This window comes from Hyperolius riggenbachi, chromosome 2, assembly GCF_040937935.1.
Source record: "Hyperolius riggenbachi isolate aHypRig1 chromosome 2, aHypRig1.pri, whole genome shotgun sequence".
NCBI lineage: Eukaryota > Metazoa > Chordata > Amphibia > Anura > Hyperoliidae > Hyperolius > Hyperolius riggenbachi.
This window is the reverse complement of record NC_090647.1, coordinates 139088041-139310281: the sequence shown is the minus strand read 5'-3', so window position 1 is coordinate 139310281 and position 222241 is coordinate 139088041. Positions and strand designations below refer to the sequence as shown.

The following is a 222241-nucleotide window of genomic DNA, read 5'->3' as shown; positions in this document are numbered from 1 at the left end:
TAGATTAGATAGGTAGCTGCCCCCCCCCCCCCCAGTATAGGTTAGATAGGTAGCTGCCCCCCAGTATAGATTAGATAGGTAGCTGTCCCCCAGTATAGATTAGATAGGTAGCTGCCCCCCAGTATAGATAGGTAGCTGCCCCCCCAGTATAGGTTAGATAGGTAGCTGCCCCCAGTATAGATTAGATAGGTAGCTGCCCCCCCAGTATAGGTTAGATAGGTAGCTGCCCCCAGTATAGATTAGATAGGTAGCTGTCCCCCAGTATAGATTAGATAGGTAGCTGCCCCCCAGTATAGATTAGATAGGTAGCTGTCCCCCAGTATAGATTAGATAGGTAGCTGCCCCCCAGTATAGATAGGTAGCTTGCCCCCCAGTATTGGTTAGATAGGTAGGTGCCCCCAGTATAGATTAGATAGGTAGGTAGGTAGGTAGGTGCCCCCTCATACTGGAGGGGGAGCCGCGGGGAGGGCAGCCCGACCTCTCCCTCCCTTCCTCTCCGGGCACTCTCCCTGCTCCCCCCTCTGATGCATACTGCAGCAGAGCCAGAGAGAACAACTCACCTCCCTCGCTGGTTCCGATCGCCGGCGCCTCTCACTTCCTGCTGGTCGCCTCTTCTACATTAGTTACTGTTGCACACTAAACTTCCTGCTTAACAGGAAGTTTAGTGTGTATCAGTAACTAATGTAGAAGAGGCGACCAGCGGGAAGTGAGAGGCGCCGGCGATCGGAGCCAGGGAGGTGAGTTGTTCTCTCTGGCTCTGCTGCAGTGTGCATCGGAGGGGGGAGCAGGGAGAATGCCCGGAGAGGAAGGGAGGGAGAGGTCGGGCTGCCCTCCCCGCGGCTCCCCCTCCATCACGGTGGCTGCACGGGCATCAAGTTTGCCCCTTATCACGGCACCAGGGGGCGGAGCTTCCATGCGGCAGGAGTGCCCCCTGGAAGCCGGCGCCCTGAGCGATCGCACCGGTCGCTCAGGTCAAAGGCCGGCCCTTGCAACAAGTCACAGTCCTTCACCCTCTCATGTGATCAGGGCCGGCCTTTGACCTGAGCGACCGGTGCGATCGCTCAGGGCGCCGGCTTCCAGGGGGCGCTCCTGCTGCATGGAAGCTCCGCCCCCTGGTGCCGTGATAAGGGGCAAACTTGATGCCCGTGCAGCCACCGTGATGGAGGGGGAGCCGCGGGGAGGGCAGCCCGACCTCTCCCTCCCTTCCTCTCCGGGCACTCTCCCTGCTCCCCCCTCCGATGCACACTGCAGCAGAGCCAGAGAGAAAAACTCACCTCCCTGGCTCCGATCGCCGGCGCCTCTCACTTCCCGCTGGTCGCCTCTTCTACATTAGTTACTGATACACACTAAACTTCCTGTTAAGCAGGAAGTTTAGTGTGCAACAGTAACTAATGTAGAAGAGGCAACCAGCGGGAAGTGAGAGGCGCCGGCGATCGGAACCAGCGAGGGAGGTGAGTTGTTCTCTCTGGCTCTGCTGCAGTATGCATCGGAGGGGGGAGCAGGGAGAGTGCCCGGAGAGGAAGGGAGGGAGAGGTCGGGCTGCCCTCCCCGCGGCTCCCCCTCCAGTATGAGGGGGCACCTACCTACCTACCTACCTATCTAATCTATACTGGGGGCACCTACCTATCTAACCAATACTGGGGGGCAAGCTACCTATCTATACTGGGGGGCAGCTACCTATCTAATCTATACTGGGGGACAGCTACCTATCTAATCTATACTGGGGGGCAGCTACCTATCTAATCTATACTGGGGGACAGCTACCTATCTAATCTATACTGGGGGCAGCTACCTATCTAACCTATACTGGGGGGGGCAGCTACCTATCTAATCTATACTGGGGGCAGCTACCTATCTAACCTATACTGGGGGGGCAGCTACCTATCTATACTGGGGGGCAGCTACCTATCTAATCTATACTGGGGGACAGCTACCTATCTAATCTATACTGGGGGGCAGCTACCTATCTAATCTATACTGGGGGACAGCTACCTATCTAATCTATACTGGGGGGCAGCTACCTATCTAACCTATACTGGGGGGGGGGGGCAGCTACCTATCTAATCTATACTGGGGGCAGCTACCTATCTAACCTATACTGGGGGGGGCAGCTACCTATCTATACTGGGGGGCAGCTACCTATCTAATCTATACTGGGGGACAGCTACCTATCTAATCTATACTGGGGGGGCAGCTACCTATCTAATCTATACTGGGGGGGCAGCTACCTATCTAATCTATACTGGGGGACAGCTACCTATCTAATCTATACTGGGGGCAGCTACCTATCTAACCTATACTGGGGGGGCAGCTACCTATCTAATCTATACTGGGGGCAGCTACCTATCTAACCAATACTGGGGGGCAGCTACCTATCTATACTGGGGGGCAGCTACCTATCTAATCTATACTGGGGGACAGCTACCTATCTAATCCATACTGGGGGGCAGCTACCTATCTAACCTATACTGGGGGGGCAGCTACCTATCTAATCTATACTGGGGTCACCTACCTATCTAACCTATACTGGGGGGCAGCTACCTATCTAATCTATACTGGGGGGCAGCTACCTATCTAATCTATACTGGGGGCAGCTACCTATCTAATCTATACTGGGGGCAGCTACCTATCTAATCTATACTGGGGGCAGCTACCTATCTAATCTATACTGGGGGCAGCTACCTATCTAACCTATACTGGGGGCAGCTACCTATCTAACCTATACTGGGGGCAGCTACCTATCTAACCTATACTGGGGTAGCTACCTATCTAACCTATACTGGGGGCAGCTACCTATCTAACCTACACTGCGGGCCACCTACCTATCTAATCTATACTGCGGGCCACCTACCTATCTAATCTATACTGCGGGCCACCTACCTATCTAATCTATACTGGGGGCAGCAACCTATCTAATCTATACTGGGGGCAGCAACCTATCTAATCTATACTGGGGGCAGTTACCTATCTAATCTATACTGGTGGCAGCTACCTATCTAACCTATATTGCAGGTACCTACCTATCTAACCTATACACTGGGGAAAGTATACTGGATACCTATACTGGGGACACCTACCTGGCTAACCTATACTGGGAGGGATCTACAGCTGGCTACTTTTACTGGGTCACCTATGCCTAGCTACCTATACTGGGGGGGACTTATAGCTATATGTCAGGAATCAGGATGGACGGAGGCACGCCCCCCCCCCCATTAGTGTATGTGTGTGGTGCGCTGAAACACGAAGAGGATGAATTGGGGGGGGGGGGCACCAAAATCTGGTTACGCTCAGGGCGCTGTGAAACCTAAGGCCGGCCCTGCATGTGATTGGCAAGTTACAGACAGCATAACTGTTTATAAAGTAAATGACGGTAAGGACATCCGCTGTTTTGGCAAGTCCAGGTTTCCTCCACCTCACGCCAGTGGCCTCTCACCTTTTATTTTGCTGCCCAGATTATAAGACAGCATACTGCGCTCAGCAAATTCCTTGAATGCCCCTGATGGATAGGCAGACAGGCAGCTCTTGTGTGTATTCTTGCATCACTTGCCACACAGCTCCTAACTGGAGGGGCTCTTCATTGGGCAGCGTTCCCTAAGCATTACCACATTCAGTGATGCTGAAAACAGCTGATTGTACAAATCACTTTACCAAATTCCAATTCACTAAACCTGTTAGGGCCCGTTTCCACTATTGTGGTGCCGAATCGCCGGAAAATCAGCGCGGACGAAATCGCATGCGGGTGCAATTCCGCATGCCTTTTTTCCGCGATTCCGCATGCAATTCCGCATAGATTAGGGTATATGCGATTTTAACCATGTCACTGCCTGTGTAAATTAACATTGCTTCCTACGCGAAATCACATGCGTAATCGCGGGGAAAAACGCATGCAAAAAATGCGATTCGCATTGCGGTGTGCGGGGTGCGAATTCTGACGACTCAGCCGTGCACATTTATCTTGCACACAAAAACGCTCACCAATATGGACAAGTGGTAACAGGCCCATCCACTTGTATTGGCAATGCTAATCCGCATGCGGACAACGCATGTGGATTCACGATAGTGGAAACGGGCCCTTACCGCACATAAAATTAGAATAGCAGACTAGTGAGGTAAATTACCCACTTGTGAGGTAATTGCCTCAAGAAATGACCAGAATTTGCAATTCACAAAGGCTACAAAAGGGATGTCAGAGATTTACTGGACAGAAAACGCTGACTCATACACTCAGCTCTCTGCCTCACCGCTGACCTGCTCGACCGCTGGTAAGTGACACTTACGGAGCAGGGCTTAGTGAACTGAGGCATGTTTGTTCGGTAAAGTACCAAACTTCTTCCTCATGCGTAAAATTTTTTGTGAGTTTGGAAAAAAATGTAAAATACCAAATGCGGTATTTTACCAAACAAAATGATGGTACAGAACTAGTGAATGCTTCCCATTGTGTACAAAAATTGCCTGACTGCCTCTCCATCAAGGGGATTCAAGGAATTTGCTGAGCGCAGTATGCTGTCTTATAATCTGGACAGCAAAGTATAAGGTGAGTGACCACTGGTGTTGTGAGGTGAAGGAAACCTGGACTTGGTATAGCAGAGGTGCCCACACTTTTTCGGCCTATGAGCTACTTAAAAAAATTAGCAAGTCAAAATGATCTACCTCTGTACAATTTTAGGAGCACACTTGTACTGTATATACAGAATGGAAAATGCAGTGCAGTCGGGATCTACCATGAAGTCCTTCACGATCTACCAGTAGATCACGATCTACCTAATGGGCACCCCTGTGCTATAGCAACGGATGCCCTTACTGTAATGTATAAGCGCTAATGCTGTCTGTAACTTGGCAGTCATATAGTGGGTGAGGGACTGTGATACTCATATGCATGGTGATGGTGTCAAGTTTCAAGCTCCATTGGAGCGCAGCGTGACCAAGCGTCTAGCAAGACGCAAAACGACCGTCTCAAGCCCCAACTGGTGCCCGGCACCCCCACCTCCAACTCACCACCACCGCACTGATCATTAGATGTACGCACTTATGGCATGGAACCTGTTACGATGTGATGTAAGCACACTGCAATAAAACAAAGGACGGAAGGTGCCCGGTGTGTCCCTTTTTTCCTTCCTGGTTACAGCATCTACATTTCTTTCTTCCTAATACCCGATGTGCACACGTCCAAGCACTGTACCTGTAAACTGTACCTGTTTACGGTACGTGTGTGTCAGGTGCACATTTGTAATACCCATCACTGCATATACCTACCTGTTGTGTTCAGTGCTCCCACCTACCTACGTGAGTGCACGCAGTGTGAGATACCACTCTGTGCATACCTGTTAACTGCACCTGTGTGCCTGCACATTGTATTAGTCAAGTCAGTGCATACCTTTCACTTCATCCCTCCAATATGGACAAAACAAAAGGCAGCGGCAGGCCACCTGGCAGGTCTGTTCGAGGTCGCGCTGCCGTGATTTCGTGCAGCCCTTGACCAAAGTACAGTGTTCAGAAGAAGGCACATCCCATCTCCTCCCAATATTGTCAGGACGTAGTTGACTATTTAACACAGAGCACCTCATCTTTCTCAGCTTCCACACAGAAGCGTGACATATCTTCCTCCTCCTCCTGTGATTCTGGCTCCCCACTTAACACTCAGTCGGCTGCCACCACCAAAGTGCCATCACCCCAGGGCACAGTGGATTTTTTTTGTGTGTCTGCCTCAAATGAGAGCAATGCCTTCTGTACTCTCTGCCACCGAAAATTGAGCCGTGGAAAGACCAAGACCCGCGTAGGCACAACTACCTTACGAAGGCATATGATTACAAAGCACAAACTGCAATGGGATGACCGTTATACAAAACACACTCTCCGGCGCTGGAACGCTATCCTCAAATAAGCTGCGTGACACGTAGAGGGATCCCTTAGCCCCCAAATCTAGTGGTCTGTCTATTAATATATTACTGACACGCGCTCTAAGACTCTGTATTTTATTAATAACTGCAAAGAAATCTTCTTAGTATATTAAAACTCATAGGTTTCAGAATTAAATTCAGTTAACAGCCATACACATTCCTCATAAATACATACCCTAGAGAGGCCTCTCTACTCCCTAAAAAATAAATGGATCCACATAAAAATTGTATCTACTAAAAAACCCCTTGATAAAAATCAATTGTTAGACCTTCCATGTAAATCGTCAAGTCTTTTTTGGCAAGGGAGTGTAGCTTCTAACATATATCACAGTTATCACTTGTACTCCAATGGGATGACCACCTGAGGAAAATGCAGCACACAAAAGCAAAGCCACACACCGCAGTGGAAGATACTAGGCTGCAATTTTTTCTCAAAAAAGGCGATCCTCAAGGTTTGCTTTTTATTAAGAATGCGACCATCACCAGCTCTGTCTGGTCACCCGAGTGGAGTCGGGGTTATACATCTCCACCTGCTTCTAGTGGTCGGTTGCCCTTCTGCAACCCACCTTTGTGAGTATAATACATTCGCATATTTTACATGCTTCTGGTACTGTGACATACTGCACCATTTGGGCTCCTGTTGTCTCTGTGTTTTCTTCCTGCAGGGTGCAATTTTTTTTTATCCCTACTTTTTGTCCGATCCTCAAACTGTACCATGATGTTGAAAGGCAAGTGGTGACATCTCTGGCACACAGCGTTGGGTCAAGGGTCCATCTGACCACGGATGCCTGGTCTGCAAAGCACGCTCAGGCCTGCCTGAAGACTATGTCAGTCTCCACACACAGCATCTCTGCCTGCACGCCATGTGACTGCCTGCCCCAAGACTAAGTCGCTCCCCCCACAGCATCTCTGTCTGCAGGCCGGTTGACTGCCTTCTCCGCCACCACCAACAGGGTCCAGGACTCCAGGCGGATTCCTGAATTTTTAAGGCCGCTGCTAGCAGCGGCCGCTATAATAATTTTTCTGGTGCGTGTACATGCCTGCCTAATTTTTCTGGCTGCACTGCAGCTGCAAAAAAAACCCCCAAAAGGCATGTACATGTGCCAATTCCCCTTCGTGATCATTACCTTGCTGCGGTGAAGGGGCTTGCGTATCACAATGAAGCAATGACCGACGGCTATATGAGTGTCTCTGGGGGGGGGGCACCCACGATAATAAGGTCATTGCTTCCTTGTGGACAGACTACATTTGATCAGCTGGACAATCACTGTTCTGTCATTCAGCTACCTCAGCCCGGCGACCATTTGGGCTGAAAAGCTGCCTTCACCTGCACTTTTGTCATGGTGCGCACCAGTCCAGCTCACTGTGTAACGCACCGCAAACAGCTGTTTGTGTAGTGACAGCCGTGCTGGCTGTCACTACACAAACAGCTGTTTGCGGTGCGTTACACAGTGAGTTTGGTGCGTCAGTGTGAAGCAGTACTCTAATTACACTCCCTGATTGATGTATACACATGCAAGATGTTTTAAAGCACTTTAGGCTTGCAATTTAGCATTCATTGTGATTTCTGCCCTTAAAACGCTGCTTTGTGTCACATTTTGGCGTCTATCCTACTCATCCATGCAAAATTTAGATGTTAGGCCCCTTGAAACATCTTTTCCATCACTTTTGTGGCCAGCATAATTGTTTCTAGTTTTCAAAGTTCGCCACCCCATTGACGTCTATTGCGGTTCGCAAAAGTTCGCACGAAATAAACTTTTGCGGAAGTTCGCAAACCTAAAATCGGAGGTTCGGGCCATCTCCTGACCTGACAGCAAACCCTCTAACTCCCGGTGCCTGTATGCATAACTCCCAATACCAGGCATGAATTTATTCAATTACCTGGTAATGCACGTCTGGCTCTTGTCCTGGAAACATACCAGTAACCCTTGAAAGCCAACGATTGTCTTTCTAACTAGGCTTTCGTTGAATGGCATTTAATCCCTCTAACAATTTTGTTTTCTATGCATTTTAAAGTGGTCTGAAATTCAGCATAACTACTTTGCTCTAAAATATTCCTTACAGTTTTACAGCTACTATCTCAGAAACAAATTGTAGCAGAACATCACTGAAATGGTTAAGCACAGCACCTTTTCTTGCTATGCAAAGGCTATTCAGCTTCAAATCCACATCCAGACTGGAGAGAACAATCTTTGTTTGCATTCCAATGTTGTTACATTTGTGTGTAACAAGTAAAAAAACAGAAGCTGTCTCTGCTTCAGACACACAGTGGCGTAGCTAAGGAGCTGTGGGCCCCGATGCAAGTTTTACAATGGGGCCCCTAAGCACTCAATACATAACAATTGAGATGGCGCACCAAAACCTGCCAATGGCAACTGCAGTGTCAGAGGTACAAAAAGGGGATGGGGAACAGTTTGTTAATGATCACTACTATTCAAAGTATCTATAGAAGTGATTATTATGAGCACAGGACCAATAGAGAGCTAATGCTGCAGTTAAGGGAGGGCCCTTCGGGGCCCCTCTGGCCCAAGGGCCCTGATGCGGTCGCAACCTCTGCAACCCCTATTGCTACGCCCCTGCAGACACACACACAGTTCACAACAGCTCATTAGAAGATTTAAATATATAATAAAAGTAGTTGGAATAAAATGCAATGGCAGCTTTCAGGGCAAGATAAACTACACTTTGGAAACCTGTAATTTGAAGACAGACAATATTACTTATGCACAAAAGCAACGATAACTGTATGAGTAATAAAAAGTAGGAAGACACATTTTTATTGAATGTTATGTCAGAGTTGCAGACCACTTTAATAGGAAAAAGAGGAAAAAATAGAAAAAACACATTATTTCTCAGTTTTACCAATTCAAGTTTAAACATAAAAAGCGCTATTGTAGATAAAAAAACAAATTAAATTACATTCCTGTCACAATTTATGGTGAAGGTATTTTATTCTGAAATAATGCTACGGTGTGTATTTTTCACTATGAACTGAGAAAATAAAAGTATTTTTAATGGTAAAAATCAATCTTAGTGGCTCAGGGAACATATATTTGCTTTCACCAATTAGTGCTGCAGCAGATAGTGCCGGAGGTTTTGCACAGGAGCAAGCCCAACCATGCACAGCTGTGCTTCAGCTACTCGACTTATATCTACATCCTCGTGGCTTAGATGAAGTCACAGAGGACGTAGATATACTGTAGTGGTGGAAAAAGTGGTTAATAACTTTTTTACGCAATTTGGAAACAGTAATCTGGAAAGTCCTAGCCACAAAATAGAAAAAATTGACCACATATAACACAGTGTTTCTCCTACAATTTATAAAGTTAAAGAGTCATATATACATACACAGCCCTGATGTGATATACTTTATATCTGGACATCAGCAAAGAAAACAGAAGAGTGCACACCAGCATACTGCCTTGCCACTTTTTGAAGCGGCACAACATCCAGATTAGCATATATCCATGATACAATATCCACAGTAGAGAAAGGATTCCAGGAGCAACTCGCTATAGCATTAAAATTCCAAACTTGTAATTAAATTCCTCATAAAAATTGGCAGCCGGTAGTAAAAAACAGGTAATACTTAATTACTTATCAATTTCACCGGCGACAGAGCAGTATAAAGTGCAGAGCTGTACAAGAGGTGCGGAGGATAATGACCACATTATCCTCCGCAGCTCTTGTACAACTCTGCACTTTATGCTGCTCTGTGGATTGCAGTTTCTCCTGGAATCCTTCCTCTACTGTGGATACTGTGTATTTGGAGTCGGTCAGACTCCCAGCAACCTAACTTGCATATTTCCTCGATCACTCCCAACAATGCAGCTTCAGTATTCATTAAATAGTAATGAATCCCCGTTCTCCATTGGTCTGTTGATGGGGCCTTACCATATTTTGAAATGTCTGATGTCAATGTAAGCTGTGTTTGCGATCTTTTGGGATTATGTGTTGAAATCTAATTACTTCAGTACTTCAGGTTCCAAAATGATTTATATCTGCCGATCAGGGGCATTCCCATGGGGCACCCTATGCCCCTACCCTCGTAAACATTTCCATGACCAGTTTCAGATTTATTCTGAATGATGCAATATTTTAGGAATTCGGGAAAGGTTTTTGTCGTTGCATTGACAACCCATTTTTTGCTGGACAGGATATGAAGAAATGCGTAATGCGTTTTTTGCTGGGTTCAATCTTCGACATGAAACTCAAATTCACTTGAAAGTCTCACCCTTAGAAACTCAATTTCCTTGAGGTGAACATTACCTAAACTTAGATGTGATATGGATGTTTCCTTTTAAATGATACCAGTTGCCTGGCAGTCCTGCTGATCTCTTAGGCTGCAGAAGTGGCTGAATCAGACACCTGAAACAAGCATGCAGCTAATCTAGTCTGACTTCAGTCAGAGCACCTGATCTGCATGCTTGTTGAGGGGCTGTGGCTAAAAGTATTAGATACACAGGATCAGCAGGAGAGGCAGGCAACTGGTATTATTTTAAAAGGAAAAATCAATATTCTTCTCAGTTTAGGTTCCCTTTAATAAGGGTACACTGTACACTGACTTATTTCGGAACGGGGACAGATAGGAACAATGCCCTATTGGCAAGTAGCGTTACCCAAAACCTTTAAAACATGGGTTGCCCAAAAGCCAATTAATTTGAGCGAGTAGAATTACATCCACCGCCGAAGCATATTGAGGCCAAGTGGAAAGATTTAGTGGAGATTTTGAGGCAGGAGGCTACGATAGGGACAGTGTAACAGCGACTGTTGAATTAGTGGCCACCTAGGATAGAAGAGATCTGAGAGAGCGAAAAGTTGGAGGGGATCAAACGAAAGAAGTACAGATGATTTCAAACTTTGATAATCATGCTGCATTAGTTTAAAAAAAAAAGTATACTTGAACCATGAAAATTAATAGAAGAAGACACTTCACTGTTGAAAATGTTTACTTCTAGACCCTCGTTGTTTTACCGTGAAGGAAAAAATCTAAAAAAAAAACCATGCTGATGAGGGCAGATTTAAAGAACAGGCCAGTTCACACTAGGAGCTGTTCCGCCCATTTTGACAGAGCACCCCTAGGATGCGGTTAGAAAGGTAACATGAAAGCGTTCCAGAGCGTTACGTTGTAGTGCCGCTAATATGCATCAAATAGCAACTTCCTGACGTCATGCCGCGATTCATAACGCGTGCATGAAATCGGGTTCGTGCACGCGTTAGCTAGTGTGAAGAGCCCTTAGACCTATGCTTGCTCCCAAGAAAATGGTTACGTTTCCCTGCCTGAACTGTCAAAATTGCTCAAGCGTCCGGAGGGGCGACCATGGGCCTGATTCACAAAGCGGTGATAACTCAGTTATCACGCCTAAAAGACTTTAGGCGTGATAACCTTTGCACCAGCAAAGTTATCACCGCTTTGTGCTCTAACTCGCGCTAAGTTCCCGCGCGTACGCGCGCGCGCAAAGTCCCATAGGGCTTAATGGGCACTTCGCGCGAAGCACGGTACGCTGCGCGTGTAGCGCACCGCGCTACACGCGCAAAACTTTGCGCGCGGGAGTTCGCGCGAATTCCTTCAGATCACGCCTAAACTAAGTTTAGGCGTGATAAAGGGCTTTTCACAGGCGTGCAAAGTGTTTGCACCGCTTTGTGAATCAGGCCCCATGTGTTCCACTTAATGACGTGTAAAAGAATTATAATACGTGGGAATTTTTCATGTTTGACCACTAATGACCCTGTGGGATGGGCTATGTGAGTCAGAATTCAAGTGATGTTCGAGCAAGACTAAATGAACATAAGTGTGACATAAGGATCCATAAGAAAAATCCGCTCAATCTTAATACTGATTGTTGTAAAAAGAAATGTATTTCTCCCATAGGACAACATATTTTCAAATGCCAACATGTGGTCAATGATCTGAAATGGTGTGTCCTGGAGAAGGTAATAATGAAGGGAGGTGTTTTTGGTGAAACCACTCTTATTAGGAGAGAACACTGATGGATTGAAAAGTTGAATATCCATTCCTCACACCAGATGGTTTAAAATGAGGACTTGTTTGAGGACTAATCTGAGTTTTTTGTGATTTTAATTGCCAATCCTCCATTAAGACTGTGCCCCTCCCCCCACTACTTTCTGCTGTTGCATTATGGGAGTGGAGGGTGTGTTTTATGTTAATTATTTGTGATAAAATGTTGACACTTGTTGGGGAATCAGAACTTGACATTATACTGTGATACAATAAAGAATTGAGCTTTTATGTCCTTTAAATCCAGGTTGAGACCTGGTCATTTTTCACGTTGAGTACAGTTGTCTGCACTTTCTCTGGGCCCAGGTGCTGACTGGTCAACTCCCTGGTGTTTTAACCACTAAAAGCAGTTGAGCGATTGAACAACTGTGAGAAAACGCGGAAAAGCCGCCGCGTGTACTGACAGCAAGGCACCTACCTCCACGTCCAACTCGGCGGTCTGCACGCGGAAGCGTACATCTAGTGACATGGCAGAACGCGGAAAAGCTGCCGCATGTACTGACAGCAAGGCGGCTGGTTCCGCGTCCAGCGCGGCGGTTTGCACGCAGCAACGCGCAGCTGGTGTGGCTGAGCCTGTTAGTTCACACAGGTTTAGGAATACGCGCGCGTATTTTGATGGTCAAGGGGGGTTCAGCTGACCAGGCCAGTCAGCTGACCTCAGAGCTGGTAACCATTGGTTGATCACTTTAGGGGGGCGCCAGAGACCACTGCTCTATATATGGTTGCTGCTGGCCACTCTCAAATTGTCTGCCGTTGCGATCACTACGTGAAAGCACTCAGACCTTAGTTAGATCCAACAGTGTGTTTGAACCAGGAGGACCTGGGAATTCACACTGAGCCAGATTACTTGTGTTATTATTCTGTTATACTCCAGACTAGTTCCAGGGTGTAGAGACCACGGACCTCACACCCAAGACTAGGGAACTTGTGTTATTATTCTGTTATACTTCAGACTAGTTCCAGGGTGTAGAGACTACGGACTTCACACCCAAGACTAGGGAACTTGTGTTATCATTCTGTTGTACTTCAGACTAGTTCCAGGGTGTAGAGACCACGGACCTCACACCCAGGACTAGGGAACTTGTGTTATCACTCTGTTATACATCAGACTAGTTCCAGGGTGTAGAGACCACGGACCTCACACCCAAGACTAGGCATTGTTTGATATTTGTTATGACCTGTTGCTTTCCTGACTTTCCCTCTGCTTTCTGATTCGGTACCACGCATATCTGATATCACGTTGCCAAACCCTGCCTGTCTTGGATACTGAATCAGCCTTCTGTCTTTATACTTTATCTGTCTGTGTGTTGCCGACCTGGCTTGCCCGACCTCGAGAGCTATCTCTTTCCACTTAAGAGATAGTCTCCAAGATCAGTCAGTGACATCCACCTTCAGGTGTCACTCACTCTCTGGTCCTTCCTACCTTCAGCCTGACTCCACCCCTTGGAGAGTCTCAGGCTGCTGGAAGGTTTCTGTACTCTCCATAGCAGTGTCTTCTGTACTGCTTAGGGTCACCTGTTCACCAGGTGGGTTGCTCAAAGTCATACTGTTACACCAAACACTCACCATATATATCTAGAGGTGTCCAGAGGTTAGCACTATATCTGTATTATTGGTAATTCTGCAGATCATCCATAATCAGGTATAGATCTGTATTCTTGGTGATACTGCAGATCACCAATAATCAGATTCTCTCTGCGTGCTGACACCGATTGTTACAACAACCTATTTTGATTGATGTGGTCAAAATGCAAAACCCTGTAGGCTGTGGGCTCTCTCACCATCTACCCGGGCCGCTCCGTTCTTCCACAGTCAGCTCCGGTAGATGCGGACTACTGTGCATGCAGTTGATCAAATCTCAGCTGGCTGGTATTTAGATTTTGGCCCCAGAGGTTGGATCCAATCAGACTGAGGACTGAAGCAATACAATACAATACAATACAATAACATTTCTATAGCGCTTTTCTCCCATAGGACTCAAAGCGCTTAGGCTCTCTCAGATTCAGTAATTAGTAGGATGAAGTATTCACACAACAAAAGTTATATTTCTGCAAATGCCAAACTGAACAGGTGGGTTTTCAGTCTGGATTTAAACACGTCCAGGGATGGAGCTGTCCTGATCTGTTGAGGTAAGGAGTTCCAAAACGTAGGGGCAGCATGACAGAAGGCTCTGGGACCAAACGTTTCCAGGTGGACTCTGGGTATGACTAGATTATTAGAACCTGTTGATCTGAGAATGCGGGGATTGCTACGTAGCTGCAACATATCTTTCATGTATCCAGGGCCTAGATTATTCAGGGATTTAAATGTCAGTAGGCCGATCTTGAATAGGACCCTCCATTCTATAGGTAGCCAGTGAAGGGAGTGCAGGACTGGCGTTATGTGGCAGTGACGGGGTTGGTTGGTTAGCAGTCTGGCAGCAGTATTCTGTATCAGCTGTAGACGGTACAAGGCCTTTTTTGGAAGACCAGTGTAGAGAGCATTGCAGTAGTCCAGTCGGGATGTGATGAAGGCGTGGACTAAGGTTGGCAGATCTTCTGGGGGGATGAGGTGCTTGATTTTTGCAATGTTCTTCAGGTGAAAATAGGATGATTTCACCACAGCAGAGATTTGCGTTCTGAAGTTTAAATCCCAATCAATTAGAACTCCTAGGCTACGCACATGATCAGAGCTTCGTAGATCCGTGCCTCCTATTCCCAGTGGTGAAGACTGCAAGTTAAGTTGTTTTGTTATCATGCTCTGCCCTCCAATCAGAAGGACTTCAGTTTTGTCTGCATTTAGTTTCAGCCAGTTGTCATTCATCCATTTCTGTAGTTCACGTAAGCAGTCGTTTATAGTTAGAGTTGGGTCTGTCACACCAGGCTTGAAGGAAAGATATAGTTGGGTGTCGTCTGCATAGCAGTGGTATGTCAGGCCATGTTTTTGGATTAGTTTTCCCAGCGGTAACATGTAAATAGTGAAAAGCAGGGGAGAGAGGATTGAGCCCTGGGGCACCCCATACTTAAGTGATACAGGGGTGGACAGGAAGGGCCCCATAGACACTTTGTGGGTTCTGCCACTCAAGAAGGATTGGAACCACTGAAGAACTATGCCATCAATGCTGCAGTATTCCTGTAGCCTGTTGGGGGCGGTGTGACGCATTAATGGGCATTACAGCACTACGCGTAACATCGTAGTGTAAGCGCCTACATTACGGTATCCTTACGCGTAACTGCGTAAGTTTACGCGTAATTACAGTGATGTACCGTAGATTATTTTCTACGCCGTAACCGTAATTGCGTAATGCGTAATAGCGTAAAATTACGCGTAATGATCCGTAAGCGTAGATTTTTCCATTACGACCAGCACTGCCGTGGAGCCCACTAACTGACTGACTAATCCTGCGAATAAAACGGTTAAACACACGTTATTCTGTCTAGCCAACAACAAACAAACAGTAGCGTATCTTCAGAGACCCGGGATCAGTTCTGTGTGTGCTGATAAGCAGGGTAGCGGACAGTGAATGACTTGGAGAAAGTCGTTTATTCACGCAATATAAATAATTAATATATACAGACAATTATTAAAATCACAATTATTAAGACAGTAATAGCCAGTATAAAAATAAAAGAATGGAGAAAAATACTTAGTTCCTGGAAAGATGTCCTTTTTGTGGGAAAAACAGAGTCCTGGGTTTCAATCAGAGTTCAGAGTTCAGACCAGGTGGATGCCAGCATATCCTCAAGCTGGCACCTGATGAATTCAAGATGTTTTCAGGGTGGAGGACACTGAGTTTGGGTCCTCTGCCATTCTTATGCCCCTGCTTCAGTAGGAGGGAGTGAGGGCGGGGAGCCATACACCCCCTTAGAAGATGAGATGAGCCCTCCCCTTGTCCTGGGGGCTAGAAATCATATCTACCCATATATGGGCTCTATCTCACAGAACCGTACAGGTCAGGGCGGATTTATTAACATTTTCAGGTCTGTCTCGATTTACCCAGCGCCCTGATACCAGACATGAGGGGTGGGACCCCTGTGGTATCATCAGGGCATTTCCAAACTGCCTAACTGGCAGTCCTTACCTCAGAATGTTCTGAAACTTCCTCAGAACCAGCACCGGGGCTCATGCTACACTTCCCCCACGTTTGGCGAAGCTGCCATCTCAGGAACCCCAGAAATATGACAGATCTGGGAAGTTATGGATATGCTATGAGACTCAGGTTATTCCCAGGCAAAGGCTCTTTGAAGTTTGGAGCAGCCAGCGAGGTGTCGCCTCCCCTGCTGGGAATGAGCCAGTGGGTCTGGCTTTTAGCCCAACTAGATTGCTTCTGCCATGGTGCTTGTCACCTTATACCTGATGGATGGGCCATCAGCACAGCTTGAAGCCAGGGACTCTCCGGGGCAGATTAGGCTCAGGCTCATTAGCATATCAAAAGAGCCATCCAGCCTTTAGGACGGTGCTCTCTCTTTGCTAAGAAAAGGACTTCAGCTGCCCCTACACACTCAACCCAGATTGTACCGATTTGAAGCGCAATCGCTTTTTCTTCACGGGCGGTTCCAGGACGCGCCTGCGGCCCCGCAACCGTCCGTGACAGCCCTCCCTGGGGAGAAGGCAGATAGACATTCATCAGCAAGATGTGTGTCGTTGCCGCTAACCTGCGAGATCTGATCTAGTTCCCCGTTGGCGTTCTGGGGTCGGCTGCCCGCTGCGTGTCGGCCAACCTGGCTGACGGGTCTCGGGTTGCCAGTGCGGCGGGAAAACCTATTGGAGCCTGTGGCTCGGTTCCCCTGGACCGGGCGCGGTCTGATACCCTCAGGGTTGACCCGACATGGACCATTCTGGACAGGGCGTTTGCGCCACTGCAGTCGGACGTGGTGTCTGCCGGGACTGCTGACAACGGGCAGTGGGTTGGTTAGGTCAACAGCCAGCCCACGCGGGGTTCCCCTGCTAAGTGGCTGTGGACCTAAGGGAACCCCGCGGGGATCCCTGGACCTTCCCAGCTCCTGACAGACGGCACATGCTCTGCAGTAGTTTGCTACATCCCTGTTCATCCGGGGCCAATAAAACTGTTTCCGAATACCGGCAAGTGTCTTGCGGACCCCTGAGTGCCCTGTCAGAGGATTACCATGTGCGGATTTCAGCACATGTCCCCTGAACGCACTCGGGACCACAAGCCATTTGGTATTCGCGTGGGATCTACCTGTAGGGGGCTGTACAGACTCACTGTACAGTCTCCCACCTTCCCAGTACACCTTGAAAGCGGCCCCGTCTGCGAGGGGCTCAGCGGCTTGCTGCCTGAGCACCTTCAGGCTTGGGTCACTTTGTAGTGCGGCTGAGAATACGGCGCTGTCAGTTTCAGCCAACTGGCTCCTGTCACGCGAGGCCAGCGGCTGAAAGGTCTCATCCCTGCGGTCAGAGGAGGGGGAGGAGGCCGGAACCCCCTCCACCTGTTCTGAGCTCGGGTTCTGAGCAGTGCAGCTGCGCGGTACTGCTAGCACAGGTACACTGTCAGAATGGCACAGACGGACATTACTCAAGTTATCATTGCATGCCGTAATGACATTGACAGGTATAGACATTTTTTGATTACAGACAGGTTGTACAGTAAACTCAGGTACAGTTACAGCATCATCACAGCAGACAGTCTGTACATCAAACTCAGGTGCCTTTGAAGCAGGCACTATTGAACCTGGTACCCTTGAACTGGGCACATTCAACCCGCCTCCCCCTGGTGCTCCCCCAAGTGTATAAAGTACCTGGTGGTGGGTGGAGAGTCCGTCTCCTTCCGTGAGCGACAAGGCGGTCGTGGCAGGTTCATAGTAGGACACAAGCTTGCCCAAATCAGTCCCCAGCAACACAGGGACTGGGAGATCCTTCATAACCCCAACAACCCTTTCGTGGATCCCTAATCCCCAATCCAGCTTCACTGTCGCGTGGGCTATGTGAAAAAGGGTGCCCTCTACTCCAGTAAGGGCAAGGGATCGGCTGGAGCTGATGCTCTCCTTTGGCACAAGGTGTGAGTGAACTAACGTGATGTTAGCTCCGGTGTCTCGAAATCCGGTGACAACTTTGCCGTTCACTCTAACAAGTTGCTGCTGGTCGGTTCGGTCGCGGTTTTCCTTTCCGCGGGCAAACAGGACAAAATCTGATGATCCAGGCTGTGGTTCGCTGGCGGGTTGCCTCTGCTGTGGGTGAGGTGCAGGTGATGCAGATGATCCAGGTGCTGGTGGTGTCTGTCTCCGCTCCGGACAGTCGAATTTCATGTGTCCGGGCTGGCGGCAGTAGTGACAGGTGACCTCTCCAGGCGCTGCAGGCCTGGGTGCAGCAGCTGCGCTGGGTGGCCTCTGTGGCGGACGGCTCACAGGAGCAGGAGAGTCTCCCAGAGTATTGGGCTGGCCTCCTCTCCAGCTGGATGGGACAGTTCTGTGTGTATCAGACACCCGGGTAGTTGCAAAAGTCTCAGCAAGGTCTGCAGCGACAGTTGCTGAAGCCGGCCTGCGTTCTAGCACAAACTGGCGTACATCAGCAGGGCAAATGTTCAGAAATTGTTCCAGGACTATCAAGTCCTCCAGGACATCATAAGACCCTTTGGTGAGGCCTAGTGTCCACTGGCGGAGTGTGGGGAGCAAGCTGCTGGCCACATCTCGGTACGAATCAGAAGACTTTTTCTGCCAGGCCCTGAACTTTTTCCGATAGGCTTCTGGCGTCAGCTGGTACTTAGTAATGATAGCGTCTTTTATAGCAGCATAATCATTATCCTTCTCCGCAGGCAATTCTGCGAAGGCATCAAGCGCTTTGTAGCGCAGCAAAGGTGTCAGATGTCTGGCCCACTGGTCTTGGGACAGACGATACTGACGGCATGCTTTTTCAAAAGACCGCAAAAACAAGTCAATGTCTGTGTCTTTTTCAATATTAGCAAATTTAAATTTTGCACTTACGGGTGGTGCAGCTCCTTCAGCAGGGAGGCTGGGCGGTGAACTCCGGCTGGCCTGTTGAACCTTTGCCATGTCGAGCTCATGCTGTCGTCTCTCCCGTGCCTCTGCAGATTGGCGCTCCCGTTCCTCTCGTGCTTCCATGTACTGCATGTACTTTTCCAGGTCAGTGTCCATCAGCTTTTGTAATGCCTGCTGCATTAGCGGATCAGTACAAACGGACAGTCCAGTACTGGCCGGTTCCAGGCGAGTACTTTCAGAAACTCTGGGGTTGGGTTCCACACTGACATTCTCCTGCGTAACTGTTGATGCAGGGCCCTCAGGATGCACAACCTCTGTACGGTCAGGAGTCTCAGTCTCTGGTTCCCCTAGACTGTCAGATGGGCTGGTATCCACTTCAGCGGACACGCCCGGCTCCCGCAGTTGCTGGGCATCCCATCTGGACAAGTCTGCTATCAGGTCCCGTTTGTTCTTGCGGAGGATGCTAATGCCCCTCTCTTCGCAAAGATTTTCCAGGTCTGCTAGGCACATGTTCTGGTAGTTCCCGGACATTTCCATGCTAAATAAAATAAAACTTTTGGGGAGGGGTACTGGCTACACAGTCTCTCTGTATATATAAAAAATATATTGCCTTCCAGCTACACCAACGAATTAGTTCGTTTCTTGATAGCGCTAGCGCTATCTTAGATACTTTCAGCACAACACAGGTCCCAACCGCTGCCTAACACTGTCACAGGAGCCCTAGTGGCTGACCGCACTTAGCCTTCTAAACGGTGCCAGCGCACAGATCGTGCGAACTCTGGTCGCAGTCAATGCGCAGGAACCGTTAAGAATTAGCCGCAGACAACTCAGAAGGGAGCCTGTGAGACACGGGTGATTACAACTTCACCCACTGGTTCAGAGTAAACTGCCACCACCGCGGTTATCATGGGACCGTGGAGCCCACTAACTGACTGACTAATCCTGCGAATAAAACGGTTAAACACACGTTATTCTGTCTAGCCAACAACAAACAAACAGTAGCGTATCTTCAGAGACCCGGGATCAGTTCTGTGTGTGCTGATAAGCAGGGTAGCGGACAGTGAATGACTTGGAGAAAGTCGTTTTATTCACGCAATATAAATAATTAATATATACAGACAATTATTAAAATCACAATTATTAAGACAGTAATAGCCAGTATAAAAATAAAAGAATGGAGAAAAATACTTAGTTCCTGGAAAGATGTCCTTTTTGTGGGAAAAACAGAGTCCTGGGTTTCAATCAGAGTTCAGAGTTCAGACCACGTGGATGCCAGCATATCCTCAAGCTGGCACCTGATGAATTCAAGATGTTTTCAGGGTGGAGGACACTGAGTTTGGGTCCTCTGCCATTCTTATGCCCCTGCTTCAGTAGGAGGGAGTGAGGGCGGGGAGCCATACACCCCCTTAGAAGATGAGATGAGCCCTCCCCTTGTCCTGGGGGCTAGAAATCATATCTACCCATATATGGGCTCTATCTCACAGAACCGTACAGGTCAGGGCGGATTTATTAACATTTTCAGGTCTGTCTCGATTTACCCAGCGCCCTGATACCAGACATGAGGGGTGGGACCCCTGTGGTATCATCAGGGCATTTCCAAACTGCCTAACTGGCAGTCCTTACCTCAGAATGTTCTGAAACTTCCTCAGAACCAGCACCGGGGCTCATGCTACACTTCCCCCACGTTTGGCGAAGCTGCCATCTCAGGAACCCCAGAAATATGACAGATCTGGGAAGTTATGGATATGCTATGAGACTCAGGTTATTCCCAGGCAAAGGCTCTTTGAAGTTTGGAGCAGCCAGCGAGGTGTCGCCTCCCCTGCTGGGAATGAGCCAGTGGGTCTGGCTTTTAGCCCAACTAGATTGCTTCTGCCATGGTGCTTGTCACCTTATACCTGATGGATGGGCCATCAGCACAGCTTGAAGCCAGGGACTCTCCGGGGCAGATTAGGCTCAGGCTCATTAGCATATCAAAAGAGCCATCCAGCCTTTAGGACGGTGCTCTCTCTTTGCTAAGAAAAGGACTTCAGCTGCCCCTACACACTCAACCCAGATTGTACCGATTTGAAGCAAAATCGATGCAGGGAATCGAGTGCGATCGCTTTTTCTTCACGGGCGGTTCCAGGACGCGCCTGCGGCCCCGCAACCGTCCGTGACAGTGTTAATATAGACGATGGGCAAAGATGGTGAAAAATGTGTATAGTGATGAGTAGCTGAGAGCTAGTCAGAGGGAAAGAACTCAGGAAGTGGATGAAATAGCACAAAGAAAAGTAGAAAGGGTTGTAGTGCGAAGCTAGGAGCTTACCAAAGGGAAGAGGAGACTCAGGAAGAGTGTGGAGCGGCACCCCTATAACTGCTGGCCGTCGCGATTCGCCGCCTAAACCTAGCCGCTTCTTCCGGAGAAGAAATATATTTCCACATTATAGAGCAAACTATACTGTCTTGCTTTTTCTATTTGTCTGTCGGTGCTCAGTAACAAATGTATTTAAATAAAAACAGAAGGCTGTGCACTAGCCTCGGAAGAAGCAAGGATTACTTCTGCAAAATGTTCCTAATGCCGTGCACCACAGGCGCCCGCTGCCTCCCATCGAGTACAGCAAAGCACAGTCTCAATGAGTAGCCACAGAGATTACTCATTTGATTTACTGGACATTGCACTTTTTTAATGCCCCTGCACTTTATTGTATGCTGCAATTTTTTCTCTAAACTCCAAAATGCCAGATTTCTAGTTTTGGTTTGTGCTCATCAAAAACAGAAGGCTAGGCAGTAAATATCAGCTGCTTTGTTTTATTAGAAAACACCGTAGACATAAGATCATAGTTTGTGATATGTTTGCCACACTGGGATCTATTAATTGTAAATCAATCAGGGTGGCTAGTGCTGATCTAAGATGAAGCATTCCTCTGGACTCTTTTGGGGGCCATCCCACATAGCACATAGTCAGAGATCGGTGTAGGGGCATAGGACAGGGGAATGTAGAAGAGCTTGCAGTCCCAGCCAGGTGAGTATCTAGTCCAGGGGTGAACAGCCGTCAGAGCGTGCTCCATACAGTCTGGCACTTTAGTAATCTTTGGACTGGCTCCATCTGCTAAAACTTCCCGAGCTCTGATACCTATGAGGGTGACAGACACATTAAAGTATTAACTTTTAACATAAGCTTATACACTTCTTTACAATGTGATCATAAAAGAACAGAAACATGAAGCTGCAATTGACTACTTCAAGCATACTTACAGGACCACTATCACAAAAAAATTGAAATTGAAAAAAACATTAAAATAAAAAGTAAATTTTTCCCAGAGTAAAATATGTTATAAATTACTTTTCTACTATGTTGCTGTCACTTACAGTAAGTTGTACAGTAAGTTGTTGAAATCTGACAGAATTGACAGGTTTTGGACTGGCCCATCCCCCTGGCGGGATTCTCAGGGTATTCTTTATTTTCAAAAGCACTTAGTGAATGGCAGTTGCTGAGACCAACTGCCAGAATAATGTGCAAACAGGTAGGAAGGGGCGGCCTGCATCTTTGTATAGATCCTTTTATAGTGCTTTTATAAAGAATACATGAATACCTGAGAATCCCCAATGAGGAGATGGCCTAGTCACAAACCTGTCAGTTCCATCAGATTTCTACTAACTACAGTAAGTGACAACAACATAGGAATGCTGAAAGAAACATACTTATTTGTACGTCTTGACATTTTACAATGTTTCTCCATAGTGGTCTTTTAACGCTCATTTAAACCATATACTGGACAAGGCAAACTGTAGTAGCAGACAGGTGGATAAGTGACTGTAAACATTGTGGAGAATCAAGTAAGTGGAAAGAATGCTTGTTTAAAATAAACCTGTAGGGTAAAAAGTGCCCCTGGGGGCACTTAACTTGAGAGGGGGAGGCCTCTGGTTCCTAATGAGGCTTTCCTCGTCCTCCTCAGCCAGCACTGGCTCCCCCACCCCAGCGACTATGGCAATAATATTTACTTTTAGCGGTGCACGAAGGCGCACTACGGGCTTCTGCTCTACTCCTCTGCTCTGCTACTTGGGTCTGCTCTGCTACTTGGGTCTGCTCTACTGCGCAGCGTGAACCATCTGCATCTGCACAGTAGAGCGGACCCGATCAGGCTTGGCTATTTACGCTGGAGCCTATTGGAAAGCCGCTACTGGGACTGCTCAAACCGCTGACAAGTGGCGACGAGGGAATTTTCAGGAGAGCCAGCACTGGATCCCCTCTGGTGAGGAGGAAGGCAGTGGACTCTTTAATACCCAGAGGCTTCCCCCTCCCGAGGTAAGTACCCCCTGGGGAATTTTTTCCCCTTCAAATATATTTAAATGTGTTTAATGGGCCAAATGTAATTGGCAAACTGCACTCAGCAAATTTCCTGACGCAAGAGAAGTGCGCTCTTTGCATATCTCTCCAGCAGCCGCCAGAGAGATACGTAGAGGGCGCACTTCTCTTGCACAGACTGGCTGCGACTGGAGGATGTTGTGGGATCCAGTATTGGCGCAGGAGAAGCCTGAGGACAGCGGCGTGGGAGCAATCTGTGCGCATGGGGCTGGAGGAAGCCCCAGGTATGTATAACACTTTTATTTTTACTCATCTCTGGTTTCCTTTAATGAACTTGCTATAGCATTAATCATTCACTTCTGAACATGAATACGTGTGTTGTCTCAAGTCACATGATCAAATGTCCAGGCATGATTCAATCCTTATAGTAAATAAAAGATATGGTATACCACTACTTGTTTCAACGTACATTGCTTGTAAAAGTCTTCTCCATAGTCCTCTTTAATCTTTGCAGGTAATTTTTCCCACTGTTGTTTCAGTTTGTTTAAAAAAGGATCCTGATGACAAATCATTTGTGTTTGGAAAGCTCCTGGTTCTATGATGGAAACCTTTACACCAAATTCACGCATGTCCCTTCTGCAGAATAGCAACAAGATGAATTTTTAAATATTTATTATTAAGTATGACAACACTGAAAAATTAACTTTACTATACAGTATTTAACTTTAAAATTGCTTTTTATTTTTTTATTTTTACTATATTAATTTGTAAATGACTTTCAATGTTTTCCCATTACGAAAATAGAAAATACAGCGGATAACCCCATAATGAGCACAAGACTTAGGACCTGTACACATTGGCTGCAATGCGCTGAGTTTTTAAAATCGCGAGGTCTTTTGAAAAATAATGAAAATTGTGATGACTTGTACACAGCAATGACTGCTGCACTTTTTAAGTGCAACACCTATAAAACGCATGAAAAAACGCAATGCATGCAATGTTCATTGCGTTTTTAGGTAAACAATCTGCGTTTGCAATTGCGCTTGCGATTTTCAGTGTGTTCAGGCCCTAACTACACTTTAAGGCATTAATAGATAATGGCACCTGAATAAATGATAAACAAATCTTTTATTAGTCGTTGTGGCATTAAAAACAAATTAAACCAAAAAGGGTTGTGAGCAGCAAAAGAGGGCCAATAAAAAATTCACTTCATAGTCGATCTGTGCAAATAATGCAAATGCAATTGGAGATAGTTCTCTGATAACTGAAATGATACTGCACATACAAATCCTCCTGCACGGCACGCTGCACTTTGTATGAGATAATTTTGCATCTGGATTGCATCTACTAAATACAGCTGTATATCGGTATGGAGCCCTGCCATCCCAGTGATGTCACAGCCTAGGCTGTTGAGGTATGCAGAATTCTTTTCCTAGAGCATTCTGGAAGGCCAGGGTGTTGTTCCTATTGACTTCAGAACAAACAGTACACAAATATTACACAGTGATGCACCTGCAAGCAGTAAAGATGTTGCCACCTGTGTTAAAACTAAGAATGTAAATCCAGGGGAGTGGAAAGATTTTACAATGGGCAAACAATGACTAAATAATTTATAAAGTAATATTGTTAAAAATAAGCATTTTTTTTTCGCTAAGCCATATTGAGTAAACATCATCTTTATAGCACAACTATCAAAGTGAACTAAAATTCTAAATGCCACGTATATTTACAGTAATTACTAGAAAATAGCAATACAAAAGCATTTTTTTCATCTTTTCATGTTTTATATGAAGAACATGATATTTACAGAGAACAGTTCTCACCGTGGGCATTACTATGAAAGACTGTGCCCAGCACATCCAGCATATAAAAGCTATCTTCACTAGCTCTAATACTGTGACTGGAATCTGCTAAGAATGACAGAAAGCAGAAATATAGCTTCAAGTGTGAGTAAATAATCATGAGCTGAAGCTCTGTGTTACTGTCTGTGTGTGTCTCTGTGCCACGCAGTGTAAAGTGAACAGTATACAGCCAGGTTACAGTTCAGCTCTGACACCCCCCCCCCCCCCACCATGCCAACACAATTGTTACTAAACAGCTGGTAAACAAGGCTTTTTTCACACAGGCTGTGCTGAGAGGCCTCTGAAAAGCATTTTAGAGTTGCTAGCTAAAAGCTCTATAGATTGTGGGGTTTACAGAAAAACAGTTTATTTGGTAGTTGTTCTTTAATGTAAAAATGAGTATCCTAAATAATTAATTACGTTCTTCTATGTGTCATTAAACATTAAAGCTCCTCTTTAACCTTAAACTACATTTAGCATTCTTCATTTTGTCCATTTTTTTTAACATTAGGGACTATATTTACAACAGTATGGAATTTGTTACCCACCCAGCTCTCTCCCTCAGCAGTAACCTGCCTTGATCTGTGTCCATGTAACATGGAAAACTAGATGGGCGAGTCAGATGGGAAGTCCCATCCAGCTTGCCCAATCAGCTCTCCATGCTCTGGGGGCAGTGCAACTCCAAGAAGGTGAACACTGGTTCATGTACCCTTGACAGCTGCCAGTCTGAACACTGCCAAGTGCCAAGTCAGGTCCTGAGGTGTCATAACCATGGTTGAGAGAAGACCTGTGTGCTGTTCAAATATGTTTGTGTATGCAGGAGAACAGAGGCGCCAAAAGGATAAAAGGAAACTAAATGAGCTTAAAAACCAAATTCTTGGTAAATAGAGGAGGTAGTGGTGGACTTACCTCCTCCAATTAGACACACAACGACTGTAGTAAACACAGTCAATATATTTTATTTATGAACTCCAAATATGCAACGCGTTTCGCAGGTTTGATCCCGCTTCATCAGGCAATAACAACGAAGCAATAGCATATGTGGTCAGTAGAAGAGCCAGGCACCTCTGTGGAGGGTTCAACCCCCTTTTTCTCATCTACAGAGAGCGACTTCTTATTCCTGAGTGGGGTCAGAAAAATCTCCCCACCTGCCTTTACAGTGGTTGCCTAATGGTAACCCTGGTTTGTGAGTATTAATATTTACTCTATCTAGTAACCATTTACCAGTACATATTACACTATTGGGGCTCTTGGTGTTCCTTGTTTTTATGTTTGTGTATGCGATCATAATACAAAAGTGAGCATGTACAAAGCATGTTCAAAGTGTGGGTGGGGTGAGTCTCAAAGGGTCTTTAGAGAATGGATTCTTATTGGTCAGATCAGTAAACCAATTAGAAGCCCCAGTAGTAAATTCCAAGGGACTTAATGCCTGATGTTCTCTTTTCTGTACAATAATGAAAAATTAGATTACTCTTGCAAAAGCATCTTTGAATCTCCTGTGGGGATTTCATGTTAGTCCACTGGTCTGGCCAGTCAGAATTTTAAGATGCGTACACACACAGAGTTTGGGCTCGTTCCCACTGTTGCGACGCGATTTCGGCCGCATTCCGACGCTTGTAAAAACGCATGCGGATGCGTTTCCGCATGCGTTTTTACCCGCGATTTCGCATGCGATTTCGCATGGCAGGGTGCCATGCGAAATTAACCATGACACTGCCAGGGCAAAATAAAATTGAAAAAGGTGCGAAATCGCACGCGAAATCGCGGGTAAAAACGCATGTAACAAACGCATGCGTTTTTACTATTAAATACATTAGCGGCGATTCGCACGGATTCCCGACGCAGGCGAAATCGTTGGCTCTTTTGTGCGTTTTTTTACCGCTGAAAAAAACGCACCTCAACAACGCTACAGTGGAAACAGGCCCATCCACTTGCATTACATGTGCGGATCTGCATGCGTTGGACGCATGCAGATTCGCGATAGTTGGAACGAGCCCTTTCTGTTGCCTGCAGGGATCAGGACTCAATCCCTGCAATGTGTACAGTCAAAGTGTAGCACCCAAACACTGAGTCTCTCCACCATCAATATAGGATCAATATTATACTTGCAATAATAATCAGGTGTGCTCTAGCTATAAAAGATTTTCATTAGATTCAATGTTCTCATTTAATCTCATGCCTTATCTATTAAAAACATTGGATTTTTAAGGTTGACTTTAAATGCCAGCAAGTGATGACTAGTTTTAAGTATTCATTTTTTTGCATGGTTTGAAAAAAAATGTTTCATTTTTAAAGGAAACCTGAGATGGGCTAATTAAAAAATGTTATACTTTGCGGGGATTTCCTCCAGCCACATGAGCAACGATGCATCCCTCGCTGTCCTCCCGAGTGCTTCCGTTTGCCTGGTATCGGTTCTGGTAACTGGCTCATGCCACAAATGTGCAGAAGAGCCAACTGGTGAGACTAAGCCAGATTACCGAGACCGATATCAGGTGAACAGAGGCACTCGGAAGGACGGCTAGGAACACATCAGTGCTCATGGTGCTGGAGGAAGCCCCGGGTAAGTATAAAATCTTTTAGTGTACTCATCTCAAGTACACTTTATGTATTGAGCACAACATGTAAGAAAATTATATATTCAGCTAGATTTAAGAACATCTCATTGGAATTGATCAGTTACTAACACCATTTAGGTGAAAAAGGGTAGTATAAAATATGATGTGGAAATGACACATAATCAGGTTTGTGGCCAGCCAGATAAATCGTGTACTCATGTGTCATTTTAGATTCCTGCTTTATTCTTGTGAGAAAACGCGGAAAAGCCGCCGCGAGTACTCAAGGTAAGGCGGCTGATTCCGCGTTCAACATGGCAGTTTGCCCGCATGGGCCTGCATCCACTGGCCTGACGGAGCACGGAGAAACCGCCGCATGCCCAGTAAACAAGGCGGCGGATTCCGCGTCCGGCGCGGCGGTTTGTACGCATAGGCCTACATCTGTCCGCATGGCGGAACGCGGAGAAACTGCCGCATGCTGGGATAACGGTGCGGCTGGTTCCGCGTCCTGCACAGCGGATACTTTGCAAAACAGATCTGGTGTGGCTGGGCCTGATAGTCCACACAGGTTTAGAAGGACGCGCGCGCGCGTTGAGAGGCAGAGCTTTTATGACAGCCAGAAGGGTGTCAACTGACCAAGCCGGTCAGCTGACAATTTTCCCACTTCCCATTGGTCCAGCACTTAGGGGAGGCGCTGGAGAGCGCTAGGGTATATACACTGGATGCTGGTCATTTCTCTGGTGTCTGCCGTTGCGATCACTACGTGGTAGCACTCAGACCTTTTGCTAAAATCAGTGTTGTGATTTCTCTGTTATACTTCAGACTAGTTCCAGGGTGTTGATGATCAAGGAACTCACACCCAAGACTAGGGAACTGTATTACCATTCTGTTATACTTCAGACTAGTTCCAGGGTGTTGACGATCAAGGAACTCACACCCAAGACTAGGGAACTGTATTATCATTCTGTTATACTTCAGACTAGTTCCAGGGTGTTGATGATCAAGGAACTCACACTCAAGATTAGGGAACTGTATTACCACTCTGTTATATATCAGACTAGTTCCAGGGTGTTGACGATCACGGAGCTCACACCTAAAGAATAGGCATTGCTATTATCTGTTATGACTTTCTGCTTTCCTGACCACTCTCTTGATCTTTGAATTGGTACTTCGCTATATCTGATACTCTGTTGCTAAACTCTGCTTGTCCTTGGATTCCGATTCTGTCTCCTGTCTTTGTACCTGATCTGTCTGTCTATTGCCGACCTGGCCTGTCCGACCTCGAGAACTCTTTCCCCTGTTGGGAGATAGTTCACAGACCTGTCAGTGACACTTCACCCCTGGTGCCACTCACACTCTGGTCCTTCCCACTCTCAGCCTGGCTCCGCCCCTTGGGGAGCCTCAGGCCATTGGAAGGAATCCGTTCCTTAGGCAGTATCCCATACTGCCTTGTACTCTCTGTACGGGTGCTCTCCTCGAAGTATTACTGTTGCACCAAACACTCAGATATTACTTAGGTGTCCAGAGGTTAGAGATATATCTGATTATCGGTGATACTGCAGATCATCAATAATCAGGTATATATCTGTATTCTCGGTGATACTGCAGACCACCGGTAATCAGATCCTCTCTGTGTTAGACCGATCGTTACAATTCTATAAGATATTGCTTGTGGGTGAAATAATGGAAAAACTGATAATCTCTACTCCTTACATCAGATAAATGACAGAGCTCCATCCACACAAACATACCTCAAGCTGTCTGAGAAAGCTTCCACAGCAAACTTTGATGGAGCATATCCCCCGCCAAGCGATGCCAGTCTCCCTGCGCCGCTAGAGACAGTAACAATACGTCCCTGGGCTTTCCTGACCAGATACAGCAGCTGCACGGTAACATCCACCGTACCAAGAAAATTCACATTCATCATACTGAAAAAGTCTTCTCTTGTATGCCACTCATTAGGAGCAATGGTAGAACCAATGCCAGCATTATTCACCAATCCCCAAAGTCCTATAAAAACAGAGACAAGAAAACAAATACATTATACTTTGAGAGCTGCATATGTTGTTTATTAATTAGCAAGCTTATAAATCCAATATATTAAGAATATTCTAGAAACAAAAAAATTCTTTCAGTGAAAGACAGTTGAAAACATACTTTAAAGTAGTGTACACTTACTTTGGTAGGGGAAGCCTCTGGTACAGGGGATCAGGAACCTTTTTGGCTGAGAGAGCCATAAACGCCACATATTTTAAAATTTAATTCTGTGAGAGCCATACAATATGTTTCAAAATGGGATAGTGCGCATGCGCAGCAGAGGCCTCATGTCCCTATTGCCTTGGAGATGTGTACTGTATACAATTGATCCTCTGGGCAGCGGAAGGGACAGACACGTCTTCAGCTTCTCTTGGGTTTCAGCAACATCAGCAATTTCCCTGAGAGCCAGACAGGAGAAATACAGACTAACAGCTTGTACAATTAGCTAGCTGACTTGGGAGTTGATTCACTTTGTAGGATGAGATCCCCGCACTTTGGTCCAATAAGCTGCTTGTCAGGTGACAGACAGCCTATTGGGCCAATTAAAGTGTGGGGATCTCATCCTGCAAATTCACTGGACCTGACAGGGTCCTGGATGGGAAAACTGGAGTGGCTGTTAGTTTTGGGGGAGGGCGAGTAAGTTAGTAGTGCATATTACAGCAGTAGCGTGCCTACTTTGAAAATTTTACTTGTGCTGTCACACTAAGTTGCACTGCTTGAGCAGTGTAGCTTAGTGAATCAACCCCTAACTGTGAGCCAGATGTAGACATCAAAAGAGCCACATCTGACTCCCGAGTCATAGGTTCCCTACCCCTGCTCTGGATCCTAATTAGGCTTCTCCTGTCCTCTTCATCCCCAGGGATCCAGCGCTGGCAGCCCCCCAAAATCTTGTCGGTGGCACAGTGGGGGCACAGATTGTAAATAGAGTAAAACCTTGGTTATCCTTGTAATCCATGCTTGTAATTGGTCGATTTTCAAGATGCATAAATTTGCTTACAAAATTTGAATAATCCTGCATCAACTCAAAATTATTTGCATCATTGACCATTCCTAGACACAAGTACAGATACATACTATTAATGTGTAGCTTAAAAAACATAAATACTGATGGATAATCATTTGATAATATGCAAATGTGATACACTACCTAGAGCACGAGTGTTGAACTCCAGTACTCAAGGACCACAGGGCCGGTGCTTCCATAGAGGCAAAAGGGGCAATTGCCCCAGGGCCCCAGGGTCTTTGGGCGCCCCAAAGGTGTGTGTCCCCTCCCCACCAGCTATGGTGACCCCACACATGCCTGCAGGGAATGAGGAAGAGAGGGGCGTGTGGAGAAGTCCAGAGTGTACAGCATGGTTCTCCCTCCTGTATCCTGCTCGGATTAGGTAAGACCCCTATGTGTGTGCACTTTGGATTTGTAAAGGAAAGGAGGATGAGAATAATTGGGTCCCTATTAAATAGGGTAGGGTAGGAGGCGCCCGTGACGAACAGATGTAATATTATGCGGATAGTTGTTACTTTATGCGGATAGTTGTAGCTTTGTCACTTTAAAGTGCCCAATAAAGCTACTTAATCGTTAAACCAGTAAGTGGATGGACTGCTCTTATTAAGGTAGGACCATCCTTTATGTTTCACTACTACATTGGCTGACAAAGCTACAACTATCCGCATAAAGCAACAACTATCCGCATAATATTACATCTGTTCGTCACGGGCGCCTCCTACCCTACCCTATTTGACGTTTTACCCCGATTTGGGGTTACCACTTTGGCAAGTGGAACTTTTTGAAGGAGCAGCGACCATCCAAGGACAAGGCCGAGCAGGGACGGTACTTCCCCGCATGCGCTTCAAGTGGTTGCCTGCCTTGCAACCCGTTCTTGTGAGTACGACTATATAAGATTCAATTTATACTATCACTCTAAACTCGCAATACTACACTAGATTGGGCTCCTGGCCTTTCCTCCCGCCCTTTTCTCTGGGTCCCTATTAAAGCTTTTTAGGAACATATGATGGACACCTAATGATTTTATGTGGCTGGGAGTATGGTGGGATGGGACCTGGGAGTCGGCTCGTACGCTGTATGTGTGTGTGTGTGTGTGTTTGGAGGGGGGGGGGGGGCATTTCTAGGGTGGCCCCCAAGTTACCTTTTCTGGTTCAGTCCTCTCAATTAATTTGAGCTGTGCCAAAAACGTGTGAGGACCTCAGCCCTTGAGGACTGAAGTTCAACAACCCTGAGCTAGAGTATCCATTCAAACTATATTCGCTCAGTTTACCCTTCTACTACATAGATTTGGCAAGATTGGACATATTCAGATTGTATCATTAGTGGGCACCTTAAAGGAACCCTAAACACAGGATAAAAGCGGAATCTGAACTCACCTGTGGCTTTCTCCAGTCCCCCGTAGCCCATGAGGTCCCTCGGTGTCCTCTGGGTCCCTTCTTTTCTCCTGCTGCCGACGCCGGTTGCGAGTGACTTCACCGGCCAGTCTGCTTGCCCAGCTCAATCACGTGCCTGTCACCATGAGCATTCTGCACACGCACTGGTCTTGAAAGAATGAACGCTTACGGTTTTTGTCCCATGTTCAGGGTCCATATTAAGGGTAATATTTGTACTGGTCATAGCAGGTGCATCTTTAATTTACTGCAGAATATTCCCAAGATGATGCAAGATTGAGAATTAGTTTTTCTGTAAAAGTTATGCATATGAACATAAAATTACCTGAATTTCCAACTTTGGTCGACACCCACTCAGCCGCAGAGCTCACACTTGTGGAATCAGTGACATCGAGAATTCTTACTTGCAGTCTACTTGATGTCTCCTTTTTCAGGTTCTCAGCCCCGGTCTGTGTCATACAAGCTGCCAGAACCTTCATTCCACGTTTGTCCAGCTTCTTGGCCAGCAGGTTCCCAAATCCAGAATCGCATCCAGTGATGAAGACATATTTATCTGTCAGATTGTCCATTATCTGGCTCTGTCTGTACCATCTGTACAGGAGAATTATACCCAACACAGCTAGCAGGAGAAGGAACATGCTGAAATATTTCTGTAAAGAATGGTTTATTATTAATGAATATATTAAATAAATACAAAAATAACATAACATGTCCAGCCAGGCCTGAATTTACATCACATGAGCCTATAGGCACAGATGTCCTGGTACCCTAAACTTTGCCCATCATAAACCTACAAACCTCGTACAGTAAGTGTGCTGGCTGCCTCAACTGTCACTTCTCCCTTACTTTCCTTGCTCTTTGTAGGTAGCTCGGGACTTTGCATAGGGAAGGAGAGAGGGAGGCACTTGAGTAGGGGAGTGAGCCGTATTTCCATCATTAGACGCCTGTAGGCATGCGCCTACAGTGCCTTATGGTAAATCTGGCCCTGTTTCCAGCTAACATATTTAAAGAGACTCTGTAACAAAAAAAAAGGTCCCATGAAGGGTACTCACCTCCGTAGGTGGAAGGCTCAGGGTCCCATTTAGGCTGCCCCCTCTGCTGTAGCTGCAGGCAGTCCAGTGCTGGGCTGGCTCCCCCGAAGTGTAAGGAACCCTGAAGGGTACTCACCTCGGTAGGGGGAAGCCTCAGGGTCCCATTGAGGCTTCCCCCTGTGCTGTAGCTGCAGGCAGTCCAGCGCTGGCTCCCCGAAGTGTCCCAGAATCCTACATCGACAAGGCTGACAAGCACTGATTTATTTACCTTTCCTGGCTCCAGCGGGGGCGCTGTTGTGGCAAACTGTACGGAGATAGGTGGAAATACCCGATCTCTGTCGGGTCCGCTCTACTGCGCAGGCGCAGGAGACTTGTAATTGCGCAGTAGAGCGGGCTGACAGCGATCGGTATTTCCGCCTATCTCCGAGCGGATACTGCGCCTGCGCTGGAGCCGGCGAGGTAAATATTTACGTGCCCGCTGTTTGGAAGGGAGCAGTGAGACCGCCGTGGGACACAGGAGGACGGGGGAAGCCTCGATCAGATCCGGAGGCATCCCCCTACCGAGATTAGTACCCCCCAGGGGAACCTTTTGTAGTTACAGAGTTTCTTTAAAGAGACACTGAAGTCTCTTTTTTTACCATATATATATATATATATATATATATATATAAATCGGATGTGTGTGTGTGTGTGTGTGTGTGTGTGTGTGCCGCAATCACACAAAAACGCCTTGACCGATTTGAACAAAACTTGGTATACAGATCCCCCACTACCTGGGATGATATGTTCTGGGGGTCTCGCGTCCCCCCTGCACACCTGGGCGGAGCTACAAACAGCAAATCAGATTTTCATCCATTCAAGTCAATGGAAAAAATGGAAAAGGCTGCCATTCTCACAGTAATCAAAATTAAAACTGCAGCCATTCTTAGACTGTTAATCGCAGGGTTTTCAAACTTGGCACACTTGGTCACTGGGTAAATGAGGTTAATATTCAGGAAAGTTGGTGGAGCCTACAACAGCCAATTAAAATTCACCTATTGATTTTCAAGGGGAATATTTAAACTGCTGCCATTCTTACACTGTAATGGAAAAAGCTTCAAACTTGCTACAGTCATTCATTGGGTGACTGGGGTCCAAATTCACTAAAGGGCGAGGCAACAAACAGCCAATCAGATTTGCTTGGTGGATAAACTGCTTCGATTTACATATTTTTGATGCCAGGAACCTGAAAGCTCACAAACTTGGTCATTGAGTGACTGTGTGTCAAGGTTACAAAAAGTGGGCAGAGCCAAAAACACATTTCACTGGGAAAATATAAACTGCAGCCATTCTTACACTGTTAATGGCAGGGTTCTCAAACTTTGCCCAGTTTGTCACTGGGTGACTGGGATTAATAACGAGGAAAATGGGTAGAGCCTACAACAGCCAATCAAAATACTTCTGTTGATTTGCAAGGGGAATATTTAAATTGCTGCCATTCTTACACTGTTAATAGCAGATGCCTCAAACCCGGTACAGTTGGTCACTGGGTAACTGGGTGTTCAAATTCAGAAAGGGGGGGAGCCACAAACAGACAATCAGATTTGTTTCATTTCCATGGGAAGATACAAATTATTAATACCAAGTATCCCAAAGCTCATAAACTTGGTAATTGAGTGACTGTATGTCAAGGTTAGAAAAAGTGGGTGGCGCTAACAACTAAATTTTTTTACATGGGAAAATATAAGCTGCAACCATTCTTATGCTGTTAATGGCAGGGTTCCCAAACTTGACACAGTTGGCCACTGGGTGACTGGGATTAATATTCAGAAATGTGGGTGGAGTCTACAACAGCCAATCAAAATTCACCGATTTTCAAAGGGAATATTTACATTGCTACCATTCTTACACTGTTAATGGCAGAGGCCTCAAACCTGATACCAGAGCCAGCGCTACCATAGAGGCAAAAGGAGCAAATGCCCCAGGGCCTCTGACCTCTGCTGGGTGGTCTTTCTGGCTGTTCCCATATGCCTGCATGTTCAGCTCAGCTGCAGTGGCAGGCAAGCCTACACTGGCCAGGGGGGAAGAGGGACAATCTCCCCCCAGGCCGCCTTTCATTCAGTGATTTAGGGATGGTCTGGTGTCTGGTGTATTCAGGTTTGTTGTTGTAAGGCAATGTGAAACACTTGGCTAGCTGATAAAAGTGCAATTATGGCAGGCAAGCTGATAAATATACACAGCATGATGCAGAGCTTGCCTGGAGGGTCTGTGGGCAAACATCTGTCTGATCTCTCCCCATTGTTATAATGACTGCATGTGTGGATAAGGTGTTATACAAGTTGAAAAGTTTTTGACAGTCCCTAGACTCCAGGAGGGCTGCTTTCTGACTTGTGTAAGAGACTGGCAGGGACAAGAGTCCTATTACAGGCATGTAGCCTCTGTGTGATGTGGGACTGCAATACAGATAAGCCCTCTGCTCCATCTCAGGCTATTCTCAATTTCTCTGCACTCCTCCTCTCCCTGGGTTAGCACACGCCAAACACAATAGCAATTGATAGCAATTTGTGAGTGCGATTTTGTGAAACGATTTTCAGAGCGATTTTTGAACGAATCGCTAAAAAAAATGCTACATGCAGTGTGTTTGTGATTTTGAAAAAATCACAATTCTGCTGTGTGAATACCCTCATAGGGTAACATTAGCCAAGTGCTTTCCAAATCACTGTCGATATGAAAAACGCTCAGACACACTCTTGGTGTGCACCAGCCCTCCCTCATTCACCTTTGTTTCCCTCTTCCCCTAGTGCTGGCTGGCTGTGTCTTCTTGTCATACAGGAAATCTAAATAAAAGTGCAATCCTGGTGATTTTTTTTAAATGTCTAAATAGTTGACTGAATAGCTTGTTAGAACATGGCATACGTAGCTTTGTGGGTCTTTCTTGGGGGACACTCTTAATTTCCTTACTGATTGATTCTGTTGGTATATCTCTGTTCTGGTCCAAGAGGGATGTCCACCAACAAACCTCGGCAGAGGGGCCTGATGTAGTTACACCCCTACCCAGCTGCCTTGTAATAACTCACCTGTCCCTGCAGCAGCTCCATCCTGTACTCCCTCTTCAGCCACGCTGCCTGCCTCTATGACCCTGTGCATGTTATTTACATGTAACATGTGTCGGATGGAGGAGACATGGGCAGCAGGGTTGAAGGCAAAGCACAGAATGAAGCAGCTGATACAGGTGAGTTATTACAAGGCAGCTGAGCTACACAATGTGCGGGGGCCATGGGAGAAGTCTATGCGAGACCACGAGGGGCAGCAGTCGGTTCGGGGGCTGACTTCGCTGGGGAGGGAAGTAGGGGAGCCCCAAGTTACTTTTGCCCCAGGGCCCTCGTGTGGCTTAAATCGGCCCTGCCTGATACAGTCAGTCAATGGGTGACTGGGGTCCAAATTTACTAAAGGGGGTGGAGCCACAAACAGCTAATCATATTTGTTATAATGAGTTCAGCCATTCTGTTATTGGCAGGGTTCTCAAACTTGACACAGTTGCTCACTGGGTAACTGGAATTAATATTCAGAAAAGTGGGTGGAGCCTACAACAGCCAATCAAAATTGACCTGTTGATTTTCAAGGTAAATATTTACGTTGCTGCCATTCTTACACTGTTAACGGCAGAGGCCTCAAACCTGCTACAGTGGGTCATTATGTGACTGGGGTTCAAATTCACTAAAGGGGTGGAGCCAGAAACAGCCAATCAGATTTCTTTGCTGGATAAACTGCTTCCATTCACACAATTTTGATGCCAGGAACCCAAAAGCTCACAAACTTGGTCATTGATTGACTGTGTGTCAAGGTTGCAAAAACTGGGTGGCGTCAAATATAAATTTTACTGGGAAAATGTAAACTGCAGCCCTTCTTCACTGTTAATGGCAGGGATCTCAAACTTTACACAGTTGGTTACTGGGTGACTGGGATTCATATTCAGAAAAGTGGGTGGAGCCTAAAAAATCCAATCAACATTTGCCTATTGATTTTCAAAGTGAATATTAAAATTGCACAAGCCTCAAACCTGGTACAGTTCATTGGGTGACTGGGGTCCAAATTAACTAAAGGGGGTGGAGCCACAAACAGCCAATCATATTTGGTAGATAGATTTCAGGCATTCTGTTATTGGCAAGGTTCTCAAACGTGACACAGTTGGTCACTGGATGACTGGGATTAATATTGCGGAAAGTGGGTGGAGCCTACAACAGCCAATCAAAATTCACCTATTGATTTTCAAGGGGAGTATTTACATTGCTGCCTTTCTTACACTCTTAATAGCAGAGGCCTCAAATCTGGTACAGTCCGTCACTGGCAGACTGGGTTTTAAATTCTGAAAAGGGGGTGGACCACAAGAAGCCAATCAGATTTGTTTAATTTCAATGGGAAAATGTAACTTATTGATGCCAATGACCCCATAGCTCATAAACTTGGTCATTGAGTAACTGTATGTCAAGGTTAGAAATAGTGGGCGGAGCCAAAAACAACTAACTTTTTAAATTGGAAAATTTGTACTTCAACCATTCTTACATTGTTAATGGCAGGGTTCCCAAACTTGACACAGGTGGTCACTGGGTGACTGGGATTAATATTCAGAAAAGTGGGTGGAGCTGAAAAAGCCAATCAAAATTCACCTGTTGATTTTCAAGGTGAAAATTTAAATTGCTGCCATTATTGCACTGTTAACGGCACAAGCCTCAAACCTGGTACAGTTGGTCATTGGGTCACTGGGGTTCAAATTCAGAAAAGGGGCAGAGCCACAAACAGCCAATTAGATTTGTTTCATTTCACTGGAAAAATACAAATGATTTAAGCCGTCCCTCAGCCAAGGTCAAGTGTGATGTCTTGTTTGAAAAATTTGTATTACTATATCTTGACTTGGTGATTGAAGAGGATGAGATTGATTATCAGGAAATCACTGAAGAAATTGAAAAAGTCAAGCAGTTGATAATTTCTGCAAGTGATGAGGATCACCTCAAATTATGTGTAGCTAGGTTTGAGCTGAAGTTGATTCCGGTTCAGGAGCAAATTAAAAAGGACAAGAATGCGAAATTTACTAGGGATCGTATAGATTATGAACAACACAAGGTCTTCACATGGAGACAGGATAACTACTTTCGTAGTCCTAAAAATAAGCACAAAAAGAGGAGGAGACGGAATCCTTCAGGTGGGAGCTCTGGAGTGGGGTCCCCTCAATCATCCCCTGGCAGCTCCTATAACACAACAGTGAATGGAGGCTCCTCGTCAGAAGAGGAGGCCCCTTTAGAAAAAAGAAAAACAGGAGGGGCAAAAGGAGGCCAAAAAGGGATCTTAAAACAGGTGGCTTGGACCAATCCACAAGTGAGACGGTCGGAGAGGAACAAGCGGAACTAAAAATATACAACCTATCTGATACCCCCCTGAGTGAAGCTGTTCTTTCTTTGTTGGGTAAAGGGTTGAATTTTTGTCCCACGGTGGAATTTGACTTTGTGAAATTCGAGCAAGAATTATTTGTTAATACAAGAAAATTAGCTCTTCATAGGTTCTTTTCTACAAAAGCAACAACTACTGCCAATAGAACGAACACTGACAGGTTTACTATTCCATTGTTGGTGGGACCCCAGGATGACTATTGGGACCAACAGACCTTGCGAGACCTGTGTGAACTTTCAGAAACCCATACCCCCAATGAAGTTGAAATCCAACGCTCACTACCCTACAATATCGGTAACAAATCTCATTTCAATCCCCCGACCATTCCTGGGGGGTCAGTGGAACTGTTCTACCAAAAGGTTTTGAGTGACTGTAAGTCATTAATTTACCCCAAGTCAGCCCCGAATCTCTCTAGAGCAGAACGAGACGCCCTACAGTGGCTCCGAGGAAGAACAGACTTAACTGTCAGAGAGGCGGATAAAGGGGGTGGGGTCGTGATTCTTAAAACTGAGGACTATTACAAAGAATGTCTTCGACAACTTGAGGACAGTTCCACATATTCCAAGTTGCCTTCAAATCCTATCCCTACGTATGTAGGGGAACTGAAAAAATTATTACACAAGGGTTTGATGGATGGGGCTTTGGATAGATCTGTTGCTAATAAGTTGTTACCTGAATACCCACAGAGCCCGGTGTGGTACTGTATCCCAAAGATACACAAAACCCTGGAGTGCCCACCGGGCCGTCCGATAGTATCGGCTATTGGGTTATTGACTGAACCATTGGCCCAATTTCTCGACCATCAGTTACGGCCCCTACTGCGTTCCTTACCATCATACGTAGGAGATACCCTTGAAGTACTTAATATTTTGAATAACTTTGAATGGCAGGCGGAATACCATCTAGCCTCTATAGATGTGGTCTCCCTCTATAGTAGGATTTGTCATCAGGATGGGTTGCAAGCTGTGGGTGCTTTCTTGTCGGAACTAAGATTGGGGGATGCTTTGGAGTGGTTTGTTGGGGCGGGTCTGGAGTTTGTCCTCACCAGGAATTCATTCCTCTTTGACCGCCAGTGGTTCCATCAGGAGGTCGGTACGGCGATGGGGAGCCCTGTGGCCCCCACCTATGCCGGCCTCTTTATGGGCCACTGGGAGGCCAACACCATTTATTCATCGAGGAATGGATTCCTGGAGCGGATTAAACTCTGGATCCGCTATATAGATGATATCTTGCTGGTCTGGCAGGGTACAGAGAGTGAATTTGAACAGTTTATGATTTCTTTGAATGTTAATGACGTTAACATGTCATTCACCCATCATTGGGGAGACCAGCAATTACAGTTTTTGGACTTGGACATTGTTGTCAGAGGTGGGGGCCTACTTACTAAAACTTTTAGGAAGAAATCGGCTGTGAATTCTGTGTTACAGGCCTCTAGCTACCACCCCTCGACAACAATCAAAAGTCTCCCTTACAGCCAATTTCTCCGTTTGCGGAGAAATGCTAGTACATGGGAGGATTTTTTACAGCAAGCTGGTGAATTAAAAGAGAGGTTGAATCAGAGGGGTTATAGTGAAAAATTAATCAATCAGGCTTTTGACAAGGCAGCTAACAGAGACAGGCCTTCCCTTTTAGTCCCCCGGGTTCGACAGACTGAGCAGAACCGTTTTTTCATGCACTTCTCCTATTCACCTATGTACAACACGATAAAGAAAACTATCGCCAAAAACTGGTGGATCATCCAACAGGATAAACTGTTTCAGAACAAGAGCACTATGCTACCCTGTGTATCGTATAAAAGAGTACCTAATCTAAAAGACAGGTTGTCCCATAGTGAATTTATCAATCCTGCAGCAACCTCTTGGTTGGGTGCAGCCAGACCCTCGGGTAATTTTCGATGTCATCAGTGTTCATGTTGTAACTTCATGGTTGGGGGTGGCCACTTTACCCACTGTGGGCGTACGTGCAAAATCAGGCAATTTATTAATTGTAGAACCAAGGGACTTGTTTATGCCCTGGTGTGTCCATGTCAGCGTGTTTATGTGGGGGAGACCACTAACATGCTGAAGGATCGTTATCAGGCCCATTGCAGGTCTGTCCACAGTGGTGTGGGTTCACCCCGGGTCATTGAACACATGAGGGACACTCATGGAGGGGATGTCACTCAATTGAGATTCCTAGGCCTTGAACAGGTGAAGAGGGATTTTAGAGGTGGGGACTGGCACAAAAAGCTTCTGCAACGTGAAAGCTACTGGATATCATTTTTTGAGGCCACTGGCCCTTTGGGCATGAATGAGAAGAATAACCTTGCAGTATTTATCTAACTGTATGATAGTGACAGTTTAGGTGTTTATAATAATTTTTAAGAATCTTAAGATGTGATTTAATATTAATATTTCTCTGTCTTCTGTAATGTTTCTGACTTTATGTATTTTTCTACTATTTTGTATTTTTTTATAGATAGGGACCATATCCTTTGACATGTTGGGTCCTGTTGAATATTGTGGGGTGGTGAGTTTTTCATAACAGATGTACAATGTATGCTTTGGCTCTTTTGCTTTATATTCACCCCATCATGACCTTTTATGTCTAGGGTATGTTATACTCCCCCTTGCTGTTGAGGCGGTTTGTTGGATCCTAGTGCAATCGTAGTCTTATCGGTATGTAATTGCCAAGTGGCTGTTAATTGTTAACTGGCCACTAGATGGCAGCCCAACGCGGGGAAGCCGTGAGCATGCGCAGATGTTGCCGCTTGGTGGAGATGCACTGTCTCTTGCAACCACTGGATGGCAATAGTGTCCGGGGACCATAGATCCGTCGCTCTTATGACGCTATGCGACGCTTGCGCTCCATCCACCAATCGCGACCCGGAAGCTGTACCCCCTACCACGGAAGTACTCCGTGCAGGGCGAGCATTCAGCATTCAATTGATTGGCGTGCGTTCCACAGGGCGGATGGCCGCAAATTGTATTGGGACCTAACCGGGCGGCCTCGGCAGGTAAGGGGGGTATTTAAGCAGATTCACTCTGGGGGCAAATTGTCCTGACGATGCGCCACAGTGCATAGGCGCGAAACGGCTGTTGACCTTACTCTCTCTGCCTGTACCTCTCTCCATGATGGTGATGTATATGGAATATTAAACCTTATGGAATAAAAGCTATGTTTTACCTGATGTGCACAACCGCTTTATCTTGGAATGGACTTACTGTGATGGTTATTGGGAAGTAGCACTCAGGTTGTACCCTGTAGTCCTGTGCATATATCCACTTCTCTGCTGTATACAAATGATTTAAGCCAAGGACCCCAAAGCTCACAAACTTGGTCATTGAGTTACTATGTGTCCCGTTTACAAAAAGTGGGCGGAGTCAAAAACAAGTTTCACTGGGAAAATATAAACTGCAGCCATTCTTACACTGTTAATAGCAGTGTTCTCAAACTTTACCCAGATGGTCACTGGGTGACTGATATTAATATTCAGGGAAGTGGGTGGAGCCTATAATAGCCAATCAAAATTCACGTGTTGATTTTCAAGGGGAATATTTAAATTGCTGCCATTTTTACACTGTTAATAGCAGATGCCTCAAACCTGCAACAGTTGGTATTGGGTGACTGGGGTTCAAATGCTGGAGAGGGGAGGAGCCACAAACAGCCAATCTGATTTAATTTCTATGGGAATATACAAATTATTGATGCCAAAGACCCCGAAGCTCGCAAACTTGGTCATTGAGTGTTTGTGTGTAAGGGTTAGAAAAAGTGGGCGGAGCCAACACCAGCCAAATACATACCCGGGCAACACCGGGTCATCAGCTAGTTTTCTTATAAAGTCCTCTTCAGCATTAAATTTTAAGCTGATTCGCTGCATCCCTGATTTATTGCCCAGAAATAGCCCTGCAAGGTTCCAGGGCTCACAGATCTTCCTTCCTGGAAGAGGCAGAGCTTTGCACAGTAGATCTGCCTCTTCTCCAGTCAATCTCCGCCTCTCCCCGTCCCTTTCAGTTTTCTTTCACTGAGAGGGGCAGGGAGAGACTGAGAGGGGCAGGGAGAGGCTGAGATCAGCGGAGATTGACTGGAGAGGAGGCAGAGCTGCTGCGCACAGCTCTGCCTCCTCCAGCTAGCAAAATCTGCAACTTGCAAAGTCGTGATACTTTGCAGGGCTATTTCTGGGAAATAAATCACTTGTTCTGCCATGGGATGCTGCAAATCCACTTAGAATTTAATGCTGAAGAGGACATTATAAGAAGGTTAAAAAAGAGACTTCAGTGTCTCTTAAAAATTTATTTCTATTTGGGAATTCAACATGTGATGAGCATTGAATAATGGCCATTGGCCAAAGCTAGGTAACAAGGACAATTGCCATTGGACAGCATTTAAAAAAAAAAAAAAAGATGATGATAAAAACCTTCTTCTCCCCTAGGAGTACGCAAGACAAAACAGTAACGCCCACCTTCCCATGGGTGTACATCAAAAAGGGCACCTGGAAATTTGGACACCCAGAAAAGTTGATAGTAGAAAATCTGTAAATTTACTGATATGCTGTTAACTTGGATATCGGTATTAAATATCAATATTTTACTGCAGCTAAACCAATTGTCACAATGAACCCTCCCACTCCCAATGCCTAAACTTAACCACTCCCCCTACCGCTAACCTTAACAACCCACCACCCACATCTAACCTTAAAGGACACAGGCAAAAATGAAATAAACTATTGTATCTATCTTCCTTCTCCTAAAAATGAATTTTTAAGATATTCCATATTTTTATTTTATGTTTAAATCTACTTTTTAAGTTTTAATTGTTTTATTGTATTTGCTCAATGACACATTAGTTGAAGTATGCCAGAACTAACATCTATGAACTATTGAACCTTTTATCTCTTTCCTGCCCTCAGTGCCTTTTTCTGCTAGGGAAGTGTTTTATAGTTGGAATTTCTTATCAGTGAAGGTCACATTGTAGTTACTTCCTGTCTGAATCAGGACTGAGTCAGCCACTAAGGCCCGGTTCACATTAGCGGTGGCCGTCCGGAATCGCCGTGCCAGAGCCGGACCGCTTTCAGAACGGACGGAACGGACGCACGGCATGGCAATGAAAGCCTATGCATCCGTTCACATGCGTCCGTTCTGCCGGACCGGAGCCGGATCGGATCCGGGCCGGATCCGGACTCCGGCGTCCGTTCCAACATGCGCTATTTTTTGGTCCGGCTCCTCCGGCAGCCGTATCCGGAGCGGAGCCGGACTGCACCATCCGGCCAATACAAAGCAATGAGAGCCGGAGAGCGCACAACACACTGGCTACAAAAACCGGACGTTCTACCCCACTTCCTATGCATTTTGGATGGGGACCACATGGGCCCAGCGAAGAGTGGGGCAGCAGCGATTTCATGCTGGAGCTCTTTTTGCCAGCAACATGTCTGCTGAAGGAGGCGAACAACAGAGAGAATTCCCAGGTTTACGAGTAACAACAGAGAGAATTCCCAGGTTTACGAGTAAATGCCTGGATCCATGGTCCCAACTGCAGTCTCTGTATCCACGGATGGTCTCCACACGTCCACCTGTCTCCAACAATGACCCCAGACCCTTCTGCTGACCTCCCAGACCCCAGGTAATTAAAAGGATGTTATCTCCTTAAGAAACCGGATCCGGACCGCAACCGTGTTCACACCGCACGGAAACCGGATGCAAACGGACCGGATCCGGATAGGAACCGTACGGATCAGGTCCGGTCCGGATACGGTGCGGTCCGGACATCCGGTGCGGTTTTTACTAAACCGCAAGTGTGAACCGGGCCTTACATACCTGATATTTTACTCTTTCAGGTAGAGAAAGAAAAAAAGGAACACAGCATAATTATTTGTGTGCTTGGCACTGTACATACCCATGTCTATCTCATCATGTCACATGTCACCTCAGGTATCCTTTAACCGCATTTTGTGTTTTAGTGCCCACTATTTGTAGCCATATTTTAAATTGTAACTGGCGCCCAAATTTCCCCTGCTTAATGATACTTAAAAGAGTGCCTATGGTGGCGCGCAAACTTCCGCCGCTAGCAGGCGCCAAAAAATCCTGTTTCCTTCCCGTGGTATGCACTGCCTAGATTACAGTACAAATATTTCCCTACTCACTCCCTTTCGTGTTGCTTAGTATAGCTGACAACTATGGAAAGCGAGTTGACTCTGTAAGATGCTGTAAGATGCATGTGAGCAAAGAGATCAATTATAAACAATTGTGCACATATTATCTGCAGCGGTTTATTGAGTGCATTGAACAATTCTTAAAACTAAGCGTCCCATGGTGGACCTCACAATCAAAAGTACCTACCACAGCTTAGAGCCGATATCTAGAGGTAGTCACTTAATCTGCCAGTATGCTTTGTTGACGTGGAAGGAAATGTAACCACTTGAGGACCGTAGTGTTGAACCCCCCTAGTGACCAGGACCGCTGCAAGCTGCAGGGCCGCACAACACAGCACACGAGTGATTCCACCCCCTTTTCCCCCACCAACAGAGCTTCCTGTTGGTGGGGTCTGATTCCCCACACAATATTTATTTTTTTTCCACAAATATTTTTATTAATTATTTTTAAATAAATGTCAATGTTTTTTATTTTTTTTTAATTTTACTGTATTTCTAAACCCTCCCTCTCCCCGCTAGCTAATCATTGTGTTCAGCTGTCATAGGCTGGTTAAGTACCTGCCACAAGCACAGAGAGACCATACAAACCCTATGCAGATAATGCCCTGGCTGGAATTTGAACCAAGCACTACAAACAGGGCCGCCATCAGAAATTTCTGGGCCCCATACTGGACAAACCTAATGGCCCCCACAGTTGTACCACGCACTGTAATGAGCTGAAAAGCGGAGGGAGGAAGAGAACCAGGAGGACACCAAGGGTCCTACACGCCAGTGTGGGCTGTAAGGTGCCCCAGGTAAGTAAAAGAACACTATTTATTTTAAACTATGACTTGGGTATCCTTTAAAGAAAATGTTAAGTGACATTTAAAGCAGCTGGTTACTTACCTGGGGACTCTCCCATTCCCTTGAAGTCCTTCTGTGCCCTTGCCGTCATTAATATTCACTTACATTTCCTGTAAGAGTAAGCCTGTCATAAAGGGGCTAGGCCAGAAAACTGGCATAAAGGGGAGTACAGGGCCAGGCCAGAGAACTGGCATAAAGGGAGGCTCAGGGCCAGGCAACTATTAACAACTGCCTCTTATCAATTCAAATACCACAATAACATACTTACTTTCGGCTCTAAGAACCTGCTGCATACCTTTCCAACACCCCGCCACACCCACAGTGTCTCCCTGCTGTTTATGTCTTGACTTCTCCTTGTGTGTGTCTCCTCCTCCCATCAGCCCCCACGCAATAGTGTGGAGCAGACGTGATGTAAGAGGGCGGAGTTTGTTGTGAACGCCAGACAGAAACAGGAGGAGACACCAGGAGGTGAGCATCAGTGTTATATGTGCTGGCCAATGTAGCAAACTATTTACTGACGGTACCGTGCCATGCCCGACACCCCCACCGCGGTGCCCTACTGCACACATACGCCAGCTGAGCCGGCAAACAGTGAGCAAAGGGCAGCCACACCACAGACACACGAATAAACAGCAGCTAGAGTCCATGTGTGTTGCACTGTTCATTGGGTCCCAAACTCCCTAAGGCTGCCCTGACGCATAAAGGTATAAATTGGAACCACCTGGCAACCATATAGCATAAAAACATATAGTAAATAATATAAAATGTTCCACATCCCCTTTATATTTCCTGTATTATATATATATATATATATATATATATATTTTTATTAAACATTGGTAATGGGATTGCATTGCTTCCTTCTTCATTCCTGGCGGTAAAAAGCATTTCAAGTATTGCAGTGCTCATTTCTATAGTATGTGTTTTATAGACCTGGTGGACAGCATGGGATACGGGAGAGGTGATACAAAATAATGGAAATAAATGAGGATGGGGAAAGGGGTGAGAAAGAGAGGGTGGGGGGAGTCTGGACACTTTCCTTATTTGTACTTTCATTACGAATTTCATTGTAAAGACACAGACTCCAGCTTTAGTACCTTGACAGTCTGGAAATGTTATCCATCATATATGTAATAAACACGTGTATATGACTTTTCTACTGTCTTGCTCAAAGAAATCTGCAGCCACTGAATTCAGTGGGTGATCCTGGAGCATTAGGGAGTCTTGCCTAAGGACCCTATAGTGGTTTGGGACTGTCTACAGACAGGATTCAAATGCTGGTCTCCTACAACCAAGGTAGTGTCTTTCAACAGTAAACTATCCACACTCCGCATACAACAGAGGTAGAAAAAGTCAAACAATTGAAGCTATACTCAGGGAACCTTAATAATAATAAACTAAAAAATCTGCAATGTCACGTGACGTTACACAAAATGCACGAACAGGAAGTCAAGTGATCGCGGTATTTTGCGCTGAGTCATTGGAGATCTTTAGTATTCAATCCGCCTTGATGGTCGTTATCGCTTTGCTAATCATTGTTTGTGTGATAGCGTGCCTGTACCCACATCGCAAGATCGCAGGAACAATTACTCAAAAAAATCCCCGGTCATGGGGAATAAAAAGTCTGGAAAATCATTTAGTGGGTACGGACCTTTAGGGAGCCCTGGAGGAGAGGGACCTGTACATTGAAGGAAGAAGGGCTGCCCCCCCCCCCTATAGTTATGCCACTGGACATACCATTCCTCTAACTCCTGCAGTGACTCTGAAACCCCACACAGCAGATGAGGCTACAAAGTCCAGGGCACTGGCTTCAGGGCATTGTATATCAGGTGTGGTCTGCATATAGCCTGGCCCAGTACTGGAGACATCACTTTCCAGCTGGAGAACCTACACATCTTCTACTTTTTGACTTGAAAGCTCAACTGTGACTGACCTTTTTTTGTCAGTACCACCCCATAGGTAAAAGCAGGGGGGGGGTTACAGCTGCCCAGAATCCCCCCTCAGACCAGGGCTGGTGCAGTATCTGGGGACAGGCACAAGTTGAGACACCAGAATATCTGCAGGTATCCTGCAGCTCACAGCACTGCCCCCTTTCTATCTCTGCTACAGTTGACTTTGGATGTAGCAGCAGCGTGTGCACAGAGCATGGAACAGCAGCGTGTGCACAGAGCATGGAGCAGCAGCGTGTGTACAGAGCATGGAGCAGTAGCGTGTGTACAGAGCATGGAACAGCAGGGTGTGTACAGAGCATGGAACAGCAGCGTGTGTACAGAGCATGGAGCAGCAGCGTGTGTACAGAGCATGGAACAGCAGCGTGTGTACAGAGCATGGAGAAGCAGCGTGTGCACAGAGCATGGAGCAGCAGCGTGTGTACAGAGCATGGAGCAGTAGCGTGTGTACAGAGCATGGAACAGCAGGGTGTGTACAGAGCATGGAACAGCAGCGTGTGTACAGAGCATGGAGCAGCAGCGTGTGTACAGAGCATGGAACAGCAGCGTGTGTACAGAGCATGGAGAAGCAGCATGTGTACAGAGCATGGAGCAGCAGCGTGTGTACAGAGCATGGAGAAGCAGCGTGTGTACAGAGCATGGAGCAGCTCTGGGGAACTTAACAGAGTCAGGTATGAGCACAGCCCTGTGCTTCTGGTGTGTGAATGCTTCACTTTCCCCTTCATTAGCAATGTCGGCTGTCCTCATTATTATCTTTATCCAAACTGCTCCTGATCTATCCCGTTGTCAATCGGACATTTAGGAAATAATTGTCAGATCCTGTCAGTCGGACAGGAAATTGCATTGTGTGTACCCAGCATGATGTCCTACCATATTATTATACTGTTGTAACGATTTGTGTCAGCAATGACAGCAAGAAACAGAATTCTGATTATTAGGTGATCTGCAGTATCACCTATAATGCGGATATATACCTGATTATAAGGTGATCTGCAGAATCACCTATAATACTGGTATATCAAAAGCTGATGTGACAACAAATACAGATTGTGTTTGGTGCAACAGTAATACTGATCAGAGCTATACCTCACCAGAGGAGCTGGTGGGTACTATCAGTACAGTGCCTCTCACCAGAGTCAAGGGCCCTCTGGTGAGAGTAGTGTAGTCAGACAGATCGGGTTTGGCAACAGACAGACAGATGCAGTACAAAATCGGAAGGCAGAGTCAGGAAGATATAAACAGGCAGAGTTGGCAGCAAGATCAGATAAGCAAAGGTACAGAATCACTGAGCAAGAGAGTGGTCAGAACGAGCCAGAGTCATGCACAAATGATGATACAGTAAGGTAAATCTTTAAGGCTATCAAAAAATTCCTATCTTATGTGAAATCCCCGGTTTCCTCCCGGATCAAAGAACAGCGGAACTATCTAAGGGTCTGAGCGCTAACACGAAGTATTCGCAACAACAGACAAGTTGCGAGTGACACAGCTAGGCTTATGAAGCAGAGGAGACCCTCCAGGTACGCCCCCTGAAATCAATCAATGACGAGCGGGCGCGTCTCCTCTGACGTCAGCCGGTCAGCTGACGCGCCTCCTCCCCGCATAAAGTTCCCGTCTATGCGTGCGCGCGCACGCGACAAGGCAACCCTATGTGCAACTGACAGTTCCGTCCTCGGTGTGCTAGACGCCTGAGGCCCGGGTATGCTGCTAAACAGGGAGCTGGAGGCAGCTGCGGTGGTAGCGCTGTTCATCGCGGCTGCCTCGTCAGCGTTTGTTACAACTGTATTGTGCGTGACTGCTGGAGACCTTTCAGGAATCCTTCCCCCCTTGAAAAACCTGGGTTTACCCATACCTCCCAACTTTTTGAGATGAGAAAGAGGGACACTTAAGCCACACCCCTGGTCATGACCCATCACACCCCCTAGTCATGCATACCATAAAGATTTAAGAAGAAACATATGTTGTTTTATAATTCAAACCACACTAGTCCTTTCTAACCTGGTTAATTTTCCTTCATATTAACATATTAAAATTGGTAATATATCAATTTAAAAGATGGGAATAAAGTTTAGAGTCAATCAAAAACATTTTTTTTGTAGAGAAATATATATATTTACATAGAAAGATGGACAAAGTCCTGAAAGAGGCACAAGTGAGGAGGAAAGAGGGACAAAGGGACAGGGCTCCCAAAGAGGGACTGTCCCTCCAAAATAGGGACAGTTGGGAGCTATGGGTTTACCCCTGCACTCAGCAATAGGGGAAGGGCATATTATGAAAAACAAACGTTTTGCGGCTGTTGCAGCTCAACCATCCCCTCAAGTATGGCATTGCTATACAAGGTAAGGCTGTCACATCATGAAGTCCGAAACTATTTTAGAGAAGTGCATTCCCCCTCTATGGCTCGTATTATGAATCCTTTAAGAAGTATTTTGAAAAAGTGACATGCCCTCAAAAAAGGGCATTTGTGCCCTTCTTATGCATGAAGAACATGAACGGGGAATGAACACTGTATGGAGCTATAGTATGTGACATCCTGACAGCTCTGCCACCCTAAAACATGCATGTGATTTGTACAGAAATACTGCTCTGCAGATGCAGCACTATCTATAGCAGTCTATACATACAAAGTACAACATCGAATAAAAAAATAGAAAAAGCCTCCTGCCAGGCCCCATACTCACAGACTGTTACAGCTGCTTCCACAAGACTTTACAAAGTACTGTAAGCTATTTTACTGTTCTGTCCTTATTTAAAAAAAGGCATCAATCCAAGTAAGAGTATCAAATTACAGCCCATGTAGATAGATATATTGCCATCAAGCCAGAAAAGAACCTGATAAAACTGCACATTCCAACTATCAACCACGCCCACAAAACTCAGAACTAGCAATGCAATCCAGGAAAGGAAAGAACTGTGATAGAGCTGGATTGTCCACCTTCATTTAGGCCTCTTGCACACTGCAAGTGATTCCGATTCAGATTCCGCTTTTTAATCAGTTTTTACATCCGATTCAGATTCAGATTTGCAGTTTGCTCCCTGCACACTGCAAATCGTAATCTGAATCAGATGTAAAAACTGATTAAAAAGCGGAATCTGAATCGGAATCACTTGCAGTGTGCAAGAGGCCTTAAACTGTACTGTAGTATTGTCAAATACTGGGCATACACGGCGTCGAGTAGGGTTGCCAGGTGTCCGGTTTTACACTGGACAGTCCGGTTTTTGTGTCCGGTTGAAAAATGCATGCTAAACCGGACAATTAAGTTGTCCGGTTTTTAGAGCCCTCCCCCCCCCCCCCCCCGCAGCGCAGGAGGAGAACAGCGCAGCAGAGAGAGAGCTGGGAGCAGCGGTGGAGAAGGGGGGCAATCTCCCCCCCTTCCCTCACCTTAGGGTGCTCTCTCTCCCCCGCTGTCTCCTCCAATATGATGTGCAGGGCTGGCGAGTGGCTGCAGGCGGAACTTACCTCTGTGTCGCTCCAGCGCCAGAAGTTCGGGTCCCGCAGCCGCTGAGAATCTCATTCATGAGCCGGACAACACTAATCAGTCTGAATAGTGTTGTCCGGCTCATGAATGATTCGGATCTTTGATCCGGATCTTTTTTGAGTCGAATCTCAGGCTCAGCGGCTGCGGGACCCGAACTTCCGGCGCCTGCGACACAGAGGTAAGTTCCCCCCTCAGCCAGCCAGCCACCCGCCAGCCTGCACATCATATTGGAGGAGACAGCGGGGGAGAGAGAGCACCCTAAGGTGAGGGAAGGCAAGGGGGGGGAGATTGCCCCCCTTCTCCACCGCTGCTCCCAGCTCTCTCTCTGCTGCGCTGTTCTCCTCCTGCGGGGGGGGGAGGGGGGGCGGGGGCACCTGGCTACCTATTCTGGGCACATATAGCCCCTGGCTAGTGGCTACCTATTCCGGGCACATATACCATTACCCCCTGGCTACCTATTCTAGGCACATATAGCCCCTGGCTACCTATTCTGGGCACATATAGCCCCTGGCTACCTATTCTGGGCACATATAGCCCCTGGCTACCTATTCTGGGCACATATAGCCCCTGGCTACCTATTCCGGGCACATATACCCCCTGGCTACCTATTCCTGGCACATATAGCCCCTGGCTACCTATTCTGGGCACATATAGCCCCTGGCTACCTATTCTGGGCACATATACCCCCTGGCTACCTATTCTGGGCACATATACCCCCTGGCTACATAGACTGGGACATATATACCCCTGCCTACATATACTGGGACATTTACACCCCTGCCTACATATACTGGGACATATATACCCCCTGGCTACATATACTGGGCACATATATCCCTGGCTACATATACTGGGAACACTGACTGTTTGTCATTATGTGCATTTAGTGGTGAAAAGCTGTCTCTTTTGTGCATTTACTGGTGAAAAGCTGTCTCTTTTGTGCATTTACTGGTGAAAAGCTGTCTCTTATTATGTGCATTTACTGGTGAAAAGCTGTGTCTTATTATGTGCATTTACTGGTGAAAAGCTGTCTCTTGTGCATTTACTGGGGAAAAGCTGTCTCTTATTATGTGCATTTACTGGCGAAAAGGTGTCTCTTATAATGTGCATTTACTGGTGAAAAGCTGTCTCTTATGTGCATTTACTGGTGAAAAGTGGTCTCTTATGTGCATGTACTGGTGAGGACAGTTAGTGACATGGCTATGTACTCTGTAATGTGCTGCAGAAGATGTCAGTGCGATATAAATACTGCAAAAAACATTTTTTAAAAAGCCCATTGCTTAGCCCCACTCTACATAAAAGTGCGCTTCTGACTCCGCCCCTAACTCCACCCCTAACTCCACCCCCTGTCCGGTTTTCTCCATCAGCCGACCTGGCAACCCTAGCGTCGAGGGAGGCTTATCAATCAAGCCTGATGGCTCGATTGATAATATCCGACGTGTCCGATCACCGCGGGGATCGATTCTGCGCTCGATACCCGCGGGCGGACAATAGTGGCGAATCGAGCGGAAGACAAGAAGCGCCAGCGGGGACGAGCGGGAATTGATCCGGGGCCCACGCGCGGACGAGCAGGGACGCGGTGGGGACGCGGCGAGAGTCGATCCGGCGACTAATCGGCCGCTGGATCGACCCGTGTATGCCCAGCATTAAGAATACAATGCAAGTCTTTTGCAGTTTAAAATATTTTCCTCTTGGTAATATAACAATTAAAGTAGCCATAGAACTCATTCACAGGTGCTGACCTCTTTCTCAACAATATTGACTGGGTCACACTTCATGCACGTTTGAGTGCTTAAAGGGAGTCTTAACTGAACGGGGGTAAAGAGTTTCAATTACCTGGGGCTATTACCAGCCCCCTGCAGCAGTCCAATTAGCGCTGTTGCGGACCGCAAGATACGCGTTGCTACATATCTACGCGTGCGGAATGCGGCAACGCGTATTTTTGTACGTGTTGCGGCCCGCAACAGCGCTAATTGCAGTAGGGAATGCGTCCAATAATACGCATGGCGGCCGGCCGACTGGTGAGTCGTCAAAAACGAAACTAAGTGACAGCGGTGGACTGGAGAATTCCAGAGCGGCTCCGAGGGCACAGGACTGCTGCAGGGGGCTGGTAATAGCCCCAGGTAAGTGAAACTCTTTACCCCCCGTTCAGTTAAGGTTCCCTTTAAAGCAAACCACTTATTTATTTATTTATTTTGTTAAAAATAAAGTTAAATACTTACCTCAGAAGAGGGTAGACTAGCCTCTGAATCCTTCCTGAGCCCATCGCTGGTCGCCAGGATCCTCTTCTTCTTCGTGGACACCCTTCCATCCATAAACTAGCGCAGCCACACTGCACAGGCACACTGATGGCCTACACCTGCACTGTGCTACTGCACAGGTGTTCTTCACCCTGTATAGTGCGACTGTGTTTGTTCATGGACAGAAGCGCAGACATGCAAACCTTTTCAAAGAGGGTCCCAACGCTGGAATGGTGAGCTCAAGGGGGCCCTGTTTCTAGAGGTGGGTGAGGTGGATGGCCACCTAGAGCACAGTGCATGAGGGGGGAGCAGAGGGTGTAGAGAGAAGGGCTGGGAAGAAGTAGCCATATCGCTGCACAGGTACAGAGAGGAGGACACAGATTCCATCCTCCGTCCCTTTCCTTGGGCCTGCTTCTGTGTTCCTCCCAATATGAAGAGGTAGGGCACAGGTTGTAGGTGACAAGGTAGGTGACAAGGTTCAGTGGTCTTCCCAATGTCAAACTGCACCCTATAAGGTTAGGGGCTCATGGCCCTGTGGGCGACCTCAGGTAAGTCTGCTACAGGCTTCTTATCCAATATCAGACAAGTATCCAATCAAGGATACGTCCATTGTATGTGTAGGATGTGGATGCATCCACCATAAGCTTAGGGATCCCTCTAAAAGATTGACTTTGACGCCTGCGGAGGGCCTTAACCCACATGCTCTTGGATATGTGGCACCGACAATCTCATTTATTTTAGGATGCTGTGTTAGCTGCTGGCTAATGCTATTTGTGAGTTTTGAGCCCAGGACCCTTTACATTTTTTCTCAGTGTACTTGCCCAGCCTTGTTAGCTCCTCATATGATGGTTATTGGCCTGATTGAATGACTACCATTGCTTATGTAGTAAACAGAGCCTGGGCACACAGATTAGCACTGTTACTGGACACAGAGAAGTAGCTCTGCTCTGTTCAGTACAAGCGAATTAAGCCACCTAACTCCATCATGAAAAATTGCATCCATGTGCAATTTGTTCATGGCCCTGAATTGCACTGTGGTTGGTGTGGAAGTGTGCTGTGCCAGTGAATGCAGAGCCTGGGCCGCAATGGGAAGAGGTGGTTTAGAGTGGCGTGCACCAACAGGGATGGAGAAGATAAGCTTTTTGTGAATAAAGAAAAGCCTGGATTGTTTTATGATAACTGTCTAAACTTCTCCGAGATCTGCAGTGACCACCTACTGTATGTTGCCATCCTACAGTTCTATTAAAAATGCACTAGTGAACGGATCTTATACTTACTACAGGATCTGTTCTTCTTGCCTTCTTATCAAAAGGATCACACAGGCATGGGCGTCCGTACATAGGGACAAAATGGGCGGCTGACCGCCCCTGGCTGTCATCTGCCCTCCCCCTGGCCGTTCCTGCCAGTGGGGGTGACGAAAAGTGTACATGACAGGACAGTTTATGTAAGTGGCAGCGGCTGCTAATAGCTGCTCCCCCATTACGTATCCTCCTGCCTCTGGTTGGATCATGCCTGCCTTAAAGGGAACCTAAACTGAGAAGGATGCAGATTTTTCCTTTTAAAATAATAACAGTTGCCTGGCAGCCCTGCTGATCCTATGTCTCTAATACTTTTAGCCACAGCCCCTCAACAAGCATGCACATCAGGTGCTCTGACTGAAGTCAGACTGGATTAGCCGCATGCTTGTTTCAGGTCTGTGATTCAGACAATACTGACCAGATAGATCAGCAATTCTGCCAGGCAACTGGTGTTGATTAAAAGGAAACATCCATATTCCTCTCAGTTTAGGTTCCCTTTAACCCACAGCCCCGCCTTTCTCCCTTAAATCACATGTCTGCCTGAGTGGGGCTGGGAGCCAGAACCGGAAGAGCCAAAAGAGCGGGGAACAGCTCCACTGCTCCAGCAATGGAGATTAGCAGTGCCCTCCTCCCTAGCACATGCAGCAGGCTTCTTCCTTCATGCGCTCTCTAGTCACTGCAGTGCACTGGTCTCTCCATCATCCCACCGAAGTCAGCCTGGAGGAGAAGGAGAGCTTCAGGAGGTGGAGATCGCCGATAATGGAGAGAAGTGTCAGGCGAATGTGGGCATTATAGCTGTCAGCTGCAGTACTGGTGTAACCCTGTGTGTGTGTCATTGCAACAGACACACACACCAAGGGTTAAATATGCATTTTATTTTTGTGAAAAGTGCTGCTGTAAAGAGAGCCTGCAGGTGCCACCAGGGGGAGCCCATTAGCAGAAAAGAGGAGAGAAAAGCTGGGCATGTGCAAGGGGAAATTGCAGTTGGGTTTTATCAGTTGAAGGCTAGTTAGGGGGAGAAGACTGAGAAGCCACAGAGACTGAATTGATGATGCAGCAAGAAATGAGTGTGTGATGTGGAGGAGATAGAGCAGAGAGACAAAAACAGAGACCAGGCATTGGCGAGACAGACGGAGCAAGTCAGAGCCACAGATAAGAGAGCTCTACTGAAAACTAAAGTAAGGAAGAGAAAGAGAGCTGCAGACATTACAGGAGAGAAGAGAGACTACTCACAGCTACAGACCAATAAAGAGCAGTAATACTGGAGAGATAAGCCAGAAGAGAAACAGTAAGCAATAAGAAAGAAAGACCAGGATATTACAATTTACTTGTAACAGAGAGAGATAACAGAAAACAACAGAGACATAACAGTGACACAGGAGCCACAGGACAGCAATGCATACACGAGTGAGACAGAGAAACAAGTGACAGGATTACAGAAAAGCAGTGAAGACTGCAGTGCAGTATCTGGAGAGATTGTGTGACAACAGCTGGCAGACAAAATACAGAGGAGATAGCAGTGCTTCTTATATGTTAAGTGATCATTCACAATCAGAAATTCAACATATTTGTTTCATCCTGGATGTTGCTAGGCAACCGCCAGACATTTTTCTACTATTCCTTCTGTCCTATGAAAGAATTCAGGTCCACTTTAAAAAGACAGTGGTGAAGAAGTGGCAGACAGCGGAGTGCTGTGTGAGAAAAATTCTGGCAAGTTAATGCTAATAAACTGTATCACATATATGTTTCCTGAACTAGCCCTGATCCTAGTAGGCAGATGTATACAAGAGGCCTACCTATACTCATCTGCTAAGAAGAAGTTTATGAATGTGTTTTGTCACTGAACTGTTATATCCATATGATTTAATACAAATATTTCTTAAAATGAACTTGATTGGTGTCTAGAGGATTTCTTTACAGTTAAAGCATTACAGAGGTGTTACACTGGCACAGAGCAGCTCTGTACGGGGTAACTGCATATGCGGCTGCTAGATTAGGTGTGTGTACCGAACACTGTGTTCAGTAACCTGGATACTTGCTGACCTTTTGACCTGAGGGTGCCATATAATCACTCAGCAGGACAAATGTTGAAGATTCAGGCTAAACATCCTGCACAGATCTCGGCCACCTCACCACCTCTACCTGTAAAAGCTGCTTATCTCTCATGGCTTTACTTTTGTTAGCATAGCTGTTTTCTCCAGGCATTTAACTCTTTAGGTAGCCATTCACTGGTCGATTTGCCATCAGATCAACCAACAGACAGATCCCTCTCTGATCGAATCTGATCAGATAGGGATCGTATGGCTGCCTTTACTGCAAACAGATTGTGAATCAATTTCACTACGAAACCGATTCACCATCTGCTGAGCTGCCGCTGCCGCCTGTTCCCCCCCCCCCCCCCAGCATACATTACCTGAGGCTGGCTCCCGGGCGTTATGTTCCCGTCATGTGGCACCTCCGGCTCCGGCATCCGCATATAACTTACGCTATCACACCAGTGACAGCGGAAGTTCAAATAGAGCCCCCTCTATTTGTACTTCCGCTGTTACTAGTGTGACAGCGGAAGTTATGCGAGGATGCCGGAGGTGCCACATGACGGGAGCAGTGACGGACGGGATGCCCGGGAGCCAGCCTCAGGTAATGTATATACCTGCGTCGAAAGGCCCCGAATCGTACGCCGCAAGCGACGCGCTCCCTACCCACCGGCGATCGACGGTGATTTCCCTCACGGCGCGATTGATGGACCAATTGATATCAGGAGGAAATCAATCGGTCGGGTACGTTTAGCGCAAACTATTTAACAGCAGATTCGATCCCAGTGATCTAATCTGCTGTCGATCGGCGGGAAATCGGGCCAGTGTATGGCCAGCTTTTTGCTGCTGGCCTTTGTTTATTTGTTCTCTGCTCCTCTCTTTATCTCACTCTTCCTGCCAGCCCTGATCCACTGGTATTGTTCAGGCTGATAGAAGTCTTTCCTAGTATTAACCTATTCACAGCTGGTGGTTGTACTTTGTTTTTCCAGTACTGGCACTTTATCAGTTTACCTAGCTTTTCTGATTACTTGACATGCTTGCTGCTACACTTCAGGGCTTCTATTCCTACAAACTAGAATTACTGGTAAATCATGCTGACCATGGTGTGTAGCCAGTTGTGTAAAATGCTCCTGTGATAGGCAGGTTGGTGAATACTTATTTCTGGTGTAGACTTATAATTCTATCAGTCTATCCATCTAATTAACTCATATTTCTGTTATAAAAGTTCCATGCGGCCCAGTGCCCACAGTGAGCTGGCTCTTCCAGGTGTCGGCCATTACAGTCAGCTCCACCCATATAATGTAACAGTCATGGGGCTTGATTCACAAAGCGGTGCTAACCTACTTAGCACGTCTAAAGCCTTTAGACGTGCTAACCAGGGTGCTAAGTAGGTTAGCACCGGATTTCTCAATCAGATCGCGCGCCAACTTTGCGCGCGCAAAGTTTTACGCGCGCAAAGTTTTATGCGCGCTAAGTCCCATAGGCTTTAATGGGCACTTCGCACGGAGCGCCCTGCGCTCTGTGCAGTGCGCGCGTAAAGTTTTGCGCGCGTAAAGTTTTATGCGCATAAAGTTTTATGCGCGAAAAGTTTGTTTAGACGTGCTAAGGGGGTTTTCACAGGCGTGCTAACAGTTAGCACCGCTTTGTGAATCAAGCCCATGGTCTTTTTTGCTGCAGAGTGAAGAGTGACATCACTTCAGCATTGCAGCGCGGTGCCCACGATGGTACCATGCTTCCGCTGCTCACTGGCTGATTGGAGGTCTGACACTTGCTGCTGGCACGTTCCCTATTACATGATAGGCAGCGGGGATGGATGGGCGGCAGTGAGTGGGGTCCCTGTCACTACCTAAACTAGGGGCACCTGTCACTACCTAAACTGGGGGGTGTCAGGAATATATTGGGGTGCTGATGCTGTTAAGCAGTGGCGTAGCTACAAACCTCTGGGCCCCGATGCGGAATCTGGATGTGGGCCCCCCCCCAAGGCAACAACAGCCCCCCCTCCCCCGGCAACACCCGACGCACACACATATCCGAATCCCTATAGCCAGCTATAGGTCCCCCCAGTATAGGTAGCCAGGCATAGGTACGCCAGTATAGTTGCCCCCGGTATAGGTTAGCCAGGTAGGTGCCTCCAGCATAGGTAGCCAGTATAGTTGCCCCCAGTATAGGTTAGATAGGCAGGCGCCGCCAGTACAGGTTAGCTAGGTGGGTGCCTCTAATATAGGTAGCCAGAATAGTTGCCCCCAGCATAGGTTAGATAGGTAGGTGCCCCCAGTATAGGTTAGTTAGGTAGGTGCCTCCAATATAGGTAGCCAGTATAGTTGCCACCTGTATAGGCTAGCTAGGTGCCCCGAATACAGGTTAGACAATTAAGTGCCCCCAGGTTAGATAGGTAGGTGCCCCCCAGTATAGGTTAGATTAGGTAGCTGCCCCCCAGTATAGGTTAGATGAGGTAGGTGCCCCCCAGGATAGGTTAGGTAGCTGCCCCCCAGGATAGATTAGGTAGCTTTCCCCCAGGATAGGTTAGAGTAGGTAGCTGCCCCCCCGGATAGGTTAGAGTAGGTAGCTGCCCCCCAGGATAGGTTAGGTAGGTAGCTGGCCCCCCAGGATAGGTTAGGTAGGTAGCTGGCCCCCCCAGGATAGGTTAGATAGGTAGCTGGCCCCCCAGGATAGGTTAAGTAGGTAGCTGCCCCCTCAGGATAGGTTAGGTAGCTGCCCCCCCAGGATAGGTTAGGTAGCTGCCCCCCCAGGATAGCTTAGGTAGGTAGCTGCCCCCCAGGATAGGTTAGGTAGGTAGCTGGCCCCCCAGGATAGGTTAGGTAGGTAGCTGGCCCCCCAGGATAGGTTAGGTAGGTAGCTGGCCCCCCAGGATAGGTTAATTAGGTAGCTGGCCCCCCAGGATAGGTTAGGTAGGTAGCTGGCCCCCCAGGATAGGTTAGGTAGGTAGCTGGCCCCCCAGGATAGGTTAGGTAGGTAGCTGGCCCCCCAGGATAGGTTAGGTAGGTAGCTGGCCCCCAGGATAGGTTAGGTAGGTAGCTGGCCCCCAGGATAGGTTAGGTAGGTAGCTGGCCCCCCAGGATAGGTTAGGTAGGTAGCTGGCCCCCCAGGATAGGTTAGGTAGGTAGCTGGCCCCCCAGGATAGGTTAGGTAGGTAGCTGGCCCCCCAGGATAGGTTAGGTAGGTAGCTGCCCCCCAGGATAGGTTAGGTAGGTAGCTGGCCCCCCAGGATAGGTTAGGTAGGTAGCTGGACCCCAGGATAGGTTAGGTAGGTAGCTGGCCCCCAGGATAGGTTAGGTAGGTAGCTGGCCCCCCAGGATAGGTTAGGTAGGTAGCTGGCCCCCCAGGATAGGTTAGGTAGGTAGCTGGCCCCCCAGGATAGGTTAGGTAGGTAGCTGGCCCCCCAGGATAGGTTAGGTAGGTAGCTGGCCCCCAGGATAGGTTAGGTAGGTAGCTGGCCCCCCAGGATAGGTTAGGTAGGTAGCTGGCCCCCCAGGATAGGTTAGGTAGGTAGCTGGCCCCCCAGGATAGGTTAGGTAGGTAGCTGGCCCCCAGGATAGGTTAGGTAGGTAGCTGGCCCCCCAGGATAGGTTAGGTAGGTAGCTGGCCCCCCAGGATAGGTTAGGTAGGTAGCTGGCCCCCCAGGATAGGTTAGGTAGGTAGCTGGCCCCCAGGATAGGTTAGGTAGGTAGCTGGCCCCCAGGATAGGTTAGGTAGGTAGCTGGCCCCCCAGGATAGGTTAGGTAGGTAGCTGGCCCCCCAGGATAGGTTAGGTAGGTAGCTGGCCCCCAGGATAGGTTAGGTAGGTAGCTGGCCCCCCAGGATAGGTTAGGTAGGTAGCTGGCCCCCCAGGATAGGTTAGGTAGGTAGCTGGCCCCCAGGATAGGTTAGGTAGGTAGCTGGCCCCCCAGGATAGGTTAGGTAGGTAGCTGGCCCCCCAGGATAGGTTAGGTAGGTAGCTGGCCCCCCAGGATAGGTTAGGTAGGTAGCTGGCCCCCCAGGATAGGTTAGGTAGGTAGCTGGCCCCCCAGGATAGGTTAGGTAGGTAGCTGGCCCCCCAGGGTAGGTTAGGTAGGTAGCTGGCCCCCCAGGATAGGTTAGGTAGGTAGCTGGCCCCCCAGGATAGGTTAGGTAGGTAGCTGGCCCCCCAGGGTAGGTTAGGTAGGTAGGTAGGTCGCTAGCTGCCCTCTCCCTCCCTTCCTCTCCCCCTCAGATGCAGAGTGCGCAGCGCACGGAAGCGCTGTAGGCGGAACTCACCTCCGTCCCTGCGCCGCTGGTCTCCTCCCGCTCTGTATAGATGTTGTTACACACTGCTTCCTGTTTAGCCGGAAGCAGTGTGTAACAGCAGATCTATGCAGAGCGGGTGGAGACCAGCGGCGCTTGGAACGCAGGCAGGTGAGTTCTGCCTACAGCGCTTCCGTGCGCCGCGCACTCTGCATCTGAGGGGGGGGGGGGGGGCGGGGAGAGGTCGGGCTGCCCTCCGCACGGCTGCAGCTCCCCCCTCCCAATAACGCACGCAGGGATCTCCGAGTCCAAACGGACATGGGCCCCCCGGGCCCCTCCCCCGCCTCTTCAGGAGCCGGGCCCGGTCGCCGAGGCGACCGTTGCGACCACAGGCCCTACGCCCCTGCTGTTAAGGATAATACAGTAATATATCTTCATTTTCCCATTTTTATATCTGCTGTGGTATGTCAAAGGTGTAGCTATGCAGGCTAGATTCTTGGACTGTTCATGTATTTGTGTGGGTGGGTCACTAGACCTACATTTGCATCTAAAGAGGTCTTCAGTGAATAAGACCAGTCACCTTCAGTAGGCAAGGAAGCGGCTCATTAGGCCACTAGCAGTCACTTTTAATCTGCTGTCCCAGGTGTGATTGTCTGCGTCTGTCTACAGGCAATTACAGGCAAACTGCTACCTGTAACCAAAATTCAATCTTTTCATGTATGTGCTAAAATACACTTTAACCTTCCTGGCCGCGCAGGAGGTTTTCTCCGGCCCTGCTGGGCCGATTTTCTTAATTTTTTTTTGCTGGACGCAGCTAGCACTTTGCTAGCTGCGCCAGCACACTGATCGCCGCCGCCCCGCGCCCGATCGCCGCTATACGTTGCGGCGCGCGCCCCCCCCCAGACCCCGTACGCTGCCTGGCCAATCAGTGCCATGCAGCGCCGAGGGGTGGATCGGGACTCCCAATGACATCACGACGTCGCTGACGTCGGTGACGTCGGTGACGTCATCCCGCCCCGTCACCATGGCGACGGGGGAAACCCTCCAGGAAATCCCGTTCTTTGAACGGGATTTCCTGATCGGAGATCGCCGAAGGCGATCGAAGCGGGCGGGGGGATGCCGCTGAGCAGCGGCTATCATGTAGCGAGCCCTGGGCTCGCTACATGATTTAAAAAAAAAAAAAAAAACTGCCGCGCTGCCTCCTGACGGAATTTTTCATACCGCCAGGAGGGTTAACCAAGGAAATAATGTGGAGGAAGCTTTTGGATGTCTGGTAGGATACAATCTCACCTATTGAATTCTGCAAACTTCAAGAAGCTAAAACAGGAACCCCTTTGAAGGTTTGCATATCACAAGAAAGATTATGACAAGCGTTCGGTGATGTCACAAACGGGGAAACTGCATTAGTTCCTGGGGGCTGGACATTAAATGCCCCAGGGGACACTTCAGAGTATAAAAAGCAGAGACAGATACCTAGTGATCATCTTCTCTCGGAGGTAGCGAATAGCTAGGGATGATCGCGACTCCTGGTCGAAACGGCGTCCTCCCGTCAAACAACGTTCTAACCTAAGCTGGTAACGTTCTTTTTTCCCCCGTTTATTTTTACGCAAATATCCGTGTGTGTTATCTTTGTAACTCTTAATTTTGTAACTTTTTTACTTTGTTTTTTTTTTTGTAATCTTTTGTATATATTCTGTTCTGCATTGTTCCATGTTTTTCTGGAATATTCAATTATTATTTAATAAGCTTGACTTCTGCTGTGCTAAACTAACACTCATAGCCTAGAAGAGATTGAAGTGCAACTGTGTATAGTCCATGCCTATTTGTACGCTTGAGCAACACTACCATATGAAATTGTAATTGCATTGTGTGTGGGGGCGTTTGTCATACGTTGGCCTAAAGCGCGCAGCTGACCCAACGTATGAAAAACGCCAGTGCGAGTAGCGACAGCAGAGTGGCTAACAGTATCGTTCGGAACGACTGTTAGTGGTTTCACTTCATTACAATGTAAGATTGCAACTGTGTGTGGGTGCGTGGCGTTCTCGTATTCGGCCTAAGCGCAAAGCTGACCCAAATACGAAAACGCAGATTGCGTGTTTAGCCCTTGACAGCTGAGGGGACGTGTCTAGCGAACCGCTAGTGGTGGCAGTGAGAAGTGTTCTGGGGGGTCACAGCCTTGTTTTTAGCTTAAATAAGGCTGCTCCCCGCTTGATCTGGTCAAACCCGCAGTCGGGAACCGCATACGCAGGCGTGCCGCGGGTCGGTTCCTGACAGGGGGCTCCTTTCACTACCTAACCTGGGGGGCTCCTGTCACTACCTAAACTAGGGGCACCTGTCACTACCTAAACTGGGAGGCTCCTGTCACTACCTAAACTGGGGATACCAGTCAATAACTAACCTGGGTCGCTCCTGTCACTACCTAGCCTGGGGCGCTCCTGTCATTACCTAACCTGGGGGACTCCTGTCACTATCTAAACTAGGGGTTCCTGTCACTACCTAAACTGGGAGGCTCTTGTCACTACCTAAACTGGGGATCCCTGTCACTACCTAACCTGGGGGGCTCCTGTCACTACCTAAGCTGGGGGGCTCCTGTCCCTACCTAACCTGGGGGGCTCCTGTCACTAGCTAAACTAGGGGCACCTGTCACTACCTAAACTGGGAGGCTCCTGTCACTACCTAAACTGGGGATCCCTGTCAATACCTAACCTCATGGCTCCTGTCACTACCTAACCTGGGGCGCTCCTGTCATTACCTTACCTGGGGGGCTCCTGTCACTACCTAAACTGGGGGTTCCTGTCACTACCTAATCTGGGAGGATCCTGTCACTACCTAAACTGGGGATCCCTGTCACTACCTAACCTGGGGGGCTCCTGTCACTACCTAATCTGGGGGGCTCCTGTCCCTACCTAACCTGGGGGGCTCCTGTCACTACCTAAACTAGGGACAACTGTCACTACCTAAACTGGGAGGCTCCTGTCACTACCTAAACTAGGGGCACCTGTCACTACCTAAACTGGGAGGCTCCTGTCACTACCTAAACTGGGGTACCTGTCACTACCTAACCTGGGGGGCTCCTGTCATTACCTAACCTGGGGGGCTCTTGTCACTACCTAAACTGGGAGGTTCCTGTCACTACCTAAACTGGGAGTTCCTGTCACTACCTAAACTGGGAGGCTCCTGTCACTACCTAAACTGGGAGGCTCCTGTCACTACCTAAACTGGGAGGCTCCTGTCACTACCTAAACTGGGAGGCCTTGTCACTACCTAAACTGGGAGGCTCCTGTCACTACCTAAACTGGGAGGCTCCTGTCACTACCTAAACTGGGAGGCCTTGTCACTACCTAAACTGGGAGGCTCCTGTCACTACCTAAACTAGGGTACCTGTCACTACCTAACCTGGGGGGCTCCTGTCACTACCTAAACTAGGGGCTCCTGTCACTACCTAAACTGGGAGGCTCCTGTCACTACCTAAACTGGGGATACCTGTCAATAACTAACCTGGGTCGCTCCTGTCACTACCTAGCCTGGGGCGCTCCTGTCATTACCTAACCTGGGGGACTCCTGTCACTATCTAAACTAGGGGTTCCTGTCACTACCTAAACTGGGAGGCTCCTGTCACTACCTAAACTGGGGATCCCTGTCACTACCTAACCTGGGGGGCTCCTGTCACTACCTAAGCTGGGGGGCTCCTGTCCCTACCTAACCTGGGGGGCTCCTGTCACTAGCTAAACTAGGGGCACCTGTCACTACCTAAACTGGGAGGCTCCTGTCACTACCTAAACTTGGGATCCCTGTCAATACCTAACCTCATGGCTCCTGTCACTACCTAACCTGGGGCGCTCCTGTCATTACCTTACCTGGGGGGCTCCTGTCACTACCTAAACTGGGGGTTCCTGTCACTACCTAATCTGGGAGGATCCTGTCACTACCTAAACTGGGGATCCCTGTCACTACCTAACCTGGGGGGCTCCTGTCACTACCTAACCTGGGGGGCTCCTGTCCCTACCTAACCTGGGGGGCTCCTGTCACTACCTAAACTAGGGGCAACTGTCACTACCTAAACTGGGAGGCTCCTGTCACTACCTAAACTAGGGGCACCTGTCACTACCTAAACTGGGAGGCTCCTGTCACTACCTAAACTGGGGATCCCTGTCAATACATAACCTGTGCGGCTCCTGTCACTACCTAACCAGGGGGGTTCCTGTCATTACCTAACCTGGGGGGCTCCTGTCACTACCTAAACTGGGAGGTTCCTGTCACTACCTAAACTGGGAGTTCCTGTCACTACCTAAACTGGGAGGCTCCTGTCACTACCTAAACTGGGAGGCTCCTGTCACTACCTAAACTGGGAGGCTCCTGTCACTACCTAAACTGGGAGGCCTTGTCACTACCTAAACTGGGAGGCTCCTGTCACTACCTAAACTGGGAGGCTCCTGTCACTACCTAAACTGGGAGGCCTTGTCACTACCTAAACTGGGAGGCTCCTGTCACTACCTAAACTAGGGGCACCTGTCACTACCTAAACTGGGAGGCTCCTGTCACTACCTAAACTGGGAGGCTCCTGTCACTACCTAAACTGGGAGGCTCCTGTCACTACCTAAGCTGGGAGGCCTTGTCACTACCTAAACTGGGAGGCTCCTGTCACTACCTAAACTAGGGGCACCTGTCACTACCTAAACTGGGAGGCTCCTGTCACTACCTAAACTGGGAGGCTCCTGTCACTACCTAAACTGGGAGGCTCCTGTCACTACCTAAACTGGGAGGCTCCTGTCACTACCTAAATTAGGGGCACCTGTCACTACCTAAACTGGGAGGATCCTGTCACTACCTAAACTGGGAGGCTCCTGTCACTACCTAAACTGGGAGGCTCCTGTCACTACCTAAACTGGGAGGCTCCTGTCACTACCTAAACTGGGAGGCTCCTGTCACTACCTAAACTGGGAGGCTCCTGTCACTACCTAAACTGGGGCACCTGTCACTACCTAAACTAGGGGCTCCTGTCACTACCTAAACTGTGGGTCCCTGTCACTACCTGAACTGGGGGTCCCCTGTCACGACCTAAACTGGGGGGGCACCTGTGTCTGAGGTGCTCGCAATCTAATTCTTACTATAGTCCTAGTCTAATGTGCCACCATTGCTACGTTTGTGTATATTTGGCTCCCCCCTGACCACACCCACATCCTGATCCATGACCACACCCATTTTGGGCATGGCGCCCCCAACCCCTCTTTTTGCCCCCCCACACAGGTGGTGAGAGTGGTTGTTGGTGCTGGAACCTTGTAGCAAACAATATCTACAAAATTGAAGGAAGGATCCAGGATCTGGAACGTGTCAATTCACAGTCCTATCACAGACATGTCAATGCATCTGACCATCACAGCCAACGATTGTTTTGGGGCCAGTATGGTCCCCTTTGTCAAGGCACAGGACAGACAAGCATATCATAACATCATATTGCAAGACAATTAAATTAGCATAGCATAAAAATGAGAGGACATTATTTTTCTCCTGTGGGAATCACAGTACATGCTTGTCTGCCCCATACCCTGACCCTTTACCCTGACAAAGAGGACCATACCGGCGCTAAAACGATAGTCAGCTGTGATGTTCAGATGCATTGACATGTGTGTGTGATGGGGCAGTAAATTAACACAATTTCCAGATCAAGTCTGTGTGCAGACCATCCCTTCGATTTTGTGGATATTGTTTGCTACGAGGTTACAGCACCAACAACCACTCTCACCAGGTGTGCGGTTCTTTTGATAAGAATGCAAGATTAGAACAGACGTGGGAATGGTGGATCCTGTGGTGTAAGACCTGTTCACTAATGCATTTTCAATAGAACTGTTGCATCTGTTCCAGGAATTGAAATGCAAAGTCTAGGCATCACTTTGTGTAACGACGTAAGGCCGTGCACCCACTGTCATCTCCCCTGCACACAGAACCACATCTGTATGGGAGAAGTACATGTGTCTGCACATTTTGTGCACTTCACATGTTTTTACAGTTTGTAATCCACGCTGTCTTTTCCCTTGTCTTTTCCCTTGGTCATTGAAGTGACAGCGCCAGACTTGTTTCCTACTCAGCTTGCTTTTTGGATTGCACTCTGGAGTCTTGAGCATGTTGCTGGATTCTGTAGTACACATTGTGCAGCTTTCAAGTACTTGATGTAACATTATATAATGTGTGCCTACCAGATCTCCTGTATATATGATTTTGTGTTCTTGCAGTCTGTTAAACTGACAAAATGTGTTTTTACAGCAAGCCTTAGCTGCCAGAATGCATCAGTTTCTTATCAGTTCCTTATTTGTAAAAGAGGGCTTAAATTTATGGGGTTTTGTTTCACTTGTTTCACTAGTCCATTCACTTTTGCACTGGACTAAAGTTAAAGGACAAATGTAACAAGAGTAATATGGAGGCTTCCATAGTTATTTCCTTTTAAGCAATACCAGTTGCCTGGCTATCCTGCTGATCCTCTGCCTCTAATACTTTCAGCCATAGGCCCTGAACAAGCATGCAGCAGATGAGGTGTTTCTGACATTATTGTCAGATCTGACAAGATTATCTGCATGCTTGCTTCTGGTGTTGTTCAGTCACTATTGCAGCCAAATAGATCAGCAGGACTGCCAGGCAATTGGAATTGTTTAAAAGGAAAAAAAATATGGCATCCTCCACATTCTTCTCACTGCAATTGTCCTTTAATCTCTACTGCTCTGTGCTCAATCTGTTGTTTTATTTAGTTTTAAAACAGATTTTTCAAGGATCTAGGTATACTTTAGGACAAGAAGCTTGAGGTTTTCATTAGGTGTTGTGCCCAGCTGATTTCACAATGTACTGGCTGGCTGTATCTGGCTGTAGGCACCACATTTCCTATTAGTAATCAAATAAATGGCAAGTGACGGGGACATAGAGGCTCACCTCACCTCGTATGTACCTATGCAGAGTAAAAAAGCCTACATATAAATATTTCATAATTACTACTCCAAGATCAATGCATGAAAAAGACAAAACTACATATATCTCCAAAACTATAAATACACAAGACTTTGTGGCCCTAATCCAATCAACTTTTGCTCCTGTGTTTTCTCCCAGGGGATAATCTTTCATCTTATCTAATAATAACTTTTCTGCATTCAACAAATGAAAAAGTACTGAAAAGTTGTTAAAAAAAAGTAACCTCAAACTTATTTTAAAGAGAACCTGAGGCGATGTGGCAGGGGGGCAGATGAGACACAGAGGCATGTTCTCCGCCTCATGACATGCCTCTGTGTCCCCCCCACCGCCACTCTCTGCCCCCTGACCACCGTGCTATAGCCCCTCGGAATTCGCTACAATAATTGTTGCTATTCCGGAGGGTAATGGGAGGAGAGAGATTCCCTGCTCAAAACGCCCACTGGGGCCATTGGGCAGCTCTCTCCCTGGCCACGCCTCCTGCCTCTCCCTGCAGGCTGAGAGAGAAACTCTCTCTTCTTCCAGCATCATGACCCCAGAGATAGGAAATGTTTGGGAAGTGCTTCTAAGTACTGGTGTATACATTTCACTGCTTATCTATTTGATTACTGTTATCTAATTCCTTTCACATTTTCTTTGCTGATGGCAGTCTGCTGAAATTCTGACAGCAGACTCAGCCATGAGGGGAGGGGGATTCCCTTCACAGTGCATTATTAACTCTATGTGTGCAGAGAGCTCAGTCAGAGACAAGCAGAGCTTTCTCTCACAGAGAGCTGTATCTTATGTAAGGAAATGTATCTTATGTGCAACATAAACATTTGTAATGCTGGGAATACATTGTTTCATCTTTGCCGCTCGATTCTCATGCTTGATCGATTCCCTGCTCGATTCCACAGGCGATTCTCTTATCTTCCGCTCATTTTTCTTATCTTTTTCCATTGTGTTCAATGCGGAATTGAGCGGCAAAACGAAGAGATCGGACATGTCGGAAATTATCTATCGAGCCATCTAAATGGCTCAGAAACGAACCGTGTATTCCCAGCATTATACTGTAGTGTGTGAAACCTGATACCTGTTTTCAAATAATCTGCTTCAATATTACACTGTTCTTAGCATGTCAGACTGCAGAGATTCATACCTCTGCAAATGAGACATTCCAAACGTAGCTAAAGTCTACACGCAATGAATGAAAGCTTTTGCCTCTGATATTTAACATGAATAGTAAGAAAATGTTAACACAGCTACTTAGACATTATTTGTATATTGCCATTTTAGAACGCTTGGGCATTGATAGTATTCCTTTAAGTGAAGCAGGCCAATGGAGCGGCAGAGAACGGTGGGGATGGCGGCTACCTGATCCGCCCAACCCCCCAGATCAGGTAGCATAGTTGTTGTTTTTTATGTGCCCACCTCGGGCTCTCTTTAAGGTTTGAAGATACCTCATTGGAGAAAACTTTGGAGAAAGGTTAACAGGACCCTTATTGGCCACGTACCTCTTAAATGTTGTATAGAGCTTATTCTCTTTGTAGTCGCTGCTGCGAGGGTCAACACTGCACTAATATCAACAGCAGAGAGGAGAAGAAAGTTCTGCATTAACTAGGAAGACTACAGAGTACAAGGTGAACACAAATGGGATTTCTCTAGCAATGGTTAACTTTTTGTTCTGTACAATGTGCATGATTACATGATTCACCTCTACCCAGCAAACTACAGTCCTTGCCAGACACTGCTTCACTTTCCAATTTACAAAGCTTGAATTGTGCAGCAACCTGGCTCCTTTCCATCCTAGCCGGTATTTATCTAAGACAAAGCAGATCATGCTTCATGGCACATGACTTGTCTCTGTTTCATATTTTCCATTACTTACTGGGGTACATTGAAGGAGCCTATTTTTAAAGATCTGATAAATAAAGATTATTTTCGTTACACAGTATTGCAGGTAGTTTCCTGCATATCGACAGGCATTTTTTACAGCCGGTTAATAAAACACTTCCATGCTTTTAGTTGAATAAAATCGGATAGTTAGTGAATAAAAAACAAGACTCAATGTAAAATGGAGTGTTTACATGCGGGGGGGGGATCCCCAGTATAGCTAGCTAGGCATGGTATCCCCAGTGTAGCCAGGTGTCCCCCTTTATTGCTAGTAGCCTTTACTCACCTCCCAGGCTCCAGCTCTAACCCCCTCCGCTCTGGCCGGCATCCTCGCTCGCACTGCCGTTAAGTTGCGGGTTGCAGCTCGGTGACGTCATCAAAGTGGGACCGGACACTTAACGCAGAGCGAGCGTGGATGCTGGCCAGAGCGGAGCAACGATCGCCGGGGGAATGTCAGGAAGGTGAGTCCCCGTCCTCTTCTTCCCCTCAGACCGCCGCTGCAAATAGTGATCACTACGATTCATCGGCGATTGTAGTGATCACGTAATCAGGAGCCAATAGTGATGGCTCCTGATTACTGAGGGGAGATGTCAGCTGTCATATGGCAGCTTAATCTCCCCTCTCGGGTGCGCATGATCACATTGGGAGCGGAAATGGCAGGTGGTGTAAATCCTACGCCGCATCAGGTTAGGCAGCCACAAGTGCAGTGTAGGATTTACTACCAAAAGGTTAATGAAATCGCTTTCTTTTTTAAAATCACATTTCTGACATTTAAACTTAAATAAAGCTAACCTTCTACCCTAACCTGTTTGATTCTTTTACACTATATACTGAAAAACATTCCATAGCAGTGTATTGAGAAAAAGATTTTGGTTAAAACGCATGTAATGTGAACTGAGCCGTAGGAAAACATGGACTTTACCTTGCACCTCAGTCATCCTTTCAGTTATAACTGAAAGCAACAGTGATTAGCATGAATTTCGCATAATCATAATTTCTCATCGTAAGTTGCAATTTTGATGCAAGATCAGAATGCAAAATTTTGGGGAAAAATGTATTTAATTTTGTAAGTAACCTTCATTTTGCAACTACGCATAGTTTCGTGCTGACTTTAGCGGTTATTAGCAAAGCCCCCATATATGCTGTGATCACATTGCTGAGGTGAATATTGGGAACAAGTCAACACTTTTTTCCAAAAAGACCTTGTAGTTTTTGAGAAAATGGATTTTAAAAATACAAGTGAAACGTAAGAGTAAAATAAAGGGTGACTACACCTTTTACAGTTGCTTCAAATGCTTGTGATCTAACTCCTATTTTTAATTCCTTTATTAAACATCGGCTACACATGTTTGTTTCAAAGAGGATACCCCAAAAGCAAAGTAACGTGCTTACATTCCATCTGTGTTTCCCATAACTCAAGAGACACTGAAGCGAAAAAAAAATTATGATATAATGAATCGATTGTGTAGTACGGATAATTATCACAAACACTGGTTCGCACGACAGCCGGGGGCCCCAGCATCTCTCACTTGCTGGGGCCCCCAAACCACCATGCGATACCCAGAGGGAAATGTGGGCGAGCCCTGGCTCTCTCACCTCCAGGGACTTCACCCCCATCACCTCCAAACTGAATGCAAACTGCAACACACACAATTGCTCACTACCAGTTCAGGCATTTTCCTACCTCTATCTGGCGAGCAGGCGCCAGTCAACCAATCAGGTGCACAGTCATACACCCTTTGCCTGCCATATCGATCTAGCAGGATCTGCACAAATTAGCATTCAGGTGGGAGGCTTGGTTGGACGGATAATTACTAGAACATTAGTAGCAAAGAAAATATTCTCACATTTTTATTTTCAGTTATATAGTTTTTTTTTGTTTTTTTTAGAACATTGCTTCATTCTCTAATATTTGCAGTTTACACACTACTTAGCATTTGAAATGATTTTACAGAGCAGGCTAGTAAACTTTTGAACTGTCCTCTGCAAAAAAAAAAAAAAAATACAGTGACTGACACTTAAGATAATAAGCTTTTGAAGACAGAACTCTGTGACTTTGAACGTCATGGAGCTCAGTGGCTCTTTTGCATAGATAACAACTGGAGTTTCTTAACTCTTCCTGTACTGGAAACAATAATAGACTCATCCGAAGACATAACAACAAAATTTGTTTAGGTGATACCTTTAATGACTAAAGGTGCGTACACATGCACAACAGCAGCCAACGACGGGTCCGTCGGCACCTCCCGCTGGGCGGGCTTTTATCAGACTGACTCAGATTTTGTAGCATCTCCTGCAATCCCTCTTTTTTGAAATGTAAATGATCACATCAAAGCTTGTATCTATTCACTCTAAAGGCTCTATACAATAGGTAGAAACATACATACGTTAAATAAATTAGCTAATTGCCAGCACCTAACAACAGGTATACACAAATTCTAATTAAATTGGCTATTAAAGAACAGGTGGTAACAGGGCATAGAAGGTCCACACGCAACTGGCTATTAGACTCATGTCTCTGCTCCTAATGCTTTATTTCTTAGCAGTACTACACATACAAATTATTTACAAACTATTTATACAGGAAAATCATGACGATTAACAAGGTTGCCCAAGCTTTCGCACCCCACTGTATGTGTGTGACATTGCTCTGTATACACAGATGTCAGAATGTGTGTTCTAGTGTCTGTTATAAATAAAGTTGTATTTAAATGTAAACATTAACACGTGTATAGCCCTTTTCTCCTATGGCTCTCAACGTGCTTGAGGGCTTCAGGCACTAAATGCAGCCTCAGTAAGCCACACTGGAGCATCAGGGAATCTTGCCCAAAGACTCCTTACTAAATGGGCACTGTCTCTAGCAATGATTTAAATTCTGGTCTCCTATGCCAAAGAAGGTGTTTTTAACTGATACATCTTCCAGCTTCAGCTACTTTGCAGCATAGACAGGGGGACATAGTTACATAGATGGTTGGGTTGAAAAAAGACCTATGTTTATGGATATCAACCAGAAAGTATGGTACTAGCATAACATTAGCACTAGCCTGTTAGGGTATTTTTAGTCTGTTGGTTTGTGAACAGTGGTCACACACACACACACACACACACACACACACACACACACACACGCACACTCACACACACACGCACACTCACACACACACTTTAGTGTTTACATCTCTGTTGACTTTAATTTGAATATTGTGCTGATGACTAGTCTCTGAGAATATTTAGAGATACCCAGGGATCATTCTGGAGGTCACAGACAGATAGTGGAGGCTAGCTGTGAACACATCTGTTATGCTGGGCATACACGGCTTGATTTTGCAGCTCAATTCTCCCGCTCGATCGTTTCACTGCTCAATTCCACTGTCAATTCTCTTATCTTCTGCTCGTTGTTCTTATCTTTTTCCATTCACTGCTATCCGTAATCGAGCGGTGAAAGGCTCGGGCGGGACATCGGACATGTCGGAAATTATCTATCAAACCATCTTAATGGCTCAAAATCGAGCCGTGTATGCCCAGCATTACGTCTCATGAGATTGCAAGGCCTGCAATCTAACAGACCAAAATTCTCAAATCACCTGTGATTCTTTCATCTTTTTTTCCCTTTTGTTTAGCAATCAGAAAGTGCACATTACTATAAAAATCCAAGTAAGTTAGAAATATAGTTCAGCATTACAGAGTTGAACACACTCGATGTCTTGTAACAAATGTACTTAGATAGAAGTCAACAGAATACAAAAAAGGAAATATCAGCAACTTGTGCTACTCTAAGATGCAGTTATCCTTTGAACTCTTTTGGGTGCAATCTGATAAATAAGATAGTCGGAGATGACTGTAGGGAGGTACGATATAGGAATGAAGAGGAGTTTGCAGTCCCAGCCAGGTGAGTATCTAGTCCAGGGATGAACAGCCGTCAGAGCGTGCTCCATACAGTCTGTGACTTTGTAAACCTTTGAACTTGCTCCTTTCATTGCATCTTTCAGGGCTTTGATACCTATGAGTGTGATAAAAAACATTTATTTAGCAACTTATACTGGCAGCTGAAACAGTTCTTTAAAAGGTACGGCTAAAAAACTGCAGAAAAAAAGAGATTGGCTACTTTCTCAGAATTCCTCATTTAATGCAGAAAACAGTGTCACATTTTCAATATGATTTTTAAACAAAACAATGTTTTAATGGTAAAAAAAAAAAGAATTATAGGTAAGTTAGAGATGCTTTAATAAATATGGAAGGGGGGGGGGGGGGGGGAGGCTCTTGCTTTGATCTCTCTGGCACTTTTTGTTTGGCCTGAGGAAGTGGGCTGAGACCCACGAAACGTGTTGCCAAGTGCATAATAAAGTTCGTTGTTTACCATTCGAATTTGTCAACCTTAAGGTTAGCCAGCTCATTTAAAAAAATTTTTTTTAGCTGTTTTTAATGCAGTTTTATCATACCATGAGCACCCCTTTCCCTCCTCCCCTTTGTGTTACCTACCCTCCATCAGGAGGCTTATTCTATTTGGTCAGGTGGCTGACTCCACATCTACAACCGTCAGAACTTTTTGCACCAGAAGAGCATCTGTGCACCTGAGTGGAGTCAGGTTTGTGCATCTCCACCTGCCTACTGTGGTTGGTTGCCCCCCTGCACCTCCCTCTGTGAGTACCTCTACCTACTCTACTTCAGTTGTCCATTGTTGTGACTTACTGCACCATTGGGGCTCCCTCCCGTCTGTGTTTTTGTTTCCCTCCAGGGTGTTTTCTGTTCACCCTACCCACCCGCTTTAATAAATGGATCTAATATTCTTAGCTAATGAAAGATTACAATTACAGACCTTTAAAGGACATCTGAGGTGAACATAAACTGATGAGACAAACAGTTGTATATATCCTCCTTTTCCTAAAAATGACTTTTTTAGATATCTCATAGTTTTATTTTATAGTTAAATCTAGTTTTTATGTTTTTACGGTTCCATTGTCTCTGCTCAATGACACCTTCATTGCAGTATGCAAGAGCTCAAATCTATGAACTATTAACCTATTTTATCTCTTTCCTGCTCTCAGAAGCCATTTACTGACAGGAAAGTATTTTATGGCTGTAATTACTAAACAGTGAGGGTTATGCTATAGTCTTACCCAGTCCGACCCGGTCCCGACCCGGACATAAACTGTCACTTGCATACCTGATGTTTAACTCTTACAGGCAAAGAAAGAAAAAAAGGTACACGGCTTAGTTATTTGTGTGCTTGGCACTGTACATACACATGTCTATCTCATCATGTCACATAGTTACATAGTTACATAGTTATTTTGGTTGAAAAAAGACATACATCCATCGAGTTCAACCAGTACAAAGTACAACTCCAGCCCGTCCCCCACATACCCCTGTTGATCCAGAGGAAGGCGAAAAACCCCCCACAAGGCATGGTCCAATTAGCCCCAAAAGGAAAAAATTCCTCCCTGACTCCAGATGGCAATCAGATAAAATCCCTGGATCAACATCATTAGGCATAACCTAGTAATTGTAGCCATAGATGTCTTTCAACGCAAGGAAAGCATCTAAGCCCCCTTTAAATGCAGGTATAGAGTTTGCCATAACGACTTCCTGTGGCAATGCATTCCACATCTTAATCACTCTTACTGTAAAGAACCCTTTCCTAAATAAATGGCTAAAACGTTTTTCCTCCATGCGCAGCTCATGTCCTCTAGTCCTTTGAGAAGGCCTAGGGACAAAAAGCTCATCCGCCAAGCTATTATATTGCCCTCTGATGTATTTATACATGTTAATTAGATCTCCTCTAAGGCGTCTTTTCTCTAGACTAAATAAACCCAGTTTATCTAAGCTTTCTTGGTAAGCGAGACCTTCCATCCCACGTATCAATTTTGTAGCTCGTCTCTGCACCTGCTCTAAAACTGCAATATCTTTTTTGTAATGTGGTGCCCAGAACTGAATTCCATATTCCAGATGTGGCCTTACTAGAGAGTTAAACAGGGGCAATATTATGCTAGCATCTCGAGTTTTTATTTCCCTTTTAATGCATCCCAAAATTTTGTTCGCTTTAGCTGCAGCGGCTTGGCATTGAGTACGATTATTTAACTTGTTGTCGATGAGTACTCCTAAGTCCTTCTCCAAGTTTGATGTTCCCAACTGTATCCCATTTATTTTGTATGGTGCTAGACCATTGGTACGACCAAAATGCATGACTTTACATTTGTCAACATTGAATTTAATCTGCCATGTATGTGCCCATATAGCCATCCTATCCAGATCCTGTTGCAATATGACACTATCTTCCTGAGAGTTGATGATTCTGCACAATTTTGTATCATCTGCAAAAATAGCAACATTGCTCACTACTGCATCTACTAGGTCATTAATAAATAAATTGAAGAGCACTGGACCCAGTACAGACCCCTGTGGGACCCCACTGCTAACAGTCTCCCATTTTGAGTACGATCCATTGACCACAACTCTTTGTTTTCTGTCCATTAGCCAGTTCCCTATCCATGCACACAAACTCTTCCCCAGTCCTTGCATCCTCAACTTTTGCACCAGACTTCTGTGGGGAACAGTGTCGAAGGCCTTTACAAAGTCCAAGTATATCACATCTACAGCATTCCCAATATCCATATTAGCATTCACTACCTCATAAAAGCTGAGCATGTTAGTCAAACAGGACCTGTCTTTAGTAAACCCATGTTGATGCTGAGAAATAAGATTATTTTCTCAGCATCAACGTCACGTCACCTCGGTTGTCCTTTAAAATGCATTTTAATTACAGCATTGCTGAAGAATGTCATGGTATAAGATGTTCTTTTCTCATGGTTACAGATATGCATTGTGGAAAGTCAACAATCTTTTGTGGAAATATTTAGTAATTGAGCAACTTCACCTGTGTTGAAAAAGTTTTTATGTAGCAACTGTATTATTTCAGTTATTCCTCATCAGGGCCCTTTTCGACTGCACAGCTGAATTGCAAAATCGCAAATTGCTACTGATTTTTAAATAGCTAGGGTTGTTACTTTCTCATAAAAATTATGAGAAGTATTTTCCACTATAGTGATTCGATTTGCAAATCGCAATCGCTTTCTGGAGCGATTTTTAGAGTGATAATGCAATGCAAATGAAAAATCGCAATCACATAACAGAATTAATGAAAAATCGCAATCGCTGGCATTTGTGATTGTGATTGCTAGTGGAAAAGGGCCCTTAAAGACAATTATAGAATGGGTTTTTATTTTAAATAAGTGCATTTAAGATATGCATATATTGTATTTATCATATATAAGTACAGATTATAATTACTTGGTATTTGAAAGAGTGCAATTACAGGACAGCTGAAGTGAGAGGGATATAGAGGCTGACATATTTATTTCCTTTTAAGCAATACCAGTTGCCTGGCATCCTGCTGATCCTCTGCCTCTAATACTTTCAGTCATACACCCTGAACAAGCATGCAGCAGATCAGGTGATTTTTACGTTATTGTCAGATCTGGCAAGATTAGCTGCATGCTTGTTTCTGGTGTGTGAATCAGACATTACTGCAGCCAAACAGATCAGCAGGGCTGCCAGGCAACTGGTATTGTTTAAAAGGAAATACATTTGGCAGCCTCCATATTCTTTACACTTTAGTTGTCCTGCTATTAATTAAGACAAGATGGCTGATGTCCTTTTAAAGACAGACATATTGCAAATCAATCATGAGCCAGAGAGTCTGCTGACATTTTCTTAAATCAGTATTTTAAGAGGACATGTTATGTTTAAATTATTATTGATTTATAAAGCACCAACATATTCCATGCCATAGTACAGAATAAGAAACAAACATGGGGTACATAATAATACAATGGTATAAATCACATATAGACACTGGTACAAAATACAGAACTGGAAGAAATTGTAATCACAGTGATAAATGTAACATGATGAATCAAACGTGTAACAAATTCTGACACAAAAGAGTAAGAGAGCCCTGCTCTTGTGGGCTTACAATCTAAAGGAATAGGGAGGAAACAAGAGGCGGGGTAGTATATACTATAGATACCTAGTATGTTTTTAGGTTATCTATAAAGGAGTACAACTTAGTGAAAGGTCGAAGGGGGAATGGCCTAATGCTGGGTACACACTATACGTTTTTCCCGTTCGACTCTCCGCTTGATTGTTTTATTCCGCTCGATTCTCTCGTTTTTCGTATCTTTTTCCATTCACTTCTTTGAGAAATCGAGCGTTAAAATGATCGAGAGGAATAACTGACATGATGGAATTTATCAAACGCATCTATCGAACCGAAAAATGTAACATGTGTACCTAACATAAGAAACAATAAGTCTTCTGGCGTCCAATTTTAACTAGTAATTACATCAAGTAACCACTGATAAGTAAAAATCTGAATTTAAGGATTTTTTTTAATATCATTTTACATTGTACAATTATTATGACTTTTGAAACCTGTTAAAGAGAACCTGAAGTGTATTTTTCAAATCTTAATAGGACACAGAGCCATGTTCTGTGTATAATGACATGCCCCCATGCCCTTCTATTGCTGCCTCCAGCACCCTCGGGCTCTGCTGTCCCCCTTAAAAAAAAGCGCCAGGTTTGTGACAATGACCTCAATTCACTAAGCTTATCTCCTGTCTTTAATAATGTTTCTATAGTTATCACCATGGTGATGGGGCATGTCATATTCAGGAAACATTTTACCTCAGGCAAAGCTAAAGTTAACTCTTCAATCCTTAAAATAACTCCAGAATTCTAAAGTTAAAGACAGCCTGTTAATTAACTGCGTGTGAAAATAACTACAGAGGAGGTAACTTAACTACAGGGGAGGTAACTTAAGGAATGAAGAGATAAGATAACTCTCTCACTGTGTGGAGGCAAGTTTTCTCTTGCCTTATTATCTCCAGCATGATCTTAGTGAATAGAGGCCAATCTGCTTGTCACTAACCTGCTATTTACCTGCAGCCTGTCCCCCATCACTGCTCCCCCGCCTCCTGTATTGCATGGCTTCCCCGCCTGTGTCCCTTCCCTCTCCGTCTCCGTAAGCTTCCTCCAATTGGAAGCTAAGCCGCGACCCATCAAATACTGAGTGCTCTGATTTATTTCAAGGTAAATCATCATCTATAAGTATTGTTATACAGGCAAAACACCTCACTATCCACCATATAATTATTGCAAAGCGTTAGAGGCTTGAACTTTATTAAATTAGTTATCATGCAAAAGGCAAGAACCACACAGGTTAATGACAACTTCAATGATGCTTAAAGCCCAATGAAACCCAAAACTGAACAAGCCAAACTGTAATAGAAGTCAGGTTGATAAGTGAATATAAACAGTGTATAAAAGCTAAATAGCACATTGAAAAAATGTGCTTTGTGGACAGCAACTTTCCTGCTTTTTTTTTTTTTTTTTTTAAACACTGCTTTTATTTACTTCAAAAAGTAAAGACAGAAAGATATACAACAAACTTACAGATGAAGTACAGACGTCTGTCCATGAATAATAGGTTACATCGAATTAAAGGTACCAAATGTGTATATAAACAACAAATGTTACAAGATATACTCATTTTTAGTTGTAGAAAAACAAAGAAAAAAAAACCAAGGAAAAGGTAGTGTAGGAACACGAACAGTCCACAGTCAGGGAGTAGATGAAGATCGGAAATTAAAGACTCCACAGAAATCTCTACACTAGAGCGGATGATTTCTAAGTCAACTTTTAAAAGCTGTCAAAAAAGGGAGTAAAAACAGAACAAAAGCACAAACACAAAGAAACTAATTAACCAAGGTGGAGTAGGTACCACCAGTATGTAACAAGGGAGGTCAAATAGGTTCCCACGAGGAAGCAGGAAAAAAGGGCGCATATGGCTAGTGGACAAAAAGGGCGCACCTATACAATGCAGTGTAAAATATCGGCTATTGGGCCCCAGAGAGTAAATTTTGGCACCCGAGAAATAGCGGTTGCAAGGATCGTGTTAACAAAAGTTTTCGTTTACAGAATAAGGTTTATTACAAATATTGTTTACAAATTTGTTTTTACTTTCAGTTTAACTTATTTTATTATTTTCAAATTTTGCTTTCAGGAGTGTAATAAGTACATTTTCGTTTTCATAAGTATAATGCTTAAATATCGTTTTCAAGCTATTTTTATTACAAATTATCGTTTTTGGTATTAACCTTGTTTTCAGAATTATAATGCGTAAATTATAGTTTTCAGTTTTATTATCTTACTAATATATCGCATTTAATATTACCGTTATTTTAAGATTTTTAATGCGAATGTGATTGTAAGGCTATTGATTCTATTATACTTTTTCTATTTATAATATTTTTAATGCGTACGTGATTGTAAAGCTTTTTATTCTCTTACAAATATATAACTTTTACTACTCATAATATTTTAAATGTTTACGTGATTGTAAAGCTATTTACTGTATTAAAAATATATAAATTATTCTATTCATGTTATTTGTAGTGAAGTATTTTACGGTATCAAATATATTATTGTTTCTATGTGTGTAAGGGTGTGCAGTGGGGATGGTTAGGGTTAGACACCACCAGGGGGATGGTTAGGGTTAAGCACCACCAGGAGGGTAGTTAGGGTTAGACACCTCCAGGGGGGTAGTTAGTGTAAGGCACCACCAGGGGGGTGGTTAGGCACCACCAGGGGGGTGTAACGATCGGTGTCAGCACGCAGAGAGAATCTGATTATTGGCGATCTGCAGCATCACCAAGAATGCAGATATATACCTGATTATTGATGATCTGCAGTATCACCGATAATCAGATATATTGCTAACCTCTGGACACCTGAGATATGAGTGTTTGGTGTAACAGTACCACTTTGAGTAAGGACCACCAGAGGAGCTGGAGGTAGAAGAAGAAGGGAATTCACCCCAGACTATGGGTGAATCCCTATAGCGTAAAGGCTCCCTAGGAGAGGGGCCTAGGCTTGGTTGCAGGATGCCCTGCTGCGAAGAAGAACAGACTTGCCCTAACTGGATGTGAGATCCTAGCTCTCTACACCCTGGAAGCGGGCTAAAGTAATACAAGTACACAATGCTAGTCTTGGGTGTGAGGTCCGTAGTCACAACACCCTGGAACTAGTCTATAGCATAACATAGCATTGACACAGTATCCTAGGCTTGGGTGTGAGGTCCGTAGTCACATCACCCTGGAACTAGTCTATAGCATAACATAGCATTGACACAGTATCCTAGGCTTGGGTGTGAGGTCCGTAGTCACAACACCCTGGAACTAGTCTATAGCATAACATAGCATTGACACAGTTTCCTAGGCTTGGGTGTGAGGTCCGTAGTCACAACACCCTGGAACTAGTCTATAGCATAACATAGCATTGACACAGTATCCTAGGCCTGGGTGTGAGGTCCGTAGTCACAACACCCTGGAACTAGTCTATAGCATAACATAGCATTGACACAGTTTCCTAGGCTTGGGTGTGAGGTCCGTAGTCACAAAACCCTGGAACTAGTCTATAGCATGACATAGCATTGACACAGTTTCCTAGGCTTGGGTGTGAGGTCCGTAGTCACAACATCCTGGAACTAGTCTATAGCATAACATAACAATGCGAGAATAATCTAGCTCAGTGTGAATTCCCAGGTCCTCCTGGTTCTAACACACTGTGGGATCTGACTGAGGTCTGTGTGCTAACACATAAAGCATTTGCAATGGCAGACAACCAGCAACTGACAAGCAACCAGAATATATAGTTGCTGGAGTCTGCCGCCCCGCCCAAGCCACTTAGCCAATCATAAGTCCAGCAGGAATCAGCTGATCTGGCTGATCAGCTGACACCTCCCCTGCTGGTACAAAGGTCCTGACATCCGGGCCGCGAGCTCTCCATCCGCCTATGTGAACTAACAGACCCAGCCACACGAAACACACGCCGCTGCGTACAAACCGCCGTACTGGACGCGGAAACAGCCGCCTTGATGTTTTCCGCCTTGATGTCAGTACATGCGGCGGTCTTTCCGCGTTCTCTCGTGGTGCCAGGCGCACGTCTCCGCATACCAGCTGCTGTGCTGGACGCGGATTCAGCCGTTCTACCGTTAGTACACGCGGCGGCTTTTCCGCGTTTCCTCACAGGGGGTATTAGTGTTAGGCGCCACCAGGGGGTGGTTAGGGTTAGGCACCACCAGGGGGGTGGTTAGGGTTAGGCACCACCGGGGGGTCTATGGGTTAGGGATAGGTATAGGGAGAGTTCTGTGTGAAAGTACAGTTAGGTATAATTGCAGTAAAATACCTGTAATATCTACAATTTTATTACTATGCTTATTACATGTGTAATTGTTGTTTTTCCGTATAGACGGTATTTTGCCATTTCATTAGCGTTAATTCAACATATTTAGCACTAGATTTTCGTTTATAAAATAGAAACAAAAAATATTGTTTTACATACAAACTTAAAAAAATTACGGCTATATCCCTTTCCAGACGCCCTTTTTGCATTGACACTCCCGTGCTGCCTAGCTACAATCAAAACCAGGGTTTCAAGAAAGGATAGACCCCTAGTAAACATGAAATGTAACATGGATTGGTCGGTGTTTGATTACCTATTAGCACTATAAAGTTCCCATGGGCCCCATATCTTGTCTTATCTCATCTCGGTATCCCGCAAAATAGCTGTAAGTTTCTCCATCACTGTTGTCCTGTTTTATCAGAACTTCAGATAATTCTGCAGCAGCAATTTTTTTTTCCAGTTGGAAGATATAGAGAGTCTGGCTGTAGTAAGAATACGATTCATTAAAATTTGGTACCGTTTTGCCCAGTAACAAACATCTTTCCTGATTTTTAAATTCAGTTGAAAGAATGTTAACAAAATCTGAAGTCAATCTAACCAATTCAACAGAAAAATTGTGCTCCTATTAGCGTTACTTACCAGTCACTGACAATTGTGTGCCAAAATCCATTTCCTGCTGTGCATGGAACAGTTAAAGAACACCTGCACTGAGAACAATATGGAAGTTGCTATATTTATTTTCTTTTGAATAATACCAGTTGCCTGGAAGTCCTGCTGATATCTTTGGCTGCAGTAGTGTCTGAATCACACACCTGAAACAAGCCTCAGTCACAAACACCTGATCTGCATGCTTATTCATGAGTTGTGGCTAAAAGTATTAGAAACAGAGGGTCAGCAGGACAGCCAGGTAATCTGCATTGTTTAAAAGGAACTAAATATGCCAGCCTCCATATCCCACTCAGTTCCAGTGTACATTAACCACTTAAGGACCCCGGGCTTAAACCCCCCCAGTGACCAGGCCATTTTTCACTAATTAGGCCACTGCAGCTTTAAGGGCTCACTGCAGGGCCGCACAACTCAGCACAAAGTGACCCCCCCTTTCTGCCCACCAACAGAGCTCTCTGTTGGTGTGCGAGGATCACCCTAGGATGTTTATTTTTAGTAAATATTTCTTTCCATTTTTTAATAACTATTACTATTTATTTTTCCCCCTCCCTTGCCTCCCCTAGCCAGCCTATGACAGCAATCGGCTGTCATAGGCTTCAGCCCATGAGAGCTGATTGCTCTCGTGCGTCCCAGGTAGTGAGCCGTGTCACATGGCTGTTCCACGTACAGTGCTTCCGTAGATCGCAGCGCTGTACTATGTAAATAGACGGCGGTTTTGCCGTCTAACAGCCGGTGGGAGGCTGATGACGGAGCGACCTCCTGCCCCCAGGACTGCACGCTGATTGGCGTGGAGCGGTCTTTAACCACTTTATCCACCACTGCAGTATATCTACGTTCTCTGTGACTTCATCTAAGCCTCAAGTCAGTAGATTTATGTCTTGTAGCAGAAGCAGTGCTGTGCAGAATTGGGGTTTCTCCTGTGCACATTTCTGGCACTATCTGATGCAGCGCTAATTGGTGAATGGTAATATATGTTTCCTGAGCTAATGAGATTGATTTTTACCATTAAAAATACTTTTACTTTCTCAGTTCATAGTGAAAAATACACACTGTAGCATTATTTCAGAATCTAATATCTTCACCATAAATTGTGACAGGAACATAATCTAAGTTCTGTGATAAGCAGTAAGAATAGCCAAACAAATTTTGTGTTTTTCATCTACAGTAGCACTTTTTATTTTTAAACTGGAATTGGTAAAACTGAGAAATAATGTGTTTTTTCTATTTGCATACAATGAAAGCCTAGTTTGTCTTGAAAAAACAATATATATTTCATTTCTGTGTCATAAGTAGGGATAAAGTTATTTCTGATTAAATAAGGACATAGTTAAACTGTCAAAACTGCTCTGGTCCGTACGTCGGAAAAAAGGTCTAGATGCAAAGTCGTTAAAGAGACTCTGAAGTCTCATAAAAATCATGTTTTTATATTCTTTAACATGATTGCCCTAACTAAAACGCTGTATCTCCATGTTAAAGAGATTTTTAATATAAAAACATGATTTTTATGAGACTTCAGAGTATCTTTAAGTAGTTAATTTTTTTAGGTTGCATCTAGAGCTGTTCCAGGCACAGATATTATCCTAGTAGTCTGATGTAGAAAAATGACCAAGTATAATAACACAACGATATGCTATAAATCTACTTGTTTCGGCTTACATTGTTTGTAATAGTCTTCTCCATAGTCCTCTTTAGACTTTGTAGGTAGTTTTTCCCACTGTTGTGTCAGTTTTTGTATATGAGGATCCAGATGAACAGTCAGTTGTGTTTGGAAACACCCAGGTTCTATGATGGAAACCTTTACACCAAATTCACGCATGTCCCTTCTGCGGAAGAGCAACAGTACTATAGTTTAATTATTTACTATAAAGTATAATGTACTGGGAAATTAACACTTTATTGCTTTTAGCATTCCACATTTTTGTGCCCATTCTCTTACCATACTACCTGCTTTCAGACTACCCCCTTCCCACGTGTGGAAGTAGGAGGTGCTAAATGACCATTCCAGGGTTGGCAGCTTGCACAGCGGCATGGTGGCAGTCATAGCCGATTTCAGGCAAGGCCACAAAGGCCATGGCCTAGGGTACCAGGAAAGCAAGGGGCGGGCTGTGTACAGCAACAGCAGTTAGCCTGCTGAACATTTGTCTTGCTACAAAGAGTTTGCACATAGCAGTGGGCGGCAACAAACAGCTGCATTTGGCACTCAGGGACAGCGAACATGCACTTACAGAGATCAATGAGTCACTCAACGAATGTGCCGCTCGCCAAGGAGCTTACAATTAAATCCCTGTCATTGCTTCACTAACTTTATTTAGAGGAGCCTACAATCTAATCCCTGCCATGTTGGGGGAATTTTAGGATGCTGTTGGTCCTGGGGCAGCTGGTGATAGTGGGCCTTGGGCGGTAAAAAGTAGAAATCCGGCCCTAGTGGCAGGGAGGACAAGCCAAATAAGATTTATTTAGGTATTCACTCTTTTCCCAATTTAGAGCCTGATTCAATTCACTTTTTCTCCAAGCTTCCTCCTAGGTGACAAATTCACATATTATCAATAAAGTGATTTTTAAGCCACCAGCAAGCAAGAACAACAGCAACAGATGATGAAAATTGTCTCCTAATAGAAAACTTAGGATCAGGCCCTTTGTGTCAATGCCTAAGTTCCTATCTAAGTCTGCATTGTATGTTGAGACTACTTTAAAGCGTAACTGTCGGGCATAAAATAAAAAATCAATTATTTTATTTTTATCTGGTGAACAAGTAATAAGGATGCTAACCAGGCAATCCAAAAGTTAAAAATTACTCTTACGTTCCTTCTCCATAAAAGATCATTCCCCAGTTTCCCTGGCTCTTATTTGATACATCTGCCACAGAAAGGAAGTTGCACGGCATGCTGGGTTTTCTTTTTTCTTTTCCCCTCTCTGATTGGACTATATTTCTCATGCTAAGAAGCTGCAGTCACATGCACTTTATAATGCAGAGCTGGGTGGGAGTGTCTGAAGACTGGGAGGAGGGCGGGCAAGGTATACACAGACAGAGTAAGGGAGGAAATGATGTCAGGACTGACTTCAAGATAGACAGAGTCAAAATAAAGAATCCTAAGCAGGATTTTTTCTTTTTTTTTTACTATAGAAAAATCGAGGGATGGGACGACGAATCCGGCGAATCCACGAATCCCTCGAATATTGGGAAATAGTAAAGATTCGTGGATTTGAATCCCGACGCCATTTTTCACTTTCCAAATCCGCTGAATCCCGACGCTGCATCGCCGCGCATCCGCCGCTCCCCCCGCTTGCACTCGTCCTCCCCCGACCTCCTCTGTCCCCCTGCGCCTCCTCCGCTCGCCCCCCCCGCCCGCATAGCTAGCATCAACTCACCTGAGCGGAGCGCAGAGCAGGAGACCTCTCGCTGACTTGCTGGTTCCCCCTAGTGACCGGCTCTTACAATGACGTCATCAGTAAAAGCCGGTCCGGCCACTAGAGGGGCAGCACGGTGGCGTAGTGATTAGCTCTCTTGCCTTGCAGCGCTGGGTCCCTGGTTCGAATCCCAGCCAGGGCACTATCTGCAAAGAGTTTGTATGTTCTCTCCGTGTCTGCGTGGGTTTCCTCCGGGCACTCCGGTTTCCTCCCACATTCCAAAAACATACAGATAAATTAATCGGCTCCCCCTAAACAATTGGCCCTAGACTACAGTACTTACACTACATAATAGACATATGGCAATGGTAGGGATTAGATTGTGAGCTCCTTTGAGGGACAGTTAGTGACAAGATAGATTATATATATATATATATATATATATGTATATATATACATACACTGTACAGCGCTGCGTAATATGTCGGCGCTATATAAATACTAACTAATAATAATAATAATAAATAGAGGGAACAGGGAAGTAACGAAGAGGTCTGCCGCTTTGTGCTCCACGGGAAAGGTGAGTAGATACTTATGCAGGGGTGAGCGGAGGAGGCACGGGGGACGGAGGGGGCCGTGGGGGGGTTGGCGGTGAGCGGAGGAGGCACCGAGGTCGGAGGAGGCCGGGGGGGGCTTGGCTGGCAGTGAGCGGAGGAGGCATGGGGGGCTACCTACATGAAGGCCCCTATACCTACCTACAGGCCCCCATACCTACGTACCTACCTAAAAGCCCCTATCCCTACCTACCTAAAGGCCCGTATACCTATCTACCCATCTACCTACCTACAGGCCCCTATACCTACCTACCCACCTACCTACCTAAAGGCCCCTATACCTACCTACCTAAAGGCCCGTATACCTAACTACCCATCTACCTACCTACAGGCCCCTATACCTACCCACCTACGTACCTGCAGGTCCCTATACCTACCTACCTAAAGGCCCCTATACCTACCTACCTACCTAAAGGCCCCTATATCTACCTACCTACCTACCTAAAGGCCCCTATACCTACCTACCCACCTACCTACCTAAAGGCCCCTATACCTACCTACCTAAAGGCCCCTATACCTACCTACCTACATACCTACCTATACTTAAGGCCCTATACCCTGCTCCCTATACTGAAGGTCCCTTTACCTACCTACCTAAAGGCCCCTATACCTACCTACCTACCTAAAGGCCCCTATACCTACCTACCCACCTACCTACCTAAAGGCCCCTATACCTACCTACCCACCTACCTACCTAAAGGCCCCTATACCTACCTACCTACCTACCTAAAGGATCCTATACCTACCTACCTATACTTAAGGCCCTATACCCTGCTACCTATACTGAAGGTCCCTTTACCTACCTACCTAAAGGCCCCTATACCTACCTACCTACCTACCTACCTACCTAAAGGCCCCTATACCTACCTACCTAAAGGCCAATATACCTACCTACCTACATACCTACCTATACTTAAGGCCCTATACCCTGCTACCTATACTGAAGGTCCCTTTACCTACCTACCTAAAGGCCCCTATACTTACCTACCTAAAGGCCCCTATACCTACCTACCTACCTACCTACCTACCTACCTACATACCTACCTATACTTAAGGCCCTATACCCTATATACCTATACTGAAGGTCCCTTTACCTACCTACCTACCTATACTGAAGGCACATATACCCTGCTACCTATACTGAAGGCCCCTATACCTAGTTACCTACCAATACTGAAGGCCCATATACCCTGCTACCTAAACTGAAGGCCCATATACCCTGCTACCTAAACTGAAGGCCCATATACCCTGCTACCTATACTGAAGCCCCATATACCCTGATACCTATACTGAAGGCCCATATACCCTGCTACCTAAACTGAAGGCCCATATACCCTGCTACCTAAACTGAAGGCCCATATACCCTGCTACCTATACTGAAGGCCCATATACCCTGCTACCTATACTGAAGGCCCATATACCCTGCTACCTATACTTAAGACCCTATACCTTGCTACCTATACTGAAGGCCCCTATACCTTGCTACCTATACTGAAAGCTACCCATATTGAAGGCACCCATACCTAGCTAGCTATACTGAAGGCACCTTTACCTTGCTACCTATGCCTGGGTACCTATACTGCGGACAACTATGCCACGGATCGCACAATTCTTATGTGCAGGATTTGTTAGATTCGGGATTCGAAAGGTTCGAGATATTCGAGAACCTTTTTAGATTCGGATCCGGATTCGAAGAAATTGTGGATTTGTCCCATCCCTAGAAAAATCACTAAAATCAAAATGTGGACAGTGCAATACATATGTTATGTAAGTAGAGCAAGTATTTATCTACTTATATATGTGTTTTTTTCTGAGATAGTATGACTGACAGCTCCTCTTTAAGGAATACTTAATTTCATACTATCTTACCAATGAATAACCTTTTCAATCAGTTCATAGATAAGGTGAAATGTTAACAAACAACAGAGAAGCAAACTTATGAAGGCAATAAAAATCTATTGACCACTGGATGATGAATGTTTTATAAAGAAAATGTTCATAATTGTAAAGCTACAAAAAACATTTTTATTTAGAAGTGTAATTGCCTAAGATGTCACCAGATGTATAAGCTAGCAAAGTTTTTCAGAAATGAAATGGTAGATGGAGAGACAGTCCTTGGGTATGGTACCTATAGCAAAACCTGGAAGCCCTCTTACTAATGACGGTTGACTGTGTCATATATTATTCTCCCTGCTTCCAATAACCAGTCCTGCAACATCCAAAAATTCCCGAAACCTAATGAGATTTGCATAGCCACTCCTTTCCTCACAGGAAATGCTTGACCACTGCAATTGGTTAGCGAAACACAGCCTGATACACTGTGGAGTAAGCTGCTCTGCATATAACTATGTGTAAGTCCCTGCTGTGCTACTTTTAGGTTTCAATGCTTGCAACCTTATTTAGCAACAGATGTTGTATATGCCTGAGCAACTTGAAGATCTTGCTTGAAACTTAAGCCCACCTACACTGATGGACAGTTAAATGATCAACATTTGCCTGGTATTGTTTATCTGCGTACTGCTGTGCACCACTCAATATACCATCAAGTGTTACCAATCTGATGGAATTTCAATCTGACCACTTCCACTGCTAGCTCTGTGCTGCTGAATTGAGTACATAGCTATAGCAAGCATCACTCAAATGTCACATATGGTGGCTTTAACCCCTCTTAAAGTGATAAATATCCTTAGTTAATCTGATTCACCTGGTTTAAGTACTGAGCACTACATGCAAGAAAAAATAAAATATTCTATTACAGACGCTATCATACTACTACATGTATAGGTGAATTAAGGTAAATTATGTCATGTGATCATGTGCTGCTTTATTCTATACCAGTAGTCCCCCAATTCTTTTTGAAAGTACAGGTCCGAGCCAAAATAAAAACACAGATCTACTTACCCGGAGCTTCCTCCAGCCCCTGGCAGCCAATATGTTCCTCACCGCAGCTCCGGTGTCCCAGGATCCCCTCCGTTGCAGATCCTGCACTTACGTGGCCTCACAGCCACTGGAGCCCGACCGCAAGCGGTGCGCTCGTGCAGCTGCGGCGAGGGACATATCGGCTGCCAGGGGCAGGAGGAAGCCCCTGATAAGTAGATCTGTTTTTTTATTTTTGCTTGAAAGCGTCCTTTAAAGAGACTCTGTAACAAAATTTTCAGCCTTATTTCTTTGATCCTATAAGTTCCTATACCTGTTCTAAAGTGGTCTGGATTACTGCAGCCTTTTCTAGTTGCACTGTCTCTGCAATATATCTAATCTTTTTTTCTTTGTCAAGCTTTGTCGACCCAGGGAGGAATGGATTGCCTCTGTTCTAATGAATACAAGTTATGCACGCCCCCTCCAGGCTCACTCCTGTGTGCTGTGTTTATTCTTAACAGCTTCTCTGCTCTCAGTCTCAGTGTGTCTGAGGGAGCTGTAAACTGTGAGAAAAGCGGAGCTTCACAGACCTTCTGCCTCCCACGGCTCTGTGCTGCTCAAGCATGTCAAGAATCATGGAATCCGACTCCTTAGTAACCACAGCTGGTCTTCTGAGTCACATGTCTGTGCTCTCCACTAATTTCTGAGCTCTGCTTTTCTCACAGTTTTCAGCGTGTGACAGCTCCCTCAGTCTCACAGCCTCACAGACGCACTGAGAGCATAATAAATAATAAACACACCACTACAAGCAGGCTCTTCTGACGTACTTCCTGTTTGGAGGCCATCTTGATTGTTTACCAAAGCAGTTTATGAAACTGCTTTTTTATCGCCAGGATCGCAGCGGGGAGTTGCGAAAATGTCACAGAGAGGGCTAGGAGAGGACACCCAACAGGATGGTATGTTTATTTATATGGGATTTTTTCAATACAGATTCTCTTTAAGAATCTGCCGCGTGCCCAAAGCAGGCCCTACCTCGTGCACCCATGTGCACCCCCCTCCCCTCTCCTTCCCCCTGCCACATGTGCCCCCTCCTCTCTCCTTCCCCCTGCCGCAGAGCCCCTGCCTTGTGCATGCATGTGCGCCCCCTCCCCTTTTCTCCCCCCGCCACAAGTGCAGTAGGGGGCATTTGTAATATGTGTGTGCAGCTTCTGCATTCACGCCGTGCATATTACAACTGCCTTTTAGTATATTAGATGATGTATCTTGTGGGAGAAATCATGGAGACTAACCAATTCTACTGCTTACATCAGTGAAATGACAGCTTCACCCACACAAACCTACCTTAAGCTGTCTGAGAAAGCTTCCACAGCAGACTTTGATGGGCAGTATCCCCCACCCATAACAGCCAGTCTTCCCGCAGCGCTAGTTACATTAACAACACGTCCCTGGGCTTTCCTGACAAGATGCAGCAGCTGCACTGTAACATCCACTGTACCAAGAAAATTCACATTCACGACCTTAAAAAAGTCCTCTCTTGTGTACCACTCATTTGGACCTGCCGAGCCAATGCCAGCATTGTTCACCAATCCCCAGAGCCCTGTAAGACATAAAAAATGATATTATTTGTTTAAGTGTTACACATGTGATTTATTAATAAGCAAGTTCACAAATCAATTTTATCTTTAACTTTTGTCACAAAATCTCTCCTTGGGGTTTAGTGACAAAGTTTTTCTCTTAAAGCAGTAGGATCAGCCATACTATTCCAGGGAAAAAAAAACACATATATAAGTAGATAAATACTTGATCTACTTAAATAACACATGTATTGTACTGTCTACGTTTTGATTTCAGTGAATGTTATATAGTAAATGACGAGAATTCTGTTCCTGGTGGGGGCCATGTCTTTTGCCCACAGTAAAGGCTAACTCGTGATGTCATTTCTGCCCTTTACTTTCTTGTCTCCTCCAATCACTGAGTCACCTCAGCTTTGCTTGTAAACACAAGTGAGTAGGGGATCAGGTTTCAGATAAGCAGCCGACATGGAAATAAAGGGAAGAGGAGGAATATATTATAGATAAAAAGAACCCCCAGCATGCAATTCTTTGGCACAGACTACTAAAGAGCCAGTGCTACTAAGGTATATGATAACTCCAAATCATAACAGCAGAAAATGTTTTGAAAGTTTTAAATGCAGGATTAGCATCATTATCACTTAATACACTCAGACCAGTTGCTGTTGAAGTTTGCTTTTTATGGTGACGATACCGTCAGATCTCTAAACTTATTTTTCACCATTACTATAGGGATAATTAACTAGATAAACAAATAAGGGGAGATAAATTACAATCTAAGACATTTTAGAGTATATTCTCTAAAAAGCCTTTTGCGCAAAGAGAAGAGCATAATGTTTCTCCCAAGTTTTCTGGTAGATATTTACACTCCTTTTCAATAAAATTATTTTAAAGCCCCAAGCAAAAAAAAAAAAAAAATGTTCAAAATATGTTTGCTATCATTTTTTATTCTTATTTTATTATTATTTATAAAGCACCAACATCTTCCACGGTGATGTACACAGTATATGGTCTTGTCACTTAAAGTGAACCTCCGAACTAAAAACCTACTCAGCAGAACTGAAAAGGCTTGGTGTTTGTTTAACAGTTTCACAGCATCCGAACTTTGTTTTTCTTACCAAAGCATCATTTTTAGCTGCATTTTTAGCTAAGCTCCACCCATCAAATAAAACTGCCCAGGCTTTTTTTCCCTGATGCTGTGCAAAGCATGATGGGATTTCCTATGTTGTTATTCACGTTGCCTAGCAACTGGGAGGAGTGATCAGCACACAGGACAGTTGGAACTGTGTCTCATGCTCCCTGTCACCTCCTTTCAACCAAAACGATGACTGCCCTCATGAAATCAAACATTTGCCTGTTCGTTTAAAACAGGGTAGGTAAGAGATTATATTACCTATCTATTTTAATTAACATTACTAATGTAACTTAAAGAGAGTCTGAAGCGAGAATAAATCTCGCTTCAGACCTCATAAATAGCAGGGGCACGTGTGCCCCTGCTAAAACGCCGCTATAGCGCGGCTTAACGGGGGTCCCTTCACCCCTAAATCCCCCTCGGTGCAGCGGGGGAGCGCTTCCTGGTTGGGGCAGGGCTAACCGCCGCAGCCCTGCCCCACGCGCGTCTGTCAGCGCGTATCTCCGCCTCTCCCCCGCCCCTCTCAGTCTTCCTTCACTGAGAGGGGCGGGGGAGAGGCGGCGATGCGCCGCTGACAGACGCGACTGGAGGCAGGGCTGCAGCCGTTAGCCCTGCCTCCAGGAAGCAATAAATCTGCGACCTTTCTACGACACTCTTTTGCGGGGGGTGGGTTGGGGGTGAAGGGACCCCCGTTTAGCCGCGGGATAGCGGCGTTTTAGCAGGGGCACACGTGCCCCTGCTATTTATGAGCTCTGAAGCGAGATTTATTCTCGCTTCAGAGTCTCTTTAATGACAGTATGCTTTTTTAGGCTGACGTTCCTCTTTAACTGTCTCTAAGAGGGGCTCACAATCTAATCCCTACCATAGTCATATGACTATATCATGTAGTACGTATATATCACAGTCTATTGCCAATTTGAGGTTGAAGTTAAGTAACTTACCTGCATATTTCTGGGAGTGCCCGGAGGAAGCCCACACAGACACAGAAATAACTTACACACTCTGTGCATATAGTACTCTGACTGGGATTCAAACTGGGGCACCATTGCTGCAAGGCGAGAGAGCTAACCACTAGGTCACCATACTGCCTACTTCTTAGTACTTTTTTTTAATTGTTAGAAACTGAAAAGTTTTTGTAGACAAGATGAAATATTATCTCCTGGTAGTAAACGCAGGAGAAAAGTTAACTGAATAAGGACTTCAGGAGAAATAATTCATATGTTAAGTTCTGTGCATCAGCCTTCTCATCAGTCTTTCTCATGATTTAGCTCTTTTTGGGATCGATTCACAAATCTTCTATTATGAATTAACTTTTACTTATTTATTAACTTTACTTCATTTTGATATTTCTTTTCTTGTGGCAATTTTACAGTACATTCTTTTTCTTTGTTGAATGCGTAAAATGTTTCATAGATAATGTAAAAAACTGAGAAGATATTATTTATAAGATAAGAAACCAAAGAAAAGATAATTAATAATATCACCTGGGACAAAACTCAGTAGAAAAGTTAACAGAAGCCAAGCCTTTGCTCATGGCAGCCGGGCAATGGGAAGGAAGGTTTTGTGCTTTGGTGCTCTACCTTCAGCATCACAGCACTGCTGCCTTGCAGATCCTCTGCAATATTGCACTTGCCACTAGAGCCAGAAAGCTACCTGCCACATACCCCATGCTTGCCATTACATTCTGGCATCACTGCTGCCCATCACAGCTTGACCCAAACCACCGGTCTTCTCTGCTTCCGACATCTAATACAAAACACTGGAGCCTGGCAAAGCATCTTCATAGCTCCCAAGGAATTCTTAGGAGGATTCTCATTGGTCCACCTAGAGCTATGGAGATGCTTTGGAATTCTAGAGCTCAGCCTAAGTAAGAGCTCTAATTTGGGCTGAACTCTTTGCTTGGGACTCTTTTTGTTTATTTGGTGGGGGCTTATACAGTCAGGTCCATAAATATTGAGACATCAACACATTTCTACCATTTTCAGTTTTGTACACAACCACAATGGATTCGAAATGAAACGACCATGATGTGCTTCAACTGTCAGCTTTAATTTGAGGGTATTTACATCCAAATCAGGTGAACAGTGTAGGAATTACAACAGTTTGCGTATGTGCTTCCCTCTTGTTAAGAGACCACAAATAATGGGACAGAATAATAATCACAAATTAAACTTTTACTTTTTAATACTTGGTTGCAAATCCTTTGAAGTCAATTACAGCCTGAAGACTGGAACGCATAGACATTGCCAGACACTGGGATTCAACCCTGGTGATGCTCTGCGAGTCCTCTACTGCAACTGTCTTCAGTTCCTGCTTGTAGGGATGATAACTGGATGCAATCACGAGTAATCAGGAGTGATTACTCGTGATTAAAATGAGGTTTAATTGGTGCAAGATAGAATGGGGTATTTACCCATAATTCCTCCATCCGCCCTGCGTTCCAAAGAGCTTTCACTTGTCCTGTTGGTCGCATTGCAAGCCTCACACCGCTGAACTTCCTCCTTTAAGCTAGAAGGAGGAAGTGCGGCGGTGTGAGGCTTGCAACGCGACCAATAGGATGCGTAAAAGCTCTTTGGAACGCAGGGCGGATGGAGGAATTATGGGTAAATAACCCATTCTATCCTCGCTGCACACCTGCACCAATTAAACCTCGTTTGAATCAAGAGTAATTATTCGTGATTACTCGTGATTGCATCCGGTAATCATCCCTACCTGCTTGTTCTTGGGTCGTTATGCCTTCAGTTTTGTCTTCAGCAAGTAAAATGCATACTCAGTCGTATTCAGGTCAGGTGATTGACTTGGACATTGCTCATAACTATGTACTGTGACACATATACACAACTTAACATGTTTTACCCCATAGGGCTTTGTCAGTAGTGACTGTACAAGGTACAGTGCAAACATAAATTATGGTCCATGAATATTGGGACATCAACACAATTCTAACATTTTTGGCTCTATACACAACCACTATGGATTTGAAATGAAACAAACAAGATATTTACAGTCAAATCATGTGAACGGTGTAGGAATTACATCATTTTGCATATGTGCTTCCCACTTGTTAAAGAGAGTCTGAAGTGAGAATAAATCTCGCTTCAGACCTCATAGATAGCAGGGGAATGTGTGCCCCTGCTAAACCGCCGCTATCGCGCCGCTAAACGGGGGTCCCTTCACCCCCAAATCCCCTCGGTGCAGCGGGGGAGCACTTCCTGGTTGGGGCAGGGCTAACCGCCGCAGCCCTGCCCCACGCGCGTCTGTCAGCATGTATCTCCACCTCTCCCCCGCCCCTCTCAGTCTTCCTTCACTGACAGGGGCTCGGGAGAGGCGGCAATGCACCGCTGATAGACGCGACTGGAGGAAGGGCTACAGCCGTTAGCCCTGCCTCTAGGAGCGACCAAGTCTGCGACCAAGTGTTGCAGGGGGGGGGCTTGGGGGTGAAGAGCCCCCTGTTTAGCGGCGCGATAGCGGCGGTTTAGCGCTAACTATGAGCTCTGAAGCGAGATTTATTCTTGCTTCAGAGTCTCTTTAAGGGACCAAAAGTAATGGGGACAGAATAATAATCATAAATAAAACTTTAACTTTTTAATACTTGGTTGCAAATCCTATGCAGTCAAGTCTGGAACGCATAGACATCACCAGATGCTGGGATTCATCCCTGGTGATGCTTTGCTAGGCCTCTACTGAAACTGTCTTCAGTTCCTGCTTGTTCTTGGTGCATTTTCCCTTCAGTTTTGTCTTCAGCAAGTGCAATACATGCTCAATTTGATACAGGTCAGGTGATTGACTTGGCTATTACATAACATTCCACTTCTTTCCCTTCAAGAACTCTTTGGTTGCTTTTGTAGTATGCTTTGGGTCATTGTCCATCTACACCATGAAGCACCATCCAATGAGTTCTGAAGCATTTGGCTGAATATGAGCAGATAATATTGCCCAAAACACCTCTGAATTCATCCTGCTGCTTTTGTCAACAATCAAGAGAAGACTTCCCCAGAGTGAATATAGAGAGTTCACCACAAGATGTAAACTATTGGTGAGCATTAAAAACAGGAAGGCCAGATTAGAGTTTGCCAAACGACATCTAAAAAGCCTTCACAGTTCTGGAACAACATCCTATGGACAGATGAGACCAAGATCAACTTGTATCAGAGCGATGGGAAGAGAAGGGTATAGAGAAGGAAAGGAACTGCTCATGATCCGAAGCATACCACCTCATCACTGAAGCATGGTGGTGGGAGTGAGATTTATTGATGATGTGACTGCTGACAAAAGCAACAGGATGAATTCAGAAGTGTTTCGGGCAATATTATCTGCTCATATTCAAAACTCATTGGACAGCGCTTCACAGTGCAGATGGACAATGACCCAAAGCATACTACAAAAGAAATGTAATAGCCAAGTCAATTACCTGACCTGAATCTGACTGAGTATGCATTTCACTTGCTGAAGACAAAGCTGAAGGGGAAATGCCCCAAGAACAGAGGCCTGGCAGAGCATCACCAGGGATGAATCCCAGCATCTGGTGATGTCAATGCATTTCAGACTTGACTGCAGAGGATTTGCAACCAAGTATTAAAAAGTGAAAGTTTGATTTATGATTATTATTCTGTCCCATTACTTTTGGTCCCTTAATAAGTGGGAGGCACATATGCAAACTGTTGTAATTCTTACACCGATTACCTGATTTGGATGTAAATATCTTGTTCATTTCATTTCAAATCCATTGTGGTTGTGTATAAAGCCAAAAATGTTAGAATTGTGTCGATGTCTCAATATTTACTGACTTGACATAGATTATGTTTGCACCGTATCTTGTATAGTCACCCTTTGGGGTGAAACATATTGAGTTGTGTACTGTATATTCCTGCGTATAAGACTACTTTTTAACCCTTGAAAATCTTCTGAAAAGTCAGGGGTCGTCTTATACGCCGGGTGTCATTGATGCCGGGTGATACGCCCTATCCTGTTACCGCCTCTCAGGTCTCCCTGCTGAGGGAGCGCAATCTGTTCTTCCATACCGCTCTGATAAACAGGTAGACAAGGAGAGCTGACCAGTCTACTTAAGGAGAGTTGACCAATGCAACAAGTCACTGGCGAACTGAGGGGGCTATTCCGGGTGTCTGGAACCTCCCCCCTGCACTGAGCTGTGTATTCAGCCAGGGAAGCCCGCATAATATAAACAGCCTCATTCTCCCTCCCTTCTTACTTCTGGTGCTTCCCTCCAGCTAATAGAATGAGAGAGGCAGCCGAGCTTTCCTCACAAGAAGATGCAGCCTGCAGTGAGAGAATGTTGATTATGGAGTCCTGGACTCTCCACAGCACAGAAGTGTCAGACATGATGAAATTAGAGTACAGGCAAGCTGGTAAATATACACAGCATGATGCAGAGCTTGCCTGGACTCAGGGTCTGTGGGCAAACATCTGTCTGGTCTCTCCCCATTGTTATAATGACTGCATGTGTGGGTAAGGTGTTTAACAAGCTGAAAAGTTTTTGACAGTCCCTAGACTCCAGGAGGGCTTCTTTCTGACTTGTGTGAGAGACTGACAGGGACAGGAGTCCGATTACAGGCAAGTAGCCTGTGTGATGTGGGACTGCAATACAGATACGTTCTCTGCTCCATCTCAGGCTATTCTCAATTTCTCCACACCTCTCTCTGGGCTAGTGCACGCCAAAATGACAATAGCAATCGCTAGCAATTTGTGAGTGTGATTTTGTGAAGTGATTTTCAGAGCGATTTTTGAATGAATTGCTCAAAAACATGCTACATGCAGTATACCTGCGATTTTGAAAAAATCACAACGCTGCTGTGGGAACACCCACATAGGGTAACATTAGCCAAGCGCTTTTCAAATCACTGTTGATTTGAAAAACGCTCAGAAGCACTCTTGGTGTGCACCAGCCTCCTTCATTCACCTTTGTTTCCCTCTTCCCCTAGAGCTGGCTGTGTGTTCTTGTCATACAGGAAAGCTAAATAAAAGTGCAATCCTGGTGAGGCAAAATATTATTATTTAGTATTTATATAGCGCCGCCATCTTCCGCAGATGCATATATCCCTGCATCATATGGGTATCGCTTGCGCTATGTGACACTATGTAGCATATTCCACTGAATTGTCCAAACTAAGTCTATCTCCTGTTCCTCTCTTGGGGAGTTGTTCCAGCGCTGTCCCCCATTCACATTTGCTGCTACCAGAAGCCCTCAGAAACACTAGTTTCCTTGAGTACTTCCAAAGGCAGGCAGCCCCGTAATACGCCAGCGCACTTTTGTGCATGGGCAGTATGGAGCCACTTGTATTCGGAAGCACTCGGGGACATACGTGCTTCTGGATCTTTCAGGAACCCCCCCCCCCCTTAAAAATCCTGCGTTTGCCCCTGCAAGTCAATTGACTATATACTGTTATATACTGGGTAACACATACAGTACAGCACCAGCATCTGTTCATTCACACCACCAGTACATGATATTTTTATTTTTATTTTAATTTGGTGTGCGTTGGAAGAGGGGTAGTCTTATATGGAAAGTATATCCCAAACTTTATATTTTAACTGGAAAAGTTGGGGGGGGTTGTCTTATACGCCCAGTCGTCTTATACGCCGGAATATACGGTATGTGTTTCACAGTACATAGTTATGAGCACCTATTAAGTTACCACTTGTCCTAACTGCCTATATGTGTACATAATCAACAGTAGAACTGAGACAGAACAGCAGTAGTTCGTCATAGGCTGCAAACTTGAGCAGCCCTCCACTTGCTATCTTTGGCACATAGGGACCTGTGTTCTGTGCACCCTGAACTGTACATTGAGGGATAGTTACACCTTACCCCACACACATGAATAAAGGGCAAGGGGATGAACAAAGAACCCCTCTTTTTGCATTAATTGGTGCAAGACATTGTAAACACAAATCATCTTTAGGCCATTTGTTACTACTACAATATATTTATACCATTTTATGATTAATTAATAAAGTTGTAACTTTTAAATCTAAAGTACCAAATAGGGATTATCCATTGTTGGATTTTTTCATTGCATATATATTTATTTACCAGCTTCAATGTATATTTGTGTGTATAGTTTTAATAATAAACTAACAATTATAAGCATTCCAGTTTTGCCCTTGTTATGTGATTATTCTGATCTATGCTAGAACTCTATGGCCTCAAAAAGAGACACACTACCATATTTTCTCTTTTGTTTTGTTATAAATTGTTGATTTGGCTAGTTAGGTTGCTCTGTTTTCTTCCTTTTAGGAATAGCTAGTTTGAAGTCTCTCTACCTCATCAATCTAGAGACTTGTGGCCGCAAAACCCCCTCACTGTGTATTGTGCTCACAGTGGATTCACCTCCAGAAGTCTCTAGTGGATGAGACCTGTTTAGAAACGGTGGCATAGTACGGTGGGATTGGCAGGTGTCTATAACAAGTAGTCCATTTTTATTAACTGCAGAATGCTTCTATGATCATGATTAGAAATGGAAGATGCAAATAATTTCAACTTGAATTAAAATGTTAAAAGTTATTTTAATTTTCTGTTTTATGCATCTCATTACATAGTTACATAGTTATTTGTGTTGAAAAAAGACATATGTCCATCAAGTTCAACCAGAAAATAAGGTACAACACTAGCCTGCACCCTCAAATATCCATATTGATCCAGAGGTAAGCAAAAAAAAAACAAAAAAAACCAAAAAACCCTTACAAGGCATGGTCCAATTAGCGCCCAAAGGGAAAAAAATAATTCCCGACTCCAGATGGCAATCAGATAAAATTTCTGGATCAACACCACTGGCAATTACCTAGTAATTATAGCCATGGATGTATTTCAATGCATGGAAAGCATCTAAGCCCCCTTAAAAGAAAAGAAGATATAGAATTTGCCATAACTACTTCCTGTGGCAATACATTCCACATCTTAATCACTCTTACTGCAAAAAAAAAACATTTTTATAAATAAATGGCAAAAGGATTTTTCTTCCATACACATATCGGGCTTAATTCACTAAGACAAATAGCATGCCTTATCAAAGTTAGCACGCCTTATCAAAGTTAACATTCCTTATCAGATTAGCATAGCGAGCGCTATAGACCAGCAGGGGCTCATGGCAGGTTGAGTGGAGCTCTCCTCATTGCCAATTAGCAGGCATAAGTTTGCTGTGCTACTCTGATAAGGTGTGTTAACTTTGATAACATGTGTTAACTTTGATAAGGCGTGCTATTTGTCTTAATTATTCAAGCCAATCATGTTCCCTAGTCCTTTACAAAAGCCTAGAGACAAAAAAGTAATCTGTCAAACTTTTATATTGTCCGCTGATGTATTTACAGTATGCATGTTAATTGGATCAACTCTAAAGCATTTTGTTCCCCAGACATCTTTCCTGTAATGTGGTGAACAGAACTGAATTCCATATTCCAGATGCGGCCTTACTAGATTAACCATCTCTAATCATGTTACGACAAGATTGAGAATCTGTGCTTTTGTACAATTCATCATAAGAAAATGACATCACCTGCATTTCCAACAGTGGCAGACACCCACTCAGCTGCAGAACTCACACTTTTGCCATCAGCAACATCCAGAATTCTTGTCTGCAGTCTACTTGATGTCTCGTTTTTCAGATTCTCAGCCCCGGTCTGTGTCAGACAAGCCGCCAGAACCTTCATTCCACGTCTGTCCAGCTGCTTGGCCAGCAGGTTCCCAAATCCAGAGTCACAGCCAGTGATGAAGACATATTTATCTGTGACATTCTCCAGTATCTGGCTCTGTCTGTGCCATCTGTACAGGAGAATTCCACACAACACAGCCAGCAGGAGAAGACACATGCTGAAGTCTGTTCTGCAAAAAAAAATGTATTTATGATTATTAAATTTATTAAATGAAATGATTAGTTATTTGCACAATCTTGAAGCTAGAATTTACCATCTGGACATGGATTTCTGACAAATTTGAAATTCAGCTGCTCCGATCACCCCTAATCACCATATATACTTGAATATAAGCTGAACTTTTGGGACCAAAAAAGTGTCTCAAAAGTGGGGGGGTCAGCTTATATTTGAGTCATGTGTGTGGGACATTGTGCCTGTATCTGTAGTTACTGTTCCTTGTTCCAGGCAGCCATCTTCCTGTCTTCCCTGCAGCTCTATACTCACTGCTAGAGGTCCAGAGCTTTACATTCTTCTCAGTCCAGGCAGCCATCTTCCCATAGCCCTTGCAGCTCTATACTTGGCGCTGACCTTTAGTGATGGGTACAGAACTGCAAGGTAGATTTTGTATTCCAAATTTGTCAAAAATCTAAGCCCGGATGGTAAATTACAAGTTCTGCGCACAGAGTTTCGCATTCTGTACGGCATTTACATTGAAGTCAATGAAGCTGACTTTCGCAGTTAATTGCAAAGCCCCCATACTTGCTATCATCACCAAATTTGGTAGGTACATGTGATCTATGTACAGTTGATTGGGCCCGGTGAGAGTGAAAATGTTATATGAATAAGTAATTGGGGCTGGTGAGAATGTGAACATGTCTCTCTATGAACAGGTGATTGAGGCTGGTGAGAGTGTGAACATGTAATCTTATGTATAGACGATTGAGGTGGAGAGATGAATGGGCAGTATTTCTCTCAGTCAGTTGGGTTGATGATTGGGTTGATGTGGCTCTGTAAAATGTATAAGCTATAGGCTTGCTACACACCAACGTTTCTGGATATAAGCTTGGCTTCAGGGGAATAAAGAGATAATTTGCATATTCAGTAATGATGCATTGTGGGTAGCCACAGTTGCTCACTCAAAGCTGAATTATTGCAAATACTTTCTGTTTTAAGAAGGCAAATTGCACTGAGAGTTGCTTTTTAGTAGGAGGACTTTTCAGTCTCTTTTAGTCCCCTATACTTTCCTAGTGGTTTTGGGTCACCCTGAGCTGCTTGGATATATTGCTAGCCTAAGTAAGTGAGCAAACTGTTAGCAGGATCTATCTTCAATGGGTGGTTCCCAGGAGGCCATCTGGATGCACTTCCTGTATATATGGGCAACCATCAAAGTGTTATGGTGGGGGGTGGGGTCGTGGGGATGCTTTATGATATATGCCTTGGGCGCAGGCCAGTAAAAAAAAGGGCACACATGGCTAGTGGACAAAAAGAGCGCCGCCATAGATTGCAATGCAAAATAAAGGCTATTGGATGCCCGACAGCAAAAAAGGGCGCCCGAGAAATGGCAGTTGCAGGGATCGTGTTAACAAAAGTTTTCGTTTACAGAATAAGGTTTATAACAAATATCATTTACAAGTTCGTTTTGACTTTGTGTTATACTTATTTTTAGTTTTTAAATTTCGCTTATTGGAGCTTTTACTTATTTCCCGGTTTTTAAAATTTTGCTTAAAGGACTGTAACAAGTACATTTTTTTTACACTTATTTTGTCATTTAAAATTCGTTTTCATATGTATAATGCTTAAATATCATTTTCAACCTTATTCTATTAGAAATACATCGCTTTTGGTATTAACTTTGTTTTTCACACTTATAATGCGTCGATTATAGTTTTATTAACTTACTAATATATAGCGTCTAATATTACCGTTATTTTTAGAATACTAATGCGTATGAGATTGTAAAGCTATTTATTCTATTATATATATACCTTTTTCTATTTATAACATTATTAATGTGTACGTGATTTTAAGGCTATTTATTCTATTACAAATATATAAATTATTCTATTCATATTATTTATAGTGAAGTATTTTAAGGATTAAATATATTATTGTTTATATGTGTGTAAGGGTGTTTGTGCAGTGGGGATGTTAGGGTTAGGTTAGACACCACCAGGGGGGGGGGGGTGGTTAGAGTTAGGCACCACCAGTGGGGTGGTTAGGGTTAGGCACCACCAGGGGGGTGGTTAGGGTTAGGCACCACCAGGGTTGTGGTTAGGGTTAGGCACCACCAGGGGGGTGGTTAGGGTTAGGCACCACCAGGAGGGTCTTAGGGTTAGGCACCACCAGGGGAGTTTTAGGGTTAGGCACCATCAGGGGGGTCTTAGGGTTAGGCACCATCAGGAGGGTCTTAGGGTTAAGCACCACCAGGGGCGTGGTTAGGGTTAGGCACCACCAGGAGGGTCTAGGGGTTAGGGATAGGTAAAGGGAGAGTTCTGTGTGAGAGTAGGGTTAGGTATAGTTACAGTACAATATACACTACCAGGGGGGTGGTTAGGGTTAGGCACCACCAGGGGGGTCTAGGGGTTAGGGATAGGTACAGGGAGGGTTCTGTGTGAGAGTAGGGTTAGGTATAGTTACAGTACAATATACACCACCAAGGGGGTGGTTAGGGTTAGGCACCACCAGGGGGGTCTAGGGGTTAGAGATAGGTGCAGGGAGAGTTCTGTGTGAGAGTAGGGTTAGGTATAGTTACAGCACAATATATGTAATATATACAATTTATTAAATTATGTATATTTAAAGAGGAGCTGTTAGGTATAGGGTCTCAGAGAAAATAAACACATATATCAGTAGCTAAACATTGGCTGTACTTACATTACATATGCATTTCACTGTCCACGTTTGGATTTCACAGAATCTTTATATAGTATTTGCAGAGAATGATGCTCCTGACAGCTCATCGCAGGCTCCATGTTTGTCTGTCTCCTATGAAGCCAAATGTGTCGTCATGTCCTCCCTGCTTCCTGATGATTAGACTCACACAAAAGATCGGTAATGTAAAACACTACTGTGCAGTGAATATTAATTAGCCATGTGGCTAGGAACAATAGCGGACTCCTGCAGTGTACTCTGCTGGGAGTTTTTTCAGTGTTGTGAGCTGCTGCTTTTGTAACATGAGCCCTGTAACTTATCACTAGCAGCCGAGGGGAGGGCCCCAGAATGCTTTGCTGTATGGTATGCGGCTCTTGGCTTCTTAAGAGCTTGGGTCTAACATCCTTGCAGTTCAGCACACATCAAAACTAAGAGAGATTTTTAACTTCAGTATTGCCTTTTTGGCTTCCTTCTAAACTGTTTAACACAGGAGAATAGAGGTTTAAATTAGCTTTTGCAGCCTGACAGTTACTCTATAAACAAAGAGGGGGTCTAGGGCTTAGGGATAGGGAGATATCTGTGTGAGCCTACAGTTAGGTATAATTGCAGTAAAATATCTGTAAAATCTACCATTGTATTACCATGCTTAATACAAGTGTAAATATCATTTTTTGTTATAGACGCTATTTGACGTTTCATTTCAGAATTCGTTTGTTGTTATAGACGGTATCTTGCCATTTAATTTCCGTTTATTTAACCTTCTTAGCATTACATTTTCGTTTACAAGCTATAAACGAAAATTATTGTTTTACTTTACAACGTATAATTTCGGCTATATCCTGCGCCCTTTTTTCCAGGTGCCCTTTTTTGATACAAGCCCTTGGGCGTGTGCTAAATTTTTATCTAGAAGTTCTGTCCAAAGACATACTGTGAAGAGATGCATTCAGCAAACATCTCATTCTCCATTTAAAGATATTTCTATTAGACTTTCTAATCTATCTATGTATCTATGTATCTATCTATCTATCTGCACGCGCGCGCGCGCGCGCACACACACACATAAACACACACACACACACACATAAACACACACACACACACACACACACACACACACACACACACACACACACACACACACACACACACACACACACACTCTCTCTCTCTCTCTCCAAACTTTGAAGTCTTTAAAGTGGATCCGAGACAAACGTTTTACTCATTGCATAATTGGGTTCCTTTCATATAGTTTATCGGGCATTCCTCGAGCCAAATACTTTTCTTTTTTTGGTTTAATACTCTTATTCCCTATAAACTAAACAAGCCTCGCCCACAGCTTTTTCAGAGTGCCTTGGCATTCAGACCCATGTAGCAAAGGCTTGTGGGAGCTCAGTCTGGGCAGGAGGAGGAGGAGGTTACTAGCCACAGATTTCAGAGGCAGACGGGAGGAGGAGAGGGAAGTGACAGGCTAAGGGCTGGAGATGCTATTGAGCTTGCCTGTGTAATGTGACAAACAGAACATGGCTGCCCTCATTGTATCACAGGAATAAATAATCATAAACTATTGAAGCTGTCTACAGCTAGATTTGCTGTGTAAACTATCTAAACTTTAGATAAGATATATAGACGAGTTACTTGTCATAGTTAGTTTTTCATCTCGGATCCGCTTTAAGCTCCCAGAACTCACTTTTTCAGATCTAAAGCCATTCCTCTTCAGCCTCTGGACAAGTTGTACTCCCTATTAAATATAACCTACAATACCTATGCAAGGGGAGGATAGGAGCAAGAGTCGGCGATCCTGTTTATTGTGCAAACATCACTGTGGAAATTCCAACATCATGTGGTAAAGAATGTGAGGAACATACCGTTGCAGGCATAGAGAATGGATGGTGGGTGCTGGAAACTGGAAGCCTGACGGCTGTTTTGCGTGAATGCGTTTCTTTGGATGCTACATATGGGGCAGCTGCAGGAGGCTGGAAGAAGCCCCAGGTTAAGTCAAAATTAATTTTTTGTGCTAGTTCAAGTGTGCTTTAACCACTTGCCGACCGCCTACTTCATATTGGCGGCGGCAAAGTGGCAGCCCCAGGACCACGTAACGCAGAATGGCGTCAGGTCCTGGGGCACTGTTTTGCTGGGGATCGCGCGCTGGGATGTGCGCACATCCGCCGGCAATAGGCTCCGCCCACCCGCGACGTCAACCCGCCGGCCAATCGGAAGCGCCGGCGGGTTGTTAACCCGACGATCGCCGGATAGGAAGCGTATAATACGCTTTGTAATGTTTACAAAGTGTATTATACAGGCTGCCTCCTGCCCTGGTGGTCCCAGTGTCCAAGGGACCACCAGGGCAGGCTGCAGCCACCCTAGTCTGCACCCAAACACACTGATCTGCCCCCCCCCCTGCCCCCTGATCGCCCACAGCACCCCTCAGACCCCCCCCCCCTGCCCACCCCCAGACCACTGTTTGCACACAATCACCCCCCTAATCACCCATCAATCACTCCCTGTCACTATCTATCAACGCTATTTTTTTTTTAGTCCCTAAACTGCCCCCTGGGTACTCCTGATCACCCCCCACCCCTCAGATTCTCCCCAGAACCCCCCCCCCCCAGAACCCCCCCCTGTGTACTGTATGCATCTATCCCCCTGATCACCTGTCAATCACCTGTCAATCACCTGTCAATCACCCATCAATCACCCCCTGTCACTGCCACCCATCAATCAGCCCCTAATCTGCCCCTTGCGGGCAATCTGATCACCCACCCACACCAATAGATCGCCCGCAGATCCGACATCAGATCACCTCCCAAGTGCAGTGTTTACATCTGTTCTCTACTCTAAACACCCACTAATTACCCATCAATCACCCCCTATCACCACCCATCAGATTAGACCCTAATCTGCCCCTTGCGGGCACCCAATCACCCGCCCACACGCTCAGATTGCCCTCAGACCCCCCCTTATCAATTCGCCAGTGCATTATTTACATCCGTTCTTCCCTGTAATAACCCACTGATCACCTGTCAATCACCCCCTGTCACTGCCACCCATCAATCACCCCCTGTCACTGCCACCCATCAATCAGCTCCTAACCTGCCCCTTGCGGGCAATCTGATCACCCACCCACACCAATAGATCGCCTGCAGATCCGACGTCAGATCACCTCCCAAGTGCAGTGTTTACATCTATTCTCTCCTGTAAACACCCACTAATTACCCATCAATCACCCCCCTATCACCACCTGTCACTGTTACCCATCAGAATAGACCCTAATCTGCCCCTTGCGGGCACCCAATCACCCGCCCCACACGCTCAGATTGCCCTCAGACCCCCCCCCTCCTTATCAATTCACCAGTGCAATATTTACATCTGTTCTTCCCTGTAATAACCCACTGATCACCTGTCAATCACCTATCAATCACCCCCTGTCACTGCCACCCATCAATCACCCCCTGTCACTGCCATCCATCAATCAGCCCCTAACCTGCCCCTTGCGGGCAATCTGATCACCCACCCACACCATCAGATTGCCCCAGACCTACCCTCAGATCACCTCCAAAGTGCATTGTTTACATCTGTTCTGCCATCTAATCACCCACTGATCACCCATCAATCAGCCCCTGTCACTGCTACCCATCAGATTAGACCCCTATCTGCCCCTAGGGCACCTAATCACCCGCCCACACCCTCAGAACACCCTCAGACCCCAGCCCTGATCACCTCGCCAGTGCATTGCTTGCATCTATTCCCCCCACTAATCACACCTTGAGACACCCATCAATCACCTCCTGTCACCACCTGTCACCCCCTAACACACCTACCCATCAAATCAGGCCCTAATTTGCCCCGTGTGGGCTCCTGATCACTCGGCCAAACCCTCAGATCCCCCTCAGACCCCCTTCCGATCACCTCCCCAGTGCATTGATTGCATCTATTTTCACCTCTAACCACCCCCTGAGACACCCATCAATCACCTCCTGTCACCCCCTAGCACTCCTATCCATCAGATCAGGCCCAATACAACCTGTCATGTAAGAGGCCACCCTGCTTATGACCGGTTCCACAAAATTTGCCCCCTCATAGACCACCTGCCATCAAAATTTGCAGATGCTTATACCCCTGAACAGTCATTTTGAGACATTTGGTTTCCAGACTACTCACGGTTTTGGGCCCGTAAAATGCCAGGGCAGTATAGGAACCCTTTTTAGAAAAAAGACACCCCAAGGTATTCTGTTAGGTGTATGAAGCATTCATAGAAGATTTTATTTTTTGTCAAAAGTTAGCGGAAATTTATTTTTATTGTTTTTTCACAAAGTTTCATTTTTCACTTGTGACAAAAAATAAGATCTTCTATGAACTCACCATACACCTAACGGAATACCTTGGGGTATCTTCTTTCTAAAATGGGGTCACTTGTGGCGTTCCTATACTGCCCTGGCATTTTAGGGTCCCTAAACCGTGAGGAGTAGTCTAGAAAACAAATGCCTCAAAATGACCTGTGAATAGGACGTTGGGCCCCTTAGAGCACCTAGGCTGCAAAAAAGTGTCACACCTGTGGTATCGCCGTACTCAGGAGAAGTAGTATAATGTGTTTTGGGGTGTATTTTTACACATACCCATGCTGGGTGGGAGAAATCTCTCTGTAAATGGACAATTGTGTGTAAAAAAAATCTAATATATGTCATTTACAGAGATATTTCTCCCACCCAGCATGGGTATATGTAAAAATACACCACAAAACACATTATACTACTTCTGAGCACGGCAGTACCACATGTGTGGCACTTTTTTGCAGCCTAACTGCGCTAAAGGGCCCAAAGTCCAATGAGTACCTTTAGGATTTCACAGGTCATTTTGCGACATTTGGTTTCAAGACTACTCCTCACGGTTTAGGGCCCCTAAAATGCCAGGGCAGTATAGGAACCCTACAAATGACCCCATTTTAGAAAGAAGACCCCCCAAGGTATTCCGTTAGGAGTATGGTGAGTTCATAGAATATTTTTTTTTTGTCACAAGTTAGCGGAAATTGACACTTTGTGAAAAAAAAAACAATACAAATCAAGTTCCGCTAACTTGTGACAAAAAATAAAATCTTCTATGAACTCACCATACTCCTAACGGAATACCTTGGGGTGTCTTCTTTCTAAAATGGGGTCACTTATGGGGTTCCTATACTGCCCTGGCATTTTAGGGGCCCTAAACCGTGAGGAGTAGTCTTGAAACCAAATGTCGCAAAATGACCTGTGAAATCCTAAAGGTACTCATTGGACTTTGGGCCCCTTAGCGCAGTTAGGGTGCAAAAAAGTGCCACACATGTGGTATCGCCATACTCAGGAGAAGTAGTATAATGTGTTTTGGGGTGTATTTTTACACATACCCATGCTGAGTGGGAGAAATATCTCTGTAAATGGGCAATTGTGTGTAAAACAAATCAAAAAATTGTCATTTACAGAGATATTTCTCCCACCCAGCATGGGTATGTGTAAAAATACACCCCAAAACACATTATAATACTTCTCCTGAGTACGGCAATACCACATGTGTGGCACTTTTTTGCAGCCTAACTGCGCTAAGGGGCCCTAAGTCCAATGAGCACCTTTAGGCTTTACAGGGGTGCTTACAATTTAGCACCCCCCAAAATGCCAGGACAGTAAACACACCCCACAAATGACCCCATTTTGGAAAGTAGACACTTCAAGGTATTCAGAGAGGGGCATGGTGAGTCCGTGGCAGATTTCATTTTTTTTGTCGCAAGTTAGAAGAAATGGAAACTTTTTTTTTGTCACAAAGTGTCATTTTCCGCTAACTTGTGACAAAAAATAAAATCTTCTATGAACTCACCATTCCTCTCAGTGAATACTTTGGCATGTCTTCTTTCCAAAATGGGGTCATTTGGGGGGTATTTATACTATCCTGGAATTTTAGCACCTCATGAAACATGACAGGGGGTCAGAAAATTTGGAGATGCTTCAAAATGGGAAAATTCACTTTTTGCACCATAGTTTGTAAATGCTATAACTTTTACCCAAACCAATAAATATACACTGAATGTTTTTTTTTTTTATCAAAGACATGTAGCAGAATAACTTTCGCGCTCAAATGTATAGGAAATTTTACTTTATTTGAAAAATGTCAGCACAGAAAGTAAAAAAAGTCATTTTTTTGACAAAATTCATGTCTTTTTTGATGAATATAATAAAAAGTAAAACTCGCAGCAGCAATCAAATCACACCAAAAGAAAGCTGTATTAGTGACAAGAAAAGGAGGCAAAATTCATTTAGGTGGTAGGTTGTATGACCGAGCAATAAACCATTAAAGCTGCAGTGGTCTGAATGGAAAAAAAGGCTCTGGTCCTTAAGGGGTTTTATGACTGCAGTCCTTAAGTGGTTAAGAGTGTTGCAGATAGACAAGACATTCAATCATATATCACAACATTTAATAAAATTACCTGATCATTCAGATAGGTACAAAAAAGATAAATGTACTCACCAATACAGCTGACAAGACATATACTTGCTTGAAAACTAAGTCAGGAATAAAATAGTGCTTCCAGCAAATTCCCTTGTGATGTACAAAGTTCAGAGCAACTGTAGCTGAAGTTATTTTAGCTATACTGGTTGTCCTTATCAGTAGTCAACAATTTTCTCTGACACCTGAGACTTATCTACCAACTCCATACATAGAAACAAAAGAAAGACTCTCAAATAGCAAAGCTGAGGGTTCACGACCGGGGCGGAGCCCAGTGCACTGTCCCTGGCTGACCACAAAATGAGCCGTGACAACAATGCGGATTTTCAACACACCACAGCTTTATTATTCATTTTTAAATTATACAGCAAAATAATAAAATAATGACTGACTATTATCACAAAAATGTATACATATATATACAGTGGGTTGCAAAAGTATTGGGCCCCCTTGAAGTTTTCCACATTTTGTCACATTACTGCCACAAACATGCTTCAATTTTAATGGAATTCCACGTGAAAGACCAATACAAAGTTACATTTGAGAAGTGGATCGAAAATCATACATCATTCCAAACATTTTTTACAAATAAATAACTGCAAAGTGGGGTGTGCGTAATTATTCGCCCCCCTGAGTCAATACTTTGTAGAACCACCTTTTGCTGGAATTACAGCTGCCAGTCTTTTAGGGTATGTCTCTACCAGCTTTGCACATCTAGAGACTGAAATCCTTGCCCATTCTTCTTTGCAAAACAGCTCCAGCTCAGTCAGATTAGATGGACAGCGTTTGTGAACAGCAGTTTTCAGATCTTGCCACAGATTCTCGATTGGATTTAGATCTGGACTTCGACTGGGCCATTCTAACACATAGATATGTTTTGTTTTAAACCATTCCATTGTTGCCCTGGCTTTATGTTTAGAGTCATTGTCCTGCTGGAAGGTGAACCTCAGCCCTAGTCTCAAGTCTTTTGCAGTCTCCAAGAGGTTTTCTTCCAAGTTTGCCCTGTATTTGGCTCCATCCATCTTCCCATCAACTCTGACCAGCTTCCCTGTCCCTGCTGAAGAGATGCATCCCCCGAGCATGATGCTACCACCACCATATTTGACAGTGGGGATGGTGTGTTCAGAGTGATGTGGAGTGTTAGTTTGCTGCCACACATACCGTTTTGCATTTTGGCCAAAAAGTTTCATTTTGGTCTCATCTGACCAAAGCACCTTCTTCCACAAGGTTGCTGTATCCCCCACATTGCTTGTGGCAAACTGCAAACGGGACTTCTTATGCTTTCTGTTAACAATGCCTTTCTTCTTGCCACTCTTCCATAAAGGCCAACTTTGTACAGTGCATGACTAATAGTTGTCCTATGGACAGAGCCTCCCACCTGAGCTGTAGATCTCTGCAGCTCGTCCAGAGTCACCATGGGCCTCTTGACTGCATTTCTGATCAGCGCTCTCCTTGTTAGGCCTGTGAGTTTAGGTGGACGGCCTTGTCTTGGTAGGTTTACAGTTGTGCCATACTCCTTCCATTTCTGAATGATCGCTTGAACAGTGCTCTGTGGGATGTTCAAGGCTTTGGAAATCTTTTTGTAGCCTAAGCCTGCTTTAAATTTCTCAATAACTTGATCCCTAACCTGTCTTGTGTGTTCTTTGGACTTCACGGTGTTGTTGCTCCCAATATTCTCTTAGACAACCTCTATATCCTCACAGAGCAGCTGTATTTGTACTGACATTAGATTACACACAGGTGCACTCTATTTAGTCATTAGCACTCATCAGGCAATGTCTATAGGCAACTGACTGCACTCAGATCAAAGGGGGCCGAATAATTATGCACACAACACTTTGCAGTTATTTATTTGTAAAAAATGTTTGGAATCATGTATGATTTTCGTTCCACTTCTCACGTGTACACCACTTTGTATTGGTCTTTCATGTGGAATTCCAATAAAATTGATTCATGTTTGTGGCAGTAAAGTGACAAAATGTGGAAAACTTCAAGGGGGCTGAATACTTTTGCAACCCACTATATATATATATATATATATATATATATATATATATATATATATATATATATATATATATATATATATATATATACTGTATATATATACTGTATATATATATATATACTAATAAACAACCACACACAAACACAGAATATTTATATTGCGCTTTTCAACTGGTGGACTCAAAGCGCCAGTGCAATATACTGTGCAGATAGCAAATAGGGTATTACACCCTTGGTGGTGCGCTTCTTTAAAATCAATATACACCAATGTTAAAATAAGACAGTGCTCAAATGGTTTACAAGTTCTTAATATAGACCAATAAAGTCCCATATACTTAAACACAATATTCAACTAGTTTTGATGCTAGTAATGATGCTCCCCAATGAGTCGCTATTGCAACAAAATTAGTCGAGATGAGCGTGGGGGACGCGGCAATGAGGCAACGTGGTCTGGCGGGACTGTCTGGTTTTGTGGACGGCAGCACGACCCAGCCTACCGAGTGGCCAAAGAACAGGGTAGTAGAGCCCATTAAAACTCTGTGTTCTCAAGCTTCCACATGCTTGTAAGTGCACAATCCTTGTGAATACATTTTTATTATGGTTTTATGCTATGGTGTCCCCGTTATGATTTATTTGAGATGATATGGTTTGAACAAGCCCAATAGGAGGAAGCACTACAAGGAAGATCCTAGTAAGGCGAGGGGCGGCCTGTTGATACCATAGGCGCTGCAGACCTTATCTATTAGAAGGTCACTATATAACGGTGAGTGCTCACTGCTTTGGGGTGTGGTGGTGGTGTACCATTTGTACCCTGGCTGGGATCCTGATTGAAGATTGTGTTTAAGTATATGGGACTATATTGTTCTATGTTAAGGACTTGTTAATCTTATATATACACTTGCCGCACCCTGCAAGTGCTTAGCAACACTTTTAGTTTACTACCAACTGCCACACGAGCCACCAGCTACCCATTGACAATGACTTGGTTTGTACATGTTTTATATTGTAGTAGGGATCTGCATCTTACTATACAGGATCATTAACCAACATTATATTTCTAACTTCTAAGGACCTGCCACAGCAATTCAGGATTGCTTGTGAAACCCGAATGTCTGCCCACAGAGTGAAGGCAACTTCTATGGCCTATCTCAAGCCAAAAAGAAAATATTGTTCACTACCTCATTCAGGCGCACCCCAATCATCCTCAGGTATTCCATCAAAACCGCTAACAACTTCTCACGCACCGCTATGCTCCCCATTTAGTGTACAAATTTTGAAGTGTCTTTCATCCTATCCTTATTCATTTTCCTGTATGGGATTAACCATTAATATGTCTGGCTGACCCCATAGAGTGATGAGTCTAGCAAAATTGTTGACCATCCTTTCTACAGTGAGACTGGAGTATCCAAACCAGTTTACCTCTATGTCAGTAGCTGCCTACCCAAGGGCAACCACCCAGGGGTTCTACCTGTGCTCCTAACTGACGCCCTTCGTTCAGCCCACATGATGAATCGGTGGCAGATTAGTCTCACTTTACATGGAAAGTGAAGCCCAGCTCATGGCGGTTATAGCCCACCCCCGGGCACAAGCAACCTATATGACAGTTTATGATCCTGTAATATACATATTCTTCAGATTATTATCATATACAAGCACTTTATCGTTCCACAAGATGTTGGCGAATGTAGGACCTAAATCTTTTTGACACCCATATATCAATCTTCTTCACTACGTCCTTGCTCAATACCCATACATTGCTGCACCAATTAGAGAGACCTCTGTAATCCCTTGTAGCTCATTCTCATCCCAAACGTACAAGGCAACGCTTGAAGACAGGTATGAACTTGAATTGCAATACCACACACTTATCATAATGTATCAATAAGGCATCCCCCTTTCTGCCCTGATTGGCATGACAAGCAATTTCCCAATAAGTGGACTGGGCATGAAGGACAGCCTATGATTTCCTACAAGTGAAATGTCAGACTCTTGGCCATTTGGTCTGTCTTTGAACTGGGAATGTGGACTGAAACCAACCCTTGAATGAAAGAGATTTTATCGATTCAAGGCCATCAGCACCATCCTTACGAGTGCTCACCATTTTGCCCAGACGAAAGGCCCCGCAAAAGGCTGAGTAGAAGGCGAGTTTTAATAGCCTAGTCTCACAACATATTTTCCAGTTCTGACAGCAGTTGTAGAAGTAGGGTGAGATAACTGGGCACCTTTTGCATTTACTTCTGAAAGACTTTCAGGATTTGACCGATCATTCTTCTGAGGCCATGCATAGAAAGTCATCCAGGTAATGTACTAGGCCTTGAAAACACCACTGGAGCCCAACTACCCATTCAGGAAAGAAACTATTAATATGGATTGAAAGCAGGCGAATGGCTTCCAGGGGCCCGCCGCCTACTTCTCCTCCTGCTGTTGCAACCTTTCAGTACTCAATTTGTGCAACTTGTATTATATACTTGTAGGTGAAATTGATGATGCACTACACCCAGCTCTAGGTGCCACTTACCAATGCAGTCTATGCACCATCTCAGGGCCTACTCCTCCTCTTGCTGCCTGTCAGTACTACTATACACTTTTGGGTGGCATTGAAGATGCACTACACCCATCTCTTGATGTCAATTTTCCAAGCCAGTCACCCTGATGACATAAACTGAGGTGCAAGGTTAGTCCGCCAGAGCACCAGGTCAGACACCCAGTATAAAGTCCACAAGGACCAGCACACTCAGGGATTTCTTCCAAAACTCATAGGAATCTTTATTACAAAATCTTCAACATCATAAACATTATTAAAATACGTGAGCTGTCACAGGGACAATCCAGAAATAGAATAACCGCCAAAGACAGTCAATGTCCATCAAAAGCCTAGTCCCCAAGCAGACGGAGTATTTATAGCAGTCCTGTAGACAAAGGTCACCATCATATAGAATGTCCAAACATCATGGCGACAGACACTGGCCAAGAGCTGTTTTGGGCGTACAGCCCATCTTCAAGCCAAGTAAAGTGCACAACCACCACTTTACTGTGGGTGCCATTGCAAGTTTTACATTAGGGCCCCCCCAGCACTCTATATATAACAATTGATATGGAGCACCAAACTTGCCAAGGACAACCACAGTGTCAGAGGTGCAAGAAGGGGATGGGGACAGCTTGTTAGTGATTATTACTATTCAAAGCATCTATAGAAGTGATGATTATTATCAGCACAGAACCAGAAAAATTGCTACTACTGGGGTTGAGGTAGGGCCCCATGGGGCCCCTCTGGCTCCAGGGCCCCGGTGTGGTCGCATCTCATTGTTTTTATAGTATATAAATTAAATAAAACTTACCTCAAGTTGACCCTCCAAAATCTGGACTTCTCTGTATAAGTAGAGGGGTGAAATAGTAGCATAACCACCATGGAAGCTGCCACTTTTGCCACAAAAGGTCCTGTGGGGAGGGGGCCTTGCTTCTTCTTTTGCTTCCCCATACAGAGAAGCACAATGATGGTGCAGGAATCTTACCTTCTCCAGCATTGTGCCCTCTTCCTCTGCAGCTGCACACTCTCTCCCTCTGTCATAGTCTACTGCATGCTGCATGAAGTCATGAAGGATGCAAGAAGACCCAGAACCAAAAGGAAGAAACTGAGCGGCTGCAGAGGAGGAAGGCGGACACCGCATTGGAGGAGGTGAGACAGGGGGTCACACTTGGGGGAAGTGCAGGCGATTTCATACCAATGCAATATCACACAGCAAAATGCAAATTATGTCTTCCTAGCATTTAACTGAATTTAAATGCAGGCAATTATTACAGTAGCTAATGAGTTTCAATCACAAATCACATGCTATAAGTAGTGTATGTAGTTTTTAAAATGCACCAAAACCAAATCCCCAAAATGCAGAGGGATCCTGAAAACGCATTATGTCCATAGTAAAACATTATGTGCATTTTCACATGCGATTTTGCATTACGGCAAAATGCATGCATGACCTCTGCTGAAGACTCAAGCACCAGTGCTGTGCTTTTCTGCATGGGGAGGAGGAGAAGCACCTAACGAGGAAGCACAAGAAGGAGGGGTCTAGGGAAGGGAGGGAAAAAAAAGTCAGCATTTGTTATTTGGGGAGGGGAGAAGAGAATAGCTGTTACCGCCACAGAGCATACTCGCATTCAGAGCACTCCCGTGAGTTACATACTTCTGCACTGCTGATTTCTTGAGTCCCCAGGACCTATCTCTATAAAAGTCAACTGTACAGCACAAACCTGGCTCTGAGATCGCGCGGCAGCTAGGAGCAATGCTCAGGGTGTTACTATTATTTGTCTAAGTGTACTTTGGGGCAAAGGGCTGTGATTTGCTTGCATCTTCTAGAAAAATGTGAAATGGCAGGACATACAGAAGTTGCAGGGTATGACACTGGTGCCATCCCACTGCAGTCCGATTTTGCCTGATCGCAAATGTCCTGCAGGCTGCATTTCTCCTTGTGTCCCTAGCTGCTGGTAAAAATTGTAAAACACAATTTCACGAAAATGGCATTGTAAAATCACATTGCAATCATGATTTTCAGTGTAAAACAGCCTTTATAGGGTTTTTGTCATGGTGTTGGCAGCTCTATGTCCACAATTAGAGCATTAAGCACATGGTTAGTGTACCTGAGAGACGGGGGATAGAGAAAAATATACATACCTGGGGCTTTCTCCAGGCTGATCGCTCCCTTGCTGCTTTCCTGTGCAATTCTCCCCGGAAAGTCCTTCAGTCAGGGACAGCCGGCGCCCGGTGTGGCCAAAATTCCAAATTCGGCTACAAAAGGCGTCTGGTATAGCCGAGATGCCAAATACAGCTACAAAAGGTGCCTGGTGTAGCCGAGATGCACAAATCGGCTACAAAAGGCGCCTGGTATAGCCGAAAAGCTAGTATTAGTTTATAAAGAAGGAGGCTGTAATAGGTGAAATTTGTTGGGCTATAAAAGGGCGCTGGATATAGCTGAGAAAAGTGATCACTATGACCTAACTTCTCCCTACTCTCACACAGAACCCTCCCCTGGTGGAGCCTGACCCATCCCATCCTTTAAATTGATATATTACTAATTTTAAAATGTTATTATGAAGGAAAATGGACCAGGATAGAAACAACATATTTTCTTATGAAATCTTTATAGTATGCGTGACTATGGGTCTGGTTTAAGTGTCCCTCTTTCTCATCTCAAAAAGTTGGGAGGTATGCCCGTTTATGGCTGAAAAAAAATCTCTGCTATAAGAGGGCGACCTTTTGTAGCCTAATCAACCTTGTAGCCGAGTCAAAAACTTGGGCGCCCTTTTTACTACCTTGAAGCCGAGATTTGCAGAAAATACCATTGAAATCTAGGGAGGCACCCTTTTCCGGGTCAGTGAAAAATGGCGCCCAGCACCGTTTGATAAAAATGGCGCCCCATTCACTTACATTATCAAACGATATTTATCGTTTTAAAAGGTTAAAAAACGGCGCCGACCTTTTGAACGAAATTTATCGTTTTAAAACTTTTTTTTTGTCCTGCCTGAACGATATTTATCGTTTTAACCCCTGCTTTGCTGTCGTTTGGAAAATACATGCCCGCCAGCTTTAATGTTTAATAGCAAAGCCCCCATTAAAAGCTAAACCCACCAAATTTGCAGGGAATGTCAAGAAGAAAATTGTGAACAAGAGGAAAAACATTTTTTTTCAAAAAGACCTTATAGTTTTTTGAGAAAATCGATTTTGAATATTCTTCTTCTGACCGTGGGAAAATTAAACGCCCACCAACTTTAGCGGTTAATAGCAAAGCCCCTTTAAATACCAGAAACACCAAATGTGTAGGGAATGTTAAGAAGAATAGTGGGAACACGAAGAAAAAAAATTGTTCAAAAAGACCTTATAGTTTTTGAGAAAATTGATTTTAAATCTTCAAAGAGGAAAATGTATCTATTTAAATCGCGTACTGACATTTCAGCGGCGGAAACAATTCCCGCCGACTTTAACAGTTAATAGCAAAGTCCCCTTAAATCCTAGCAACACCAAATTTGCAGGATATGTTAAAAAAGATACTGGGAAAAAATATTTAAAAAAAAAAATTGTAAAATTTTATTTATTTTTTTTTCAAATTTAAATTTTTGCGATATGTTCAGAGTGTGGGAAATTTTTTTGAAAAATATGATGTGGGGTCCCCCCTCCCGAGCCTCTGTAACCCCTTGTCTCCCATGCAGGCTGGGATAGCCAGAATGCGGAGCCCCAGCCGACTGGGGCTTCGCACCCTGAGCTATACCAGCCCACATGGTCCACGGTATGGGGGGGCTCCGGGGGGAGGGGCAGCCAAGCCTTCCCCTCCCCCCCAGAGCCCTTGTCCAATCCATGGACAAGGGGCTCTTCCCCACCTCCGGTGCCCCAGGAGGAGGTGGGGGCGACGGCTCCCTGGGGGGGGGGTTCATGGTGGCATCTGGGAGTCCCTTTTAAGAAGGGGACCCCCAGATGCCCACCCCCCTCCCAGGAGAAATGAGCATAGGGGTACAAAGTACCCCTTACCCATTTCCACAAAGGGTTAAATGAAATAAAAACACAACCGCGAGAAAAGTCCTTTAATGTTCTAAATTAACCACAAATACTTACCTGTACCTTTAAGAAAAAAATCCCACGCCAATCAGGTCCCACGACAGTATCCTCTATCTTGCGATCTTCTGATGCATCTTGATTGAAGATCTCCGCCGCCCCGACGCCACACACGCCGCCTCCAGTATAGCTGAGAGTGCGTCTATAGAGTAAGGGTAAGGGTGACAGGTGGGGGGAGGCAGGGAGGGCAGCGCGAGCCAGCGGTAATGCGTCTATATAGATGCACTCTCAGCTATACTTTGTATAACTGAGAACAAAAAGCATCTTTAAATTTTGGCTCCAAGGCTCCCCATTGGTTCCTTATCGACCAATGTGGATCTCCCTAAAATTTAAAGATGCTTTTTGCTCTAAGCTATACTAAGTATAGCTGAGAGCAGTGCGGCGGAGGCGGCGTGTGTGGCGTCGGGCAGGTGGAGATCTTCAATCAACATGTATCAGAAGGTCGCAAGATAGAGGATACTGTCATGGGACCTAATTGACGTGGGTACAGGTAAGTATTTCTGAAGATCGCAAGACAGAGGATACTGTCGTCGTGGGACATAACAGATTATAGCGCGGGACCTTTTCCGAGGATAATGGCGTGGGAATTTTTTCTTAAAGGTACCGGTAAGTATTTCTGAAGATCGCAAGATGGAGGATACTGTCGTGGGACCTAATTGGCGTGGCAATTTTTTCTTAAAGGTAAAGGTAAGTATTTCTGGTTAATTTAGAACATTAAAGGACTTTTCTCGTGGTTGTGTTTTTATTTCATTTAACCCTTTATGGAAATGAGTAAGGGGTACTTTGCACCCCTATACTCATTTCTCCTGGGAGGGGGGCAGGCATCTGGGTTCCCCTTCTTAAAGGGGACTCCCAGATGCCACCATGAACCCCCCCCCAGGGAGTCGTCGCCCCCACCTCCTCCTGGGGCACCGGAGGTGGGGAAGAGCCCCTTGTCCATGGATTGGACAAGGGCTCTGGGGGGAGGGGAAGGCCCCCCCATACCGTGGACCATGCGGGCTGGTATAGCTCATTCTGGCTATCCCAGCCTGCATGGGAGACAAGGGGTTACAGAGGCTCGGGAGGGGGGAACCCACGTCATTTTTTTCAAAAAATTTCCCACACTCTGAACATATCCCAAAAATTTAAATTAAAAAAAAAAATAAACAAAATGTTTCAATTTTTTTTTTAAATATTGTTTCCTAGTATCTTTTTAACATATCCTGCAAATTTGGTGTTGCTAGGATTTAAGGGGACTTTGCTATTAACTGCTAAAGTCGGCGGGAATTGTATCCGCCGCTGAAATGTCAGTACGCGATTTAAATAGATACATTTTCCTCTTTGAAGATTTAAAATCAATTTTCTCAAAAACTATAAGGTCTTTTTGAACAATTTTTTTTATTCGTGTTCCCACTATTCTTCTTAACATTCCCTACACATTTGGTGTTTCTGGCATCTAAAGGGGCTTTGCTATTAACCACTAAAGTCGGCGGGCGTTTAATTTTCCCACGGTCAGAAGAAGAATATTCAAAATCGATTTTCTCAAAAACTATAAGGTCTTTTTGAAAAAAATGTTTTTCCTCTTGTTCACAATTTTCTTTTTAACATTCCCTGCAAATTTGGTGGTTTTAGCTTTTAAGGGGGCTTTGCTATTAAACATTAACCTTCCTGGCGGTAAGCCCGAGCTGAGCTCGGGCTATGCCGCCGGAAGGCACCGCTCAGGCCCCGCTGGGCCGATTTGCATAATTTTTTTTTCCTGCACGCAGCTAGCACTTTGCTAGCTGCGTGCAGTGCCCGATCGCCGCCGCTACCCGCCGATCCGTCGCTATCCGTCGCGCCGCAGCCGCCCCCACCCCAGACCCCGTGCGCTGCCTGGCCAATCAGTGCCAGGCAGCTCTATGGGGTGGATCGGAATCCCCTATGACGTCACGACGTCGTTGACGTCGGTGACGTCATCCCGCCCCGTCGCCATGGCGACAGGGGAAGCCCTCCAGGAGATCCCGTTCTTTGAACGGGATCTCCTGATCGCTACATGAAAAAAAAAAAAAAAAATAAAAAAAAAAGATTTGCTGCCCCCTGGCGATTTCTTAGCAAACCGCCAGGAGGGTTAAAGCCGGTGGGCATGTATTTTCCAAACGGCAGCAAAGCAGGGGTTAAAGCGATAAATATCGTTCAGGCAGGATTAAAAAAAATATTTTAAAACGATAAATTTCGTTCAAAAGGTCTGCACTATTTTAACCTTTAAAACGATAAATATAATTTTAAACATATATCGGGCAAAAGGTGGCGACATTATTTAGCCGGCGCCATTTTTCACTGGACGCTAGTGATGGGCGAACATCCAGATGTTCGGGTTCGAGAACGTTCGGCCGAACGGTGTCCCGATGTTCGGTACGTTCGTGCCGAACACCGAACATAATGGAAGTCAATGGGGACCCGAACTTTCCTGCTTTGCAAAGCCTCCTTACATGTAACATAGACCAAATTTTCAGGGTATGTGGACAGGGGGGGGGTGGGTATAAGAGGAAACTATTTTTTTCCGAAAGGACCTTATAGTTTTTGAGAAAAACGATTTTTAAGTTTCAAAGGGAAATTGTCTTTTAAATGCGGAAAATGTCAGGTTTTTTTGGCACAGGTAACAACAATCTTGTATTATTTTCAAAGCAAAGCAATGAGTTTTGTCGCCATGCAGTGATTAATAAATAGAAATGGGATATTACGAAAAGTGGCAACGCTAAGCCATCACAGATGTTCATGGTCCTTGGTCGGGGTTGGACTCGGGGAGTGTTGCGTAGTCGTTTCCAATCCACGATTGATTCATTTTAATTTGTGTCAGCCGGTCTGCATTTGCTGTGGAGAGGCGGATACGCCGATCTGTAATGATGCCTCCGGCAGCACTGAAACAGCGTTCGGACATAACGCTGGCTGCAGGACAAGCCAGCACCTCTATTGCGTACATTGCCAGTTCGTGCCAGATGTGTAGCTTAGAGACCCAATAATTGAAGGGTGCAGATGGATTGTTCAACACGGCTACGCCATCTGACATGTAGTCCTTGACCATCTTCTGCAGGCGATCGGTGTTGGAGGTGGAACTGGGCGATTGCTGTTCTGTGGGCTGCTGCATGGGTGTCATAAAATTTTGCCACTCCAAGGACACTGCCGATACCATTCCCTTGTGGGCACTACCTGCAGCTTGCGTTCTTTGTTCCCCTCCTCGTCCTGGGTTAGCGGAAGTCAGTCTGTCGGCGTGGAACTGGCTAGAGGAGGAGGAGGATGTCAATCTCCTCTCTAATGTCTCCACAAGGGCCTGCTGGTATTCTTCAATTTTGACCTTTCTGACACTTTCTCCAATGAGTTTTGGAACATTGTCTTTGTACCGTGGATCCAGAAGGGTATAAACCCAGTAATCCACGTCGTCCAGAATTCGAACAACACGCGGGTCGCGTTCAATGCAGTCTAGCATGAATTGAGCCATGTCTGCCACAGTCCTAACAGAATCCTCATCATGTTCTTCTGAGCTTGACGCACCCTCATCATCATCACCAGCATCACGCCGTCGCCCACCTTCTTCCTCGTCTTCTTCTGCTGTCCATTCCCGCTGAATCGTGGAAGTCCAACGTGCACCGCTCTGTCCCTCGGCAGTGGGGGCATCCAAGTCCTGCTCCAACTCCAGCTGTTCCTCGTCCTCTTCTTCAGCATAGCTGGGAGGACCAGCGTTTCCTGAGGCAGATTGTCTGATGTTGGTATCATCATCACGCTGATCGTTGTCCTCTTGAGATTTCCCCACTTGCATCCTGACTGAGGCTTCCTTGATCTGCAACATTGATCACCGCTCACAAGCAACGTGGATTGCTCAAAATTTTGGAGGACTTGGCAGAGGTCCAACATGGTGGCCCAATCAGATCCACAGAAGCTTGGTAGCTGCCCGGATGCGCCTCGGTACTGCGCCGTCATGTACTGGACCACTGCACTCTTCTGCTCGCAAAAGCGTGCTAGCATATGCAGCGTCGAATTCCAGCGTGTGGGTACGTCACACACCAAGCGATGGTTCGGTAGATTGAACCGCTCCTGCATCTTGGTGAGTCCCTCCGAAGCGGTACTGGACTTTCGGAAATATTTGGCCACTCGTCGCACCTTCAGCAGAAGATCTGCCACACCTGGGTATGTCCTCAGGAACCGTTGAACAACTAGGTTCATAACGTGTGCCAGGCAAGGGATGTGTCTCAGCTTAGCCAACTTTAAAGCGCGAATGAGATTGCTCCCATTGTCACACACAACCATGCCTGGTTTCAGGTCCAGCGGTGCCAGCCACAAATCGGTCAGTTCCTTGATTCCCTTCCAAATTTCTTCACCTGTGTGCTGCTTATCTCCAAGGCAGATCAGCTTCAGTAAGGCTTGCTGACGCATGGCAACAGCTGTGCTGCACTGCTTCCACGATGACCCTATTGCTGGGTTACCGATGCCGGATGAGGTACAGCTTAGTGATGCTCAAATACCCCTTTTTAAAATTCGAGTTTGGTCGAATTCGAATAGTAAATTATTCGAGGTCAGTCGAATATTCGAGTCGAATAATTTTTACTATTCGATTCGACCTCGGACTTCGAGCTCACTATTCGAGTCGGTATTCGAGCTAACTATTCGAGCTGACTATTCGAATTGGCCTTAAATAGCTTCCAACACTTGTTTTGAGGGTGAATGATGCAAGAAACCTCTTTTTTTCCAAGTAACAACAGCAAGTGATTATGTGGGGATGTTCCTTTAAAAAAAAATGTGGAAAGAGAAGTTGTGTCCTTAATTTTGTTCAGTAGTGTTACTGTATATACTTGTTCTTCTTCTTCTTTATCTTTCTTCTTCTTCTTCTCGATCTTCTTCTTCTATATTGTCTTCATCTTCATCTTCATCTTCATCTTCATCTTCTTCTTCCTCTTCCTCTTCCTCTTCCTCTTCCTCTTCTTCCTCTTCTTCTTCTTCTTCTTCTTCTTCTTCTTCTTCTTCTTCTCCTTCTTCTTCTTCTTCTTCTTCTTCTTCTTCTTCTTCATCATCTTCTTCATCATCTTCTTCATCTTCTTCTTCTTCTTCATCTTCATCTTCTCCTTCCTTTTCAATATCGTCTTCTTCTTCTTCACGTATTTCTCTTTTCAATTTTTTTTTTAAAGAAATGCAGCTATTTTTGAGCGTAACAAATAGCTGGTGGGCGCACGCATGTTGGAAGCGCCATTGTATGTGCTCCCTGGCAGTGGAAACACAAAGACAGCAGGAGGTAAATTCAGCAGCAGGAGGAGGAGGATGAGTGTGTGGCAGCAGGCAGTCAATGAGGCAGGCAGCTCGCCGTGACATAATAGCCCTGGTACCTAGCGGTGATACCAGGGCTGTAAATAAACACAACAGGAGGTCCCAGACAGCGGTCGTGCAGCCCACATTGTGTCCAATACACAACTGGGACAACACAGTTTTCAACCCGGGCACCTCAGAAAAATTAAACCTTTTTTTTTTTTTAATGGTTTGTTTGGTTTTTGGTTTTGCAACCAATATAGCTATTGTTTGACGTAATAGCTGGTGGCAGAGTGGCAGCAGAAGGTAAATCATCTGTGTACCCTGGCAGTGGGAAACACAGACAGACAGCAGCAGCAGGAGGAGGAATGGAGGAGTAGGCGAGCAGCTATTGTTTGACGTAATAGCTGGTGGCAGAGTGGCAGCAGAAGGTAAATCATCTGTGTACCCTGGCAGTGGGAAACACAGACAGACAGCAGCAGCAGCAGCAGGAGGAGGTATGGAGGAGCAGTGTGAGTGTGGCAGCAGGTAGGCAGCGTGACATAATAGCCCTGGTACCTAGCGGTGATACCAGGGCTGTAAATAAACACAACAGGAGGTCCCAGACAGCGGTCGTGCAGCCCACATTGTGTCCAATACACAACTGGGACAACACAGTTTTCAACCCGGGCACCTCAGAAAAATTAAACCTTTTTTTTTTTTTTAATGGTTTGTTTGGTTTTTGGTTTTGCAACCAATATAGCTATTGTTTGATGTAATAGCTGGTGGCAGAGTGGCAGCAGAAGGTAAATCATCTGTGTACCCTGGCAGTGGGAAACACAGACAGACAGCAGCAGCAGGAGGAGGAATGGAGGAGTAGGCGAGCAGCTATTGTTTGACGTAATAGCTGGTGGCAGAGTGGCAGCAGAAGGTAAATCATCTGTGTACCCTGGCAGTGGGAAACACAGACAGACAGCAGCAGCAGCAGCAGGAGGAGGTATGGAGGAGCAGTGTGAGTGTGGCAGCAGGTAGGCAGCGTGACATAATAGCCCTGGTACCTAGCGGTGATACCAGGGCTGTAAATAAACACAACAGGAGGTCCCAGACAGCGGTCGTGCAGCCCACATTGTGTCCAATACACAACTGGGACAACACAGTTTTCAACCCGGGCACCTCAGAAAAATTAAACCTTTTTTTTTTTTTAATGGTTTGTTTGGTTTTTGGTTTTGCAACCAATATAGCTATTGTTTGACGTAATAGCTGGTGGCAGAGTGGCAGCAGAAGGTAAATCATCTGTGTACCCTGGCAGTGGGAAACACAGACAGACAGCAGCAGCAGGAGGAGGAATGGAGGAGTAGGCGAGCAGCTATTGTTTGACGTAATAGCTGGTGGCAGAGTGGCAGCAGAAGGTAAATCATCTGTGTACCCTGGCAGTGGGAAACACAGACAGACAGCAGCAGCAGCAGCAGGAGGAGGTATGGAGGAGCAGTGTGAGTGTGGCAGCAGGTAGGCAGCGTGACATAATAGCCCTGGTACCTAGCGGTGATACCAGGGCTGTAAATAAACACAACAGGAGGTCCCAGACAGCGGTCGTGCAGCCCACATTGTGTCCAATACACAACTGGGACAACACAGTTTTCAACCCGGGCACCTCAGAAAAATTAAACCTTTTTTTTTTTTTAATGGTTTGTTTGGTTTTTGGTTTTGCAACCAATATAGCTATTGTTTGACGTAATAGCTGGTGGCAGAGTGGCAGCAGAAGAAGGTAATTCTGTGTACGCTGGCAGTGGGAAACACAGACAGACAGCAGAAGGGCAGTACACAGCAGCCCACTGTAGGTGTAAAATGTGTGGCTGCAGGCGACGTAATAGTCAAAGTGAACCAGGCTGGCTTAGTGAGCAGGAGCCAGGAGGTGGTAAAGGGTGGTAAGGCACATTAACGATGGTTCCGGCAGCCAGTTCATGTCCCCCTCTCGCCGACAACAGGGGCCAGGAACTCGCCTTCCACCCACGCCTGGTTCATCTTGAGAAACGTCAGTCTGTCCACAGACTTGTGAGACAGACGTGAGCGTTTCTCGGTGACCACGCCACCAGCTGCACTGAAGCAGCGCTCGGACAGCACGCTGGAAGGGGGGCAGGACAGCACTTCCAGGGCGTACTGCGCCAGCTCGCTCCAGATCTCCATGCGCTTGACCCAATACTCCATGGGATCAACAGGGGCATCGCTGTCAAGCCCGCTGTACGACCCCATGTAGTCAGCCACCATGCGGGTCAGGCGCTGGCTGTGACCGGAGGAGGATGCTGCTGCATGCATCTCCTCTCTAGTCACTGCTGCCGGAGCCTCTACAGTCCTGTAGAGCTCGTGGCTGAGAGACAGCAGGTCTGTGGGGCGCTTGCTGCTGCTGGATGCAGGCACCTGCTGCTGCCTCTGTGCTGGCTGCTGGACAGTGGGGGTGGAAGGCTGGGGGAAGGCTTCCTCCAAGCGCTCAACAAGGGCCTGCTGCAAGCTCCTTATTTGTTGCGCTGGGTCTCCTCCTGCAGGCGGCAGGAACTGGCTCAACTTCCCCTTGAGGCGTGGGTCCAACATCATGCTGATCCAGATGTCCTCCCTCTGCTTCATCTGGATCACCCTGGGGTCCCTGCGCAGGCACGTCAGCATGTGCGCTGCCATTGGGAAGAGGCGGGCCACGTCTGCTGGCACATCGACGTCAGTGCTGTCCTCATCCTCCTCCTCTGCCGCCTCATCCTCTCTCCACCCCCGCACCAACTCAGCTGCGCTGTGCTGATCCCCCTCATCAGCAGCCAGGTCAGGGACCTCCACCAAGTCCTCCTCCTCCTCCCCCTCAGAGGTGGACTGCGCAGCTGGTTGCCGCTCCTGCTGGTCCAAGGCTGCCGCTCCCTGTTCCAGCAAAGCATCGAGGGCCCTGTTCAGCAGAGAAACCAGGGGCACCCACTCGCAGACCATAGCATGGTCCCTGCTCACCATGTTTGTGGCCTGCAGGAAGGGAGCCAGCACTAAGCACACCTGCTGCATGTGCCTCCAGTCATCATCGGGGACGATGGACGGGAAGTTGCTGGTCTTGTCCCTTCTCAGAGCTGCGGAAACAGTGGCCAGGGCAAGGTACTGTTTGACAGCGCGCCTCTGTTCAACCAGACGCTCCAACATCGCCAGGGTGGAGTTCCAGCGAGTCGGAACGTCAAGGATCAGCCGATGGCGTGGCAGATCCAGCTCCTTTTGCACGTCTTCCAGGCTCGCACAGGCTGCAGCCGAGCGCCGGAAGTGACGCACAACATTCCTTGCCGTTTCCAGCAGTTCGCCCATCCCCTGGTAGGTGCGCAGGAACTTCTGCACCACCAGGTTCAGCACGTGGGCAAGACAGGGGATGTGGGTCAGGTTTCCCCTGTCTATTGCGGCAACCAGATTGGCCCCATTGTCGGCCACCACCTCTCCGACTCTGAGGCCTCTGGGGGTCAGCCAAATCCTCTCCTGCTCCTGGAGTTTGGCCAACACATGGGTTGCCGTCAGCTTGGTCTTCCCAAGGCTGACCAAGTGCAGCAGCGCTTGGCAGTGGCGGGCCTTCACGCTGCTGCTGAGGCGGGGGGTTTGGCCAGGTGTGCCGGAGGATGGCAGAGGATCGGAGGAACCTGCTGCAGTTCCCCTGAGCCTGCGGGGTGGCACTACCCACTGTGTTGCTGCTGCTGCTGTGCCCGCTGCTGCTCTCCCATCCTCACCCCCTTCCACCAAGCTGACCCAGTGGACAGTGAAGGACAGGTAGCGGCCTGTCCCGAAGCGGCTGCTCCAGGAGTCCATGGTGACGTGGACCCTTTCACCAACCGCGTGCTCCAGCCCTCGCTCCACATTGGCCATCACAAAGCGGTGCAGTGCAGGAATGGCCTTGCGGGAGAAAAAGTGTCTGCTGGGGAGCTGCCAGTCTGGGGCTGCGCAAGCAAGCAGCGCACGAATGTCGCTCCCCTCCTGCACGAGCGTGTACGGCAGGAGTTGGGAGCACATGGCCCGTGCCAGCAAGCCGTTCAGCTGCCACACGCGACGGCTGCTGGGAGGCAGAGCCCTAACCACCCCCTGGAAGGACTCGCTCAAAAGGCTCTGGCGTGGCCTTTTGCTGACACGGGAATCAGCAGACACAGCAGAGGAGGCCACTGAGGACTGGCTGCCAGAACAGGCCTCAGTGTCGGCGGCAGGAGTTGCAGAGGGGGGAGGAGCAGTGCGTTTGGGCACTCCTGCTGGTGCTGCTGGAGGAGCAGGAGGGCGGGTGGCTGCTGTTGCTGCTGCTGCTGCTGAAGGCTGTGCAGTGATGGGTGTGGTGCCACTGCCAGCACCAGATGCCTTCAGCCTCTGGAACTCCTCATGCTGGTGGAAATGTTTAGCCGCAAGGTGGTTGATGAGCGAGCTGGTGCTGAACTTTAAGGGGTCTGCACCTCTGCTCAACTTCCGCTGACAGTGGTTGCAAGTGGCGTACTTGCTGTACACAGTGGGCATGGTGAAAAAGCGCCAGATTGGTGACAGAAACATCCCCCTACGGCATGGAAGCGCTGCTGCCTGTCTCCCTGTGGTGGTTGGGGGGGGGGGCTTGGGTGCGGCTGGTGGTGGTACTGGCTGATGCTGCTGCTGCTGCTGCTGAGCCTGAGACACCAGCAGGGTGTGGGACGCTGCCAATGCTTGCAATGATGCGCCTCCTTGCAAGGCCCACAAGCGCATCCTCCTCCTCCTCCTCAGAGCTGCTGAGGACGACATCCCCTGGAGGTGGTGGCACCCAGTCTCTGTCTGTCACCGGGTCATCATCATCATGCCCCTCCTGAAACATGTCCTGCTGGGATGATGACCCCCCAAACTCCTCTCCTGATGCATGGATGGGACGCTTGACTGTCGCCACAGTCTTGCTGTCCAATCCCTCCTCCCCCAAAGTGCCCATCAGCATCTCCTCCTCAAAATCGCCAACAACAGCAGACAATACCCTGATGGTGCCTGGGGTAAAAAGACTGCTGAGTGACAGGTCGGCGACTGATGGTGAACTGGCCTCCTCCCCAGGCCCTGCTGGGCGGCTGCTGCGAACAGGGGTGGTGGTGGTGGTGGTGGTGAGGGTGGAGGCCTCGGATGCAGAGCTGATGGCGGGCTGCTCATCCTCCGTCATGAGTTGCACCACAGTGTCTGCATCCTTTTCCTCAATGGGACGTTTCCGACCCGGCTGGAGGAAAATGGGAGCAGGTGCTACACGCTGCTGCTGCTGTGTCTCTGCAGCGTGAGTTGCAGATGCTCCTGCTGGGCGGCGCCCAAGGCGTCCACGGCCAGTGGCTATGGGAGGAATGTTAGCCACTGACGCTGCTGCTGCTGCTGCGGAACTGTGCATGGTGGCGCGCCCGCGGCCGCGGCTTGCCACAATGCTGCTCCCTCTCCTCCTGATTCCCTTGCTGCCCTTCCCCTTGCCCAAACCGCGCTGGCTGCCACTTCCAGACATCTTCAATGTTTTGGGCGTATAGACAAAAGTTTTTTAAAAGGGCGGGTGAAAAGTGGGGTACTTTAATGGAGTGGGTTGGTTGGTGAGGTGACTGAGTGAGTGTCCCCTAGTACAGTAAGTAAGTAGTAACAGTCAGGAAGTACAACTAGCAGTTACAATAATCAGTAGTAATCACAAGTAAATTTAGTGTGTGTACACTCAGACAGTGAGTGCACGCACGCAGGAGCTAGTAGCCTATGAACACAGTGACTGAGTGTCCTAGACTCCTAGTACAGTAAGAGTAAGTAGTAACAGTAAGTAGAACTAACTAATTACAATAATCAATCAGCGATCAGAAGGAAATGGAGTGTGGGTGTGTGTACACTCAGACAGTGAGTGCACGCACGCAGGAGCTAGTAGCCTATGAACACAGTGACTGAGTGTCCTAGACTCCTAGTACAGTAAGAGTAAGTAGTAACAGTAAGTAGAACTAACTAATTACAATAATCAATCAGCGATCAGAAGGAAATGGAGTGTGGGTGTGTGTACACTCAGACAGTGAGTGCACGCACGCAGGAGCTAGTAGCCTATGAACACAGTGACTGAGTGTCCTAGACTCCTAGTACAGTAAGAGTAAGTAGTAACAGTAAGTAGAACTAACTAATTACAATAATCAATCAGCGATCAGAAGGAAATGGAGTGTGGGTGTGTGTACACTCAGACAGTGAGTGCACGCACGCAGGAGCTAGTAGCCTATGAACACAGTGACTGAGTGTCCTAGACTCCTAGTTCAGTAAGAGTAAGTAGTAACAGTAAGTAGAACTAACTAATTACAATAATCAATCAGCGATCAGAAGGAAATGGAGTGTGGGTGTGTGTACACTCAGACAGTGAGTGCACGCACGCAGGAGCTAGTAGCCTATGAACACAGTGACTGAGTGTCCTAGACTCCTAGTACAGTAAGAGTAAGTAGTAACAGTAAGTAGAACTAACTAATTACAATAATCAATCAGCGATCAGAAGGAAATGGAGTGTGGGTGTGTGTACACTCAGACAGTGAGTGCACGCACGCAGGAGCTAGTAGCCTATGAACACAGTGACTGAGTGTCCTAGACTCCTAGTACAGTAAGAGTAAGTAGTAACAGTAAGTACAACTAACTAATTACGATAATCAATCAGCGATCAGAAGGAAATAGAGTGTGGGTGGTGTGTGTACACTCAGACAGTGAGTGACCGCACGCAGGAGCTAGTAGCCTATGGACAGTGACTGAGTGTCCTAGACTCCTAGTACAGTAAGAGTAAGTAGTAACAGTAAGTAGAACTAACTAATTACAATAATCAATCAGCGATCAGAAGGAAATGGAGTGTGGGTGTGTGTACACTCAGACAGTGAGTGCACGCACGCAGGAGCTAGTAGCCTATGAACACAGTGACTGAGTGTCCTAGACTCCTAGTACAGTAAGAGTAAGTAGTAACAGTAAGTAGAACTAACTAATTACAATAATCAATCAGCGATCAGAAGGAAATGGAGTGTGGGTGGTGTGTGTACACTCAGACAGTGAGTGACCGCACGCAGGAGCTAGTAGCCTATGGACAGTGACTGAGTGTCCTAGACTCCTAGTACAGTAAGAGTAAGTAGTAACAGTAAGTAGAACTAACTAATTACAATAATCAATCAGCGATCAGAAGGAAATGGAGTGTGGGTGGTGTGTGTACACTCAGACAGTGAGTGACCGCACGCAGGAGCTAGTAGCCTATGGACAGTGACTGAGTGTCCTAGACTCCTAGTACAGTAAGAGTAAGTAGTAACAGTAAGTAGAACTAACTAATTACAATAATCAATCAGCGATCAGAAGGAAATGGGGTGTGGGTGTGTGTACACTCAGACAGTGAGTGCACGCACGCAGGAGCTAGTAGCCTATGGACAGTGACTGAGTGTCCTAGACTCCTAGTACAGTAAGAGTAAGTAGTAACAGTAAGTAGAACTAACTAATTACGATAATCAATCAGCGATCAGAAGGAAATAGAGTGTGTGTTGTGTGTGTACACTCAGACAGTGAGTGCAGTGCGCACACGCAGGAGCTAGTAGCCTATATGAACAGTGACAGTGAGTGTCCCTACGGGTACAGTAAGAGTAAGTAGTAAGTAAGTACAACTAACTAACAATAATCTATCAGTAATCAGAAGGAAATAGAGTGTGTGTACACACAGACAGTGAGTGAGTGCACACACGCAGGAGCTAGCTAGTAGCCTATAAACAGTGACAGTCAGTGAGTGTCCTACTCCTAGTACAGTATAACTACAATACTATTAGTAAAGGACAGCAGAAATACTGGTATAGATGAGAGAAATAAACAGAGGACAGCTGCCCACAGAGGCAAGGCCCCCCTGAGGCCTAAACCTGTAAGCTTGCAGCAGCTGCCTGTCTCTAATGTAACACACAAGCTACTAACTAAAATACAATGTCTATCTAACTAACAACAATATAGGTGTATATGGCAGGTGTAGGTGAGCAAAAACGCTAGGTAAATGATCACAATAGAGCACTTGCTAAGCCAAAGCACAAAGGAGCAACTCTCTCTCTGTACAAGTCTCAGGCAAGCATGGAGAAACGGAACATGGCGGCCGCTATTTATAGGGTAGGGGCTGGCCAGGGTCCCCCTCTGTGATTGGCTGCCGTCAGAGGGCCTGGGAGCCCTCTGATTGGCTCTAAGGACATAAATCTGGGCTATGACGCTATTCGAGCTCGGTACCGAGCTCGAATAGCGCCGGGTTGCTCGAATAGCTCGAATAGTGAATGGGCTATTCGAGTGTACTCGGATAGCCCATTCGAATAGCTACAGCTATTCGGAGCTCGAATACCGAGCTCGAATAGCTGAAAAAGAGCTCGAATATTCGAGCTACTCGAATATTCGAGCTCTGCTGAGCACCACTGGTACAGCTTTGAGAGGCGTTGGAGGAGAAGGAGTCAGAGTCGAGATTGGTGCCTCTGAGGGACGTCGGTCCAGCAGTTTGCGGCGTGGGCAACACCCGCGCCGTAGCCGGTGAGGAGGAGTCGCTGTCAGGCTCCACAAGGTTCACCCAGTGCGCCGTCAGGGAGATTTATCGACCCTGTCCAAAGGCACTCGTCCAGGTGTCTGTGGTGAGGTGAACCTTGCAGGCAACGGCATTTTTCAAGCTTCTGGTTATTTTGCTAACCACGTGCTCATGTAACGCTGGCACTGCAGACCGCGCAAAATAGTATCGGCTGGGAACCACGTAACGTGGGATGGCAAGCGCCATCATGCGCTTGAAGCTGTTTGTCTCCACCACGCGATATGGCAGCATTTCGCAGGCCACAAGCTTGGCTATGCTGGCTGTTAGTGCCACGGCCCGGGGGTCATTTGCTGGCAATTTTCTCTTGCGCTCAAACATCTCCGGGACAGACAACTGAACCGTAGGATCGCACACTGAAGGACAGTTGGTTGTTGTTGTCGTGGTGGTTGAAGACTGGGAAACGTCAAGAGGACTGTTGCGGAAACTGACATCGTCGTCTACTTCGGATGTTTGTGCACCACGTAATGGCTGGGCTGCTGCTGAGGAGGGTCTGGTGACAACGGAGGCAGTGTTGCTAGGAGCTGGAAGCGAGCCGCTACCCTGGCCTTGCGTGTTTGACCACAGAGTGCTATGTTTGGCTACAATGTGGCGGCGCATGCTGGTGGTGGAGAGGTTGTTGACATTTTTCCCCCTGCTCAGTCGGGTCCTGCACACCTTGCAAATCACCATGGTAACATCCACCCTGCAGTCTTCAAAGAAAGCCCAGACTTTTGAGCTCCTGCTTTGCTGGCGAGTTTGCTTCGTGCCTCTTTGGCGTCTCACTTCTACGGCTACGCCTGTTGTGTCCGAAATACCCCGCCTACTTTGTGGCACACGGCAAACTCTTGCAGCAGTGGGTTCTGCAGCAGACTCATCTGTACTGCTGCTATCCCGACGGCGAGGTTCTACCCGATAATCCGGGTCTGTGTCCACATCGTCCAAAACCTCCTCTTCCATCTCCTCATCTGTGACTGTGTCTGTGTGCAGTGGACTAGAGCTCCCCAGAACACCCTCTGCGCACCTCACTCCCATGTCTTCAAGATGTTCTTGGTGGACCTCCTGCAATTCCAATTCCTGCGTACATTGCTCAGGGATTTGGGTGTCTTCGTCCTCGCCTTGCATTTCAATGAGTGGTGCAGTTTCCTCGCACAATGGTTGTGAATCCGGGCACAACATTTCTGGCTGTTCCATTGTTTGTGGGGGTAGGAGTGGGAATAGCTCCTCCGAAGAGCCCATTGTGTCCGTAAATAATTGTTCGGACTGGTTATTTGACCATTGTGTGCATGGTGTAGCTGCTGGTTGTGTCACCTTTGTGCCCACTGGCTCCTTGTAACTGGCAGAGGACCTCGTGCGTGACAAGGATGTGCTGGTGCTGCTGCTGCTTAACCCGCTGCTGGACGCTTGAGAGGTCAACCAATTCACTATCCGGTCCTGCTCTTGTGGATTAGTGAGGGTTGTTTGTCTGGCACACATGGGTGGTATTGAGTGGGTTTTCTTAGGTGCTCCACTGCGGCCTCTACGTGAACCGTCAGGGGAAACACCTCTTCCCTTGCCCCTCCCTCTTTCACTGGATTTCTTCATTATGGTTGTACTGATCCCAGCAGTACATGCACACTGACTGGCAGTACAGTGGCAATAAGACAATGCTATATAGTATGTTATACACTGGTGACGGACGGAAGTACTACTGATCCCAGCAGTACACGCTGACTGTGGCAGTACAGTGGCAATAAGACAATGCTATATAGTATGCTATATACTGGTGACGGACGGAAATACTACTGATCCCAGCAGTACACGCTGACTGTGGCAGTACAGTGGCAATAAGACAATGCTATATAGTATATACTGGTGACGGACGGAAGTACTACTGATCCCAGCAGTACACGCTGACTATTGGAATACAGTGGCAATAAGACAATGCTATATAGTATGCTATATACTGGTGACGGGCGGAAGTACTACTGATCCAAGCAGTACACGCTGACTGTGGCAGTACAGTGGCAATAAGACAATGCTATATAGTATGCTATATACTGGTGACGGACGGAAGTACTACTGATCCCAGCAGTACACGCTGACTGTGGCAGTACAGTGGCAATAAGACAATGCTATATAGTATGCTATACACTGGTGATGGACGTAAGTACTACTGATCCCAGCAGTACACGCTGACTGTGGCAGTACAGTGGCAATAAGACAATGCTATATAGTATATACTGGTGACGGACGGAAGTACTACTGATCCCAGCAGTACACGCTGACTATGGCAGTACAGTGGCAATAAGACAATGCTATATAGTATGCTATATACTGGTGACGGACGGAAGTACTACTGATCCCAGCAGTACACGCTGACTGTGGCAGTACAGTGGCAATAAGACAATGCTATATAGTATGCTATATACTGGTGACGGACGGAAGTACTACTGATCCCAGCAGTACACGCTGACTGTGGCAGTACAGTGGCAATAAGACAATGCTATATAGTATGCTATATACTGGTGATGGACGTAAGTACTACTGATCCCAGCAGTACACGCTGACTGTGGCAGTACAGTGGCAATAAGACAATGCTATATAGTATGCTATACACTGGTGACGGACGGAAGTACTACTGATCCCAGCAGTACACGCTGACTGTGGCAGTACAGTGGCAATAAGACAATGCTATATAGTATTATTTATTTATTTATTTGTTGTATTTATAAAGCGCCAAAATATTACGCAGCGCTGGACATTAATTTAGGTTACAGACAATATTTAGGGGTGACAAACAGCAATATGACAATACAGGAATACAAGAAAACCAGATCACACAGCACAGTATGAGTACAAGGTAATGCTTAGTCAGTCACTGGATGGGAGCATGGAGTTAGGCAAGTTAGGTTCACTCAAATGCATAGCATGGGTGCACAGTAATAGAGGTGCATGATCAGGTAGGACACAAAAGGAGTGAGGACCCTGCCCAAAGGCTTACAATCTAGAGGGAGAGGTAGGGACACGAGAGGTAGGGGACCAGAGTTCGGCTGTGGGTTTAGAGCAATTGTGAGGGGTGGTAGGCAAGAGTGAAAAGGTGAGTTTTGAGGGCCTTCTTGAAGGTGTTGAAGGAGGGGGCTGCCCTAATGGGTGGAGGTAGGGAGTTCCATAGTGTCGGAGCGGCTCTTGAGAAGTCTTGGAGGCGTGCATGGGACTGGGTGATGCGGGGGACGGTCAGGCGAAGTTCATTGGAGGAGCGGAGTGAGCGGCTTGGTGTGTATCTCTGAGTAAGATCAGAAATGTAGGTTGGACAGGTTTTGTGGATGGATTTGTAGGTCAGACACAATATCTTGAATCTGATTCTAGACTGGATAGGAAGCCAGTGGAGGGATTCACGGAGGGGAGCCGCCCTGGTGGAGCGATGGGAGGAGTGGATAATTCTGGCAGCCGCATTCATGATGGACTGCAGTGGGGCTATTCGGGTCTTAGGGAGTCCAGACAGAAGGGCATTGCAGTAGTCGAGGCGGGAAATTATGAGGGCATGGATGAGGAGTTTGGTGGTGGCAGGGGTCAGGAAAGGGCGAATCTTACAGATGTTACGAAGGTGGAAGTTGCAGGACTTTGTGAGGTTTTGGATGTGGGGAGTGAAGGAGAGTGCGGAGTCCAGGGTGACACCCAGACAGCGGGCTTGAGAGGTAGGGTGAATAGTAGTGTGGTTAACAGTGCTATATACTGGTGTATGCTATATACTGGTGACGGACGGAAGTACTACTGATCCCAGCAGTACACGCTGACTGTTGCAGTAAAGTGGCAATAAGACAATGCTATATAGTATGTTATACACTGGTGACGGACGGAAGTACTACTGATCCCAGCAGTACACGCTGACTGGCAGTACAGTGGCAATAGACAATGCTATATACTGGTGGCGGAAGTACTACTGATCCCAGAAGTACACGCTGACTGGCAGTACAGTGGCAAATAGACAATGCTATATACTGGTGGCGGAAGTACTACTGATCCCAGCAGTACAAGCACGCTGACTGGCACTACAGTAGTATGACTAGGAGGATGGGGGGGCCCTGGCTAGCCTAGCTGGTGAGAGAGTCTAACCTGCCTGCCTACCCAAAGCTAAACCCAACTTCAAGTGGCGGAGAAATGACGCGGTTCGGGTATTTATTTACCCGAACCACGTGACCCGCTCGGCCAATCGCAGTGCGAGCCGCGTGTTCGAGCCCGAACCACGTGACCCGCTCGGCCAATCACAGCGCGAGCCGAACGTTCGGGGAACGTTCGGCCATGCGCTGTCAGGCCGAACATAAGTTCGGCCACATGCCCGAACGCATGGAAGAAACCCACAAGGTGTCCGGCGGAGCCCGAACCGAACTCGAACAGCCCAAAATCCGGGCGAACCCGAACAGTGGCGGACACTGTTCGCCCATCACTACTGGACGCCCCTTTTCAACTGATCCCATATAATTTTTCTATCGCACGTGTCAGATACCCTTCAAGTAATTGAATCTGTCCTGCAGAATTGTAGTTTCAGGAGAAGGCAACAGGTGAATGTTGCGGACGTATTGCCATACTGTTGGGATGGGAACAGATCTGGGGACTTTGGTCTCCTGTAGTGAACCTGCTACACATATCATTGATTCTGCAACCAGACTGAGTAAACACATCCACATGTTGTGTCAGAGGGAGGGAAATATGGTGGAGGAAAAGAGACAGGAAACCAGGGCCGGGCCGAGGCATAGGCTGGAGAGGCTCCAGCCTCAGGGCGCAGTGTAGGAGGGGGCGCAGAATTCATTCAGCTGTCATTCCTAATTGTGTTTGAAGCAGAAATAAATAAGAAAAAGGGATACATGGCAGTGACTGCAAGCCAGATAACTAGATATTAAGGTGTTGGGGAGGTTGTGGGCCTTGTGGCGCCTCTTAGTCTAATAGCAATCAGTGTGTGATGGCTGGAGTGGGAGGGATGGAGGGGCGCACTTTGGTGTCTCAGCCTTGGGTGCTGGAGGACCTTGTCCCGGCTCTGCAGGAAACAGTCTATTATTGATACCAATCGTTGTGTAAATATTGTAGTACTCTTATAGGAACGATGGGTTCACAACAGAACAATGTGGTGCAGCTACAGCTTACCGTTCCCTCCTGACTCCTCTTTCACTTGTCTGTATCCAGACTCTGTCTCGTCCTAGGCTGTATACTATGGAGTATGGATAGCTGAAGTTCTAGTCTCTGCTTGTCTTTACTTGTATAAAAACCCTTTCCTGGGTAGTGTGCTCTGCTCCGATTCTCCACAGTGAAGACTATGGAAACAAATACCCATCTAATCAACATTCCCTCTGTTGTAAGTTTCCGGCAAGATAACTTGGTATGTTGATGGACAAACCCACAAAGCATTCTCCAGAGTCAGTCTCTCTAGTCAGTGTTGTTGATCTTCAAGCGCCACCTATTGGCAAGTAGATATATGAATGGCAAGTGGATATATTATGCACAGAGAAAATGTAAAGAATATGTGGGGTCGAATTTTGTAAGTTTATGATAACAGTATACAGTCCAGGCAGTGGCGTAGCAATAGGGGTGCAGAGGTAGCGACCGCATCAGGGCTCTTGGGCTAGAGGGGCCCCTAGAGGCCCACCGCTCAAACACACTATTAGCTCTTTATTGGTCCTGTGCTGATAATATTCATCTCTATAGTTGATGTGAAAAGTAGTAATCATTAACACACCGTTTCCCAATGAAGTACAGAGGGCGGCATTGCAGGAATTGACGCGGCGAGTGGTGGAATGCAAGGAAGTGAGTAAGTTCCCCACTCGCTGCTAAATTGATTTTTAAATGATTTTTAAAAGAAGCTAGCTGGAGGGGGAGCGGGGAAGGGGGGACCCAGGTGAGGGGGGTGACCCTCCTTACCGCCGCTGTGCACACTGCCCCCCTTCCTGCCTGCTACCCCCTTCAGCATGGCGGGCCCTCTCCCCACCCACAGACAGGGCGGGAACACTGGAAACGGATCCGTTTCTGTGTCCAAAGCTGCATGTGTAGAGTAAGGTCTGTTTTTGCATAGATTTTCACTACCCCTCCGTGTATCTGGGATCCATGAAAAACGGCAAATCCGGACTGTCCGTTCAGTTTTTTAGCACGGATTCCCGGTGAATGCACACGGATTTGTTTTTAAATTGAGTGAGGACAGCCGCTTTATGTGACTAAGTGTACACGGAAGAGGTGTGGACTGATCCCAGGCACAGCTGACCTTCAGTGTTAGGCCTGGTTCACATTAGCGTTCGCTGCCCGGATCCGCCTGATCGCCTGATCGGATCCGGGCCGTATACTGTACAAATGGAATGTACGCATAGCAATGCAAAGTCTATGCGGACGTTCACATGCGTACGTTCCATACAGAACGGAGATGGATCGGATCCGGTCTCCGGACACTTTTCCAACATGCGCTATTTTTCGGGTCCGGATCATCCGGCCCACGCACCCGGACCGGAGCCTGACTGCACCATCAGGATATAGAAACCAATGGGGAACGGAGAGCACATAACACACTGGCTATCAAAACCGGACGTTCTACCCCACTTCCTATGCATATTCAAGCGGCCATTTCGGATGGGGACACATGGGCCCAGTATTCCTGGAGTGGAGCAGCAGTGACTTTGTGCTGGAGCTGTTGGCAGTATGTCGGACGTGGAGGTGAGGCCCTAAACAGCGGAGGACCTGATTGTACAGGTGCACCTTCTGCTGACCTCCTACACCCCAACAATTTTAATAGTTTTTTTCGCTATTTTAACCACACGGATCCGGATGGCAGCCTGATTCATGCCTGATGCAAACGGACTGGATCCGGATCTGGTCCAGATCCGATCCGGATCCGGTCCGTTTGCATCCCAGAACGCAAGTGTGAACGGGGCCTTAGGGCCATTCACATGGCGTTATACAATGGTGATCGGATACCTCATTATCCTATTCGAGTTTGGTCGAATTCGGATAGTAAACTCTCCCAATTCACTCGAAGTTCGATATTCGAGTTAATCGAATATCCGATTCGACCTCAGATATCCAACGTCACTATCCGAGTCTGTATTTGAGTAAAATATTCAAGCTGGCCTTAAATAGCTTTTAAAACTTGTATTGGAGGTCAATGATGCATGAAACCACCTTTTTTATGAAAAAAAACATCAAGTGATTATGTGGTGATGTAGTAGTTATAAAAAGGTATCAAAAATAGTAAATTAACTTCATGAAAAGTGTTTGCATGAGAAGGTGGGTCCAAAATGGTTGTAATTTGGAAGTCTTCATTTACGTTGTCTTCATCTTCTTCTTCTATATCTTCTTCTTCTTCTTCTTCTTCTATATCTTCTTCTTTTTCTTCTTCTTCTATATCTTCTTCTACTTGAATCTTCTTCATCTTCTACTTCTTGTATCTTCTTCTATTATCTTTTTCTTCTTCTATATCTTCTTCTTCTTCTTCTATATCTTCATCTTCTTCTATATCTTCTTCTTCTATATCTTCTTCTTCTATATCTTCTTCTTCTTCTTCTGTATCTTCTTCTTCTTCTTCTTCTTTTATATCTTCTTCTTCTGTATCTTCTTTTTCTATATCTTCTTATTTTCATCTTCTTCTTCTATATCATCTTCTTCTTCTTCTTCTATATCTTCTTCTATATCTTCTTCTATATCTTCTTCTTCTTCATCTTCTTCATCTTCTTCTTCTATATCATCATCTTCTTCTTCTTCTTCTTCTTCTTCTTCTTCTTCTTCTTCTTCTTCTTCTTCTTCTTCTTCTTCTTCTTATTCTTATTCTTCTTCTATATCTTCTTCTTCTTCTTCTTCTTCTATATCATCTTCTTCTTCTTCTTCTTCTATGTCTTCTTCTTCTTCTTCTTCTTCTTCTTCTTCTTCTTCTTCTTCTTCTTCTATATCTTCTTCTTCTATATCTTCTTCTTCTTCTATATCTTCTTCTTCTTCTATATCTTTTTCTTCTTCTATATCTTCTTCTTCTATATCTTCTTCTTCTTTCTTCTTCTTCTTCCTCTTCTTCTCTCTCATTATATTATGTGTCTTGGTTTTCCTTTCTTTTGTTATATTTTTTTTACTTCATTTGTGGAAACATTTTATTTTAATGACACCATAGTTATATTTGTGTTGATGGCATAATAGGTAGGTAGTGGCACATTGCAAGCCACAGCGCCTTTTTATGTGTACCCTGGCGGTGGTAAAACACAGACATCAGCAGGAGGAGGAAGTAGTTGCAGCTATTGTAGTGTGGTAATAGCTGGTAGGAGAGTGGGTGGCAGCAGAAAATAGTTCTTCTTCTGTTCTCCTTGGCAGTGGTAGCAGCACACAGACAGCAGAAGCTCAATGCAGCTACAGGAGGAGGAGTGGTGTGTGTCAGGCAGTGTGATGTGAATGACATAATAGGCCCTGGTTCCTAGCGGTGGTACCAGGGCCGTAAATGAACATCATGAGGTTCCAGACAGCGGTCGTGAAGCCCACATTGTGTCCAATACACAATTGGGACAGCACAGTTTTCAACCCGGACACCTCTCAATTAATTACATTTTTGTTTTTTTTAAATAATGCAGCTATTTGTAAGCGTAAATAGCTGGTGGCGCATGGGCAGCAGCACCTTGTAATGTGTTCCCTGGCAGTGGAAACATACAGACAGCAGGAGGAAATACAGCAGCAGGCAGCGTGAGGAGGTTGAGTTTGTGGCAGACTGGCAGCAGGCAGCAGGCAGGAGGGCAGGCAGCGAGACATAATAGGCCCTGGGTCCTAGTGGTGGTTCCAGGGCCATAAATAAAAACCATGAGGTTCCAGACAGCGGTCGAGAAGCCCACATTATGTCCAATACACAATTGGGACAGCACAGTTTTCAATTAGGACACCTCTAAATTAATTTTTTTTAAAATTCTAATTTATGCAGCTATTTTTGAGCGTAATAGCTGGCGACGGCATGGCCCATGGGCAGCAGCACTTTGTAATGTGTTCCCTGGCAGTGGAGACACAGACAGCAGGAGGAAATACAACAGCAGGCAGCGTGAGGAGGTTGAGTGTGTGGCAGACTGGCAGCAGGCAGGAGGGCAGGCAGCGAGACATAATAGGCCCTGGGTCCTAGTGGTGGTTTCAGGGCCATAAAGAAACACCATGAGGTTCCAGACAGCGGTCGTGAAGCCCACATTGTGTCCAATACACAATTGGGACAGCACAGTTTTCAACCCGGACACCTCTAAATTAATTACAATTTTTTTTTTCAAATTTATGCAGCTATTTTTGAGCGTAATAGCTGGTGGCGGCGTGGCGCATGGGCAGCAGCACCTTGTAATGTGTTCCCTGGCAGTGGAGACACAGACAGCAGGAAGAAATACAGCAGCAGCAGGTGTAATGAAATGTGTGTGCGCCACTTCATGTCCCCCTCTCGCCGACAACAGGGGCCAGGAATTCGCCTTCCACCCAAGCCTGGTTCATTTTGAGAAACGTCAGTCTGTCCACAGACTTGTGAGATGGACGAGATCGCTTCTCAGTGACGACTCCACCGGCTGCACTGAAGCAATGCTCTGACAGTACGCTGGAAGGGGGGCAGGAGAGCACTTCCAGGGCGTACTGCGCAAGCTCGCTCCAAATCGGCAGATGCTTGACCCAATACTCCATGGGATCAACAGGGGCAACGCTGTCAAGCCCGCTGAAGGACCCCATGTAGTCAGCCCCATGCGGGTCAAGCGCTGTCTGTGACTGGAGGAGAAGGATGCTGCTGCAGGCACCTCCTCTCTAGTCCCTGGCAGCTCTACACTCATGTAGAGCTCGTTGGTCAGAGAGAGCAGGTCTGTAGTGCGCGTGCGCTTGCTGCTGGTGGATGCAGGCACCTGCTGCTGCCTCTGTGCTGGCTGGACAGTGGGGGTGGATGGCTGAGGGAAGGCTTCCTCCAAGTGCTCAACAAGGGACAGCTGCAAATCCCTCATTTGTTGCGCACGGTCTCCTCCTGCAGGCAGGAACTGGCTGAGCTTCCCCTTCAGACGTGGGTCCAGCATCATGCAGATCCAGATGTCCTCCCTCTTCATCATCTGGATGACCCTTGGGTCCTTGCGCAGGCACCTCAACATGTGCGCTGCCATTGGGAAGAGTCTGGCCACGTCTGCTGGCACATCATCGGCAGCCCTAGAGCCGACAGTGCTGTCCTCCTCTTCCTCTGCCCCCTCCACCTCATCCTCTCTCCACCCCCGAACCAGTCCAGCTGCGCTCTGCTGCTCCCCCTCATCAGCAGCAAGGTCAGGGACCTCCACCAACTCCAATCCCTCCTCCTCAGAGGTGGCCTGTGAAGCTGCCTGCAGCTCCTGCTGGTCCAAGGCTGCCGCTCCCTCTTCCAGCAGTGCATACAGGGCCCTGTACAGCACACACACCATGGGGACCCACTCGCACACCATTGCATGGTCCCTGCTCACCATGTTGGTGGCCTGCAGGAACAGTGCCAGCACTGAGCACACCTGCTGCATGTGCCCCCAGTCCTCCGTGGAGATGATGGACGGGAGGTTGGTGGCGGCACGCACAGTTGCAGTGAGGGAGGCAACTGTTGCTTGTGCAACGTACTGGCTGACAGCCTGCCTCTGTTCAACCAGACGCTCCAACATCGCCAGGGTGGAGTTCCAGTGAATTGGAACATCGAGCATGAGCCGGTGCTGTGGCAGGTGCAGCTCCTTCTGCACCTCTTCCAGGCTCGCTACGGCTGCAGGCGAGTGCTGGAAATGACGCACAACCTTCCTTGCCACCTCAAGGAGTCAGTCCATCCCCTGGTAGGTCTGCAGGAACTTTTGGACTACCAGGTTCAGGACGTGCGCCAGGCAGGGGATGTGGGTCAGGTCTCCCCTGCTGATTGCAGCAAACCAGGTTTGCCCTATTGTCGGACACCACCTCTCCGACTCTGAGGCCTCTGGGGGTCAGCCAATTCCTCTTCTGCTCACGGAGTTTGGCCAGGACATGGTTCGCTATCAGTTTGGTCTTCCCCAGGCTGACCAATTCCAGCAGCGCTTGGCAGTGGCGGGGCTTCACGCTGCTGCTGAGGCGGGGGGTTTGGGATGGTGTGGCGGAGGATGGAAGCGGATCAGAGGAACCTGCTGCAATTCCGCTGACCCTGCATGGTGGCACCACCCACTGCGTTGTTGCTGCTGCTGCTCTGACAGTGCCCGGTGCTGCTCCCCCCTCCTCACCCCCTTCCACCAAGCTGACCCAATGCGCGGTGAAGGACAGATAGCGGCCTGTCCCAAACCGGCTGCTCCACGAGTCCATGGTGACGTGGACCCGTTGACCCACCGCGTGATCCAGCCCTCTCCCGACATTGGCCATCACAGAGCGGTGAAGTGCAGGGATGGCCGTGCGTGCAAAATAATGTCGGCTGGGGATTGGCCAATCGGGGACTGCACACATCAGGAGCGCACGCATGTCGCTCCTAGTGTTGGGCGAACAGTGTTCGCCACTGTTCGGGTTCTGCAGAACATCACCCTGTTCGGGTGATGTTCGAGTTCGGCCGAACACCTGACGGTGCTCGGCCAAACCGTTCGGCCACATGGCCGAACTAAGAGCGCATGGCCGAACGTTCCCCGAACATTCGGCTAGCGCTGTGATTGGCCGACCGGGTCACGTGGTTCGGGCCCGAACGCGCTCTGATTGGCCGAACGGTCACGTGGTTCGGGTAAATAAATACCCGAACCACGTCATATCTCCGCCATTTGTCTGTGGGTTTAGCTTTGGGTAGGCAGGCAGGGTAGTTCGCTCTCCAGCCACGCTAGCCAGGGTCCCCCCCAGTCATTGTGTGTCGCTGCTGGGAACAGTAGTACACCGCTCGCTCAGCCACACTATATATATAGCATTGTTTACTGCCACTGTGTACCTCACTCAGCCACGCTATATATAGCATTGTGTTTTCTGACACTCTGTGTACACGGCTTAGCCTGGCTATATAGCATTGTGTGTACTGCCACTGTGCACCTCGCTCAGCCACGCTATATATAGCATTGTGTTTTCTGACACTCTGTGGACACGGCTTAGCCTGACTATATAGCATTGTGTGTACTGCCACTGTGTACCTCGCTCAGCCACGCTATATATAGCATTGTGTTTACTGCCACTCTGTGTACACAGCTCAGCCAGACTACATAGCATTGTGTGTACTGCCACTGTGCACCTCGCTCAGCCACGCTATATATAGCATTGTGTTTTCTGACACTCTGTGTACACGGCTTAGCCTGACTATATAGCATTGTGTGTACTGCCACTGTGCACCTCGCTCAGCCACGCTATATATAGCATTGTGTTTACTGCCACTCTGTGTTCACCGCTCAGCCAGACTATATACCATTGTTTACTGACACTCTGTGTACACGGCTCAGCCTGACTATATAGCATTGTGTGTACTGCCACTGTGCACCTCGCTCAGCCATGCTATATATAGCATTGTGTTTTCTAACACTCTGTGTACACGGCTTAGCCTGACTATATAGCATTGTGTGTACTGCCACTGTGCACCTCGCTCAGCCACGCTATATATAGCATTGTGTTTACTGCCACTCTGTGTACACTGCTCAGCCAGACTATATACCATTGTTTACTGACACTCTGTGTACACCGCTCAGCCAGACTATATACCATTGTTTACTGACACTCTGTGTACACGGCTCAGCCTGACTATATAGCATTGTGTGTACTGCCACTGTGCACCTCGCTCAGCCACGCTATATATAGCATTGTGTTTACTGCCACTCTGTGTTCACCGCTCAGCCAGACTATATACCATTGTTTACTGACACTCTGTGTACACGGCTCAGCCTGACTATATAGCATTGTGTGTACTGCCACTGTGCACCTCGCTCAGCCACGCTATATATAGCATTGTGTTTACTGCCACTCTGTGTACACGGCTTAGCCTGACTATATACCATTGTTTACTGACCAGGGGCGTAGGGCCCACGGTCGCAGCGGTCGCACGTGCGACGGGGCCCCGAGCTGGAGGGGCCCCGTGCGTTCCCCAACCACACGCTTTCTTTCCTCCCCTAAATCCCCGATCTGTCCGGGTAATGCACAGTCCTGTCTGCTTTGTGTCTGAGCCTCTGTATTTACATGTGACAGTGCAGAGGCTGTGACTTACGGTATACAGAAGTCCCCGCTGCTGCTCTCTTCTTCCAGCTTGAATCGGCGTGTCTGCTGAGCAACTCCGCCCCTCTCTTCAGTGGCATAGTGGAGGGGAGGGGCGGAGTTGCTCAGCAAACGCGGACGATTCAAGCTGGAAGAAGAGAGCAGCAGCACAGGGACTTCTGTATACCGTAAGTCACAGCAGCCTCTGCACTGTCACATGTAAATACAGAGGCTCAGACACAAAGCAGACAGGACTGTGCTTTACCCGGACAGATCGGGGATTTGGGGGAGGAAAGAAAGTGTGTGGCTGGGGAATGCAGCTGGACACATAAAAGCTGGCAGGACTGTGCTGTGTCACAGCCACAGGTGTCAATTGTGGGGCCGTGCACCGTGCACATAATGATATAGGCTAGGCTGATTGCTGTCCTTTGTTTTCTTTTGTTTTTAAGTCTGCCGAGTGTTATTTTGTGTTTGCTCTTCAGTCTTTGCTCTTTACAGGCTGCATATGCGAGCAGCATAGCATTTCTCTGTACATTGCTGCTGAATGTAATGATACCCTCTTCAATATGCCATGAAACTCTCAGAACAAACCAACATTTCATGCAAAATTATAAAGTGTGCTTTAGATCAAGTCTGTCAATGATCACTTTCAGTCTGAAGTCATGTGGGTGCATATTTATTTATATTTCTTCTCAGAGCTTTAGCCATTTTATGACATCGCCATTTTGTATATTGCATACCATAGTCATAGTGTAATGTCCTACCGTATTATTATTATGTATTTATATAGCACTGACATCTTTTGCAGCACTTTACAGAGTACATAGTCATGTCACTGACTGTCCTTAGAGGAGCTCACACTCTAATCCTACCATAGTCATAGTCTAATGTCCTACCATATTATTATTATGTATTTATATAGCACTGACATCTTCTGCAGCACTTTACAGAGTACATAGTCATGTCACTGACTGTCCTTAGAGAAGCTCATACTCTAATCCTACCATAGTCATAGTCTAATGTCCTACCATATTATTATTATGTATTTATATAGCACTGACATCTTCTGCAGCACTTTACAGAGTGCAGAGTCATGTCACTGACTGTCCTCAGAGGAGCTCATAATCTAATCCTAACATAGTCGTAGTCTAATGTCCAACCGTATTATTATTGTGTATTTATATAGCACTGACATCTTCTGCAGCACTTTACAGAGTACAGAGTCATGTCACTGACTGTGAATTAATAGGAATTATCATCCTGTATGTCTTTGAGGATTGTATTCGCTTGTTGGGGGTGAGTTTGACAAACTAGGTTGCAAGAAAATTGGCCCAAACTGGGGGTGTGGGGGGCCCAGGTCCAAATTCTGCATCGGGGCCCAGAAGACTCCAGCTACGCCACTGTTACTGACACTCTGTGTACACCGCTCAGCCAGACTATATACCATTGTTTACTGACACTCTGTGTACACGGCTCAGCCTGACTATATAGCATTGTGTGTACTGCCACTGTGCACCTCGCTCAGCCACGCTATATATAGCATTGTGTTTTCTGACACTCTGTGTACACGGCTCAGCCAGACTATATAGCATTGTGTGTACTGCCACTCTGTGTACACGGCTCAGCCAGACTATATATCATTGTGTGTACTGCCACTCTGTGTACACCGCTCAGCCAGACTATATAGCATTGTGTGTACTGCCACTCTGTGTACACCGCTCAGCCAGACTATATAGCATTGTGTGTACTGCCACTCTGTGTACACCGCTCAGCCAGACTATATAGCATTGTGTGTACTGCCACTCTGTGTACACTGCTCAGCCAGACTATATAGCATTGTGTGTACTGCCACTCTGTGTACACCGCTCAGCCAGACTATATACCATTGTTTACTGCCACTCTGGGTACACCGCTCAGCCAGACTATATACCATTGTTTACTGACACTCTGTGTACACCGCTCAGCCAGACTATATACCATTGTTTACTGACACTGTGTGTACACCGCTCAGCCAGACTATATAGCATTGTGTGTACTGCCACTGTGTACCTCGCTCAGCCACGCTATATATAGCATTGTTTACTGACACTCTGTGTACACGGCTCAGCCAGACTATATAGCATTGTGTGTACTGCCACTCTGTGTACACCGCTCAGCCAGACTTTATAGCATTGTGTGTACTGCCACTCTGTGTACACCGCTCAGCCAGACTATATAGCATTGTGTTTACTTCCACTCTGTGTCTGCTGGGCCTGGGAACACTAGTACACCGCTCACCTGCCACTGTATATCATTGTGCTCTGTGTCGCTGCTGGGAATAGTGGTACACCGCTCACCCGCCACTGTATAGCATTGTGCTCTGTGTCGCTGCTGGGAATAGTGGTACTGTATAGCATTTCTGTACTGCCACTGTACTGCTGCCAGTCAGCGTATACTGTAAGGATAAGTGAAATGAGGAAGAAATCCGGTGAAAGAGGAAGGGGAAAGGGAAGAGGTGTTTCCCCTGACGGTTCACGTACAGGCCACAGGGGAGCACCCAAGAAAACCCACTCAATACCGCCCATGTTGTCCAGGACAACAACCCTCACAGATCCAAAAGAACAGGACCAGATAATTACTTGGATGACCTCTCAAGCGTCCAGCAGTGGGTTAAGCAGCACCAGCACATCACGCACGAGGTCCGAGTCCTCAGCCAGTTACAAGGAGCCAGTGGGCACAAAGCTGACACAATCGGCAGCGACACCACGCACACAACTGCCAGATAACCAGTCCGATGAATTACCTCAGGACACAATGGGGTATTCGCAGGAGCTATTCCCAGCCCAACAAACTTCCACCTTTCAAAGGTCAATGGAGGAACAGCCAGAAATGTTGTGCCCGGATTCACAACCATTAACTGTGGGAAATGCACCGCGCACTGAAATACAAGGCGAGTCCGAGGAGGACTCGGAAACCCAAATCCCAGAGCAAGTTGGGCAGGAGGGGTTGCAATTGCAGGAGGTCGGCCGACAAGATCTGGAAGACGACGTTGGAGTGAGCTGCGCAGAGGTTGTTCTGGGGAGCTCTACTCCACGGCGGCGGCCCCCCACAATGACATATGACGAGTTTGAGGAGATGGAAGAGGAGGGTATGGACAATGTGGACAGAGACCCAGATTTTGTTTGTGAACGAGAACATCGCCGTCGTAGCAGCAGCACAGATGAGTCTGTTGAAGAACCCACTGCTGCACGAGGTCGCCTTGTGCCACAAGGTAGGCGGCGCGCAATTTCAGGCACCACAAGCGTGGAAGTTCAAGTGAGAGGCAAAAGAGGAGCAAACAGAAATCGCCAGCAAGGAGGCAGGTGCTCCAAAGTCTGGGCTTTCTTTGAAGACTGCACTGAGGATGTTACCATGGCGATTTGCAAGGTGTGCAAGACCCGCCTGAGCAGGGGGAAAAGTATTAACAACCTCTCCACCACCAGCATGAGCCGCCACATGCTATCCAAACATCCCACTCTGTGGGCAAACGCGGCAGGACAGGGTACCAGCAACACTGCCTCCCTTGGGTTCACCAGACTCACCACCAGACCCGCCTCAGCAGCAGCAGTAGCCCAGCCATTGCGTGGTTCACAACATTCACAAACATCAGATGACGCTGACACTGTCACTTTCCGGAGTAGTGCTCTTGAGGTCTCCCAGTGTTCATCAAACACAACAACCAACAGCCCTTCCGTGTGCAGCGCTACGGTTCAGTTGTCTGTGTCAGAGATGTTTGAGCGCAAGAGGAAATTGCCAGCAAATGACCCCCGGGCCGTGGCAGTAACAGCCAGCATAGCCAAGCTTCTGGCCTGCGAAATGCTGCCATATCGAGTGGTGGAGACAAACAGCTTCAAGGGCATGATGTCAGTGGCCATCCCACGTTACGTGGTTCCCAGCCGCTACCACTTTGCGCGCTCTGCAGTGCCTGAGTTGCATGAGCACGTGGTCAGCAAAATAACCCGAAGCTTGAAGAATGCCGTTGCCTGCAAGGTTCACCTCACCACTGACACTTGGACGAGTGCGTTCGGACAGGGTCGATACATCTCCCTTACCGCGCACTGGGTGAACCTTGTGGAGCCTGGCAGCGATTCCTCACCTGCTACGGAGCGGGTGTTGCCCACGCCGCAAACAGCTGCACCGCCGTCCCTCCCACTGGATAACAACAGCAGCACCTACCTCTCTGACTCCTTCTCCTCCAACGCATCTCAAAGCTGTACCTCATCCAGAAACGCTAACCCAGCAGCAGTAGGATCGTGGAAGCAGTGCAGCACAGCTGTTGGCATGCGTCAGCAAGCATTGCTGAAGCTGATCTGCCTTGGGGATAAGCAGCACACGGGGAGGAAATTTGGAAGGGAATAAAGGAACAGACGGATTTGTGGCTGGCACCACTGGACTTGAAACCGGGCATGGTTGTGTGTGATAATGGGAGTAATCTCATTCGCGCTTTAAGGTTGGCTAAGCTGACACACATCCCTTGCCTGGCGCACGTGATGAACCTAGTAGTTCAGCGGTTCCTGAGGACATACCCAGGCGTGGCCGATCTTCTGTTGAAGGTGCGTCAAGTGGCCAAACATTGTAGAAATTCCAGTACTGCTTCGGGGGCACTCGCCAAGATGCAGGAGCGCTTCAATCTCCCCCACCATCGCTTGCTGTGTGATGTCCCTACGCGCTGGAATTCTACGCTGCACATGCTAGCACGCTTTTGTGAGCAGAAGAGTGCAGTGGTCCAGTACATGACGGCGCAGTACCGAGGCGCATCCGGACAGCTGCCAAGCTTCTGTGGATCCGATTGGGCCAACATGTTGGACCTCTGCCAAGTCCTCCAAAATTTTGAGCAATCCACGTTGCTTGTGAGCAGTGACAACTCTTCAGTCAGCATTACCATACCACTGCTGTGTTTACTGAAGAGGTCAATGTTGAAAATCAAGGAAACAGCTGTCATGATGCAACTGGGGGAATCTGAAGGAGAAAACGATCAGCGTGATGGTACCAACATCAGGCCATCCGCCTCAGGGAACGCTGGCCCCAGCAGCTATGACGAAGAAGAGGAGGAGGAACAGCTGGAGTTGGAGCAGGAATTTCATGCCACCACTGACGAGGGCCAGAGCGGTGCACGTTGGACTTCCACAATTCAGCGCGAATGGTCAGCAGAAGCAGACCAGGAGGAAGGTGACGACTATGATGCATCACAACAACTATCACAACGCTCACAAGAGGATGATGAGGATTCTGGTAGGACTCTTGCACACATGGCTCAATTCATGCTAGACTGCATTGAACGCGACCCACGCATTGTGCGCATTCTGGACAACACCAATTACTGGGTTTATACCCTTCTGGATCCACGGTACAAACACAATGTTCCAAAACTGCTTGAAGAAAGAGTCAGACAGGTCAAAATGGAAGAATACCAGCAGGCCCTTGTGGAGACTTTAGAGAGGAGATTGACATCCTCCCCCTCCTCTAGCCAGTTGTACGCCGACAGACTGACTTCCGCAAACCCAGGACGACCAGGAGGGCAGCAAACAACGCAAGCCGCAGCTAGTGCCCAAAAGGGAATGGTATCGGCAGTGTCCTTGGAGTGGGAAAATTTTCTGACACCCATGCAGCAGCAGCCCACTGAAAAGGAAGCGTGCAGATCCACCTCCAACACCGATCGCCTGGAGAAGATGGTCAAGGACTACATGTCAGATGACGTAGCTGTGTCGAACAATCCATCTGCACCCTTCAACTATTGGGTATCGAAGCTAGACACCTGGCACGAACTGGCAATGTACGCAATAGAGGTGCTGGCTTGCCCGGCAGCCAGCGTTATGTCGGAACGCTGTTTCAGTGCTGCCGGAGGCATCGTCACAGATCGGCGTATCCGCCTCTCCACAGAAAATGCAGACCGTCTGACTCAAATTAAAATGAATCAATCCTGGATTGGAAACGACTACGCAACACTCCAGGACCCCAACCAAGTAACATGACAAATGAACATCTGGGATGGTGTAGCGTTTCCGGTCCCTGTTTATTGAACCTCTCATCTGTATTACATTTATGACTGCATGGCGGCAAAAAGCATTGCTGCTATATCCGCACGCTTTTTGTCCTCATGCAAGGCCTGGGTTGTTGTGTCTCAAAAAGCATGGCCTTCTCCTCCTGCGCCTGCTCCTGTTCCATCACGTGTGCTGCTGCTGCTGCTGGGTTAGCGTTGCCGGTCCCTGTTTATGGAACCTCTTATCTTTATTACATTTATGACTGCATGGCGGTACAAAGCATGCTATCCGCACGCTTCTTGTCCTCATGCAAGGCCTGGGTTGTTGTGTCTCACAAAGCGTGGCCTTCTCCTCCTGCGCCTCCTCCTGTTCCATCACGTCTGCTGCTGCTGGGTTAGCAGTGCCGCGTGGTCCCTGTTTATTGAACCACTTATCTTTATTACATTTATGACTGCATGGCGGTACCTCATGCAAGGCCTGGGTTGTTGTGTCTCACAAAGCGTGGCCTTCTCCTCCTGCGCCTGCTCCTGTTCCATCACGTGTGCTGCTGCTGCTGCTGGGTTAGCGTTGCCGGTCCCTGTTTATGGAACCTCTTATCTTTATTACATTTATGACTGCATGGCGGTACAAAGCATGCTATCCGCACGCTTCTTGTCCTCATGCAAGGCCTGGGTTGTTGTGTCTCACAAAGCGTGGCCTTCTCCTCCTGCGCCTCCTCCTGTTCCATCACGTCTGCTGCTGCTGGGTTAGCGTTGCCGCGTGGTCCCTGTTTATTGAACCACTTATCTTTATTACATTTATGACTGCATGGCGGTACAAAGCATGCTATCCGCACGCTTCTTGTCCTCATGCAAGGCCTGGGTTGTTGTGTCTCACAAAGCGTGGCCTTCTCCTCCTGCGCCACCCTCCTCCTGTTCCATCACGTGTGCTGCTGCTGGGTTAGCGTTACCGGTCCCTTTTCCTGGAACCTCTTATATGTATTACATTTATGACTGCATGCCGACAAAAAGCATGTTACCTGTGCAAAGAAAACAGACATTTCCCGCATTTAAAAGACAGTTTTCCCTTTGAAACTTTAAAATCGATTTTCTCAAAAACTATAACCTCTTTTTGCTAATTTTTTTTTCCTCTTGTACCCACTCCCAAGGTGCACATACCCTGTAAATTTGGGGTATGTAGCATGTAAGGAGGCTTTACAAAGCACAAAAGTTCGGGTCCCCATTGACTTCCATTATGTTCGGAGTTCGGGTCGAACACCCGAACATCGCGGCCATGTTCGGCCTGTTCGGCCCGAACCCGAACATCTAGATGTTCGCCCAACACTAGTCGCTCCCCTCCTGCACAAGGGAATAAGGCAGGAGTTGGGAGCACATGGCCCGTGCCAGCATGCCGTATAGCTGACGCATGCGACAGCTGCTGGGAGGCAGAACCCTGACCACCCCCTGGAAGGTGTCGCTGAGCAGGGTCTGGCGACGCCTTTTGCTGGCACGGGAATCAGTGGAGGGTGCAGAGGAGGCCACTGATGACTGGCTGCCAGAACAGGCCTCAGTGTTGGCGGCAGGAGTTTCAGAGGGAGGAGGAGCAGTGTGTTTCTGACGCACTCCTGCTGGTGCTGCTGGAGGAGGTGGAGGAGGGCGGGTGGCTGCTGCCGACGGCTTCGCAGTGGTGGCGGGTCTGCCACTGCCAGCTGCCTTCAACTTCATGAACTCCTCATGCTCATGAAAGTGTTTCCCGGCCAGATGGATCACCAGAGAGGTGGTGCCATACGCAGAGGGCTCCTTCCCTCTGCTGAGCTGCTGTCGGCACTGGTTGCAGGTTGCATACTTGCACTCCACATATGGCAGGGTGAAAAAATTCCAAATTGGAGAGGTGAAGTTTCCCCTTCGGCTGGAAGGTGCTGCTGCCGCTGGTCTCCCTCTGGGGGGGGTTCTTGGAGTGGCTGGTGGTGGCACTGGCAGAACTCGTCTCCGGATCAGCACGCTGTGTGGCCTGCATACCACGCCCACTTGTGATCCTGCCCATGCCTGCGATGCTGATCCTTCTAGCAAGGCCCACAGACGCATCCTCCTCCTCAGAGCTGATGACATCCCCACTCCCAGGATCTGGCACCCAGTCTCTGTCCTTAACCCTGTCATCATCCTCCTCCCTCTCCGCAAACATGTCCTGCTGGGATCCCACAAACTCCCCTTCTGCGAACAGGAGTGGTGGCGGGGGTGGAGGACTCGGTTCCAGAGCTAATGGTGGCCTGCTCATCCACCATCAGTTCCACCACAGAGTCTGCGTCCTTCTCCTCAATAGGACGGCTACGCCCTGGCGGTGGGAGGAACATCTGCGCCACACGCTGCTGCTGCGTCTCTGCTGCGTGACTCCCAGCTGTTGGGCAGCCAAGGCGTCCACGGCCAGTGGCTAATGGCGGAATAGCCACTGGTGCAGACGCAGAACTGCGCATGGTGGTGGTGGTGGCGCGGCTGCCACGCCCACGACCTCCTCACTTGGCGATGCCCTTGCTGCCCTTGCTGCCCCTGCCCAAACCACGGCTGCCAGTGCCAGACATCGTATATTTTTATTATTATGCACCAATCCTTATTGAAATATTGGTTGATGATACTTTGCCCTTGTTAGCTGTCACCTGTAGCTCTGCCTCTGCACCAGCCACAGAGGCACTGTCCCTGGTCTCAGAGCAAGAAGAAAAGGTCCTTGTGTTCTCCTCCACATCCAGCACTAAGGATGAGGCCTCATTTACTGACCTCATATGTCACTGGCCAGCTGGCTGAGACTTGTACCATGTTTGCAGGGCCGGTTATAGTAACAATGGGGCCCCTGGGCAAAATTAACCCAGGGTGGGAACCCCGGACTCCCCCCATTAGGAGCTCTTGCTGTCTTAACTGTGCTCCCTGGAGCCTTTGCAATGTGTTTGGCAGTAGTGTCTCTTGCCCCAGTGTGCACGCTCTTCTGTCAGTCCTTGGCTCCATGTGACTTCATCCACTACTGACTGCCTCTTTTCTGTGAACCACAGCATGTTACTATGTAATAACATGGGCCAGGTCACGGAGTAGTGGAGCCTCTGTGAGGATGAAGATGGGAGTGCATGGAGCCATTAGTTAAATAATTCTAATGTCTAAGGTCCGGTTCACACTTATAATTAAGCATAGCTCCCAACTGTCCCTCTTTTGGAGGGACAGTCCCTCTTTGGGAGCCTTGTCCCTCTGTCCCACTCTCTTCCTCATTTGTCCCTTTCAGGACTTTGTCCCTCTTTCTATGTAAATACATATATTTCTCTACTAAAAAATATGTTTGATTGACTCTAAACTTTATTCCCATCCTTTAAAGTGAACCTCCAGACTAAAATTCTACTCAGTAGCACTGAAAAGGCTTTGTGTTTCTTTAACAGTTTCACACCATCAGAACTTTGTTTTTCTTACTGAAGCCTGATTTTTAGCTGCACAGAAGAAAACTGCCCGGGTATTTTCCCCCTGATGCTGTGCAAAGCATGATGGGATTTCTGATGTTGTTGTTGTTCTTCTGCTGTTTTGGCGCAAATTTGTTTTTTTCAAATTGTAAATTTGAGATTTGAAGCCTAGCGCGTGCAGCTGGGTAGGGGTGATCGGGACACAGAACAGTTGGAATTGTGTCTCATGCTCTGTCACCCCCTTTAAACCAAAAAGATGGCAGCCCTCATGAAAAATATTGCTGCCCTCATGAAATCACAAACATTTGCCTGTTCCTTTAAAACAGGGTGGGTAAGAGATTATATTACCTATCTATTTTAATTAGCATAACTAATGTAACTTAATGACAGTATGTTTGTTTAGGCTGAAGCTCCCCTTTAAATTGATATATTAGTCATTTTAAAATGTTTATATGAAGGAAAATGAACCAGCATAGACAGGACCAGTGTGGTTTGAATTATAAAACAACATATTTTTCTTATGAAATATTTATGGTATGCGTGACTAGGGGTGTGACAGGGGAGTGGTTAGGGGTGTGGCAGAGGCATGGCTTAAGTGTCCCTCTTTCTCATCTCAAAAAGTTGGGAGGTATGATTAAGTGGCAAACGGATCTGTGAAAACAGATCTGATCACCGGTCGTTCGGATCCGTTTTCACTCTGTTGCCACTTAGTTTACGTTCAGCAGCGCCCGTTCTTTTTCCAGCTACAATGTGAGAATTGCCTTGCTGTGAGCTTTTCTGCCCTGAATACACCAATTTCCATCAGGTCCAAACTTCAGTCTCGTGAGGCACATTAGATACTCTGTAAACACTGCCTACCGTTTACTTGTCCCCACTTATATTTACTCTATACGCCCGCAGAGTTCCCCAACCCTGTTCTCAAGGCCCACCAACAACAGTGCATGTTTTGCAGAAAGCTACAAACATTCACAGGTGGGGTAATTAGTGTCTCAGCAGAGCTGATTAACTACCTCTGTGGATGTCCACAAAACATGCACTGTTGGTGGACCTTGAGGACAGGGTTGGGGAACATTGCTATACGGCACTTCCATGTGCACTGTAAATGTATTTGGGCAGAGCAGAAGAAGTGAGGGCTGACTCTTATTTCTCTAACATGACGATTGTATTTGGGTTAATCTCCACAGTACTTCGCAGCACATCCTCCCTTGTGGAGCTAGACAAGACAAATAACATTTATATTGCACTTTTCTCCTTGCGGACTCAAAGCGCCAGAGCTGCAGCCACTAGGACGTGCTCTATAGGCAGTAGCAGTAGTGTTAGGGAGACTTGCCTAAGGTCTCCTACTGAATAGGTGCTGGCTTACGGAACAGGCAGAGCCAAGATTTGAACCCTGGTCTCCTGTGTCAGAGGCAGAGCCCTTAACCATTAGACCATCCAGATGACTCCCTGGGCAGCGTGATTATGGGAGAGCATTTCAAAAATAATAATAACAAAACAAAAAAACTATTTTACACTCATTGTCTTTCACAACAATCACTCTGCCTTTTATTAATGGGGTTAATCAGAAAGGGATGAAGATGAAATGGGGCCCTAGCCAAGATGAGAGTTTTTTTGTCACCGCTGATGGTCACCTGGCTTTCTTAGTAAGATTTGGTGGGGCTAGCATCCACCAGGCCTGTAAATTCTCTCCAGACCCTAGACAACTGCCTAGCAGTAGTGATGATCGGAATCAACAAATTACGATTCTGCTAAATTTTGCATACATTTTCGCAATTACACTTATACATAATTACGATTTGCAAATTCAATTGATTTTGTGTAGTCATTCGTAATTTTGCATAATTTCTTGCCGAATTTAGCAGTAGCAAATCCCCCATACATGCTATTGACACCAAAATTGCTACATATGCTAAGGAGAATCGTGGGTACAAATCAAAAAATGGTTTTTAAACTTAGAAAAATGACAGTTTAAAAACCATTTTTCTTTGCATTTTTACAATCGAGTTTCTCAAAAACGACAAGGTTTTTTTGAAAAAAAAAATTTGTGACTTATACCCACTTTTTTGCTTAACAGATGTAGCAATTTTGGTAGCAATAGCATGTATGGGGGCTTTGCTATTAACCTCTAAATTTGGCACAAAAGTATGCGAAATTTCGCAAAATTATGCGAAAAATTACGCAAAATTTTGAAATACTACTATTACATATGAAATGAATTATGATTCTCTCTGAAATTTCGCATTACGATTACGATGTGTAATTGCGAATTTCGATGTGGAATTTTGCATATGCGAAATTTCGGCCCACCACTGCCTAGCAGGGCCGGTTCTCTTTAATGAAGATAGGGAAAACATTTGCATCATTCACAGAGATTACAGGAGCAGTATTTTGTAATATGTTTACGCTAACAGCATGCAGTCAGAGTAGGAGGAGAAGCAAGGTGAAGAGGTCATCATTGGGGAAAAGCAGCTTGTTGTGCTGTGTGAAGAGTCTGACAGTGAGTGAGGAGGGGGGAGGCAGGAGAGCTGCAGTGTCTCATTTGACTTGCACAGCAGAAGGGAGGAGGTGGCACTGCTGTCATGACTGAGGAGGAATGAAGTGGCTAAGGGTGAGCAGTTAGCTTGCCATAGACTCACAGCCAGCCAGAGTGCTATTGTGTTGAGCTGCAGCATGTCATTAGAGATGAGCGTAATGACTTAATTACGATTTCGCGATATTTCGCGTAATTAGTGTAATTACAATTATGGCCGTAAGTACATAATCATAATGAAGAAGGATTTCGCGAAATTCCGCGTAAGCGTAATTTTCGCGTAATTTTCGCATTACAGTGGGTATCGCGAAATTACGTTTGCCTTGCATGCAACCGTTTGTAAGCGTAGTTACATAATGTAATTTCGCGATAGTTCATATTACTGTAAGCGTTAATTTTCGCGTCGTTTTCGCGTTACGGTGGGTATCGCGAAATTACGTTTGCCTTGCATGCAAACATTTGTAAGTGTAGTTTACACCCTTGAACTGCGCATGCTTAGTTTTTACATTATTTAATGCGAAAAAGCGTTTATATGCGAAAAAAATTTAGCGTTCGTCTGACTACCGCTGATTCGCTTCTGATTGGCTAATTCGAACAAGTAATTTTTTATAGCTAACAAGTAATTACGAAATTCGCGAAATTACGAAGAAATGCGAAATTACGGGATGGTTTAACGCGAAATTACGTTATGGTTTAACGCGAAATTACGTTATGAGCGAAACGCGAAATTACGTGTTGAAAATTACGCTTACGGTATTTTCAATTATGATTTTAATGGCAATTACGCTACCATAATTTCGCATCGTAATAGCAAATTTCGCATGCGTAATTATAGTAACGCGAAATTTTGAAAATTTCGGCTCAACCCTACATGTCATGCAAGACCATGAAATGAGGCAGAGTAAATTGTCGGGTGCTGTGCGATCAGTCCAATTTGCAGGGGGGGGGGGGGGGCTTCGCATACTTGCAAGCTTGCCTCAATCAGCAAAAAAAGAAGTCTAGAACCGGCCCTACTGCCTAGAATTGCCTTATGGATGATCCAGCTCTGGGGTTAATAGAAAAACTATTATCCTTTAACAAGCAGGGAATATTAGCAACCTTTGTGAATCTAGGATGTGGCTTTATTTTAAACTCGTTTGGGTCCAATCCGATATAGCACATAATCAGAGATGAATGTAGGGAGGTAAGATACAGGAATATGGAAAAACTTGCAGTCCCATCCAGGTGAGTATCTAGTCCAGGGGTGAACAGCCGTCAGAGCGTGCTCCATGCAGTCTGTGACTTTGTTAATCTTTGAACTGGCTCCATTTATTAAACTTTCCAGAGCTTTGGTACCTATAAGGGTGACAAAAACATTAAAGTTGCCTCTTATACTGGCAGCTGATACAGTTCTTTACAATGAGGTTAAATGGTGAGACTGCAAACAACTACATCAAGAATACAAAAAAGCCAGACTAAACCCACAATTGAGCAGTGGTTCCTGGTTCCAAGGGCAAGAAGTTTAAGGAGGCCACACCGAGGCTTTATAGAGTAGTAGGGAATTGCCCACTGAGGGCTTTTTGTACGTTTTGGTAGTAAGTAATATCATGAGTATAACATATAACTGAGATGTTTAGGCATGGCCGGATTTCTGGCAAGGCCACATAGGCCATGGCCTAGGGCACCAGATAAACAAGGGGCGGCCTGCAGACAGTGGGCATTATTTGCAGGGCATTATTTGCAAGTGTCCAAACAAATGAAAGGGGTCAGGATAACTGCACTATTAGTACCAGCTGGCATCTGCCTGTGCTGTGCTACAGGCAGCTGCAGTCCGTTAACCAAACGTTTGTGAACAGTTTGTGACTAGCAAAAAGCCAGGCCTTGTCCAATGACATAGCAGCAGCTGCAGGCAGTTACAGAAGGGACAGCATCAGCAAATAGTACAGAATGCAGAAGGCAGCCTCTCACAGTACCCATTTCTTAATTATTGATTGGCCAGCGCTGTTACCCTGGAGAAAGCAGTAGGTACAGGACTCACTTTTACGTGTTGCTGACCACACCCAATGTCCAATTGTGAGCCACTTTTGACAATGTGTGTGTGGTGGATGGCTCCCACCACACCCATCACCTGTAGATCGCTTGATTGACCAGTTCCCCCTGTGACGTGATTGATTCACTTCATATTGCCATGGAGATCTCGGCACTAGCCGCAATAGAGGACACCAGCGGCCCAAAAATGTTTGGGTGGGTGTGTGGAGAGAGGTGGTAGTATACGGTTTCGGTTGGGGCGGCTGCTAATAGTCGGCCTTGGGCGGTAAGAAGTACAAATCCGGCCCTGTGTTTAGGTATCATTTAATGTAGGGGTGGGACGACGAATCCGTTCGCCAGCATCAACTCACCTGAGCGGAGCGCAGAGCGGCAGACCTCTCGCCGACTTCCTGGTTCCCCCTAGTGACCGGCTCTTACAATGATGTCATCAGTAAGAGCCGGTCCGGCCACTAGAGGGAACAGGGAAGTATCGAAGAGGTCTGCCGCTCTGCGCTCCACGGAAAGGTGAGTAGATACACATGCAGGGGTGAGCGGAGGAGGCACGGGGGACGGAGGGGGCCGCGGGGGGGGGGGGGGGGGGTTGGCGGTGAGCGGAGGAGGCACGGGGAGGGGGGTTGGCGGTGAGCGGAGGAGGCATGGGGAAGGCCCCTATACCTACCTACAGGCCCCTATACCTACCTACCTAAAGGCCCGTATACCTACCTACCCATCTACCTACCTACAGGCCCCTATACCTACCTACCCACCTACAGGCCCCTATACCTACCTACCTACCTACAGGCCCCTATACCTACCTACCTACCTAAAGGCCCCTATACCTACCTACCTAAAGTCCCGTATACCTACCTACCCATCTACCTACCTACAGGCCCCTATACCTACCTACCCACCTACAGGCCCCTATACCTACCTACCTAAAGGCCCCTATACCTACCTACCTAAAGGCCCGTATACCTACCTACAGGCCCCTATACCTACCTACCCACCTACCTACCTAAAGGCCCCTATACCTACCCACCCATCTACCTACCTACAGGCCCCCCTACCTACCTACCTACCTAAAGGCCCCTATACCTACCTACCTACCTAAAGGCCCCTATACCTACCTACCTACCTAAAGGCCCCTACACCTACCTACCCACCTACCTAAAGGCCCCTACACCTACCTACCTAAAGGCCCCTATACCTACCTACCTACCTAAAGGCCCCTATACCTACCTACCTACAGGCCCCTACACCTACCTACCCACCTACCTAAAGGCCCCTACACCTACCTACCTAAAGGCCCCTATACCTACCTACCTACCTAAAGGCCCCTATACCTACCTACCTACAGGCCCCTACACCTACCTACCCACCTACCTAAAGGCCCCTATACCTACCTACCTACATACCTACCTAAAGGCCCCTATACCTACCTACATACCTACCTATACTTAAGGCCTTATACCCTGCTACCTATACTGAAGGTCCCTTTACATACCTACCTAAAGGCCCCTATACCTACCTACATACCTACCTATACTTAAGGCCCTATACCCTGCTACCTATACTGAAGGTCCCTTTACCTACCTACCTAAAGGCCCCTATATCTACCTACCTAAAGGCCCCTATACCTACCTACCTAAAGGCCCCTATACCTACCTACATACCTACCTATACTTAAGGCCCTATACCTAGTTAACTACCAATACTGAAGGCCCATATACCCTGCTACCTTTACTGAAGGCCCATATACCCTGCTACTTTTACTGAAGGCCCATATACCCTGATACCTATACTGAAGGCCCATATACCCTGCTACCTATACTGAAGGCCCATATACCTTGCTACCTATACTGAAGGCCCATATACCCTGCTACCTATACTGAAGGCCCATATACCCTGCTACCTATACTGAAGGCCCATATACCCTGCTACCTATACTGAAGGCCCATATACCCTGCTACCTATACTGAAGGCCCATATACCCTGCTACCTATACTGAAGGCCCATATACCCTGCTACCTATACTGAAGGCCCATATACCCTGCTACCTATACTTAGGGCCCCAATACCTTGCTACCTATACTGAAGGCCCCTATACCTTGCTACCTATACTGAAAGCTACCCATATTGAAGGCACCCATACCTAGCTAGCTATACTGAAGGCACCTTTACCTCGCTACCTATGCCTGGGTACCTATACTGCGGGCAACTATACCACGGATCGCACAATTCTTATGTGCAGGATTCGTTAGATTCGGGATTCGAAAGGTTCGAGATATTCGAGAACCTTTTTAGATTCGGATCCGGATTCGGATTCGAAGAAATTGTGGATTCGTCCCATCCCTAATTTAATGCATATGTCAAACATATATCACACACATTTTATTTGAGCTCTACCATGAATATCTACAAGTCCAGAGTGTAGAGGTCATCGGGGCTGGGTGTTGGATGGGAGGTATAAGTCTCCGTTATTTGGACTATGTTCCCTTTAAAACCCTGTGTAGACCTGGGAAAGGAGTCCGGATAATATTGACAGCAAGCCAGTTGCTGCTGTGTTATTTCTGTTTGAAGGGCGGGACTCCTAGGAATGGGAGGGAAGGAAGGGTGGGCCTTCCCATTCCACCCCAGGTACACACCTGGTATCCTGGAGCAGAGTAATCTGATTAATGAAATGCATGAATTGTATATGTAGCAGCCTCACAGGCAGTATGGAGAGTGTTGTTGGAGGAGTAGCATGCCTGCTACTGGATCTCCTGTCAAAAAGTATTGGAGATAAATTGCTGGAAGCCAAACCACACGGTGGACTGCTGTTAAGTGTGGCTTTGGCCGGATGATATTGGACTTATTTTGAATAAGCTGGACTTTTCTTTACTACAAAGCTGAAGTAAGCTTACTGTTTAGTTCCCACCTTTTTACTGCTGAAGCTAAGCAGTTTATGTTCTGCTGCACAATAAATGGACTTTGTTTATACATCTGTGTACTGCATGCTGGCTGTGACCCCTCTAAACTTCACAAGAGGTTTTTCCCTCCACACCACCCACACATCATCACTGTATCGCAGCCCGCAGGTGACGTGTCCCATACCATTCACCTCCTTGAACCATGATCATCCATTACCCTCAATAGCCGAGATACAGGAATGAGTAAGCTGAGCCACAGACTGCATCCATGGACATCACCCAGATCTGCTACTATTGATACCCCGTAATTGTGAAACGGATGGAAGCAAGAATCAACTCCAACACTGGTAAAAAAAAAATAGTATGGCAGGATGTGTTGGGATAGGGTTCCTCCAGGAAAAAAACACATTGACTCCCCACTCTTGGGGACTTAAGCCAGTCAACAGCAAAAGCTCCTCACACACTTCCTGCTCACAGAACCAGATGACGAGATATAGCTTACTACACATAGTAATAACATATGATATACTGTACTGTTTACTTGTTTCAGCTTACACTGCTTGTAATAGTCTTCTCCATAGTCCTCTTTAGTCTTTGCAGGTAAATTCCCCCACTGTTTCATCATGTTTTGTATATAAGAATCTATATGAAGAGTCAGTGGTGTTCGGAAACCCCCTGGTTCTATGATGGAAACCTTAACACCAAATTCACGCATTTCCCTTCTGTAGAAGAGCAACAATATGATTGTTAATATGTTTATCATAAAGTATGACCATGAGAGGACTTACTTATAAAGAACTGGAAAATTACACTTTTCATTGTATTTAACATTCTACCACATTTTGCATCAGGCACCATATTTATAAAAGTGTGTAACTAACCCCATGCACGTTTAGTCTCAGTGGGTTGGGAGATTAATTCTGTTGGAATGTGGAAGCCTACTTTACTAAGGGAATTTCCAGATCACCCAAATCCCCTGGGATCTTCTTAACATTTGACTGATGACCTCCCCTTTCTCCAATGATCATCTGCTCCTCTGCACTACCACCAAGATCCTGAAAGGGCATAAGCATCTTTTAGGGCCCGTTTCCACTACGGCGATTCCGCCGGCGATTCTGCAGAGTTTCCCTGCACATGATTCGCACTTTGAAACTCTGCCTTAGGGGATGACGGAGCCGCGGCGGAATCGCTTGCGGGTGCGATTCCTCCGGAATTCGCTGCGGAGGCTGCGAATCCCATAGCCGTGCATGGCACGGCTCATGGGATTCGCCTGCGATCCTGCCCACCCGCTCAGTGCGGTATGCGTCTGCGAGACGTACGCCGCACTAGTGGAGACGAGCCCTTAACCTCCTGAGCGTTACACTGCTAAGGAGGTTTTGCAGCTTTAGAGTCCCCAGGACTAATTTAACTGTTTGCTTGGCTGTAAAAGCTTTAGCTAGCACTAGGCTAGCTAGTATATGTAGCTGTCACCCCTCAAATCACCTGATCCAGCCAGTTAATACATTACCCATCCTGGATCCAGCGATTGGCGCAGCCTCCCCGGACAACTCCGCTCTTCTCTATGGAAAGGATCGTTCATGACGTCATTACGTCACCGACGTAATGACGTCATGCGCAGACCCAATCCTCCCCATAGAGAGAGCGGAGCTGTCTGGGGAGGCTGTGCTGATCGCTGGAGCCAGGCTGGGTAATGTATTAACTTTGTTGGATCGGGGGCGATCGGGGGGTGCCGGCTACATATACTGGGGACCCCTGACACCCAGTTCAGACAGCGTCATGGGTGGTCCGACCCTGATTAGGAGCACTGACCCACTCTAGTACAAAAGAAGCACAATAAGACCAGGAGCACCAAGGTCCACCCAGCAATCCTTCACAATCTACTGGTAGATCGCAATCTATTTAATGGGCACTCCTGGTATAGTGTAACCTCTCCCCCCCCCCCCCCTTTCCCTAGGAAACATCATTAGGTAACCATTATGCCACTTCCTTCCCCAAAATATTAGTATTGGGTAGTCTTTGGGACCCCAATATCAGTGTTAGGAAGCACTTGTGCACCCATCAGTATTAAGTGGCCTTCATTCCCCCTAGATATTAACATAATGCACCTGGTTCAGTATCTAGATGTCATATAAGATAGCTTTGTTTAGTACATACACCCTCAGATCTCAGTATTAAATAACCTTGTGCCTCTTAAAATTAGCAGTAGGGTATTGTACCGTGTTAGCCATCAGTAAAAGCAAGAAGTTTTAAATCAGGATGATACCATTTATTGGCTAACTACTAACCTACTCTCACACAGAGATTAACTTTCTGGACACCACCATATACATCAGGGGTAACAACATACAAACCTCTGTGTATCGCAAACCTACAGACCGTCCCACATACCGAAGATATGACAGTTTTCATCCCAAGCACATTAACAACTCTATAATTTACAGCCAAGCTATAAGGTACAACCGGACTTGTTCTGACAGGATGGACAGAGACAAGCACCTGGATCACCTTAAGAACACTTTCATTAAACAAGGTTACAGTCCTCTCACGGCTGAGGCCCAAATCAGGAAAGCCAGCAACATCCCCAGGACTGAACTCCTGAAATATAAGCAAAACCAGAAAGAGGAACGTGTCCCTTTGGTTGTCACCTACTACCCACACCTGGAAATCTTAAGGAGGATTGCTAAGGAACTTCATCCCATTTTACACAAGGATCACAGACTGAGAACGATATTCCCTAAACCTCCACTCTTGTCATATCGGCAACTACACAATCTAAAACAGATGATTGTCAGGAGCTCTTTGAATAGGCCTCAACAAAACGGAACATCACCCTGCCGACAAAAAATATGTGGGACCTGCAAACACATTTACTCCACTGACAGGGTAACGATACCAGGTTCACAACAGGAGTACAGAGTACAAGGTAAATTTTCTTGTGGGTCCACCAATCTGGTATACCTGATCATGTGTGCTAAATGCCCCAATGTTATGTACGTGGGAGAAACTGGACAAACTCTGCGCAAACGTATGAATGGACACAGGCACACTATTAATGATACCAAATCTGGACTCCCAGTTGCTACACACTTTCGGTCCAACGGACACAGCACGGATGATCTTCGTGTCACTGCCCTGAAGGGCGGCTTTAAAACGTCAAATGACCGATTAATAGCAGAAACAAAATTTATAAATTGGTTCAAAGCTGTGGAGAAGGGTTTAAATAAGGACAACAACTTTATATATTGGTATGAGATTGATGATATCTAAACTGTCTCAGCCACAAACATCCACTGACTCGCCGGGACGGGGACACTGATCAATGCGCATATGGAAGTGCGCCCTCACATACTATTGTCCGGGGATAAACTGAGCAGAACGGATGGCTCGTTACTGCGGCGGCCACGGGTGGGGGAGCTAGGGATACGGCCTGCAATGCTCGGTTTTACAATTAGCAACCCCTATCAACATGGACTATTCCAGTGCCCCGTCGCCGTCAGTGTGTCCTCAGGGCACACTGTCTTACACACACATGTTGAAAAAACATACAGCACACAAAAATATATGCTGACTTCTTTATTTACATTTATTTTACATTGATTAAAGATGTTTTCTCAAAAATGTCATCTTTGATAGAATTCCTTTAAAGTGAACCTGAGGTGAGAGTTATATGGAGGCTGCCACATTCATTTCCTTTTAAAGAATACCAGTTGCCTGGCTTTCCTGCTTATCCTCTGCCTCTAATACTTTTAGTCATAGACCCTGAATAAGCATGCAGCAGATCAGGAGTTTCTGACATTATTGTCAGATCTGACAAAATTATCTGTATGTTTGTTTCTGGTGTACTTCAGACACTACTGCAGTAAAATAGATCAGCAGGACAGTCAGGCAACTGGTATTGCTTAAAAAGAAACGACTAAGGCAGCCTCCATATCACTTTCCCCTTGAGTTCATTTTAAGTCCACTTTTTCAAAGGAGAGTAGCTTGGCATGCAGATATCTTGCAATTTAGACTTTTATTCAGTATTTACATAACTACATAGGGTATATGTCAGCTTTGGGGGTTGAAAGAAGGAGAGTCTCGCAGCCTTACAGCCTTTTCACAATCACCTGCTTCGACAGAGGCTAAATAAGTCAACTATGCACTGATGGTATTTAGAGCTGTTGATTGGGTAAATAATCAATGTCTGACAGATACTGATATTTTTCAAAATACTGTGGGAGGTATTCAATAGATGAAATTCAGGTGAAGAACCTCGGTGGATCAGGAAGAGAAAAAGGAAACAGAAAAGACGAGGAGCGCAAATTGTGTAGTATTTTAGGCAATAGAATATTGAATGATGCAAAATGGTACTTGCAAAACTGGGTTGCTGGTAGGCAACCAGCCAACCACAGTATCAAGCAGGTGGAGAATTCTGCTTGAGCAGCGCGATCATTGTGAAAAAAAAAAGTTTCCCAGATTCTCTGAACTTCCTGCAAGCATACTTCCTACGCTTGCAGGACGCATTCACAAAAAGTTACTGTGGTCATCTTGTGGCCAAATAGTACAACTACACCCAAAAGCATTTTTCATATAAATATACATAATTTTACATTAAAAATTAACTCATTACCTCCCACACTCCCCAATTTTTTTTTTTTGTAATAAAAAAAAATTACAATAAAAAAAATACATAAATAGTTACCTTAGGGACTGAACTCTTTAAATATTTATGTCAAGAGGGAATAACACTGTTACTTTATAAACTATGGGCTTGTAATTAGGGATGGACGCAAAACTGAAAAAAATGCACCTTTATTTCCAAATAAAATATTGGCGCCAAACATTGTGATAGGGACTTAATTTAAATGGTGTAATAACTGGGACAAATGGGCAAATACATTTCATGGGTTTTAATCACAGTAGCATGCATTATTTAAAAACTAAAATGGTGAAAACTGAAAAATAATTTTTTGCCAAAATGTTTTCCGATTTTCCCATTAAAACACATTTAGAATAAAATAATTCTTGGCATAATGTCCCACCTAAAGAAAGCCTAATTGGTGGCAAAAAAACCCAAGATATAGTTCATTTCATTGCGATAAGTAATAATAAAGTTATAGACGAATGAATCTAAGGAGCTCTGAAAGGTGAAAATTGCTCTGGTGCTCAAGGGGTAAAAGCCCTCAGTGGTGAAGTGGTTAAGATACATTTATTTGACAACAGGAATGGCAATGCGTTTTGCAGGACCTACGCTATACTATAGACCTGAAGAAGGTCCCGTAAAACGCATTGTCATTTGCCACAACCATCCAACTCATCATCAGCAGCACATTCTCACTCAAAGACAACCTCAGGTTGTGGATTGTAGTTTGTCTCTTCTTCTTTCTGAAAAGCCCTTAGTATGTTACTATAATGTTTTAATGTTTACTACATATAAGAAGAAGGTTATTTAGTGACTACCCCTGGGACTACCCAACAAAAAATAGGTTATTGATATTCGCTCTCCTTCCTCAGGTTGTTCCAATTAAATTGTCCTCTGAGTCTGAATTCTAACAATTGTCAACAGAGTTTCTCCATATTTGTCTTTGTAACCTTTATCTATCATTATCTATGGTGACACTCGCCTCATCCAATACTCTTTCAAATTGATTATTCATATGAGCTAACCATTCGCCAAAAGTTGGAGTCCCGTCTACGCTCCAGCTTTCTAGAATCAATGCTTTTGTTACACTTGTCCCAATTTCTTTAATAAGCACTTCTTTGATATATCTGAAGGTTCTGAAATTCTAAAGATTACTGTTTCTGCTGTTATATTTCTTTCCTGCATATTTCTTACCAAAAGTATTGATACCCTCCCACAACTTGGGGCATTTCCCCCATACATGCAAGTCATCATCACTAAGTTCCTTCTTACAACGACAACACCTATCACTCAATGTTGTATATATTTTCTTAATTGTTACCGGAGTTAGGTACCATCTTGCTGACAATTTATATTGTGGCAAAAAAGGTCTTATAGCTTGCCTAAACTTTTCCAAATCCTTTGCCAGTTTTTTTTTTTTTTCAAATCTGGTTCAAATTCTACCTCCCATTGGTCACAACATGATATTCACCCCGGGGTGGGCATATTGGTTGATTTAAGACATTATGATATGAGGATATCAATCCCTTCTGTTTGTTAACATTAAATGTTATTTTCCAGTAGATTAAGATTAGTCCTGACCCAACCCACACTCTCAATGCTTTTTTATTTAAGAAATATTTGAATTGGTTAATCCACCCATAACCCCCATAATTACTGTATTCTATAATGTTTCTTATTTTGGGGTCTTCACATCCAATCAGGTTGATGATTCTTAAACCCCTCTTTAAGTTATTACTGGCAAACCATTCTGGTTTGTTTGCGGGGGGTAATTTGTCATTGCTTATAAATGTGGTCAGTGGGGATAATCCTATCCTCCTACTACTGTGATTTAATATTTGTGCCTGTGGTTTTTGTGTAGGTTTGATCAGGGAATGGGAATTGGGAAGAGAATTTTTGTAATTTCCAGATACATTTCTTTGTATCCAAGAAAAGAGTAGACACTTTCTAAGTTTGTTTCCTCACCTTCTAAAATTGGCCATGATTGTCTTGAATAGTTTGCAGGGCCGGTTCTCTTATGAAGCAAGGTGAAACATTTGCATCAGGCACAAAGAACAAAGGGGGAGCATTTTTGTACTGTGTTTACACTAACAGCATGTAGAGTAGGAGGAGAAGTGAGAAGAGAGCAAGGTGAAGAGGTCATCATTGGGAAAAAGAATCTTGTAGTGCTGTATGAAGAGTCTGACAGTAAGTGAGGAGGGAGGGGGGGAGGCAGGAGAGCAGCAGTGTTTCATTTGACTTGCACAGCAGAAGGGAGGAGGTGGCACTGCTGTCCTTACTTGTCCTTACTGAGGAGAAATGGAAGATGGCCGGCTGAGGGTGAGCAGTTTGTTTGTCACAGACTCACAGCCAGCCAGAGTGCTATTGTGTTGAGCTGTAGCATGTCATGTGAGAACATTAAATGAAGCAGAATAAATTGTTGAGTGCTGTGTGATCATTCTGAATTGAGGGAGGGGGGGCATCCTCAGAAGTTTGCTTCAGGCAGTAAAAAGTCTAGAACCAGCCCTGATAGTTAGGTGCCCCAAGCATTCTCCATTCTGTAACTCTAGTGAGTTGTATGCTAATTATGTGTTGCTTTAGATTCTTCCTTTATTTTGTATGATGTTGCTTGTGGGAGATATTATGGAAAAACTAACCATCTATACCTTACATCAGAAAAATGACAGAGCTCGACCAATACAAACCTACCTTAAGCTGTCTGAGAAAGTCTCCACAGCAAACTTTGATGGAGAGTATCCACCTCCCAAAAGAGACAGTCTTCCCGCAACGCTAGATAAATTAACAACACGTCCCTGGGCTTTCCTGACCAGATGCAGCAGCTGCACTGTAACATCCACCATCCCAAGATAATTCACATTCAGGACCTTGGAAAAGTCTTCTTTTGTTTGCCATTCTTGAGGACTAAAGACATTGGCAATGCCAGCATTATTCACCAAACCCCAAAGTCCTGTAAGGCATAAAATAAAGATTTATGTTACCTGCTTGAAAACTACGTATGTGGTTTATTACCCTCCCTAGCGGTATTGATGGTTATACATGTCAATACAAAACATGCTGTGAAAAGTATTGACGTGCATACACGTTAATACTCTCCTGCACTGTATACTAGACCCTTGCTTGACACATTTTGGCAAGTTACAGGAAAAAAAGGTTATGAAAATTAATTGGATCACTATTTACACAGAAATCCTGGGGAAAGTGAATGCCAGGGAGGTTAATGAGAAAGCTTCTAGATGCATTTTATTGAGAATACTATCGGAGTACTTAGATCTAATGACACTGGAAAGGAAGATGCTGTAGATACTTGAAAAAAGAAAATAAAGTTATGTGTATAATACACACACATGTGCATACACGCACACACACACTAGGGATGGTCGGAAATTTCAATTGCCGATTTTTCGGATTTCCATTTTTCTGATTTCTGATTTTCCGGCTTTTCGATTTTTGAGGAGTGTTTTATGAGTCACTTTTTGCATCACAGAATCACAGAAAGTCTTCTGAATGGTCTAAAATTAAAATTATCCAGAAAAAGTCTGCATTTTTTCATTGGTCCAATGCTTCCCAGTTCTGTGATTGGGCTGAAGTTACCGAGTTGTGGTAAATTAGATTCCCGCGAAATTCCGTTTTCCAAATTCCAATCAGAAATACAGATTTTCAAGCGGAAATGCGGAAATTTCAATTCTGTAGAATCCGAATGAGCATCCCTAGCATACAATTTTTGTTCCATTTCACTTTGCAACATGTTGATGCTCAATTAGGAATATTTCTCAAGCATGAATCATGCACTTTAGTGTACAGACAGCCCCGTAAATGTTCCTCTTCCTTTATGTGTAAATAGCTGCACAAAAAAGAATGTTAATCTAATCACACACACGCACGCACACACACTGTTCAAATTGCTTTATAATACAAATAGCTAATCAACCAATCACATGGCAGTAACTTAATGCATTTAGGCATCTAGACTTCATGAAGACAAGTTGCTGAAGTTCAAATGAAGCATCAGAATGGGGAAGAAAGGGGAATTAAGGGACATTGAACTTGGTTGGCATCTCTAGGGTTTACAAAGAATGGCCTTTATTCACTAAACCGTGATAACTGATATCACGGTCGTGGTAGAGTTTTGCGCGCGTTATAACGCATGTAACGTTTTTCGCACGCAAATGCGTTTTCATACTAAAATTCGCATGTGAAAAACGTTACACATGTTATAACGCGTGCAAAACACTAGCGCAACCGTGATATCAGTTATCATGGTTTAGTGAATCAAGCCCAATTGTTTGATAAAGAAAACAAAATATCCAATGAGCTGTAGTTGTGTGAATGAAAATGCCTAGTTGATGTCAGAGGAGAATGAGTATACTAGTTCAATAAGATTGAAAAGCAAAGGCATCAGTTCCTCATATAACTATGCATTACAACCAAGTTATGTAGAATGCCATCTCTGAACATACAACATGCTGAACCTTAAAACAGAAAGGTCACAGCAGCAGACGACCACACCATACAACATGTTTGATGTTACTGACATAGGCAAAAGCTTGTGAAATCAATCACACATTCACTTTAACCCTCCTTCCGATACACCTAACGCTATCCCTTTCCGCAATTAGGAATAGAGCTACCTCGTGCCATAAATGAACGGGGCTTATCCCAAGCAATCAGCTCTGCTACTCACAAGAAAGGTCACACGCTGGACCTTATATTCCATACTGGTCTGTCAATAGCCTGTGTGGAAATGAATCCTGTTGTATGGTCAGACCATAACACTATCCACTTCTCCCTCTCAATACCACTACCGGCTGTCAAACACCAGTTCAAGAATCAAATAAAATATCACTGCTTAAAAGGGCTAACACTGCAACATATCCGAGATAACCTCAGCTGTGATGAATTGACAGACTCCAGCTTGGACCCTGATACTCTGGTGTTTAAATACAAGTGTGTGTCCTCCACCTTTGAGACCATTGCTCCTCTGCGCACCAAATATCTTACTCCACACAATCATGCACAGTGGTTTGATAACTCTATAAAAGAGCTAAAAAGACAAGGTCGAAAACTTATAAGACTGTGGCGCAAATATCAGTCCCCAGAAGAGAGCCTTAATCATCCACTTGAAGAACTACCAAAAGGTACTCACCGAAAAAAAGCCATCCTTTCTATCACATGAGATTGCAAATGCAGTTAACAAACCAGCCCAACTGTTCCGCACAGTGGAAAAAAAACTCTGCAACCTGGCATGCCAAAAATTTAATATCCAGTCTTTAAAGGACCTCTGTGACCAATTTGCCCATTTCTTCTCAGACAAAGTCTCCGCTATATGGTCCACCATCCAACTTACAGCATCTGAGCCTAATATAGCGCCAAAGACCATTAGCAGAGACAATGTAATACCTAGGTCAAACTTCAAGGAAATTGATGAAGAAGTCACATAATGCATCCTCCTTCACCTACGACAAACTACCTGCTACCTGGATGCTGACCCAACACAGTTCATGTTGAACTGCCCGACCTGTTTGTATCGGTATTCCTCAAAATTGCAAACTGTTCCTTTACAATTCGGTATATTTCCTGCTTTACTGAAGGAAGCAATCATCAGGCCTCTCCTCCAAAAACCTTCCCTGTACCCAGTTGCAAAGACCAGCTACAGACCTGTTTCTAACATTCCCTTTCTGGGTAAAGTTTCAAAAATCTTACCCATTCCAGTCTGGCTTCAGGAAACATCACAGCACTGAAACTGCCCTCATCCAAATATGCAACCACCTGCTCATGGCAAGAGACGGAGGAGAGGGCTCCATCCTGATACTGCTAGACCTTACTGCTGCCTTTGATACAGTTGACCATAATGTCTTGATAAGCAGGCTACAGGAATACTGCGGCATTGATAGCATAGTTCTTCAGTGGTTCCAATCCTTCTTGAGTGGCAGAACCCAAAAAGTGTCTATGGGGCCCTTCCTGTCCACCTCTGTACCACTTATGTATGGGGTGCCCAAGGGCTCAATCCTTTCTCCCCTGCTTTTCACAAGTTACATGTTACCACTTGGAAATCTAGCCCAAAAACACGACCTGACATACCACTGCTATGCTGATGACACCCAACTATATCTTAATACAAACTCATAAGGATGCACACCGTAAATGAATGAATACAGTAATTACTTATCTTGGGTGCTGTGCATAAATAACAATCTATAGATATGTACAAAGACACGCACACCATGCAGATTCAAATGGAAAAAAGGGGTGTATTATATAGAAATGGGCTGTCAAAGTTAGTCAAAAACATGTAGGAAAAATGCTACAAAGCATATATATACAATTATACACAAGGCTCAGCAACAACTGTAAGTAGAGCCTGGAAAAATATGAATACTATGGGCTTGATTCACTATACGGTGCTAACCTACTTAGCACGTCTAAAGTCTTTAGGTGCGCTAACCAGGGTGCTAAGTAGGTTAGCACCGGTTTTCTCAATCAGATCGCGCTCTAAGTACCGCGCGCAAAGTTTTACACGCGCTAAGTCCTATGCGCGCGCTAAGTCCCATAGGCTGTAATGGGCACTTCGCGCGGAGCGCCCTGCGCTCTGTGCAGTGTGCGCACGTAAAGTTTTACGCGCGTAAAGTTTTGCGCACGAAAAGCTTGTTTAGACGTGCTAAGGGGGTTTTCACAGGCTTGCTAACAGTTAGCACCGCTTTGTGAATCAAGCCCAATATTTGCAATAAATGCACGTTCAGGACCGCTCTGCTGTACTGCTCCAGTTGCCTCCTTCATTCATCCCATTGACAAAGGACATTCGGAAATGCCGCATCTGGATAATGCAGCGGTGTTAGTGCCTCGCTCTTACTCTGTTACCTTGCATTGGACTTTATGTAATTATTGCATGTGATTCTATGTATTTTCATCATGATACCAGCCAGCACTTCTTGTTAAAAGCTACAGCAGCTGCCACTTATCTCTGCTCTTGAGCGTGCATTTGTTGCACGTATAGTGTTCATATTTTTCCAGGCTGTACTTACTGTTGTTGCTGAGCCTTGTGTATAATTGTATATATATGCCTTGTAGCATTTTTCCCACATGTTTTTGACTAACTTTGTCAGCCCATTTCTATATAATACACTCCTTTTTGCATTTGAATCTGCATGGTGTGCATGTCTTTGTACACACCCAACTATATCTTTCCTTCAAGCCTGGTGTGACAGACCCAACTCCAACTATAAATGCCTGCTTAGGCGAACTACAGCAATGGATGAGTGACAAGACAAGACAAGACAAATAACATTTATATTGCGCTTTTCTCCTTGCGGACTCAAAGCGCCAGAGCAGAGCAGCAGCCACTAGGGTGCGCTCTATTGGCAGTAGCAGTGTAAGGGAGACTTGCAAAGGTCTCCCACTGAATTAGTGCTGGCTTACAGAACAGGCAGAGCCGAGATTCGAACCCTGATCTCCTGTGTCAGAGGCAGAGCCCTTAACCATTACACCATCAGCCAACTGTGACAACTGGCTGAGACTAAATGCAGATAAAACTGAAGTCCTTCTGATCGGAGGGCATTGCATGACAACAAAACAGTGTTCACCACTGGGAATAGGAGGCACGGATCTACACAGCTCTGAGCATGTGCATAGCCTGGGAGTTCTAATTGATGGGGATTTAAACCTCAGAACTCACATCTCTGCTGTGGTGAAATTATCCTATTTGCACCTGAAGAACATCCCAAAAATTAAGCACCTCATCCCCCACGAAGATTGGCCAACCTTACTTCATGCCTTCATTACATCCCGAATTGACTACTGTAATGCTTTCTACACTGGCCTTCAAAAAAAGGACTTGTACCACCTACAGCTGATACAGAATACTGCTGCCAGACTGTTAACTAACCAACCAACGCCGTCACTGCCACATAACACCAGTCCTGCACTCCCTTCACAGGCTACCTTATAAAATGGAGGGTCCTATTCAAGATCGGCCTACTGACATTTAAATCACTACATAATCTGGGCCCTGGATATCCCTGCAATCTCAGATTCACAGGTTCAAATAATCTAGTCATACCCAGAGTCCACTGAAAACTTTTGGTCCCAGAGCCTTCTGTCATGATGCTCCTATGTTATGGAACTCCTTACCTCAGCAGATCGGTACAGCTCCATCTCTGGATGTGTTTAAATCCAGACTGAAAACACACCTGTTCTTAAAGGGGACTCCCAGATGCCACCATGAACCCCTCAGGACATCGTCGACCCCCACCTCCTCCTGGGGCACCGGAGGTGAGAAAGAGCCCCTGGATTGGACAAGGGCCCTGGGGAGAGGGGAGGCTTGGCCGCCCCTCTCCCCTGGAGCCCCCCCATACCATGGACCATGCGGGCTGGTATAGCTCAGGATGCGAAGCCTCACTCGACCAGGGCTGTGCATTCTGGCTATCCCAGCCTGCATGGGGACAAGGGGTTAAAGAGGCTCAGGGAAGGGAGACCCCACAGCATTTTTTTTTATTTCCCACGCTCTGAACATTAAAGAGAAAAAAAAATCCAAAAATAGGAAAAGTTGCCAGGGATGTTTATACAGCCATTGTATAGCGATCCCTGGCCAAAGCATTGCCATTTCCACAAGGTTTCCAGGGAGTATGGACTCCCTGGAAACCCCATCATGAAATTCATTGGTCTTTCTTTTGATATGTAAATTTACATTACTGTTAGGTTTGCTACAGTATCTGTCATTTACAGCATTTAAATGTATTATTTTTTCCTATGAAATTTTAAAATCAAAAACTATAAGGTCTTTTTGATTTTTTTTCCTCTTGTAGCCACTGCCCCCCTTCACATACCCTGAAAATGTGATGTTTCTAACACATAAGTAGGCTTTGCTATTAACTGCTAAAGTTAGTGGCCATTCTCCTGCCATTGAAATCTATGGAGATTCACAGATTCGACAGATTCACACATTTTTGCAGAGATTCGGATTCGAAATTCGCAAATCCAAAATGTGATATTCAGCCCATCACTATTGCTAAGCTGCAGGATGTTGCACACCGCTCTGTCCAACATTCTCTAGTCCTAATTATAGCAGTGCTTGGCTCATAGGACAAGTGAACAGGTCTTGTTACCACAGGGCTGGGAGTTTAAATGCCAAGACTGTCAGAAGAGACAAGTGGAAATCTTTTTGAATTAGGTATATACTTACATTCTTCCCCTCCACTGTTACATTGTTCATCTTCCTCCCTCCAATTAGGCAGCCACTGCTCATTGTCTCCAATTGTTGCTTGCCATTGCTGCTGTTAACTGTCTTCTTTTGTTTTTGATGTATTGCATATCTATTGCTGTTACTGCTGTTATTGTGTACTGCTTTTATTGTGTTTTATGTGCTGTATGTCCCATTTCCCGGTACGACCTTATCATACTTGGTGAATGGCGATTAAAAAATGACTCGATTCTGAGATATATTCAAAAAAGATCAACAAGTGCAAGGAGAAACATGCTTTCCTGGCAGAAGTGAAACCAGTGCCTGCAACTCCCATAAAGACGATACAGCCAAGGCTGTGCAGAACTGCTACTGCCAGGTCAGCTGAGAGTATTTGCAGCAGTGAATGGCTCAGCCATAGCCTCACATTGCTGAGCTTTGCAATCAGTAAGAGGCATGGCCCCTCTCACCCAGCTGATACCAACTCCAGCCAATACAGAGTTAGAATGCCGGCAGGAAGCTCCACCCACCCACTGCTCTATCCAGGCAGCTAGCAGCAAGGGGGAGGGGCAGGGTTTACATTGTCAAGATGCTGGCTCAATTGCTGTAGTAGTGAGTGGGAATTGCTACATTGGGATGTTGTGGGGGGTGCCACGGGATACGGGGCAGTGCCTCCTAACCCGGAATAGTCATGGCCAGATCGGGACAGTTGGGAGGCATGCACTTACAGGTACACGTGCTGAATTCAAACACCCTGATGCAGCTTACCTATGACTGTACTTTGCTTGCCAAACAGTTGTGCTGCTTACTGCTGCTTTCCAGTCCTCGGACAAACACCACAACACCCACAAATCGATATGCACTCTATGGGACTGCCACAACGTGACGGTGGCCATCATGCCAAAATCATCTGCTTTGGTGATGTTGTCCATCCATTTGTATGCAAGATGGGTGCATTGGCTTTCTGACATTAACAGGAGAGAAGTCATGGAGTAAGCTGGCTCCTTTTCAGAAATCTCATGAGCAAGCAGCTTTTATTGGCTGCATTTCATACAATAATAAAGTAAGTTTGATATTTATACTTGTCACAGGCAATTCTATTTCAATCTATTGCAGAATACTCTCATGACCACCATACAAAATGTGTCTTTTTTGTTTTTTGTACTAAGTATACAGTAAATCTGAAAATTACATCACCTGCATTTCCAACAGTGGCTGACACCCACTCAGCTGCAGAGCTCACATTTGTGGTATCAGTGACATCCAGAATCGTTGTCTGCAGTCTACTTGATGTCTCATTTTTCAGGTTCTCAGCTCCGGTCTGTGTCAGACAAGCCGCCAGAACCTTCATGCCACGTCTATCCAGCTGCTTGGCCAGCAGATTCCCAAACCCTGTGTCACATCCAGTGATGAAGACATATTTATCTGTCAGATTCTCCAGTATCTGGCTCTGTCTGTACCATCTGTACAGGAGAATTATACCCAACACAGCTAGCAGGAGAAGGAACATGCTGAAAAGATTTCTGTAAAAAATGTATGTATTAATTTTTTAAATGAACGAAAAGTTAGAAATAATAAACTTCCCAGCTAATGCATTTAAAATAAATTTCTATTTGAGAGTTCTACATTTGATGAGCACAAAACAATGGCTTGGATGACACAAGGCCAATAGCCATTGCAGTGTGCGATGTAGGTTGTGTGAGTGTATGGACAACATAAAGAAGTGGATTTAGGCCACGTTGACAGTAGTGCATTGTGGTGCGGCATAATGGCCACTCTGTAATGTGGCTTGCTGCACTGCAATACACCGCCAATGCGTCATACGCAGTGCAGCAGGTGCTTTGCAGTGTAACGGAGTGTTGCATGGTAACACACTGCATGAATGCATTACCGTATTATTATTATTATTTAGTATTTATATAGCGCCGACATATTACGCAGCGCTGTACAGTGTGTATATATATATATATATATATATATATCTTGTCACTAACTGTCCCTCAAAGGAGCTCACAATCTACAACGAATACTGTACAAGGGAAACAGACTTTTCATTGACTGTATGTTGCACTGTATGCGATGAAATGCGCAGGTAATGTGCAATGTCGCATTGCAATTCCATTGAGTTTGTGCTGTTACAGAGAGTGCAAAGCCACAACCACTGTAAACACGGCCTTATAATTCCTTCATACCCTGAAGCAGCCAGAGCAAAGTTAGTAAAATACACCTTCCCATGTATAGCCTAGATTGTGACACAGATATTTCACTAATAAAAATTATAGATAAAAAGTTTTCGTTTTCAGCAATCTCATACATGCAAAGTGATGAGTTTGCATAAATGTTTCATAGCTTGCACCCCACCATCAACAAATAAAAAATACAGAGGTCCACCTACCTGTGGAAGCTGTAAATAGACTCTGTTGTATAGAGCTGCTTCTCCTTGTCGTCAAAGCTATGAGGTCCAACACTGCAGTAATACCAACAGCACAGGGGAGAAGAAAGTTTTGCTTAAACAACCATGAAGATCACAGTGTTACAAAGCATACACAGACAGGATGACCCTAGCACTGATTACATTTTGATTATATTTATTGAACTAACAACTTGTACAAGATTAATACATAATGTGCCCATCTATTTAACCAACTTCAGTCTATGCCAAATACTGCTTCAGTTTCTGCATGAGAATGCCTGTTCTGTGCACAACCTGACTGCTTTCCATCCTAGTCAGTATTCCTCTAAGACAGGGCAGTTCATTAAAGGCACAAGTCTTTCCCAGCTTTTTGAAGGAGCCATTTTTATTGATCTGAAAAACAATTTTCCCTATATTGCAGGTTTCCTGAGTAGTTACCATGTACCATGTGATGTTTTGGCTCTGTGACACTGTGTATGCCCCCATAATGTACCTCATCTAAATTAAACCATGTATCTCCTAGAACTTTCCCCTCCCTATGATTAAAACACCTCCCCGACACCTAACCCTAAACTTCTCTTTTGAAAAATAAAACCTTTCTTGGTGTCTTGCTGTCATGCATGGACAAGCACAACCACACCGGGCATATGTGAGTACAGTCCACTCATGCTCAGTAGAGGAAAATTCTACAGACAAGCAGTTCTCTCAACAGGGCACGCACGGATTGCACTCACGAATGCGTAGCGCAGTTGTGCTCATCCATGGTGGTGCTTATAGCCAGAAAATAATAAGGAACTCAGCACTGGAACGGTGCAATGCAGATGTATTAAAGTATTCTCTGGACTATCCAGAGGCTCCTCATTACTGAGAAAAGTATCTAGTTCTTTTTCTCAGTTCTGGATTGCTGCTTTTAACCATTTGAGAATGTTGGTAAATCACGGGTGGTTTATTAGTTTTATCTACTGGCCAATTTATTTATTTTTGCAGCAGTTTCAAGTTTTTTTAAGTTTTAAGCTTCACTGTGAGCTCCTTGAGACTAGTAATGTCATCGTTAACAGACAACATGGACCCAATCCACCTTAAGGAAAAAATAAATAACTACATTAATTCCACTCCCCTCCCATCACTACCTGTAGAAGCCCTTCAGGCCCTAGATGAAGAATTCACAGAAATTGAACTATTAACTGGTATAGGAGCACTGAAAAAAGGCAAAAGTCCTGGACCGGACGGCTTTCACTGGCCCTTTTTATAAACAATTCTGCTCATTACTATCCCCAATCCTACTCAAAACTTTTAACTCTATCGACGACACCCACTCATTTACCCCACAAACGTCAACTGCCCACATCACTGTCATTCTCAAACCCGGAAAGGACCCCAATAGCTGCTCAAACTACAGGCCCATATCACTAATCAATATTGACCTGAAGCTCTTCGCTAAACGTCTAGCTGAAAGACTAAAACCCCTGCTTCCTGACGTCATTCACACAGACCAATCGGGATTTGTCATGGGAAGGGAGGCGAGAGACAACACCCTAAAAACAGTTTCCTTAATTCACTACGCCAAAAAAACAAAATCCCCTTTATGTGTCATGTCAGTCGATGCTGAGAAGGCATTCGACAGGGTCCACTGGCTTTTCCTTGAGCTTTCCCTTCAACAGCTGGGACTGGGCACTAATTTTAAAAGCAAAATAATGTCTCTATACAAAAACCCTAGCGCTAAAATCAGAGTAAATGGGACCCTGTCGGATGCCTTCAAAATTGCAAATGGGACTAGACAGGGGTGCCCCCTCTCCCCGTTACTCTATGTCATCTGCATGGAGCACTTAGCTATTGCTCTTAGACAAAACTCCTCAATCCAGGGAATCAATACAAACAACCAGCAATACAAACTCTCCCTATTTGCTGACGACCTTTTAATATACATTTCAAATCCACATATAGCATTCCCCCATGTTCTGGCAGAGTTAGAAAAATTTGGAAATGTAAGTAATTTTAAGATAAACATTAGCAAGACAGAAGTACTTAACGTCAATCTGCCCACACGTACAGTAAACACTCTCCAGAGCTCCTTCACATTCCGTTGGCAGCATAATCACATCAAATATCTAGGAGTACTCATTTCCAATGATCCATCTCAACTTTTTCACCTCAACTACCCCAAACTTTTAACTAAACTTCAACAAGAATTAGACAACTGGTCTAAACTCAAGCTCACTTGGTCCAGCTGAATTAATGTAATCAAAATGGACACCCTCCCCAAAATTCTCTACACTTTACAAGCACTACCCATCAGACTTTCCACAGCATTTCTCAGAAAACTTCAATCACTAATACTAAACTTCATCTGGCAACAGAAAACTCACAGGACAAAACTTAAAATCCTCACCAGACCCAAATCCGAGGGGGGTATGGGCCTGCCAGATATCAAAGCCTATTATAATGCGGTCGTACTTACTCACATCCTGAACTGGTTTCAAGACAGGAAAAACAAACAATGGGTTATTCTTGAAACGACATTATCCCACCTTGACCCCAGGGCACTTTTGTGGATACCCCGCAATGCAAAATCAGAGGTAGATAGCCTAGCATTTTGGTCCTTGCTAGTCATTAAAAGATGGAATGAAATTAGGGATAACATGAAATTATCCACCATGTATAGCCCACTCATGTCCCTACTGGACAATCCCTTCCTTGCAGCAGGCGTGAAACAACGCTCCGTCCTAGGTTGGGACCGGGACTTTTGGCCTCAAATTAGACACATCATAGCAGGAGGTAAGCTCATCCCAAAAGACAACCTGGGCAACCCAGATACCCCCCCCCCCCCCCCCACACACACATAAATTGGTTACTCTGGACACAAATTACATGGTTTTATAAATCTCTAACAGCCAAGGCCAATATACACAGAAGTCTAACTCCTTTTGAGTGCCTGTGTGCTACAACTAGTTCACTGGAAAACAAAGTCTCTCTCATTTACACACACTTGGTGTGTGCAGGTAGCGAAAAGGATCTTTTAAAACTAACTGACACCTGGGACAGTCACCTAGGCAAATCCCTCCCTGCCGAGGACTGGGAGAAAATTTTTGAGTTAACTCACAAATCTTCTGTTTCTCTGAAATTTCAGGAAAGAAATTTCAAAATTTATGCCAGGTGGGACCCCAATTTAGGTGGCCAAATTCAACAGCGATACCACAAACCTCTGCTGGAGATGATGCTCACAGGCAGTGGGTACATACCTCCATATTTGGTGGTCATGTCCCTTAATACAAGCCTTTTGGGGAAGGGTATTTGGGATCCACCAGCTTTTATACTGCACACCTCTACCTCTCCAGGCTTCAACAGCATTACTTACATTACTTCCTGGGAGATCATCCACTATTAAAAAACCACTGACCCCTCAACTACTGTCATCAGCCCGTTTGCTGATAGCCCGCCATTGGAAATCAAACACAATCCCATCTATGACAGAACTATTCAAGGAACTCAACAATATCATGCGCATGGAAGATCTCTACACTCCTGTTCAAGATAATGCTGAGGCCTTTGTCAAGAGGTGGGCGGTATGGGTGGACTTCAGAGACTCCGATAGAGGTTTGGCCTATATTTCCTCTTAATTAAGCCCTTGCAACTGAAATAGACCCTATCCAATTAAATACTGAGATCTACCCCACATGACATCAGATACCAGAGACCAGGGCGGAATCCTTTACCCCCTTCCCCATACCTCCCACCCCCTTTTCATTCCTTCTATCTCTTACCCTATTCCTCCTCTTTATCTTGCTCTTTCAGCATTTGTTTGCAAAATATAAGTCTATGATGCATTACATATATTGTTATTGCAGAACTACATAATCCCGCATTCTATATTGCTATAGACTACTACGACTCGCAAATTTCAGTTCTATGGACTAAACTTTGCTCACCCTTCCTTGGTTGGACTGCCTACGCGAGGTCACTTTCGGCCTGGCCAACGCAATAAGTTGAGTCTGTCAATTTTCAGTATTCTCTCCTAATGCGTGATTTCAGGCCTTGTTACATCATAGGACATTATCCTAATCTATAACTCCATGATCTTGTAAACAATGCTAACTACTTTTCTCTGTTATGTTTTTGTTATATACTATAAAAACTTGAATAAAAAACTATTTGAAAGAAAGAAAAGAGAACCTCAAAGCTGACATGTCAGATATCAGCCAGATGACAGAGGCTACAAATATAAATGCCAGGGCTCTGCCACTGCCGCAAAAGTACTTTCTTACCCTGTGCATGATGCTCCTAGCTGGTGGCTGGCAGGCAGTGCCCGCAGTCTAGTTGTGTTGAAAGTGGTCAAGCTGCCGATCCTGTGCAGGTGACCCAGCTCACTGCTGCCTGCATGGCATTTCGGCTCCTGCTGCGCTCTCTTCCTGCCAGCATCATCCCCGCACTGTACCAACCATCGTCACCCGGGATCTGCTCTTCCTGGACGGCAGAGGTGGCAGGGCTAACGTGTCCGCTCTCCACCTGTCCACTCCTCTCTCTTCCCTCCTGCTGCTTCTGTTGAAACTTGAGAAGCCGCCACATATGAGGAAATTGTGTCAGTGAATGAGCCAGCAGCCGGAGCAACCCTCCACACAGTGGTTTAATTAACGTTAAAGACAATAAAATGATAATTAGCGATATGTCGCTTAACAATCAGGGTGTAGTAATTAAGGTTTAGGGTTAATTATAGTTTACAGTGCTGTGTACGACTATTTTACTTTTTTAAAATGAACAAAATATTAGCTAGGGATAATTTACGTTAAAGGAGTTATCAGGGAAAATATTCAAAATGAGCTTTACTCACCTGGGGCTTTCCCCCAGCCCCTTGCAGACGAGTGTCCCACTCTGACCGCTCTGCTCCCCGCCGCTGTCCCGCTCTCACTGCTCGATATTCAGACCGAACGCAGGGTCGGCCTTACTGCGGCTGCACGAATCGCCGCAGTCACTCATGGTTACGTGGGCCACGGCGAACTGCGCAGGTCTCATATAGTGGTATTGCACAGAGAAAATGGTCTTGGCAGCTTTTCTAATGATCATTTGTACAATGTACATTCTGCTGGGTCACTGGGGAACAGATAGTAAACAGGTATGGAGACAGGACACAGGAGGAGCATACTGATCTCCAACAGAGTCACGTTGAGATGCGATGATATTGTCTGTTGCCATGGAGTGCAATGGATTCAATGTGAAAAGACGATAAAAGCACCATATCACTTCATTATAATATTGATGCTCCAATTTCAGTATGCAGTTTCTAGTAGGCAGTGAGTTTTTTTTTTATCTATTTGGCATATTGTATAACTGCTATGCTTAGTCTACTCAGGAGAAATAATCCAACTAGTCATGGGGAAAATGACCTATGAGTATTTGCCCGATTTTTTTTCTCTTTATCAGAGCCAGAATAAGACCAAGCAGGGCCCTAGGCAGAGTGACGTATCTGGCCCCTCTAACCATACATGGAATAAGGGCACTCTCCCTTTTTCCCCACTTTAATGGATGTCCACCTTATAAATGTTCCTCCATACCCCTAATTAGTTCACTTGCAGTCTCCACAGAATTCACACGTCTCTCCTATCCTGCTCACTCGCCTGTCCACTGGCATGCTCCTTCTGTGTCATGTCTTCATCCTTGCTTGTCTGTTCCTCCTTGACCCGGGGCATATGTGTAGCCATGTATCATACATGTCGGCAGGTCTTGGGGGGTACAGACAACCAGTGGGGAAAGAGAGAGGACACAGGACAGGCGTGAGCAGGGGCATAACTAGAAATCACTGGGCCCCCCTGATAAACTTTGGATGGGGCCCCATCCCCTCCTTGCTTTCTGCACAGGAAAACTGAGACCAATGTTATTCACTTGAATGTGTTTTCCCTATGCAGATAAAAACTGATAGCAGTGAAGCACTGTATGCATTTTCTCTATCAATTACATTAACTTCTGTGATAAAATGTGCATGTTTAACTTTTCACACATACAGACACACAAGGGGCTTGATTCACTAAACCATGACAACTCAAATATCACACCTTATCAAAGATATCACACCTTTGAAAAGATATCACACCTTATGAAAAGATATCACACCTTATCAAAGATATCACACCTTGGGCTCGATTCACAAAGCAGTGATAACACTGTGAAAAGTGGTTAGCGCAAAATTTAGCGTGAAAATTGTTATCGCATTTTTTCGCATGTTAACGTTCTGCATTCGCGTTATCGACCGAATGTGAATTTTTGTGGAAAAGCGCTAAAACGCGTGCAAAGCACTTTTTCACAGCCGTGATAAAAGTTATCACAGCTTTGTGACTCAAGCCCCTTATCAAAGATATCACACCTTATCAAAGTTAACACGCCTTATCAGAGTAGCATAGTGAGCGAGTGGCAGCTACTGCCAGGAGGCCCAAAGCTGCAGCAAAACCTAAGAAGGCCATTCCTAAGAAGAAGTAATGTTGGAGATATCGCCACACATTCACAACAAAGGGTCTTTCAGAGTCCTCCACCTTTCCCCTAAAGAGCTGTAAAGCTTCCTTGTTGTTTGTTACAGAGTACATGGGATGGTTAGAGATTGTCTTAAGTGACAATCCCACCATTGCCAGGTAATCCAGCTTCTTTCGCCATCCCCTCTCCCATTTCATATGCAGTGACATGTGACTTCCCTAGTAGCAGGTAGTTAGGCCTGATTGCTGCTCCTAAATATCAGTGAAGTAGATGTGGAAGGCTGACATACAAGCCAGGAGACAGTGAAAAACAGAGGGGAGTGGGGATTGCCAGTTTCTATACAGTCTTACATTATTTGTTGTACTGCACTCTATTACTATTCATCTCACCAGAAATGATTCTCTATCACACTTTTACTTATTTATCTTAATATAACACTACACTCAGAATTACCAGTATCCTAGAAATTCAAACCATTTTCTTCTTTCAGGAGCTCAGCTGAGAAGAATGAATGACAGGCTTAGGTAGTCAGTAAGGCTTTGTTCACATCTAAAATCGAAATTGCTAACGCCAGAGTTTTCAATTTTTTGTGCGATTTTCTTTTAGCGCCTCCCAGCGATTACCTATGCACTGGGATTTTTTTTATAAACAATCCAGTGGTTGTGGTTGGGCACTCCATCTAATGTCGATAGGGTGCTCGATACTGCGGCAAAGGCAATGCCCCTCAGTCATCAGCAATCCAATGTATCAGCACACCAATAGTTCAATTAAGCACGTTCCTTTATTGAGCCATGTGTTTCCACAGAAAATTAGCAGACATTTGTTTTGTGGCGTGCTTAATTGAACTATTTGTGTGCTGGAACATTGGATTGCTGGTGATTTTTTATAAAGCGCTTTTCTAAGCGCTTTTGCAGAGCAATTCTGGTTTTTCACGTCCTGACGTCAGTCAGGATTCAGGAAGAAAACTCTTTCATCTGAAAATGAATAAATACAATGTATTTATTCATGAAAGCACTGGGGAAATTGCTATGCAAACCGTTTTTTCAAGCTTTTTCCGATTTCCCTATAACTTCCATTATTATCATTATTTATTGGATTTATATAGCACCAACATATTACGCAGTGCTGTACAATAGATGGTACAGGCAGCGCTTTGGTAAGCGGATCGTAATCGAACCACTCAGATGTAAACACCCTTGTAGGGAATCATTGCACTGCACTTTTATGGCGATTTTGAAAATCGCTGGCACTTAAAAAAAGGTGAAAAGGTGTGAACAAGTCCTAAGCACTGCTGAGTAGTCCGGTGCAGTAAAAGTACAAAATACAATAGTATAAACCATCTAGCTGCAGATCCTCTGGTTTCTTTGCACAACTGCTCAATGCACTGCAAGGAGGTTTGGTAATTCTGAGTTTTGGGGAGAAGCAGCTTTCTCCCCCAGTGACTTGAATGCCACCTGGGCAGAAGCTCTCAGTCCCCAGCAGCCACCCGACAGCAGTGAGCAGCTCCTGCATTTCAGGAAGTGACTTGCCGTGTGCTGTTGGAGCTGCAACTGCACATTTCCTCTGCTCTGCTCACTGGTGTCGGGTGGCAACTGGGATCCGAGGGTCTGACTCTGTCAGGTAGCATTCAAGTTAGTGGGGGAGGAAGAAGCTTTCCCTTAAAGCTTAGTTTCTATTTATGTAGCCACTGGAGCCAGGGTATGGTTCTGGTCGAGTTCTGTACCATGTCTGCAGAAGAAACTTAAAGAAATCTTGTATAGCTAGACAAAGGTAGCACCTAAACAACTTTTTGTTGTTATGTCTTTGGAGCCAGGGGGCATCAGCGTTCAAGTCAGTTAGGCACACTCCTATTTTCTTCACTCTGTGGTGATGCCGGGTGACTGCACTGATCTTGAGGTCTGCTGGGGAACCATGGGTGCAATGAAAGTCTACTGCCCACTCAACACGGTCCCCCTGTTCTCACCATGGTACAGGAAAGTGCTTTTGTTGTCTTGCCATTAATCCAGCCCTGCTCTTTGTTCACCAATCAACAAGTGTTTATTACTGTACAGATTGACAACAGGTATCCTAGAAACATATTTCCCCAGTATTGAATAGTATAAGCCATCTTTCATTGGTGACTGGACTGCCAGTGTTCTGTAACAAATGCATTTAAAGAGACTCCGTAACAAAAATTGCATCCTGTTTTTTATCATCCTACAAGTTCCAAAAGCTATTCTAATGTGTTCTGGCTTACTGCAGCACTTTGTACTATCACAGTCTCTGTAATAAATTAATGTATATTTCCCTTGTCAGACTTGTCAGCCTGTGTCTGGAAGGCTGCCAAGTTCTTCAGTGTTGTGGTTCTGCTATGCACTCCCCCCTCAGGGGGGAAAGAAACACACAAATGATCTCTTGAGATTCAAAAGGAAGGGTGTATACAGCCTGCTTGTGTATGGATGTATTTTCTATGTGTGGACATACTGTACATCAACCTACTTCCTGTTTTGGTGGCCATTTTGTTTGTTTATAAACAAACTTTTTAAAACTGTTTTTAACCACTTTTAATGCGGCGGGGAGCGGTGAAATTGTGACAGAGGGTAATAGGAGATGTCCCCTAACGCACTGGTATGTTTACTTTTGTGCGATTTTAACAATACAGATTCTCTTTAAAATTGGAGTTAGCAGAAGAAAAAGCAGGGAATATTAGCCGTTTTATTTTGTTACAAAATATTATAGACATTTGATTGTAGTTTGTGATATATTTGCCATTGAGATCTAATAATGATTAAGTCGAACATTCATTTGTGCTGAACTAAGATGTTGTTTTCTTTTGAATTGTTTTGGAGGCAATCTGATATATAACATAGTCAGATATGACTGTAGGGAGGTAGGATAGAGGAATGTAGACAAGTTTGCAGTCCCAGCCAGGTGAGTATCTAGTCCAGGGGTGAACAGCTGTCAGAGCGTGCTCCATGCAGTTCGTGACTTTGTGGATCTTTGGACTGGCTCCATCTAATAGACCTTCCAGTTCTTTGATATCTAAGAATGTGAAAGAAACATTGTTAGCCTCTTATATTGGTAGTTGATGCAATTCTTTTCAGTGAGAAAAAAGGTGCAGAAACAAGAGATCTACTACTTCCAAGATACATCCCAATGAAACCCAAAATGAAGCAAGGCAAATGAGAAAAGTCAGGTAGTTAGGTAAATATAAACAGCATATAAAAAGCAAAATAGTGTAGAGAATGCTTGTTTCCTCTCTTCTCTGGATTCAGTTGGTGGGCAGATCAATTAGACATGAGCAGGTGCCACCCAAAATATGTAGAAAATTAATAAATGCCAGACTACATTTCGCAGCAGTAGCGGATGAGGAGGCAACATGCAATTCACAGGAAGAAGGTGCCTGTAACAACTTCAGTCTGCTAAATGTTGTCTACCAGGACACTAAGAGGTTGCACAATATAAACAGTTATGTGTGCAGACAGCGTACATAAACTTTATCTGAGCTATGCAAACTATGTAATGTGTGTTCTCTAAATAGGGTAACTGTACATTGATTTTATAATGTGTTGCTGGCTATCTTAATCAGTAGCGTGTAACCCTGACCAAGTCAGCTAGTAGTGTTATAAAAGCAATGTATGTGTTTCGCTTAACCACTTAATGACAAGCTGACTTATAAAAATGTCATGCTAGAGCCTCTTAACATCTCCAGGACGTTTTTATAAGTCAAACAGTGGTGATGCCGCTGTGCGCATGCACGTGCATGCACGTGTACGCTCCCGCGCATTCACGTGCACTTGAAAATAGTGAGAGAAAAAAAACACCATAGAAAAAATATACCTTTATTTCCAAATAATATATTGTCACCATACTTTGTACTAGATACATATTTAAAATCTTGTGATAACCAGGACAAATAGGCAGATAAAATGTGTGGGTTTTATGCATACCGGTAGTAGCAGTGTTTATATTAAAACTATAGGGGATGAAATTGGAGAAATAGTGTATTTTTTCATTTTTCCTTGTTTCTCCTTTTAAAATGCATATAAAATAAAGTAATTACTGAAAACAAATATCAACCCCAAAAAGCCCAATTGGTGGTGAAAAAAACAAGATATAGATCATTTAATTGTGATTAGTAGTGAATAAGCTATTGGCAAATGAAAGGGATGAGCACTGAAAGGTGAAAATTGCTCTTGTTCGTTAGGGTAAAATCCCTTTGGGGTGAAGTGGTTAATTTCTGTTAGTATGCATAACAACTAGTTATTATACAATATAACCAACTAGTAAAAAGGCCCGCCCATTAAAAAAAAAGGTGCTACTCTCCCACAACGTGCTCACAGACGCGTCCTGCTCGCCTGTCCCCCACCGTTGTCTGAAGTCTATGCACACAGGGAGATGTTGCTTGCTGGCAGTTGGAAAAAGCTGTTATTTCCCATTATGCAATGAGGTTCACAGGCAGCAAACTGTCAGGTCTGGAAGCATGGACACAAATACAGATGAGGACACAGGGACACAGGGGTTTTATTATATAGGATATAAGTGATTGTGATAAACAATCAAATTTGTGAGCTTTGGGATCCTTGGCATCAATAATGTGAACATTGCAATCAAATGAATCTAATTGGCTGTTTGTGGCTCTGCCCCTCTTCTGAGTTTGAACACCCAATGATTGACTGTAGCAGGTTTTCGGCCTCTGCCATTAACAGTGACAGAATGGCAGCAATTTAAATCTTCCTCTTGAAAATCAATAGGTGAATTTTGATCGGCTCTTGCAGGCTCCACCCACTTTCCTGAATATTAATCCCAGTGACCAAGTGTGCCAAGTTTGAGAACCCTGATATTAAAAGAATGGCTTTACTTTAAATTTTTCCATTTAAAATTAATGGCTGAAATTTGATTGGCTGTTTTATGATCCACCCACTTTCTCTGAAATTTTAACCTAGATCACCATGTGACCAAGTGTGCCAAGGTTGGTGACTCTGGCTTTATTGCTGTGAGAATGGCAAGCCTTCTAAACTTTCCCATTGATGTGAATAGGTGAAATGTTATTGGCTGTGTGTGGTTCTGCCCAGGATTCCAATAAAATAGTATACAGATCCCTTACTACCCAGAAAGCTAAGTTTTTGTTGAAAACAGGCAGGCATTTTTTAAAGTGAACCTAAAGCCAAGAAAAAAAAATGAGATTAACTCACCTGGGGCTTCCCTCAGCCCCCTGCAGCCAATCGGTGCCCTCGCAGCCCCGCTCCGATGGTCCAGGACCCACCGGCGAACACTTCCGATTTGGCCATCACCGGCCGACAGGCATGGGAACGCGAGTGATTCTTCGTGTTCCCAGCCTGTATATCGCCCCCTATGCTGCTATTGCGGCCTTCCGGCCAAACCGGAAGTGTTCACCGGCGGGTCCTGGACCATCGGAGCGGGGCTGCGAGGGCACCGATCGGCTGCAGGGCGCAGAGGGAAGCCCCAGGTGAGTTAATCTCATTTTTTTTTCTTGGCTTTAGGTTCACTTTAAGTGATGGCAGCACATGCATACACACGGCCAATTACATATGTAATTACATATGTATTTATGGTTAGTACATGTACAGACTGGATTTATCAAATTAACCGCTTACCAAACCATTGGTAGTATACCTAAGCCCCTTAGACTTCATCTAAAGTCCCAGGGGCATAGATAATTGGCTTATTGCTGCAATGCGTGACACATCCCCATCACCGCACATTAAAACATTGATTGATGAATGGGATCGAGTGTTCCTAAAGCCAATCAAAATTCCTGATTTATGAATAATTCCTGCTGCAGTGAATAGCAGTGATCACTCATTGAAAGCTTATAGAAAGCTTGTATACAAACTTTCATTTCCTGTTAGCTTAGAATGCTGTAATTCTGCATTCTAAGTAGACATCTAGTGATGGAATATAATATTACAGTAAAAAAAAAATCCTCCATATCTACAGTATAACACAAGCCCAATAATCACTTCTTCCCCCTCTCCTATAATTACTAAAATTAAAAAAAAACCTGTAAAAAAAGCCAAAGTGATTTAATTTAAAAGAGCATACATAAATTGTTACCTTAGGGAATTACTTAGTACATTATGCCTTGAGGTATATTAGTGTTATTTTTGCAAATAAGGGCTTGTAATTTGTTTATAGAGTACAATAAGAAAAACAAATACAAATAAAAACACCTTTATTTCCAAATACATTTTTGACGGCATACTTTGTACTAGAAACAAAAATTTCAATGATGTGATCACTGATAACTAGGACAAAGGAGTTTTATCTACAGTAGCATTTTTTATTTAAAAACTATAGTGGTTGAAAATGGAGATGTATTTTTTTCATGTTTTCTTTATTTTTCCTTTAACCACCTTATGACTGCCTAAGCATAAGCCACCAAGCCTAACACAAGGTGGCTCCCCCAGGACCATGTGACGCCAATTGGTGACAAGTCCTGGGGGAGTGGTTTGCAGGGGATCGCGTGCACTGAGCTCCGCTCCGTCAACCTTCTGCCAGTGGCGATCATTGTACAGCGCTGTGATCTACAGCAGCCCTGTACTGGAGACAGCCGTGACACTTGGCTGTCACCTGGAGAGGCTCAGTGAGGGATCGGTTCTCATAGGCTGATGCCTATGAGAGCTGATCGATGTGATTGGTTGCCAGGGGGAGGGAGGGGATATAAAATTACACATTTATTAAAAATTAAATGACAAATAAATTAATAAAAAAAAAAAAAACCTGCAGCAGCGATCATAGCCCACCAACAGAAAGCTCTGTTGGTGGGCAGAAAAGAAGGGGGGGTTCAGTTGAGTTCTAAGAAGCATGGCTCTGCAGCGGGCATTTAAAGCTGCAGAGCACTAAATTGTAAAAAATAGCCTGGTGTAAGCTTATGGTCCTTAAGTGGTTAAATGCATAGAAAATAAAGTAATTACTAGAAATTGTATGTGTATTACACTATTTATGTATTTTATACATGTTTTGTAGTTTGTGTAACTCCAGCTAAATTTTATGTGTGTGGTGTAGTTTTTTGCATACACCCCACGATGTCTTAAAGCGGAATGAACCCCAGCTTTTCTTCTTTGCTCTAATAGATTATTTACAGCATATTATATACAACCAGCATTTTTTTTACTAGAACAGCATTAAAAGGGTTACACACAGGACTTAGAAGTTCCCTGCCAGCAAAGCTGGAAGAATCAAAAAGTGCAGATAATGTTATCTTGTATTTAATTGTATCAAGTGAGGAATGTAAATAAACACTTATCTGATACTGCAGGCTCAGCTGAACAAAGACAGACAGTCAAAGTATTTCTGCTTAAGTTAGAAAATGAATAAAACAGTTATAAATAAAATGCAAAGTCAGCTCTCAGGGCAAAAAAAGTGTACTTTGGGAAAGTATAATTTCTAAATGAATAATAATGCTTATGCACAAAAGCGAACATAAGTATTATTATTCATTTAGATTTTTTTCACATATAAAAAGTAGGAAAACATGTTTTTATTGAATATTATGTCAGGGGTTTATACCGCTTTAAATCGGGCATAGCTGCAGTCAAGCACAGCTACAAAATGAGTTTTTGACTTTGAAAAGTTCACACAGCAATAATTATAATGTATAATCATGAACACAATTGCTTTGAGAATTTGCCTAGTTCAGTTTTGAGCTTAGATTGGTTTTATAGAAAAGCTGTACTAAAATTTGACTAGAAAACCTGAGATTAAGACTGCACATTTTGCCATATACAGTAGAGGTATATTCACTAAACTGTGGTAAGCAAAATAACATGCTTAAAGTTTGAACACATGCAGAGTAGAGCAGAATGCAATACATTGCATGCAATGCATTACTCATTGTACATTAGACTTTACTCATGGTATTTTGCTTTCTGCAGTCTATTGACACTGAGTCAACAAGTATTATAAGTTCCTCACACAAATCTTGGTCTTACCCTTCTTCTCTGTTTCAGGCCACATGACCAAATGACCAGGTTTGGCATTCTACACGCAACACGCTACAACAAAAATACATGAAATACATGTAATTGTTTCAGCTTACATTGCTTGTAGCAGTCTTTTCCATAGTCCTCTTTAGTCTTTTCAGGTAATTTTTCCCACTGTAACGTTGTGTTTTTTATAAAGGCATCCAGATGATGTGGAGTTTGTGTTTGGAACCCCCTGCTTCTATGATTGAAACTTTTACATCAAATTCACGCATGTCTCTCCTGCAGAAAAGCAACAAGATGTGTGTTAAAATGTTGATTATAGAGTATAACTATGAGAGGGCTTATAAGGTACATGGAAATTAAAGCTTCTCATTTTGTTTACCATATTATAAAAGTATTTTAACCTCCAGATGTTTTCCATCCTTTTTGCAAGAGGAGTTGTCATACCCAGTCCCAAAATTGTACCAGGGCGGCTTTATTACTGCCCCCCCCCCCTTCTCCCAATGTGCTTACTCTTACCTGGCTCCTGGACCCTACGTTCAAAGTACCCCACCCATGTGTAGAAGTAGGTGGGGCCACAGAGCCATTCTAGAGTTGGCCTCTTATGTGGCAACCAGATGGCGGGGGGAGGAGCCCCCTGCCAGATAGGCATGTATTATTTTATATTTCCCCTTACAGCCCTAACTGATCTTTATAGTATCTAGCTAACTCTGAATAAACATTTCTATCCTTTTTATTACTGGATGATGATGATAAAGGTTTTTTATTAGTTTTATGTCACCGTAATTGTAAAGCTGAGGATAGAGTTTGAAATTTGTTGCTAGTAAACATGAGGGAACAATTAACCAGTCTTTCTCAATTCTTAAAATTCAGAAATGTTAAAGAAAATTAGTTTATTTTGCGATCTAGCATAAAAACAAAAATATGATCTTATAAATAACAGCTAAGTAAATTAAAGTCCTCTGCCACAAAATGCATGGGAATTTTAATGTTTAATTTGTGGTCCTTTAACTATGAATCAGTAACACACGCCGTACTTGAGGCCTGATTCAACTGCAGATGTTAACTCTCTGCAAGTGAGTTTCCCATCCATCAACTCTGAATTGCACATAGTATACTTGCTGATTCAATTGTCAATATGCTACTGCTACAGTTTAGCTCTTGCCATTAATGCAAGATTTCCAAATTAACTGGTAAATTCAATTATCGACCTAGAGCACTGTTGGATACCTGCTACTTGTAATGCCTGGGCACTAGATACTAGCAGATATATAGAAATCGAGAAGTCGGGGATAGCCAAAGGTCATACACGTATCAGATACAGAGGTACCAGGAGTCAGACAAAATCAGAGTCGTAAACAGGCCAAGATCTAAACAGAGTATCAGATGTCTGCAGTACATGAAGGATGAGACAGAGACAGAGTCATAAACAGGCCGAGGTAAAAACCGAGTATCAGATGTCTGCAGTACTGGAAGGATGAGACTAAACAAAGTGAGGGGCACGCCGGGTCATACACAGGAAAACAATCAGGAGTATATACAATATACAAGACTGATCTAACTCGAGTACATATATCGGCAGTGTCTGCATATATATATAGCTCTAAAACCTAGTTGACTTGGGCACAATAGCAAGGCAAGGTCCATAGCTCCAGGGCTGTGGAGTCGGAGTCGTGGAGTCGGAGTCGTGGAGTCGGGCAATTTTGGGTGCCTGGAGTCGGAGTCGGGAAAAAATGCACCGACTCCGACTCCGACTCCTAATGAATTAGTAACTGTAATTAAAAAAGAAAATATGATAAAATGTTCTATTTCTCAGATAATAGTCATTAAAAATAATGTATATATACAGTATATATACAGTAATAGCTGTGCTTAGTTAGTGCACAAAAATGAAATAAACCAATCAAAATTAGTTACTTGTGCTGCTTCAATAAAGCAGTCCCCGTATTTTTAAGGTCAGATATACATATCTGATTGTGACTGTATATATGATGTGTACACAGGAATCTCTTATATATACTAAATAACATCTATGCTGTAAGAATAAAGCCTGATGTGTAGCTGTGTCACTAATAGAGATGGTCAACGAGATGGAAATAATTCTGCATTGATGCTGATTTATGCAAATGTATGCACTCCCTTTGCTGATGAAATCAAATAATGTGATATGTTATTAAAATTTGGTTTGGTGACTACAAATTAAAGGGTAACTGAGACGGATGAAAAGTAAAGTTTTATACATACCTGGGGCTTCCTCCAGCCCCCTTCAGGCTAATCAGTCCCTCGCTGTCCTCCACCACCCGGATCTTCTGCTATGAGTCCTGGTAATTCAGCCAGTCAGCGCTGTCCGGCCGCATGCCGCTCCCACAGCCAGGAACATTCTGCACCTGCGCAATAGTGCTGCACAGGTGTAGTATGCTCCTGGCGGCGGAGTGTGTGCATGCGCACTACGCCCGACTGGCTCAAGTACCTGGACTCCTAGCAGAAGATCCAGGTGGTGGAGGAGGACAATGAGGGACTGATTATCCTGAAGGCGGCTGGAGGAAGCCCCAGGTATGTATAAAACTTTAATTTCATCTGTCTCAGGTTTACTTTGTTACACAGTAGTACTATACTCTACATATGCACTCCCCACAGAGCTGCAGGGAATCCACTGAGAATGCTGTGCACATTGAACACAGAGGTGTTGTCTGTTTACAATCTCCTCATTCCCCTGCAGAGTACCTGCACGTCATTCTTACATGTACCCACAGTTACATTGCCTAGGGCCTGATAGATGTTCTTTGTTCCGGTTTGTACCTTTTACAAGTACTCTTACCAAGGACTAGTTTTAGTCTAAAGGGAATAAATATAGTAGTCTACATATCCTTCTCACTTCAGTTGTCTTTTAAAATTCCTAAGCATTGGCAGTTAAGAGACGAATTTCATGTTACATACTTTTAATCAACAAAATTGTAATATGCAAATTAGAGGAGTCGGAGTCGTGGAGTCGGAGTCGTGGAGTCGGAGTCGGTGGAATCCTAAACTGAGGAGTCGGAGTCGGTGGATTTTTGGACCGACTCCACAGCCCTGCATAGCTCAGCGAACTGATAGGTATAACGGACAGTGAGCAACTGAATGCCCTGGGCTTATATAGAAGGAATAGATCACAGACCAAGCCCTCAGGAAAATCGGATCAATCAGCAACATCCCTGCTGCAAGTGTCAGCTAACCGCAGGAATCAGCTGACACACCTCAGACACGCCTCCTTAACCTATAAAGGCAGCTCTGAGCTGCGTGCGTCCTCCCAGGGAGACTGCCAGAAACAACACGCTGACTCACATCTACAGGGGAACCGGGGATGCGTCTGAACAAAGAGGAAGAGGAAGCTTCTTGCAGCTGCGCAACCTTGTCAGAGCAGCCTCCAGAGACAACACCAGATAAGTTTGTTGTTACACTACTGTTTTTCTTCAGCTCCACTAGTTCTCTTAGCCTCACTAGTTCTGTTTTAGTTTGAGTATAGCTTTTTTTTTTTTTACTTTAACAAAATAAAAAACAAACAAAAAAAATCCACAACTCTATTATTGTTCCTCCACTCAGCCTCCTTTAATCCCTTGTCCCCAGTGCATGCTGGTATGGCTTAAATGGTTAGTGTTCAATACCACTTCATATGAAATGGAAGGGAAAAAGAACACTCTACAAGAGGGGAACAGATATTTTTCACCCCACTTGCAAGACCCAATTGTCCATGTCAAGGAGAAGGGGGTTCACTTCCACCACAGGGCACAGAAGAGGAGGTTAACTACCCCATGCATCTGGGGTTGAGAGGTGACCTATGTCATAATATAGATGCCTGCCCCTCCCTGTTGCTCCCAGCTTTAGAAGTGTATAGGGGAACCTTATCAATTTTCACAAAAAGTTGAAATTGAAGAAAACAACAAAAACAAAAGAAGCCCTCACCAACACTGAAAAAACGTCTCCTTAAAACTTGGTTGAAAAGCTACCACCACCAGATGACTGTCCATTGTATTGTATTATTACTACAATACTGAAACAATGCCTTTGCATCTTTGAAGTACCACTGAACCAGTGGAAAGAATGAATTAACCCCATGGCAGGCTAGATGACCTATTCTTGAGTGTCCTGATGCTGCTTGTTGTCCTTGGGGTCCCCTCCATTCCTGGTGCCCTTTCCTCGAAGTATTCAAAGGGATCATCCAGTTGAATACTTTACAAAGTTCCCCCAGGCGCTGCACAATTCAAAACTACGTGGGCACAATTCGGAAACATGCATGCACAGTGAAAGCGCTGTCTATGTGCAGTTAAAAAATCATGCCTTCCCCCGTTCAGAATCTCTGCAATGCTTGGTGGTATTTGCGGAAAGCTCAGGAGGTAGGAGGACAGGTGATGGGGAACAGGAATGACACCAACTACAATTAGCAGCATCAGGACACTCAGGAAATGGTAATCTAGCCCACCATGGGCTCCATTTCTACTGATTCAGAGGTATTCTAAAGAGGAGGATTCTCAATTTTTAGTCAATCCAATGAGAAATTTAAAGTGATCCCAAGCCGAAGCTCAGGATCAAAATGACATACTTACCTGAAAAGAGGGAAGCTTCAGGATCCTAATGAGGCTTTCCTCGGTGCTCCGATGTCCCCCGTCACTGAGCGTGACTCTCCTCTATATCTGGGCTATGGTCCTCTTCTTCTATGAGAGCGACCATGCAGTAGTCACATGAGCATGGGCGTGCATGCGCAGTAGCACAGAGCAGCTCATACATGAGCGGCTCCAGCTTATTGCACGCAGGTGGGCTTGCACGGCCACGCTGCAGGAAGAGGAGCTGCGTGGCCCCAATATGATTAGCAACAATGCCTCCCCACTAAACTTCTGGGGGGCCACGCACTGTGGGGACATCAGAATACCAAGAGAAGCCGCTATACGATCCTGAGGCTTTCCTTTTTTTAGGTAAGTATTTAATTTTGAACTACAGAGCTTCAGCTTACGTACACTTTAAGTGAAAAATTCTAATATCCTTTATGTTAGAGCTCTATTTTATCTGCAATACAGTGGGGATTTTTAGATTGATCAGGCAGACAAGTTATGTGATGTGTTGTTTGAAGGAAACGTCATGTGACATGACAGAGCACAAACCTACCTTAGGCTGTCTGAGAAAGCTTCCACAACAAACTTTGATGGGCGGTATCCTCCGGCAAAAACAGCCAGTCTCCCCGCAGCGCTAGTTACATTAACAACACGCCCCTGGGCTTTTCTGACCAGATGCAGCAGCTGCAGTGTAACATCCACCGTACCAAGAAAATTCACATTCAGGACCTTGAAAAAGTCCTCTCGGGAATGCCACTCATTAGGACTAAATGTATGGCCTATGCCAGCATTATTCACCAATCCCCAGAGCCCTGTAATACATAAAAGAAAGAATAATATTCGTTTTGAAAGCTGGACATGTGATTTCTCAGTTAGCGAGTTTACAGATTTACTTTATTAAAGTGGAACAGTAGTAAGAATAACATAATAAAAATTGCTTATTTTTACAATATTCATTTATAAAATATTTAGTCAGTGTTTGCCCATTGTTAAGTCTCTCCTTGCCCTGATTTACATTTTGAAATTTATCACAGGCGGCAACATCTTAAGTAATGGCAGGTTTACTGAGAGTTCTAAAGTCAGTAGAAAAGATCTCTGCTTGGTCCAAGATTTCATGAATGGTGTCCAATTCTGTGCAAAAAAAGCCTTATCGCTAACAACTATCCTTTGCTTGGGAGAAACATCACGCAGGTTGCATGAATCAAACTGTCAATTTCTTTCTGTTATGCACTTGTGGTCATCACACTGAGGAAGACTGCAATGGGTGGGTGCAAAGTGTCCATGGGTGTGTCTGTTCATTGCAATATGGCTTCAATGCATATTGCAAAAATACACTGTTGCAAAACGCGACCGAAAACGCGCATGAATCCGCTTGCAAACCGCTCAGACAAAACGCTAGCGGTTGCGTTTTGCGTTTGCGGATTTCAGTGGGTTCCAGGCCTACCAGTTTCTGTTTGCACTATTTGTGCCTGTTCACAGAGAACTAGTTGGCAATTCATAGAACTGCGCTTGTGCATGTTAGCTTTTGCCAATTAATGCTGCAGTTCATGTGTACTTCAGGTGTCCTATGTTTTATAAGCTGATTAATGATTGTTCAGCTTTCATGATTGTTCAGGTGACATTATGCAAACAAACTCAGTATAGGCGTGCTTGTTTTGCTCTATGCCAGCCAAGCAGCATGTATTATAAAGTGAAGAGGAGTAGAAGGGGTCTTGCTGTGAAATATAATAGCAATCAGCCAAATAAATCCATTATAAGTAACTAAAATTACTGCTTCTCCCCTTCTCCCCTCCCCCCCAAACAAGGTCAGATGTAGATGAGAAGAAATACCTGTATACATACATCCTAACTTTTTGAGATGAGAAAAAGAGACACTAAAGCTACACCCCTGCCACACCCCTGGTCACGCCTCACCACGCCTCTAGTCACGCATGCCATAAAGATTTTATAAGAAAAATATGTTGTTTTATAATGCAAACCACACTGGTCTTTTCTATCCTGGTTCATTTTCCTTAATATTAACATATGAAAATAAGATACTGTATGTATCAATTTAAATGATGGGAATGAAGTTTAGAGACATTTAACACATGTTTTATATATATTTACATAGAAAGAGGGGCAAAGTCCTGAAAGAGGGACAAATGAGGAGTAAAGAGGGACAGAGGGACAGGGCTCCCAAAAAGGGACTGTCCCTCCGAAAAAGGGACAGTTGGGAGCTATGCCTGTATAGACAGAAGATTCATTTCACTACAGGATTTACAGTCGGGATAAGAGAAAGTAAGATATGATAGGCGAGAGGTAAGCAGTTAGCAAGGGGGATACTTTGGCAGGGCAGCTCCTTTGAATAGATGTCAGTTTCTACAGTGAGCTTGCTAAAAACAGACATTGAGGGCCCTGTCACACTGGTGCGTGGGTCATCTTACTGCACCTCACCCCTATGCTCATGAAAGTCTATTGGTGTTTTTATAGAGCATGCAGTGTGGTGCGCCGGAAGTCGCCAATATACCACCAGCGCATACCAGCGTTACCGCACCAGCTCTGCGGCGGACTGGAAGTCATGTTAATCTATGGCAACGCAGGGCTTCCCAAAATGTTGGCGTTACAACGTTGTAGCGCGCATGCGCAGAAGCGTATTTTTACAATACACTTCCGCACACTTCCGTATTTCCAAAGCAAGTGAGCGTCACTTCCTGTTTGGATTCCAGCTAGAAGGGGAATACCGCATAGTAATGTGGTAGTTCCCTATGGTCTGCTTTTGGCAGTGCGGCTTGCCCTCCAAGCATCGTCTCCCCCACCCTCCCACCCCGGGCCACACATGCCATTTTTTAGCTCTGGTTCCCTTTAACACTTACAGTGGTTTGCAAAAGTATTCGGCCCCCTTGAAGTTTTCCACATTTTGTCACATTACTGCCACAAACATGAATCAATTTTATTGGAATTCCGCGTGAAAGTCCAATACAAAGTGGTGTACACTTGAGAAGCGGAACGAAAATCATACATGATTCCAAACATTTTTTACAAATCAATAACTGCAAAGTGGGGTGTGCGTACTTATTCAGCCCCCTTTGGTCTGAGTGCAGTCAGTTGCCCATAGACATTGCCTGATGAGTGCTAATGACTAAATAGAGTGCACCTGTGTGTAATCTTATGTCAGTACAAATACAGCTGCTCTGAGATGGCCTCAGAGGTTGTCTAAGAGAATATTGAGAGCAACGACACCATGAAGTCCAAAGAACACACCAGACAGGTCAGGGTCCAGGGATAACGTTATTGAGAAATTTAAAGCAGGCTTAGGCTACAAAAAGATTTCCAAAGCCTTGAACATCCCACAGAGCACTGTTCAAGCGATCATTCAGAAATGGAAGGAGTATGGCACAACTGTAAACCTACCAAGACAAGCCCGTCCACCTAAAGCCACAGGCCGAACAAGGAGAGCGCTGATCAGAAATGCAGGCAAGAGGCCCATGGTGACTCTGGACGAGCTGCAGAGATCTACAACTCAGGTGGGGGAACCTGTCCATAGGACAACTATTAGTCGTGCACTGCACAAAGTTGGCTCTTATGGAAGAGTGACAAGAAGAAAGCCATTGTTAACAGAAAAGCATAAGAAGTCCCGATTGCAGTTTGCCACAAGCCATGTGGGGGACACAGCAAACATGTGGAAGAAGGTGCTCTGGTCGGATGAGACCAAAATGGAACTTTTTGGCCAAAATGCAAAACGCTATGTGTGGCAGAAAACTAACACTGCACATCACTCTGAACACACCATCCCCACTGTCAAATATGGGGGTGGCAGCATCATGCTCGGGGGGTGCATCTCTTCAGCAGGGACAGGGAAGCTGGTCAGAGTTGATGGGAAGATGGATGGAGCCAAATACAGGGCAATCTTGGAAGAAAACCTCTTGGAGACTGCAAAAGACTTGAGACTAGGGCGGAGGTTCACCTTCCAGCAGGACAACGACCCTAAAGATAAAGCCAGGGCAACAATGGAATGGTTTAAAACAAAACATAGCCATGTGTTAGAATGGCCCAGTCAAAGTCCAGATCTAAATCCAATCGAGAATCTGTGGCAAGATCTGAAAACTGCTGTTCACAAACGCTGTCCATCTAATCTGACTGAGCTGGAGCTGTTTTGCAAAGAAGAATGGGCAAGGATTTCAGTCTCTAGATGTGCAAAGCTGGTAGAGACATACCCTAAAAGACTGGCAGCTGTAATTGCAGCAAAAGGTGGTTCTACAAAGTATTGACTCAGGGGGCCGAATAATTATGCACACCCCACTTAGCAGTTATTGATTTGTAAAAAATGTTTGGAATCATGTATGATTTTCGATCCACTTCTCACATGTACACCACTTTGTATTGGTCTTTCACGTGGAATTCCAATAAAATTGATTCATGTTTGTGGCAGTAATGTGACAAAATGTGGAAAACTTTAAGGGGACCGAATACTTTTGCAAACCACTGGATGCCCATGTGTAATTCACTTTTTCTCCTGAGTTTTCTCTTAGTTGATATTTTCACACCCTACCATAAAATGTCTCTTAAACCACCCACCAGCAAGCAAGAAAATACTTAAAATTATTTTGATAATACTTTTTTCACCAACTTTTGGGTACTCTCTCAACTGTAAAATGTGGAAAAGTTATTTTAAAGAGAAGATGAAAATTATCTCCTAGATGATATCTCAGGAGAAAAAAGTTAATTGCATATTGGCCCTAGAACTTAACATCTAATAAATATAATATAAATACACAAAATAACATATCACGCTTTTCTCCTGGCAGACTCAAAGCGCCAGAGCTGCAGCCACTAGCATGCACTCTATAGGCAGTAGCAGTGTTAGGGAGTCTTGCCCAATGTCTCCTACTGAATAGGTGCTTGCTAACTGAACAGGAAGAGCAGAGTTTTCAACCCTGGTCTCCTGTGTCAGAGGCATAGCCCTTAACCATTACACTATCCAGCCACTGCTGTATATATACTGTATAACACACAGGCCTGGTCCGCCCATGATGCCAAGTGAGGTGACTTCCTCAGGTGGCAGAAATTTGGGGGCAGCATCCAGGTAGAGACAGGAAGTTGAGAGAGTGCCCGGCCAACCTATACTGGGGGCAACTGCACCTAGCTACCAATTTGGGGCATCCTTTACCTGGCTACCTACCTATACTAAAGGTGTTTTTTGGGGGGGCTCACCGCAGTTCTAACGTGCGGTGCAAACTGTCAGGTGCTGTGCGATCATTCGAATTTGGGGGAGGGGGCACATCCTCACAAGTTTGCCTCAGGCAGTAAAAAGTCTAGAACCAGCCCTGATAACACATAAAATATATGGCCGTGCAAGCAGATAATCTGTGCAACCTGTATGCCTATGGGGCCCATATGCAATTACATTTTTCTCCTGAGTTTTCTCCTAAGAGATAATTTTTCAAATTGCATTTAAAATAAATTTTCAGCACTTCGCAAAAAACTTAGAAAAAGTACCAACAACATCATTTTGAGTATTTCCTTGATTGTTTGGGGTTTAATAGGCATTTTATTGGAAGTTGTGAAAATATAACCTGGGAGAAAACTCAGGAGAAAACGTTAATTGCATATGGACCACTGTGGGTTATCTGCTCTCTCGTTATTTTATTGATGTTTAACTAACATTACCAACAAGCTCATGGTGAACCAGAACTCATTGGAGTGTGTGAGGGGCTACAATGGTCCTAAAAGCCCCCTTACTAAAATACTAAGGAAAACAAGAGTTTGCTTTCTTAAAACAGAAAGAATTTGCGAGAATTAAGGTTGGAGTGAGCTTGAGATGTCTCCCAGTGCATCACTGCTGAATATATGCAAATTAACCATTGTTGCCCTTAGAAGCTAAACACACCTCCAGATCCGCTGGAATGCAATGATGTATCAGCTTGTTAATTTGTACAGAGCCTGAATTCTCGCAAATTCTTTCTGTTTTAAGAAAGCAAACTCTTGTTTAACTGATATTAGGTTTAGGGGGGTAAGACTTTACACATGTAAACCTATGTGTGCACAGTGCTTAAAATAAAGTGCATAAATCCATAACAGCGTAATGCTGCTTTCTAATTCAACCCCACAGGCAGAAAGAGGAAGACAAGGATGGATGAGACAGGACAGACAGCGGTAATGACACATTCCTTGACAAGCCTATCCATTGAAACTTTTGGCAATGTCCGCAGAATACCTAAAATGGAAGTGAGAGCCAGGAAACAGCAAGATATGCAACTGCTGGCGCCAGAGTAGGATCAAGGTGAAATAGAGCTCTAAGCAACACAATTAAAATGAATAATCAAGGTAACCTGAGGTGAGATTTGCATCCTTTCAAACAATGCAGATTGCTTGGCTGTCCTGCTGGGTAACAGTAAATTCGGGCGCCTGAGGCTAGTGGACAAATCGGGCGCCGCCATTCACTCCTATAATAAATATCGTTTAATGGGCGCCCGATAGGAAAAAAGGGCGCCGGAGAAAAATAACGTTTTAAAAGCGGCGCCCGGACACTTAATGTTTTATTACTGTTTCTCATGATTACACATTATTTAATGATTTATACATTTTTAAATATTATTTTTAAACGAAAAACAGTACAATATTTTTTTTCAAACATTATTTTTAAACGAAAAACAGTACATTTTTTTTTAACATTATTTTTAAACGAAAAAACCAACAGGGGGGTCTTAGGTTTAGGCACCAACAGGGGGGTCTTAGGTTTAGGCACCAACAGGGGGGTCTTAGGTTTAGGCACCAACAGGGGGTCTTAGGTTTAGGCACCAAAAGGGGGGTCTTAGGTTTAGGCACCAACAGGGGGGTCTTAGGTTTAGGCACCAACAGGGGGTCTTAGGTTTAGGCACCAACAGGGGGGTCTTAGGTTTAGGCACCAACAGGGGGTCTAAGGTTTAGGCACCAACAGGGGGGTCTTAGGTTTAGGCACCAACAGGGGGGTCTAGGGGTTAGGGGTAGGTACAGGGAGGGTTACTTAGGCACCAACAGGGGGGGTCTTAGGTTTAGGCATCAACAGGGGGGTCTAGGGGTTAGGGGTAGGTACAGGGAGGGTTACTTAGTAAAAAAAAATTTTAAACGTTATTATACGTTTCACTATTTAAACGAAAGATTAACGTTTTTACAATTGTCGATTTAATGCACATTATTTAATGATTTATAACTTTATAAAACATTAATTTTAAACGAAATACAGTACAATACATTTTTAAACGTTATCCATGCTTATCGTTAAAAACCCGGCGCCCTTTTTTCCCAGCGCCCCTTTTTAACGTACGCGTCCTGCTGAACCTCTGTATCTAATATTTTTAGCCATAGACCCTAAACAAGCATGCAAATCAGGTTCTCTGACTATAATCTGACTAGATTAGTCCCATGCTTGTTTCAGGTGTGTGATTTAGACACTATTGATGCCAGAAAGATCCGCAGGACTGCCAGGCAAACAATGGGTAATCTTTAAAGTGATCCTGAGCCAAAGCTCAGGATCAAAACCAGATAGATACCTTAAAAGTGGGAAGCCACAGGATCCTATCAAGGTTTGCCTCCCTGCTGTAAAGCCTCCATTGCAAAGCGCAGCCTCCCTTCACTTCGGGGCAGCTCTTCCTCCGGAAGTAGGTCAGTGCAGTAGCCGCACGAGCCCGCCTGTGCATGCACAGCACGTGGCTCTGGTTTACTGCGCATGCGTGGATGGGCTGGGTCAGCTATTGAGGGCAGGCTGGAGCAGGTAGAGCTGCGCAGCCCCAATAGGATTGGTAAGAATGACGAGAATTGTAACTAATCTTCTGGTGGGCCGCGCTCAGCGACGGGTGACACTGACAACACAGCAGGGAGGATCCTGAGGCTTCCCTCTCTTTAGGTAATCAATACCTACAATCTAAAGGTGGCCATACACTGCACTGGCCAATTTTTTTATTGATATCAGGGTGATTTGACTATTTGATTGAATTTGCTAGAAATTTGCCACAATCAATTCCTGATCAGACTGACAGTGGGAAGGACAGAGCGTGAGTGACACCAATGGAGAAGTGTCACTGACAGATCTGCGAACTATCTCCTAACAGGAGAGATAGTTCTCGAGGTCGGACAAGCCAGGTCGTAAACACACGGACAGATAAGGTACAGAGACAGAAGGCAGGTGCAGAATCCAGAGACTAGCCGAGATTTGGCAACAGAGTATCAGAATGATAAAGGTACAAAATCAGAGATCAGAAGAATGGTCAGGAAAGCAGAAGGTCATAACAAATAATCAACAATGCCTAAGCTAAGGTGTGAGTTCCTTGGCCGTCAACACCTTGGAAACTGATCTAGAATATAATACAGATAATAACAGACTTCCTAGACTAAGGTGTGAGATCCTTGGCCATCGACACCTTGGAAACTGTCTAATAACACAGATACTGACAAGGTCTGAGTGCTACCACGTAGTGATCGCAACGCCAGACACCAGAGAAATGATCAGCATCCAGTATATATACACCAGCGCTCACCAGCGCCTCCCCTAAGTGCCGGACCAATGGAAGTTGCTGAAATTGTCAGCTGACCGGCCTGGTCAGCTGACTCCCTTCTGACTGTCATAAAGGCCCCGCCTCTCTGCGCACGCGCGCGTCCTCCTGAGCTAGTGTGGACTATCAGTCCCAGCCACACCAGACATGTGTTGTAATGTGTCAGCCTGTTCGAGCGCGGGGGCAGCCGCACCGCCAACCGAGCATACGGCGGCTTCCCCGTGCTCAGCCACTGTGTCAGTAGTAGGCCTATGCGCACCGACTGCCGCGTCGGACGTGGACTCCGCCACCCTGATCCCGCTGGGCATGCGGTGGTTTCTCCGCGTTCCGTCCCGCTAGTGGATGCGTGCCTAAAGACTCCAGATGCCATGCTAGATGCGGAATCAAGACGCGGAATCAGCCGCCTTACTCTGAGTATTTGCGGCGGCTCTTCCGCGTTTTCTCACACAAGCATACAGTAATCTTGCCAGATCTGACAATAATCTGACAATCTGACAATAATGTCAGACACCCCTGATCTGTGTGCTTGTTTAGTGTCTATGGCTAAAAGTATTAGAGGCAGAGGATCAGTAGGATAGCCAGGCAACTGGTATTGCTTAAAAGGAAATAAATATGGCAGCCTCCATATCCCTCTTGCTACAGTTGTTCTTTAAAGAAAACTGTGTACTAAAAAAACATCCCCTGGTGGTTACTCACCTCGGGAGGGGGGAAGCCTTAGGTTCTCAATGAGGCTTCCCCCATCCCTGTAACTGCAGGCAATCCAGCGATGGCTCCCCCGAAGCTTCCTGCAATCCTCCCCTGACAAGCCTGATAGGCGCTGATTTATTTACCTTGTCAGGATCCAGCGCAGGTGCAGTAGCAGCTCTTCCTTCGGGTAAGGTGGAAATTGCCAAACCCGATCGTATCCGCTCTACTGTGCAGGCACAAAAGGACTCACGCCTGCACAGTAGAGCAGATCGATCGGTTTGGCTATTTCCATCTTACCCGAAGGGAGATCCGCTAGTACGCCTGCACTGGATCACGGAAGGTAAATATTTACTTGCCCGCACTTTGGGGGGCTGCAACTAGACAACGGAGGGACAGAGAAGAATGAGGGAAGCCTTGTTAGAATCCAGAGGCTTCCCCCTTACAAGGTAAGTACCCCCCAGGGGACTTTTTCTCAATTACAGGTTTTCTTTAAGTGATGCTTTTAAGTCTCTCCAATAGAGTTACCAAACACACAAAGGGAAATACTCACTCCCTAACAGTTCTCTGCTGCTTATATAAAGCCTGCAGGCTGCTTGTAAGCCAATAAGAAGTGCACACACACATATACACCTAGTCTGCAGTAATCAATTAAGTAGAGGCTGAGCATGTGCACTATTGTTTTTAATCCTATTGTAGATTCCCATGCAGTTTAGTTAGGAGGGGGGCAGATGAGAGGGAATATCCTGAACAATGGTGCCCCCTGCTGGCCATACAGCCATTGTCTATGCAACTGAAGCCCTCTCCAACGACTGGCTGAATTGCTCAGCATCTGCTTAATTGATTACTGCAGACTAGGTGTATATGTGTGTGTGCACTTCTTATTAGCTTACAAGCAGCCTGCAGGCTTTATATAAGCAGCAGAGAACTGTTAGGGAGTGAGTATTTCCCTTTGTGTGTTTGGTAAGTTTTAGAGCAGTTGGGAACAGGCTCCTAGTGGTGACAGCTCCAGGGCTTGACTGCGCTCACATATAGTGTTACATGCTGGTTCTGGGGTCCCGGGCAGTGAAAGTTCCCGGGGCCCCTGCCTGGCGTCTCCAATAGAGTTACACTGTATTCTATCAGCAGCCAGTGTGCGAATCAAGACATAAGCTCTATTTCCATAGAATCAGGGAAAAAAACAAACTGCCCCAAAAGTTCATCTGACCCAATATCCTCAGGCATGGAACCCACTAAAGCATTTTTTGAGCGTTTAGGGAGCGCTTTAAATTGCTAACAATTTCCCTAAATCGCAATCACAGGACATGCAGCATTTTGGGAGCATTTCCTTTCTAATGAATTGTATAGGAACAGGGAAATTGATCCCAAAATCGCTTGCAAAAAGCTATCACAAATCGCAAGCGATTTGTGCTTTCTAGTGGGTTCCAGGCCTTAGAGTGTGGTGGATGTTCTTATATCCAGTCTACTTGAGCACAGGTATCCCAATTGCTAATAGATACAGAGCTCTTCTCTCGAGTAGTACACTGGCTGCCAATGGAATATGGTGTAACTACTGTATTTTGGCGGGGCTAAAAAAGCACTACTGTCTGATCTTATAAAGTACCAACTTAAAGTGAACCTGCAAATCAATATGACATACTTACCTTGCCGATAGTTACTCTCAGGAGTTTCTTCTAACAATGATACCTTCCAGTTCCAACTTGATCTAGTCAGTCTTGTCTCTACGGAAACTGAGGGCCCTTTTTTACTATATCAGTTGCTATCAGTTATAACTGAAAGGACAACTGATGTGCAAGGTAATGTCCATGTTTCCCCATGGCTCAAGCGATATTACTGTTTAATGGAGTGCTGACTCTAGAAGCTAACATTGCCATTTTTAAAATGTTTGATCCTAGGGGGTGGGTTAAGGGTTTTTCAGGAGGCTCAGCTGTCTCAGGTTTGCTGGGGGGGCCCATATATCTCTAGTTATTGCCCTGGGACTGGCGCCCTGGCTTTATGACAGAACTACTGCACAAGAGAACTTATGTAACAAGTTGGCTTCTGTTTTTGGAAACAAGTACAGAGAGATTATTGGCAACATTTTATACAATAATAAAGTAAGTTCAATATTTGTAATGGTCACAGCAGTTAATCATTAATTTACTACACTATGTTCCCATGATCAGGATACAAGATCAAGAATCTGTGCTTTTGTACGAATCATGCATATGAAAGTGACATCACCTGCATTTCCAACAGTGGCAGACACCCACTCGGCTGCAGAGCTCACATTTTTGCCATCACTAATATCCAGAATCCTTGTCTGAAGTCTACTGGAGGTCTCCTTTTTCAGGTTCTCAGCACCGGTCTGTGTCAGACAAGGCGCCAGAACCTTCATTCCACGTCTGTCCAGCTGCTTGGCCAGCAGGTTCCCAAATCCAGAGTCACAGCCAGTGATGAAGACATATTTATCTGTGAGATTCTCCAGTATCTGGCTCTGTCTGTACCGTCCATCGGTACAGGAGAATTATACCCAACCCCACTAGCAGAAAGAAGGAACATGCTGGAGTCTGTTCTATAAAAACAAAAAACAAAAACAAATATTGATCATTATTTGACCCTGTATTATCTAAATTTGGATCTGTTCCCAGATGCTTCTCATCCTTACTGCTGCAGCCCGGGATCCTCTTCTATCTAGTGGCTGTGCTCCGGTCTGTGTACAAATGCAACTGTACTGGGCATGCATGAATACGGTCTGCACATGCTCAGTAGCATGAAGCCACTTTTGCACAGAGGAAAAAATATGCACGAGCCATGCATGAGTGGCTTTGTGTTTGATGCAGTGCAACGCTATAGGTCATGAATCCCTAACTCCACCTGCCCTGCTCCTAACACATTAAGATTTTCCCAACATGACTTTTAAAGGTAGCCATACATCTAGCGTTGATAGGCAAATTCAATCAAGAGACAAATATCTCTCTAATTGAATCTGATTAGAGAGAGATCTGTTGGCTGCCCATACACTGCAGGCTGATTCACAATCAATTTCATGCTGAAATCGATCCAAAATCTCGACATTGTGACACTGCATCCACTGCCTCGCCAGCCCCGTTTCCTCCGCTGTCTCCGGGCTCCGTCCTCCATCTATACACGTGCCCCACATGGTTGCCAGAGCAACGTGGGCATGCGTATGATGACACTGTGGGGTGCGTGTATGTAGAGGTGGGACAAGGTCCTTCAGCACCCAAGGCTGAGACAGCAAAGTGCGCCCCTCCATCCCTCCCACCCCAGCTGTCACACACTGATTGCTATTAGACTAAGAGGGCCACAGGGCCCACAACCTCCCCAACACCTTAATATCTAGTTATCTGGCTTGCAGTCACTGCCATGTATCCCCTTTTCTTATTTCTTTCTGCTTCAAACACAATTAGGAAAGACAGCTGAATGAATTGTGCGCCCCCTCCTACACTGCGCCCTGAGGCTGGAGCCTTTCCAGCCTATGCCTCGGCCCGGCCCTGCGTGTATGGATACAGGATGGAGCCATCCCAGAGCCAGCGGCGGACACAGACAGATAATGTATAGTGCACTGGGGACTAGAGGTTAACATTGAACATTAGGGGGGACAGCATCGGGGATTTTGTCTTGTTCGTCGCTCATCCCTCGTAACCGTTTTGACTACAACGGCCCGACATCTTGCAGCATGTCCAGTCGACATGCTCAGCCCAAAATTGGTTGCGTTGTTGATCAGGTATGCACTTAGCGGCAACAATTTTCATCCAATTCGATAATAGTCCAATCAGATGGTTGATCAGCCTCCAAGTCACTAGATGTATGGGCACCTTTAGACATTTCATTGATGAGCTGCACAAAATAAAAAAAATCCATCAAAAGTCATTCAGATACATTTATGAGATAGATCAGCCTTTCTCAACCTTTTTACCCAGGAGGAACCCTGCAGATACTTTTTGGATCTCAAATTTTTTTTTTGCAGGTGGCATGGTCTTTAAAAGCTGGTGTGGCTGTTTATGTCACTACCCTCTTTTACAGTGCCCTTCATTATAATGTCTCCTTATTCTAGTGCTTTTTATTTATGTGCTCATTATTATTCTGAATGTAATGCTGCTTTTTACAGTACCCCCTATTATAGTGTGCTCCCTATCATACTTCCCCCAACCCCCATGATGGGGAAAAATGCCAAGGAACACCTGCAAACTACTCAAGGAACTCTGGGCTTCCATGAAACCCTGGATGAAAAAAAATCTGAAATAGATTATTAGCAGTTTTGATCGATGTGATTAGAAATGAGCGTAATGGAGTAATTACGATTTCGCGAAATTTCGCGTAATTAGTGTAATTACGTTTATGGCCGTAAGTACATAATCGTAATGAAGAAGGATTTTGCGAAATTTCGCGTAAGCGTAATTTTCGCATTGCAACGGCTATTACGAAATTAATGCGTATAGTCATGCTCCCAAAGCGGAAAAGTTGACGCGTGTATCAATGTTAGGTAGCCGCCGACTTTAAGGGTTAATAGCAAAGCCCCCTTAAATGCTAAGAGCCTCAAATTTGGAGAATATATTAAGGAGATCAGGAGGAATAAGAGGAAAAAAATTTTTTCAAAAAGACCTTATAGTTTTTGAGAAAATCGATGTTAAAGTTTCAAAGGAAAAATGTAAACATTTAAAAACCCGCCGACTTTAATGGTTAATAGCAAAGCCTGCTTAAAGTTTAGGAACACCAAATTCCCAGGGTATATTAAGGGGAACAGTGGGAATAAGAGGAAAAATTTTTTTTCAAAAAGACCTTATAGTTTTTGAGAAAATCGATTTTTAAGTTTCAAGGGCGAAAATGTCTTTTAAATGCAGAAAATGTCAGTTTTTTTTGCACAGGTAACAATAGTGTATTATTTTCATAGATTCCCCCAAGTGGGAAGAGTTTTACTTACTTCGTTCTGAGTGTGGGAAATATAAAAAAAAAACGACGTGGGGTCCCCCCTCCCAGACCTCTTTAACCCCTTGTCCCCCATGCAGGCTGGGATAGCCAGAATGCGGAGCACCGGCCGCGTGGGACTCCGCACCCTGACTATACCAGCCCGCATGGTCCATGGATTGGGGGGTCTCGGAAGGGGAGGGGCAGCCAAGCTTTCCCCTCCCCCTCCGAGCCCTTGTCCAATCCAAGGACAAGGGGCTCTTCTCCACCTCCGATGGGCGGTGGAGGTGGAGGCCGCGATTTCCTGGGGGGGAGGTTCATGGTGGAATCTGGGAGTCCCCTTTAAAAAGGGGTCCCCCAGATGCCCACCCCCCCTCCCAGGAGAAATGAGTATAGAGGTAGTTGTACCCCTTACCCATTTCCTTTAAGAGTTAAAAGTAAATAAACACACAAACACTTAGAAAAAGTATTTTAATTGAACAAAAAACATAACCACGAAAAAAGTCCTTTAATATTCTTAATTAACCATTAATACTTACCTGTCCCTTTAAATAAATGATCCCTCGAAATAGCCTCGGAAATGTTCTATCAGTTACAATGTAACAAAGTTATTACAATGTAACAACTTTGTTACATTGTAACTACGCCGCACCCGACGTCACTCGCCGCCGCCGCATACGCGTCTGCGCAGCACACATTCCCGACCGAGCTCTGAGCTATATAGCTCAGAGCTCTGAGAAGCATCTTTGTATTTTGGCTCCAAGGAGCCCCATTGGTCCTTAGCAGACCAATGGGGTTCCTTCAAATCAAAAGGAACCCCATTGGTCTGCTAAGGACCAATGGGGCTCCTTGGAGCCCAAATACAAAGATGCTTCTCAGAGCTCTGAGCTATATAGCTCAGAGCTCTGTCGGGTCCGTGCAGGACGCTAAGTCCCCGCCGGCTCCGCTGCCCTCCCCGCCTCTCCCACATGTCACCCACATGTCACCCACATGTGGGTGACATGTGGGTGACAGATGTGGGCGGGGTGGACAGCGGGAGCTGCGGGGACTTAGCGTCCTGCACGGACCGACAGAGCTCTGAGCTATATAGCTCAGAGCTCTGAGAAGCATCTTTGTATTTGGGCTCCAAGGAGCCCCATTGGTCCTTAGCAGACCAATGGGGTTCCTTTTGATTTGAAGGAACCCCATTGGTCTGCTAAGGACCAATGGGGCTCCTTGGAGCCAAAATACAAAGATGCTTCTCAGAGCTCTGAGCTATATAGCTCAGAGCTCGGTCGGGAATGTGTGCTGCGCAGACGCGTATGCGGCGGCGGCGAGTGACGTCGGGTGCGGCGTAGTTACAATGTAACAAAGTTGTTACATTGTAATAACTTTGTTACATTGTAACTGATAGAACATTTCCGAGGCTATTTCGAGGGATCATTTATTTAAAGGGACAGGTAAGTATTAATGGTTAATTAAGAATATTAAAGGACTTTTTTCGTGGTTATGTTTTTTGTTCAATTAAAATACTTTTTCTAAGTGTTTGTGTGTTTATTTACTTTTAACTCTTAAAGGAAATGGGTAAGGGGTACAACTACCTCTATACTCATTTCTCCTGGGAGGGGGGGTGGGCATCTGGGGGACCCCTTTTTAAAGGGGACTCCCAGATTCCACCATGAACCTCCCCCCCAGGAAATCGCGGCCTCCACTTCCACCGCCCATCGGAGGTGGAGAAGAGCCCCTTGTCCTTGGATTGGACAAGGGCTCGGAGGGGGAGGGAAAAGCTTGGCTGCCCCTCCCCTTCCGAGACCCCCCAATCCATGGACCATGCGGGCTGGTATAGTCAGGGTGCGGAGCCCCACGCGGCCGGTGCTCCGCATTCTGGCTATCCCAGCCTGCATGGGGGACAAGGGGTTAAAGAGGTCTGGGAGGGGGGACCCCACGTCCTTTTTTTTTTTTTATATTTCCCACACTCAGAACGAAGTAAGTAAAACTCTTCCCACTTGGGGGAATCTATGAAAATAATACACTATTGTTACCTGTGCAAAAAAAACTGACATTTTCTGCATTTAAAAGACATTTTCGCCCTTGAAACTTAAAAATCGATTTTCTCAAAAACTATAAGGTCTTTTTGAAAAAATTTTTTTCCTCTTATTCCCACTGTTCCCCTTAATATACCCTGGGAATTTGGTGTTCCTAAACTTTAAGCAGGCTTTGCTATTAACCATTAAAGTCGGCGGGTTTTTAAATGTTTACATTTTTCCTTTGAAACTTTAACATCGATTTTCTCAAAAACTATAAGGTCTTTTTGAAAAAAAAAAATTTCCTCTTATTCCTCCTGATGTCCTTAATATATTCTCCAAATTTGAGGCTCTTAGCATTTAAGGGGGCTTTGCTATTAACCCTTAAAGTCGGCGGCTTTTTTATATTATACGGAGCGTTACGGTTTAACGCGAAATTACGGTAGCGTTTAATGCGAAATTACGGCATGAACGAAACGCGAAATTACGCGTTGAAAATTACGCTTACGGTATTTTCAATTACGATTTTAATGGCAATTACGCTACTGTAATTTCGCATCGTAATCGCAAATTTCGCATGCGTAATTTTAGTAATGCGAAATTACGAAAATTTCAGCTCAACTCTAACAAATCTGCTGGAAGTCAGTCAGAAAAATCAGTGTGTACAAGACCAGCCTAAGCCAAATATAGGACTGTCAAGACCTATTTAAATACAAATATCACAACAAACACGCTCCCAGTACTCACAGATTGCCACAGCTAGCTCCCAGAACACTGTGCAGGACTGAAAGCACTGCCCTGGTTATGCACTTGTAAAGAGGCAACCAGTGTAGACCTGGAAGAGAATCACATTACAGCCCATGCAGATATACTGTTATCAAGTCAGACATTAACCTGTTAAAACTGCGTATTCTACCAATCCAGTGACCACACCCACAGAACTCACAAATGGCAATGCATGCCAGGTTACATGACTGTGCTAGATTTACAGTGGGATGCGAAAGTTTGGTAAACCTTGTTAATCGTTGTGATTTTCTTGTATAAATCGTTGGTTGTTACAATAAAAAATGTCAGGTAAATATATCATATAGGAGAAACACAGTGATATTAGAGAAGTGAAATGAAATTTATTGGATTTAAAGAAAGTGTGCAATAATTGTTTAAACACAATTAGGCATGTGCATAAACCACAAAAAGAAATTAAATCAATATTTAGTAGGTCCTCCTTTTGCAGAAATTACAGCCTGTAGGTTCCAATGAGAGTCTGGATTCTGGTTGAAGGTATTTTGGACCATTCCTCTTTACAAAACATCTCTAGTACATCCAGGTTTGATGGCTTCTGAGCATGGACAGCTCTATTTAACTCACACCACAGATTTTCAATTATATTCAGGTCTGAGGGCTGAGTGAGATGGCCATTCCAGAACATTGTATTGTTCCTCTGCATGAATGCCTTAGTGCCTAGGTTCTCAACATGTGGTACGCGTACCCCAGGGGGTACTTCTGATGGTTTTAGGGGGTACTTAGGCTTGATATACTGAACCAAGCATAACAAATTTAGAGTTTTAGACAATGATAAATCTTATTTAAACAACACAAAATTAGTGTTTTAGCTAATTAAAAGCAATTGTAAATGTTTGGAAATTGTTTAGAACCAATTATCATGTACTATGATTACATTTATATTTGTCAAGGGGGTACTTGTGACAATGTTTACTATGCTAGGGGGTACTTGGTGAGTACAGGGTTTTAAAAGGGGTACATACTAATAAAATGTTGAGAAACACTGCCTTAGTGGATATTGACCAGTGTTTAGGGTCGTTGTCTTGTTGAAAGATCCAGCCCTGGCACAGCTTCAGCTTTGTCACTGATTCCTGGACATTGGTCTCCAGAATCTGCTGATACTGAGTGGAATCCATGCGTCCCTCAACTTTGACAAGATTCCCAGTCCCTTCACTGGCCACACAGCCCCACAGCATGATGGAACCACCACCATATTTTTCTGTAGGTAGCAGGTGTTTTTCTTGGAATTCTGTGTCATGATTTTCCTGTATAAATCATTGGCTGTTACGATAAAACATGTCAGTTAAACGTATCATATAGAAGACATACACAGTGATATTTGAGAAGTGAAGTGAAGTTTATTGGATTTACAGAAAGTGCACAATAATTGTTTAAATAAAATTAGGCAGGTGCATAAATTTGGGCACTGTGGTCATTTTATTGATTCCAAAACCTTTAGAACTAATTATTGGAACTCAAATTAGCTTGGTGAGCTCAGTAAACCTTGACCTACGTACACAGGTGAATCCAATTATGAGAAAGAATATTTAAGGGTGTCAATTGTAAGTGTCCCTCCTCTTTTATTTTTATCTGAAGAGTAGCAACATGGGGTCTCAAAACAACTCTCAAATGACCTGAAGACAAATATTGTTTACTATCATGGTTTAGGGGAAGGATACAGAAAGCTGTCTCAGAGAATTCAGCTGTCTGTCTCCACAATTAGGAACATATTGAGGAAATAGAACACCATAATTATCTCAGGAACCGGCCCCGCAGCACACCTGCAGATACGGTTCAGGACTGGGGGTTAGATTAGATCGCGAGGGGAGCAGCCTTATTCAAGCTAACACAAGGCTGTCACCCCTCAAAACACTTCTCACTGCCACCACTAGCTGCTGCTAGACACTTCAACAATTCCCACTCTGCTGTCGAGTGGTCTGCACTCTAGCGTTTTCGTATTTTTAGGCTCCACCCACTTTTCTGAATATTAATCCTTGTCACCCAGTGACCAACTGTACAAAGTTTTAGAACCCTACCATTAACAGTGTAAGAATGGCTGCAGTTTACATTTTACCATTAAAATTTGTATTTGTCTCCGCCCACCGATGACCCGGCATTGCCCGGGTATGTATTTGGCTGGTGTTGGCTGCGCCCACTTTTTCTAACCCTAACACACAAACACAATTACTCAATGACCACGTTTTTGAGCTTTCCAGTCTTTGGTATCAATAATTTGCATTGAAATCAAACAAATCTGATTGGCTGTTTGTGGCTCCACCCCCTTTTCTGAATTTGAACCCCAGTCACCCAATGACCAGCTGTACCATGTTTCAGGCTTGTGCCATTAACAGTGCATGAATGGCAGCAATTAAATATTCCTCTTGAAAATCAATAAGTCAATTTTGATTGGCTTTTGTAGGCTCCACACACTTTTCTAAATATTAATCAACAGTCCCCCAGTGACCAACTGTGCAAAGTTTGAGAACCCTACCATTAAAAGTGTAAGAATGGCTGCAGTTTACATTTTCCCAGTGAAAATTGTATTTGTCTCTGCCCATTTTTGGTTATGGGGGTAAAAAGTATCCTATATGTTATTCCAGGTAATGTACTATGTGAGTGCCGAATTTCATCTAAAACGCTCAGCCATTGTTGCGTGATTGAGTAACAAACATCCAAACTTTTGCATTTATAATATTAGTAAGATAAGATTGACTAACATTACCGGTATATTATGCACTATCTTGTGGTCAATAATAGTACAGGTAGTTCTCGGTTAACAAACGAGATAGGGACTGTCGGCTCGTTCTTAACCTGAATCCGTCCGTAAGTCGGGACAGCCACCTTTGCCCCCATTTTTAAAGCAGAGTAAGAGCAGCGGAAGGTAGATAGAGGACATCTCACCTGATCTTCGGCGGTAGAAGGTCCCATCGTGTTGCCCGGAAGCTTTCACATGCATCGCATAATGACGCATCAGGAGGCGCCGCCACTAGGGGGCTTTTCCTGATTGCGTCATTATGCGATACATGAGAAGCCGCCGGGAGGACAGTGGACGGAGCGAGAGGTCGGGCCGCGCAGCTTCCAGGCAGCACGATGGGACCTTCTACCGCCGAGGATCAGGTGAGATGTCCTCTATCTACCTTCCGCTGCGCTTACTCTGCATTAAAAACGGCACAGAAGAGGTAGTCCCCGACGGCATGACGTCATCGCGGCGGGTCGGTGGGCGTTCGTATCGGCGGGTCGTTTGTAAGTCAGGCGTTCGTAAACCAGGGACTACCTGTAATGCATCTTTTTCAACTAAACTAAAGGAAAGATGGCATTTGGTGAGGGATAACTTTGCGGCCTTAACATTGCCATCTTATGTCCATTCAGAGGCCTTGTCTTTTCTGCAGCCATGTTTTTATGGTCGAAGGTGAGAAATAATGTTCTTTGATTACCTGATGGTAAAGTGTATTATTAGTTAATGTAAATTAATATTAACAATACACTTACAACGTTTTGTGTTTTTATTATTTATTTATTAATTTTTAACATAATTTGCGGCACTCAGGACAGCATTCCAAACCACACACAAGAAGAAGCTCCAGCTGAGAGATCGGTCAACCCAGAAGAAACATCTACAGAGCTTGTTGATGAACCCTCCACATCCAATAATGCCAACAGATACCATGCAAAAAGGTGACAGACACAACGGGGTAGAGCAGCTGCTATTAAAATAGCAGATTATAACATGCTATGTGCATTTAATACATGCTGGAGAGGTGGGCTGAATCCAAAGATGTTTTAGCTGACCAAGAAAAAAATAGCTTTTAGTATATGCCCATATGTTGAACTTGTATCCCCTTCTTTATTACACGCACTTCATAAAGAAATCATAGACTTTATTAAAGTGAACCTCCGGACTAAAAATCTACTCAGCAGATCTGAAAAGGCTTGGTGTTTCTTTAACAGTTTCACAGCATCAGAAGCCTGGGCTTTTTTTCCCTGATGCTGTGCAGAGCATGATGGGATTTCCTGTGTTGTTATTCACGTTGCCGAGCAACTGGGAGAGGTGCTCAGGACACAGGACAGTTGGAACTGTGTCTCATACTCCCTGTCACCTCCTTTCAACCAAAAAAGATGGCTGCCATTATGAAATCAAACATTTGCCTGTTCTTTTAAAACAGTGTGGGTAAGAGATTATATTACCTATCTATTTTAATTAACATAACTAATGTAACTTAATGACAGTATGTTTGTTAAGCTGGAGTTACTCTTTAATCAATATCAAAACAAGGACACAGCCACTACATCAGCAGATCCATTACCAGTGTGTGAGGCCCCTATACAGACATTCTCTTTACCACCACCTCTATCCAAATCCGATTATAGGCAAAATCACTCGACTGTGATGTATCGAAATAGCTGTAATGCGTGGCTCTGCAGTGGAGTTGGTGACACCGCCACGAATAGCAGGCAGGCCTGCTGCCACCTACTCTTCTCCTCCTACTCCTCCTCCATCCTCAGCTGAGTCCTCTACTGCTTCTGCTGCTGTGCTCTTCTCTACAACTGCACACCCCCAGCTCCCCGGGGCCTATTCCACCTCCCAGGTACGACAGTGTCACGCCGTCCTGGGGCTGACTTGCCTGATAGCCGAGAGTCACACTGGACAAGAACTCCTGGCCGATCTGAACGCTAAGGTGGATCAGTGGCTGACCCCACACCAACTGGAGATCAGCAAGTGGTGTGTGACAACAGAAGCAATCTGTTGGTGGCATTGAATGTGGCCAAGTTAACACATGTGACCTGCATTGCACGTTATAAATCTTATTGTACAACGCTTTGTGTGTAAGTACCCAGGCTTACAGGAGGTCCTCAAGCAGTCCAGGAAGGTGTGTGGCCATTTCAGACATTCCCATACAGCCATGGCGTGCTTTGCAGATATTCAGAGGCGAAAGAACCTTCCAGTAAGGCGCTGGATTTGCGTCAGCCCGACTTGCTGGGAATCAGCGCTCCTTATGTTTGAATGCCTGCTCTAACAAGAAAAAGCCTTCAATGAGTATCTGTACAACCAGGGTGCTTGAAACGGCTTTGCGGAGCTGGGGATTTTTTTGTCGAGTTATTAGATGCTTATGCGCAATGCCTGCACGCTCATGTGTCCTTTTGAGTTGGTGACAAACCTGGTGAGTCACACCGAAGGCACAACCCATACACTTTTTTTCCTGGAGCTTGCCCTGCAAAGAGTGCTGGATCAGGCCGTAGATAAGCGTGACCAGGAAAAGGAAGAGTTGTGGTCGCCATCAATACCAGAAACAGCCTTGTCGCCGTCACCTGCTGTACCTGCAGCAACACAGAGAGAGGAGTCTAAGGAAGGAAGAGGAGTCAAAGGAGGAAGGTGGTGGGTTTGTGGAGGTGGAAGACCAACTGCAGCAGGCATCCCAGGGGGCTTGTGGTCACCTTTTATGGACCCTTAGTGTTGTACGTGGCTGCAGGGAGGGACAGACCTTCAATGATGTCAGTGAGGATGAGGAATAGGACATGGCTACTTCGGCATCCAACCTTGTACAAATGGGGTCATGCAATCCTGCCTGTTGAGGGACCGTATAAAAAAACGAACTACCTCAGCTTGACCATAGGGGCTGGAAAACCGACATTGCCTGCGCTCCCGTGGACTTCCGCACGAGCACGGCCAAAACTACAAAAAGATTGATGCAGGGAGGACTAACAATTTTAGGTGGGGGGGGACTGTATATTGGCCAAATAGAGCCCTTAAGGGCCAATAAATCAGCTGCGGCTGCTGCCAAGAAGCCCAAAGTTGCAGCTAAACCCCAGAAAGCCATCAAGAGCCATGCTAAGTACTTGGGGGCGAAAAAGTGCATCTTATAAGGCAAAAAATATGGTAGGCAGCTAAGCCTAAGGTTGCCAAAAGTATGGCAAAGAAGACAGCAAAGCCTAAGAAAGCCATTGACGAAGTAATGCTGGACATGTCACCACCTCAACCTGTCCCCTAAAAAGCTGTAATGCTTCCTTGATATTTCTTACACAGTACATGGGACGACAAGAGATTTGTTTTTCTGGCAATCCCACCAATGCCAGGTAATCCAGTTCCCTTCACACCCCCCCATTTCATATGTAGTGACATATGACTTCCCCAGTAGCATGTAGCTCTGCCCTGATTAGAGATGGCTCAAACCTCTGATTTTGGATTTGCGAACCTCGAACACGAATTTACGCAAAAGTTTGTGTTCACGCGAACCGCGATAGACTTCAATGGGCAGGCGAACTTTGAAACATACAAACACTGTTTCTAGCCACAAATGTGATGGAAAAGATGTTTCAAGGGGTCTAACACCTTGAGGGGGTCAGTGACTACAAGAGGAACATTTTTTTTTTCAAAAAGACCTTATAGTTTTTGATAAAATGGATTTTTAACCCTTTCTGGACCAGCACCCTCTGCCCCCTTAAGGACCAGAGGGTGCTGGTCCAGCAAACTCCCGCTTCCCGATGAATCGATGCAAGTTACCGTCGCTCCCGCCGTACAAGCTGCTCTGTCCCCGCAGCATGCTGCTCTCTCTGCCGTCGCTATTACGGCAGAACGCTGTGCGCCGGTCAGGAGCCGCTTTCATTGGCTCCTGACCCTGTCACTTCATGTAAGCCAATGGGGAACGGCTTACATGAATGACAGGGCCAGGAGCCAATGAAAACGGCTCCTGTCCGGCTCACAGTGCTCTGCCGTCATAGAGGCGGCTGGGCAGCTGATTGCGGCGAGGGCAGAGCGGACCGAGCGACGCGGACGGGCTGGGGCGCGTGGTCAATGTGACGTAGAGTTTACATCCTGTCAGGACCGCAGCGCCCCCTGCCCGACGTAGATTCGTACTCGCTCGGTCCGCAGGTAGTTAAATTCTCCTTCAGACCGTGGAAAGGATTAAACGCCTGCCGACTTTAGCGGTTAATAGCAAAGTCCCCTTACATAGTAGAAACACCAAACTTGCAGGGTATGTAGAGGGGGACAGTGTCTACAAGAGGAAAAAAAATATTTTTAATGAATTGAATCGAATGAATCGGCTCTGAACTGATTCTTTCGAATCAAGTCATTAAAAAGAACCAGATCATGATGAACCAGTTAGTATAGCTGAGAATGCGTCCTATGAGGACGCATAGCTGCCGGCTCCCACTGTCTCTCCCCACCTGCCTTCACCTGTCACCCTCACCTTGCCTAGCACCTGGTGCACCCATGGGTGCACCAGGTGCCAGGCTAAGTGATAGTGACAGGTGAGGAGGTGGGGAGGACAGCGGGAGCCGGCTCTATGCGTCCTATGTGGATGCATTCTCTGCTATACTAATTAGTATAGCTCGTGGGAGATCTTCAATCAACTTCGCAAGATGAGAGGATATTGGTGTGGGACATTTCCAACGATATTGGCGCGGGAACTTTTTTTTTTAAAGGTACAGGTAAGTATTTCTAGTTAATTAAGAACATTAAAGGGCATTTTTCGTTGTTATGTTTTTATTTCATTTAACCCTTTGTGGAAATGAGTAAGGGGTACTTTTTACCCCTATACTCATTCCTCCTGGGAGGGGGTGGGCATCTGGGGTCCCCTTCTTAAAGGGGACTCCCAGATGCCACCATGATCCCCCCCCCCCCCAGGGAGTCGTCGCCTCCACCTCCTGAGGTGAGGAAGAGCCCCTTGTCCATGGATTAGATGAGGGAGAGGGGAAGGCTTGGCCGCCCCTCTCCCCCGGAGCCCCCCATACCATGGATTCCACTTGACCGGGGCTCCGCATTCTAGTTATCCCAGCCTGCATGGGGACAAGGGGTTATAGGGAGCTCGGAAGGGGAGGGCCCACATCATTTTTTGTGGAAATTTCCCACACTCTGAACATAACAAAAAATATATAAATAAATTTAAAAAATTACATTTTTTAACATGTTTTTTAAATATTGTTTCCCACTATTTTTTTTAACATATCCTGCAAATTTGGTGTTGCTAGGATGTATGGGACCTTTGCTATTAACTGCTATAGTTGGCGGGAATTGTTTCCCGAAGAACTGTCAT

General features: G+C 45.5%; 3 protein-coding genes and 1 pseudogene across 6 annotated transcripts; all 4 read right to left on the bottom strand.

Annotated features, from left to right (window-relative positions):
* Positions 1-21619: 21619 nt before the first annotated feature.
* LOC137545830 (retinol dehydrogenase 7-like) lies at positions 21620-69146 on the bottom strand. 2 transcript variants are annotated; one of them, XM_068267507.1, is made up of 5 exons: positions 69044-69146; positions 32283-32607; positions 29278-29536; positions 23603-23769; positions 21620-21960 (listed from the first exon to the last, which is right to left on the bottom strand). In XM_068267507.1, the coding sequence occupies exons 2-5, from the start codon at positions 32593-32595 to the stop codon at positions 21734-21736; spliced, it is 966 nt and encodes a 321-aa protein (XP_068123608.1). In that variant the 5' UTR covers positions 32596-32607; positions 69044-69146; the 3' UTR covers positions 21620-21733. The 2 variants fall into 2 exon arrangements, with proteins under 2 accessions (XP_068123608.1, XP_068123609.1); XM_068267508.1 differs by lacking the exon at positions 69044-69146 and adding an exon at positions 50010-50108.
* A 2442-nt stretch (positions 69147-71588) lies between these two features.
* LOC137545832 (retinol dehydrogenase 7-like) lies at positions 71589-137463 on the bottom strand. 3 transcript variants are annotated; one of them, XM_068267509.1, is made up of 5 exons: positions 137314-137463; positions 100360-100685; positions 90488-90743; positions 83985-84151; positions 71589-73422 (listed from the first exon to the last, which is right to left on the bottom strand). In XM_068267509.1, the coding sequence occupies exons 2-5, from the start codon at positions 100670-100672 to the stop codon at positions 73196-73198; spliced, it is 963 nt and encodes a 320-aa protein (XP_068123610.1). In that variant the 5' UTR covers positions 100673-100685; positions 137314-137463; the 3' UTR covers positions 71589-73195. The 3 variants fall into 3 exon arrangements, with proteins under 3 accessions (XP_068123610.1, XP_068123612.1, XP_068123611.1); XM_068267511.1 differs by having other exon boundaries at positions 100360-100680; XM_068267510.1 differs by lacking the exon at positions 137314-137463 and adding an exon at positions 109853-110004.
* A 20867-nt stretch (positions 137464-158330) lies between these two features.
* On the bottom strand, positions 158331-178417 carry LOC137545829 (retinol dehydrogenase 7-like). The gene is made up of 5 exons (XM_068267506.1): positions 178336-178417; positions 177138-177463; positions 169457-169715; positions 162703-162869; positions 158331-158566 (listed from the first exon to the last, which is right to left on the bottom strand). The coding sequence occupies exons 2-5, from the start codon at positions 177448-177450 to the stop codon at positions 158358-158360; spliced, it is 948 nt and encodes a 315-aa protein (XP_068123607.1). The 5' UTR covers positions 177451-177463; positions 178336-178417; the 3' UTR covers positions 158331-158357.
* Positions 178418-187484: 9067 nt separating this feature from the next.
* Positions 187485-217164, bottom strand: LOC137544872 (retinol dehydrogenase 7-like; annotated as a pseudogene).
* Between the last annotated feature and the right edge of the window lie 5077 nt (positions 217165-222241).

Coding starts and splice junctions, on each gene's coding strand:
- LOC137545830 (XM_068267507.1), bottom strand. CDS start 32,595: ATGTTCCTTCTCCTGCTAGCTGTGTTGGGTATAATTCTCCTGTACAGA. Junction 29,537..32,282: donor GACCAAAGTTGGAAATTCAG/GTAATTTTATGT, acceptor CTGTTTTTATAG/GACTTTGGGGATTGGTGAAT. Junction 23,770..29,277: donor GCTTTCTCAGACAGCTTGAG/GTATGTTTGTGT, acceptor GCTATTCTGCAG/AAGGGACATGCGTGAATTTG.
- LOC137545832 (XM_068267509.1), bottom strand. CDS start 100,672: ATGTGTCTTCTCCTGCTGGCTGTGTTGTGTGGAATTCTCCTGTACAGA. Junction 90,744..100,359: donor TGCCACTGTTGGAAATGCAG/GTGATGTCATTT, acceptor TATGTCTTACAG/GGCTCTGGGGATTGGTGAAC. Junction 84,152..90,487: donor GCTTTCTCAGACAGCTTAAG/GTAGGTTTGTGT, acceptor GCTCTTCCGCAG/AAGGGACATGCGTGAATTTG.
- LOC137545829 (XM_068267506.1), bottom strand. CDS start 177,450: ATGTTCCTTCTCCTGCTAGCTGTGTTGGGTATAATTCTCCTGTACAGA. Junction 169,716..177,137: donor AGCCACTGTTGGAAATGCAG/GTGATGTAATTT, acceptor TATGCCTTACAG/GACTTTGGGGTTTGGTGAAT. Junction 162,870..169,456: donor ACTTTCTCAGACAGCTTAAG/GTAGGTTTGTAT, acceptor GCTCTTCTACAG/AAGGGAAATGCGTGAATTTG.